The 288,358-nt window shown below is 38.5% G+C and overlaps 1 non-coding gene across 2 annotated transcripts; it reads left to right on the top strand.

The window, feature by feature from the left end:
- The first annotated feature begins 21,361 nt into the window (after window positions 1–21,361).
- Rgs22l (regulator of G-protein signalling 22 like) lies at window positions 21,362–160,509 on the top strand. 2 transcript variants are annotated; one of them, XR_015625629.1, is made up of 14 exons: window positions 21,362–21,517; window positions 23,071–23,173; window positions 34,762–34,842; window positions 81,174–81,257; window positions 88,213–88,724; window positions 89,412–89,579; window positions 102,545–102,585; window positions 104,209–104,437; window positions 104,996–105,745; window positions 106,775–107,023; window positions 107,747–107,925; window positions 136,818–136,877; window positions 137,288–137,325; window positions 160,117–160,509. It is a non-coding gene; the product is annotated as a regulator of G-protein signalling 22 like (transcript). The 2 variants fall into 2 exon arrangements; XR_015625630.1 differs by lacking the exons at window positions 21,362–21,517; window positions 23,071–23,173; window positions 34,762–34,842; ... (3 more) ...; window positions 102,545–102,585; window positions 104,209–104,437 and having other exon boundaries at window positions 105,516–105,745; window positions 106,775–107,008.
- Window positions 160,510–288,358: the final 127,849 nt, after the last annotated feature.

The following is a 288,358-nucleotide window of genomic DNA, read 5'->3' on the forward strand; positions in this document are numbered from 1 at the left end:
CAAGCAATTTTATGAAAATGAAATATTCACATTTGCTAAGCCATAATACTACATATTTATGTTCTTTGAAAAAATGCATTCAAACACATAAGGATGAGGGAACCAGAAAGACAAATCTAGAGTTTTACATTTTGCTATTTATAGGAGCTGGATATATAAAAATCTCAAGAAATCAAATACCAACAAACCAAATAATCCAAATAAAAAATAGGATACAGAGATAAACAGAGACTCCTCAACAGAGGAATCTCTAATGACTGAGAAGCACTTAAAGAAATATCATCATCCACAGTCATCAGGGAAATGCAAATCAAAATGAGTTTGAGGTTCCTTTTACACCCATCAGAATGGCTAAGATCAAGAACTCAAGAGACAGCACATCTTGGCAAGGATGTGGACCAAGGTGGAACGCTCCTCCAATGCTATGCAAACTTGTACAACCACTTTAGAAATTAACTTGGTGCATTCTTAGAATATTGGAAACAGTTGAACTCCAAGACCCAGCTATACAATTCCTGGGCATTTACCCAAAAGATACCCCACTATAGCACAAGGATACTTGCTCAATTATGTTCATAGAAGCTTTATTCATAAAAGTCAGACTCTGGAAACAATCTAGGTATTCCTCAACTGAAGAGTGGATCAAGAAAATTTATTTATACAGTTTGATTTACATAATCAAATACTATTGAGCTATTAAAAACAAAGACATCTTGAAATCTTCAGACAAATTGATGAAACTATAAAATATTATCCAGAAAATATCCATTGTATGTATATACTTATAAGTGGACATTAATCATAAAATACAAGATAACCATACTACAATTCACTGACCCAAAGAAAATAAGTAAATAAAGAAGGCCCCAAGAAAGAATGCTTGAATCTCTCCCGGAAAAGAATATAAAATAGATATCAGAGGTGTATGGAGGGAGGGACCTGGGTGAAAGAAGGATGGTAATTGGGTTGGGGTCAGCTGTGAAGATAGTAGCAGGAAGCTAGAACAGAAATTGTTGGAGGTCATCTTTGGGATTAGCAGAGGCTCTTGAGAGTCTATGAAGGTGACTAGTTGAGACTCCTAGAAACTGGTGATATGGATATTAAAGTGGCCACCTACTGTAGCCAAGAGGAACTTTCAGGGGAGGGAGAAGAAATATCAACCCACCCACAAAACCTTCCACCCAAAATCTGTCCTTGCTACAAGATATCAGAGATAAAGATAGAGCAAAGATTGAGGGACTGGCCAACCAATGATGGTCCCAACTTGAGACCCATCACTTGACCGAGAGCCAACCTTTGACTATTAATGATACTCTACTACGCTTGTAGATAGGAGCTTAGCATAACTGTCTTCTGAGAGGCTTCATCTAGCAGCTGATGGCAACAGATGCATAGGTCCACAGCTAAATACTAGGCATTGCTTTAGAGCACTTGTGGAAGAGTCGAAATAGGAGTAAGAGAACCAGAGGTATCAACAACACCACAAGAAGACCCAGAGAATCAACTAACCTGGGCCTCGGGGACAGTGGGGGTCACGTGGACTGGACCACCAACCAAAGAATGTGCAGAGACTGGACCTAGGTCCCCTACATAGTTATAACAGATGTGCAGTTTCATGTTCATGTGGGACATGGGTCCCCGAATAATTGGAGCTGGAGCTGTTTCTGACTCTGGTGCATGCCATTGGATCCCCTTCCCCTAGCTGGACTGCCTGGTTGGGGTTCGGTGGGGAAGGATCTGCCTAGTCTTGCTGCAAGTTGATTTTTCAGGGAGGGTTGGTACCCACACGGTGCTGCTTCCCCTTCTCTGAGAAAAGGAGGGAGTAATGGGGGGAGAGGTTTGTCAGTATGATATTGAGAGGAGAGGATGGAGGGGAGTTACAATATGGATGCAAAGTTAATAAATAAATAAATAAATAAATAAATAAATAAATAAATAAATAGAAGGAAAATGAAGAAGACTTATAGATCGTTTGAATAACATAACACAGCAAGCTGAACTAATCTGTGCTTTTAGAATACCACAATAGCCAATGAACACTTATAAAGAAAGGCCATCTGCCCAACACAAAACACGAATGAAGAAATAGTTAAAATATCAATATACAGAATATTATTTATTGCTTTAAAATGAAAAATAAAAATATGTCAGTTAAAAAAGTACCTGCAAGAACTTTTTGAACAATTCTAAATAGCTTCACAAGTATAGTAGTTTAAAAAGTAGAGTTTAAATGTAATGTTCTGCATTAAAAATTGGTGAAAAGAATTGAAATCCAAAAGAAGCATAAGAACAGAAATAATAACATCTACAAAAATGAATGAAACAGAAAATAGTAAAAGAAAGACAAACTCGAAATATCTTTATTAGGATAAAACAAAGTTGATAAAATGTCAAGGAAAACTAAACTAGAACAGAGAGAGAGGGAATAGAGAGACTAAATGGTGATATCAAAATGAAATGAAGAATGTTCACTAAAAGTATTAAATTCTATATTGAACATTATAATTAATCTAGTGATGATATAGGTAAAATGTACAGGATCCTTAAATTGTCTGAGTTTCTACAGATGATAAAATAAGAAATAAAAGAGTTACAACTTCTAAGTAAATTGAATTAGTAAATATAAAACTTACTACAAAAATTTCCAGTCTTGTAATTTATACTAAACATTTAAAGATGAAATGTATCTATTCACAAAAACTCTGAAACATTCAGGTTGATTTCTTAAAGTAGAATTGTCTTGATACTTATGGCACACAAATATCCTATATCAGAATACGGTAACTATAAACATATATGCTTCATAAAATATAAAAGTATATTTTCACTATCTGTCAACCAATAAAATTCAACAAAAACCAAAATGATAATACACTATAATTTAGTCAAAGTGAATCTATGTACCCATAAAATAAAGGAGAAACCCCACATGATTATCTCTAAAAGAATGAGGAAAAACACATTCATGAAAAATTCCCAGTAAACTACACATATAATTATCTTTAATGTCATATATCATGGTTTACAACTGAATACTTTCTCCCCAACAACAGGAATAAAAACAGAGTAACTATTCATACTGCTCCTCACCAATAGCAAGACTAAATCTCCAGATCTATTCTTACAGTATATCTAAAGTAGAAAAAACAGTCAACGCATTGAAAATAAACAACTTTCCTTCATGGAAAAGTCAAAACTGTCCAGGAAAATTCTAATGAATACAGAGTTATATGAACTCGTGGTCAGACTAGTAACTTAACACACTAAGAGTTCAATATGACAAAGTAACTTGTGCAATAAATACTAGTAATCAATAATTGAGAATTAAAGTTGTAACTATGTTTTATGATAGCATGAAAGCATGGAATATAATAGGACAAGTTTTGTAAAATAAGATATACAACCTCTGTATTCTGGAAGCTAAAAATTAACATTGAGTGGCAAGCAAAAGAGACAAAAGCTTGGTGAGAGCCACTGTACCGTTGGGTTGGGGCACTTAATGTGATGCCAGCCCTTTCTAGGTTGACACATCAATGGTCTCAGAAAATTCCAGATTTAACCAAATTATAAGATACACACAGACATATAAAATTAATACTCAAATTCAGAGGTCACAAATCAGGCAACACAATCTTGTAAAGGAATAACATCAGAAGAATACATAAAAGAGTTGGTTTATGGAGACCCCTATGGAAGAGTTAGGGGAAAGATTGAAGGAACTGAAGAGCATGGCAACCCCACAGGAAGACCTATAGTGTCAACTAGCCTGTACCCTTGGGAGCTGCCAGAGACTGAGCCATGAACCAAAGAGCATCCACAGGCTGGTCCAAGGGCCCTGGCACATATGTAGCAGAGGACTGCCCTGTCAGGCCTCAGTAGAAAAGGTTGTGCCTAATTCTGCAGAGGATTGATACCCTAGGGTCAGGGAATGACACCCTCTCAGAGATCAAGGGGGAATGAGAGAAAGAAATCTGGAAGGGGGCTGGAAGGGGGGCAATATTTGGGATGTAAATAAATAAAATTAACAACCACAATAACAATAGAGACATTCTGCCTTTCTTCTTAAGAAACCCTTCTCTGCTTTCACATACTAGTCAAATATCAAGACTCACTAAAAATCTAAATGAGGGACTGGGACAGCAAATTTAGCTACAATGCAAATAATGAATGCAGCTGATTCTTTTCCATTACATAAGATTACATTTGTCATACAAACACACAAAGCACTTGCAGTCTCTTTCCCATGTCCCATGTTTCTTGTCCCTCTTCCTCTTCCTTTTGTTAATTACCCCCCCCCAAGACTTTGCCTCTCCATGTCATCTGGATGTTTCCAATTTTAAGTATCTATAAATACCAAGACCAAAAATTACAGAACAAATGATACTTACCTGTCAGAGGTTGATTTAATTCTCTTAATTAATATGTAAAAATGTGTCAAAATGCCACAAAAGAACAAGCACCTTCTTAAACTTCCTGGCCCAAAGCTCAAAGTGTGATAAACGGTCCTCGAGATGACATATCCAGTGAAGTTTGCCACAGATAGCAAAGTGATTGAGGTGGGATGAACTCAGAGTCTCCCCTGAGGGCCCAATATGAGAGTGTCACAAGACTGAACACATCCTGAACAGACCCTTTAAAGCTTCTTGCTCACCTACTACCTACAAATATGGAAAGAATACCCCACAGCAGTGACTGACCCATGGACACATAGTCAAGTGGTCATCATTGTCCCACTTCATGCTTACCTCACTTCTCCTAGGGTCCAATGAACTCTAATAAAAGACTTTCAAAATGAAGCTACTGAGTCCCAGTTTACCTCACCAGTCTCTGCCATTGTGTCTTCTTGTTTTATGAAAGTCAGGGTGATCTAGACATAGCTGCACAGCCTTGGAAGTCAGGTGGCTTCTGATCAATAGCCTTATGTGGTGATAGCAGAGTCTTCTGTTTATTTTCTGTCTGCTGTGAACTGAATTGTGGTGTGATCTGAAGACCAAGGGCCTGGCTTCCTGAAGCTACATAAAAGAACTTCCTTAAAGGTATCACCTAATCTTGGTCTTCCTAGTTGTCACAGGATCACTTTTCTTAGCAAGATATAGTGTCTCTTGGTGATCAGGCACCAACACAGCCTTAGACTGTATGACTTATACCTGCCCCTACCTGCGTGTGTGGTTTTGAGTAATGTCTATTCTAGCTGAACTTAATTCTTGTTGTTTGTGGGTACTGGCTCCTTATGATCTGTTGCTATAATCAAAACCCAATTCTTCTACTACCAACATCCTACATTTATTTATAAACCTCAAGGAACACTGAACTCCTCATCCCATATCTTAACACAGCTGGTGAGTTTGAGAACTTTAAGGCTCTTCCCAAAGGCTAATGTGCAATTATCCTATCTAAATACTTTGAGAACATAAAGCCATATCTTCTTATCAACGTGTCCTGTGTTATATTATCAGGGTGGTTTTTCTTCCCTCTCCCATTCCTGAAAAGGAAAATTGTCAAAAGGCCTCACCCTGAACATTGGATATGCTGAAGCTGTCAGAACTTTGAAATTTCCATTTTCAATGAAGAAGAGAAAGTACCTCATGCCAGTGATTGTCTCTTCTGGCACGCTGGATTCCTCAGGGATATTCCCTTTCTTTACCAGGTCGCTATGGTATAAAATCTTTGAAGCACTATATGAACTTAATTATGAGTCAATAAACTCAATGGGTACCAGTGAAGGTCTATATTCAAAATATGTTATGAAAAAGCATGATTCAGCATAAGCATAATTATGCCCCTACATGAAACCCTATCTTAAGAGGAGGAATAGTCATGGAGAAGGAGGAACTAATCATAGGAGTTTTATCATGTACACGCTATAGGATTTGTGGGTCATTTGCTATGTAATTTTAGCAACATCTTTTATTTGTGATTTTATTGCCCTATTTGGACAAAAAGCAAAAGAAATAAAAAAAAACATTTGTTGGTGTCAACACACTGTGCAAGAGAAAGACTTATTATAGCAAGACCCCAAACTCTAAGCAACTAAAGCAGATTTTATAAAAACTAAGAAAGATGATGAAGCTAAAAACAAATTTCTCTGGAAATGAACAGACCAACTCTCTGGTGACTGGATAGATTAAAGCTGGGATAAAGCCGACAGTATTATGGTATTTTCTTCACTTTCAGTGGGTAAATGGACGTTTTTCCTCAGAATTATTAAGAAATGTGGACACAATGGATGAGAGGTGTTTACTGTGTAGCCATCATCATAGGGAGATTTAAGCTTTGTAGTCTTTTATACTTACATGTACTTGATCTTGTGGTTTGCGTTCAGACTACTGTAGGAGAACTTTTGCACCAATTGTAGAGGATCTTAAGACAATGCATATTAAAGGCTAGCAAATACTCTACTCCCCTTTTCTTTCTCCAAACAAGAACATCAATGTCCCATCATCATAAATGGAAACAGTGATGATCTACCTACATATGCTATAGACTTAACTCATTCTTTGAAACTTGCCCTTTTCTTTCAAAATTTTAATATTAAATTTGAAGATGAAACAAGGGTAATAGAGAAAAATAGCCTATCTGATGATTTCAATGATAAAGCATTAGTTTGCATCCTTCAACTTACATGGTTATATCATGATATACATGTGATACAGTCCTGGCTGTTCTTGTTTTTTATGGCTATTGCCAAGAAAACATTCCTATCAACTCTCAGATGTTGTAGCTTTCTGGCATTGAGGGGCTACCACGTGAAAGAATAATATCACTTCTGTTATTATCATTCCAGATGAAACCCTTAGAGTGAAAGAGTTGAAATCTGAGTGAATTCCTTAAAATAATTTAAGAGAATGAAACCTAACTATTGTAGTATCAAAATGTGATATGTTGCTAAAGAAGTCAGAAAACAAGATGAAAAAAAAATCTGCAAGCATTTGCTATCAATAAAGAACACTTCTTCGTGGATAGGAGACAGAATTAAACAATCCATAAATGTTACAGGATTATTCTCTGGGTCACATAAAAGTGACAGCATATGGTAAACTGTATAAGGCAAATCTTGCTATTTTCATCTTATGTACAAGGAAACAGAGGCTAAAATAGGCAAGAAAGAATTTCTCAAGGCTCACAATTCAGTGGTGCCATCAAAATTTCATCTGAGTTTGTTTGTGATAAGTGTTTCTCAGACTCAACATCATTAATATTTTAGGGCAAAAAAATCCTTTCTTATAGAGACTATTTGGTATGCTGTAAGACACATAGAAGTATCCCTGACTCCACTTTGAAGTGGAACTTTCAGGTTGTGTCATATGATGCAGACGCCTGTAGTGTTTTGCCAAAGCAATACCCATGGGAGGACACTTGATGTTTATAGAGAACTTAAATTAGACTCATTAAAAAGTGATGGCATACTTGCATAACTAGCCTTGCAGTGCATCACTGGTCTTGAATATTTGGTGATCTTTACTTTGTTGAAAGACACATGGCAGAGAACTTCTCCTGGAATCCTAGTCAGTCCTGATGGCTGGTGGTGGTTTGGCAGAAGCCTGGTGGTTTTAGCCGGTCTGGTAGTTTCTGCTGGATGTTGCCATTGTTGATGATTTGTATTTGGTATCCTGACACTACTCAACTGGACTGCTGGGACTCTGACAGAGATTAGAATCACCCCAAAAAACTACTTCAAAACAGGTCCATATCCCCTTGTCCTATTTACCATCTTCTCTTCCCTCCCTTCTGACAGTGGGCTAGAAGCAAAGTTGAAGCTTTGAGAACCCTTATTAAAAGTAGGTTTCGAAAAATCAAAGCTTACAAAATTTCTGAGCTACTACTATCCCCTTACTGAAGTAGAGCCACCCAGTGTCTCTTATAGGTAAAATTGCCCCGAGGGAAAAACTATTGCCTTACTATGTGGCATTCCATTCTGTTTAGTCTGATCAAGGCTGTTTGTTCTCTTTGCTCCTTGACCGAATGTCAAAGTTTCATAAGGCCCAAACCCTACATTAAAAAATCTCTTACTAAAGTGTGTGTGTGTGTGTGTGTGTGTGTGTGTGTGTGTGTGTGTGTATGTGTTATGTATTTGGTGAATGGGTGCATGCAAAGACAAGAGGAAGATATTGAGTATCTTGCTTTATCATTTTATACCTACTCCTTTGAAGCATGATCTCCTATTGAATTTTGAGCCAGGCTGGTAGCCAAAAAGTCTCAGGATTCTCCTTTCTCTAGATCCCACACACTAGGGTTACATGCGAGTGTGTATACATACACAGCCTACATCTTTTGTGTTTGCTGGAGCTATGAGTCCAGATCCTCAAGTATGCACAGCTGAAACTCTTGTCCACCGACATCTCTCCAGCACTAAATAAGTATTCCTTTCAGCAGCTTAAAACTCTATTCTGTCTCTATCATTTGACATTATTTTAATTCATCCTTTAGGAAAGTAGGAAATATTACATCTTGTAAAATGAGGAACACATATAGGAAGGTAACCCACAGCTGGTGATGTTGTTATCATTCCCTACTGACTACTTTTCCCTGTGTTATTATTGCCTAACTGCAGATAATAGTTTGATAAAATTTTTCAATGGCAGCACTGCTACTGGCATAAATAGAGTTCAGTGAGGTATATTCTAGACATGTGCTGAGCTATGCTCCTAAAGACTAGATTACTCAATGCTAAAGTTAGGCTTCTTTCCTTGTGTCTCTTTCCGGCACTGCCTCGTCTTTGCTACATTATCAGTAGGTATCTATCTTCATCCACACAGCCACCATTGAATAATGAATGAATTCTTCCCTTCATAAGAGAGAAATCCAGAATATTAGCTAAAAATAACAGAGGTCACACTGTACAATAAAAAATATAACTTACAAAAGAGTCAACTGAGATAATCTTATTTATATGATTATCTAATAATCTAAAATAATGGGATGGTGATTTAGCTCTTTTCCCCCCTCATCCAGGTAATTTGTAAAACACTTGATCAAAAATGATTATGAATACTATTCCTGTTCCTTCTCCCTGCCCTGAATACTAAGGTAGGGCATAATTTAATTTATAGCCATCATTTTCACATATGATAGACTTAAACGAAGTGAGATCTGAGGAAAATTAAATTGGGAGCGCTAGACTACACACCATGCAGGACATAATTCTGTCAAATCTCCATCCTGAAATGGCTCTTTTCCAACAGAAAGTAACGCATGCTTCTTGCTCAGAGGCCTGACATCTTGTCTAAGACAAGGCAATTTCCCAATATGCTTGCAGAAGTGACCAAAATATTTCCTCTCTTCACAGCAAATTATAAATCATCCTGAACTTGACCTCATGACTGTGGTAGTACCAGTCAGTTCTTCCCTCAAATATTATTTGAATTTCTATCCATCAATCCTGGAGCACTGACATCCCACTGTGTACTTTGCATCTTCATGAAGCTGAGAAATCATAGACCATCACAGACCATTCATGGTGCCAAAGAGCATTCAGCCTGAAGAAGAGAGTTAGAAAGGAAGTAGGTGAACAAAATCAATGCAATGGGGACAGAGGGAATGTCAATGGGTTACAGAAGGACGTTTTCTCATAGGAGATCTTGGAAGCATCTTAGCACGAGACAAGAGAAGAACTAGGGATTATAAGAAGAAGGACAAAACCAAAAAGAAAGAAAGAAAGAAAGAGAGAGGGGGGAGGGAGAGAGAGAAAGATGGAGAGAAAGAGAGAGAGAGAGAGAGAGAGAGAGAGAGAGAGAGGAGAGCAGCATGAAAACTGCATGTTTTTACAAGTATGTTCCATTTGCAAACAAGAGGAGCAGAGACAAAAACAAACAAACAAATAAACAAACAAAAAACAACCAAAACCAAAACCAGGACCAATTTCCATTAAACAAGTTCTAAGGGAAAAGGGAAGAGTTTTTAGTTTGTTACTTATTTAATTGGGAAAATATAATAGCCTATTTGTATTCTAATGTGCATGGGGAAAAATAAAGTCACAAGAAAGAAGTAAGTGAAGCCACAAAGGCTTTGTGTAGTTGACACAGCATAAAACATGGTTCATAAGGCTAGGAATTGATCTTCGGTGGGGCAAGGACAGCTTGCCCATTTTAACAGAAGAAAAAGAAAACACTTAGAAGCTACTAAGGTGACAAATGTGCTGTTAAAAGGATTGGAAACCCACTTCTAATTGCTCCCATTTTTGCAGTAACAAAGGCAAGGTCACAGCCAAAGAAAGAAGGTGAGAGGAGCTTGGTGAGAATTCTGTGTGAATACTGACATCAAAAATGAACTAATTCAGAACTGCAGCAGAACACCTGAGCTTTCCTTTCAGGGGGTCCCTGCCATGGCCTGTCAATTTTAGCTCCAAAAGGGTGAGCAAACTATGGATATGAGTTTAAATTTCACACCAGTGAGCTTTTGTACTTTGGTACATAGAATCATGGTCCAGATTTAATCCCAGGAACTCGTTTGTGTTCAGGTATGTGAAAAGACCGGAGATAAAATTTATTGAAATTAATTGGCTGATCAGTTGAGGCAAAATTATTTAATGGAACCAGGGGTCATATCACGCTAACCATCCCTGTGAATGGACAAAAGAAAGTGGAAACTTAGAGTCAACCTAGTCAGAAGAATTTGGTCAGTCATATTAACTGAGAGATAAAAGGAATCCAAGAAACTGAAAAATATAAATGAAAGGGTCCTTTCATACAACCCACTCCCCAAATAGACCCAGCCTTGTAGTTCTATCTCAGCTATGATGCCTTTTTTGAAATTTTTGACCTAAAAAAAACATGAGAAAGTGGGTATTGTATTAAGCTCCTATAACTCATTTAACTAAGAGTTAAGAAGAATTAGAAAAAGACAGGGGAAGAGGTTGTAGCCTGTAATTATAGTAGTGTCTGATAGCCAAATACAAATGAGGTGTTTAGGGGTGTGAAACAGTAAAGAAATCAATTAATCGAAAAGTTTGATTAGCAGAACTGCCATTTACCATCATGCAGTGGGGCTCACAGTGAGATGGACAAGTTATGTTTGGAAAGAAGGCAAGAACAACTCTATGAGACAGAGTCAGAGAAAGATAAATTGATGCTAGCTAGATGCTAGCTAGATGATTTTATATATATATATATATATATATATGAAGAGAGAGAGACAGAGACAGAAAGAAAGAGAGAGAGAGAGAGAGAGAGAGAGAGAGAGAGAGAGAGAGAGAGAGAGAGAGAATGAATACTAAGATACAAGCTTTTGCTCAGAGGAAGAATCTAGAAGCTGAAGTTCTTTCCTTTTGTGGAAGGATAATTACAAATACAGAGTAAGTCAGTACATAGATTTAAGTAAATTTATGAGGAAAAGATCATCTTTATGAGGAAAGAAATCACCATGAATGGAAATAGAATCACTGGGAAATCAAATTTATGAAACCCTCAAGTCATTCTCTAGCACCATATCTACCTGCATGCCACCACGCTTCCTGACATGACAATCATGAACTCAACCTCTACACCAACAAGCCTGAAACATTTTCCTTTAAAACAGTTGCTGTGGTGATGGTGTCCCTTTAAAGTAATAGAAGCCATAACTGAGGCACAGCTATTTCTACCAGAGGCTACTTCACACTGGACGTCCTGGTAATTCTGGCTTTCATAGTCTTTTGGTTCACTTTTCCGTGATGTATCCTAAGGTATAGATACAGAAGCTGTACCTACAGTTGTACATTGGAGCTTTTTTGCCTACAATCCATGATCATTATATTACGTCCAGTTGTGGTTTTCTTCCATTCGCTATAGAGAGGAGCTTTTTTGATGAGGGAACACACAGAATGGGAGAGAATCATTACCAACCTCACATCGGACAGAAGCTTAAAACTCAGCATATAGAAATAACTCAGAAAATAGAGTCAGGAGAACAAATGACTCATATCAAAACAGGCTAAGAAACTCAATAGAAAAAAATGAAAATATGTAAGGAATAATGCAAAAAGCATTCATCATCCTTAGCAATAACGGAAATGCAAATTAAAACAATTCTGAGATTTCATCTCACTCTACTTCACAATGGCTAAGATAAGCAAAACAGCTAACAATAAATTCTGAGAAGGTTGTGGGAAAAAAGCAGCCCTCATTAACTGTGGGTTGGAATGCACACTGGCACAGCAACTCTGGAAATTAGGATGGAGATTCTTCTAAAAACTGAAAAAAAAATCTACCATCCTTCATGCTTGGTATATGATGAAAGGACTGAACATCTTACATCACAGATACGTGCCGAACCATGTACAATGTCACCTTACTCCAGAAATTCTTTTAATTCAAAATGTTTCCAAGTTAAAGACCATTATGCTGTACTATAATTTCATGGAACCAGGCAAAAAGAAATGAGTAGAACCTGCCATGCCTTCTCCTAGTCTGAAATGGCTACAGCGGCCTACTGACAGATGCGACCTGTCTGCTATGTTCAGATGATTAGGCTGTTTGCCCAGTGCACTATCTCACTAAAACTCTAGGGATAGATGATGCTCTGAAGCTCACGTCTAGCTCAACCAAACCATATTTTCTTGTAGATATACCACTCTGCAAGAAATAAGATTCCATTTGACCAAAGAAAGATTTATGAAATACAGGTCCAAATGAAAAATTCTGTAAAAGCCTCCGTCATCCCATTCAAACTACTAGAGCTGCAATTATTAAAAACTGCATCTGTTCTGCAGACATGATATTCAGCAGTCAGTTCTTTACCCTATTCCACTGGGGCCAGAGGTACAATCTATTCTCAACAGTCCAAGGAAGTTGTTTTTATCATTTTTCGAAGTTGTTTAAAAGGAGGAAGAGAAGGAGGGAAAAAGAGGAGCAAGAGGAGGAGGGAGTAGAAAGAGGAGGAAAAGGAGGAAGAGGAGGAAGGGGCAGAGAGGAAGAGGAGACAGAGTCTCCAAGTTTTTAGCTCTGTGAGAAAAGATATGATTGTGATGACTATGTTCACACATCTTCCTCTCCTCGCATTAATTTTGGATGTCGTTTTTTCCCCATGGTGGATGGGAATTTGCCTTGAGAAGCTCACATCTTATACTGCCAAGGTTACTCATCCAGGGAGCTTACCTGCATTATTGAATTCAGAGCACACAATGTGGGACTTGAAATATGCAATTCCTAAACTACAAATCATATCGTTTTATCATGATTGCTAATTTTTATGCACACTTTGAAGGGGGCCAATATTGTATGATAAATTACAAATGTCACTGTTCTCCTGGCTCACCTCATCAACATAGGGCAATAGTTGACCCAGCAGGGGCTCTGTATCCCTGGTCTCTTCATTTGCTTCACAGTGTTTTAAGTCAGATTAAGTATGTTTAACACTGAAAAAAGGTATCTATGTCTCCCATTGGGTGCTCATATCAGCAAAGCCAGAGGTAGAACACACATACCGGCCTACCCATGAGAGTTCTAGCTTGCCTTTACTCAGATTAGTTTCTACCCATCTGCCCTGCTTATCCCTCCCAACATCTGTCTTTGTGGCTTCAGAGTCAAACAATAAACACAAAGAAATTAGCCTTAAAGAAAATCCTTGAACATCTTCACCTTCAGGCAACCTCAAATCCAACCTCACTTCCTATTATGTATATGTTTCTGCCTCGTATCATTCTGATTGGACATGGTCTGATGCATGCATCTTCAACAGAACAGAAATAATATAAGCTTGTTTTAAACCTCCTCTTCCTCCTACTCTTCTTCCTCTTCCTATTTGTCAGTTGTGTTCTTTTTTTGTTTGTTTGTTTGTGTTTGTTTGTTTGTTTTTAGTTATTTTGTGAAATAAGAACTTCCTGTGTGACCCAGGGTGATCTGAAACTTGTCATGTAATCCAGGTTGGTCTCACATCCATGACAATTATCCTTCTGCTTTAGCTTTCTAGGTACTAGAAAAGTAGGTGAAAGTTTATAGGTCATCCACTATGTTTGGCTTCATGTAAACTCTATTTTGACGATCACTGGATTTCTCATTTGTGAAAAACTTATAGTGTTTGCTTCATAGAGTTGTGATAAAAACTAAGGAAGTAAATGTGAGGGGCATTGTATTAGTAGTAGGTGACTCACTAAAATGGCGGCATTGTTGGGGGTTGACTGGCTTGTTCTGAATTAATATAACAAGTCCTCTTTTTTCACTTTATCCAGAGTAACTATCTTAGGACATGTAGTGCCTAAAATGTGCTTCATAGTTAAATGCTGAGGAATGTCCCCACTTTTGGAAAGTGATGGAAATGAGGTTAGATTGACTCATACCATGTTTGCTTCCTGTATGGCAGTACAGAAGATTTTCATCTTTACTGTGGTGTTGTGTATAAACGCCTCCCTCAGAATGAATTCAGCACATGTTTTGGTTCTTACATCCAAACATTTCCATATGGCCTGCTGGCTTGGATTACCAAGTGTTGACTCTTCTTTCTCTCCCCCACCCCTTGTCTGTGCTAGTTCTCAGAGTATGAAAATGGGGACAGTAAAGTTGCTGGGAAAAGTAGGTGAAAGTTTGTAGGTCATCTTCAAAAAGCCCTGGTGAGTCATTAGCTGGATCTCCCAACCACCTCTTGAAGTTTCTGCACCAAAAAATCTGTAGCCTGACTGTAGGATCTGGGGACACACACAGTTTTCTTGGGCTAATGATGGCACTGTAAAAGCCAGATCACTGGTGACAAGTCCTTTGATCAAAATGCCCTTCGAACTAATTCAACAGAGCAGAAGTCACAATATTGGTGCAGAGAACAAGTTAGCTACCCTTAATTGGGTTGATCCACTGCAGAGGCTAAAGGAAGTAATAGGAATAGCATTGTCTAAGACGGGTCCATATATTCCAGTCTACATACCTTCTTTATGGGGTTTGTGGAATGGATTTCAGATTTCTTCCCTCCCCATCCTGGTGTCCACTCTGAATTCTGAACAATTCCAGCTCAGCACATGTTAGTAAGTAGAGAACTACACTCTCAAGTAATAAATGTTTTCTGATGTTTGCAATGAGCCAGACACTTTGTAACATTCTGCTAGAATAAGCAAACAGAAAAACATGAACAAAGCAAAGAATTAAACATTTAGAATTTGTTATAGGGTATTAAAACAACAAGAGAAAATGTGTCAAAGGAGGGCTATGGAGTAATTTCTTTGTAATTCATGCAGAAAGTGTGTGTCAAAAGAAGTCAGGGATTGAAAGCAAAGCAAGATATCTATAAACCAAAGGCTCTAGGAACTAAGGAGAAATATTTGTGTTTGTGGCATATAAGCTCTAGAGAAGCAAGGAGAAAACATAGAATACTAAAAAGAAATCTGGATTCTCCACCTCAACATAGGCACCCAATGCTGGAAAGATTCTAGACATCTTAAGTCTCCCATTTGCTGCTTGGACTTAGTCATTAGGTTGATTTGCTTAAATACGTAACCAGGTATCAGTCTATGCTTTGAATAAAATTGTACGAAAGAATGCCCATGGTGGTCAGCCAAGCAGCCCCACTAAACATCAGCAGGAGGTACACAGAAACCAGGACAAGTCGAGAACAGTGAGTATGGGTAAGAACACATGAGAGATTTCTCAGTCGGAGTTTGCACTAAACATGAAATATTCTCAGAATGGAATCCTAGGAAAGGTACATTACTCTAGCCAAGTTGATACATAAGACTTCCTAAAGGCATGTATCCTGACTGGTCTCTGTTCTAAGCCTAAATGTCTTATTCAGATTGCAATAGAATCTAGTAAACGTGATGACCTGGTAGCCCTTCCTGGTAATACCTCCCTCGTGTTGTATGCTTTCAGTGTCTCTGGCTTCAATCTATCTGGTACAACAACATCCTTAAAGTGCCCTATTGGTCCCCTTGGAATAGTCTAGATTTTAATACCACAACCCTCTGTGCACTTGCCTTTTGGATGACAACTGCTTTAGGTTATTATTACAACTGTTATTGTCATCTTTGTTGTTTGATAGCTTTGTTCCCTGAGAGACATTTATGTTCCACTCTATATGATATTGTTGTGCTTTCTCTTCCCATTCCATCAAATAGAGAAGGCTACAAGAATGCAATGTCGCTCCAGGGGACCCATTTATACAGAGTACAAATCCCACTTGTACCTCACAGAGGAACATGTTTAAGATCCAGCTTTTATAAACAGACCCTTGAATCTCAGCAAGAGGATTTGAAAAGTCAAACACTCTGGGGCCATGACTATAAAAGTAAAATTACAAGGCTTGGGAACCTTTCCAGAGACAGGCTTATTTCAAACATTGCTATCTCATCGGTGTTATTCTTAGCAGAACCTACTTCAACACCCAGCTGTGATGGGAGTCTTACAAGAGCTTCCTCGGGCTACCAAGGAAGGTAGATGACCCTGAGTGTCCTCTCTCCCCTTGGTTTCTATTATGAGCTCTAAACCCACCCTTTCCTCTCACATCAAACTTCTCACACCTATCTTTGTGGATTTGAATCATCAAGAATGCATGCTTTCCCAGGTGCACAGCTGGGGTACAAATACAGTAAAAATGGATACAATGAATGCCACATACTTAAGCATCACAAATAAGATGAGAAATATTGCCATCCAAAGAGACTGATGTCATGTTGCAGATGTGATAACACAAGTCATGATGCAGGAGGCAGGGCCATACACAACAGGGAGAAAAAGGTTTCCAGAGACATGAAGGGGAAGTACTTAAGCCTTCATTGAAAGGTAGGTATAAGAACATATCAAATGATTGGACAACTCTGTGGAATCAGACACACTTCGTACCCTGAGGCTTCTGGTTAGGGCCATGGGGTTGTGTCCCTTCGCTCTCAGTTCTATGGAGATGTGGCATACTTACATGTTCAGGCTGTATTTCCTTGTTGTTTCCTATAGCTCTTCTGCCTGAACTCAGTAATGTTGATAGGCAGCTCTGCAAAATACTCATGTGCTAAATGTGATCCTATCACTTACTGCTAAATTTCCCTGAGGATATTGATTGACATGTTCTTATAAAGCGTTAAAGAAGTAGTTCATGACCACTGTCAAGTTCATCATTCTGTGACTCATAGTTTAGATGAGTTTGTTCATACAGCACCATCACAAGCACAAAACTGGCACACTGAATTAAGGGCTTATAAACTTCATAGCTTCTATAGGCAATATAAATTATCTATGTGTATTTTCACATAAAGTTCAGAGGACAGTTTTTGGAAGTTGACTCTCTCCTTGGACCATAGGAGTTCAGTGATTGAACTAAGGTTGTCAAGCTTGACAGCAGACACCTTTACCTGCTGAGCCATCTTGCCATGCACTTTTAAGGTGTTTTAGTGCTTTTTACTAACACATGATACCTACATGTATTTACAGGTAAAGTGTGACATACATATGCTCACTGTATACTGATCAGTTAGAGATATGTAGCATTATTATCTCCTGAGTTAACTTCCATAGATTTTTCTTTCTCTAATGAAAACTAGGGCTTATAACGGTAGCCTCCCCTGCGATGGTTCTATGAATGAGTGGAATATAATGTAGCACTCGGAACACTGATGGGCTCTGGTGAGCTCTGTAGAAAGGCATATCATGAAAGAAGACATTTTCTTCTTCCACATGATGTAGATACAAAAGAAGTATTTTAGAATTAAACTCACAACAATTCTCTTATTTTCGGCACTAAAAGTTCTTCAAAAGGCATTGCAACTTTGAGCAAGTCACCACAAATCTTAGGCCTTAGGTACACTTTCTTTAAGGAAAATACCACAGCTCAGGTATTCTAAACTCTTCACAAACATCATCTTATGTATCCTCATAATAGTATAGAGGATTGGGTTCTGTTATTTACCCCATTTCTGTAAGTCAGTAAAATGAGGTCCAGATTATAATCCAGAACCAAGATCTTGTAGGATCTTAGAGGGGGCTTGAAGTTAGCTTTATTCTGGCATAAGTTTTAAGGTGCTCCAGACACAATGAGTTCTACAGAATTTATTTCACAATAATTGATAGTATATAATCAACAGACCTTTACCATTACTTTGTCCCACTGTATTCTCTCATCACTAGAACAACAGTGTTCTAGCTAAGAGGAGTAGCTTGTGACTGTTTGTGTCTCTATCCATTCGCCTTTACTGTTAACGTGTGTGTGTGTGTGTGTGTGTGTGTGTGTGTGTGTGTGTGTGTGTGTGTGTGTGTTGGGGTAAATTAGTGGTCATGCTCACATTTCAATGTGATTCTAAGATATTCTACAAGTATTCCCTGGTACCTACATGTATTTATGGGTAACATGTGATATATCATACAAATAGTCAATGTATACTGATCAGTTCAAGATAAGTAGCATTATTATTTCCTGAGTTAACTTCCATATGCTTTGCTTTTTTTTCCAATGAAAATTAGGGCTCATAACTGTAGCTTCCCCTGTGATAGCTCTGTGAATGAGTATCCCTTGAAGACCTCCCATGGGATCACATAGACTACCACAGGGGCACTACAATGTGCATTCATTCCAATATTTGTATAACTCCAACTGAGAGCATTCACTGAGTTTTATCAGAAAAAAATAGGTTAGTGATAACTACATCATATCTCTCTAAAGAGATGTTGGATGTAAGTCCCAAAGCTCAATGTTCTAATCTTTCCTAATTGCCTATCTTCTTTCATTCTGTCCAGCTTTGGAGTCCCTGGCCTAGATGGATTAATTCTAAGCCTCTTCTGTTTAGACCTGAGTTTCTGCTCATGAACAATAAGACCTCTTTACAGTGAATTCCACAATTCATCTTAGCTGTATCATTTTTACTACTAAAGGGGACATTTCCTTACATAATTTGCCTTAGGTTGTATTAAGCATTCTATTGCCTATAGAACAGAGTTGCCAGCTGTTTATATAGATTTTATAAGTAAGGATGTATTGCAATACAACCTACTCATTTGTTCATGAATTGTCTGTGACTGTTTTCATTCAACCATGTAGAAGTACTCATGGCATAAGCTTTATGATCCCTAAACCACACATTGTTAACAAGTTGGTGATTTCCTGACAAAGCTAAGTGTCCCTTTACCTTAGCGTATGAACCTTATATGACTTTTAAATGACCCACTTCACATAGACATGAATTGGGAAACAATGTAGTAAAATATTTAAGACGAAAAGATATGGAACCACATGACTTTTAAAAGATTTGAATTCATTTTGGTGGACCATTGCTTTAAATTATACATTTTAATGAGGAATTATTCCAGAGGCATTGCTGTAACTATGACAAAGCACTCAGACTAAAGGCAATTTAGGGGAGAAAATTATTCATTTGGCTTCTAGGTCACAGACCATCAATGAGGGTTTTGGGACAGGAACTCAAGGCACACCAATTTGCTATATCACACAAGCTATCCTACACAGCAGTACCGCTAATAAGGGGGCTCACTCATAGCTAAGGAAGCACAGCAGAAAACATGAATGGATAATGCTTGAGGACTCACTCCTAGACTCATGGTTAGCTAATTTCTTATACAGCATAGGACCATCTGGCCAGGGAATGATATCTCCCATAGGGGAATGCACCCTCCCACATCAATTAATAATCAAGAAAATCCCCTAAAGACATGCATACTCAAAAGTGAATCTGTCCTGGGAAATGCTTCATTTGAGGCTGCTTTCTTAATAGAATCTAGGTTATGTCAGGTTGAGAATTAACACTATTTAGTACAAGAACTGTGTGATGTTTTGATACAAAACACAGTCTGCAATTTGTAAATTAGAATGAGCATGACTAACTGAACTCGTCACTTTTCATGGTGGAAACTTACCAAATCCTTCTCACTGAGTTTTGCATCATGCAATTGTAACTTGACTATCCTCACCCTACTGAATGTCTACCTCATATTAAAGTATAATTTATTACTGTTTGATCAACCTTCTAATCTTCTTCTCTACCCTCCCAAGGCTACAGGCATCAACATTCTCTTGTAACTTACTATGAGATCAACTCTTTTAGCTTCTATGTATGAAACAGATCAGCTATGGTACTGGGTTTAGTTCAGTTGATTGTATGACTTCCATATTCTATCCATAGTGTCACAAATGACAGGGAAACATCTTTTCTTATAGCCAAGTAATATTTCATCACACACACCTTTGCATCATATTTCCTTCATCCACTCATCTGTTGATGGACACTTAGGCTGTTTCTACTTCTCAGCTATGGTGAATAGTTCTGGAATAAGCATGGGGCAGTACACATCTTTTCACCATACTGATTTAATTTCTCTTGGACATGTACCCAGAACTAGTATTGCTAGTTCATATGGTGGTTCTATTTTTAATTTTTTTTTCTGAGGAATCTCCATACTGTTTTCCATATGGCTCTACTGATTTGCATTCCCACCAGCAGTATGCAAGGGTTCCCTTTTCCCTACCTATATCAGTTGTTTTCTTTGGTCCTTTTCATAATGGCCATTCTCAACTGGGATGTGGAGACAACTCATGGTGGTTTTGATTTTCTTTTCTCTGATGATTAATGAGACTAAACCTTTAGACTGTCCAATTGTCCGGGAAATATAATCCTTCTAGCACACCAAAGAAGACTGAAAGAAGCATAGAAACTTATCAGTTTACCTCTTCTGACTCTCTTTCCCAGGCCCAGTCTCAGACTCCTGCTCTTCTACACACTTGCCACTCACTCTGGTCTTTCTTCTGCATTCGGGATGTCAGCCTCACCAACACTGTGTCTTTCTTTGGAAGTTAAACCTGGACTGGGAGTACATGGATAAAGGCTAACTGCATACAATTGATCTTTAATCAGTATTTGAGATGCAAACAGACACCCGAAAGTTCAGGAAGCCAGACTTCCTAGATATAACTTCCTTGGGAGGAAGCACCAGCACTCTACAATTTCCAACAAGTTTTCACAGTTCTCTTGCTGCGGGCACTCTTCTGTCAAATGGTAATTGTTTTCACTGCCTAGGAGCTATCGCCCCTGAAAAAGCACTGCATCCTGACTCAGGATGCTGAGGGCGGTGGCATGTGTGTTGTAGCAAAGACAAAGACTAAATTGTTTATTGACCGTCGTCAAAAAAAAAAAAAAATTACACCAGATAGGCCTACGCACTTAGCAGATGGGCATCTGGACAGATGACGAATAATCATCTTTTGTTTGAAAATTAAAATAGGACCAATGGGGTAAAAGGTGTGGAGAATTCTCCCTCCTTATTTCCTGAGTGTGGAAAACAAACCCCACCCCCACCCCCCTTTCACTTGTTCAAGAGAGGTCTGCACTTTGGAGCTAGTAAATCTGCTTGGCAGGTAATCTGCTACCCATCCGCCAGCTGCTTCGTTGGCAAAAGGCGCATCACCATCGCCATGGCAACTCACAGGCAGGCAAAGGGCATGCAGGCCTGGCTTGAGGCCAAGGTAATCCGATGGCACTGGGCTTTGTTAATAGAAAGAGAAAAGCAGGCCGGAGCTGCTTGCCTCTGCCTTTGCCAGTAAGGACTGGAGGGAGCAGAGAGCAGGGCTAATTAACCCGCTGGACCAGCTGTTGACTGCCTCTTGCCAAATCCGACAAGTGGCCAAGGTTTGTCTATTCCTAACCCTTGTCTTCCAGGGAGGCTAGACCCTGGGGGAACAAGAGCCTTTTCTCAATGATGTCATCTGAGTATTTGTAGAATTTCCTCTTTGTGGGAAAGTTCTCTGGCAAAGTATAAAGAGACTTGACTTCCCTCGGAAGACCCTGTTTCCTTTTGAATGTTGAAGCGATTTTTCTAAATGAGAAACAAATCTGGGATTATAGGGAGAAGCAGGATGGTGGGGGTGGTGGGATATCCGTGATTTAGGCTGTGCATTGTATTAGGAATCCCATCTGAGGCGCCTTTCATCCACCAACATTGCTTAAAAGAGCCCATAGCCCACGGAATGGTGAGTAAAAAAAAATGAACTGTTTTTAAAAGACCATGTTGTGAGGGAAAGGGAGCTAACACATATTAATTTCTTACGTTATGACAGGAGGTACACCTGTATGACACACCTGTGCCCAAATGCAGAGATGATAAATTAAGTCTGCAGGGTCAGGGTTAAAACTGCATAGAGGAACACAGCTTCTCCAAGGTGGAGCTCACTGAAGCCTATATCTGATAAACAGCCTCCTCCTCTCCCTTCTCCTCTTCTTCCTCCTCCTTCTAGACCTCCTCTTCTCCACATCATCATTATTGGCCTACTCTAACTGGGCACCGATACAAGGTTATTGGCATCCTGAAGAATATTTTATTGCTTAAGGATAAATAATCCAACAAAATATTTTTATGAATCAATCAGTATGCTAGCGATAGGAGGTTTACAAAGTTAAAGAACTTAAGCTTGGCATCGATTTTATTTCAGATCATAACCCTCCATTGTGTCTTGTGTATAGAGCACTTTGTGTGCATTGTCATTATAATGCAAAATGCGTGTTCTAATCCCATTTTATGAAGAAGGCAATTAACACGTAGGGAGCATAAAGAGGGCACGTAAAATAAAACACAAGATAACAGACTGAGCCACAGTTGAAAATCTCCACTATGACAGCTACATATGTTTGCAACCTTGAAGCCATAACAAGTAGAACTCAGTACATGGATGGGAGAGAAAAGGATTCCCAGGACTGAGAAATGGAGTAAACATGAGAAAGGGCAGTGGAGACAGTAAAACAGGCTGACCCTTTGCCCCTGGAAGTCCACCCACAATCAGGAAACATGAATGTCTGATCTCTGAAGCTAGATTATTTTTTCCTGGATAGAAATAGTACTTCCAGTGGGAAAGCGGTCATGACAGAGAGGGAGAGGTATTCTAGGGCTGTCTGTGGCCTGGGCTTGTAGCATTTACAGCATTTATAGCTGAGAAAAGCAAGTCGTAGGTTATCACACAGCTGACACCCACTTAAGCCCAATTATTGTATCATGGTCATCCCATTTAATGCTTATATATTGTCTCCATGAGATCAGAATTATAGCTTTATAAGTCTCCTGACACATTTGATGAACTGAGTTGCAGAACACAGTGTAATGACCTACTTTAAGGACAAACTGTAGTGAGAAAGCATATCTCTTTTCCCTGCCTCATTGTTATCCTTGCTTCCCTGGATACACCATGCAGATCCTTACACATTTCCAAGAGTGTGAAACTGAATGTGAATGAACCTGGTCATGGGCAACCAGAAGCTGAGAAGAAACAGAAGTTCAAGAAAGGATGCTGAATAGTAAGTGGGAGCAGGAGCAGTCAATCCTTCTTGGGTTCAAAGATCCAGAATGGTGTTGGAAAGTGAAGACATTCTGGTACAGGTCATTTTAGGGAGGCATCAAGAGATAAATGGATAACAAAATCATGAATGAATTGTGGAAATGACAAATATCCAAAAAAGATACTTATTGTCAGACTGTCATGGTACAAGAAAACCTTGGCTTGGGCAACACCTGGATTTATGTTTTAATTTCCTCTGATAACATTTTTATTGATCGTTTTATTCACATACATAAGTTTTGAGTAGATAACATATCATTTCCTTCCCTCCAATATTTCTCCTTTATATTTCCAAATCTCCTTAGGTGTGATGCTTTGAAACCTACAGAACATCTTCCAGGGTCTCACTATGTAGATATAGTAACACATACTTTTCCTAGTAATCCTGCGAAATACTTGATCATTGATATCTGTTTTGCAAGTAGAACTTATCCAGAGGAAATTACCTTCTTGGGCTTCCTACATATGCAGTCATAAGATAATATGTATTTGTTATGTCATATTATCTATTCATTGGTCAGGAAGAATTGGGACATGGCTTATCTAGGTCAGTTTCACAGTTTCTGCAAAGGCTACAATTAAAGGGTCTCCTGAGACTGAGGATACTTATGGGCATTTAACTAGAGAAGGATCTGTTTCCAAGTTAACACACATGACATTTGGTAGAATTCAACTTCCCAGCTATTCTTCACAGGCTATTGGCTACAGATCACCCACCAGTTCCTTGTTTCATGAGAGTTTTCAATGGAGTAACTTGTATCATCAAAGCCACTGAGTTATCTAGTGATACAAGTTGGATCCAGCTCAAGGAGTAGCCCCAAGACCTGACAGTATTACTGAGGCTATGAAGCGCTCACAAAAAGGAACCTAACATGACTGCTCTCTGAAAAGACTCAACAGGCAGCTGAAAGTGAGATGCAGATATTTACACTCAACCAGTGGACAGAAGCCATTGCCCCCTGTGGTTGAATTAGAGAACAGCTGGAAGAAGTTAAGGAGGAGGGTGACCCTGTAAGAGGACCAGCAGTCTCCATTAATTTGGACCTCATGATCTCTCAGACACTGGACCACCAATCAGGCAGCATACACCAGCAGATATGAGGCCCCCAACACATACACAGCAGAGGACTGTAGGGTCTGGGTTCAGTCAGAGAAGATACACCTAACTCTCAAGAGACTGGAGGCCCTAGGGAGTCTAGAGGTCTGGTGGGGTGAGGGAGGTTGTGGGGGGGGGGGGGCTTATGACATCCTCAGGGAGGCGGGGGGCCAGGGAGGAGATATGGACTGAGGAAAACTCAGAGGGTGGAACGGGAGGGAAATAAGATCTGGAGTGTAAAAAAAAAGATAAAAAAAAGGTGCCAACTTAGAATATTATGCTATACTAGTGTTTCAAAAAGAGTCATTTAAGGGATGGCAATTGTACAAACCCAGAAACACCAAGATGTGGTGATCATCTAGGGACATTTTTAGAGCTATCTTTCCCAACTTTTAGCCTTCAAGAAGCAAAACCAAGACTCTCACCTAATTACTCTATTTCCAGAATCTCTGTGCTTAGTCTGTGTTCTTAATCACCAACATTTCTAAAGGTTTTATTTATTACATATATGTATGTGAGTACACTGTCACTGTCTTCAGACACACTAGAAAAGGGTATCAGATCCCATGACAGATAGTTGTGAGCCACCATGTGGTTGCTGAGAATTGAACTCAGAACCTCTGAAAGAGCATTCAGTGCTCTTAACCATTTAGCCATCTCTCCAGCCCCTGAAACCACTCATATTATCTTTGGCTAATGCTTTAAGTTATAATTGCTTTTTTCTATGGGAAATTTATTGCTATTACTTGGACTTAAAAATTGTTGCTCTTTTAAAATATAATGTGTATGATATATCTTATATATTCACACTCCTCAGTATGCTGAAGGACACTCAAATTAATTGACGTATAGGTTGTTATGGTGATTACTTGAAACAGAGTTGTGCAGCATTCCCTCGAAGGAATTAGGAAACCTCAGCATACAAAATGGGCACTATACTGGCCTATATCACCCTAGTATTAAAGTTTTCCTTCTGCTATGAACCCTCACTCGTTCTGTAGTTCCTCTCAGAAAGTGGGCCTGAAGTGGAAGAAAGCCTACAAGTGTGTTCTATCCTTGAAACACTGGGAAAAATCAGGGCAGATTTTAAAATAGTCAAGAGCACCTTTTAAGAATAACCCTTGTGCTGGCTAGTTTTATGTCGGCTTGACACAAGCAAGAGTCATTTACAAAGTGGGAAGATTCAGTTTGAAAGTGGCTTCTCTGGACTGGCCTATGGAGCATTTTCTTGACTGATGACTCATATAGGAAGGCCAAACTCACTGTGGAAGATGCCAGCTCTGGGCTGGTGGTTCTGGGTGCCTTAAGAAATTAGGCTGAGCAAGCCATGAAGAGCAAACAGGTACACATTGCTCCCCTGTGCCTCGTGCTTCAGGTTATGCCTCAAACCTTACAGCTAAGTATAACTCTGACTTACTCTTGATGCAGGACTACAATGTGGAGCTGTAAGCTGAAATGAATGCTTTCCTCCCCAAGCTGTTTTAGACTCCAGTGTTTTATCATACCAATAGAAAACAATTCTTCTTCCTTTTCTCTTTCTCTCTCTTGTGACCAACTTTGACATTTAGTACTCCTACAGCACAACCAAAGCATATATTCTAACCAATATAAAATTACTGTTTAAAGTTTATCTAACCTTGTAGATTTCACTGCCCTTCAGTCTGCTACAGGGATAATTCCATGGTTCTCTGAGAGTAGACAGCATACAGCACAGGTTTGGGCATAGCTGCCTTCCTTGTCCCGGGTCTTCTCATGCTTCTGTTAAATGGGAGAAAAGGACAGTATTGGCAGTGGTAAATAATATTTCATGAAGGCTTTCCATATTACAACTGACTGATCCAATTGTGCAACCTTACCTTTCCCCATGCTTAGGAATTCAGTGACTGTTTCTAAGGTTCATATTCCTCACAATGTCCCCTTGATTCAGTCCCTCCAAGCACATAACACTATGGAAATACTACTTTTAAGCAATGCTTTGGGATCATCTAGTACATTTCAGCTTGTCCTAACAGTGATGAGAGATCTATGTTCCATTTCAGTTTCTTCAAGGATCCTTAGTTTATTGTGTGGCTTTTTAGCAAACTATTTCATCTCACCAGGAAATAATTCCCTCAACTATTGAATGACAACCTTTAATCATACCCTGGATGTTTCCTAGGACTGGGGTCTGAGATCTCTTCTCTCTTTGCATCTGTCATTGAGTTTTCTGTGTAAACTGTAACCTTAGGAACGGTCTCTGAATCTGCAGTGCAAGCTATCCTAAATATGGCAACATTAAGCCATTTCCTGTTAAGTTTCTTTGGAAGCATAAAAAAGCAGAGATGGTGACTTCTCAGCTAAGCACCTCCTCCCCCCTCCACACATCTATTTGAAGGAGGATGGGATGGGAACACTGTGGCAGACAAGAATGAAAACGTACCACACAAGTGGAACTCTCCACTAATCCAAACAAAATGACTGGGGTGGATGGTCAGAGCCTGAACAATTTTAATGCAGGCATGAAGATAGGCCACACAGTTAGATCAGAATTTAAATAACCTCACTTCACATGCATTTTCTAGCTCTCTTCACAACTTCTCAAAAAACATCCAAATGTTCCATTTTTGGGAAGCAGATGCCCCTGAAAATGAAGACCATCCCTCTATTGTCTTTCCTTTCTACATTCTCCATAGTTAACTCTTGCTTTCCAGGCATGATCTTGGCAGATGATACGTGTTCTGTAATGGGAGGAGAATGGTCCACTGTTTTGGCCTCATTCTCCTGCAGAATGACATAACTTGGTAAGTGAATGCTCAGGGGAGGGGCTGAAGCAGGGGGTTACAAGGATGCACCACACATTACAGATGGTTGTCAGCAGCCACCTGAGGTTTCCCACCCAGCCAGCCAGACTACTGAGTGTTAGTTTGATGTCAAACACCATTCTAGGCACCAGAGACAGAATGAGGACTAAATGCTATACTTCCTATGGAAGTAAAAGTTCTGCCCCATCTTTAAATAACATAAGTGAGCTAGTCTAAGTTTATTGCTTCCTTAGGGGTCAGCTAAATTCTTTGATTTTTTTTTAATTTCATACATGTGTACTCTTATTACATCATTCTCTCCTTATCCTATCTCAACTTCCACCCTACTCCTTTTACACACACACACACACACACACACACACACACAGAGAGAGAGAGAGAGAGAGAGAGAGAGAGAGAGAGAGAGAGAGAGAGAGAGAGAGAAACTCACTGGTTCCTATAATCTTTTTGGCTCCTCTTTTGCAACTTCTGAACCTTAGGTGCAGGAATTGTTTTGTAGATGTGTCAATTGCAGCTGGATACCCTGTGGTCAGTTGTTCTCAGCATTTCCAGTTGTGGTCTTCTGTACAGATCACTGTCTGTTGCCAAAAGAACCTTCTCTGATGAGTGTAAGGTTGGGCTGGAGACATCAGCTTAGAGTTTTGATGCTGCAATGCTGCAGAAAGACAGCCTACTTACTTTATTGCAAATGTGATCTGAAGAACGATTTAGGTTGCCACTAAAGAAAACAGATATTGATTCTGAAAATGTGGGATGAATTTGCCTGTCTGAAGAATGAGGTTGAGTGAAATCATGAGTGAAAACTGAGTTGGAACATAAGGTTCAGATTTCTGTGCAGTGGATTCTAACATAGATGAAATAAGTTGATCAGAACCAAGCTAGTGAAGAACATAGAGATGTTTACAGACATGGGATACTAGGTAGCCAACCTGGTGGTCTCATCCTAAGAGGTTTTATTGGCTAGAACAGTGAATGGCTTAAAGAGATCCCTTACTTCCCCAGTCTTTCTCTGTCTATATGAATTTTCACATTTATATATTTATTTTAAATATGCCTTCATGTATATTTTCCCTTATATTTTCTCTTCACTTACTTTTCAGTATTGTACTAGATATGTCAGTCCAAGTGAATGCCAAAATATTTGTTTTTCTCCTAAGATGTATCAGAAGTACCTCTGTGACTACATTCGCATTAGCAGTTTCATTCCAGGTTCTAATTTTATAAAAGATCTTGGGGAAAATTGTCTCAGTTACTTTTCCTTGCTGTGACAAAATGCCACAACCAAGACAACTAACCAAAGAAAGCCATTTGGAGATCATGGTTCCAGAAGGTTAGAGTCTATGACTATCACGGTAGAAAGCATGATAGCAGGCAAGCAGGTATGGCACTGGAGTAGCCACTGAGAACCATAATTGAGAGGCAGAGAGATCTTACTTGGAATAACATAGACTTTTGAAACCTCAAAGTAAGCCTCTGGTGACACATCTCCTCCAAAAGAGCCATACCTCCTACTCTTTCCCAAACACTTCCACCAACTAGAGACCAAATATTCAAATATATGAGCCTATGGGGGCCATTCCCATTCAAACAAGCACAAAGTTACAACTAAATTGGAGGGAATAAGAGGAAGGAGGCCTTGAAACCTCTTGTTCTCTCAAGAGAGTTAGGTAGGATTAGAAAGGGAAAGTATGTATATTTTTAGGTGGTATCCAAAAGATGTTTAAATATGGGTAATGGGATGACTATGAGGAACTGCTTAGCAATGTGAAGGTAAATGATGAGGAATACCAGAAATAAAATTATCAGCTCAATAGGATGCAGACTGTAGAACAAGAGATGACAACATCGATGGTTAATTCAGAATGCCTTATGCTTACATATAAGCAAAAGATAGGAATTATGGTTCATGTGATTCATTGTGATGAACATTAGATAGATTACTACCCCTTCAGGAAATTACTTGCAGACTGCCTCCATCTATTTTGTGGATTTCCTAGGCTTTAGAGAACAACTACCCATAAGCTGATGCTCTCCTCCAGGACAGTCCAGGTTCAGTGACTGATTGATATGGGAGAATAAAGAGCTGGCCCATGTTTAAAGGACTTTGAGAGACCAATCTAGCTCCTTCATTTTCTATAGTCAAATAGTGCTTTTGAAGACTCTTCCTTCCACCCTTTCTACCTCATCTATTTCCTCTCAGCTGGCACTAATTACAAAGGCTTAACATCAAAAGCATTATACATGCTTCCTCTCTGTCTTAGAGATGGCTTCCTGGGAAACCTTAACTATAACATCATCCAATGGTATTCATTCAAGTTTCTGTCTCACAAACTTTAGGTAAAAATCCAATTCTCATTATGCTAGTATTTACAGGAAGTGCCCTAGGAGGATGTTGGGTCATGAGAGAAAGTGAGCTCTCCTGAATAAGGTTAATGGCCTCATAAAAGAGATCCCTGAAAGATCCCTTCCGTTGAGGTTGCAAGGAGAAGAAGGCAGATATCTATGAGAAAATGAGCCTCATCAGACCTCAAACAGGCTAAACCCTTGACCTTGGGCTTCTTTTCTTCCAGAAGTATGAAAAATTAATCCCCCTTGTTTGTAATGTATCTAGTCTATGGTGTTTTCTTATGGTAGCCTAAATGAACTAAAATACCAAATATGTTCATTTTAAGGAATTTTCTCATTTGTTAACTGTAGTTATTTGGACATAGACAAGAAACCTATGATTCTGATTTTTTTCAATCTTTAAAGGCTGTCACATAGCGTGACTGTTACATGCATCAACAAAAAGCAACTTAAAAATCCTACTCAAGACCCATAAGAGAATCAAACAGTCATAATTTCAGCATGAGCTAGAGAGATGGTTCAGCCATTAAGATGCTGGTTGCTCTTTCAGAGGACCCAAATTCAATCCTCAGTACCCTCATGGCAGCTTACCACTGTCTTTAATTCTAGCTCCAAGGGTCCAACACCCTTATACAGACATATATGCAGACAAAACACCAATGCACAAAATTTCAACATGGGTGATGGAGGGGCTCCTGAGGTCTCTATCAGAGGAGATACTGGCCACTGATGGAGGTTATGTGCAGAAGAGTCATTCTTATTTGGAAATGTGGCTACAGGTATACTGCTTCTGCCCCAGTGGATGGCCACATACCCATGTGCATATGGATAGAAACCACAGAACTCAGTGATATTAATAACAACAACAATAAAAATAAACAGAAGACATGAAGCTAGAAGTGAGCTTCCAAGGGTAGAGTAATTAGAGAGAAATGGGGAGACATACTGACAGATGAATATGATCCATATACATTTGCATAAATATATAAAACTTCCAAAAAATAAAAACAGAAATCTTTTAAACAGCTACAGTCCTCTATTCTTTCTGGTCTACCATTACTTTGTCTCCATTGATTCAAAGGCTTCAGAATCATATTAGATATGAACATTATTGCAGGATTAAGGTTAGAATAAGCCATATTTCAGGACCTTGGGTAGCACCATATAAAATGGTGCTCTTGAAACCTCAATAATTATTTTCTAAATATGCTACCCCAAGCAACCCCTAGAAGACTCTGTCAGTCAAATTAGAGCTGCATTGCTATAAGCACATTAGAACGCCATGTTGGTACACAACTGTAAGTGTTTAGGATTTGGGGCCTATTCTTTACATCAATTCTTCAGTTCTGTGACTATCACTATATATCTCCATAGTAGCATATTTTTGAACCAGTTCAGATATTAGATTCATTTACTGATAATGATGGGCAAAAGATTTTGTCAGTTGGTTAAACTTTACTGAGTTATTAATGTATGATCCTCTGTGCACATGGATGGCTGACTTATCTGGACAATATTGACAGGGGAAGAGTAAGCACATACCTTTCTGGATATTATGTGGAAATTACCTCCATTGCTCTGGATAATGTTCAGTGGCCTTTATTATACTGCATAGGTCACCCAGGGAACATGTTTGGAACTTCATTTTCCAAGTACAGCTTTCAAGCAAATGTTGAATTTTTAACCTAAATATTCAACATAGGGGTATTCTTATAGAAATATTTCTATAGTTTTCCACTAATACTTAAGTGAAATAATGCATTGATAAGGGAGAATACACTGATAATTCACTAAACAATACATTTCACAAAGTCACATATTATACTTTTCTCAGTAACCCCCTGTATGCATCCAACACTTGATGAGAAAAAGATTCTTATAAAAAACAACAAAAGAAGCTAAAGCCAAACACCTTGAACTGAACCAACTAGAATAAATGGCTCTAGCTCTGGGAAATAAAGTAACAAAATACGTTTTAAGAGGGCACTGTTCCTGTGCAGAAGGGAGTAATTCAAAGTTATGTGCTAATAGCATGAAAACAGTTTTCATATAGCATTTAACTCAGAGAAAATTGCAATCCTACCCCCACCAGGAACTTTTGCACTTTCCTTCCCAAAATAATGCCTTGGGCTACAAAAAGAAGGCAACACTTTTACCCAGAACATTGAAAACTACCTTTGAGTGAAATTAAATTTAAAGTGAGGTCCTGTTCTCTGTGGTTCTCTGTTCAGAATCATCAGAAATGGCTGGAATGGTTTATGTTGGGTAAAAGGGCAAACGTGATATCTGTTGGGATTCAACACCTCAGACTGTGAAAATAAAAAGAGTAGACAGAGTCTCTTCTTTGCACTGTGGCTAAAGACAACAGGAAATAAGAGAAACCATAATAAGGTATGGCTTCCAGAAAGTATTGCTATTATATACCATACTCTAAGCATCTCACACTACACAGCTCAGGAGGATTTTAGTTCTTCCTTGAATTAGATGATAGCTATATAATCTTAAAAGTTTCAGTTGACCCCTATTTCTTTAATTCTTAGTCTCAACATGACAACTGTTTTTGTCCATCCTTTTCATAAAGGAGTTTCTTAGATTGTTTCTAGAAATTTCTAATATCATTGAGAATGTAATTAGACCACATTAATTTAAAATTAAAGCAACTTTTCAGTAAGCATGATCACCTTCTATGTAGTTAAAGATGCAAATATTGATCTCCTTATGAAGCTTACACTGTACTAGAAAGAGTGGGCACTGTCTCTGACTATTTTCCTGCCTTTGGCTTTCTCCCCTCTAGCTGGACTGCATTGTCTGCTCTCAGTGGGAGAGAAGGCACTTAGTCCTGCTGTCAACTTTATGTCCCAGGTTGGGGTGGTACCCAAGGGAGATGTCCCTTTCCTGAGGAGAAAAGGGAGTGGTAGGAGAAAGGAGGATGGGAATGGAAGGAGAGGAGGGAGGGATTCTGTGACCAGGCTGTAAAGTGAATAAATAAATTAATTAATGCAAAAAGAAGAAGTCACAAAAGTAAGCAAACAAGTAAAATGAAGCTGGTGTAAATGATTAAAATAGAAGAAAATCAAGAAAACAGAAGGTACACAGTATGGGGGAAGGACAGACCTTTATCATAAGGAGACTATAGAAAATCAGGTTGACTACATAATGAGCAAGTGAGAAACTAAGCCACATGGGTAGTAGGAAGAAAAACGGCACAGTAAAGGGCATGCAATGTAAGGCTGTTGGAAAAAAAAACAAACAAGTTGGTGACTTGGAGGAGAAAAAAAGGGCTGCGGCAATGTGAGTTTTAAGTGACATTGTGTGACATGTGCATCACACTGACTACTCCAATAAGCAGGACTGCTGGGTTGACAGCCATTCTGATTACTGCAGTGTGGATAAATTTTCAGGTAGTTGCCATCCAAGTCCAAAGTTTATCCTATAGTGGAATGCAAGGCTTTCTATGCCTGTCTAGGTAAGAGCTGATCATGGATAATGGAAAGAATGCATGGAATTTTTTCAAATTGACTAGTAAATTAACATCCATCCCCCCACTTGCTGCTAAACTTGTCTTCCTACTCTATTTTGATCCTTTTTGATTCAAAGCATCTATTCTAGTACTATTATGTTGCAGCTCGTTGAATCTCAGGCTTAGTCTAACTGTGAGTCTCACATATGATTGAGATGAGGCTTAGGACATTAGACTTAGGATCCTTTTCTATGATAAGGCTATATATGTTGTAAAAATATAAAAAATAAAAAGGCTGTCTTTTATCGCCACTTTGGGTCCAACACCACCCCAAGATATCTGATAGATATCTTAATTCTCAGTCAACAAAGCCTCTCACCCACTTTGCTCCATCCCATATCACACAACCGAAGGCCTCTCTCTGAGCCTGGCAGCCGTCTCTCTACCTACCTAGTTCCCAAGGCAGGTTTCCATGCCAGAAACACACGTCCCACCTTCATGGTGGCCCAGACCAGCCACCCCACACTCCATTACACTTAAATCTTCACATGAAAGAACACACAACACAATAACCTTTGACCCAATTGACAAGATATAATTACCCACCTAAACATACAAAGCCCAGTACACATCCATCCCTAAAAACATTTGTAACCACCTGTAAAGGTACAGCGTGGAATCTTAACGTCACCCGCCATATTGTCCTGCCATGGCTTCTCTCCCTCTCCCTCCTTTCCGTTCTAGCCTTGAACATAAATACCATCTGTTTATATAACCAAAACTTAGAAAATGAACAAACCAATAGAAAATGGAAAACTGTAGCTGAGTTATGATTAATAAATGAAGATGGAATAAAAGCATTTGGGGAACAACACAGTAATGGTTACAAGAGAGAATATTAGTGTGTACGAGGCTAATAAAAAATAGGCTATATTCACAGCCTCAAAATGGCTTCCCACAAAGAGGTTATTAAACACAAAGTAAGAAATTGTAACTATACAATTATAGAGATGTTTCACAAATGTTCTCATTAATGTCACTAGTAACATGGTTTTAGCCTCATGTCAAATACCTGCAAAAAGGATTCACTGACAGGGCTTAATATTGCTTTCATGGTGACTTATACAAATATATTTCCTAGAAATCCATGTTTCAATTAAATCCCAGGGATATGTATATAGACTTATGCTGAAGGAATATTCTAAAACAATTAGTACAGACTTACAAGATGTCAGCTGATGAAAGGCAAATACAAATCAGGGTGAGAGAAAGCTGAGATGAAATTCCCAGCTCACAGAAGCACAGGAAAAAATTATACATAGACAGAGTCATGAGCATATGTTGGGTCATGGCACAGTATGCACATATATGTGGCAGCCACTGGCTAATACCAATTGTCTTCCTCTGTTACTATTGGTGAACTTAGTGTTCCTATTCAGCTATATTGGCTAGCTAGAAAGCCAAAAGGATCACCCTGTCACCTCTTGCCATTGGCTGGAATAACAGTGTGCTGTTGTGCCTTTTTTTCAATGTATGTTCTAGAGATCTAAATTCAGGTTCCCATGTTTGTGTGCCGAATGCTTATTACTGAGTAGGCTACCCCGTTATCCCCTAGTATTTACTTTAAAATAATAACTTTCACCATCCAGGTAAAGCTCTCATAATGTTTTATTTATTTTTTCCAGCCAAATAATTTTTAAATATGAATATTTAGTAGTCTGACATTCACCAACAAGGATTGATATTGGTGATCAAGATTATACTTAGACACCTGTTTTGTTTTGAGACCAAAAGTGTTGGCATCTACATATGTATAAATTCTCTGTATGCATTTTATTTTCCAGGTTTTAAGCTTTCAGAAATGATTTACAAATGTAATACCTTTGGGACAAGCAAGCATAGAGAACATTTTATAATTTGCTAAGGTAATTAACTTCTAAATATATTATAACTCAATTATATGAAATGTTTTCACTTGAAAAAATGTAATATTTAATTATTTTATTTCTCAATGTAATTTACTCACCAGCTCTATTTATTTTCCAAATCTTCCTGGACTAAATGGTAGAAGAGGAATATGTCTCTCCTGTTCAGAAGTTCTATTATAAATTGCCAAGAAGCCAAGCCATAGACCAAGCTATTGCATCATGCTTAACTATCCTGACACTTGGGCATGTTTGTATAACATTAGGATGATATGATTTCCTAGGTTACGGCTTACAAGACTCCATACATTAAAAAGGGGAGGGGCGAAACAGACAAACACGCAGCTATTCTTTGTTATTTACACTGGAATGATCTTGTCTATTTAAATTATTGTTGTGAAAAAATGATGCTTATATTTTTATAATTCAACAAAGTAAACATCAGACAGGTTAAGTAGCTTAGTAGCCTTGTGTAAAACAAGAGCACAAAGTCAATAACTAGGTAACTAAGATAAGTATGTGGGAATACTTGAATAGACAGAGGCAATTTTATTGATCCATCTTGTATTCCTCCCATCAAAAATGACACAGTTCCCTTACACAGTTCACTTCTGGATATACCTGCTTCATTTTTTCTCTCCTGGCCAGACATTTAGCCTTGTCTGTCTGTCTCTGTCTCTGTCTCTTTGTCTCTGTGTCTCTGTCTCTCTGTCTCTCTCTATCTCTCTGTCTCTGTCTCTCTCTCTGTGTTTGTGTGTGTGTGTGTGTGTGTGTGTGTGTGTGTGTGTGTGTGTGTGTGTAGTACAAGGCTCCTCATAACTGAAATGCTGACCCTCTCCATTCCATACACTGCCCCAGAATTATAACTGAGATAACTTTTGACTCTGGTTACTATGGGTAAAATATTTTTGTATTATGATGAGAATTGTACTGCCTTCCTTCAAGCCCCTACTTTTCCTTCTCTATAGTGTTTTTAGTAAGTTCCCTCTTCTTGGGAATTTTCTACAGAACAACCAGTGGAGATGGCTTGAGCTGGAGACCCAAGGTCAAAGATCTATAGCTTAAAGCACCTTAGGGGAGGGACAGAGAATTCTCTACACAGAGGCTATTCACTCCCCTTGTTCTCCTCAATCCTTTGGTGTTACTGATGTGAGCTGCTTTTCCTACTGTTTGACTCAAACACACACTGGCTATTTATAGACCACTTATGCAATCTGCAGGGACTTTTCCACACACTAACACATTCCATCTGCACAAGCAGCCTGCAGAGCAATTATTATGAGCCACACTTCAAAGATGAAAACATGCGGGAAGCTCCAAAAGGCGATGATTTGCCCCAAGATCAATGGTTCATAAATGGACAGTCAAAATCTAACCTGAGAGTTTTGTGTTTTTTAACACACCATGACCATCTCAATACGGTTACCATGAATGTGACCTACAGCAGGCATCACACACTCAACTAAATGACAGATCTGACTCTGGGAAGCAGTAAATGCTCAGTTTCCAAGATGACCCTTTATCCATCTCTTTCTCTGACAAAGGGTGTTTCAAGCTACAGGGAAGTTGAAGCTAAGAAAGATATTTAAAAGGAAGAAATATAGAAGCTATACCATCTCCAGCTGGCCTCTTAGTTGGGGAATAACATATAAATTGTTTGTCCTGGGAAAAAAGAATGTATTGAGTTCTTACGTGGTGGTGGTGGTGGTAGTGGTGGTGTGTGTGCGCGCGCGCGTGAGTGTGTGTGTGTGTGTGTGTGTGTGTGTGTGTAATATGAAAATTGGTAAAAAAAACACTTGCACAAAGAGATGAGATGAGATGTGCTGAAAGAAAGATAGACTGACCTCTATCATTTCCATATTTGCCAAGAAGAGGAAAAAAATTAAAACAAAAACAAAAACAAAACAAAACAAAAACAAAAACCCTCTAATGATAGAAAGAAGCAAGGAATTGCCCAGAGTCAAGGGGTGTGGTGAACTGAAGAAAGCCAAAGCAGATCCTGGTTGCTCTTATTTAGTGACTTTTGGAGAAATTGAGTTCAGTCATTGGAATGGTTATTTATGTTTTTATTTCCCTCCATACTAAATAACTGGTTGATGTCAGTTTCCAGAGGCATTTATCTCAGTACAGAAAAACAAACAAACAAACAAACAAACAAACAAACCAATGGAAGCAGTCACAGACAGTACTCAAAGACCCCAAACTACAGACTTTATTCTCACCCCAGTGCACCATTCAGAGTCAACTGAGGCCTCTTCACTCTGCCACCCAGCTCTACGGTGTCAAAGTATCCCAGAGAGTCACATTAAAGAAAGGCAGATTTGACCTAATCTCTCCACATCTCACCTTGAACCACCAGTTTACTCTTTGAATAACTGTGAAGAATAAGAAGTTTCAACTGTGAACAATAAGAAGTTTCAAGGAACCCCATCGAGAAGGTGTGAGCTAGAGACTCAGATTGTAATGATTAAGCTAGCCCTTGTGATAGCAGCCCTGGGAAAGAACTGGACACACTGACTCTCTTAATGACTAATGCTAATACTGGAAACAATGTGATTTATTTATTGCCCTTGATGAAGACAAGGAAAATAAGTGCACATAGCATTCCTAGCTGGACTGACAAGATGTCACATTGCCTTTTGAAGTTCATGAGCTCTCTGAGCATGTGACTGCGTAGGTGCCCCATACATGAAGCAGGAGAGCCACTGGTCCCAGTTATATCTCCTTTGTCATCCTGCTTTCTGGCAAACAGCAAGGACTATGCCTCTGAGAGTGTTTTAGCCATGAGTTACTAAAGGCTGGAGAAATGAAATGAGAGGCACTTAATTAAACTGCCTGACTTCAGTTCAGTTCTTGAATTTTGTTTTAGTCCTAAATTACTGTGAGCATGTCGCTGAAGGACCTATAAATCAGCCTCACAAATGAACTCAGCACACAGGAGAAGCAGCACAAAGAACAGCAGACTATGACCGTGTTAGCATGTGAGCAAGCATAGACCAGACTGATTCTCCTTGGATTTCCTTATAAGGGTATGACTGACCTTAGGAATGACTATGAAGCTTAGTTTAGCTCAGCTCAATAGACATTTATTGAGATCCGCTATCCTCTAACATCTGATTTGGGATCTGGCAGTAATAGCATGAGGATAAATGATGGTAATGACTGCTCTTTATTTAGCTCTTTCTACTTTTAGCCAGGCAATAACAAAAATATTAAATGCGTTCTCTTATTTAACCATTACAACAACCCTATAATGCACATTCTGTTAACATCAGAGGAGATGTAGGATTTCTGCAATTGTCTACTCAAACACAATGTCTAGAAATACAGGGAAGTCCAATTCCAATCTAGATTTGCTTTCTTAACATTATATGTGGGGGCTTGCCAACTTGCTAGCTGTTGACCAAAACCTATCTCTTTACTTCCCAAAGTACACAGCACGACTACATTTCCCAGCTTGTTTGCAGTAATTCTAACACCAACCATCTTCAAGCATCTGTGAGGCTGGATAGGCATTCATTACATAGTGGAGCAACATGGCAGGGATATATGGAAAGCCCATTCCACTGTGCCTTCTCTCTGGTGGATCATAAGTAGGAATGGCAACAGCATGTGTGCCACAAAGACTGAGATTTAGAAATGATGCAGCCTTCTTCAAAGAATTATATTGCATTCCATATCCTGGATACCAGTGAGAATCCGTGTTAAGGGACAACACTCCAGAAACAAGGCAGAGCCTGGATGATTAAACCATAGCACCAGGGAAATCCAGACACCAAACAGAAACATTGTCTTTGGTCTGCTACAGAAAAGAGAGGAGGTTGCATGAATTTATGCACTATCTAATATGAATGAATCATTATTTTTACCTTTGATTCAAATAAGCCAGTGGATGGTTTTCAATCCTGTATATTTATTTACTGTCTGGTAGTAGTAGATTTTGAAGTTAGGGCCTTGCTCATTCTCACTAAATATTCTGGCATAGAACTACATATAAACATGTTTTACATGCTTTTGACATAATATATATACATATATATATACATACATACACATATATATATATATATATATATATATAAAATCACACACTAAGCAATCTCATCAGCACCACATAGACTCATATTTTAAAAGGAATATTTGAGACAATTATGATATTTGCTTTAGATGAGAAAAATAAAGGTATTTTTACCTTTTTTGAATAAACAATTGCCAAAACTAAGATGCATTTTCCAGAATCCCTGTTTACTAAAAATCAAAATGGGGCTAGTGGATAGAACTTTTAAGGAGGCAAGCTTTAGTTTATTTTGTGAAATATATATGTTCTATCTATTCAATGTGCTCAGACATGAAAAGGCACCTTTAGGAGACAAAGTCCCTAACGCTAACCATCTTCAAGCACCTGTGAGGCTGCACAGTCATTCATCACGTAGTGGAGCAACATGGCAGGGATATAGGAAAGCCCATTCCACTGTCTCCTCTGATCAGTATACCTTTAAGGGCATTTAATTTTGAGTCTCTGAGAGATATTTCATGGCTCTGCATTCCTAAGTCTATTATTATAAAATTTTCAATATGGCTGGATTCTCCTAAGGAAGGCAGGCATACTTAATGGATCCTCTTGATGCAAGGACTGCTTTGATTTGGATTCTGATTTTAATAACTTCTAGATATATGCTTTAAAGAAGCCATTAACTAAAAATATTTCTATTTTAGTATCCTCATCTGTAAATAGAAATAATTATGATAATACATTTGGGATCGGTAGGATGAATGTAGGTCATTTGAGCACTTAAAAATCCTTCTTTATGCAATGTAAGTATATGAGAAATGTAGCTACAAATGTCCCTGGTAAAATCATTGCTTTGTTTTACCATCAACACTTGTTAGTCTTTGTCTTAGTTAGGGTTTACTGCTGTGAACAGACACCATGACCAAGGTTCAAAGGTTCAGTCCATTTTCATCAAGACAGAAACATGGCCACATCCAGACAGGCATAATACAGGAGGAGCTGAGAGTTCTACAACTGAAGGCTGCTAGCAGCGTACTGGCATTCAAGCAGCTATGGCTAGGGTATTAAATCCCACATCCACAGTGACACACCTACTCCAACAGGGTCATACCTTCTAATCATGCTATTCCCTGGGCTGAGCATATAGAAACCATCAAAGTCTATTTTATTTTTCTTTCCAAACTTTTCAATGTTTTTACTATCAATGTGATACAGGATATATTTCTGCTCTCTGGAGACATTCCTTCATCCTAGAAGGTAGGTAGGCATGCAACATCCAAGTAGAGAGCTCCACAAAATAACTAGTGAAATTTTAGATATTGTAGCTATTCTCAATTTGGAAGAACATTCTAAGAGTAAACTCATTATAAAAAATTGGCTTGACCTTGTGGCCATTTCTATGGGCCATGTACAGATCCCTTGCTCCCTGTCATTTCTTTTCTTTCCTCTAGTTTTTCTTAAGCTTAGATGCCTTTGTTTCTCATGGACCTTGCCCCACTGCAGGGACTTTTCCATGTGTGAAGACTAAGGAAATTAATGGAATTGACTACTGGCTGTATACGTAGATGAAAATAGATGGTTCCTATGTCCTACATTAAATTTTAGGAAAAAATATCACTGACCAATACAAAAAATATCTATCCAGAAATAGTAGAACTAAATACATTCTGTGTCCCTTTGGAGCAACTAGTTTAACTTGAAGAAAAAATTGTCTTGCAGAAATTTTCTTATCCAAATAACCCATCTTCTAAGGCCTTTTATTAACACATTTCTTCACATTGTTTGGGATTTAGCTCCAGTAAAACTTATACTTTTTGTTTTATTTTATTTCTTACATGTATTAGTCTATTACTGTAAAATACATGAGTTGAGAATAGTTTTAAAAATATATTTGTTTTGCTTATTGATTTGGATACTAAAGTCTAAGTTTATACAGCTACCTTGGCTCTGTCTCTAGGATTATTGTAGTGCCTATATGAAATTGTGTGAAAGAAGTTAATAACAATAAAGAAAACAAAAGAAAAAACACATGGGTAGAAAACACTGGGGTCTTAAGAATTATATCTAAATTCCACACTGACCCCAAATTTTCCTACTATGCTCCCTTTTCAAGTTCCTGCATCATCTTTACACCAGCATACTGAGGACCAAGCCTTCATCACATATATCCTTAGAAGACCAACTACACACAAAGCACTGCACTAATGTATGTGGTAATGACTACTCCTGGTTGTCAAATTCACTATATCTCAAATGAACTACAATCCAGAATTGCAGGGTACACCTGTGGTACAGATCTTGAGGCTGGAAGACACAAGTTTGTGACCTGGACCTTGGCATGGAGATCTTGAAGCATAGTGGTCATGGAAAGTTTAGGTCCAGGCAAGGTAGTACACCCTTTAATCCCTGGAGACTGAGGCAAGGAGATCTCAGAGTTCAAGGTCAGCCTGGGACAAAGCAAGTTCCAGATCCAGATGTGTTAGTGCACAACTTTAATCTAGGCCATACCCTCTTCTAGAGGCCTACAGAAGGACATTGGAAGAAGGAAGACTCACTCTTTTGATGCTCACACTTACTTGCCAACACATTTGTTAGAACCCACTGCTACAGAAGAAGATTGGCTAAACATTTGGCCTCATGGGACTGAGCAACTACTATATTCTTGCTCTTCCCATCCACAGCTGCCTATTGTTGGGTTAATTGGACTACAGACTGTAAGTCATTAAATAAATTCCTTCAATATAGAGAGACAGTCCACAAATTCTCTGACTCTAGAGAACCCTGACTAACACAGATATTATAATTATTCATTATGCTCTCTTAAAGATTCTAAAGTCTTCTCTTGAGCTCCCATTCTCATTTTGCACTCTCTACCTGCTATCCTTTTCTCTATAAACTAAAATTAGGATATTGCACTATATCCAAAACATTTCAGAGCTAGAGAGTGAGTACTGCAAATACTAAGTTTAGTTCATTCATTCAACCCAAAAGAAAAAAAAATGAATTAAATGCTGACAATGATGCAGAGAGAAATCTGGGATGTAAGCAAAGAGAGCACCCTAGGAATCATGAAAATACTGAGTTACTAATGTTTTCTGCTTGGCCTCCAGCCATCTTAGTTATGAGTATGTTAGCATTGATTTAAAAAAGTGAAATGCCATCTATGACACCATTTGGTCCCTTATTTACTCTATGTTCATTAAATGCCATAGATCCCAAGAGGGTGTTGCCATTCCTGCCTTCTTGCAGCTTTCATTCTGGAATAGGAGCTGAAACAAAGGAGAGACAATGAAGAAATCACACACAGTGTTCAAGTCTTGGAAGATAAGAGGGGTTAAACAATAAGGACGTGTGGGTGTATGGTTGGGATATTCTTAAGATCAGATGTGAGGACATTTGATCTAAACTATGGAAGATGAGAAAGGACAGGAAATAGGAGCGAACATTCATTTGTGAAATGAAAGAACAACTTAGGATCTTTTTGTAGAAATGAGTCTACCTACTGCCTAAGGAGAAGCAGTAATAGTACTGGGGCCTGGTAGGGGAGGGGTTTGGTACCAGCAAGTATTTAAAGTGCAGAACAGGACCTAGATAACCACGGCAAGAACAATTATATTCAGATTCTGAGATGCCCCTCCTCTCAATCTCTTCACACACATTTGGTCTCCATCAAAGTTAAACATTTCTATTTGTCTCTTACTCTGTTTTCTGTTGGGATTTGGTCAGATGCTAAGTTCCTGTTCCCACTTAGTTCTTGATCAATCAAGAAAGATTGTCAGGGGTCGATTGCTGGGCAGAAGGGCAAAGGCAGGACTTCTGGGTACTTAGGGGGACGTGAGGCTACTCAGAGAAGAAAAGGAGTTTTTGCCATGCTTCAGAAGGACAAAAGGTGGTCAGCCATGTGAGATCTCTGGTAGAGCTGCCATAAGAAGTTTCTCCAGGTGGGAGGCTAGGATGTTAAACAGGGGCTAAAGGTAAATGAGCAATGGAAGCTAGGGCAGGTTGAGAGGTGATGAGCTAAGAGTACTGGGAAGGGCATACTAACTGGGGAAGATTAGTAGTGCCCAGCAATTGATCCAATAAGGCAGACTGAAATTGAGCAACATGTGTGTGCTTATGTTTTTCATCCACGGATCTGAGGGAATCTGGATGGGAGCTGGTAGCACAACCCATTCCTGAATCTTAAGGTGGGGTAACAAAAGCTACACAGTTTTCTTTTCTCCAACATCTTTCTCCTTAGGCAGACATTTACACTGATCTATTTCTATAACTGTTTTTCCATCAGTTACTAATCACAGTGAAAGAGGTATGTGGAAATCAGGCCTCTTTTCCCAGTTTTTGGTTGTTGATCAAATGATCCAGTGTTCATTTCTTTTTGCTTCTGGTAAAGAATTCTCCATAACCACTGTCACCTACAGTCTTCTCTCTTGAATTGTAAGATAAAACAATTATGAATACAACGGGTGTGGGTATTAATCATTTGTGAACTTTTCTATTTGAACTATGATTCCACAAACAAACATGGTGGACTTAATGCGTAAGAGTTTGTCTATTCATAGATTAACAAACTGGATACGCAACGAGGACCCTGCATTCTGCTGCCTACAGGAAACACACCTCAGAGACAAAGACAGACACTACCTCAGAGTGAAAGGCTGGAAAACAACTTTCCAAGCAAATGGTCAGAAGAAGCAAGCTGGAGTAGCCATTCTAATATCAAATAAAATCAATTTCCAACTAAAAGTCATCAAAAAAGATAAGGAAGGACACTTCATATTCATCAAAGGAAAAATCCACCAAGATGAACTCTCAATCCTAAATATCTATGCCCCAAATACAAGGGCACCTACATACGTAAAAGAAACCCTACTAAAGCTCAAAACATACATTGCACCTCACACAATAATAGTGGGAGATTTCAACACCCCACTCTCATCAATGGACAGATCATGGAAACAGAAATTAAACAGTGATGTCGACAGACTAAGAGAAGTCATGAGCCAAATGGACTTAACGGATATTTATAGAACATTCTATCCTAAAGCAAAAGGATATACCTTCTTCTCAGCTCCTCATGGTACTTTCTCCAAAATTGACCATATAATTGGTCAAAAAACGGGCCTCAACAGGTACAGAAAGATAGAAATAATCCCATGTGTGCTATCGGACCACCACGGCCTAAAACTGGTCTTCAATAACAATAAGGGAAGAATGCCCACATATACGTGGAAATTGAACAATGCTCTACTCAATGATAACCTGGTCAAGGAAGAAATAAAGAAAGAAATTAAAAACTTTTTAGAATTTAATGAAAATGAAGATACAACATACTCAAACTTATGGGACACAATGAAAGCTGTGCTAAGAGGAAAACTCATAGCGCTGAGTGCCTGCAGAAAGAAACAGGAAAGAGCATATGTCAGCAGCTTGACAGCACACCTAAAAGCTCTAGAACAAAAAGAAGCAAATACACCCAGGAGGAGCAGAAGGCAGGAAATAATCAAACTCAGAGCTGAAATCAACCAAGTAGAAACAAAAAGGACCATAGAAAGAATCAACAGAACCAAAAGTTGGTTCTTTGAGAAAATCAACAAGATAGATAAACCCTTAGCCAGACTAACGAGAGGACACAGAGAGTGCGTCCAAATTAACAAAATCAGAAATGAAAAGGGAGACATAACTACAGATTCAGAGGAAATTCAAAAAATCATCAGATCTTACTATAAAAACCTATATTCAACAAAATTTGAAAATCTTCAGGAAATGGACAATTTCCTAGACAGATACCAGGTATCAAGTTAAATCAGGAACAGATAAACCAGTTAAACAACCCCATAACTCCTAAGGAAATAGAAGCAGTCATTAAAGGTCTCCCAACCAAAAAGAGTCCAGGTCCAGACGGGTTTAGTGCAGAATTCTATCAAACCTACATGGAAGACCTCATACCAATATTATCCAAACTATTCCACAAAATTGAAACAGATGGAGCCCTACCGAATTCCTTCTATGAAGCCACAATTACTCTTATACCTAAACCACACAAAGACACAACAAAGAAAGAGAAGTTCAGACCAATTTCCCTTATGAATATCGACGCAAAAATACTCAATAAAATTCTGGCAAACCGAATTCAAGAGCACATCAAAACAATCATCCACCATGATCAAGTAGGCTTCATCCCAGGCATGCAGGGATGGTTTAATATACGGAAAACCATCAACGTGATCCATTATATAAACAAACTGAAAGAACAGAACCACATGATCATTTCATTAGATGCTGAGAAAGCATTTGACAAAATTCAACACCCCTTCATGATAAAAGTCCTGGAAAGAATAGGAATTCAAGGCCCATACCTGAACATAGTAAAAGCCATATACAGCAAACCAGTTGCTAACATTAAACTAAATGGAGAGAAACTTGAAGCAATCCCACTAAAATCAGGGACTAGACAAGGCTGCCCACTCTCTCCCTACTTATTCAATATAGTTCTTGAAGTTCTAGCCAGAGCAATCAGACAACAAAAGGAGATCAAGGGGCTACAGATCGGAAAAGAAGAGGTCAAAATATCACTATTTGCAGATGACATGATAGTATATTTAAGTGATCCCAAAAGTTCCACCAGAGAACTACTAAAGCTGATAAACAACTTCAGCAAAGTGGCTGGGTATAAAATTAACTCAAATAAATCAGTAGCCTTCCTCTATACAAAAGAGAAACAAGCCGAGAAAGAAATTAGGGAAACGACACCCTTCATAATAGACCCAAATAATATAAAGTACCTCGGTGTGACTTTAACCAAGCAAGTAAAAGATCTGTACAATAAGAACTTCAAGACTCTGAAGAAAGAAATTGAAGAAGACCTCAGAAGATGGAAAGATCTCCCATGCTCATGGATTGGCAGGATTAATATAGTAAAAATGGCCATTTTACCAAAAGCAATCTACAGATTCAATGCAATCCCCATCAAAATACCAATCCAATTCTTCAAAGAGTTAGACAGAACAATTTGCAAATTCATCTGGAATAACAAAAAACCCAGGATAGCTAAAGCTATCCTCAACAATAAAAGGACTTCAGGGGGAATCACTATCCCTGAACTCAAGCAGTATTACAGAGCAATAGTGATAAAAACTGCATGGTATTGGTACAGAGACAGACAGATAGACCAATGGAATAGAATTGAAGACCCAGAAATGAACCCACACACCTATGGTCACTTGATTTTTGACAAAGGAGCCAAAACCATCCAATGGAAAAAAGATAGCATTTTCAGCAAATGGTGCTGGTTCAACTGGAGGTCAACATGTAGAAGAATGCAGATCGATCCATCCTTATCACCCTGTACAAAGCTTAAGTCCAAGTGGATCAAGGACCTCCACATCAAACCAGACACACTCAAACTAATAGAAGAAAAACTAGGAAAGCATCTGGAACACATTGGCACTGGAAAAAATTTCCTGAACAAAATACCAATGGCTTATGCTCTAAGATCAAGAATCGACAAATGGGATCTCATAAAACTGCAAAGCTTCTGTAAGGCAAAGGACACTGTGGTTAGGACAAAACGGCAACCAACAGATTGGGAAAAGATCTTTACCAATCCTACAACAGATAGAGGCCTTATATCCAAAATATACAAAGAACTCAAGAAGTTAGACCGCAGGGAAACAAATAACCCTATTAAAAAATGGGGTTCAGAGCTAAACAAAGAATTCACAGCTGAGGAATGCCGAATGGCTGAGAAACACCTAAAGAAATGTTCAACATCTTTAGTCATAAGGGAAATGCAAATCAAAACAACCCTGAGATTTCACCTCACACCAGTGCGATTGGCTAAGATCAAAAACTCAGGTGACAGCAGATGCTGGCGAGGATGTGGAGAAAGAGGAACACTCCTCCATTGTTGGTGGGATTGCAGACTAGTAAAACCATTCTGGAAATCAGTCTGGAGGTTCCTCAGAAAATTGGACATTGAACTGCCTGAGGATCCAGCTATACCTCTCTTGGGCATATACCCAAAAGATGCCTCAACATATAAAAGAGACACGTGCTCCACTATGTTCATCGCAGCCTTATTTATAATAGCCAGAAAATGGAAAGAACCCAGATGCCCTTCAACAGAGGAATGCATACAGAAAATGTGGTACATCTACACAATGGAATATTACTCAGCTATCAAAAACAACGAGTTTATGAAATTCGTAGGCAAATGGTTGGAACGGGAAAATATCATCCTGAGTGAGCTAACCCAATCACAGAAAGACATACATGGTATGCACTCATTGATAAGTGGCTATTAGCCCAAATGCTTGAATTACCCTAGATCCCTAGAACAAACGAAACTCAAGACGGATGATCAAAATGTGAATGCTTCACTCCTTCTTTAAATGAGGAAAAAGAATACCCTTGGCAGGGAAGGGAGAGGCAAAGATTAAAACAGAGACTGAAGGAACACCCATTCAGAGCCTGCCCCACATGTGGCCCATACATATACAGCCACCCAATTAGACAAGATGGATGAAGCAAAGAAGTGCAGACCGACAGGAGCCGGATGTAGATCGCTCCTGAGAGACACAGCCAGAATACAGCAAATACAGAGGCGAATGCCAGCAGCAAACCACTGAACTGAGAATAGGTCCCCTATTGAAGGAATCAGAGAAAGAACTGGAAGAGCTTGAAGGTGCTCGAGACCCCAAAAGTACAACAATGCCAAGCAACCAGAGCTTCCAGGGACTAAGCCACTACCTAAAGACTATACATGGACTGACCCTGGACTCTGACCCCATAGGTAGCAATGAATATCCTAGTAAGAGCACCAGTGGAAGGGGAAGCCCTGGGTCCTGCTAAGACTGAACCCCCCGTGAACTAGTCTATGGGGGGAGGGTGGCAATGGGGGGAGGGTTGGGAGGGGGACACCCATAAGGAAGGGGAGGGGGGAGGGGGATGTTTGCCCGGAAACCGGGAAAGGGAATAACACTCGAAATGTATATAAGAAATACTCAAGTTAATAAAAAAAAAAAGAGTTTGTCTATTAATATCTTCCAATAACACTATAAAAATAGCTAAGAGTTTTCCAACATTAAGATGAAGTGCAGAGATGCTTGTTCAACCATACACTCCCAGTAAGCATCAGAAGTGAGGTATGCATGGAGGTGCATGGTAAAACCTTTGATGCACTTCCAATTCACAATTAGATCTTTCATCTTGCATTGCTTATCAATATTTACCTTCCTTTTTGTCAGCCTATATATTTGGCAATTCCTGAATTACAACTGTGCTAAATGCTGCTTTTTCTTTCTAATTGATGTGCCTTCTCCATGAGTCCCTCTCCCTTTTCTTGTATACTTGATTTTCTTATATATGTGTCGTTAGAGCACACAGTGAGGTATTAAACTCTGAAGATCTTCAAACTCACCAGGAAACAGGAAGTGCATCTTCTACTCTGCTCATTGTGAACCTTTTAATTCCCCTATCAAATCACTGTAATCATTCTGATTGATCTCCTTTTAGTTGCAAGTTCTACTGTCAGCCACTACCTTACACATGACACTTGTAACACAGTCAGAACAGCAAAAGGACTGGATTTTATTGTTCACGACAAATTTTGTATTGAATTTAAATTTCAACATTAAAGCAGTTTAGGGTATTTAAATGCTGGATCCTGAGCAAATAAATTGAGACCTATTGTCAGTATGCATTATGGAGAGGTTTCACAAAATTAGTAAAGAGAAAATAATACAAAATAGGTTAATTAATCATTATGTTGCTAGTGTGTTCACATAATATTTTTGACATGTGGAGATAAAACACACCATATCAATTAGCTTCAATTCTCTCTTCATTTTTCCTCTCCTTTATTTTGTAAATGATGATTACTAAAAGATTATATATATATATATATATATATATATATATATATATATATATATACTTGCTCTTGGCTTCACACTGCTGCTACTAGCACTTCAAAGAAAGGAATGGCTTTCATGTTTTTATTCACTCTTATATTTCTAGGTTCAAGCATCAAATATATGACATGAAGAAGTGACCCAGTGGATGACTATCTCATTTGATAACTTATACTGTGCCTCTCAGGGAAATTGGTCAGTAGATACTGGGACATTTGGGTGACATAATTCTACAGTTTTGAATGAGAAATTTGTATCCAAAGGAAATCATTTTTAAACTGATTTTAATTGGAATAGAATTGCACCATTTTCAGCTCCCTTTCTCCTCTAACAGCTCCAAGTGCCCTTTCTTTGAGTGACACTCATGATCCACTTCCTCAGGTCAATAGTCTTTTTTCCTTCTCTTTCTTTATTATGGCTACACACACACACACACACACACACACACACACACACACACACACACACACACACACACACGAGTCCAGTTTTGCGAGTGGTGTCTATATGGTTTTAAGGTTGACCACTCTGCATTATATAAGTAATAAGAGGTTCATCCCTGAGAGAGACTAATTTCTCCTTCTTACAGCAATTATTAGCTGTTTTAGTTCTTTGTTAGGGATTGAACCCTGAAGTTTTCCCTCTTTCCACATTAACATGTCCACTTCTATCACTAATGTCCTGGCCTCCTTTATGCAGTCATTTCCAGGAGAAGCTGTTTCACAGAAGATTCCCCGGTATTCTGGCTCTACTGGCTTCCTTTCCTCTCTTCTGTCACGTTCTCTGAACCATACATGCAGGATTTTTGATATAGAAGCCTCTTTGGTGAGGGATGGTAACGACAATTCTCTGTCAGTATAAGGATAACTTATACTTGTCTAGAAAGGTCACAATAATACATTCTTTTCTAAGGTCTATTGTCATTTTCTGGTAGACTTCATATGAGTTTAGATCACTTGGAGGGAATATAAAGTCAAAGTAACAAAGTAAACACAAGTTTCTATAGTAGAGCTTAGAATTCCTTTGCCCCTTTAATCCAAACACACCTTGTATTTTTGAGGGCCTAACCATCAACATGCATTACCATTTTTAGCATGAAAAATATCCTGGTTTGTATGTCTTACCATTAGGCTTTCTTGTAGTATTAGAAGATGTATTAAACATGGTAAATAGGTCATGGAGAGTTAAGGACTGGAGTGATTTAATTAGATGATACATATTAGAAAATGGATCTGACTGCCTACAAGTCTTTCTGGTACATTTCCAACAATCAACTCAACACTAGTGTAAGGTCTTTGTAATGCAATGCATGCCTGTTTTTGTACCTAAATCCCTTCTACACAACTATAGACTCCGCATTTGCACGTACCTTTTTACTGCTATGCTTGTCATAACAGACTGGAAAATTATTTAGGATATTTAAAACTTCGATGCAACTAGTGCCATTCGGGGCCTAGGTTACTTTGTCTTTTGCTTATTTTTTTCTTCTCTTGTAGAAAGAAAAGATATGTCCCACCCATTGTTTGCACAACTTGCACTGGTCAATTAAATATTAGTGGATGTTGTATGTGTATACCAAGTCCAACTTGTAAATAGGTCTCTGCAGCTTTGCTTGAGTTGATGCCATCTGTATGTAACATGGCATGTGCCAGATGTCTGTCAATCCTTTTAGAAAGGACCCAAAGTAAGAAGAAAACATGTTGAGAATGCAGAAGCAGACTTGGAACAGCTACTGACATGGAATCTAATGTAATAAAGACAAAATGCAAGTCACACTTATCCTTATAAGCCAGTAACATTTGGGGGTTGCAGAACAACAAAGCTATATTGAATAGAATACGTCTCATAGAAAGAGCAGACCTTCTAACTATATTTTGAATTGAAAACATAAGATACAGTTAAGAATGGACTAGACACAAGTTTAGGAAAGACATATAACCATTTAACCCTCTTATTTTGTTAACCTCCTCAATGACAGGCCAAAGTTATGAATCAAAACTAGAGATCAGGATTCATCTTGCTCTGAACAAATGTTAACACTCCATAACTGCAAAGTGAGCTCCAGAAATGCTAAGTTTGAAGGCATGGCCATTATGACCAAAGCAATTTGAGGCCAAACTTAATAAAGATTAAATTTTCCTTTAAAAATCATCCTAGTTTTTAAAACTATCATTAGCATAGTGTTATCCAAATGTTTTCCTTGACTGCTTAATTACAGAGGAGGCAGTTAAGCTGATCAAGAGACACCATTAATAGACAAATTCTAAGCAAATATGATGAAGTATAATTAAAGGGAGGCAATGGTCTGGAGTTTCCCAGAGACTCTCAGAACACTAAGACAGTTCTAAACATGATTTATGCCACCACAAAGTGAGCCTGTCCTTACCATTCATTCTCTCCATAATCTGTTAATTGTGCTAGATAGAGAAGCACACACATTTGGATAAAATAACTGTCCTTTGCACAATGACAGGACTTTTAAAACGTCTTCCTGCTTTCCACTTGTGTATATTATTATATTGGTGGCTTGGGAGTGATTTTATTTTATTTTCAATCTATAAAGTGTTGGTCACATATGGTAACGACCTCAAGATCACTGAAATAGTGAAGAATAAGCTAGAAAAATTAGTATGATTCTTGTACTAGAAACTTCAACAATCCTTCAGGTTACAATATTCAGAGTGCGGATCAAAGTTGACTTATTGATAGGTTGGTATTGCTTTTAGAGGTCTCTTATATTAACATATGCAGATAGGTGGCAGTGGTTTGAGTTCCATGAGAATCAGTGTGGCATCAAACATGGACTTCATAATCATAGCTTTGGCTACAATTTATTAGTTGTGGTGGTATCTCAGGTAAAGGACACAAAGCTGCCAAGTCAATTCTGGATTCTTATCCATTTACTAACAGTGTGGCTCTTATTACATACCAGGTATCAATTACTGATGCTCTAGACAAGAATCAACTTATAGGTAAAGTTGGTAAGTCTACACAGGTGCAAACAACATGAATTAAGAAGAATGAATCTAGGCTTTCCATTTCCAAAAGGAAGAACATCCAGATTCAACGTTCTCCCAATATTCTAGCAAAAGTACTTCTCAGGAATATCTTTCCCTTTCTCCCACTGTGCTGTATTCCTATGATTTGCATACATCCAATGGCTACCAAATTAACCCCTGTTGACAAATGCCTTCACAGCTTAATAACTTTTGCAACTGTTTTGTGATACTGGTTTTATAGAACTCATCTCAGTAAAGAAATAGAAGCCCAGAAGCTTCCCCTATATGCTGATTAAGTTATGTCAAATTTGGAATTCAGACTCCCATCACTGACGTGGAAGTCTATGCCATGATGTGAAGAGCAACTTCTGGCTGAGTAGCTAATTACAATTATTTACTTAATGCATAATCTCATTGATTCCTACAGTGAATTAGGAAGAAAATAAACCATGCTAGTCAAATCCCAGAGTCAAATGCCTTCTGCCTGGCATTCACCATGAACATGAAAGACACAGAATAAAAGCTACTTGGAAGGTCAATTTGCAAGTCAAAGAATGTTTATTTAATTGAAAAAAATTTTTGAGACAAGCTCTTGCTATATATCATTCAAGCCAGCTTGGAATTCATGATCTTCCTGTTACAGCGTTCTAAATACTAGAATTGCAGGTACATTTCACCAAGCCCAGACTGAAAATGACATTTTAAATATTTCATTCTGATATGAAGCCAACTGCTAAAATATCATTGAATCTACATTCTACTGAGTAACAAAGAGAAAATTTGGGAAATGTTCGGAGGTGGGAACTGGCTCAATAGGTAAAGTTCATGCTCTATAATTGTGAAGACTTTGGTTTGCATAGCTAGAGCTCATGTAAACACTGGGTGGACCTGAGGTCAGCCTGCAATCTCTGCATGGAAGGCAGGAATGAGAAATTCCCAGACTTGCAGAATAGACAAACACTAGAAATCAAGCAGAGACCCTATTTCAGTCCATAAGATAGAAAATAATTGAGAAAGACACCCAGTGTCAACTTTGAACCTTCACATACATGTGTGTGCATCTGCATAAGCATGAGTTCAAGTACACATGCATGCATGCAAACACACACACACACACAGACACATACACATAGATGTGCGCACACATGCACACATGGATGCATGGCACACATATGTATCCAGATATAAAAAAACTGAGAAACCAAATTTTTTCAACCTAGAATCAAAATACATGGCTGTGTTCCTATTTTGCTTCTGACACAAAAACGACTTATTCAAGTCACAAGCCTTTAAAAACATTTTAAAAGGATTGAGGAGAACTAAATGGTGGAAATAGAGGTCATTTCCAAGTCATCTTCGATAGACTTTCTGGTATACAACGAATGGAATACATTCCTAATCTGACTCATTTAATTCATTGTTTCTTTACTTCAGCAAATATAAGCACATGCATACATTTGTTATATCTTCTAGACAACATAGATCTGACGTTTGAATCAAACAATACAGAGCAAAGTAATTGGAAAGATTGAATGAGTGGCCCATACTATATTTTCACATTTAGAGATATAAGTATTTATAACATACCATACATACATATACTTAAAAGGAAAGTATAAAACAGTGAGTGGTGATTATATAACCATTAATGAACTAGTCTCTGTCTCCTCCATCACAATTGGCTTTGCTTCTTCAAAATTGAGCTTAAATTGCTCTTACACATCTCTTTTAAGTGATGAAGAATTGAAGTTGTAGAATAAATGATAGGAGGATCAAAGGATATTAGATTAGTCAAGATCACAAGGTTTGCCTAACTCAACTCTTTACTTAAAAATCCCTTGTAATTTATGCCTGTAAAATATTTGCTTGTTTCTTATTTAAATCGTTGCAATCTTTACCTTATTTGACGGTTACCTTTTCACTGTTATATGTTAAAAAATTCTTTCTTGTGTTTATCCAAGGTCAAACTTTTTATAATTTCTACCTTCTGGTATTCTTTATTCATTATAGAACAATATATTTTTCTATATCTATCATATTCATTATCACCCTCATATTTTATATGACAGCTTTAATAATTCTTTATTCTAAGATAAATATAAAAATCATCCATTTGTTTTGTTCAAAATTATATTTGATTTATTTCAAATTGTTTTTGAAAATTAAATAATCACTGTATAACACACTTTGTAAATTCAATTTGGTAAAATAGAATTTGTCTGTTGAGCAATGTAATTGCAAGTTTTCAAAATTATAACTTCACTTCAAAAATGTTATCTTCATGTTGATATAAGAAATATGCAAAAGCTTTAATAAGCTCTGCCCCATTTTTACATATCATTTTAAAAACTGTGAGCAATTGGTTCACCTTAAAATTGTGTAGTCATAGGCTGCAACTTCTTTGCCTTTTAAGAGTTAGGGGTAAAAAGCAGAAAACACCATCACAAAGACTTTAAGAAGAAAAAGATACAAATCAAAGAAATAGTTGCATTAAAACCTTGCTGAAAGACCTGAGCAAGAGACTTATTTGGAAAGAAACCCTCCCATTTCTAAGGCAGGAATTGTTCTAAAATAAGGAAACAAACACCATGGGAGCCTGCACTTTAGCTCAGGACTAACCACCATGCTTCCTGTGAAAACAAAATATTCATTAGCTACTCTCAATGCCAGAAGCTCCACATGGACACTGCCTACTCCTGGATCCTACCAAACTGCAGAGTGGACTCTGATTCCCCCACTGTCCTCCTTGACAATAAGACAGATTAGACTGCTGCATTCTGCATGAATGCACTGTCTTCTGTAGCTTTGCCTTTCAATTCCGCCCCCAAGTACGAGAGTACACCTCCACACGTATACTGGATCATTGGAGTTGAACTTGATCCAGAATCTGACCTGAAAAAAAATAGATTCTAGCCTGCAACATTGAGTAACATGGGCTGAACCAGGAGGTGGGAATGGAAACTGACTGTATTTACCTACCTCCTGAACAACAATAGCTAGGCATTTGATCTTGCTGGCACAAATCAATTGAAACTGACATTTATTGGATGAAGAATTTGTTTGAAACATGATGTTTTCAAATCCATCACACAATTTTCCTCTGTCATGAAAACCCTGTGAAGTATCTCTATCACTTTGTAGGTAACAAAATAGAGTCAAGAACACCGAGCCTTTGGTCATTTCTTCAGGTTCATTCAGCTCATTAGTGATAATCCTTCATCTCCTTTGTTGCATCCATCTTCAAGGTCTGGAAGACATTTCTTCTGCATGTTTTCCTTGGGAGAAAGAAAGATAAACATCCTTTTCCACTCCTGGGTCATTAGAGTTTATTAATTATTAATGTCAGTATTGTTGCTGATCCTAAGATTTCATTTGTGTGCATGAACCTTGAATACCTTCATAGAGAAACACTCCTTGTGAGGGCATACTTTATCAGGCCTGCTGAATTCATTCTCTCTCTCTCTCTCTCTCTCTCTCTCTCTCTCTCTCTCTCTCTCTCTCTGGCTACTGGGACTACAAATAATTCCATAAATAAATAAGACCCTACTCAAATGTCTAACCCAAGCCTACATTATGAACCAGCATTTTGTTATGAAGTATGGCTGTGCTTAAGGTACCCAACCCAGACAAGGGATATGGATGAGGGAATTTGGGGAGACAATGGATATAAAACAAACCATTGATTTCTTTTGTAGGTTCCTCAGGAAAGATGTATGATATCTATTAGGGGTCATAGACCATCACATTGTAAGCATCTCCTAGAGAAAAACAAAATGAAAACGCACACACACACACACACACACACACACACACACACACACACATCCACCATGATTTGTCCCTTAGACAGAAAAAGCATCCAATACCAGCTGTTGCAATGGGCCATGTACATTGCAAGCATTTCTCCCCCTGCAATTATACTTCAACAAATGCTCTAACTAGTAAGCAGACAAATGACTGTTGCAATGGGTTTCAGCACCCGAATGTTAGAGGGAATATTTAAAACTCCAATTCTTTTCTAAGCAGATTTGTTTGAACTTGTGTCCTAAGCCCAGAGCTATTAACTGTTCTTCCAGATAAATACCATTACCACTATATATCTATCATTTGATTTCTCTGAGACCATTTGAGGCAATGGGGTTTGCCGCTCAGCTGTATTACTGCTTATGTGCAGAAAGCTAATGGAAGTTCTTTATATGCTTGTCACCAACAAAAAGGTACTGTTTTGTTCCTCTGCACCAGAAAACGTCATTTCCCTTAAATTAAGTAAAAGAAAACAACAGAGATGAAAAGAGTACTCAAGCTTATAGAGAAAACTCTTCCAAATCAGCCCATTCCTTAGGTTAGCAAGCCATTAAGACTTTCCTTCTTAAATACATATCCTTACAGCAGCTCAGTGAAATTAAAAACGAGTGTAACCCAAACCCATGTTACCCTACACTGCAACATCCAGATTTGCAGAAAGGCACTATAGTTAAATACAATCTAAGCTCCTCTCCAGAGGGAAATATGGAGGTTAAATGAATGCTTGTCAGGGGTTCAAATTCAGTGAGCATCTGCAGGGTTTTTTATTAGAAGAAATAAAAGGCTAGAGGAGAGATAATGTGTGTGTGTGTGTGAGAGAGAGAGAGAGAGAGAGAGAGAGAGAGAGAGAGAGAGAGAGAGAGAGAGAAAGAGAGAGAGAGAGAGAGAGAGAGAGAGAGAGAGGGAGGGAGGAAGAGAGAGAGTGGGGGAAGCAAAAGGGGAAACTAGCAAAACAGGCTCTACAGGATAAACCTTCACTAGAAAATGTGGATGTGGTAAATAACCCCTTCGGAAGGCAACTCAAGGAACTTTTCACCTCACCTTGTAAAAGAGTAAATCTGGACAAAAGAGAAATCAGAGACTTTCAGACTCTGAACCAAGAAAATCTCACAATGGTGCCTGATCTCTGAGAAGAGAAGTGAACAGTGGTCTCACTGTGTTCTCCATTATTCTACCAAATAGAGCTCATGAGAAGAACCTCACATGTCCTGCTGTAGGATCTCACACTAACCTTGTCCATATGTATATTCATTCGTATGTTATGCACGTAGCATCTTTGTATTTTCTGTTTTGCCCTGGATTTGGAAAGCTTTAATTGGGATGGAGGAGATATTTCTAAAGAAAAAGGAAAGAGTGAATAATTTGATGGCTTGTATATGCCTGGCCTAGAGAGTGGCACTATTAGGAGGTGGGGCCATGTTGGAGTGGGTGTGCCCTTAGAGTAGATGTGACCTTGTTGGAGTATATGTGTCACTGTGGGCACTGTGGGCACTGTGGGCACGGGCTTTAAGACCCTTGTCCTAGCTGCCTGGAAGCCAGTCTGCTAGCAGCTTTCAAATGAAGACGTAGAACTCTCAGCTCCTCCTGCACCATGCCTGCCTGGATGCTGCCATGTTCCCACCATGATGATAATGGACTGAACCTATGAACCTGTAAGCCAACCCCAATTAAGTGGTGGACTTATAAGAGTTGCCTTGATCATGGTGTCTGTTCACAGCAATAAAACCCTAACTAAGACAAGTAGGTTCAGGATTTTTTCTTTTTTTCTTTTTTTCTTTTTTTGTTGACAGCTTCAAAAATAGGTCTTTTGACAACTTGGAATGACTTGCTGAAATAAAAGAAAAGGAGAAGAATCAGGTTTCCAAATATGGGTCTAGATATTTAGTCAGAAGGATCCAATGGGTTTCTCTTTACAATAGCATAAGTGACATGATTCTACAGTGAGATCTCTGGGTTTGTACCAGTCTCACATAAACACAAACAGTGGCCTAACATAGGTTCAACCCACTCCTCCTCCAGACAAAGTCGGGGGAATTTGAATGAATGTCTCTTAGTGATACTCTGACATGAGGGCGATCCCCTAAGCAATACAAAGTGTGTTTGCAGTGAGAAGGAGAAATAACACTGGACTAGAACAGCAAGAATGCTGCTAAAGAAAACGGAAGGCACTGCTTTCAAAAAAATGAAGGAAAAAGAACATCTACATTAGAACACAAGTCATAGTATAGAAAGAGAAGACTTAAAAACTCAAAGGCAGAGTAATAGAGAAGAGGCCAAAGTGAATAGAAAAGGAGTAAGGAACAGTTGAAGAGAAACCCATTTACTCTCTCCCATAAGGAATGTCGGATACTGATGAAATGGCTTCCTTTTGACTTGAAACTCCTGGGTTTGCCCTGTTACTATATCTTCAAAGGCGCCTGTAGAATTGGGTGGCACAGATTTTTCTATTGTGAACTTTTCTCCTTGTAGTCCTTCTTTTCTTTATGAACCATAAAAGAGATCTTCAAGCATCAGGCTATTTGGAGGACCAGAGAGCCATTTTTTCATTAGTTTTATACTGACTAAGAGACAGACCACCCTGGTCAGCCACTGGCTCAGTGCAGTTCTGGACTAAGATACAACAGCTGTTCTAGTGAATTGCTGGACAAGGAAGTGAGATGTCAAACTGGGGCCAGTTAGACGGAATCGATACAGTAGAACAAGAAGACTAAGGTCTTTGGATGGCAGCCAGCAGAAACTGACTTAGACTAACTGAGGGAAATTTACAGCCCCAGGGGGCTGAATATCAGAGGTCATTTTGCATGTATGACATAGGTTAAGGATGTTAATTGGTGATGTGGCACCGATACTCAAACTGTACATGCACAATGTACATATGACAAAATGCTATCAGGCCATTCATATATGAGATAAACTAACAAAAATACTTATGATTTTTAATAGCCTTTGTAAAACAGGCTGAGTATGAGAAGGGATTAGGCAGTAGTTATGTGACTCATAACATTGCATGCACTGAGACCTCAAGTCTCAGATCAGCCCAACAATATTATCTTGCTACCACAAAACGAATGTCAACCAGCATTCAATTAAACAAAACAAATGTCCACAGTCAAAGAAGAGTCTATATCACCCAACAGGAGTCCTATTAATTAGCTACTCTTAAGTCTTTTACAATGATTTGAATAACAACAGCCTATCAATGCCTTAGCACCTTGTCTCTTTATGGTGTGATATCCAGCCAAGGATCCGGGATGCAGTGAACATAAATTCAGCCCCCAAGGAAATCTAATTGGCTGTATTTGCTCCAGAGGCTGCAGTTTGTCTCAAGCACCTGAAATGATTGAATTAACTCTCACTTGAAGAATCTCCTATTTCCTGCCAATGGTGGAGTATGATCCCTCCGGACATAGATTCAGAAGGGTCCCAGAGAAGACATGTCATCTAATCCTATCTTCTCTAAGGAAACGGGGGATTTGAGAGAACTTACTTCCTGGATTGTGTTGAAACCGAAGCTGGAGTTCAGATGTAACTGAGAAGCAATGCTCTTCCCATTTGCTTGCCTCTTGAAACAACAACCTCTGACCTTAGCTTGCTGCCAGCTCCCTGGTTGCTTTTTCTGCATACAGACCAACATATACATAGAAACAGCTTCCCAGATTAACCAAGCAGAAGTCAGCAAACCAGATTGCTTGATTGTATTATAACAATTTCTCTGTAGAAATTCTTTTCTTTTTCCCCCCTGCTTAGTACATAAAGGCACTTTTCCCTGTTTGATCAGACTATACGAAATGCAGATTTTTTTATCAATGCCCACGGCTCCAAATAAATCCGATTATATCCAATGGAATATAGGTAGCTCATCTAATGAAAAGCAGGCAGGGGAACTAATAGAAATCAGGAAGCCAGTTCTGAAAGAAATGAGCTGGGTTTGTTTCCTTTGGGTTTGCATTTCAGTAGAGGTAATGTTTGGAAAGCCACCTTGATCTGCTTCCTGCTGCAAAGTAATAACATGCCTTCATCTTTCCTTGCTGCCCACTGCCTACTGCTCCATTCATCTTCCTGGATCTCTCTCATTATTTAGTACTCCTCTTACCTGTTATGCCTCCAGAGAAGCCTTCCTGGCCTACATTGAAAGAACAGGATTTCCTTTCAGAACCTTGTATTTTTCTTTACAATACTTGTCTCAGTTTGATTTTTATATTACAGCTGTATTGGGGGAATATTATTCCTAACACGTTTCCCATCTACTGCAGACTGGTGGAGAAGGGCTGAATCTCAGAGATACTATTTCCCTGGCACCTTGTCTGATTCCAGGCAAAGTATTAGGAAAGTTTGGATAGAGGGAATGTTTAGTAGAAAGAGTTAATATGCAAATAAATATTTTCATTTTAATCAACAGGAAACTGTGCCTTCTCTAGAAACCAGTTTGTTTGGCTTATACCATGGAAAATGAGAAAAATCACTGTAAATAGTTAGACAGATAATAAACTCAATCACAAACTATTTAGAAAGCTGTATATTGCAAAGCAAGATTAATTCTATGATTTTTGCCTTTAGGATGCTAGTTTTTTGCATGAGAAACATTAACAAAGGTTTCTTTAAAAAATCCAGTCAGCATTTATTTTGTACCTCATCTTGATGGCAGCCCCAATATTGCACACTAGGAACACTGAAATGCAAATTTTTCTCCTATATTTGGAAGCTTAACAGGCTTCCCTTTCCATAGACAAATAAATCAATACAAATGTCAGCTGTTGCTGAAACTATTACATAGTCAAGTCAAGGCACATAGATCTGGGAGTGGAGAAGTCTCTGGGGGAGGAAGGTCCCATTCCAGGAGAAATGGAGGTCAGATAATATGACTCTTTATCTCTTCACCAAGTATCTTAGAACACAAACACAGGTTGCTTTGACTCTTCAAAAGACAAAAGAAGTTCTAAGCACCGTGGAAAATGTTGAGGATGAAGAAAATGGAGGCTCCTGTGAGCCATAAGCTGCTAGGGAACAAAGACGAGAGTGGCATAGGAACTAGGACTCGGTTGACAGGATTGACTTGTGTCATTCCCAGTAAATCCCCACGGGCTTAGGACAGAGGGCCCCATTCATTTCCCCGAGTGGGTGATGTGGAGGGATGCCTCACTCTGTTTAGACATGGATGCCTAACGAGCAAGTCACAGTGAGCAAATCATAAGAGGCTAGCACGTGTTAAGCACATTTCTGTCAAACTCGCAGTTGCTGCAAAGGGCTTAGTGTTTATCCCGTGTTACTAACACAGAAATGGAGGCTTCTTCACACAACTTATACAAGATTCTTAAGGCATTTGGGTGGGTTAGAGACGGGCCACAAGTTGCATGTTAAATGATAGTGACTACAGTACCAGTTCAGAGATGGTTCTGGTTATGCTTCCCAGACAATGAATGTGTTCCTGCTCATTTAATCATCCTACAAAGAGTCTGCTCTTTAAAGAGCTATTTTAAAAGACTCAGAAATGACTGCCTTTCTTTTCCTTTTTGAAAATTAACTTATTAGGACCATTCTAATAAAAGCAAATGTGCCACATGCATGCATGGGCGCGTACACACACACACACACACACACACACACACACACACACACACCCATGTTGTTGTATTTTTCGCCTTTAGAATGGGTATTAAACAGTATAAATAATTCATGGAAGGTGTAAAGAACTGACTGACCTAATATCTTCCAATATGACCCTCTTAGTCAGCTGGTTCACTTTCTCCACTTAATTCTATTTGGCATCCAGAGGAAAGGTGAAGGATAAAACTCGTGGTGTTTGGGACTAAGGAAAGACTCCATATCTTTTCTTAAAGAAGGCTTGCTGACAGCGCAGATCAACCCACTCAACTTTACTTGGATTGCTGTTCTGTCACTTCTGATCTCGTTTTCATTTTAAGGCCATTTGTGCCAACTCAGCGAACTGATGTGAAACCCAGTGTGCTACCATATTTATTCAATAACTGTGGGCAAGTCTTATCTCACAGTGAGTGAAACTTGATGAATTATCTCAGACTCTAGAACATTTCAGCCAGTAATTTGTGTTTATTTGTTTTTTCATGTTATTTCCTTCACTTATTTATTGCTCCTGGGTGTTAAGTTTCAAGAAACTTAATGCGATTGGATCTTGAAGACTTGACCAAAGGTTTTCTCGGATTATTTTTTCTCATTAAAATAATGAAAATCATCCTAATGCCATTCTCTGTTTCAGAATTATCACTTGTTATATAAAGTTAATACCAAATAAGGGCTTATGGCTATATCAGAGCTGGAAACAAAAACTAGACATGTATGTACAGTTGACCTCCTGCTTGGTATTGATAAAAATACACATCACAAAGAATAAGAAATCTCTCTTTCAGACCTTTGTTGATAATGCCAAGGCTTACATGAGGCAGCAATCATGTATTAGAAGCTTGCTGTTAGCTAAACACTACGCCAAGTCCATAGGATATAGAGCTGTCTTTGAGTTTGGCAAGAGGACAAGTCATAATTTCTCTCCATATCACACAGACATTTTTCAGCAAATATCTTAATACCTAGGCCAGAATCCCAACATCCATGGAGTGGGGCCCAGAGAACCTCACTCATTGTTGAGAAACTACTGAGAGTTGGTGGCTCTGTGGAATAAAAGTAAGTTTTCTTCAGGGAGTCAGCCCCTGATAGCCAGCTAATGCTCAAGTATATGGCCATACAGCCATGCACACACAGCAGCATTAGCTGGACTTGATGGGATTAAAAAGAAGCACACAAAGTTGGGAGGAAAATGATGAAAGAAATATGTGAGGAGTGAATGTAATCAACACACATTCTGTATGTATTATAAGTGTATTATACATATGCATGTATGTGTATATGTATGCATGTATAAAGCTCACAAATAAGGGATAAAAGAGATTTTAATGTGCATCCTTAATAAAGCTTACTTTACAAGATTCTTAACATAACACTGGCACACTGGAGAGAGCTGAAGCTCAGTATTTGTAGAGCCTGCAGTTTGTCTCTGGTTAAAACTATAATTTGTCATTACTAACTGATAAGAAGAAGTCTTCTACATCACCTTTAGCATTCAAAAACATTGAATTAAAAATGAACACAGCCCAGATTCTGAATGAGTCAGGGTCCAGATTGTGAAATGACGAATTTCACGTGTGTGTGTGTGTGTGTGTGTGTGTGTGTGTGTGTGTGTGTGTGTGTGTGTGTGTGTAACAGAGTGCACATTCTGCCTTGCTCAACAGACCTGTGGACATTGATTTGCATGTGAGCTACAGGGTCTTCTGTGGTTAGTGAGGTGGGATAATGACTTGAACTATGGTCCCCTTTTGAAGTCCATCCTTTTCTTTTTTTGGCTTGCAGCTACTGAAACTGCGTAATTCATTCTTGAAACCTTCCAAATGTACTGGAGTCAGCAACACCTTCCCTCTAGGAGTGAGGTGCTACCCCTTCAAGAAAACATGTCTGGATCTCTGAGAGACACATTTTAGTTGCCTCAATCCAGGCTAAGAAGTATTTCATTTCATATAGAGAGACTTTCTCTTGTGCTTGGTAGAGTAGCACATTTGCACAGGTCAACATCCCAAGGCAGCAGGCCTTAAGAGTCATAACCATTGCACAATGCACTGTGCTTCATTGTGACATTTTTGAAATGATGAACGTCCCTCTATCATCTTCCTATTACTGCTGTGGCTGAAAAGTAGATGTCAAATCTTTATAAATGTGTTTTCTAGTTTCATAGGGACCTCAAAAAGCCAAGAGGACAGATAAAAAAAGAAAGGGTAGATAGATCTTTAGAGGTTCTTCAACAAAAACTAAAGAGTAGAGGGGAAGACACAGGGAGAAGGGCCTACCAAGTAGACTTTCAATTAATATTTAAGCATGGATTTACCCTGCTGTTATTGTATATTAAGTTCTTAAAGAGCAAGATAACTATCGGTATCACCTTGACTAGGCCACAGAGAGCTATTTCTGGATGTGTCTGTGTTCTTTTATGTGTTGAGCATGATCCTGTCTCTTAGTTTATGAACAGAACCACAGAGCTGCAAAAAGCTCATCATTTAACCTCATGTCCTCATGGCTTAGATTTCACGCCACTGGTTCCTGACAGTTCAAAGCCCTTCACACTCAGGCTAAATTACACCATTGGCTTGCATGGGTCTGTAGCTTATAGAAATCAGGTCATTATACTCTCAGCCTCCTTAATCACATAAACTAGTTTCTCAGGCTAAATATGTGTGGAGATATTTTTATGTGTGTGAATTACATATAGAGTGCACATTTGAACATTTTCCTACAGACTGTTTTAAGATAAAATGTGGCTTTTGATGTATTAGTGTTTGTATTACAAACATATTAGACATGTAGATTACATGGGGAGAGAACACGTCTCTTTCCACTCTGACATTAGTGTATGAGAAATGAGAAGAAACCACTGGAAGAACATAAAATGTGCCTCTACATGGGTAGATGTCTCTTCAGAACAGTGCATGCCTTTGCTAGCCATGTGATCTCCTTCGAATAAGAAGGGAGAACCAATGCATCCAGAACCAAAGAAACTAAAGAAGTCTTCGGCCCAGAGTCTGGCGAAGAGTGACATCCCACATTGTACAGTTTGGTTCCAGAACCCTCTGAATCTGGCTGGAATATAAATAAATACTCCTATTTATAACATAATTGAAAACAACTTATTTTGCTGACCATAAGAACAATAGCTGCGATGTACTAAGCGAATGCCATGTGGCAAATGACCTATTTGGTAGTTCATAGGAAGCATGGCAAATCATAAAAGATGATGAATAAACTGTTGCCAGCCCTGACTTAAGTGCAGGAGAATGGATAAACCACAGTACTATGGATGGGACTCAAATTGAGACTTAGTGTATCCCAGGTACTCATTCTTTTCCCTGCAAGATGGCAGCTGGCAGAAGATGACAATAGACCTACTAGGAGATACAGCTTACAATCATGGACAATTTGGGTTGCCTTAGCTACCCTCAATCCTAGGTATAGTATTGCAATAAACTTGCAAGCAAGGATTATTTCAGGAGCTCATAAGATTAATTTCAGGAAGTCATTTGTTTTGGCCTCGAACAGTACCAATGAAAAGAGTAGCCAGATAAACCGATGGCTGACATGGTTTGTTTGAATAGGATGTGACTTATAGGCAAGATCTCACACTAAATTACCAAAGCAGACAGCAAGTCTTTCACAGTAATCATGACTAAATGGATGCTCTATTCATTGAATGGGAATTTAGAGGCACAGAAATGAGACTTGGGCTGGTTGCATTCAAGAGTTAATTAATAAATGAGAAAATGAGCTATTTGTCTCAGTGTAGCAAAACATTTCTGCCACATGCAAGATGGGAAAGTGATTTGACATAGCCTAGGAATACATAATTTCTGACTCTTAGTTCAGCAAACCAAGGAGGCAAGAAACTGTTAGAGTTGGAGCTGGGATCACAAGCCCTGAGCACGTTCTGTGACACCACTAATACAGTACAGTGATTGTAGTACTAGAAAACAAAATAAAAAATAGTAATAATGAAAGCAAGAAGAAGGGGAAGAACTAATAAGCAGAAGAATATTAAGAAGATAAGGAAAACAAACTATTTATGACTACCATTTAATGACTACCTCTAGCCTGCTCTGGATATAATACCACTGGTCATTTACATTTCTCTCCAGGATGCTATGTAGTCTGTTCAAAGCCATTCAACAGGTGATTGGCAGAGCCAAGACTCACACCATAAAACTGGAAACCTCTGATTCTTTAATGGCAAACACTTCAAACTTTTGCTCTGAGAGATCCTGTCCTTTGGCCACATGAGTGCTTCAACTGTTCTATGTTCATTTTACAGAACAAATGGTGAATACATAATAGGTCAGAAAACTTTATCTTAGTTAATAAGTCATGTATAGTTTATATGAGGTCAGGATTCAATGATGGATCAACACCTGCAGTCTATTCTTTGCAGGTCTCTTATCCAACCCTGCGAATTTGTGTAGGAAAAGAACTAAGAAAACATTCTAACTCATCCAAGGCATGTCAGCCTTAAGATAATGCCTTTGTGTAGGCATCTTCTTGAATTGTAGAAACACCAGCCATGGAAAAAGAGAGAAGAAAAGCACATATCTATCAGGGAAATAATAATTTTTAAAAACCCTCTCTTTTGGAATGAATGGGTGCATTGCTGATTTTCTTATTTTATCGGAGCTGCTGGAAAGTTGAAAGGAAAGGTTTCCAGGAGTCCAGAAGAAGTCAGATCCCAAAAGTTTCAAAGAAGATGTCCCCTGGGTAACTCAAAAGGGATATCTGGCGGTGCCCACAGAGATTAAGTTACAATAACACTGGTACTAAGAGGACCAGACTGATTCTGGTGATGGATGAGCACAGAGGGAACCTGAGAGCAGGATACTGTGTGATGTATTCAGGACAGAGGGGTGCAAATGCCAAACATCAGCTTTCACTTGGTTGCAACTCTACCCAATGTTCCACTCACCAATGTTTCTACATTTAGTAACGAAGTGAATGCTAGAGATAATATAGTTGGATGGACATTGCTGGACTGGGTCTCACATAGATTACGCTGGAGGCAAGAATAAGGGCATTTACAAATGACGTGTAACTATGGTGATTCTTATAAATCAGGCATACTTTCCCAGCCTGCCTTGAGGTACTCAGAGACTAAGAGTTATGCCATTACTAGTTGCCAATCCTTTAAAAGGTCTCTGGCACCCCAGACACCCCCCTCTGGTGTGTGTGTGTGTGTGTGTGTGTGTGTGTGTGTGTGTGTGTGTGTGTTGTTCATTTTCTCTGTCTCCAAGCCTTGCTGTCAGTCTGTCTCTGTCCATCTCTGTCTCTGCATTTTCCCCTTACATCCCTACTTCACTTTCCACCCCAATAAACTTCTTGCACTAGATTGAGTGTGTGGTATAGTGTGATCTCTTTGTAGCACACCTTAGCCTACACTGTGCCACAGGTACCAGCAGTGGTAAAGGTGGAGAAAGAATGAACTGCTACTTTATTCAGCTTTCCATTTGTGACAAAGTTCCCTTTCTTCTGCACAGTTAACTCTATAAGCCCCACCATGATAGCTTCTCTGTTCCACTTTACATATACTATCATCTGGACTCTCTCTCCTGTAAGAACTTCACTAGAATATTAAACATTTTATTAGATGAATTGGAACTTCTATCTTAATTTCTAACATGGGTGTGGCTCTGTCCTGCCTCCCACCTCACAGTTATGATACTTGAAGATTGTAAGCTGTATCTCTATTGTTTTATCCTGGAATAGACATAAAGGAAGGCCTGATATAAATATATAGATATATTTGCACAGAGTGGTTCTCAAGTATGACTCTATATTGTGCATAATTTAACATTACTTATTGAGTTTTCATATGTGGGCAGGCTTGCTGCAGCATACAAGTAGAAGACAGAGGAGATCTTGAGTTGGCTCTCCCCTTCTACCATGGGAATCCCAGAGACGAAAGTTAGGTCATCAGGTTTGATGGTTTTACCTTTACTGACTGAGCCATCTTGCTAGATGAACTCATCAGAGCCTGTTATATAATTTTGGTGATTTAGTCTACGGAGAAAAATGGCAAGGAGCATCCCAACAGCAAGGCCCAGAGCTTTGCTGCACTCTGTTTTGTTATTAATATACATTCCTCTTGCAAGCATCAGATGACAAACCATTGGTGAATGGGAGGTTAATGGCAATAAACTCTAAAAGTCATGGTGATTAGGGCCGAGTTTTTAGTACGTAGATATCTTGTAGCCATTGAGAACAACCTATCTTTCAATTAAAGGGAAGGATCTAAGTTAACAACTGAAAATCTATATGAGAACCATTTTGTAGTGCAAGCAGTGGCTATTTTAATTCCTCCCTGAACTGCAGGTTTTCCAGTGTGTTAACCTAACAGGGAAGGGCATGAGTACACAAATAGACCCACATGGACAGTTGACTCTAAATAGAAACATAGGGCAAATGCAGAAAACTACATTTGCATCAAACTTTTCATTTTGGTTACTCTTTTCACTGTTAGAAGCAAATGACCTACAAAGCCCTATGTATCTAAGGACAAGGCCAATGTCTTATATTTAAAGCTACAAAATGGGATAAAATTAACCATGCACTGTTATTTCTTAGTTAACGATTGTTGCCATTTTTACTAAGGACCTGGTGTGTTCATTGCATTTTTAAGTCATCTTATTCTGGCCTGATTTTTCTCATCATTTTCTTCTATGCTTAGTGAGTAATTTTGAAGTATGTGAGGGTTGTTTATTTCACAACATATATACAATATAATAGAAAAAAGGGGGAATCACTGGAACGTAAATAACAGATTGCTAGGGATGGTACCCTCTATAAGGTGCTATATAATTTGGATTCCTTCCAAGGATTGTTTTACTAGTGATTCAAAAAAGGATAATTGAGGAGAAAAATCTAGTGGAGAGGAAATAAAAGACTAGAATATCGAGAGCAGCAATGATGGGGTTATTATCACTACATGACTATGACCAAGAATGATGAAGTAAATGAATCCAGAAATCAAGGTGACATTTATAAAGAGGTTTAGCCCATGTCAATTATCAGGACAGAATTGTGACTGACACTCAATTTCATGTGTTGGCACATTTACCCTCAATAACTACATTTATAAAAAAGGCCTATATGTAGGTAATAAGATCAAATGATGTTGTATTATGGATATGGGTGTAACAAGGCTGGTATCATTATAGAAAGAGGAACACGACAGGAATTCTTCAATCTGAAGTGCTCTGGAGGAAGATAGCATGAGGCCCAGAAGACTATCTTCTGCCAACCAGCAGAAGAATAGTCACAAGATTCAAATATCATGATCTAAGACCAGAACACTGAGAAAGTGAATGTCTGTTCCTAAATCCACCTGGTTCATATTCTGTAATGACAACCTGAACAGACCAACATAATAAGCACCTTAAGGAAGTTCAGGTGTCCTGGGAATAGATATTCTTTAAGACATGAATGTGCTCTGTCCTTATTATGTTGTGTGGGCTTTCAGAGGGGTTCTAGCAGGGAGAAGAGGAGAACATTTGGAATACATTTCTTGTAGTTTCCTCATGGTTGTACTTGTACAGATAACTGTATGCTACAGTAAAGAAATAGGGGGGAAACAGAACATATAAAAGGCACCGAGGGCTGAAGAGATGGCTGAGTGGTTAGGAGCATTTGCTGTGCAATTATGAGGACCATATTTGATTCCTAGCACTAATTAACTAAGCCCGAGCCAGAATAAGTTGGTTACCTCAAGGATACCTACAACTCTAACTTAAAAGGAACCTATGTTCTCTTATGCTTCCATGCATGGATACCCACATAGACATATAGATAAGCAGGTGATCATTCATACATATGTACATGTACATGCATCCACACAATAAACCATATATACTTTTTAAAAAGGTGCTAACTAGATCTATGTTGTTGCAAAGAAATAGGAGAAACAAGACCTTCTGTAGTATTAATAAAAATAATATAGAAAATTGCATGTTCTCATTCATTAAAATATCAGTATGGGGTTGGAATACCTCACTGGTAGAATGCTTGCCTAGCATATGCAAGACCCTGGATTCAGTTGTCAGAATACACACAAGAAGTTTAAGGCCAATATGGACAGATACAAACTTTTATATGCTTAAAATACATGATCTTCCCATTTATCTGTTTATTGTAATTTAATTTTTATACCAAAATATGCAATCAGTAAATTTTATTAGAGTAGATAAAGAAAATAGGGCCCCAATGGTTCTCTTTGTAGCTTTCACCAGGGGATACATTCTTAATCATTATTGGTTCAAATCACCAGAGGTTAATTTAATTTTTCTTCTCCAATGTTTATCAAGATTTTACAACATAGTATTCTAACTATTGTACTCAACTATGCTGTTGGGTGTTATAGTAGCCAGTTCTTTATTCCTGTATAGTTTTCAGTTGCATATATATTTCATTGCATCTCCAAAGAAAAGGTTACAGGCTTTTATTTTAGTATTGTACTAGTTAATTCTTTTGGCATAAATATTTACATTAGTAGAAATAATGACGAATAGATAGATAGATAATAGATAGATGATAAATAGACAGATAGACAGACAGATAGATGATAGATAGATAATCTTCCAAAGGAGATTATAAGCACATATACATACTACTACCAAGGAATTGAATTATTGTGTTATATTGTGTGTTTATGTCTATATTCGGGAAATACTGCCAGTACTAATTCTTCCAGTTATCCTATATCCTTGGTGACATTTAATACTATCATAATAATTTCAATCATTCTGGACAAGGACAGAAAAATGTTTTGAATAGTAACTAAATATATATTTTGATAAATTTCTTAAATATTACAGGACATAATAACATCAAACATATTTTTAGATCCATCTAAATTGATGGATTGCTTATTTTGATGCTCCTTTGAATATAATTTAAGGTATTTTCTTAATAATGATTGGCTTTAAATGACTAAATATAGATCAGTAGTATTAAAAATTTATTCTCAAATGGAAATTTTATTAAAATTAATCTCTAAAGTTTAGATAAATATAGAATTATGTGGATTGATTGTTGGTCGGGACTTTAATATTCCAACACATGAGGGTCAGGTAAACACAGTGGTTGTCAAGTCCTCAAAATATGTTCTGTTAACTTGCTTTTAGGTATCATAGCATATCTCTGGTATTGAGATTTACATGGAATTGGGAAGGAAGAGATGAATTATAGCCTTCAGCAGAAGGCTTTCCCAAGCATCTTAATGGACAAATCTCTGACCACCAATGATGAGTGGGTACTCTAAGTGACATGGTTAGGAATGATTAATAGGTCTCAAGCCCAAGCCCTAAAGAAAAGAAGCTCCCTGGTACATTTTCTACCTGTTCTAAAGCTAATGTTCCTCTTGGATGATGGGTTGTTCTGTCTTCTGTGCATTTAGATTCCCATCCCAGTGTCCTAGCTAAGCCATTTATATGCACAACCTAGTAGCCTAGTGAACCCTTTAGATTCTCCTCCCAGTGTCCTACCTAAGCCATTCATTGCCCATCCCAGTATCCTAGCTAAGTCACATTTTCATAAAGCCAGCACATATTGCTGAACCCTGATTACATAGCCAGCAACAAGGTTGTATGCAGTAGACAGTGCACAGATGTGGCTCAGAGTTCTAGCAGTTCTCATTTTAGGTCAAGACAGTTAACTGAGCAGTGTAATATGTGTGTGAGGGAGGCTCAGAAGAGCTGGGGGAAAAAGTCTCCTCAAAACAAGACATTGTGATTTAAACTCCCGTCACATATAAACTCAGTGTCCTTCAACAAGTTATTTAGACTCTTTGGAGTCTACTTTTATTGATTCTAAGCAACAGTGGTGCTACATAGAGATTCATCATGTAAAATACCTGGCAGACAGGTGTCATTTGATCCACAACTGTTCCTACTTTTATGGCCAGATGGGACAACCCAGGATGGCTGCTACTTACACAGGAATATAGCTTCTTCTATCAGGGTGACAGCCACTTGCTAAATCTTCTGACATTTTTATTTTCAACACTGAGCTCTCTTGGCCTTCCAGGAAATGAGATGTAGGTTTTGAAGAATGCTATAAACACCAGATCTTCTTAGGTATTATTCAAAGAAGAAAAATGGAGGACATCAGAAAATATTAAAAAGTTGTAGTCTTCAAACTATTCTCAACCCTTATGGACTCAAGCCTGATTGGATTTCCTAACAGTGCTTGATTTAGTCAGAATTAGGAATTGTCCTATGAAGTGTGCAGCACGGAACCTGTAAGCTGGTAGGAAACGGAGTCATACAAAACAGGGCTCTTGCCACTAAAATATCAGTCCTTGAAATCAGATTGAAACCTAGTGTCTTTTTAATTTCAGAGTGTTGTTCTCTACCTAATATTACTTGGAGTTGTGTGGTACCCATAAAAATGCCTTCCTCTAAAGATGCCCCTCTTCTAGTATTTAGAACTTGATATTATTCTAGACTACAAGGCAAAGGGAGTTCAAATATAGATAGAATTGAGATTGTTAATCACCTGATGTTAAAAGACAAAGATTACCTAGATCTTACAGATATGCCCATAAAACCAAAAGTTTGTTTGACAAAGACAGAGGTAGAAAAGAAGGTCCCAGGTAAATATACAAGGCAACACAGAGACAGGTAGCACTGTTGACATTAGCCCAGTAAGATGCAGTACTCTCTAGTGAGCTTCGGAACCACAACCTAGTAAACTAGGTTATTTTAAACTATAGGTTTTCGTGAGTGATTATCACACCACACAGAAGGAGTAAATACAAAGACAGAGAGACTGAAACAAGAATCTATACTGAGTGAATCCTAAGCTTCTCTCATCAGTGAATGGTTTATTGACTTGGAAATGACACAAGACCTTCATCTGTGGTTTCTTTAACAAAACAACTCAACAACAAAGTCACCATGGCATTTACTACAACTATGTTAAAGAAAGTTTATTAACTAAGTCCATTTATAGTTGTATTTCATTACTATGTCCCCATTTCTTCCTTCAGTAGTGGTAATGTATAATTTTTCATTGTGAGTTGGAAATATACAATATGTTCACTTATTCCATGTTTAAATTTTCTTAAATCTTTGTCTATTTTGTTAAATCATATTAAACTATATTTTCTATTAATCTTATTAATTTTAAAATTTTAATAAACATTTTATAAAATCTAAGTCATCAGTTTTAGAAAATTTACAATGGATATAGACTGTGTTTTTTAACACAAACTCCTTTATTATTTGACATTATAATCAAATAATTACATCATTTCCTTTTTCCTATATTTTTTAATAATAATTTAATGTATTTTCTAGTAATGTATATTTTTAATTTATTTTTGAGAATTTTACATATGAGTACTACAAACAGCTACCAGTGATACCATGAAGATAATTCTGTTTTTATGTTATATTTTAGAAAATTTGCAGTTTCATATTTATAACTACAGCCTACCTCAAGGTAACTGCTACATGTGTGGGAGGAGACAGAGGTATATTACAGTATTGGCATCATTGTAATTTATCATTAAAAAGTGAGTGGCTCAATCAGAATAGTATTTCCTCGCCATCTTTGAGGTTAAATCCCAAGCAAGGTACAGTCAGGAGCTCTTAGATGTATTCCATTCATGACTTTTCCACTTCTTAGTGGTTCAAGTATTGCAAAATTTCTGGCCCTTTCCATAACGTTAGTTCCTCACTGCATCTTTACATGCCCATATCCCTGTCTTCTCCCTTTGATTTCCCTTATAAAAATGTCATCAGAGATGATCTCATATTCATTCCTTAAATTTAACTATAAATGCTAAGAATTTTTCCCAAGATCACAATTGGAGGTTCTGGGTAAACATACCATTTAGGGTCCGCAATTCATGTCACAATGAAGGTTAAATTCTCTTTCACATTTTCAAATTCCGGAAATGTAATTCTGGACCTTTGAGAGTAGTCTATGGAGAATATTTCCCCACATTGATTTTATTTGTAGCCTTGTCAAGAATCCACTGATTTTGTATTTATGTCTCTGTTTCTGCAAGCTAAGAGCATTTTGTCATGTTTTAAAACTGTATGGTCTACTTGGATTGACCCATGGCTCCAGCTGCATATGCATATGTAGCAGAGGATGGCCCTTGCCATAAGAGCATAAGCCCTTGGTCCTGCCAAGGTTAGATCCCCAGTGTAAGGGAATGTTTGGAGGTGGGGGGGGCGGGAAAGGGGGAGGTAGATGGGTAGGGGAACACCCTCATAGGGGGAGGGGATAGGAGACTTATGGACAAGAAACAGGGAAAGGGAATAACATGTGAAATATAAATGAAAAATATCCAATAAAAAAAGAAAGAAAATGATAACAAGAAAAAAAATAAAACTGTATGGTCACATCATCTAAAAATAGAAGTGATCTTGTTTCTTCTTTTCTTATTGTCCTACTGTTTTCCCCTCTATCTTATTTTATATTTTGTAAGGACTAGACTGAATTGACCTATTTGCATTCTTTTACATCCTGACTGCCAGTTGAACCAGCACCATTTATTGAAAATGCTGTGTTTTTTTACCAGTGGAAGGTTTTAGCTCCTTATCAAAGATCAAGTGACTATAGGTGTGTGCATTCATTTCTGTGTCTTCAATTCTATTCCATCGATCTATCTGCCTGTCTCTGTACCAATTCCATGCAGTTTTTTTTTTATCACTACTCCTCTGTAATAGTTCAAAAGTGTAATAGCTTAAGCTTAGGGATGGTGTTTCCCCCAGAAGTTCTTTTATTATTGAAAATAATTTTTGCTATCCTGAGATTTTTGTTATTCCAAATGAATTGCAAATTGCTCTTTCTAACTCTATGAAGAATTGAGTTGGAATTTTGATTGGAATTACATTAACTCTGTAGATGGCTTTTGGCAAGATGGATATAAAAATTAACTCAAATAAATCAATAGACTTCCTCTACTCAAAAGATAAACAGGCTGAGAAATAAATTAGGGAAAGGACATCCTTCACAATTGTCACAGATAATATAAAATACCTTGGAGTGACTCTAACCAAGCCGGTGAAGATGGACCTGTATGACGAAAGCTTCAAGTCTCTGAAGAAAGAAATCAAAAATCTCAGAAGATGGAAAGATCTCCCATGCTTATGGATTGGCAGGATTAATGGTGCATATATTTTTAATGCATCGTTTAGTTGAAATTTTTGCATTTAGTTTCATCATGGAAACTGGCCTTCCTCTTTCTACTTTTGTTTCTGAGTGTCTCGTCACTTTATCTTTGTAATAATGGCCTCGCATAATCAGCTTCGTGGTGTCTCTTCCCATAGGTTTCATGCAGCAATTTAAGAAGTACCGTCATTCTTCTTTTTAAAAGCTCCAGAACAAATCAACAACGCATCTGTCTATTCATTAATATTTTTGTGGGGAAACTATTACTTCTTCAACTTAATTGATTATTATAGATTTGTGCAGACTGTTTATTTTCTTTAAATTCAATTTGGTAGATTTTACGTGTCCAGAAATTTATTTAGTCTTTCTTGGCTTTCTAGGTTATTGAAATATAAGTATTTAAATCATGTTGCTGAACTCATGGCACTAAGATTTTTTTTGTTTGTTTACAAATCTAAAACCCAGCATTTCTAAAACTCGTTTTGTTTATAGTATCTGTAATATTGAACTGAAATGTTGTCGTCAGTCTCCTGAACACACAGGCATGAGTTGTGACTGCTCAGGTAACTAATTCATCATCTGTGTTTTCATATTCATTACTGTTTCCTCACATCTCTTCACTTTTTAATTTGGAACATTCTGGATTCCTTTCTAACCACACTACTCAGCTTCTGTGAGTTTATAGCTATCTTTTGCTGGTGTGCTTAATTGCGTATTATCTGATCTACTTACTGCATCTCCACACCCATTCTTAAGAGATTCATGTCTCTAACTCTTCCCAGGAAGCCAGGAATAAACCTGGGACTTACTTTTGTCCATGGCATGTAAGCTAAAAAGCAAAAGGGGCTGAAAAAGAATCTGATTCTTATTCTCTTCCTCTGTAACAAACTATGATACATCCACATGGAGAACAACCAAACCTTCACCCTAGTGTAAAGATACAAAATTCTGTTTGTGTAGAGGCTGGTGAGCTGCTAATATATCTCAGTTTTGGTCAACCAACAATGGGACATAAGACACTGACATAGGATGCAACCATTCTATATATCTAAAGCCGTCTCACAAACAAACAACAGATAAACAAAAAGAAGGGAGATCGAAACCTCACCTCTGTTAAAGATTCCACAAGGATGACCAACTGATTAGAATTCCCATGATTCTGGGCAACTAGAATATTCCTGTTTTGAACCTAAATTACCTTTATCTATAGTAAGCCCCCTTCATTCAGTTTAATGTAGCTTGCCCATGTTAGAGTCGAATTTAGTATTCTTTTGGTTTTAGATTTTTATTTTAACTACGTATATACATGGGGTTTTATGTGCCTAAGTGCAGTGTCTGTAGGGGATAAAGAGGACCTCTGATCTCCTAGATAGGGAGTTACTATCAGCTGACATAAGTCCTGGAAACCGGACTGGGGCCAGTGAAAGAGCTGCAAGCTCTTTTAAGCTCAAAGACATCTCCTCCAGTCACTAACCTAACATTCTTGCTATCATATAAAATCTTCTGCAATATCCTAGGAGCACACCAGCCTGTACCGACCCCATAAGAATGTTGTCAGATAGCATGTAAGGAGATTTGCCTGCTCTGCTTTAACTAGCCTGCCTGATTTTCCTCCAAATGTATTTTAAACATGTCTTGATTTGTGTGTGTGTGTGTGTGTGTGTGTGTGTGTGTGTGTTTTCTGCTCTATAACTATAGAAATGTCATAAAACTGGGAACACAGTGTTTGAGAAAACCTGAGTCCATGATCCCAGACCATGGCCCACTCAGATTTGTCCTAAAACCTGACTCTTACGTCATAGGTGTTAAAAGTTGCTCTGGGGCATCAAGAAGAATATGTCCAAGTTTAAAACTATCCCTTTTGAATACTATGGATTTGGTAGAAGAATCCACACCATATTTGTATCTTGTAAGGTGTCTTTTCTGACCCTTTGGCCTCAAATAAAACACCCAGGTTAAATGTGTGCAAATTTGCAATATGCTGAAATTCATTTTCTTAACTTAGGAGTTGCTGGCTCTGAGAGAAAGGATAATGCAAGCCTTTGGCTACAGGCTGGTGGTTTGAAAGCACATGACTGCTTGTAAATACACTGCTAAGCCAAATTTCCCTTAAGAACTCAGTGCTGAGACCTACAATGGACCCCTCAGCAACACTAGACAACACTCTCAGTGTAGCATAGGATGGCAATTCCTAAAGCTTATGGGGATTAGTTCTTAATAGCCTGAATCCTGAATTCCAAGGTATCAGATGGTTCTCTCTGCAGAGAGATCAGTTCTAATGAAGGGCATTGTACCTAGCTAGGAAGAATAGAGTTTACACCATCTCAATTCTGTCTCATGAATAAACTTACTTTTTTTCATGAATTATTCTAAGAGAAGGAAAACAAACAAACAGGCTTTCCTCAAGAATGAAGCCTGCCTGGATACTTGGCTTTCGTTCATCGATTCCATCTTGAAATCCTTGTTTAAAATGACTTAAATCACCACAGAAACAAAACCTCCCTCCGAGCTAATCTGCTCAGTGATGCTCAGAAGAATGCGAGCTGAATAGCATGTCTTAGCAGACTGCCTGGGACAGGGCTCTTGAGAGCATGAAGGCACCAGTTTCCTCCACATAAAAGGGAATGGAACACATTTGCTCTGTTCCTTGCTTTTCTGTTGTGAAATATGAGAACCACTTTCAAGAAGTTCCTTAGGAATCCCTAAGAATAAACTATTCCTGGCCGCACACATCCCTTTCTCTTTGTGGAAATCAGATTATAGCCTCCCAGTGATTTCTCAGAAGAAAATCAAAGCCTACTGCTCCAGAAACATCCAAAATACTCTCCCTTCCCCAGAACACACTAGCGGCTGCGATGCTTCTCAGCACTGTGGGAGTCTGAGTTCATATCCTGCTATTGCCAAGGAGATGACATCACTGCTGCTTTCCATAGTGAGTTCTTCCATATGTGCTGCTTGCTGAGAAAAACACATATGTGGAAACTGTAGATTAAATATGCATGTGCTGTGAGCCTACTCCAACTTCCTCTCCTCAAGGAAACAACCAAGGATGCTATTCAAACACAATTTAAAGGACACGTTGAAATAACATTTTTTTTGGTGAATTTAAAACAACCCCCAAGTCTGCAAGGACTTAACTCTCTCCAGTAATGCGTAAACCTTTTGTGAACTGCGTTTAACACAAAGGGTTGTCTATATGGGAGTCACTAGCTAACCACAGAAAAAAGAATGAGAACTGTTTTTTAAGGGCTTATATAACATGCTGAGTACTAGTGGAGTGTTTAATGCTTATGTTAAAGTTCCCCAGATGGTGTCATTCTTCCCACTGAGAAGGTAACAGAAACTGAGGCCTAGAAGCTGAGTTAGATGACTTGTGCAGGCAGAGTCCCCACAGAGCAGCAGGGAACACCTGGAGCTCCTACCTCAGTGCCCCAGAGAACAGTGCCTAGGATGAACAGTTCATAATTGCTGTTGATAAGACAATATCAAAAAGAATTACTTGCCAAATCTCCATCCTGGAATTCTTCTCAATCTGTTCACTTGATTTTTTTTTTCCCTTCTCGTTCTGAAGGTGGGCTGGAATAACAGAGGCAGGTATCCTAAAGCCTTTTAGAAGCCCCTACCATCAGAAAGCACATTCAGTTAAGTCTTGGGGCTTCTGTCCTTCTGTAAGCACAAACTGCACCCCCAAGGAAGTTTGCTCTTGTCTGAGTTTAAACCTAATGGTAGCAGGTCTGTGTCACCTACTGCCATTAATTCGTGCATAGGGATATGTGTTTCTTTTCTTATCTATCTTCAACCCTTTCTTAAGAGCTAAGAGAATGAATCCTTGTTCTCTAATAGAAGTTGGACTTGCCCCCTTCTGATCTTGCTACATAGACAATAGAAAGCTTTTCTTGTGAATGTGCCTTTGGGCTTTAGCAGGTGACTGACATTTGTTTCCCATCTCTTAATTTTCTGAACCCTTCTCTCATCTCCATTCTGGGAAACTGAGATCATTTCCCTGCATTTCTATTCTGTGTTTCAGTGTTGTGTGTAGTCAGGAGTTTTCAGGTTGATCAGTCTCTACAGTTTAATGTGGGTCTCCGCCAGGTCAGAAATGAATAGTGTTGATGTTAGAAGCACATTCTCCTCTTCTACCCAGAGAACTGTCATCCAATTATGTTCTCTAGTCCCGAGGAAGATCTGCCCATATCTCTGTGAGCAGGGATCAATACTGAGTCACCACAGCAACGCTAAGAAGCCTTGTAAATATCCCTCCTTATTGTTAAAACATACTTGGAGAAATGGGAGAGTAAAGCATGCCTTGCTTGCTGTCATAGGAGTTCATGCAAAGGAGTTTATTAAGTGCACTGGGTATAGTCCATAATTATTGGAGAGCTCCTAGCTTGAAGAGGATCTTTTGTGAGAATCCTCATTTCACTGATTTCCCAAGGAGCCCTTGGAAATAGACAGGCATATTCTAAACATTTTAAGAGTAATTGTCTGGAGCCAGGACTCCAAAGAAATCTGAAAGGTATACTTAACAGAAAATTCCGCATTTGCCAGTTACTGAGATCTGCGCTACATGGTTCTGGGGTGGGAAATGAAAGAATCAGCTAAAAGGGATGGAGGGGGCAAGATTTGATTGCTAGCAGCGAAGGACGCAAGGCAGAATTAGAAATATTTTATTCATCGCTCATTGATTCCAGCTTTTGATCTATACAAGTTTATTTTTAAAAGTGTAGATGCTCCATTTTCAGAGGCTGATCTAAAAATACATGCCTGCATGCCTGAGGCTACAATGTGTACATAAATCCAAACCCACAAAAGAAAGTTGTTGTATTTAGGAGCACAGCAGACCACAGAATTGAGCTGAAGGATCTCTTCCAGGAGGGGCGTGACATACGAACACATTGTACACGTTTATATATTGTCAGAGTTGATTTTATGAATGGGCAGAGCAAGTTGTGTAGGTGACAACTTTAAGGGTACATGAAAACTGGGAACCTTATAGGCATGATTCCATATTGGCCCTTCATCCTTTCTCAAAAACATCACCATCATCCTAAACCTATAAGATCAGGGTCAACATTGAGCAAGGGTGCTGTTTCCATATGATTGCCATCATAGTTTGCTTTTATAAGTTGGACTATTTTACTATATATAAGGATGGTATAAATCAGGTATAGTCATAAACTATATAAGGTATTTGAGTCAATAATGAAGACTATATTGCCTAGTGATGTCATAATTCTCTTTCCAATAATTTTCTCACAGTAATGAAATCACCTAAGAATACATTCCTCAGAACACACCAATGCCTTAAAAAGATACATGTCCGTACTGACATAATTTAATAGATGGTCAAATAATTAATAACAATTTAGTAACTTTTCAAAAGCCATGCCCATAGAAGTAAAATGTTTGATTTCAAAGCTTATGTACCAGATGAGAAGTGGCATGCATAGAAACTGGAAGAGCATACAGCCTCCTCCTTCAGAATTTCTGGGTCTGTGTAACCACTACTAATGTTTTAATCATAATAAAGACTTTTTATAAGGGATTTTATTATTTTTTAAAATTTTATGTATGTAGGCATTTTGTCTGAATCTTTGTTTGTATACCATGTGTGTGCAGTTTCTACAGAGGCAAGAAGAGGGCATTGCATCCCTTGTAACAGGATAAAAAAAGGGCTATTTGGAAATCAAACCTGGATCCTTGAGTTTTTGCCAGAGCCCTATCTCCAACCCCCACAGGGAAGTTTTGTACTTTTCTGCTCCTTGGCTGCATCTTATGAGTAAATCAAGAACAATAATCTGAATTATCTTACAGAAAGCCGTCTGTTGTAAAGTCATGAAGCAACTGAGGCCCTTGGGACTTGGTCACCTTTCACTTTGTATCAGTGACCCGCACAAACCTACTGGACTAAATGACTAACATGTCTTTTATAACTGCGGAGAATCCCATAAGTTATGTGCTTACCCAGTTCACCTTTATATGGATCCACTACATTTAAATAGTCCAGTCGAAACAAATGAAAGAGTAAGGTTTTTCAGAGTTGTGAAAAATTAAACGTGGTACATGGAATGATAGCAGAGACTGGAGAAAATAGGATAGTTAATTATCTGTCACTATGACAACATTCCCAAGTGAATCAACTTAAAGGACTTATTTTGCTTAATGCTTTCTGTCCATATTTGCTTGGCACAATAACTTTTGTATTTTTACTGAAGTATTCAATTATGGCAGTAGTACATTGTAGAAGAAAGCTGCACATCTTACAATGGCCAAGAAAAAAGGAGTGAGGAAGATGACCTGGGGAGAATAGATAGGGTCTCAAAAGCTCCAACCTACAAGTGACTCTTCTTTACTGAGGCCCTGTCTCTTAAAGTTGCTACTCCACAACATTAATACTAAGAGGTGGAGCCACAGCCTTGTACGCATGAGCAGTCATGGGTGGGGCATTATAGATGAAACAACAGGTTTCTGTGACTAACACAGGGGCAGCATAAACACTTTCAGCCATTGCAAAGTAGGGAATGGGTAAGGAAGATGCAGATGAGTTCAGATCCTCCCTCTGGAGCTATAATAACTGAATCTACTGAACTACAAGGACAAGAGACGGCTTAATAGGAGAAAAAATATATGCTTTAGTTAACTAGTACATATTCATGGGAGCCTTGTAACAGTAGAAATTCAACAATAGGCAGATGGTTAAGGCTTAAATAAACCGTGTAAAGGTGGAGAGAGAACCTGGGGATAGTAAGCAGGCACTTTACAGTGATTAGAATTAATTTGTTAGGAGAAATGAGCAGCTTGAAATGTAGGCCTGTGACAAAGTGCCTGAGAACTAGAGGTGTTCTATTTTCAATTGTTGTGTTCTATTTTCAGTTTCTTCCTCTGTGATGGGAGTTGAGTCTATTTTGAATCTACCATGAGTCAGAGGATGGAGAGAATCATGTTCCTGTCTGACAGGTACAGACTTAATGGAAACAAGGAACTCGAAGATGTTTGCTATGTTTGCTACTCCCAGGTGCTCAGTGTGAGGTCTAGAAAGTGCCATCTTTTTGTTGTTGTTGTTGTTGTTGTTTGTTTTTTTGTTTTTGTTTTGAGCCTCAACACTAAGTATGAAAGAGGCTAGTGTATTTCTGTCAAGAAGCAGACAGTATGTACTTTCAAGGGTTCAGGCCTTAGGGCATCGGTTACCTCTGTAGTTCTGCTGCTGAAGCTGTTAAGGCACAGACATGCAATCTGCAAGCAGAGTATGTGAACTCTGCAATCTGCACGAATGAGTGCGGCTGTGCTCCAATGATACTCAATCTGTGAACACTGAAAGGTGAGTTCCACATCACTCTTACATGGTGTTGAACATCATTCTTCTTTCCCCAATTACTTGAAATTAAAAAGACCATTCTTCGTACAGGTTACACATGAACAGGCAATGGGTAGGATCCAACTCAGACTAGAGTTTGTCTGCCTTCTGGGAGGGATCCATAGACTAACAGAGAAAGGTTAGGCCCAGGTGTGGTAAAAATGGTAATTCTGCCCACCCAACTAGTTTATCATTTGTGTTTAAGAAAGGCAGACAGATCTCTAAATTCTTTTGCAATGTCAAGACAAAAAAAAATGTATGCTTGCTGTCTCTTAAGAATTGGAATAAATGACTGGATTGATATGTAAAATAAGACTAGACTTGTGTTCTCCAGGAGTTGAGCTATCCAGAGAATTTTTTAGGATAAAAAGAGAGAACTGCTTGGAGAACATAGACAGACAGACAGACAGACAGACAGACACACACACACACATACACACACACACACACACACACACACACACACACAAGCAGGACATGTACAGAGAGATCTCTTAGAATAGCAAGCAAGCAGAATATAGACAGAGAAATCTCCAGACAGAAAGCAGAACATAGAGAGAAACTGACTGGAAAAACTGTATCAAGCAGAACATAGGTTGTCAACTGAGATCCATGACTTGACTTCAAGTCATTCTTTTTGTTGCTCCCAGACACCCCTTCTTTCAGAACCCCTCTCTGTGCTGAAGCTGCTCCCTGGCACATCAGCAGGACCCACTGCTTATGCAAGGGCGAGAGGGCCACTACCATTCCTTGCCCACTATAATTGCCATGGCTGACACTTCTGTAACACAAACCAGGCAAGTCAGAGAAAAGCATAGCTAATGTATTTAATCAAAATGTTATGGGACACAGAAGCCTCCAGAAATGAATCACAAATAAACCAGGGGGAAATGTGTGTTATTATGCTTAAATTTGATGAAGAATAGACAGCTGTGCAGAAGAGTAACTGGACTAAAGGTTCTGACTGAAAGTAACAGACTGGTGGAGGTGAGAGACAAAGCTGTTCAGATTCCTTTTGCTATTCATTGCATCCCTTTATCCAGGTAAACTGCAAAGCCAGGTAGGTGAAGGTCTTATAACCTATTGTTGCATAAGATCCCTGGGGGTCTTTCTTGACAGCAAGCTCCTACAAAAAACATGAAGAGAAGATGAAGGTGATATTCTAGATTTTATGGCCCACTTTAGAGAAGAGGAATCTTAGCTTTTCTAATTCACTTTAGGAGAGGAGGAGAAGCAAGAGAGACAGGAGAGGGAGGGTCTGAGCCTCCACCCAACATCCTCCAATTTGATATCCTCAGCAAACCAAAGTGCCACACTTTGGGGTACTGCTTTCTGAGCCCCAAACATACCAACATGTAGATAATAGCCCATGACCCTGCGCAGGCCAACTGCAAATCTCTGCTCATAGCAATACCTTTTCCAGTGTGCTCAAAACTCAAGCCAGGCAGGTCTGATTGAATATTGAATAGTTAATTTTGAAGCTAAAGAAATGACATTGGTGGATCTCATACATCCATTTCTATTAGGTAGTGGGTATCAGTTTTATTGGATTAAGGAAGGAATAGGCCATAAGTTAGTCATTCTTTGAGCTCATTTGTAAGGGTGTTTCAAACTAGATTAACTGATAGAAGACTCATCGTAAATATCGGTGGTCCCACCCAAGGATGTAGAATTTCAGACTGAAAAGGTAGCGAGGAAAATAAGAATGAGACAGGACCTGTCCTTGCTTTCTAAGGTATACCATGACCAACCAAATTATACTTCTGCCATCTCATGTTTCCATCTTGCCATCCCCACCACAATGGACTGTGCCCCTTAAACCATGAACCCACAAAAATCCTTTCTCCCTTCACCTGCCTCTTGTCAGATGTTTTGTTGCAGCAAAGAGTAACATAACCAATATACCTAACGCAATCTGCATACATTTTTCTGGTGATGGGGAAGGATTACAAAGTGTTGTTCTCACTGTAGTAAATTTCCACCAAAGGGAGAAACAAAAGAGAAGATTCATTGGTAGCCACAGAAAGAATCCGAACCTTTTTAGCATGATCTATCTTTCATTTACCAAATTGAAATATGCTTTGACAACCTACCAAAATCTATCTTCTAGGCATCTCTGACTATTTAAGATTTATGGAAAAGAGCCTCCATGCTATCTCCTCACCTATATATTCTCTGTGTGTCTGTCAGCACTTTTTAAACCTATTCTTAGCTCTCAAAGTTCTCCTCACTGCCTTTGATCTAGCGCAAGCTTTGCCTTCCACTCAAGCCATCAGATGGCTCTCTGGTCCCCACTGTGCTCTCTATGCACTAACAGGCCCGTAAATCAAGTCTAAACTTTTGTGTTACTGAGATGCTTCTCCTCTATAAGATCTCTGAGTACCAATCCTTTTGTATGTGACAACCTGCTATTCTCCAAAGTGTCTTTGACCATGTCTGTAATGCCCCATAAGAGAAGCTGAGAATAGATTGACTAGTCACCCTTTGATTGAGATAGTAAAACAAAGGTCAGGGAAGACAATAAACTGAGTCAAGAAAAATGAAGACATCATATATACATCTCCAGAAACTTGTCTTTGAACCAATGCTTAAGCTGCCATTGATAAAGTATCTTTTTTTCCTTTTCTTTTCTTTCTTTTTTTTTTTCTTCAGAGCTGGGGACCGAACCCAGGGCCTTGCGATTGCTAGGCAAGCGCTCTACCACTGAGTTAAATCCCCAACCCCCTGATAAAGTATCTTAATAAATTTTTCTCACCTGATAGCCAGAAGATAGAATCAAGCCCATCATGTAAATGTAACCTCTAGCTATGTCATTCTTTCTACCTGGTATAATCGGTACTTCATGGAGAGTCTTTGAGAGAGAAAAAAAAGAGTCCTGTCCAGTCGCCAGGAAATAAACAGAATTCTTCCTTCTCTATCTACAAAAAAGTCAGAAAAGCAAAGAAAACACTGAAGTAGTTGACTTTGTTTTATATATATATATATATATATATATATATATATATATATATATATATATGTGTGTGTGTGTGTGTGTGTGTATTATATAAAATATTTGTTTATATATTTATTGTATATATGTAATATATATTTGTTTCCATATATGTGTCTTTGTATGTGTGCATGCATTTATGCATTTCTACACAAGGCAAATGTATTTAATAGTAATATATTCATTTCATTCTTTTTTTTTACAAAAGAAAACTATTTTTTTAAAAAATAGGCTTAGATATTTTATTTATATGAGTACACTGGTGTACTTCAGACACACCAGAAGAGGGCATCAGATCCCATTACAGACGGTTGTGAGCAGTCATGTGGTTGCTGGGAATTGGACTCAGGACCTCTGGAAGGGCAGTAAGTGCTCTTAACCGCTGAGCCATCTCTCCAGCCTAGCAATTTATTCTTAAGTAAACAACCTCACTGTACTTGAACCTCAATTGCTTAGACATCAAATGAGGATACATTGCTCATGCTACTGAGAATACATAACATAAATTGTTTTTAAAGCATTAAGTCTGATTGAACCCAAAGGCTTAACAAGTGACGATTCATTTTATTTTGCATGTAAAGTGTTTGCCCTTGGCTGAAGGAGATATATTTAAGTGAGATCAACTGTTAAGTGGATTATTTCCAGTATTTTAAAGCCTCTCCAGTGTGGTCAAAAGTGAGCTGGACACTAAGAATGTTTGCTCATGTTTGCCTTTTGGGACTTCGTAGTCTGGAAGGATATGACCCCAGCTTCACACAGGATATGTTTGAAACAAATGGAAAACTGTATAATACAAAAATGAATTACCTTAGCTTTATGGAACAGTGAAGTCAAATGAAGTAGAGGACAGCTGAGAAATCTTTAGGGAGAGGAAATCCACTGCCTAAAGAGAAGGGCAAGCTGGATGTCCATACATGGGGAGGCATAGAAGAACAATGTGCAATTTTCATCAGACATCAAATGAGAAATTGCTAGCAAAATAGCATTGCCTCACTTCCCAGGTGGCTAAAGTCTTATTCATATTCTTATAAAAGAAAGCTGAAATTTCCTGAGTGCTTCAAAAAGAAAGCCGCATGCTACACCGTTTTTTATGAATCAGCCATTTCCAAACATGACTGCATTACGTGTCTTTTAAAGACTTCTGCTATCACTCTCTGAAACCCCGGGAAAAGATTCTCTGTGGTTTTACATTCCTTTTCATTTACTCTAGAGGGAAACACACCATGAAAATTTCCATATGTTCATCCTCTCCTGTACATATTTATGTGAACAGTTTCCTTTTTAACAACTTTCAAAACATATGCTCTTTCCCAAGTTATTTCCCCTAAAAGTAATTCAGTGATGGCATGATTCATGGATTATGGGGACCAAGCAAAGTTACTGAACCAGGTGTGACATTTGGACTCGTTAAAAGTCACTGTACCAGAACACATCAAATGGCAAGATTTGCCCCCTGCCTTTGGGTGCTCTCATCATTTCACTTTAGTCTGCGATGAAGCAGGCTGCCAGTTTAAACAAGAGGTTGTCACTATACTCATTCATAATACAACATCCCTCTGAATGCAAAAGCTTGGCATCTGAGTGAAGGTTGATGGGAGACAACCAATAAATACAAGTCCTGAGAGCAATAACTCGTAATTTCCTACACTAACCCCTGATTTCTACTGCACTGAAGTAAGCAACATGAGCATATTTTAAGGTGTAAATACACAGCCAAGAAATTTTCTCACGATCCATTATAAACTTCTGTTAATAACACCTCTCGCTCCACAGTCAATTCCAGTTTTGAAATTAATGTACACATTAGTGTTAGTAGTTTGGGTAATTTTGAAGATCCACTTTACATTTATTGCCATGATTTAGATCTGGCCTGAATATTTTCCAGAGATTCGTGTAGTAAAATTGGAAATTATAATCAATAAGGACTCCAGGTAGTGATTAGTTCACTTCTTAAGGGATGCCTGTTAGTCTCAATAGTGACTTCTCATTATTGCCGGTTGGGATAAAATCTCCACTACTACATATGGCCCTTTCTGCACATACTCATGTCCCTTTCAGAGTCTTCATTATGTTGTAAAAAAATCAAGGTGCCCCTCACCAAGGCCCAGACAACTAGGATAGATTGGTTATCTTAAACTTTACCTCTGAAACCCTAAATCAAATAAAATCATTTTGTTCAGATAAAGTATTGAACTTCAGGTATAGTTTGTTATAGCAGCAGATAATTGACTCATATCTGGAACCATTACTACAGTGTGTGGTTGTTGGGATAAAAATATTTAACGATACAGTAAAGGGTTTGGAACTGGATAAGCAGGGTTTGAACAACAAGCTGCAAATAGTTGGTCCCATGAGGAAGCATTCCGGGAGATTCTGGTGAGGGCTCAGAATAAAGGGCATAAGGAAAGATCTAGATATTCTCCAAGAGGATGAGATCTCAGAGAGAAATGAAGACTGTCCTAATGGAAATTGGAGAAAGGGTCATTCTTATTATGAAGTAGCAAACAACTGCTCTGAACTCTGCCCATGCTCTATGGCTTTATGGAGTGCCACACTTGGAAATGACGAGTGATTAACTGATAAATGAAATTTCTAAACAAAATATAGAAGGAGCTACGTGAGTGCTCTTGGCAGCTTGCAACGTGGCTTAAAAGTAGAAAGAAACCAACCAGAATAAGTTGAAAATTCATAGCCCAGAGAAAAGTGTGCTTTAGCAAACAATATATTGATATAGGCAAATAACCATTTGTTAATATGATTATCAGAGATAGAAGGAAGCTAGGTATCAATTTTCCAAAACAGGGAAAAGGCCTTGAGGGCATCTCATAAATTTCTGAGATCAATTCTCTTAGCACAACCCTGAACACCTTCTAGGGAAAAAAAAGTAGTTTTAGAAAATAAACCTAATACTGTCATCACAAGTTTACTTACTTCCCAGTATTGTCTTGGGATTTGGTCTGGGCTCCAAAATGACCAAGTAAAGGTGCTGGCATGGATTATAAAACAGATCAAATGTAACATTTTGACTTGTTATACATCCTTGTCCCCAAATGTCTCGAGTAACAAGATTTAACCACCAAGCTTGAAACATTCACATTGTAGTTTGTGCTAATTCTCCAGGCTTATTGAATATAGAAATTATGGGGTCAGTAGTCACTTCCACTGAGTTTTCAAAGGAACTCTCAGAGATCCATGAAGAGATACTGTGAAGGTTCTTTACTGGAATACCTGTGCAGCCAATGGAGGAGCACTACTATTCTTGACAGCCCAAAGTAAGAACCACTGCCACACTTTCATTTCCAGTCTGGGAGACTCACAGGTTCTACCGCTCAACCCCAGAGAGTAGTCATACAACCTGTAATGAGTAATGTTTTGGAAGCACTTAACTGTGTACAGTATGTTATATTTGGACTGTTAGAATTCGATGTCTGCACTGGTTTCTTTCATACTTATTGGGAGCCACAAACCCTTTTTTGTTTTGAGCATTGTCTTTTGGAAACAGAATTACCCTGTGTCTGTTGTACCCTTGTATATTTGAAGCACATAACTTGTTTTTAATTTTACAGGGTCACAACTGAAAGAGTTTGCCTTGAGCCTCAGATGAGACTTTGGATTTAGGCATTTGAGTGAAGTCGAAATGAGTTCAGATGTTGGGCACATTGATGAGGAATGTATATAAAATGTGTTTGGAGAAGAACATGAACACTGGTAGTCAAGATGGAACAATGAAGTTTATACTCAGCAGTGTTTCTCAAGCTTCCAATGCTGGACACATTTAATACAATTTTCATTGTTGGGCTGACCCCTAACCATAATTGCTACTTCATAACTGTAAATTTGCCACTGTTATGAATCATAATATAAATCTCTGATATGTAGGATATCAGATATGGGATGCCCCACCAAGGAGCTACAACCCACAGGTTGAGAACCACTATTACTCAGTAACATAAATCCTTGCAAAAGATTCATCTACCGGAAGTGTGGGTCTCAGTCTAAGGATGAAAGGTGGAAGAACCATTAAGAGGTCTGACCTAATAAAAGGGAGTTACCACCTCAGAAGTAACGGATTCATCCGGTAAGTTGTCATCAACAGAGACGGGTCTACATGCTTGGCCTCTTCTACAGAAGGCCTTTAATCATTTTAATTCATTACTATGTTATAACAGAGTAATTGCCCTTAACAGATTTACACTTTTCTTTATAAAGTACCCAGCCTTAATGGTTTTGAAACAGAAAACAACTAATTAAAATGTATATTTGTAGTAAATGTGAAAAGAACATGATAATTCATAGCAGAAAAAACTGGATTCCCCATAGACATTATTTCAGAAGGCCATTATTGATTTTATTATTATCGTTCCTCTCATTTAGCAGGAGAGTGAACCAAGGTTGTGCAGAGGGAATATGGTCCGCTACAAGACACTCATAGATCTGCTATGACTGAACCCCATGCCCTTCCTACCCCTATCTCAACTCTGATGGGCTTCTGTCAATCTGAATAGGAAATGCTCCATGCTCCATTGCTGGGTCAGAGTGTTCCAGTCTCCCTCATCCCTGACTGGTCAATTCTATTCAAAGTTTGTTTTCCATTTTGCCTCCTTTACTTTCCCAATAAGAAATATATAAAACAAAAGCTTGGGACGGAAATACTGACAGTCTTATCAAAAGTTCTATTAAATTGTTTTATCACAATTACATATTGCCAAGTTTTTGCTTTCTCACCATTAATCTTTTTCACCATTCATTTTGTTCATTTGTGGAGGAGCACAGCAGCCAGGCAACGCTCTACAGAGATTCCAAAGGCAGGAGGATGGTCTCCATGGGAACCAAGGGGGACTTTTCAGAAGAAATGAGGGTTGACTGTTATGTTACTTAAGGAAAAGGGGGTTAAGTCTTGGCATCCCAGCCACAAAATTCATATACATATAAGGTAAGATGAAATACTATGTTTCCGTGGTGGTAAAGAACTCAGGGTGTTCTAGAGAACTGGGGCAGTAAGAATGGATTATTGTTTAGGAGTGACACTCGAACTGCTAGGGGATAAGAAAAGGTTATTTAATTTTTTAATTTAAATTTTTCCTGTAACATATTTTGGCCATATTCTTTTTCCACCATTAACTTCTTCCAGATTCTCTTTTCCTCCATACCTATGCCCTGCCTCAAAGAAAGGAAGAAAGGAAAAAGAAAGAAAGAAAGAAAGAAAGAAAGAAAGAAAGAAAGAAAGGAAGGAAGGAAGAAAGAAAGAAGGAAGACAAAGAAAGAAAGGAAATAAACCTGAAAATTACATCAAAGTAAAACAAAAGTAGAAAACTAGACAAAAACTACAAAAAAGACATACCATAAAAGTAATGTGTGTGTGTATGTGTGTGAATCCATTTTGCATTTATGAACAACTACTGTTCCATTGGGACCACATGAGAGGGTGGTTGATATACCTATTGACCTTATTGAGGGAAACTGATTTTCCCTTTACCAGAAGATATCAATCGCAAATCACTTCTTGGGTGAGGGTGGGACAGTGGTTAAGCAATGACGAGATCTGCACCTGGATAATGTGCAGAGTGTGAGAGACTTAGGAGCACTCAGAAAAAGAAATTTTGAGTTGCCAGTGAGAAGGTTTGAATATAATGGAGTTACAAGGTAAAGAGAAAAGGGTTTCCAAATACAGGGCTCAGCCTCTACTCTGGGTGCAAACAAGACATTCAAACTGGTTCCTGCCCCAAAGAAAAGGGAAACTGTTCAAATGATAAACTCTCACTTGTATCATTTATCTCCTTACGAATTAAAATCACTTCGCCAACGTCTCTATTTTGCAATTCAGGAGTGAAGACACATGTAGGTTATCCTCTGTGAAGCTTTCCTACAGTGTCATCTTGAACATCTTGCGGGTCACACTGGCTGTGTGTGGCCATAGGAGCTATTACAATTCCTGTGCTGCACCAGGTCTGTTTCTCTCTGTACAATAATACAGCCAGGTGATCTCTATTTTTTGTCTTTCTGAAATACTGGCTTTCCTTGTCCATTACACTGGGTTCGTCTTCTTTCTTTCTTCTTCCCTTCCTCCCCTCTTTCCATTCTCCCTTCCTCCATCCCTATCTTCCTTTATTCCTTCTTGCCTCCCTTCTTCACTTTTTTCTTCCCTCTATCGCTATTTTCCTCTGTTCTTTTTTCTTTCCACCCACCTATCCATCCCCCCTTCCCTCCTTCCCTCCCTCCCTCCTTCTTTCTTTCCTTCCTTTCTCTTCTTAACAGAATTTTGGTGAAGATTATATTTCACCATGTAGATTAAGTAATATATAAAAATCTAGTCATATCTTTAAAGTATTATGAAAAAAACCAAGTTTACAATTTTTAGTAAAAATATAATTAAAAACATGCCCATATAACTGTAGTCTTCCCAATTCTTTCCTTACTATCTAATCTGCAAGGAGCCAGAGGTGCTGCTGGGAAACCGCTTCACACTGAACCAAGCAAACATCTAACTTATTGTGTCAACCCTAGAATCTCGGTGACCAGTGTGTACAGCTCTTCTACTTCTAGTCAGTGGGACAGAATGTTGTCACTGATGACAGTCTCTTACCGAGTACCTACATTGCTGGTGTCAGTATCCCAGCTACTTTAGAATATTAACCTGCATTTGGATAAGTGGGTACTAAACAAAATTCATGTTCAAAGTCAAGTGTACAGAATCAAACCCATTTTTAACATGGAAAACGGAGAGATAGAGTGGTTCGTTCACAGTTTCTGATTGCTGTTTTATCTGTACCCTATAATTCCTCCTGAATTATCTCCAGCTATATTTGAGAAAGGAAATATAAAGAGACCATTTATAAAACTTGTCATCATAAATTCCCCAGTGACATTTTTTTGCAGATATGGCAGAACTATAGGCAAACCCAAAATATAAAGAGTCATATATAATAACAGTTCTGTGTATTCCTATAAAATTATCAACTGCCTGAAGTGCTAAGTTCACTACCTTTTTGCAAAAGGAAGTCCACTTCCAATATCATCACCTAAAAGATAATGCTAATTAAAAAGCTTAAACTGCCTCTGCATGACAGTCAGTGATTTTCATCTCTGTATCAATTTGATACAGAAAGTTGTTGGAAGTGGTGGCACACTTTAATCTTAATACTGGGGAAGTAGAAGCAGGTGGATCTCTGTTAGATTGAAGCCAACCTGGTCAAAACAGTGATTTTGAGGCAAGCTAGTATGATCCTATCTCAATAAAAAGTAAGGAAAAATAAGTAATTTTAATATCATTAATGAATCATTATGATTTCTATATTGTACAGAGTCCAAAATGGTCGTGTTTTTACTTTGTATTCTACTCTCCACTATCTTGATAGATTATTTGGCCTCTTGTTGCTGCCTATTTGGTAAATATGGTATTTTCATTGTTTGTAGGAATAGCATGAAAATCCCACAAAAGCAACTTACTCTGATTTTCTGCTGAACTAAGCGCATCACCTCCTGAGTCTGTAAACACCTCTGAGTCATTTCTGATTAATCTTTGAGGGTCATTTGTTCAGCACAGGTACATAATTAGCATTCTTAAAAAAATAAATAGTCCAAGTAGTGGCTTTTTAGTTCTTCATATCCATCACCTTGCTGTCTTCTGGTATACTCATAATGTACAGATTTCATCAGAGTAAGACAGGTCTGCCTGTGACAAATGGACTGATTTCATTGCTTTCAGTAAAAGATGTTACTATAGTAATCTCTGATTTCTAATAAGCTTTGCTTTGAGTCTTAGAAAATTTTGTTAATTTCTCTTAAAAAATAACTTGCATTTTTAGCAAGGATTCATTTGAGGTGTTTTCTGTCAGCAAACATTTTGATCTGTGAAGAAGAAAAAGAAAGAATCAGAAGGGGAAGAATAAGAACCCCTATCTCCTCTTTTCTACTCCAGGGAGATTTTAAATATGTTCCATGCGGGGTCAGCATCTTAACTGCACCCAACGGCATGCAATTTAAGAGCATATCAAGTTCACCTTTTCAAAGGAGACACTGCTAAATGAGGTTAAGGTATTCATGTAAATGCAGAACTTTTAAACTTTGCTCCCAGCATCAAATGCTGAAATAGTACAGAGCACACAAACATCTTTGTTCCATTGAAAATGATATTGCATGGGTCAAGAAGTCTCTACGACATATTTCTCACTCAGGAAACTGTTGGAGGTATTAATGCAGACTATGCTTCCAGACTTAAGGGGCTTCCAGAACCAAGGGCATGGTTTTCCAAGATCCAGCTCTTCCCAACATCACATCTTTTATTAGCTTCTTATAAGAGACGTTAAGAGGCATCTGAAAACAAAGCTCTTAAATGGATCCCACATTTGCTATATATAACAGTGATACCTGCCTGAGAAGAAGAGAGCCTGTGCTCAGACTGTCCTTAGCCTGAGTCACAGGTTCCTTCTGTTATTTAGCATATAGTGCATTTGAGGTAGCTACTGCTGTCAATTTCAGATATGAAATGAATAGCCCAAGGTGACACACTCATGATGTGTAAAGATGAGAATTGCATACAATTTTTTTTTGCTTGCTTTTTTTTTTTTTTCGGAGCTGGGGACTGAACCCAGGGCCTTGCGCTCCCTAGGCAAGCGCTCTACCGCTGAGCTAAATCCCCAACCCCCTGCATACAATTCTTATGGACACTAAAAGCTTTCACATTTCCAGGGGCTGACATGTTGAACAATTCTCAGTTTATGAGGGAAAATAATCTAACAATTCGCTGATAAATCTGATTAGAAACAGTGAGATAGGCAAGTTAATGGGGCATATTATGTCATTTTTCTCTGACCAGGGTATGTAACTACAAACTGCAAAAACATCTCATTTGTTTTCACCCTCAAAATACATGTCTTTGGCTTCTTGGTCTGTGCCAGATTATTGTTATTACTATTACTATTATTATTTTAACCTCTGTATACTATCATTATTTAAACTCATCATAGGATGTTTGGTTTATTTTTCCTTTGGAGAAGATTTTGTGGACTATCCTATTCCCATCCTTTTCGGACTATTATATTTTATATCCTGCAAAATGATGGTTTCCAAATTTGATCATTGTCTTCCCATTCCCATAATTAAGTTGAGAAAGCATGAGGTCAGTAGAAATCATTTATTTGTGTGATAGTCTTGAACCACAGAAAGGAAGTTCAGAACTATTTTTATCATGTGTGAGTTAATAGTAAGGAAGTGTCTATTTTCTTCAATTGCTTTTTTTTTTTTTGTAATTCAGATTGAGAGGTTGCATACTGTTTCTCCTACTGCAAACAGGCTTTTAAAAGACTAGGCATGTTCAGTAAATTCCCTCTGATGGTTTGAATATAAGGTGTCAGTTTATTGGGGAATTGGTTGTGAGCTGGCAGGCACTGATTGGCTCATCAGAGTTCTGCTTTTGGAATGAATGAATTGTGCACTCATGTAGTAATCGCCAGCATTGCTGGAAGATAATGGGAAAATTACAAAGTGAAGAAAGAAAGAAGGAAGTAGCCCACTGATGACCTGCCTTTAAAGAATTTGTCTCTCCCTCGCTCCATCTCTCCCTCTCTCTTTCTTGCCTGCCATGATCTGAGAAGCCACTGCCACAAACTCCCACCACCACAGTGTTCTGCTTAACCCTGAGACCAGGATTAGCAGACCTAAGGACAGACTGACAGAATGAACCCACTTAAGCCCTTAAGTTGTTCTTATGTTTGTCACAGCAACAGAAAGTCTAGCAGTTATACCAATTAAACAGAAATGTGCCTTTTGTATCCTAACTGTTCTTAGTTATAAGAGACTAGGCAAAGGGTCTTCAGTTCATCATTGCTGTGGATATAAAGGGATTTCCAGTGGGACTTGTGGAAGACAAGTTTTCCACAGCTAGAACAGACTAGAACTCGGTGGCAATGGAGCTGGGCATATCTAATAAGACTATAATCTGCACACTTATTCTTCACACTGATTCTGTTTTCCCCGATTTTCATTGCCGGACTCAGATATGTATTGGTGTAAATTGCTTCAAGTCACCATGTATAAACTTTAATCCCTAAGATTATTTTATTATTTCTATGTTTCCTCTTTCTCTTGTTTTAGTTCAATATTTTTAAATCTATGTATTAATTTTCATGTTTTAAAGATTGTTTTAATTTTAACCTAGTAATGATTTTTGAAACAGGATATTGCTATGTATATAGTCTTGGCTGGCCTCCCTGGGTAAGATCTCCATGCTTAGGATCTCTAGGGCAGTGATTGAAGGGCCCTATAATGTGTATATAAAATATATATATATAATGTATACATAATGTATATATGATGTATATATAATGTGTATATAATGTGTATATAATGTGTATATAATGTGTATATAATGTATATAATGTCTAGTTCCACTGCAGACATTTTTAACGTTAATTCGCATACCTCTTGAAAAAGGTTAAAACTTAAATAAAATAATAGTCATAGACAAGGAAGGCTTAAGAATAAATTTATATCATGCTTAAACTATATAATGTCTTTAAAATAATGAAAAAAATTAAAAGTCACAATAGAACACTGATTTTTCCTTCTCCTTCAAAGATACAAAATACTGAATGAACGGTCTCCGTGCATTGGTTGATTCCTAACGTGCTCTCTGGAGTATGAGATCGTTGCCTTTTCCTAAGAAAGAATAATCTTACTAACAATGGCAGCTGCCAGTGCTTAGAGATCACTTTAGGGAGTTTGCTCTTGAAGCCAAAGTTCCATGTAGTATTTTGAAGTAAGAAGGCTGGTCTTTCTACTGATTCAGAAACTGAATCTGGTTTCTGGATGTGCTTCCAGGTTCTTTACCTGATGAGGCACTGTGTGGGTGGTGAGGAGAAATAACTTTGGGCAGGTAGATTGTCTCACACAAAGGTCTCGGGACCTGATAGAACTTCTCTAATTGTTGAAGCCAGGATGAGGAGACAGCAAAGGGGAAACTTTATGAATGCTTTTTTCCAGACTGCCAATTCAACTTTAAAGAAGTTATGATGCCAGCAATTATTTGTGTGGTGGGAGAGATAGCTCAGATCTTAAGAGCAGAGCAGAATACCTGTTGCTTATCCAATACCAAGTGGCCAAAAGCATACATACAAGTAACATTGGTTTTTGTTTTGTATGTGTGTATTTGTGAATGTGGGTTTCTATAACAACAATTAATTTTTAAAGAGGTTATGAATTTGAAAGAGAAGTGATACATGGGAGAGTTTGAGGAAAGAAAAAGATTGAGGAAATGATATAATTATATTCTAACCCCAAAACATAATTTATAGATTATTAAAAAAAATCCCTTCCTAACCTTCTTCAAACACAGCCTTTCCATCTTGGTTCTTATATTTTCAACAACAATAGGAATAAACTGTTTTAAGAAACTAATTATACAATGTATAGTTTACTAAGGCAAATGTAGAAAGATATATTATTTCTTGAATATTAATGATAACACTTTTATCCAAAGTATTTTAACAGCTGATATGGGGTGAGCACCATCTGTACTATAGAGCTAAGAATCTTTTTTTTTCAGTCTTTTTAAAAATTGGATATAATTATATATTTACATTTCAAATGTCATTCCCTTTCCCACTTTCCTGTCCATAAGTCCCCTCCCCTCCCCCAAAGGGTGTTACCCCCACTCCCCTTACTGCCCCCCCCAGACATTCCCCTGCATGGGGCGTCCAACCTTGGCAGGAGCAAGGGCTTCCCCTTCCACTGATAATCTTACTAGGATATTCATTGCTACCTATGAGGTCAGAGCCCAGGGTCAGTCCATGTATAGTCTTTAGGTAGTGGCTTAGTCCCTGGAAGCTCTGGTTGCTTGGCATTGTTGTACATATGGGGTCTTGAGCCCCTTCAAGCTCTTTCAATCCTTTCTCTGATTCCTTCAACGGGGGACCTATTCTCAGTTCAGTGACATCCAGTCTCTTAATGAGAGAGCTAAAATGTCGTCTTTGAGGTCTGTGAGCAGGTAACATAATGATTACCACTTTATAAAGATTTAAATTCTATAAAAGATTATTGTTGTAGACGTGATAGGTGAGTTAAGAGATTATTATACACAGGTCTCACATGAGAATAACTTCTGGATCTTTAGAGACAACATCCAGGTATCCTGATAGAATGGAGAGTGATTAAGGGTACAGATGTGGTCCAGGGTTTGGCCTCTGCTAATTAATTCACACATTTTAAGGTGTCACCTTTAAAAACTAGAAGCACATTGAGTTAGCAAACTTTGCTATAATTTAATATTTTATTCATTGCTCAGTAATAACACATTTTCCTTAAACAATGAACCCACTGGAATCTAGTGCCCAGAAGACGACGTCTATACCTGTGAGGTAGGGCTATCAGCTGTCTTTTGCCCCTATCTTAGCAAGTCAAAACAATACCTATTCAGAATCTCATTAGACTCATAAGAAAACCTAGGTAACATAACTGGGTTTCTCCACAGTGTCTGAGAAGGCAGAGAGAAGGTGGCATCTAACCACGTGGACCTCAGGTTCTCCTTCTAACCTCATTCCTGGAAGAACTGAAAACTTTGTAGCTGTCAAATTGAAGTCTCTTTTTCTTTACTCTCAATAAAAGATTTCTCCCAGCTTATGGAAGCCTTTTCAACTCTTTAAACACATTCCTTCCATGTTTAACATCCAGAGTTCTGGGTAGACTGCTCACGGTTAGTTAGTTATCTTGTGCTCTCTCTGTTGCCAGTTATTAAGATCTTGTAATAGGACCTGAACTGTGATGAATATATTCAAAAAAGAGAGAAGGAAAGGGCCCACCCTTAAAGCAGGGAATAGTTGCAACAGGACCTGAGAGGGAGATCACATCTTTTATTTAGATCAGTCTGTTTCTCATATAAGCAAAGCTAACAGATTAAGAACTTATCATTATTAAATTAGATTTTTCATTTTGGTTATCATTTTACAGTACTGGGGAATTACACTCAGGGTCTTGTGCATGTAAGGCAAGTGCTACACTACAGGGTTGTGTAGACTCAGCCCATGCATAGCCCAAGATATGAAGAATCTAAGACTTGAACACAAAGACTTCACTATGTAGTGTTGTCATCTAGAGATCTGTTCAATTGGATTCTCTTAACTTCTAATATCATTTTTAAATGATAAATAAACTCAAGAACTTCTTACATCAATATGATGTGCTTCTACTATATCTACCCTCTACTCTCTCCCTCCAAGTCCTTCTGGGTACAACACACATACCATATCCCTCTCTGAACTTCATGCACTGATTTTTCTTTTAAGAGTCGCTGTTTCCAGTGGGTACTGCACATTCGTGTGTGTGCCCGCATGTGTGTGTGTGTGTGTGTGTGTGTGTGTGTGTGTCCATACATTGAAGCATGGTTAAACGGATTCCTTCTAATCAAGCATGTGAAAATGAAGAGCATGTGGACCTCATAAATAACATGATCATCATAAACAGGACAGCCATGCTGTCCTGGCTCAGTCTGGAAGAGGCAGTGGACAGCTCTCATTTTTTTCTCTGGTCTTCTTTTCTCTGGCTAATACCTCAGGCATCTTTTCTACAGACCAAACAACAGCTATGAGCTATTAGTTTTTAAACATTCTGTGGGACCGTAACCATGTGAACAAATTAAATTCATATATTCTTTATCCAAAACACACTTAATAAACTACTAAGTTTCTTTTCACAGAGATTTTATTTAAACTAATAACTTTTAGAGACTATGCATATAGCTTAACAGAATACAGTGAGACCTCAATATACTTACATATTTCCACCATGTCAAGTCTCCCATTTCTCATCTTTTCTCCTGACTTTTTGCAGTTATTGTGTTTTTTAACTTCTCCTTTCCAAAAAACATCTTAGATCTTAGACTAAACTGTAACAGAAAAATCTGGTAGATGTAAAAAAAATAAGAGAAACCATCTCAAATAAAGCAATTTCTCCTTCCATGATGCTCAAATCCATACAGGCCCTTTGGGTACTCATTTCTTCCTTGGTGCCCAATAGGCATAGAGAGACAGATACAAAAGCTAAAGAGGGGAGGAATCCATGTACTCACAAACACCCTTTGAGTGCAATTTGATTAGGGTTCGGAGATAGGAATGTTCATTGCTAAAAGGGAATGCATCAGGAAGCAATTTATTCAGGCAGAAGGCATCCAGCAAAACTCTTGGGACTAAGTTTAGACTGATTCTGGCTGCAGAATACGGGGTAGCAGTTTTCAAATGTCCTGACTAAGAGCTACAGTACAAAATCTATTTTTGGTTGATATTCTGGATATAGGAACAAATGTATATTTAAGTGTTTTACAAAACCATATTTAGTGTGGGTGCTATGCTCTAGGGTTTTTTTTTTTTCTTTTCTGTTTCATTTATTTTACATGTCAGGTAAAGTCCTTTTACAATTGAGACTGCCAAAGACAATTTCTTGTGTACCTTAGCTTAAGGAACATAAGACTACAGGGTGGGTTCTAGAAAGCCTGTGAATTGGTTTTGAATTAGAAAGCAGTTTGCATAACTTTTATGGGTGTGAACCTGTCTAAAGAAATACTGGACTGACCCTGGATTCCAACTGCATACTTAGCAATGAATAGCCTAGTAAGAGCACCAGTGGAAGGGGGAGCCCTTGATCCTGCCAAGACTGAACCCCCAGTGAACATGATTGTTGCGGGGAGGGCGGTAATGGGGGGAGGATGGGGAGGCGAACACCCATAGAGAAGGGGAGGGGGAGGGGTTGGGGGATGTTGGCCCGGAAACCAGGAAGGGGAAAAACAATTGAAATGTAAATAAGAAATACTCAAGTTAATAAAGATAAAAAAAAAGAAATGGTTAATGGCTATTATCTATTTGATCAGGTGATTGTGTTAATGGAACTAGTTCTAGGTGCAATTTAATGTCTAAAAGCTCAGTGGCTGGGTTAAAAGGAACTCATGGCACACTGACTCTTCTAGTGAGATTGACTACCAAGGTCATCCTTGACAATCTTCAAACTGCAGAATGTATTGTAGAAGTGAACATTAAATTGTTATTGTAGTTTTTATGATTGTGCACCTAGGAAACTGTGTGAGCATATATGTCTGTATGTATATGTAAAATAGTCACTAAATAGCTACATGCCTATGTGTGCATTGCTTTCAAGTATGTATGTGTATGTATGTATGTATATATGTATGTATGTATGTATGTATGTATGTATGTATATGTGTATGTATGTTCAATATGTTACTTGGAAAGAGAAATAGAGCAAATATTAGTTTTCTCATTGCCTGCTGAAAAGTATCTTAAGGAGGAAAGTTTATTTGACTCAGTTTAAAGAAAAAAATCTATTCTAGTTAAGAATGCCCAGCAGGAAGAAGGACTCTACAGTGCAAAAGCATAGACAGCTAGTCCTGTTGTGTCTGCAGCTGAGAAAAGAAAGGTGAATGCTGGGCCTCGGCAGGGTTACTATTCCCTTTGTAGTCATTCTAGACTCCCTGCCCATTAGATAGTACTTACATTAAGGATAGATGTATCTTATGGGTGACTTCAAATCCAGTCTCATTGTCAATGAAGTTAAACCACCAAAGGGCAACACATAAAATTAATTGAATCTTCTTTTATTTAATAACCTCTAAAACAATTCTGCTGAATTTCTCATGAAATGATTCTCTCAAATCTTTCCTGAGACTTTTCTTTCCTTGTAAACCATAGGACCTTGCAGTCTCTCTGTATCTTTGTTACAGTCAGATTTGTTTCCATATTTGACTGTATTTACATATGTATGGTGCCTATAAAACATCATGAATAAACTTACTGCGCCCTTTAAAAATAGTAAATACCTTTTCTAAAATAATCTTCAGAAGATCCTGATGTTTAACTATAGTTATATATAGATGGAAATAGTGATACCTTGCTTAGCATGGTTTTCTTTCACTGTATCCTTAGTTCTGTGTAAAATGCTTTGAGTACATTCACAAACTTAAGACTTCTGACAGCCTAGACAGGTGTCATAGTGATGTCTTTAATCCCAGCTCTTGGGAGACAGAGGCAGATAGATCTCTGTGAGTTCAGGCTAGGATGATATACATGGACTTCCAGGATAGCCAGAGCTCTATGTAGAGATTCCATCTCATAGCAAACAAACAAATAAACAAATATGACTCTGTCATCCCTAGTAATTACTGTTAGCAACCCCATTACACAGATCCCTTGCTAAAAGTCATGAAGCCAATGAGTAACACAGTGTGGCCTCTAATTGGACTTGTGTATATCTGGATATATGTCTCACTGCAAACCCTCTTCAGAAATCAAGGCCTATGAGAGTCACATTTGACAACCGCTTAGACTTAGATGATTTATCTTCAAGTCTACCTTAAGTGATCAAGAAAACAGTGCTTTTCGGGAGCTTATAAATAAGCCAATAATTTATCAATGGAAATAAATATAATCTTCATACAAAGGTTCACTCATATACATTTATGTATATGCATACACTCATGTGTTTATTTTATAGTTTTTTATACTTCTGAATTTTATATTTGTAACATGCATATATTCATGAAGAAGTTTACATTGCCTATATTCCTATAGAGTTCTACATTTATATATGAATAAACTATATGATAAATGTACATGAATGTAGTACATGCATGACCAAATATGTCATGAACCAAAAGCATGTGCTATGTTACAATAATCAAGTGTGTAGTAGGCAAGTGATTCAACCAGTGACCTCATCAGTGTCACTCCTGTGCCTTGAGAACACCATACAAATTCTGTCCACAGCTAGCATGGTGGCTGGAAACAACAAGGTCTGCACACAAGTTTTCCCACCAAAACTTGAGTATCAATTAAATAGCATTGAATGAAAAATCTGAGAAAACACATTGACCTGGGAGCCTTATTCACTTCTTTCTGACCCTGCCATTAGGCGGTGCATTCTGCTGGGGCCAGGAATCCAAGACATTTTCCTTGCAACTCCCCAGTAGCATCCTGAAACACATTAAAGAATATTTATTTTTTCACTAAAACCCATGCTTAGCTTCAGGGTAAAAGGATTGTTAAATACAATGCATATTTACTGTGGTGTCTTAAAAGAGGGTTAGTGGAGGAGGGCATTAATTCCTTCCATGTGGCTCTGAGAGCTGGTGGGTAATTTCTCTGTGTTTTAAGATGGTGTTGCGGTTAAAGAGTTAAAGGCTAATTAGGCTCTCTGTCAAAAACAAGGAAATGCTAGCCCCATAGACTCCCTGTGACAAAAACACCTTCAACTCTGAGTAAGCCTTTCCATCTCAGTTTCCAGTCCCTAAATGAAGTTTAAGGTGAAAGAGGGCTCCTTGAAGAGGGCAGGAAGTTTGTCCAGGGTGTAACTGGAGCTACTGATTTTCTGTTGGGGCTGCCAGCAGCAGGGAGAAGGCTGCAGCTTCTAGAGGCAATCTGGTAGCTGTTAGAAGCTCCAACAAGAAGGCAGGTGGAGCACCAATTCATTAGCTCCCCTTGTTCATCTTTATTACAGAAAGTTAATTAGAAAACCTGTTCTTTCTTCCCTCCAAGGATTACAACTTCAGAGGGTGGGGATCTGAACGTGCAAACTCCCTGTTGCTAGCTGTGTTTCTTTTCCTGGGCTTGGGATGAGAGTGATATAAGCAAGCCCACAAGAACTTTAGCCCGGTGCTTAGCACATAATAAGGAGTTTAATTATTAGTTTCCTAGATCGCCTCCCTCCCACACACAGGACTCCTTCAAAGTCTAGTTCCCTACTTCCCATCTGAGTGAATATGGTCAGCTGATAATAGAGTTAACATTTGCTGAAACCTTGTTGTCTGAAAGGTCAAGGTTAAATAATTTTCTCGTATTAACTTGGTTATTGCCTTAGTTTCTCTTCTTAAGTACCTATAACGTTCCTTACATTTCTTTGTAGGGAAAATGATGCATGAAGTTATTGAATGCTTAGTGTTACAGGTACGTAACTGTTAGCCTGCTTTCTCTTTGCATAGTTGCAACAGAGAACTCATCCCTCCTATATCTGAGTAAACAGAGTCGAGACTGCGTGATTCACTTAAAATCAGGTTATCTTCAATCCTTAATTTCTTCCTGCATAAAACCTTACTAATGCAAAGGTGCCCATGTCAAAGGATTACTATAGGGACTATGATAATAAACTCAAAAAAGTGCTAGATAATGTAATGGAGGAAATAAGGTCAGGAATAACAAAGGCTAGGACAGTCTCTTAAATTGCATAATGAGTTTGACAGGAATGAAACACAAGGCTATTATTTGCTGAATGCCTGTTAATCTTGCTGTGTGCCAATTGCCTTAAAACTTATGTTGCTTCATTTTGATATTTTATCAATAAGCGAACAAGCCTGTAAGGGATCAGTAACATATCCAGGTGACTCAATAGGGAGAAGGAGAAGATATGGGCTGGATGTGGTAATGTCATATCCTTTAATCTTTGCAGTCCAGGTGTGGAGTTAAGAGGATTTTAAGTTGGAAGCCATCTTTGGTCTCACAGTCAGCTCAAGGTCAACCTGGGACACATAAGACCCTGGTCTAAAAAAAAATAAAAACAAAAAAAGAATCAAGGTCTGGGTAGTTCTTACCTAGCTTGTCATATGGGTACTGCACTACAAACAGAAAACAAAATAACAAAAATAGAATTGAAGGTCGATTTACCCAAGCCTGAGATCCACTATTCTATTTCATACAACAGTTTATAAAGACAGGAGAAATAAATCTCCTGCTATAGTTTGGTCCTGTGATTTCAATTGTTTTTCTTCTTCAAAACAAACAATAAAAGAATGTATCCTATGATGAACCATATTCTAGAAAGTGAGGTATCTTACTGCCTCAAAAACATGGATTTCTGAATAGGAAGTTACCAGATACATCTTTCTTCTTTAGAGACCTTGAAGGAAACTTATTTGGGCCATTTCTTAACTCACTGCCAGCAACTTTACAAGCTTGGGTTTCTCACTTGTTGGAAACTCAGCTGAGGGCAAATCCTCAGGGGAAAGGTAATGAATCTCTTACATCCAAGTGGGAGGTGAGGCAACTCACACACAGGACAATGTTCTTTATACTAAAGTCAAACATGGAGTTTTCAGCAAAACTCCTTCTCAGATACAGATTGCTGCTCCTGCTCTGTGTGGCTTAAAGCACACAATGCAGTTTTGAGACCCTTGGTTTCCTTATCTGCAAATGCAGTTGCAATTATCTGCCGACTAACATGAGGAAGATGCGGCTACCACAAACTAGATGCTCAATACATTTCCCTCCTGACTTCTTTTTTGAATAGAGTTGTATGTGAAATCTGAGGGATTTCAGTGGAACCTAGGAGTGATAGGTTGGGGACTCCTCCACAGTAGAGCAGAATCTTATGGGGCTACAGAGAAAGTTTCATAGACACAGGCTTTTTTAGAGCATAACATAATTTACAACTTGGAATCTCTATCTCACATTATATTAAAGAGTGATTTCAAGGGCATTAGTATGAGGATGGGCGTCAATGTGGCTGCAATATGATGACAAATGATAGTGAGGTTGGGAGACTGAGGCAGAGGTCCCTTCTCTCCATGTTTGTAGATGCTGTTCCCATGGAGATCATTCCCAGCAACGGCACAGTCTCACCCAAGAAACGGACTCTGACTTGAGTCCTTATCTTACTTTTGTTCATGAGAAGAATTTGAATGGCATGTGCCAACAGATGTGGTTTGAAGCAGCCAGAAGACACACCAAACAAATTCAACTTCTTCCAGGTCTACGACGAGCACTGGCCTTTTGCCTCAGGACTCTTGTGCTTTCCCCTCTGCCTGTGAGTGCCTCCTTTCCCTCAGACTGTCCATCTTGACCTTGTTCATTTACACTCATTCTCCAGGCTTCAGAGAGTCACTCTACCCATCTCCTAAAAACGACTTTGTGCCCTTTCTGTGGTATTTAGGAGATTTAAATACTGTACAAACTCATCACTCTCCCCAATTCTTTGTTCATGCTATCCCTCCCCCTAGTATCATGTAGACTCAGAGGGAAGTTGGCCTGCCTTGCACACTCTGTAGTTCAGCACCCAGCACCATATGTACCACGTAACAGGCACTCAAAACATGTTTATTAAATGAGTTCATAAAGAGGACGATGGAGTGTGTGCTCTGAGGGACTCAAGTCCATGAGACTTCACAGGAAGAATATCAGACTGTGTCAGAATGCTTTGCAAACATGCCTCGCTTCCCTTTCAACTTGTAGAGCGAGCTCTGGGAAACTTTTTTTATGCTAGCTTAAGTCTTAAAGTCTATTTTCTCAAAGGCTTGCGGGATTAAAATCAAGCATCTAGTGTCCTGAGAGATCTCAGTATTAAGTGACTTATTTCTCCCTGTAGGAGAAATTGCTGATGGGGCTGTGAGATAACCAGAACTTCAAGACTCAGCTAGGATTTTGCACATCCTTTGTTGGGGCATTCTTCCAATCTGCTTGCCACAATGGATACTGTTTAAGAGGAACTTATCCTAGAGAAACTGATATAGAAGACTATCAAGTCTAAGCAGAGACCCCCATGCTTGCTTTTCCCTCTGCAAGGGGTTTGTGGTTCTGCATAGATGTACAAACTCCTATGCAAAAAAAGACCTCTTTCAAGAAGGCTCCACCTATGGTGATCAAAGAAATAAAGGCAATTTATGTTTCCATTTTCAAGTCTTCTAAGTAACACATATGAATTGTCACAGGCTGGAAGGAAGCCATGACCTCTCTCACCTCTTAAGTGTCTTCGGTGCCTCAAGAAACTCTTAGGGTTACTACATTACTCCTAGAATTTCTTCAGAAAGTGAATGTTATGTACACACAGATGTTCTCACTTCTAGTACAAGCCTGGGTCTCTTTTCACACAGCTTGCCAATATGCTGGATCTTTTCCACCAAAATAACCCACACTGAATAAAGCAAAATTGTAGATCCAGAGGCAGGACACTTCTGTCAGCACCCTGCACAGAAAAGTGTCCTTACCTAGTTCTGGAGTTGCGCTGTAATACACAAAGGAACTGGATATTGGGTCTTCAGCAACCCACTCATGTGTTGCGGATGGATGGAACCTGGGGCTCCATACCACTAAAATGAACTCTTGCAAGTAGGTCCATGTAAGTGCTCTTTGGCAGTGGTGGTAGGGGGAGAGGGGAGTGGCGTGGGACCCATTTGAAACTGATTTTCTCTGTTATGGATACTTGGCATTCTGTTCATTTCTCAATTTCCTGTTCTGTTAAAAAAGACTTGGTCAAATCTAGAACTCTGTTTCAAGGCACACTGATTAATGCTTACAAACTTGCCATATGAGTAGCAAGAAAGCTTGGGTTTTGGGTTAAAGGTGAGACTGAATGTTAATCCCAACTTTTTATCTTCAAGGGTTCTTCAGACATGAGAGGACATGTCTGAAGTACATAGTACCAGGGACCAGTAAACACCATATTATTCTCTTAGCCCAGGCTTGCCAGTTGGTGATGCTGTTTCAAGCAGTTGAAGATGATCTGGAAGGTGGAGCTTAATTGGGTCAGTGAGTCCCTGGGGAGGATTAGGGAGCCAGTTCTGAGATTTATAGCCTGATTCTGAACACCCTAGCACTGCTTTCGGGTCTGAGGAGAGGTATACAAAAAGCCCCACCCTCCTGCCACCTCAGCCTCAGGCCACTATTCCACCATGGCTTCCTAATTATCCTAGACTGTATCCTGAAACTGTGAGCCAATTTCCTCTTGCCTTAAGTTGCTTCTCATTAGGTATTTCGTTATTGTCGCAGGAAAAGTAACTAATGCATTGTCCTTTCTAGTCCTCCTATGTTTCAAAGTAATAACTGAGGGACATACCTAGCAAAGTGGTTTTCCTATGGGTAACAAGGTTGGTGAAAGACTGCATTTCACCTCTAGCATGTACAAATACATAATCAAACTTATTGCAAATTACTAACAAATGTAAAAATGTAAGACTCATATATTTCTTCCTAATTTGGCATTCATTCCTGTTATTATTTTTGCCTTTCTTGGAGGTGGGGGCAGTAATCAAATTATGACAGAAATGTCCAAAATAAAGTATGCTTAGCTTTGGTGACTTGTGTTTAATTATGTTTTTGACATGACTCAAAACAAAATTACATATTCAATATGATCAATAACATGAAGACTATTGGGGGAAAGATCCTGCTGGAAGATAATGCATCTGTACCCGTGAAACTGAGACTATATGCTGATGAGAACTTGAGCTGCTCTGTCGGAACATGGTCCAACAATGGCATTGTGGTAGGACAATTCCGAGTCCTTGTGAGAAAACTCCAAGAAACCAAGACAAAAGTCTTGCCACCTGTTACTTCCAAAACATGGAATTGTTCTTGGATTATGCTTTCATGGCCCTCTAAGGTACAGCAGATAGAAGTGAGTTTGCCTCAGATTATTCATTACAACTGTCTATTACTATTTGTTTATAGGCCTCTGGAAAAACATGTTTTTGCCCATATGAAGCTTGCCCTTTGATTGTACACTTTCCTCATCTGACTCCTTTTAACCCTCAGAGTGTAAAGTATTTGACGCTTTGAATGAAGTTGGCTGTTGCATGAGACTTTGGTCTACCTTGTTTAACAGTCCCATTCTCCCAGGTTCCAAGGTCACTACAGTGGTAAACACTGCTCATGTAATTAATACTGATTAAATTAACTCACCAGAATTCATGTAATAATCTAGGAAGGGACATAAGCCGTGTGAAGTTTGGGCCCATTTGTTATAGAATCCAGGGTCTCAACTCCTACACTACACTGCCTTAAGAAAAGCTCTGACTTTAAGATCCTATCTATCCAACATGTGGAGGGACCTCCACTAATACCAAGAATGGCCTGAGAAGAAAACAGTGGAAATCAAAGTTTCTTATAATCAGAAAAAGGTATGTGTGGGGAACATTGTGAGCCACAAAACACTAAACTATTGTGTTAGAAAATGATTAAATGATTATAAGAACTCATTTAAATACTACAAAGCCCCGACAAGTTAGGAATAAAAGTACAGTGTTTTTAAATACCTTTCTTACTTTCCATAGCTATCACTGGTATATCATAGTTCAGTTGAATGCTCCAGAACCTTTCTGTGGTATGTTCTTCTTTCCAGCCCCATCTACAGAGATTCACCACCTGTGATCATCACATAGAAAGAGAATCGTTAAGACTCTTTGCTACTCATGATCTTGAGAAACAGGAAGATTCTACTAAAAATACCCTGAGGTGCTGGAGCACAAGCCTGGGAAACATAAGAAAGTTTGGGTATCAGCAAGGAGACACCAGTGTGTAGTAAGTACTTTCATAAATAGCATACATGATTTAAGCCTTTTAATTTTGCAACAGTTCTCTAATGAAAGACTTTATGAACATAAGTGTGAGACGAAGACAAGTTAAGTAAGTCAGCAGATGTCCTGACATAATTGAGTAAATGATGTAACTATTATGCAACATGGGTTCCACTGTCCAAGATTTCAAGGCCTCCAATCTTACCCTGCACTACCTTAATAAAAGCTGTGTCTCAAGATACCATCTATGGGGAATAACAAAATTCATAATTCTGGGAAAATCTGGGAAGAAGCAAATGGTGTTGGGTTCCTCTGATAAAAATCAGATCTGATCGAAACCAAGTTCTTTGTTAGAATCCCTGGCTCATTTCCCAGGATCCAAAGCACTGTTACAAAGAGACTTGACCTCAGGATGGGAAAGACCCAGGGGACACAAGAATGAGGTGTGAGTCCTCTTGGATGAAAGAACATTTTCCACAAATTTCCTAAAATTTGCTCCTTTGCATTCCAGGAAGTAAGAAGTATACAAGTCAAGCCATAGTACTGACTTGTCTGTCTCTGTATGACCCATGGAATGATCACCATTAATGTACACAGTATGAATCAAGAAAACCAAAACCACAATAGGTTTATTCAGTGCCTAACCAGTATACATTTCCCCCAATCACATTAAATTGATCGTAAACTTTCTGTGATCTTCTAAAACTACATAAGTTGAATTCTCTAGTTGCCAATCTAGTTGATTGGCTCATTTTTAATTTTTCTTGTTGCAAAAATGTTTCGACCAGTTTCCTTAAAATACAGCTACTTGTATGTTGGTCTAAGGTAAAGGAGACAAACAAGGAGGAGACAATAGATTCAGCACACCCTTTCTTGTGGATATGACTACAAACTCGCTTAATGTCAGCCCTAGAGAGGCAGAAGCAGGTAGATCTGTGAGTTCACAGCTAGCCCAGTCTACATAGTTCCAGGCCAGCCAGAGCTACATAGTGAAACACAGTCTCATAAACAAAAAAAAAAGAAATAAAAAACACACAGAGAAACACAAACACACACACACACACACAGAGAGACAGAGACAGAGAGACAGAGACAGAGAGACAGAGACAGAGAGAGACAGAGAGAGAGACAGAGAGAGAGAAAGGCAGAAAGAATGGGGGATTTTTCAGTTGCTGAAGCAAGAGAGGGTTCTAGATCATAAATTATTTCAGGCATCTCAGAAGTCACTGAAATACAAAACCAAAAATAAAACTAAAGAGATAGTGACACAATTTATTGTCCATGGAAGAATCTTGTTGACAACTTTATTAGCACGTCCTTCTCTAATGTTAACAAAGGCTTCAGCAGGCCGGAAACATTGTCCCTATAACCAAGAGCAGAAATTGCTGGAATAGGAGGTCAGCCTATGACCTACGTCTGACCCAGTGTGCAGAGGCAGAACCACGCAGTTCTCAAGGCTGTGTTTCTTTCATGGAAAGATGTTATGCATTGATGAGATCTGGTGTAGCTGTAATCTTGTTCCTTCAAAAGTTCATTTAGCTCCATACTCTTTGCAGAGATTCTAGAGGAAAATGTACCAGGCTTTGAATGTGCCTGCATTATGAAGGGGTATCTGGTAAACCTACTGTGTGTGTGTGTGTGTGTGTGTGTGTGCGCATGCCTGTGCCACTGTGTACATGTGAGCTCACACCCAAGCACATGGAAGAAACAGTTGCACAGTCCTGGCAAAAAAACCTTGTACTGGAGGTCCTACAGGTTTTCAAACTAGTTTCTTAGTTTTGTCATCTCCATGTTCTACCTTCCTATACTTTTGTAAAACTAAATGTCCACAATTACATTTTTAAGAACATGCATGAACCATTTCTATTGAGTACTCTCTACCTTGAGCAGTTTCAGGATCTTTTTTTCATTTTCTTTCGTTTTTTCTTTTTTCTTTTTTGTAAGTGGGAGTCAAAATGGGTAGCTGCATACTGCCGTTCTTGTCCCTACTTTGCCCTTCTCTGACAATCTGACTTCTAGAACACATGCTTTCTTTGTGCTTGTCAGAGGTACTTTTGAGTCCATCGAATACATATTGACACTTTCTCTTGCTCTCTAGGTCACTACATATTTTTTTTCTTTTTCCACTTTAAATTTTCATTAACGTCATATTAAGAGAAAAGTGATGGGCTAATTTTAAGATATATTTTCAGAGAAGGGATCCAGTGGATACTTATATGGGTGCCATTACGTTTTGTGTCATCATTCACATCCTTTATGAATTGTGTAATGGAGATAAACTCAAATCATTGTAGGCACGATATGGCTACTATTACACATTCTAGAATAAGAGTTATTCTCAAGAGCATCTCCCTTCCTGCTCTTCACAAGTATTCCTGTGGTAAAATTTGGAAGAAGCTGTATCTTTGTTTGGCTAATGAGAGTCAAGTTGCCAAGGTCTTGGGCCAGTAATGATTAGATTATACAATAGGGTATACAATGTCATCTCAGTGGTAATGACAGTGGAATCAGTTGGGACTACAACCAAGTTAGATACATTAATATTCTGTTGCGGTGAGAAACACTGAGACAAAACCCAATTTATAAAAGGAAGAGTTTATTTTGGCTTATGATTCCAAGGGTATTAAAAAGTCCACAATGGCTAAAAATGTCTGGAATGCCATAGTGTGATGGCAGGATCAGAGAGGAGGCTACTCACATTTTCATCTGCACATAGGAAATATGAGAAGCAGGAAGTAGGCTAAGTCCATCAATCCTCAAAGCTTACCCCCCACCCCCAGTGATTTACTCTGTCCAGCAAGGTCGAACCTCCTAAACATTCCATAAAACCACAAAATAGTCACTGATAAGAAACAAAGTGTTTAAATACACGAGGCTATGGGGCTACTTCTCTCTCGATCCACAATAGGATGTGTCTTAGCACCAACTCTACTCCCCCTTAACACTGCACCGAGCATTATACTGTTGTTTGTCTCTACTATATGGCTCGAGTCAGCCATATGTGCTGCCTGGTAATCTATATTCCTGCTAAAGTCAGAGACTGTTTTATTTGTGTAGTCCTTGGACCTTTTATCAACTGTCACAATTATTGATGAAAGACTGTAGGGTAGAAGAAAGTACAACCTATCCAATTTCATGGAGGTAGAAAGTAGAGTCCTTCCAAGAAACCAAGTGGAAGATAAAGGAAGCATTCTTGGATACCTCCTAGGAACCTACTCCTTACCTTTGCCTCTTTTCATCTTGGCCAGATAGCTTAATAGTGCCTTTTAGTGATGTTTCTCAGGTATCTACAGGACTTTTCTTGACCATGTGATATTAGAAGATCTGATACCTATTTTGTGCAGTTGTTTGTGGTTGCTCTTGTGTCTCTGCTATTGCTACAACAACATATCTGGGTTGCCCTACAGAATGATAAATGTTCTATGTGTGGCAGACCAACTTTCCTTACATATACTGGTAAAGTTTATACTGGGTCAGTTGACAGCCTGTCAACCCAAAACTCATACTTAAACCTAGACAAAAACAAAAGAGATACTAGGCAACCAGAAGTTAACTAACAGGAAGTCCTGGTGGAACTTGGACATTTTTCAGCCTTCTGGATCTTACAAACACAGCAGTAAAATAAATGTTTATTGCAAACAGGCTGCTAAGGCTTATGATTTTATCATATTCTTGTGGTGAGTGAGTGAGTGAGTGACCCCATAAAGAACACACACAGAAACAAAGAAAATGACAGTGGCTAGTCTCATCCAGAAGCTCGGTGAATCCCTTTAGCTCACCAGCCTGAAGCATTAAAATGGGAGCATCAATAAATCTGCCAATTATGATATGTCATTCCCGACTTCCAAATGCTTATCACCTTGAAAACTGAAGCATCAACAATGTAAATGCCTGTAGTCGGGTTTATACGGTAGAGAAGTGATGTGAGATGGGCCTGGTGACACAAACATGAGCCAGATGGATGAGTGTGGACATGCTCCGAGCATTATTAAGATCCTCAGAGGATTAATGGTGCTGGTTGAATGGATGAGATATTATGGAATTGATGGACATTACTGGCATAATTCAAGTGATGGTGGGTCCCTGTCTTACCTCTGAGGAAAAGCTGGCTCACGAGTTGGTGACAATGCCTCCTGCTATTAAAAATTTCACTGGCCATTTGTACTTTTCTTTTGAGGAACATTTGCCAGGTTATGTAGCATATAATCACGGATATAGGGCACCTTTAGATGGAGTGATTTTTTTCAATGCAGAAAGCCTTCCATTGTGAAGATGCAAAGGAGATCACACCAAATAAGAACTGTGAATAATAGTCATATTTGGCCTATAACAAAAGACTCTTGATTTTATAATATGTTTCTGCCAAGAACTCCTGTGTTCTATTTTCTTGTTAATAGTTCTTAACCACTATGAGATCCACAAAACCTCTCCCAGCCATTGAAGACTAATCCTCTGTCCTTTGTCACTTGGGGATATATCCATAATGTTCAGAAGAACATGGCTAAGCCGTCTTGAATGACACCAATAGAAACTTTTGAAGGCTTTGGAGAATGATGCAAGGAAACTATAGTGCATATCTGCTTGAAACTTGTATGATTTAAGTGCTCTGTAGTGTTCCAAATGTGGAAGGTGAGTCACTGGTATTTAGTAAACTGGCTTCCAATGACCTCAGTAACGTTGGCATTAATAACCAAGATAAGTGAAATTATATTAAAGATAGAAATGTAAAGCATTAAGAAAGAAGGAAGTCAGTGGATAAATGTATTTGTTCTTCAGAAAGATTTAAACGCCATTTTACACATATGCAACAAAGCCTTGAATTGCCCTGTTGAATATGCATGAGGTCATTTGGTACATCCTTTTGCTGAGTCAAACCTCCCATCATTAGGGAATAGGATTACTATAAGGTTTTTCCTACTAAGAATAGCATACTGAATGAGATGAGTTTAACAGTGGTAATTAAGGAAACACTTGCTGTATCTATGCATTATTTCTTTAGAGTACATAGAAAGTTCTCTGCCATATCTACTGAGAGCTACCAATTAGGAGGTCAGTGGACAAGCCAGACAATATGGTAAATGTTTCATTTAAATTTTACAATGATTTGAAGTACATCCTATTTTTACTCCCATTGTAGATAGGATTTTGAGGATAAGAAAAACTAAGCATGTTCGCCAGTATCACACAGTGAGGAAGTCTGTACCTTGGGTCACATCTATGACCAGATGGAGATTAACGACCATACCTGAGAATTAATGTTTTCTGAGACCCTCATCTCCTAAGAAGGCAAAATCCTGGTGTCTCAAATTCCAATGAAAGTTGTTAAGGCTGGTTTTCATTGACTCTTGGGACTATTCCAAGCTAGATGAAGCAGTCATGGACAATAATTGCATGTAGTCAAGAAGCCTTTTAATTTGTACCTAAGTACTGGTGTTTCTTTAAACTTTGCTATAGTACTTAGCGATTTATGGCTTGTTAAGCCATTTCCCAAATTGGCCAAGCATTATCTTTAATAGAAGAGGCATAATTACCTAAAAGCCTTACAATATTTCTGTTCGCTCACCAGAAAGCTTAGCCAGTTAGTTCTTGCAGGAAAGGAACACAGAATGTTAAGGCACTTGCTATAGCCTAGCAATCTTAAATCATCACAGTGGTCACAATTACTACACAGAGCCAAGCTCCTTGAATTTACAAGGTCTTCCCATCAAGAGGAGTCAGACCAGGATGGCTTTTTATTTTTGATAATTTTTAAGCCTCTTATTTCATTTTAAATTACGTATATGGGAAGTCTGTATATGTGAGATTTATTGTCCTTAGAATCCAGACATGGCCAAATGTCCTTGCAGCTGGAGTTACAGTTGTGTGTCACCTAATGTGGTTCTTAAGAATCAGTTAAGGTCCTCCATAAGAACTGTATGTGTTCTTACCAGCAGTACTATCTTTTGAGGTCCAAGGTAGCTTTCCTTGCTATTGTAGGAGTAACTACTGATGTGTGGTCTCTTAAATGATCTTCACTCAAACACAAGAAGTAATACTCTCCCTGGCCTTTGATGACAACCTCACATTTCTTAGAATTTTCAGTTTTTTAAATGATGCCAGTCTCCGCATCCAAATTTGAGAAGACCCAAGATATTTTTAATAGAGGGTTTTGTTATTAAGCTATGATGACATCAACAAAGGATATGATTGAATTGAAAAGAATGTCTAATACAAATCATGTGGAGATGGCCCATTGTACCACAAGAGGTCTCATATAGGAAGGTAGATGAAGATGCAGAACTGTGGACAAAGGCTCTTCTGATGCTTCTGCAGTGAGAAACAGAAGAAGCAACACAAGCAGATGTGGCAAGTTTGAATAGCTACAGAAGACACCAGAGCAAACAGACTGTCCTTAGTTGACTAGGATTCCAGGCCCTTAGCTGATTCAGAAAGGGAGAGAAAGGTATGGAATATAGAAAGCATATTAAAAAAGGTAGGTCCAAGTATATGACCAGGAGTGCTCCTGAAGGACATGCTTACAGAAGGCCTTTAAACATTGACTAGACTTATGACAGGCCATGTCTCTGCATGGTGCAAAAGGTTCAGAATATATATAGAAAAAAAATTATAGCTTTCTTCGGATGTGGCACCTGATAGGCTGCCCATGTTTCTGTAGATGTCTCTGCACCCAGACACTTACTGGCAGCACTAAGAGGACTCATAGGGTTTTAAAAAGAGTGCAAGAACTTGACATGGAAATGTAGTAGGAGGGTGTGGGAAGAGTTGGAGGGGAGAAAGTAGCGGATAGATTTTGATCAAAATACATTATATTTATGAATGAAGTTGTCAATCAAAGAATTTTTAAAAGACAAATGAGAGAAAATTAAAAAGTCTCTGTACAAAAGGAAGAATTACCCATTTATATGTATGTATGTATGTATATGCATACATGCACATATATATTATGTACATCAGAGTGTCCATTTGCATTGATTTCACAGAATATCATGAGGCCACAGCATTTCCAATGACACAATATTCATCTCTAGAACTCTAGGCTCTCACAGGGATTGTTACATATGTTATGGAAAGGTTGCGATCCCCTTATCCACTTTCATTAGCTTGGCCTATCTCCAAGGATTTGAGTTGAGGCACACAAATGGTGCTTTTACAGACTTTTCTCCTTCTTTGCGAAGTCACTAATTCTGGGTGCAGTGACAGAGGTCATGATTTCACCCTCTCATTCTGAATGCCTCTGCTATGGTTCCACTGTAGTCACTACAGACAAAGCCCAATGAGTCACCAGGAGCAGGAGGTCCCTCCACTTTATATGGGACTCAGAGTTGTCCATAGCTGAGCTTTTTTTTCCCCTGAGCTGAGCTTATTTAACTAGTCTCTTCCCTCTTCCTTTCACAAAATGTATTTAGTTATTAACATCCATATGTTAGCACTAACTCAAGAACCTTTCAGTTGAGAGACAAATATAAACTTTGCCTGTTGTCAAAGTTGCTCAAACATTTAAAAAATAGTTCTCTCATCTTCTTAAGGAAAATAATGATTAAAAAAACCTCTCATTGCAAAGAAGTAGATAAAGTTACGATTGTTTGCAGAAAACATGAATACCTAAATTACTTGGCAACTCACCCAATATTTAATATTCATAGCTATTCATTATCTTCATTAAAGTGATCATGGATAGTGGTATTTTATAACATAAAGGGCATGAACATCTACACAGAGGAATAGTGAATCAGAACACTGATTCTCCCTCTCATTGTGTATACACATTAACAATATTAGCTAATAATTTTATTTCAGAAAAAAGGTGTAACCTCTTTCAAAGCTTTCAGAAGCTGGCAAGCAATGTGGGCTTCCTGTGACTTACTCTTTTGTGTTTTCATCAGGAATTTGTAACTATAGGGTTGTCCAGTGATTAACTAGTTATCTTGAATACCTGAGAACAGCACCATCATTCAAGGGCTAGGAAGTAAAAGGAAGCTTCACCTTCATACCATTATGTTTTGACAGATCTTGAACGAAGGCCACGGGTTGCTTTTTGTACAAGATGTCTGGGATGCCTCTGTTCAGTCTCTAAGATTTGAGGTTTTACCTGTCTTGGCTGCTACCTAAGACCAATGTTCAAGATCCATCAGAGTTGGGATCTTCCTGTGTAACTGTGTTTCTAAACACCTGCCAGTATGTTCATTTGACTGGAGGGATGTGCGGCCTATAATGAGGTTCTCTGGAAGTGTGTCAAGTGTGCTAAAGGACAAAAGGTCCAGCAAAGAAGGACAGACTGCAAGGTCACAGCTAGTTCTCTTGGTGGAAGGGGACGACTTCCAGCTTGGTCTAAATGTGCTCCTTCATTTTTCTATGCAGAAGAGCTGAGAAATGTTTGTGAACCAATACAGAGTCCAAAAACATGAGAGAAAAGAGTGATTAAAAATAAATCTAAAATCACATCTGTGTTTGAATATTGGTTTACCCCTTCCAGTTGTGGTAGCATCTTCTCACTCAGGGGTCATAAACCAGGGAATATTATTGGTCCTGCTTTCACTTTCATTGACTGCGATCAACTGTATCAACGTTACAGTCCATACCTGAGTTTCATTTGGCAGTGAATTATTGTTGGTCAAATGTGGCACTTAAAAATAATATGGAATATCAATAAATATAGACATGTAAAGGAATATCTATTAAATATCAGATACCTAACTACTTATCCAATTCAGAAACACCATTCCTGTAAATTTAGCCTAGAGATACAACAAAAGACTTCTTCATACATATGCATGCTTTGAGTGCTAGAGCGACTGAGGGGTGGAAAAACCAGGATTTTTATTCAGTTTTTCTTCGATTATAACATTGTTCAGAGTATCAAAACCTATAAATGAAACAAATATCCATCAACAGGGGATGCTTGCAAAAAGTGTGGTATGAGTAGATACATATTGTAGTTACCTGGGATACATTTTTTAACAATGTCTCCAGGCCAATTCCCATCCAGCTACAAGTCTGTTTCTTTATTGCTTTTCAACCTGAATACTAAACAGAGCTGTATCTCTTCCTCTCTCCATTTCTATGAACGTCTGCTTGTATCTCTGCCATTTTCCCTGGGGCTGCCCTTGTGCAGGACATTGGTGTTGCACCTGTTGTGCAGCTCTGAGAACTCACCCAGGATAATCTCCAGACTCCACACAGTTGATACTTCCTAACGACACTGTCTTCACTGGGATTGACTTCTTATAGGAAGTTATGTGTCCTTGCTACTGCCCGGCTGCTGTCATTCAGCTTCAGCTTCCAGTGTCTTCCTATTGGGTTCATATTAGAGAAGAATGTATTGCTTGGTACTTGGTGTTTCTTGGCCTGAATAAACTATAGCAGTTGAGAGCATCTGTGAACAGTTTGATAGACTGCACACTGCATAGTAAGAAGAATCTGTGATAACAATAAAGCAGTCCTTCGTGTGAACTCCACAAAATGAACAGACGCACCTTCCATATCTATTAAAGCTCACTTTATCCCCAGCCCATGAAAGATTCCAGGCATGGGTACCTGATCTGCTGACAAAATTTACTGTGTGGTCATCAGTATAACATAACATGGTTTAATCCTCATATCCATGTGATGTAGAGACTGCCATTGCTATTACACAAATAAGATGCTACAGTTTTGGACATGTCAAATTCAAAGTGCTTCCCAGGGATCATACAATGATTATATGCCCAAGCCTTAAATGTCTTATTTTAGATTATTAACTTCTAGGAAGCAGGTACTATTTCTGTCTTCTTTACTACAAAAAAACAATATTTACACCAATTTTTAAGATATGGATCCCAATATTTTCTAGTGAAGCAATAATGATTAAATGATTGCTAATTAAATATGTTAAAGGAATGACTTCAACTATCAAATTATTTTCATTGTCCCATTTGAAACCTTTGATAGCTACAGATCTTAGAATTTAATACACTGGAGAGCTCATCAAATCTTAACTCATTCTTGGGCAAAATACAATATATAATCTTTTTAAAAAATCATCTATGATCCACTCCAATAGTTATATCCAGACCAGTCTATTGAGAATTAAAATTTTTTAGGGGGAATTTATTTAGAAATGGATGTTCTGTCTCATATGTGAAACTCAGCCAATAATGCATGGGTGTAAACAAAAGTGCATGTGGATACAGTGTAGCAGGCAGGAAAGACAGTAGTATGAAAGGCCACTATAAAGGGAGAAAGGACTGCAAGCAGGTAATATGCACGAGCTTTAGAGAGGATAGCAAGGTGTTTTCCTGTCCTTAATTCTGTTATGCACTTTTTGTTCGGTCTTGGGTGATAGATAGGTGCATAAATGATATTCAGCCCTGAGAGTGTAAAATTTAATGTGAAACTTCACAGCTTCTCCTTCAAGTGCCTGTTCTAGCTGTGTAGATGTTTATTAAGTTGTACAGACTTTCAATCTGGCAAATTCTAGTGTATGATGCTTTTATCTTCCTGTAAGTATTTTTATAATGTAGTTTATAAAGATAAAAGAAAGAGGGATGTGTTTAAAATAATTATTTTATAATGGAGAACTTTACTGAAGAAAGCTCCGTACCTCACCCTGATAGAATGAGGTTTCCTAAGCAGTCGCATGATACCTGCCTTCCTATCTCCTCATGTCTTAATTTGAACAGCTTTTGTGAACTGGTTTTGTTACTCTCAATATTTTTTTACTTTGATTTTCTAAGACTAACCCTCTGGTATTATATTTATTTATTTATTTATTTATTTATTTATTTATTGGGGGGGCTGAGTAATTTTGGAGGGTTCGGAGGAGAAAGGAGATTCTTTTTGATTGCCAAGGGATTGATTTATGCTCTAGATAGCAAATCCCCCTCTATTTTAAATAGAGACGCACACCCAGAGGAAATTAATACTTTCATTTTTTCACACATCTGTCTGTAACCATTCTATGATCCTCATTTTCTGTGTGGTGTAAGGTAGAGCATTAGATTCATTCTCCATGCCAACACGAACAACTGTAGCTCATTCCGTCTACTACGCAAACTGCCCCCTTTCCTTTAATCGGCTGCACCAATGTATTCATGTATTTAGCTCTCTTGTGTTAATGAGTCTGTCTCAGAGCTACTTATTATTTTCCATTAGACAATTTGCCTAGTGTTAGACCAATAAAGCACTACTTTTATTACCATGGTCTTCGTATTTATCTTGGTTTCTGGAAGAAGTAAGCCATCTCTCTTTGTTATTGTTTTAGGTTACTTTAGATAGCTTTAGTCAGTTTAAATTTTAGCATCATTTTATCAAGTATTAAAAACCTATATATTTAGAAGGTTTTATTAGGCTTGGTTCAGATTTGTAGTAGTCTGGAGAGAAATGATGTGTTTTAAAGGTTATCACTGGGAGATAAGAAGTGTAACTCACTACTGCTTTCCTAGGAGACAGACACAGGATAGGACTAAGACTATAAAAAAACAAATTAAAACAAAACTTGGTGCTAAATCTTTAAATATTTTAGAATCTTACTTAAAATTATAGTTTGTGCATTTACTCACACTATATTATATGGCTGCTGAGATTTTATGATTTATTCAATTTTAACTTAAAAATTTTTAATTAAAAATCATTTACCTTTTTAGCATGATTCCTGGACATGTCAATATTCTCCCATGTTTTGGGTGCTTCATTTGGAGTGTTTATGTTTCAAAATATAATGGTGGGTTACGGTATTGTTGTTGATGTTGGATTTTCCTTAACCTGGTATTTTGTCTTGTGTTTCTCTTACTACTTCCAATTATAATATTACCTTTAAAGTTTACACAGTCCCTTCAAATCCTCACTTCTTTTTATTTTTGTATGTCTTGACTTATAAACTTATTGGTGATAAGTGTTAGTGTTGTTGTAAAAATTAATTTCTATTGGGGTTTCAAACCCACCTTTGACCATTCGGGTCCTAGATAATAATCGGAAAACTTCTATCTCTATAGTGACCCTTTAAAGCACTAAAGCTACCGAGATATCTACCTCGAAGCTATGGTGTCTATTTCCCTGCCAAGAGCTACAGGTTAAAGCTTCTCACGTCCCATGTGGGCAGCTACTGACTCCAAATGGCCAGCCCTCATCGCCATCTTTTCATGACTCACCTACCCCATGGCCTCTTCTCCTCTCCCCACCTTCTCCCTCTTCTGCTTGTGGTCTTCCTCCAACCCTAAGCCCAGGAACCTGAAGTCCTACCTGCTTCTCTTTTGCCCACCTACAGGCTGTCAGCATCTTTATTCAACTAACAGTTTTAAATTAAGGGGCAAGGTAACACAGGATCATTAAATGGACAGGATTCTCTTGTCCCTGAGGCAACCAGGTCAGTACTTTGCATTGCAAAAGATAGCAGCAGACCAAACAGCCACAGGTTAGGTTCCTGCATGGGTCTTAAAAAAGAAAGAAAAAAGGGGAAGAAAAAAAAAGAGAGAAAGAAAAGAAAGATTTTCTATTGAAGCTTTCCACTCTGTGTACTGTGGCTTGTCACCTTATGTATGGCCCAACAAACTTATGTTGCTCTTTTGTTTGTTTCATTTGGTGGACTAAAGCTTACATTGAATCAAAGGGTGTTTTTCTTTAGTTTCCATAGATTTAGCTATTCCATCCTGAGTTTCACTAGATTTTTCTCATCCCCATGCTTAGTTATAGAATATTAGATTTAGTTTTATTTTGCTAGTATCTTCTCTCAGTTTATGAAAGTGTGCTTAGAAATGACAAGAGAAAAGAAATAGACAGCTAAGACCACATATAGAAAACTGTTCACGTAAAGAGACTACTAACTTATAATTATTAATTTATCATTCTAGTAACAATCACTCCAGATAGATAGATAGATAGATAGATAGATAGATAGACAGACAGACAGACAGACAGACAGACAGACAGACAGACAGACAGATAGATAGATAGATAGATAGTATGGTACTCAGAGTGACAGTAGATAGCATAAGAAGGCTTACTCCAATGTCCATAGACCAGAAAGCAGAGAGATGGACAAAAAGACATGGAAATTAGTGGTAAAGCTCCAAGCCTTCTCAATCAGCAGCCTAATTTCTCTAGTTAGACCCTACTTTCAATATTTCTGGAACCTTCCAATGCAGCACAGTCAACTGGATACCAAGTGCTCAATTGTATGAAACCAGGGAGGAAATTTTAAGTTCAATCTGGAGGTTTCCAATTCTCTGTCAACACAAATAAAGTACAGAGAATGTGATGGTCTTAATATGAGTGCCCCCATAGGCTTATAATTTTGGATGGATATATATATATATATATATATCCATCCTAAAGATATATGCACAGCTTTTTTTTCTTTCTTTCTTTTTTTTTTATTAACTTGAGTATATCTTATTTACATTTCGAGTGTTATTCCCTTTCCCGGTTTCTGGGCAAACATCCCCTATCCCTACCCCTCCCCTTCTTTATGGGTGTTCCCCTCCCCATCCTCCCCCCATTGCCGCCCCTCCTCCCAACAATCACGTTCACTAGGGGTTCAGTCTTAGCAGGACCCAGGGCTTCCCCTTCCACTGGTGATCTTACTAGGATATTCAATGCTACCTATGAGGTCAGAGTCCAGGATCAGTCCATGTATAGTCTTTAGGTAGTGGCTTAGTTCCTGGAAGCTCTGGTTGCTTGGCATTGTTGTTCATATGGGGTCTCGAGCCCCTTCAAGCTCTTCCAGTTCTTTCTCTGATTCCTTCAACTGGGGTCCTGTTCTCAGTTCAGTGGTTTGCTGCTGGCATTCGCCTCTGTATTTGCTGTATTCTGGCTGTGTCTCTCAGGAGAGATCTACATCCGGCTCCTGTCTGCCTGCACTTCTTTGCTTCATCCATCTTGTCTAATTGGGTGGCTGTATATGTATGGGCCACATGTGGGGCAGGCTCTGAATGGGTGTTCCTTCTGCCTCTGTTCTAAACTTTGCCTCTCTATTCCCTGCCAAGGGTATTCTTGTTCCCCTTTTAAAGAAGGAGTGAAGCATTCACATTTTGATCATCCGTCTTGAGTTTCATGTGTTCTAGGCATCTAGGGTAATTCAAGCATTTGGGCTAATAGCCACTTATCAATGAGTGCATACCATGTGTGTTTTTCTGTGATTGGGTTACCTCACTCAGGATGATATTTTCCAGTTCCAACCATTTGCCTATGAATTTCATAAAGGCATTGTTTTTGAAAGCTGAGTAATATTCCATTGTGTAGATGTACCATATTTTCTGTATCTATTCCTCTTTTGAAGGGCATCTGGGTTCTTTCCAGCTTCTGGCTATTATAAATAAGGCTTCTATGAACATAGTGGAGCACGTGTCTTTTTTATATGTTGGGGCATCTTATGGGTATATGCCCAAGAGAGGTATAGCTGGATCCTCAGGCAGTTCAATGTCCAATTTTCTGAGGAACCTCCAGACTGATTTTCAGAATGGTTGTACCAGTCTTCAATCCCACCAACAATGAAGGAGTGTTCCTCTTTCTCCACATCCTTGCCAGCATTTGCAGTCCCCTGAGTTTTTGATCTTAGCCATTCTCACTGGTGTGAGGTGAAATCTCAGGGTTGTTTTGATTTATATGCACAGCTTCTTAAGCAATCAACTTACAGTTACTTAGTCACTGTCTTAGTTAGGGGTTTTATTACTGTGAACAGATAGCATAACCATCACAGCTCTTACTAAGAGAAGTATTTAATTGAAGTTTGCTTACAGGTTCAGAGATCTAGTTTGTTACCATCATGGTAGGAAGCTTGTCAGCATGCAGGAGAGCATGTTGCTAGAAATGTTGCTGAGATCTCTACATCTGGATTATCAGGCAGCAGGAAGTGAGAGACACTGGACCTGGCTTTAATTTCTGAACCTCAAAGCCCATTCTCATCAGCACACTTCCTGCAACAAGGCCACACATACTCCAGCGAGTCTCTACCTCCTGATCTCTGTTCAGTAGTACCGCTCCATAATAACCAAACATCCAAAAATATGAGCCTATGGGGGTGCCACTCATATTAAGGCCACCACATTCTCTATATCTTATTTGTGTTGACAGAGAATTAGAAACCTCCAGGCTGAACATAAAATTTCCTTCCTGGTTTCATACAATTGAGTACTTGGTATTCAGTTGACTGTACTGCATTGGAAGTTTCTAGAAATATTGAAAGTGGAGTCTAATTAGAAAAATTAGGCTGCTGATTGAGAAAACCTTGAGCTTTACCACCAAGTTCCATGTCTCCTTGTCCATCTCTCCGCTTTCTGGTCTGTGAACATTGGAGTAAGCATTTTTATGTTATCTATTGTCACTCTGAGTACCAAGACTTCCTTGTACCTTCGAACAGTGATCCATGATAAGTCATCTCTTCCTTAGTTGCTTCTCATCAGGAATTTGCTCATAGCAAAAGTAACATACTATGTATCTATCATTGGGAGAGTCAACTGGTGAATGTGTAATTGAGGGGCAATGTAGGAAGCAGTAGAGATCTGCCTCCAACCTAGGCAATGCTTGAACTGGAACTTTGTAACTACTGGAGCTTTTAAGGGAAAGCAGGAGGCTTTTTTTTATTAAACAGAGGTTGATTTCAGTTACTGGAGCAGTAGCATTTAATTACCTACCCTTCAGGACTGCTTCATAGTAGGCAGATGTGCACCTATTCTTAGAGCAGCATGAATACAGCTTGCAGAAGAAAGTCTGACCAAAGGAAACTCATCCTTCAAGTAGTTAGTATCCGTGCTTTGATCAACAGCTGCCCCTCCTGATCATGAAAATATAGACTGAGACAGTGGCCGTGCTTTCATCCCTTACCTCCTTCTTGCTAGTCCTTTCTCTAGCTGAAGGAATTTCCAGAAAATTTGAAGGACTCATGTCTTATTATCTCACTCACATTTCTATGCATCTAAGAGGTGAATATTAAAAAGGAGAAAATTAAGAACCAACTGAACGTAAGGGAGAAATGGAAACTCACCATCCCTGCATAGGAGTAAGCAGAAACTCAGGAAAACACTGGGAACACCTGGAGTTTATTCTTCAAGGTCTTTAGCACAAAGAGAAGTTTCCAACAATGAAAGCAAATTGAAACATCTCAGCAACCAGAAAGCACTGGTAAGAGGAAAACCCGACTCATCTGAAAACACTATTTTGTCTCTAGAGATATTAAAGTCTTAATAAGGGCAAAAAGGATAGAGAATGGTGAGTATCCGCCATCAAGCAGAGTCACGTACACTACAGAAGACTAAGAAAAATAAGAGAAAAGAAGCATAGAAGATGTTTGACAAAATTATACTTGAACACACCCAAAATTTGATAAGAAAAAAAAAATAAGTTCACTATCAAGCTTCAAGTTCAACAAATTCCACAGAGGATGAACTGAGAGACCCATACTGAGATATGCAAGTAAGCTGTCAAGAGCCAAATTGAGATCTTAGAACCCATGATGGCAGGGATTCATCATATAGAAGGGATAGGTCACTGGCTGAGAAAAGAATCCAGTCATATCTTTGCATAAACATCAGATTAAAGCATCATCAATCAATAGAGAGGTCCCTTGTCTACTGAGGACTGCTCTCCCTTCATGGCTGCAGCCATGTTGTTGAGTATTCTAGAGAAAGCTAACACTGTGTCCTTAAATGACAGCTCTCAGGGTTCTACCTACAAACATTGCAACAACAGCATGTTAACAATTAATTCTTAACATATAATTTTAGGATTTATTCATATCAGGGCAGCTTCCATGGAAATTTATTTGCACTTGGAAGACAGGTTTCTTTGTTTTATGTGTATGCCTGCATATATGTGTGTGAACACGTATGTGCTTGGTGCCAGTGAAGACCAGAAGAAGGCATCAGATTCCCTGTGACCGGAGTTTTAGGTGGTTATGGGTGCTGGAACAGAAGGAGGAGGGCCCAGGTCCTTGGAAACAGAAACTTCATTTATTTTGTCATGTAAAGAGTTTACACACATATTTTTGTGGTCTATAATCAAGCCTTGCCATCTACCCTCATATGAACTACACCAACTTACAACTATACATTGCCATTTAATACCTCCGTGTCTTAGGTATTTTCATTATGAACTGTATTATGTGGTACAAATCCAAGTGTTATGATTAGTATTAAACAAATGTGTCTTCTATAAAAATTTAACTACCAAAAGAATATTTTAAATTATTGAAATGAATACCATTAGGATCATCTTTATCCACTTTAGGAAAATACATCCATCCCATTAGGTAGGATGTTATCCTATTTTTTCCACCTATATTTTATTTCTTGAATTGATACATAGTGGTATGAGTAATTAGCTCTGTGTCAAAAACCATGAAGGAGAGAGAGAGAGAGAGAGAGAGAGAGAGAGACAGAGACAGAGAGAGAGAGACAGAGAGAGAGACAGAGAGAGAGACAGAGAGAGACAGACAGACAGACAGACAGACAGAGAGACAGAGAGACAGAGAGACAGACAGAGAGACAGAGAGACAGAGAAGACAAACTTGTTATTGATTCCATGGTAGTAATAGTGACTGTCAGGGTAATTAAGGATAATTGATATTGTTTGTGAAAATATGTCAGAGCTGGGGAGATTTTATTATTACTTTAGGTAATATCTGACTTTTTGAAAAGTACTGGTTTCTATTTTGTTTACTATGGCTACTTTGGGGAAACCATTAAAACTCTGTGATTCTCGGCTTTGTATACCATTAACCAGTTACAGAAATCCCCATTGTAAGAGCAGGACTATACAAGAGTTTACTATCTAAACTGAAGCATTTTGGAGAGTGAAGAGGGTACTTGTAACAATCACACCAGAACACCAGAAGACAATTAAATCGCAATGGGAAAACCTAGACTCAAGGGTAGCCCCAACAACCCAGATGGCCAATTTTAAAATCTTTCATTGTGATAATGGAGGAGGGTTGATGGAGGGTTGAGGACTGGAATTCTATTCCAACTTAAAAAACGGACATTTTAACAGTCCATTAGTATGTCTAGAATTGTGTTTTGGCTTGTTTATAGTTTAAAAGTTTGGATGTCTTGACAAATCTTAGTCTCTCAGTACTCACTCTCTACTCTAAGGGATACCTGAATACATTATGATTAGTGAACTCAGTGAATTCAGTATCTGTATTTGGAGTAAGCCCCGAATATTCCAGGAAAGAACAAATGACTAACTTGGTTAAAGAAAAGTGAATAAAGAAGAGTGATACACAGACAGTTCTTGGAGGCCACTTCTCTCCTCTATTCAGAAAGCAATAACACAAGGAAAGAAATCCATTTATAGCATCCCTGCATGAGTCCACAGCTGATTATGGCTGACAGAAGCTTTCTGTCCTTGGAAAGTCCCTTCACATTCTGCTAGCCTCCATCTCTTTAAGTATATGATGGAGAGGATAACAGTACCTGTATCCAGGAACTGTGAGTCTGTGAGTTCCCTAGGCTAGTACAGGTAGAATGAGACTGTCAGCTAGTATTAAAGCAAGTGCTGTGCTACCCAAAAACTTTGCTTGTTCCGATTTTATTATCTCAGTATGAATGACGGTGTTAGCCAAGAAATACAGAGGACATAGATTGGGGTTGGTTTTGAGATAGTGTTTCCTGGGTGTGTGCCCCACCCCTGGGCCATTTGAGGATAGAGATAATAAATTGTTAATGTTTTACAATATGAATGAATATTCAAAGATATGGCAGCTTATTGGAAAGTTGTCCTAATTCAGACCATCATTTCTAATGACTCCAGTAATTTTGATATGTTAACTCTATATTACATACATGGGGCTCAAGTTTGCCTTAGGAATATCTTGGGTCTTTTGAAAGTTGAATTTAAGTGATAAGAAACTCCAAGCTTACTCACTTAAAATAGTAAAAATATTAAAAGCAAGGGCATCAGTGGAGTGATAATAAACATAAATCACCTACTCTGCCAAGAGTTTAAAAGATCTGACCTTATTTAATTGTCATGGCAATCATAAAAGTTCAGAGAGTTCAGGTAGCATGATTAAGGCTTAGATGTTTGGGGGTGTGGGTCTAGAATCAAGCTCAACCCAATCTGCACTTCTGTCTGTGTTATGCTGCCTCCTCATGGTAAGAGTTTGTTCTAGGACAACAGCAGATACTTTAGACTGAACCATCCCAGTCTCCTCCTTTGGCCTTTGACCTATAAGTCCTGCAAGAATAGCCTGAACAGCACCTCTGCCTCTGGCAACAGCTCTATCTTGCATTGCTGTGGATGTGCAATGCAGAGGAAGCCAGATGAGCCAAGCCGGAAAAAAAAAAGGATCTTCCTCAGGTCAGTGAACTGATATAGGTGACATTAATCTGGAACTGCGAACGTTATACTTGTGACCTGATATGAGCAGCAAATGACCTGTTAAACAGCTCTAACCTATTTCCAGAGCATGACTTTCCATCCGGGGAATCTGTCCCTTGCTCAGCAGTGGCAGGAACGGTGCCCTGAATTCCAACACAAGCCTGAACTCATGCCTAGTTAAGCTCCGCTAAGTATTTACCTCGGAAGATCTTAACTGGATCTAGAAAATTCATGGAAAGCCATCATAGGAGAAGATCTGGTACTCCGTATTTCACTCCGTCTTCTATTTCAAGGTGACTGACAAGCACATTTCAGAGCTCAAATTTCAGGGTAGGTGGAACATTAAAACTGACTTAGGGAAGCCTCATGAAGAAGCCAAAGGCATGGAAAGATGGTTGCTAAGGGTACCAGTAGAAGGTTTGCTTTTCCAATTCAAAAGTTTATAAAGTATTGGCTATTAGTTTTCTTTGGTAAGCAGCACAGAGTGATGCTGAAAGGCATTATCACGTGGTCATGTGGACTCAGTGCTAGAACCTGTTTGTTGGTGACCTAACCCTCATTCATAATGCTTTCCCTTGACCATTTAGAAAAAAAGATGTTCACATGATGCTTTCATTCAAAGAAACACAAGCAGACTTGTTTTTTAATGGGTGTATAGAAAGAGTTACACTATAGCAAAAGAAAGGTTTGCTTTTAGCTCCTTTCTTTCAACATATTCAAACCTGGTTTCCATTGTTTACTGAAACATAGGTGTGACCTCAGTCACCCAGATATCCTGGAACAATGATTAAATACATTAATATGAAAAAAATGCCTTAAAAATTGGCACAAGCTTAGCTCTAAAGAAATGCGAAATATTTGGATTTTAAATAATCTTCATTAATGAGTTCTTTTTTTCATTATCATGAACATATTTCATTATCATGGACAATAAGACTTAAATAATAAAGTATAAAACCACAGGAAAGAAGGAAATGTCTTGAGTCTGTTACTCACTGGCCTGGACTACTTAACTTTGGACATCTTTGCATGTTTAGTAACATTGCATATTTTCATGTTAAGATCGATCAACTTGATATTATGCTTCCTTGTCAAAACAGTTTCAACTCTAGATTAGGCACTGTCCGACTTTAGCTCTTGTTTCTTTTGTTATTTAGTCTGAAATAGTAGCTAATGCTGACACTCATAACATCTTAGTCAATGGTCAACCAATTTCTGCCTGAACATTTCAGTCACTGGGAAACTCACCAGCCCAAAGGCAGCCTCCCTGTCTAGAGCAGACCTGACATCAGAGGATACTTACTCATTATGCTGTGTTAATGTAGTTCATGCAGTTCATGTAGTCCACATAGTCCATGTAGTTCTATATCTCAAAAGAATTGTCTCACTATTAAGCCTATTGATTCTTTTGTTCATAGCAGACTTCAAACAATTGGTTTGAGGGCTCAATACGTCAGTATCTTGATGTTTGGATACAATCCAAACATCTGTTCATTGCCTTTCCTTAGTTTCTGCATCCCACTATCATTCCCAAAGCCTGACCTTGTCTCTGACATTACAGACATGCGAAGGTAACTTCCTTCTGAACTCTATACTCTATGACCAGGAGTCATTCCCAAAACATTTTCTGTACTTACTCTTAAAATGAGTTCTTCATACTTGCATTCATACCTAATTGAATGTCTTATTTAATACTGAGGTATAAATAGTTGATAATAGTTTTTACCCCGGTGAAAAGTTTTAAAAAAAACTAATCCTTTTAACACTGAGAAATAACATTATAGGTAAACACGTGACACTCTGGAGTCTCAATTCAAGTTGGCCCACCTGTCTACCACACAGTTGGCATATAATTGAAGGGAGTAATGTAAATATTGAAAGAAGAATCCATGGTTGAGGTATGAATTTAGCCTTGAAAATTTTTCTAATTATGATTTTAAGGGCAGCATTCTATTTGATTAATGTTCTTAGTAGGAAGTTGGTTCTCATACAGATGTGCTGAATGAAAGAGCTCTAGAATATATACAGTTTTAGTGGCATCCAGTAACTGGTTGATACTAGGCTATAGCACTCGGAGAGAATTAGTTCATCCATCTAAAGTGGACTTAACAAGAAAAATGGGCAGAATACTGTTTGAGCAAGATAGTGAATATAGAAATTGACACTCCCATAGAACTAGCTTAATGACATTAGTCTGAATTTTTCTGGCAAGTTTTTCTTTTCCTCCAAGGCTAACAGCTTTAACTTTCTTCAGTGCTAGTGTCTGGAAACATGTTCATAGGAGTAACATTATACAGATGAAATAGCTTCCATTCATAAATGTGTGTAACAAAAAATTAATGAAAAAAAGGCCATGAATTTGAAAGATAGCAAGAAGGAAGTATATGGAAAAGGTTGGAGGGAGGAAAGGAAAAGGGGGAATGAAGTCATTATATTATAATTATAATCTCCAAAAATTAAAGAAACAGTTTTAAACATCTTATTTTCACTATCCATTCCTGATGTAATACTAAACTGTGAGTTGGGAAAGAGAGAGATAGGGTATGAGGGAATGGGAAAGGGTTTTCAAAATTCTTTGAGGAAATGTAGGCACTATTTAGAGGACTTACTATGATTTTCTCCCTCTTTAATAACACCCTATTACCTTATTTGAACTCCTCTGATACCATAAGAGACAAGGAGGTCATTCTTGGGGGACAACTCTCACAAACACAACAGTATGTGTTATTAGCTGCCAGAAGTCCTGGGCACAGGCTGCAATGAGGCTTGCTTTAGTAACACTGTGTTCTCCATGGAAATCAACAGAACTGGAAGGGAAGAGTGGGTCCCTGAAGTAGGCACATGGAGCTGAGACAGCAGGCACGGATCTGGCATCAGGGGATGCCTAAGAGGCATACACCCCAGCTGAGACATCAATCACACCAACTTAGTACACTGGTGAAAGGGGCAGTCTTTTAAGGCACTGTACTTCTGGTTCCATATCTGAGAGAAGTAATAGAGGAACATAAACAAAATACATTAGGGCTTTGCGTTTGGAACAGTCTATTCCATATCCACTAATAGATAATCATACAGTTTTGAATAATGTTTTAAATATTTTTAACTTCAATTATCTACATATTATATGGAGATAATAAGTGCTTTCTTTTAAAGCTTTAGAAGATATTAATGATGAAAACTTAAATGTCCTTAAACAGTGACAATCATGATAGTAATTGTTCCATAAATACACAAGTACTGTTTTTCGTCCATTGAACACTTAACATGGGTTCTATCCTGTGCCGAGAACCAAGCTAAGGTCAGGAAACTGCTGACTCAAGCGTATAGCATTCTTTGACAATAGTGTGATGACAAGATGATAACTCAGACAGGTCTGAGCAAGGCATTGTCCCACATACTCCACAGACTTTCACAGGGCTGCTATGGGAGCCCAAGAAGAACATTGAACCTATGCAGGACCCAAGAGACTTTTTGAAGCAAACAAGCATTGATCAATTATCAGCTTCAGTGGAGTGGTGGGGAGTTAGATGATGAAGACTCCAGGCAAATAGTAGATGACTAGTAGGCAGTAAGAGAAACTGAGTGTACGACCCAGCTGGACAGTTTTCAGTGGGAGAAGCCGAGTAGGAGAGCTATACTTAGATGGAATAAAATGCAGAAGGTACAGAATTAGTCCAAATGTGCACATTCAGAAGCGTGGAGCTTGGTTGCCATTCTTTCTCCATTTTGTTTGTTTTTGTTTTGTTTTTGTATGGTCTGAGAACTTGATGATCTGATACCTGTCTCATGTGGGAAGGGAAACGTGGATTCTTCTCAGCTCTGGTATCCTCTAATGCACTGGCAATATCTTTTCCTTGGTCACCTCTACAGGCCCCAGACAGATAAAGAAGGTTTGTAATCCAAAGTTGTAAAGACAGGGAGGTTTGTGTTGGACTTTGCTTCTTTTTATCCCCAATACCACAGACTCAACTGCTAGAGAGCCAGCTGCTTCTGCCTTGTTCCAGGCACCAATTGTCTGAGGGCTTTTCCTCTCATATCTCCAGAGACTGGGGATGCCAAAGCGAGGCTTCCCAAATACAGAGACAGTATTATCACCCTCTGTCCATTCTGGCTGGTAGTAAATACCACTTCCTTCTGCAACATGTTTCTGAGTTAAGATTTTGTTTTAAGCCCTCCACAACTTCACAAAATATATCATTGAAATAATGTTAAAGACACCAAACAAGTAATTGTTGAGGCTATTTGGCCAAATCACAAACAAAAATAATGAATCACAGCTCAGATCATCAAAATAGTAGTTCTGTTTCTGTCAGTGAGTAATAATCTGGCCTTGTACACACTCAATAACCTTCACTGACCTCTGCTCCCTAGGATGGGAGCTAGAGAAATTCTGAGCCTGCGTTTCGCTGTATGTTCTCTAATTTCATCTTCTAATTTTAGAGGCATTGAGGGCTCTTTTTATACCTTTGTTGTGTCAATTGACTAATTGCCTGGGATATCGGGGACAATCACTGCTATTATATGACTTAAGAAAATGACACCAGAGTAGCCATCATTATTTTATATTAAAAAATGGAAGAATCTGAATATAGAATGAGCTAGTATCATGGATCTAGCTGCTTACTTCTCTCTCTCTCTCTCTCTCTCTCTCTCTCTCTCTCTCTCTCTCTCATCTGTGCTTCTCTTTCCAGTTTGAGTCAATCAAGAAGATGAAATAGCCTATTCTAAAATTAGCTAGTGGAGTCCTTTCATCTTGTATTCTTTTGAAATGGGAATTTAAACCCAAGCCTCAAGGAATTGAAAATCTAGTTTTTCTTCCACAGACTTGTGGGATGTCTGGACTTATGCCCTTACCAGAGCAGCACCAGAGTTTCTCAAGTGGGATGCCATTTTTATCTCAAACCAATGAGAGAGGTCACTGTAAATGTATTGGCCATGATTCTGTACTTCAAACCATGTCACGTTTTTTATTTTTTTCTTCTGGGGTTTCATGTATCAGCCTCTCACATCCTGGGCATCCAGGGAGCTTTGTGTAGAATTCCCTGTGGGCTTGTGCTGGATGAACATGAAGTACCAGACTGACAACGCTGCTCATTCCTCAGCCAGGGAATGTGGGACACTAATGTGCACTTACCAAGCTAAATGCTGAGGCAGTTAGTTCTCTTGTCACCACAGAAGAGCCAATAATCAGGACAGCAGAAAGGAAGCCAGCCCTTGGGATGTGCAACATATCCACCCCATAGCTGCACTTACTGTGTTTGTAGTTTTCAGAGCCTTTCGTGTGCAGCTATAGTGCGTTAGGGACCTGCTGGTCCAGTTCAGAGTGGACTACTTAAAAATGATCAGAGTAGTGCAAAATTGTCCTCCGGGAAGGAGGCCTTCCTATATAAATACTTCCTGTAAATTCAGCAGTCCTGCTTGACAGGCCGTGCTGATCATGGAGGAGTGAGCTATTTCAATTCAAAGGTCCTAAAGAGCCCTGTGGATCTCAGCATCACCCTTGAGTTAGCATATGCAGAGCATTTGATCTTTAATCATTGAAATCAGAATGATTTGTATTCAAACAAGTACTATTAGTGAATGAATTCAGAGACAGTACCAGTTCTCCCAAAGCACACAGGTTGTGCTTAGCACGTATTCACTAACTATAAATATCAACCTTATAAATGTTAAAATATTAAAAAACTTATATTCATGTAAGGATGAAATTCAAGGTTAGACAGAGGCATGTTTGAATGCTGTTTCTACAAACTACAACTCTCCTTTACTTTAGAGACTTTATTTTTAATTTTTATATTATATGATTCTGTTGTGATAATGTACTTACAGGAAAGCTTTCTTTGAATTTTAGAAATGTTTAATAGAAAGTAACTGGGTTGGGGATTTAGCTCAGTGGTAGAGCGCTTGCCTAGCAAGCACAAGGCCCTGGGTTCGGTCTCCAGCTCCGAAAAAAAGAAAAAAGAAAAAAAAGTAGAAAGTACAAACACGGTGCCTACCAAATGTCAGATATTTCATATATAGGCTCACTGTGATGACCACTCAACTTTTTCTTTGGATACCTGTGAAGTTGACTTGGGTCATCCAGGAGCCTAGATGTTCAATAAGACCATGTTATTAAGTTCGTTACCCACAATGAGCTCCATAAAACACTGCAACTGCACATGCTCTCATGCTCTGTAAGATGATGCTATTATAGCTCATTAACCCAGAGAGCTCCATAAAGCATTGTATATACAAAGTATGCTTTTCCCAGGATGTCATCACAAGAGGCTAAAGTCCACCAGCCATGCCTTCTGCTTGGTCCTTGCATGTTCCTTTCCTTGATCTCTCATCTCTCTATTGGGTCTGCTAATGTCTATGGGATGATGCTCCTTGACTGTTGTATAAGCTCACTGAGACTACACTTTATGAACTGACCAGAACAGAACTGCTCTGACCCTGATAACTGAGTATATTTGTACCACTGGAAGCACCTTCAAGTCCCAATTCCCAGGACATCCCCGGTTAGATATCCTCGTCCTTCATGTTGAGATGCAGAATAAATAGCAAAAGACCTAGTTGTTAATATGTACACCTACCCAGACTTGGCTTCCTAGGGGTTGTTTTAAATTATGTGGGAGGAGTGGGTAAAGATGAACACATTTATGTTATGTAACTTTTTTTCCCAAGGGGATTAGCTGTACTGGGAACATGCAGCTGTTTTTTTCCACAAGTCTCTTCAGAGCAAGCCACAGACAATGGTAAAGAACAGAAAGGCTTAAGAAGCAACTCTGCATTTCTTTTTTCCTGGATAAAAATTGATTTGTAAACTCTAGAACTGAGCAGAGAGTGTATTCAACTGAAAGTGAGGACTATCACAGTGATACATCTTCTTCTCCTTGTATCAGACCAAGTGCTCTGCTCCCATGGTCCTCTGTGTGCTTACTGTGTATTGTAGGTCCCTTCCACTCTGTCTTCCACCAAAGATTTCTGAGTGTTTTGTTTGCTTCTTTCCCTCTTCACAGATTTGCATGTACCAATATTCTATAAAGTTGTAGAGCCTGTTACCCTTTCAGAACCACATGTCAAACACTGTGTTTATAGTTTTGAACTCATTTTTTTTGTTGAATGATATCCTCCTATAGATTATTGAAGTCAGAGATCTTTTGGGAAGTCAGCTTCCTTTTGGAAGCTTCACCTAAATTTTCTTTTGGGGAAAACATAGCCCACTCTTACTTCTTGTATCTCGAGATTAACCAATCCTATCTCTCAGAATGGAAACACTATCCATCCCATCCTACCAGGTCATTCCAACTTTCTGGTCACCAAGATCATCCTAGGATTAGGCAAGGTCCCAAGTCTATAGAGTGAAAGTCAAACATGAGACTTCATGACAATTAAATAAATAGGTCAAAATTTATTATTTCCCATCGGGGATGGTAGGAACCCATTTATCACTGACACAGGAAGGCTTGGCTGAAAACAAAGATAACAACCAAGAGCTGAATGCGGATGGATTTCTAAATCTGAGGGTTTGGAGATAATCATTGCTGGAAAGCAATGCCTCTCAGGCAGTGAATAAAAGAGTGAGCATTTATGATCTAAATAATGGATGAACTGGTAGTATGAAAGTTTGTGTATTGTCATATACATAAATTTAATATAATAAAGGACAACAAAACAAAATTTGGACATAGAAAGTTGATTTGGAGTAGATTCTTCTCTTCAGAGGTAAGATCTCCATAATGATTTGGGAAATGAGCAAGGACATTATGAGAATGAAAATAAGAAGAACAGTGCATAAAGAAATGTAAGCTCAAGGCTCGGTGCAGGCTGATGAATAGGGTGATTAAGGATAGGTGGATGGAGTAGAGAAATCAAGGACCAGAATAGTAGGAAAGGAGCTTGGAGAATCACTAGGGCTTGAGCAGTTTACAAAGCCAACATTTGCAGGAAGAATATAAAATTGATTCTAAGAGTGCTACAAGGCTCTTAGTGTAATATGCTAAACATCACCTTTTCATGGATTGCTATGACTGTCCAATACACGTGCAGATTACAGCAGAGTCAGAATGGGTGCTGCAAGCCAACTAGGTGATCACAGTGGTCCAGGAGACATGGTGGAGTGTGAATGCGATCGTGTTGTGAAAGCTGGTAAAAGATAGGTGAGTTCTGGGTTTCAATTGCAGATAGGAGAAACAAGAGGTTTTAATTGATTACATCAAGAATATGATAGGAATAGAGAACTTGAAGATGGCATTAGTTCATGAGCTCCTGTAAACGGAATTGCCCTGAACTAAGATTGAGAACACCAAAAAAGAAGCATATTACTTCTTTCCATATCTTATTTGTTGTCTCTTCAGCATTTACAACTGCCAACCACTTCTTTAAGTAATCTCTTTTACAACTTGTACCTACCATATTGTGTTATTATATGTGATTTTTCTAGACATGTTTGCTCCTGATTTAGATTTTCCTAGTTTCTAGCAGTCTTGAGTCTTATCTTTATCTAAAGCATGGCTATCAGAATTCTTTTGACAGCTACATATTTTTGCCTTCAATCCATTGTAGCTCAGACATCTACTCCCAGAAATCCATGACACACATGACAGACCCCTTTTCTGATTCAACTCATATAAATATGCTCTTTTTTTCATTTAACATTGTGTGTGTGTGCGCGTGTGTGCGTGAACGCGCTATGTTTAGGTACAGGTGACTGTAAGAGCGAGGAACCAGATGACAACCAACTGTGTTGTTGGAGAGTCTACCTGTTACTTTTGTATGTTTGAGACAAGGTCTCTCACTGGCATGAAGTCAATAGGACAGGCTTGCTGGTTAACAAGTCTCAGGGATCCACCTTGTTTGTATCTGCCTGGAACCAGGATTATAGCCACGAGCCACTATGCCTTGCTCATTGATGTAGGTTCTTGGGATTGGACTCAGTTACCAGAGAGAAATACCTTCCTAGTCCAAATTCTATACCTTTGTATAAAAGGCTAAATGTCCACTCTATTGCCCTGTTACATGCCTTAAATCACCCTAAGGCTCTGATTTATATTTTTTGGTTTTTTTTTTCAATTACCAACTCCCTCCTTTGAGCAGTGTAAAAACCATGCTCATTTCAATTCTTTGATATATTTGAGACCTCATTTGGATTTTTGTTTTCTGTTGATCTGCAATCCCATCTCCAGTGTCCCCTCCCATATCCCCTCCAGTGTTGTTAGAATGACACTTTTAAGAAACAGAACTGAGCATGTCATTTTCATTCTCAAGATTATTGGATGACTTTGCAGCTCCCTGGATGAAGTCTGAACTCCAGCTTCTGTGTGATCTGTCATTGATTATTACAAGAATTTCTGTCCCACTCTCATTTGGTGTTAAAGGGACTGACATCCATCACTTGTATTTGAAATATTTTTTCTTCCTAGGAATTTGCCTTTTTGTCAGTTGGCTAAAACTCAAGTGATGATTTCCTACCTCACACCTGAACAAATGTTGGGGTTGTATATTTAAATTGTATTAACATAATGTCACAACACACATGTTCTTGTGGCAATGAAAGATGTGGTCTCAACCTTGCTTTGTTGACAATCAAATTCCCTTGGTGGCATCTGTTTTTTCTCTCAGAAGGCATCACCACATGAATGGAGCTACAAGAGATGGCAAATTCCAGTACGTTTCAGGAAGGTAAGGGTGATGTCATAAGGATTTTTCTAAAAATTATGGTTTATTTATTCGATCATCTACTATAAAACCAGGTTACTACTGTTCACTATAGTTATTAATCAGTCCAAACTTCTGGAATAATTTTTCTATCCATGCTTAGTAACAAGTAAGAGATGACAACATTATAAATCATCAGTAAGAATAGCTCAGTATCAGCTTTTCTCATTTACAGTCCACATGACTGCTAATGCCTGAAAAGAAGGCACAATTAAGATCACAGTACTTGGTCAAACAGGACATAAATGCAAGTATTTATAATAAATAATCTATTTTATCTCTGCTAATAATTGCCCACCAATACGCAAGATGTTAATTTTATCTTCTTGTGGGAGCTACTCTGATTAAATAGAAGATTTTCCTTTTCTTCCAAGGAGCTGAGTCAATGTTTCATGTGCAGTTACACATACAGGTAAGTCTTTGAAGAAGACTTAAACATTGTTCATTCTCTCTCTCTCTCTCTCTCTCTCTCTCTCTCTCTCTCTCTCTCTGTGTGTGTGTGTGTGTGTGTGTGTGTGTGTGTGTGTGTGTGTGTGTGCGCACGGTGCTTGTGCGCAGTGATAAAGGGCAATGCTACTTTAAGCAATATTTTAAAAGGATAAAATCAGATACATTAAGTTTCCTTAACACTCTGCAAGTCTAATGAAACTTAAATTCCATTTTATTTCAGCACTCAGTAAGGAAAGCCTGAGGCCAAACCTACCCTCCTAAATACTGTTTATCTCCCTGAACAGAGGTCATGATATGGCACTATTTTAAATGGATATTACAGGATGAATGGCAGCGTTTGTGACTGAGGAATTACAATGGCCTTTTGCAGATGCCAAATGTCACCGTGTCCTCTAGGCTGTGCCTAACATCTGTGGGAGAAAGTGAGCATGTCATTTGAGGGAGTGGAGCCAGATCAAGCCCCTGCTCTGTCAAATGCCATGCCTGATGAACGACCTCGCCTCATGGTCTCAGGAAGGCAAGAGGAGAACGTCTGAGTGCAATCTGACCTTTAAACAAAAAGAGAAGGGAATGGGAAACAGACAACAAACGCTGAAATAGTCAAGTATAAAATATTAAGGAAGTTCTAAAAGGCAAACGGTGCTATCCAAAGAACAGAGACCTTGGTGCCAGTGTGGCCCAGGGTTCACACCAGCAATATTACTATTCATGGGCCTCTTTCAACAAATCCCTCTCTCAGTTGATTCTTCCATCCATAAAGGCATATATTTACCTATTCTTCAATAGTGTCTGAGTAAATACTGCTAATTAATGTAGTTCCTACCAGAAACTACAACAAGGCTTTGAACGGTAAATAGAAAAGATAGTACAGACAAATAAGACACGACTAGAGAGAACTAATACTGGATATACGATATGTGACATTTCACATTAAGGCTACTTAATATATTGATACCTCTATAGAACATAGTTTCCAATACTATACAAGGTGTTTCTAGTTCAGGGATGTGTTTTTCATCATCATCATGCTGCCAGATAATGTCAGAACATACACCCATAAAGTTTTATCAAAATAACTGCCAAACATGATGATTCCAATAGACAAGCCAAAGCAAAACCTAGGTAAAGAACTAAGGGAACTCAGGAACGCTGACAGTGGGAAGAGTACTTTTCCCTAGGGAAACACAGGCTAAGTGATCATTCAATACCAAATGGCGGCCCAGAAATAACATTACACATACAAGTGTACAGGTGTATACAACATATATACAACATACAGGTAGCATGACACATATTATTAAGATGGTTACATTTATGCATTTAGGAATATAGAGAGGCTATAAATTTGAAAGAAAAGAAGGACTTGGAGGGAGGGAAGGGAAGGGGAAAATGATGTGATTTTATTATTATCTCAACAGAACATTAAAGTAATACTACCAGCCTCTTGCCTGGTACTTGTTTCTTGACAATAGCTCTGTTACGGCATTGTTCTGTGCTGATTGGTCCACAGTTCTGTCTTCCTGATAAGATTCTTCTCCTCTAAGATATCTTGTGACTCCATCCTCTGAATTCTGTTCTCGGGACACTGTGGGTTGAATTATCTACTCACCATACAAACCCATTCAAATCCTATACCCAATACCTGAGAGTATACCCTTAGTTAGAAACTGTCATTGGAGGTTTAATCAAGTTAAAGTGGTGGCATACACATTGAAGATGGGCCGTAGTGTAATAACCAGAGTACTTATACAATGAGAAAAAGTAACGGAGACTCACAGAGACAGGAGCATTTGACAACAATGAATACAAGGATTGGAGGTATGACTCTGCAAAGCAAGGATTACCTGCAACTGGCCTCTCCCAGGGACATTAAGAAAAGAATCTTCTAGAACCCTCAGAGACCACTTGACTCTGACAGTTTCTTGATTTCAGACTTCTATCCTCCTGAGCACTGAGTAAACATTTTTTATTTTATGTCATTCAATTATGATATGAGTTTTATGTTGATCTCAGGAGACTAAAACAATGATTTATCTCATGTGAGCTGCATGTATCTCATACATTTCTTCCTTGTTTTCCTAAGATACATCTGGAATTCCATGCCAGACAGTCAGTGCTCAGGAACTTTCCAGTGTAGCAAACACTGTTGTGTGAGGTGTGAGGTAGGTGTGTAGGTGTGTGTGTGTGTGTGTGTGTGTGTGTGTGTGTGTGTGTGTGTGTGTGTGTTGGTTCATAAGTCTTATATTTTATGGGTGTGGGGCTAGCAATTTAAAAGAACCTAGCATCCATACAGCACTTACAGAATTTACTGATAGTATATTTATAGGAACATTCTGCGGCTGGAAATGCCAGTGTTATTCTACAAGAAACTGATACCGAGGGAAGACGAGCAAGATGCCTCCTGACCCGTTATCAGTTTATCTCTACAGCCAAATCACAGGCAGGGAGGCACCTCAGCTCCATGTGCATCTGCTCTTGACACTCTTCTAATCACTTTTGTCAGCCTTTCTTAGCAAGAAGACGGTGATCCTTATTAGTTATGGGGAGTATCTGCTGCCAGAGTACATTTTAATCATATAGATTTTTAAGCTACGAGCTTCTTCCCAAACCTTCCAAAACAGATTGAGACTCTCAGATTCATGACTGCCAGGCCTGAGAAAGGCTATACATTTAGCAAATATGTTTAGGTGGGTGTATTAAACTTTTTTCATTCCGTTCTAACTTCTGGCACCTTCTCTTCCCAAAAATACATGAGTAGGCTAGTACTGCAGAATTATTTCTGCTCTGAGTCCCCATGAAATCACCATGTCAGCAGAACAAAAAGGAGAAATGGAGTTTCATTACACCCCTGTGTTACCTGAGTGGAAACCTGCATACTAGTGAAGTCTCATTGTCTTTGAGAGGTGACCAAGTAAGCGACAGTTGCAGTCAGAGTTCCATGTACCAAAATTTAAAGGATATTGAGGTTCTGGAAGAATTCACAACCCCCTATTCTCTGTTACAGAACAGATGGGAGAGGATTAAAGACCTTGACAACTTCTTGTGTTGGCATACAGCACAGAAGGCACCTGCTATTAGCAATCTAAGGGATGAATCAATGCCTTTTTCCCAGCTGGAAGCATTGAAGATTGAAGTTAATCTCTTCTCCCTCATGCTCTCATTTTTTAAAGTGTCATAACTTTTATCCATCGAATAGCTGAGGTTTTTGCAAGATGCTCTGTCTGATTTCTGCATTTTGAATCATACCATTCTCTGAGTCTTCCTGTTGGCCTTAAGGGTCCCCTAAACAGAATCAAATGGTAACACCCTTGAAGAACAGTATGTTTCCTCCCTTTTCCAGGGTCAGCCCAATCTATATCCTTTGCTTTGTGCCTCATATATATCCTTACAAACTGCTGAAAGCTCGGTTTGGAGCTGTTCCCAGCACATGCTGATATCAATCTGCACATTTGTAGTGTGCGCTTCTTTGGCCCTGCTAGAGGATTATTAACAAGAACAGAGTGTTTGGATGACTGCCTGGGAAGAGGGAACTTCATCCTCAATTCACCACATCAAACCCTGGTTAGTCATGCTATCCCCTAATGACACTCAGAAGTCAAGTTCTTAATTTTTCCCAATAGAAACCACCAACTACCTTCCTGTCAGGTAGGACTGTGAAACAAGGGAGTTTATTTTGGATGGTGGTCTTGGACAAATCTTTCCTGTCAAGGATATTTGGAATGTGATTTTTGCTTTGCTTCCTCCAGCCTATCCTCCTGAGCTATATTTGTTGACATCATCCTGTAAGCAGTGCCTCTTCACTGTGGGTTAGCACACAGCCTTGTGAGCCACTACTCTTTTTTTTTTTTGTATAATAACTGTTTATTATTTTCTGGCAACATTTAAACTACATGATACAAAGAGATAGAATACACTAAGTAGAAATTGGAAAAAGGTAGTGCCACCTGTAAATATTTTTGTTTGTGATGAGATTGACACAAAAATTAATATGAAATCATATTAGATTTATTTGTGAACCATAAATTTGATATTGACGTTCTGTAGTCTTTTTTTAAAAAGATTTATTTATTCATTATATATAAGTACACTGTAGCTGTCTTCAGACACATCAGAAGAGGACATCAGATCTCATTACAGATGGTTGTGAGCCACCATGTGATTGCTGGGATTTGAACTCAGGACCTCTGGAAGAGCAGTCAGTGCTTTTAACCACTGAGCCATCTCTCCAGCCTGACTTTCTGGAGTCTTAAAGTAATTAGCAAAATATTATATGCTATAAAACCATAACATTAATAGAATAGAAAAGTCATTGTTTGGTGAAATAATAATTATTAAAAATAATTCTGTCCATGGTGTTAACCCCAGTGATCAGTGAGTTAAGAAACAGAAGGATCAAAGTTCAAGGCTAGTTTTGTCTTCATAGTTCCAGGATAATCTTGGCTATACAGGGAGACCCTAGTCTTACTACAAACGAGCAAATAAGTAAAACAAAGGACAAGCAATGTCTCCCAGTTGCTATTTGTTGAAAAGAAAGAGAGGGATACAATGAACAGGGTCATCCACAATTCCTTTCTAATGGATAAGGGCCAGCTCTGGGTGGCCGTGTAGATATTATTTATGTCATATGTGATTTGTCACAAGCCAGCTTTCTGGAGCCAGGATAGTGAGAGAGGAGTGGGTTACTCAGATACTATATAACCGAATGTCCCCTATTAATGTACAACCAAACAACAAGCTTTTGAGGAAACACAAGTGTATGCTTCTTTGACTGAATACAGAGGTTCTGTGTTACGCTGCGAGGGGGACAGATCCAAATAGAGTGACCGGTGCCCACGTATATTAACGTTTCTTGTCATTTCAGTGTGTGTGTGTGTGTGTGTGTGTGTGTGTGTTAAGTCAAACTAATCATAAATTTTGGAGTTGTGAGTCATATTTACAAGTTTTTTTTTATTAACTTGAGTATTTCTTATATACATTTCGAGTGTTATTCCCTTTCCTGGTTTCCGGGCAAACATCCCCCTCCCCCCTCCCCTTCCTTATGGGTGTTCCCCTCCCAACCCTCCCCCCATTGCCGCCCTCCCCCCCACAGTCTAGTTCACTGGGGGTTCAGTCTTAGCAGGACCCAGGGCTTCCCCTTCCACTGGTGTGAGCCACTACTCTTACTTCGAAGAGCTCCATTTACATACTCACCTGCTGGCTTCTTATCTCTTTCCTGTAATAATCACAAAGGATGATTACACCCTAACCAGATCTCCTGGGATCCCTCTTTTTTGATATATGGCCATGCCCATTCCCCTGTGCTGTGAGCATTTTAACTGAGAACTTCCACTTAAAATATTGTCCAGAGGATGCCTCTAGCATAATGGCGCTATCTCTAGAAGCTTGTGGTTGTAACACACCCTGTCCTACCCCATCTCAATAAGTATGGATTGCCTAGCCTCTTATAATGTTCCCAGTCACCTTCTTACCTATAGAGAACTGGGCTGACATAGAAATTCATCTAGATCTATAGTCTTGTACAGCAATTTTTTCCCTCTTACATGGTTCTCTCATTCCCTCTCCTGCTTCTCATGCAAATACACATTAAATTAATCATATGTTCATCTTTTCCTATCTCTGACTCTGTTTCTAGGAAACCCAACCAAACATAACTTTATAATATCATTTAATTCTTTTCTCTCAAGAATCAAAGGTTCTTATTGCTAAGTAAAGACAGTAAATAATTACAATTTTATATACTAAGCATTTTGCTGACACGTATTAGATGCTCATTAAATGGTTGCTAAATTAAATAATAACCAGATACAACCATGAACTCACCCAAGTCATGTTCGGACCTGAGATCAGGTATTGGGCTTGTATGATAACAGTAAAATCTGAAAATGACCTGAAGATGAACCTTAAAAATCCAAGCACGCCTTCTAGAATGAGTATAAATAAGAAAATACTGATGATGGGTTATGGGAAACATCATGTCTAAAGTAAGTGAAGTGCAATGGCCATCTTAGTCTAAAACACATAATATGATTAGAATTGTATCAGAAAGTAACACAGAAACTACAAAGAAGCTACAGCCTTTGACTTGCTTTGAGACTTCATGAAAGTCTCAGTAGAGAGAAGATGCTTAGAAATTAAGAGAAAGTGTCATATCTGAATGAACAAGCAATGCCAAGTTACCAAAGCAAAGCCCAACGACAAGAAAACAGGGCCACAAGCCAGCCTAACTCATAGCAGAACTTTCTGGCTTCCATATTAGATCTTGTAGTTGTTCCTGGGAAGGAGATGAAGCCAGGCTATTCTGATGAAGAATGCCAATTGACTTCTCAGTTAGTGGATTACACTAAAAGGAACCTCCTTGTGGGCAAATTGGTTTCCTTCTCCAGAACACACCATGGGGCACATATCAACTCTCTGGGATAAGTGACAAGAGACACCATCTTCCCTTGGAAAAAGGAAATAGCATATGAATTCCCCAACCTGCTTCAGGAGTCAAATGAGTCACCTTCTCATTTGGAATTTATACTAACTCCTTCTGTTGGTGTGGACCATACTTAGCCATACCCTTGAGCCCCAGCTCATCTGGAGTTTTCAGTCACCACAGAACCCTGACTTACTTTATTCAAAATTAACATTAGTTGATTCTTTTCTGAATTGATGAGCTCATATAAATTCCTAACCTTGTGATTTTTATATCCCACTAATTTGCCTTCATTAAAATTTCTTTTCTTTTACTGCTTAGTTCTCTCACATTCTTCCTCTTCTCCATTCCTCATTCTTTCTCTGTCTTTCTGTCTTTCTGACTTGCTGTCTCTTGTCTTTGTCTCCCTCTGTCCTCCCCTCTTCCTCTCTTCCTCTTCTTACTTGCTCATTAGACTTTGAATAAAATAAGGAGTTGTAAATTACTTTTAATTGAAATCAATGTACTGGAAGCTTTACACATAATATATTTTCTGTGTTTATTTTATAAGTAAAATAAAAACGGAAAAAGTTGCAGATATGTGGGAATAGAGCAGAGCCAGGAAAATATTCTCCATTTTTTCAATGGTATGTTGTGAAATATCACTTCCTTGAAAGTAGAGAAAAAGGTCAGTAAAGATTCAGAGCTTGATTATAGTGACGTGTAATGACATATATCATGAAAGTGGATATGAAAATGTTGTGATGAAATCTATCACATTGCATGCTACCTTAAAAATAATTTTAAAAGATTCAAGGACTTGATGACTAGCACTGAAGCCCTTTTGAAAAGACCCAGGGAAACCCATTACTCTAGAAGCTCACTACAGCTTCCTACATTATATGTATAAATGCATTTAAATAGAATTACCTTAAAATGACACAGACAATGGACCAGTAACTAGGCAACTTATGACACCAAGTGAAATTTTCTGTGTCAACAATGGGTTAGATCTCACTGAGACAGTGACAAAATGGGTCCCCTCCAAACATCAGAGACTATTTTTTTAAGAATAGCGCATAGCCACTCTACATAGTAACACATGGTTACCCTATATAACCTGAGATAAGGTCCTACTGCAAAGACACAACTTACTCATGACATTACATATAAACAAATCAAGCTGGTAGCCAGCTAAAAAATGTCACCCCTGTGGGCTAGCATTTGTAGTACTGGAAGGCACTTTGAGTGCTATTAGGAGAAAAGTAGTCATTATTTATGAGCACAAAACTCTTCAACCTGTAACAGTGACCTGCCTACAAAGTATAGTGATGCAATAGTGGCACAGATGTTATGAGAGCAACAAACCATTTTTTAAAATTGGATTAAGGTCAAACTCATGACATAGAGCCCACAAATGATAAGATAGCCAAAACCTGAGACTAGATAGTTCATAGGCCTAGAAGAAAACCTATTATCATTATTCTGCTATAGGAACATAGAAATGAAATGACTCCTTATGACATATTGCTATACACATAGATCAGAACATCACTCAGCTCTTATGAGAGAAAGTTTTTCTTGTAGTATATGGTAATTAATAAACAGATCTACAACTGGACAATGTGCAGACAGTGAAAATCTTCAGAGCACTTAGCTGTAAATGAGAAGTCTTTATCAAAACCCTCATATCAAGGCTCAGGAATCTATACAGAAGAGAAAGGGGAAAGATTGTAAGAACCAGATAAAATGGATGACTCCAAGGAAACTATGTTTTAGACACAACAGGACTGACATACATATGAACTCAGAGGTTGAGTTTATCTAACATCATGTACAAGACATGCAATAAGAACAAACCAAATAAAATCCCAGCACTGAAAAGGGGATGTGAATATAGAATCCCACATCTAACCAAAAATCAATTTGTAATTGTATCTGCTGAGAAAGAAAGAAAATCAGTTTTCTCTGTTTGAGTATCACTGGTTATAACAACCACACTATAGGGCATGGGCCTTGCTAAGGATTATTTGATCAAAGACAAAAAAGACTCCATGGATGGTGTGTGTATGTGTGTGTGTGTGTGTGTGTGTGTGTGTGTGTGTGTGTTGTGTGTGTATGTGTGTGTGTTTGTGTGTGTGAGAGTGTGTGTGTATGTGTGTGTGTTGTGTGTGTATTTGTGTGTGTGTGTATGTGTGTGTGGTGTCTGTCTGTCTGTCTGTAAAGGGGGAGGCCCCTCCTAGTTACCAACCAACCCTGGCATATCAAATCACTGCAGGATGAGGTACACCTTCTTGCCCTGAGGCCAGATGAGGCAGAGCAGTTAGGGGAGCAGGATTTATAGGTAGGCACAGATTCAGGGACATCTCCCATTCTAGTTGTTGTGGGATCCACATAAATATCATCCTGAGTGTAGTAACTCAGACCAAAGGACATGCATGGTATGTACTTACATGTAAGTGGACATTAGTCATAAAATACAGGATAGTTCTGTGGTTTTTCATTGTTATGCTTGCTTGGCTTCATTTTTCTAAAGAGCACATGTAAAATTTTCTACATAATTGTAATATTGGCTTTTAATATTTGCATATATAATATATTGGACAAATTATCATTCACAGCTAATATTTCAATACTTATTTGTGAGATTCTTCGGTGTTGACACAGATACATAATCCATTATGTATATACATAATTTTTTCTTGTTCTGCTATCCACTGGGTCATAACTCTTGTCATAAAATACTACTTCAGTGAGTGCAGTCATCTGCCTTATTGTTTGAAAGGTGTCCGGGGCAGTCACTTTGACTAATCTAACATATCATATATTGACACACACCATATATATATGGTGTGTGTGTGTGTGTGTGTGTGTGTGTGTGTGTGTGTGTGTGTGTTTGTATCTTTGAATATGTTTCTAAGCCAGTAAGGAACTGATTTTTAAAACCCATTGTCTCCCCTTCTAATTACGTTTCAAATCAACAATCACCTCTACCTTGCAGTTGTGCTGAGTCAACTAAGTATTAGTTATTTAGATTGACCAAGAAATAAGAATATTGATAACCACTTGGTTCCTGTAAAAATGCAATAGATACAGATTAGTTATTATGGAGTGTCAGCTGAGATCAAAAGGGTTTCTTTGTTATTGGTGGTAGTGATGGTGGTTATTTGTTCTTTACTCATGGAACCACGTTTTAATCTACAATGGCCTGAATTTTGACCTACATTTCTGTGTTAACAAAGCTGGGAACATAAAAAGAAAGCATCAAAGATTGGATGAGGTGTCCTATGAAGGCTACCATCACTCATTTTAATTTCCATGAAAAGGCTGATTTCCTTTGAGCCCAACATAATTCCTTGTAAGGTCCATGGGCCTGAACAAATGTGCGTGAGCATACCACTGCAATCATCCATCTGGCAAAAAAGAAGATGAGGAGCAAGTGAAATTAGACTATGCCTCTCTGGTTTCCCCTAAGAGCTGCCAATGAATGAGAGCATCAGCTGCACCATATTGGGTGAGTCAAGCCTCTTATCCTTAACTTAACACTCTACATGCAGGCTGCAAGGCACATCCTGTGAATAGGAATGACTCAGCCTTAACAGGTGTCCATTGGTCTTGCCAACCAACCGCCTGTTGCAATAGACTGCAGCAGCAAGCACATTCTCAGTGGCACACAAAGATTGATAAATAGCAGGCTTGTGCCTCCTTGAATAGGGAAGAGGTTGGGCTGGAGGCAGGTGCAGAGACTAGACACAAATGCATAAATACACCCTGTCAAGCCTAGGAGGATGTCCTGGCAACTGACATATCAGTAGCCTTTTGGTATCCATTTGGTAGTTCTCTTTGATAAGATATCTGAGTCATTAGGTCCTGTCGGTGAAACTAGTTACAAAAACACATTATGAATATTCCAGGTTTAACTTTTCAAGAAGTTTTCAAATAGAGAAGACTGTATTTGTTACGTTATGGGCAAAATTTTATGACACGTAAGTGTTGGGGTTGAATACACCATATAGATAAGGCAAAGCTTAGGGCATGGATTCTCAAAGCCACATCATTTGTTAAAGAAGAATCAGTGCAGAATCCAGGTCCATAACTTCCCTTCAGTATGCTTTTAGTGGTATTCTTTACTGCTAAAATATGGACGAATATGAATGCCATACTCCTTTTTATAGACTCATGACTGAAATGCTGAATTACCTGGTCCTGAAATAGAATTAGAAGAGTCTTTGAATCTGGTGTCTCTTTTTTTTTTTTTTTTTTTTTTTTTATTAACTTGAGTATTTCTTATATACATTTCGAGTGTTATTCCCTTTCCCGGTTTCCGGGCAAACATTCCCCTCCCCCCTCCCCTTCCTTATGGGTGTTCCCCTCCCAACCCTCCCACCATTGCCGCCCTCCCCCCATAGACTAGTTCACTGGGGGTTCAGTCTTAGCAGGACCCAGGGCTTCCCCTTCCACTGGTGCTCTTACTAGGATATTCATTGCTACCTATGGGGTCAGAGTCCAGGGTCAGTCCATGTATAGTCTTTAGGTAGTGGCTTAGTCCCTGGAAGCTCTGGTTGCTTGGCATTGTTGTACTTTTGGGGTCTCGAGCCCCTTCAAGCTCTTCCAGTTCTTTCTCTGATTCCTTCAATAGGGGACCTATTCTCAGTTCAGTGGTTTGCTGCTGGCATTCGCCTCTGTATTTGCTGTATTCTGGCTGTGTCTCTCAGGAGCGATCTACATCCGGCTCCTGTCGGTCTGCACTTCTTTGCTTCATCCATCTAGTCCAATTGGGTGGCTGTATATGTATGGGCCAAATGTGGGACAGGCTCTGAATGGGTGTTCCTTCAGTCTCTGTTTTAATCTTTGCCTCTCCCTTCCCTGCCAAGGGTATTCTTTTTCCTCATTTAAAGAAGGAGTGAAGCATTCACATTTTGATCATCCGTCTTGAGTTTCGTTTGTTCTAGGGATCTAGGGTAATTCAAGCATTTGGGCTAATAGCCACTTATCAATGAGTGCATACCATGTATGTCTTTCTGTGATTGGGTTAGTTCACTCAGGATGATATTTTCCAGTTCCAACCATTTGCCTACGAATTTCATAAACTCGTTGTTTTTGATAGCTGAGTAGTATTCCATTGTGTAGATGTACCACATTTTCTGTATCCATTCCTCTGTTGAAGGGCATCTGGGTTCTTTCCATTTTCTGGCTATTATAAATAAGGCTGCGATGAACATAGTGGAGCACGTGTCTCTTTTATATGTTGAGGCATCTTTTGGGTATATGCCCAAGAGAGGTATAGCTGGATCCTCAGGCAGTTCAATGTCCAATTTTCTGAGGAACCTCCAGACTGATTTCCAGAATGGTTTTACCAGTCTGCAATCCCACCAACAATGGAGGAGTGTTCCTCTTTCTCCACAACCTCGCCAGCATCTGCTGTCACCTGAGTTTTTGATCTTAGCCATTCTCACTGGTGTGAGGTGAAATCTCAGGGTTGTTTTGATTTGCATTTCCCTTATGACTAAAGATGTTGAACATTTCTTTAGGTGTTTCTCAGCCATTCGGCATTCCTCAGCTGTGAATTCTTTGTTTAGCTCTGAACCCCATTTTTTAATAGGGTTATTTGTTTCCCTGCGGTCTAACTTCTTGAGTTCTTTGTATATTTTGGATATAAGGCCTCTATCTGTTGTAGGGTTGGTAAAGATCTTTTCCCAATCTGTTGGTTGCCGTTTTGTCCTAACCACAGTGTCCTTTGCCTTACAGAAGCTTTGCAGTTTTATGAGATCCCATTTGTCAATTCTTGATCTTAGAGCATAAGCCATTGGTGTTTTGTTCAGGAAATTTTTTCCAGTGCCCATGTGTTCCAGATGCTTCCCTAGTTTTTCTTCTATTAGTTTGAGTGTGTCTGGTTTGATGTGGAGGTCCTTGATCCACTTCGACTTAAGCTTTGTACAGGGTGATAAGCATGGATCGATCTGCATTCTTCTACATGTTGCCCTCCAGTTGAACCACCACCATTTGCTGAAAATGCTATCTTTTTTCCATTGGATGGTTTTGGATCCTTTGTCAAAAATCAAGTGACCATAGGTGTGTGGGTTCATTTCTGGGTCTTCAATTCTATTCCATTGGTCTATCTGTCTGTCTCTGTACCAATACCATGCAGTTTTTATCACTATTGCTCTGTAATACTGCTTGAGTTCAGGGATAGTGATTCCCCCTGAAGTCCTTTTATTGTTGAGGATAGCTTTAGCTATCCTGGGTTTTTTGTTATTCCAGATGAATTTGCAAATTGTTCTGTCTAACTCTTTGAAGAATTGGATTGGTATTTTGATGGGGATTGCATTGAATCTGTAGATTGCTTTTGGTAAAATGGCCATTTTTACTATATTAATCCTGCCAATCCATGAGCATGGGAGATCTTTCCATCTTCTGAGGTCTTCTTCAATTTCTTTCTTCAGTGTCTTGAAGTTCTTCTTGTACAGATCTTTTACTTGCTTGGTTAAAGTCACACCGAGGTACTTTATATTATTTGGGTCTATTATGAAGGGTGTCGTTTCCCTAATTTCTTTCTCGGCTTGTTTCTCTTTTGTATAGAGGAAGGCAACTGATTTATTTGAGTTAATTTTATACCCAGCCACTTTGCTGAAGTTGTTTATCAGCTTTAGTAGTTCTCTGGTGGAACTTTTGGGATCACTTAAATATACTATCATATCATCTGCAAATAGTGATATTTTGACCTCTTCTTTTCCGATCTGTATCCCTTTGATCTCCTTTTGTTGTCTGATTGCTCTGGCTAGAACTTCAAGAACTATATTGAATAAGTAGGGAGAGAGTGGGCAGCCTTGTCTAGTCCCTGATTTTAGTGGGATTGCTTCAAGTTTCTCTCCATTTAGTTTAATGTTAGCAACTGGTTTGCTGTATATGGCTTTTACTATGTTTAGGTATGGGCCTTGAATTCCTATTCTTTCCAGGACTTTTATCATGAAGGGGTGTTGAATTTTGTCAAATGCTTTCTCAGCATCTAATGAAATGATCATGTGGTTCTGTTCTTTCAGTTTGTTTATATAATGGATCACGTTGATGGTTTTCCGTATATTAAACCATCCCTGCATGCCTGGGATGAAGCCTACTTGATCATGGTGGATGATTGTTTTGATGTGCTCTTGAATTCGGTTTGCCAGAATTTTATTGAGTATTTTTGCGTCGATATTCATAAGGGAAATTGGTCTGAAGTTCTCTTTCTTTGTTGTGTCTTTGTGTGGTTTAGGTATAAGAGTAATTGTAGATTCGTAGAAGGAATTCGGTAGGGCTCCATCTGTTTCAATTTTGTGGAATAGTTTGGATAAAATTGGTATGAGGTCTTCTATGAAGGTTTGATAGAATTCTGCACTAAACCCATCTGGACCTGGGCTCTTTTTGGTTGGGAGACCTTTAATGACTGCTTCTATTTCCTTAGGAGTTATGGGGTTGTTTAACTGGTTTATCTGTTCCTGATTTAACTTTGATACCTGGTATCTGTCTAGGAAATTGTCCATTTCCTGAAGATTTTCAAATTTTGTTGAATATAGGTTTTTATAGTAAGATCTGATGATTTTTTGAATTTCCTCTGAATCTGTAGTTATGTCTCCCTTTTCATTTCTGATTTTGTTAATTTGGACGCACTCTCTGTGTCCTCTCGTTAGTCTGGCTAAGGGTTTATCTATCTTGTTGATTTTCTCAAAGAACCAACTTTTGGTCCTGTTGATTCTTTCTATGGTCCTTTTTGTTTCTACTTGGTTGATTTCAGCTCTGAGTTTGATTATTTCCTGCCTTCTACTCCTCCTGGGTGTATTTGCTTCTTTTTGTTCTAGAGCTTTTAGGTGTGCTGTCAAGCTGCTGACATATGCTCTTTCCTGTTTCTTTCTGCAGGCACTCAGCGCTATGAGTTTTCCTCTTAGCACAGCTTTCATTGTGTCCCATAAGTTTGAGTATGTTGTATCTTCATTTTCATTAAATTCTAAAAAGTTTTTAATTTCTTTCTTTATTTCTTCCTTGACCAGGTTATCATTGAGTAGAGCATTGTTCAATTTCCACGTATATGTGGGCATTCTTCCCTTATTGTTATTGAAGACCAGTTTTAGGCCGTGGTGGTCCGATAGCACGCATGGGATTATTTCTATCTTTCTGTACCTGTTGAGGCCCGTTTTTTGACCAATTATATGGTCAATTTTGGAGAAAGTACCATGAGGAGCTGAGAAGAAGGTATATCCTTTTGCTTTAGGATAGAATGTTCTATAAATATCCGTTAAGTCCATTTGGCTCATGACTTCTCTTAGTCTGTCGACATCACTGTTTAATTTCTGTTTCCATGATCTGTCCATTGATGAGAGTGGGGTGTTGAAATCTCCCACTATTATTGTGTGAGGTGCAATGTGTGTTTTGAGCTTTAGTAAGGTTTCTTTTACGTATGTAGGTGCCCTTGTATTTGGGGCATAGATATTTAGGATTGAGGGTTCATCTTGGTGGATTTTTCCTTTGATGAATATGAAGTGTCCTTCCTTATCTTTTTTGATGACTTTTAGTTGGAAATTGATTTTATTTGATATTAGAATGGCTACTCCAGCTTGCTTCTTCTGACCATTTGCTTGGAAAGTTGTTTTCCAGCCTTTCACTCTGAGGTAGTGTCTGTCTTTGTCTCTGAGGTGTGTTTCCTGTAGGCAGCAGAATGCAGGGTCCTCGTTGCGTATCCAGTTTGTTAATCTATGTCTTTTTATTGGGGAGTTGAGGCCATTGATATTGAGAGATATTAAGGAATAGTGATTATTGTTTCCCTTTATATTCATATTTGGATGTGAGGTTATGTTTGTGTGCTTTCATTCTCTTTGTTTTGTTGCCAAGACGATTAGTTTCTTGCTTCTTCTAGGGTATAGCTTGCCTCCTTATGTTGGGCTTTACCATTTATTATCCTTTGTAGTGCTGGATTTGTAGAAAGATATTGTGTAAATTTGGTTTTGTCATGGAATATCTTGGTTTCTCCATCAATGTTAATTGAGAGTTTTGCTGGATACAGTAACCTGGGCTGGCATTTGTGTTCTCTTAGGGTCTGTATGACATCAGTCCAGGATCTTCTGGCCTTCATAGTTTCTGGCGAGAAGTCTGGTGTGATTCTGATAGGTCTCCCTTTATATGTTACTTGACCTTTTTCCCTTACTGCTTTTAATATTCTTTCTTTATTTTGTGCGTTTGGTGTTTTGACAATTATGTGACGGGAGGTGTTTCTTTTCTGGTCCAATCTATTTGGAGTTCTGTAGGCTTCTTGTATGCCTATGGGTATCTCTTTTTTTAGGTTAGGGAAGTTTTCTTCTATGATTTTGTTGAAGATATTTACTGGTCCTTTGAGCTGGGAGTCTTCACTCTCTTCTATACCTATTATCCTTAGGTTTGATCTTCTCATTGAGTCCTGGATTTCCTGTATGTTTTGGACCAGTAGCTTTTTCCGCTTTACATTATCTTTGACAGTTGAGTCAATGATTTCTATGGAATCTTCTGCTCCTGAGATTCTCTCTTCCATCTCTTGTATTCTGTTGGTGAAGCTTGTATCTACAGCTCCTTGTCTCTTCTTTTGGTTTTCTATATCCAGGGTTGTTTCCATGTGTTCTTTCTTGATTGCTTCTATTTCCATTTTTAATTCCTTCATCTGTTTGATTGTGTTTTCCTGGAATTCTTTCAGGGATTTTTGCCATTCCTCTCTGTAGGCCTCTACTTGTTTATTAATGATTTCCTGTGTTTCCCTAAGTGTGTTCATGTCTTTCTTGAAGTCCTCCAGCATCATGATCAAATATGATTTTGAAACTAGATCTTGCTTTTCTGGTGTGTTTGGATATTCCATATTTGTTTTGGCGGGAGAATTGGGCTCCAATGATGGCATGCAGTCTTGGTTTCTGTTGCTTGGGTTCCTGCGCTTGCCTCTCGCCATCAGATTATCTCTAGTGTTACTTTGTTCTGCTATTTCTGACAGTGGCTAGACTGACCTATAAGCCTGTGTGTCAGGAGTGCTGTAGACCTGTTTTCCTCTCTTTCAGTCAGTTATGGGGACAGTGTGTTCTGCTTTCCGGCGTGTAGTTTTTCCTCTCTACAGGTCTTCAGCTGTTCCTGTGGACCTGTGTCTTGAGTTCACCAGGCAGCTTTCTTGCAGCAGAAAATTTGGTCTTACCTGTGGTCCCGAGGCTCAGGTTCGCTCGTGGGGTGCTGCCCAGGGGCTCTCTGCAGCGGCAGCAACCAGGAAGACCTGTGCCGCCCCTTCCGGGAGCTTCAGTGCCGAATCTGGTGTCTCTTGCCTTGCCTTTTTTGACTTTATCTTCCCACCTTAAAGTTTAAAGTGTTTGTCCTTAACAGTGCAGTCAAGAAGAAAAAGTGATGCAGAAAAGTACTTCGTTATCGTGTGTGTGTGTGTGTGTGTGTGTGTGTGTGTGTGTGTGTGTGTTGTCCTGGAAGTTATACACAGCCCCTCTTCCATAGCACATATTCACGCAGTCACATTTATCCATAGAACACACTTAGAATTTGCTTATCTGCACAGATAATGTTGGGGACTTTTATAATGGGTAGAATTTCAAACACTGAATTTCAGTAGATAACAAGTAGTGGTAGCATCAATCAATGTCTGTGCGGTATCTGTGAAATAAAATAGAAAATAAAACTCTACAAAACACAAATAAGAAATAGATCATATTAAGAATTTTAAGAGCCAGAAAAAAAGTTTATTTTGCCTGAGTACTTTTAAGGGATGATACTATGAAATGAACCATATATATATTTTTTTTATTGGATATTTTATTTATTTACATTTCAAATGCTATCCCCTTTCCCAGTTTTCCTCCACAGACCTCCTATCCCATCCTCCCCACCCCTGCATCTATAAGGGTGCTCCCCAACACCCACTCGCTTCTGCTTCCCCATCCTGGCATTCCCCTACACTGGGCCATCGAGCCTTCCCAGGATCAAGGGCCTCTTCTCCCATTGATGTCCTAACATTCAAAAGCCCAGTAAGAAGTTATTATTTTCACAAAATTATATAAATTAAAAAGCTAAGATATAAGAAAGTTGAGTTCATTGCCCAATTTCTCCCATAGAAGCAATACAGAGTTGTGACTCATATCAAAATCAGCAGACCCCTAATTCTCCAGTGATTAACTATGTTTTCATTAGATATTTTAGTGTCCATTTTAGTCTTTCCTTGTTGAGACTCAATGTGAAATCTGTTTTACAGATCTTACAAGAGATGAAGAGACATGCTTGCCTCACACAAATGAGTGGCCAAAAGGAGGCTTTCCCCAATTGCTTACCATTACATGATAGAATGTATAGATTCGTTCATTAACAACCTGAACATTGATTTACAAAATAAGCACAATACTTGAGAAAAAGAACAGTACAGTGCCTATACATGTCCTCTGCTGGTCATTTCTCAGTGCGGTGATAGCTTTTACCACCGTCATTGAGTTTGAACAGAGCTCAATGGACAAATCAATATGCTGCTGACAAGCCTGAAGCCATCATTTGCTCTTCATTTGATTGATTATCCAATGATGAAACCATGAAGGGTCTGTCTTATCGACCCTATAGAATCAGGTTAAAGGGGATTCTCTGAGATCACCTGAGCATTTTAGCCTCATGCAAAGCACACTTAACTGCACGAGGAGAACATAAGCATCTGCAGCTTAGGGATGCAAAGAAATCTGAGCATTTTCATAAGTCTGCAAGAAGACCTTCAACTCAACATCAACATGACTAGGGCATCTAAGTGATTTTCATATTTTAAAACTGGAGAAGTGTGGCTTTGACAGCATTTCTGCCCTTGATGGTAGTCATAAATATAAAAATATGAGAGATATTGAAAACACAGACAAAATCTAGATTTATTATTTTGTGACTGAGAGTAAATGCTCTTGCTTTTGACATTGGGGCACCTCTCCATAAGTCAGTTCACATCTGTGTTCATGCTTGCTTAAGAGGTGGTTAAAAGACAGTATGATTCCCAGTGAAACTAGAACACATTACAAAGCTATTGTTTTGAAAGTAGAAAGAATAAGAAATTCCCTCACAATAACTGGATCTTGATTTGTATATTGCACTTCATGTAACATTTTTGGTTATTATATAACACAGGTCATAACTTCATACAAACATGGAATTTCAGAAGCATTGCCCAGTCTCTCCTATGTTGTAGAAGTTAATATTGTTTCTAAAGGTCTTGCCAGACCTAGAATAGAGTCTTTGTTTTGGATGAATTAGGAAAGGTAACTGAACAAAGAAATTTCATTTTTAAGCCAGAGACATTCATAACCGCTACAAAACATAAAGGACTGAATGATATACATATAAAGGAAACAAGATGTTAAATATACTTGAGATATTAAATATACTCAAATGGTTTACCATTTTAAAATATTTAAAAGTTACATGTAGGATAGTTTGGTGCATGAGTATGGCCATAAGTGAGAACATACTACAGAACATTTAGCAGATGAAATGTTTTAAAATTGGATATTTGTAACATAGCTCACAGCTATGTAATGTACCAATTATACATTAATCTATGCATTTTGTTAGAGCACTAAGAAACCCTAGATAGCCATTTCCTAACTGTTAGCCTTTTCCTAACAGTGTTCTGTGTATTCACTTTAATTCAGCAAGTCCTATTCTATTAACCCACTGTTATATGTTAGGACTTACCCTACATAGCTGAGATTTAATCCCTGACTTTAAGAAGCTTCTATAATGTTATCAACTATAGCTAAAGTTTAAAATAACAATGCTAAAGTCTTATTCTGACTTTAGAGGCTTATTCCTATAGTTGCAGCTACTCAGGATGGGAGGTAGTAAGAACACTTAATTTAATTCTCAGAAACACAAGGAGAGCTCCTCTCTCAGAAACTATTAAGTGATATGTTCTTTATTACTAAAATATTGTATATTCATCACAATGGTAATATAAAATGAAGACACTTATAATAAATGCACAAACACACACAGTCTCACCACTACTGATATTTGTAGTAATGAGACTGTCATGTATGCAGTAGAACCTTGTATATAGGAGACTATTTAATAAAGCCCCCATTTAAAACTAAATGCCAGCATCATTCTTGTTTAGCTCAACAATAGAAAAGTGTCTACATATTTACAAACATTCCAAAGGATCCTAAATCATCTTGCTTAAGAACTACTAGGTATAAATATATCAACTACACCTTTTCCTTAAAATAACACCAAGTGGTTACTCCTGTCTTAAAATCACAATTTACAGGCAAGGGATGGGGAATTTCATACTCAAAAGGGCTAAATAACAAATAGCTAAAGGTGGTTCCTTCAGAAATTAAATGGAAGAACAGTTATTTTAATATAGCCATTACTGCCTTTAAATATCTCTCTTCTTCTCTTTCCTCCTCTCTGCCAACTTCCTTCATCCTCTCCGCCTCTGATTTCCTCTCTCTCTTCACTTTTGGAAGAATGAAATGGTAAACTTACTGTCACAAGTCTGTTTTTGCCGGTTTTCACTGTGCCCTTGTGGATATTTTCCACTGGAAACTAGTCTAGAGCATGGCTTCAGTAGTCACATGATGTTCATGGAGGGGGTCTCCCTTATTAACATATCTGGTTCTTCATTGCTGAGTCTTCATATCATTTCTCATTTTCAAATACTCAGACTATACATCAGAGTGTATTCTATGTTTTACTGTGCATACTCAATCTTTCTGAATGCTCAATTAATTAATACTTCATCCAAGAAATTAATACCCCAAATGTACCATTTCTGATAGGGAAGAGTGAAGATATCAATGCATCTACCAGGAAAAATATCCATTATAAACTAGAATAATCCCACAAAATTGGCATGTATTTTTATCCAAATTTCAGAAACCTTTCCAAAATTAGCACAGATCGGTGAGATTTCTTTTCTGTGCTTACATTTGTTTTCTTTCCAAAGAAAAGATGAAAATTCTTATCAAACTTCCTCTAAGATGTAGGGAAATTCTATCCAAATAAGGAAGATGGGAATCTAAAAATATAATTTAAAATCTCCAGCCCAGAGTAGATCTTATAAATTAAGCACCAATTTCTCTCCAAAAAAGGTGCACTTTTTTTTTCATTTAGGTTGGACTAAATTTATGTATTGTTTATGCTTTTACGTCTCCCTTGTTTGCCAAGGCAGAACATATTTCTGCTTTTTGTAGCTATTTATTATAGTTAATAATGTTTGATTACTCTAGGCTAGATATCATGCCAAATTCTGAGAATACAAATGCCCTAGTAAGATTCCATTTCTGTGTTCTAATATCAGTATACCCATCCCTTTTCTAACCAGTTGCCTGTCTTTCTTGGGGATCAGACACAATCACCTTCATCCTTGCATCCCATGAGTCTTCTATGATTTCTAATATATGATAGGACTCATGATTGCATGTACTGAATAAATGGGGCAGTGGTGCTTAAAGAACGACATGGGATACTACATGGATATTGACTACATCGTGCTCTAAGAGTCCTTTACTAGAGGACTAGTAGAGAGTATAATTTATCCAAGAATGAGATGGTCAATGCCATAGGAACTTGCTGATAGTAGGGGCTACGAGGTTATTCTTCTGAGAAGTTAGACCATACAGACCAGAGAGGTCATGCAGAAGAATCCCACAATCTAAAAGCTTGGACTAGGGAATGTAATGTAGGAGTGCAAATGCTAGATAGCCTCCATCCTGCTCAACAAATACAGTCTAGAAAGTTTGGAGCATTCAAGTGTGAGTATGGGTAAGGGAGACACAGAGACAGACAGATAAAGACGAAGACAGACAGAGAGACAGAGATTGAGTAGTATCTGAAAAGTCTAGGAATTTGGTGTCATTGAGAGAAAGGATGTAAACAGAAAACAATGGAACAGATGTTCTTATGTGTGAAAAACATAACCGTGTTCATGTTATGCTGTGGTAGTGATGTTAAACCTGGCTATCTTTCCTCCAAGAATGTAAGGAACTTGAGGGGCAGCTCTTTGTAATTAATTCCTATATTGACTAAGGGTCTTTCTCAGTGTCTGATGGAAAGCAGGTCCTTATTTAATGGTAAAGGTATTGAGTTTCTGGACAGGCTCCATTTATTCACAGGAAGATTCTACAGGTTAGAGAAAAAGCTTCCTTTCTTACTCTGGATACTTTTGAGAACAATCATCTCAGACTTCTAAAGAAAGACATTTTCAGAGCGAAACCAAGGGAGAATTAATATTGATTTGCAAGAGCCAGTTGTTAAATACAAAAGAAGAAAAAGGGGAGGGGGAGTGAGAGGAGGAGGAAGAGGAAGAGGAGGAGGAGGAGGATGAGAAAGAGGAGGAGGGGGAAGAGGGAGAAGAGGAGGAAGAGGAGGAAGAGGATAAGGAGGATGAGGAGGAGGGGGAGGAGGAGGAAGAGGGTGAGAGAGCAAGGTCCAATTGTCCAGGCATGGCAAGTTTAAATTGGGCAACAAGAAGGCATCAATAACACAGAAGTTGTCAAACACTCCAAATAAGAGCACCCATTTGCCTCACAGGTTACCCATATCACCACTGCCAACTTCTGAGGACCCAAACACCAGAGGAAGTTTGTAAACGACCTGCTAGGTTCAGTTCCTTTGTACCTGCAACTAAAAACTCTGATACGGATACTGACTGACAGTTCAGTGAAACAGAAAAGAAAGAAAATTATGTTTATAATAGGATTTAGTATTATACACAGGTGTATATTATGGTATCTGTCAGTGTAGAAAACATAAGAAAGGACCATGAATCTCTTCTAAGGATATGTCCTTAGGATAGGTTTTAGGTATGTAGGATGCATAATCAGCCTGAATAACTACAGTTGACTGGCTAACAGTGTAAGTAATAAACCAATACTGAACTCAAACAATCCTGGAACGTGTAGTTGGTTACCATATGTAATCATGAGATATTATTATTTTGAATCTAAGGTCTCACACTTTTGAAAGGTAATATAATTTGAGCATGGTAGAAAGGGAAACATGTGTGTCAAAAACTCGACTAGGAACTATGGCAGCTCTCTGTAAGCGAAGACATTAACTCTTCATCAGGGAAACACATGTTCCCTAAGACTGAGACTACAGAAGCCTCAGGAACTTCAGTCCATGTAGTTACCAAATAAATCTACAACAAACTACAAAAACATTTTCCCTTTATGGGTTAATTTATGATTAGAGATTTGGCTGTATATAATCAATATTGCTATCAGGTAAATATATTCAGTGGTATTGCTATATAACCAATATCTTGTGAAGAATTCTGATTCAGACTAAAATCTATCCTGCCTTAAATCATATATATGTTTCAGATCATTTATCTCTATCTCCCAGGCTGACTTTTCACATCCAGAAATGATCTAAATATGCTTCGTGGGATTCAAAATCAGCATCAGCTCCTCTTAGCAAAAATCGCTTTCATCTCTCCAAGAGCTGCTTCTGTGGAATGTGTGGTCATTCTTTGCTAGAAGGCATTTGGGGAAGCCACATCAGCCTAAATTCTCATGAGAATTCCTCTTGCCTGTCAGATACTTTATCTTCAAAGAATGGCACTTGACTGTTACGGGATCCCTCCATCCTCCATGACAAAATGAGAAAGTATACATTGGTGTTTCAACTGCTTCAGTTATTGAGGTGACATTTTGTACCATGTGATGGGATAGGAATGTCATCATGTTTCATCTGTATTTGTGAAATAAAATGTGCAACCCTCATTTTCACTGAAAAGACAGCAGCCCAAATTTCTGCCCTCTCACTCAAAGAGGGAAAACATTCTGACTTAAATTTCTTGAGGGGATGGTGACTGAACATTTTAAAGATGGATATTGTTATGGTTGTTGGATGGATTTGTTTATAGTTTAGCAACATTTGATCTCTATCTCCAGGAGATGGTGGTAGCCATTAACCAGATAGTTTTCCTACTAGGTCATTATAAAACAGATCAGATTAGAGACTTGTACTCTATACATTATTGGTCAAATTCCTCTCATTTCCAAACATAGCCAAAACATAAGAACAGCAATTATCAAGGTGTTCTAGGGAGACAATTTTCCCATAGGTACCTTAAACCATCACTAGAACAAAGGGCAAAAAGTAAAGTTAAGCACCTAAGACTTATTGCCACTAAGAACTTACTTTCCCTTCTGTTGATGTACCAGGCATTGCACTGAGTATTTTACCCATTCATTTATTTAGATTTGGTTATCTATTCTGTGAGCATGGGTATTTTTGCTTACATATATTTTGTGTACCACATGCATGCCTGGTGTTCACGGAAAGCAGAAAGGACATGGAATTTACTGAAACTGGAGTTATAAGTGGTTGGAAGCCACCCATGTAGGTACAAGGAACCAGGTCACCTATTTAAGTGTGAGAGCAGTCATGCTCAACTGCTGACCCATCTCTCTAGCCACCCGTTCTTTCCCTTTAAACTGATAACTCAGAACTAAGAATTTCTGAGAGGCAATTAATTTCTGCAGAGGTAAACTTACAGGTCTCCAGCATTTAAAAGCAGATGAGTCCTGCAATCTAAGAAGTGTTTATTGAAATGCCTTACAAAGAACAATGGGGAATGGCATTTAACTAGCACAGACTACAGCATAGGCTTTTTACAGAGATAGTGTCTTGATGTCTAGAGTCACTTAGAAAATAGATCTTCATGTTCCACGGGTGAGAAACAGGAGGATAAAGAGATTAAATCAACCAACACCACAAATGAAATCAATAGCAATGATGAGATTTAAACCCTTGAGCCTAACTCCAAACCCTAATACAATCTGCCTCAGAAGGCTGCCTATCAGTTGTATGAAACTGTGGACCCTGTACAATGAATGGCCTCTGTTTCTCATGGCTCATGTTCTGTGTTGTATCTCAATGTGTACAGACATGACTAATATAAGACTGAAGACAGAACTACTTCAAATGTGTTCTTAAAATGTGTATTTGAGTCCTTTGGGGAGCAATACTTCTTTTAGTTTCTTCAATTTGTAGAGGACCGTTGTCATCTTATTCCTGGCCCCTATAGTTTATTGTACCAGACTGCTAAGCCTGGAAAAAAGAACTGGGCATGTGCAGATCATCCCAGGAGTCCTTTTCCCATTGGAAGATATCGTGATCAGGAAGAGCCTGTGTGTTTTATGCTGCACCCCGATTCTATGGTTCTTAGCCACCACTGTCTCTGCACGTAACAGAAGTATGAATAGAAGTCCAATTTTCAAGTTCAGAGTATGAATGCTCACTTGATCGCAAGCAGCATCCCCACATTTTTATATCAGTTCTATCAACAACAAAAGTGATACTTCAACTTTATTTCTGTCTGGCTTTCTCCTTTACCTTCTGTCTGTTGATTTGAGTTATAGAGAAAGGTACTAATTATTGAATTCTTTCTATCGCAGTAGCAACCATATGTGTCACAGAAGCCAGAGCAAATGAAGTTCAATGTTAAAAGAAAACTTGTTGCAAATTGGGAGTTCTGAGTTAGAACTTGAAAAACGTGTTGCTATCAGAAAGAGATGCCTTCTTATGCACTATATACCATGGTAAATATGTTCTCTCATCATAAGTATCATTGTTGCTTGAGTTTAATTTCCTCATGTGTCAGGATCCCAGTTAGCCACCTTGGTGCTTTACCCAAGAATCAATGCTCACTTTTATTGTTGTGCCTCCTGTTTATACTAGATTTATCATTTCATCTGTATTCATATTTTCTATCCCAATTCAGGCTGGAGTCCTTTCTGGATTTATCTATAACGGAAATACTCATTAGTCTCTCTGCTTCCATTCTTAGTGGTCTTCTTGACCAATTCTTTGTAATGCAAACCAACACAAATTCTCCATTTCTTTTTTTTTAATTTTTTTTTATTTTTTATTTTTTTATTAACTTGAGTATTTCTTATATACATTTTGAGTGTTATTCCCTTTCCCGGTTTCTGGGCAAACATCCCCCTCCCCCCTCCCCTTCCTTATGGGTGTTCCCCTCCCAACCCTCCCCCCATTGCCGCCCTCCCCCCACCAGTCTAGTTCACTGGGGGTTCAGTCTTAGCAGGACCCAGGGCTTCCCCTTCCACTGGTGCTCTTACTAGGATATTCATTGCTACCTATGAGGTCAGAGTCCAGAGTCAGTCCATGTATAGTCTTTGGGTAGTGGCTTAGTCCCTGGAAGCTCTGTTGAATAGCTTCACACTGACCCAAACACAAGGGCTTTTTCCTGGTTCAGCTCATTCTTTTCTTCTTATCCTCTAACTCACAGGCTCACCAACCTCCTCTTATTTCCTACTGACTCCAGAGCCTGTGTCAACCTGTTTCTCCCTGACTGGGACACGGGTACAAATTTCCAGTCTCTAGATGATTTGAGTTCTCACTCATTCTCCATATCATAATGCAAAGGTTACTTCTTACAAGAGGCTTTTTTTGGTATGTAAGAAAGTATGAGGGGTCACATTTGCGTGTTGTTTTGGATGTGGATTTGTTGTGATCTGTCTTTGTTTTATTCTATTTTGCCTGTAACATGTAAGTGTTAACTAAACAATGAATGTATAAGTGACTTAAGAGAAAAAAAGAATGGATTCAACTATTGCTCCACCCTCAGAGTATGGAGAGCAGGACGTAATTACTATAGGCTAATCCTTTAGCAAAGTATTGAAATGAAGCAAGATGTTTTTCAAAACTATCAATAGAAGATAGTCACTTCATGGGCACTTGCATTCAGTATGCCAGGTTCTTTCATCATGAAACTCCTGACAGAATGACTCAATGGAAGAAGGATTTATTTAAGCTCAAGGTTTTATGGGATTCAGTCCTTCATACCAGGCAAGGCATAGTGAAGTTCAGGAGGCACTGAAATAAAACTCTTGTTCCATTCTCCCTTTTACTCCATAGCAGCCCCCTGACATATCGGGGGAGCCCAGCTAGCAGTTAGATTGGGTATTTCCCCATTATTTGCCATTCTATATATTGATACTCTCTGAAAAAAGTCCACAAAGACACATGCAGAGGAGTGTATTACATCTCTCTCAATCTGGTCAAGTTGGCAATTAGATTACACGCCATGATGATCTTCAAGGGTTTTCACCAAAGTTCTGCACTTCTGCAACACTGAGGGTCTCAATTTCTGTCTCTCTGTAGGACAGGAAGTTGGCTGTGTCAGCTGACTCTGAGCCATCTGTTCACCATGAAGCTGGAGCCCCAGACTCTGGACAAAGCCTTTCTATTTTCAGTACAGTTTAAGGTGTTTCATGGATCTAAATTGTCTACAACCCTTACTGCCATTCATCTTTCTTGTTAATCAAGGACATATGTCTATTGACTTTAATGGGGTCTTGAGTGCTTCATGAACTACTGAGATGAGAAAAGATCAGTGCTTGGATAGTGAAAGAAAAATGGGAACAAGGGGACTGTGAAAAGTTAATTGAAATAAAGCATGTGCTGGAGGACACAGGGTCACACACATGGGAAGAGCAGTAAATAGAGAGGTTTTGTTCTGGGTGTTTTTTATAGTTAAGCTTACAAGCTGTAATCATCAGGGCAATCACAAACTCCCTCCAGAATGTATTCCTTCTAGGAAAAACAACCTTGTGTCAGTACTGACATGGAACAATCAGCTGGGTAGTCTCCTGGATGAATTATTTTTAATGCACCTCACCAGGAAGACCTTCCTTTAGAAATGAAACTGCTATGGAAAGCAAGGAGGATACAGGTTAGAAGACAACCCATGTCTGTCTAGCAAGTGATCCAAAACTTCGGACAGGTGCCTTATCTTTTAAATAGTTAATGTCAATCTCTGCCTACTACATCTGCAAAATCAATACCTGATGTTTGCACTATTGTTCAAGGACTTAAAAGAGATTCTCATATATAATTTCTTGAGCAAACTCTGATATGATATTGCTGTTCTATCTCCAATTTAATGTCATTGATACAGAGGGGTAGGATAAAGGACTTAGTAAAAATCAAGCTGCTTTCATGTTAAATGTCTGTGAACAAAATTCAGTCATCTCTATGTATCTATCAATGTATCTACCTATATATCTATCTATGTATCTATGTATCTATGTATCTATGTATCTATCTATCTATCTATCTATCTATCTATCTATCCATCCATCCATCATCTATTTTTTATGCTGTATGCCCATACACAACTTTTCCACTATCATGAACATTGAGAATATCAAATGTATTCAAAAGCCTAATAGTTATTTTTCCTCTCACCAATTATTTTCTTAGCCTGAAGGGATTGAGGTTGATTCTTACACATGAATAAGGATACAGGGTTGAATAGCTATCAAGATTCATATCTATAGAAGGGTGGTGAGCAGCTTTCCCCCATGAGACTTAAGGGAAACTTCCTTCAGTCCTCCAACATATATACCATTAGGATGACAGTGATCACTTACTCATCCATCTTTCTAGCATTTTCACCCTTCCGCGATCTCTGCAAACCCATCTCTACCCTGCCAAATTCAGAGTGACAGTTCTAAAATACAAATTTGGAAGTCACCATTTATCTTCTGAAAGCACTGCTAATTTCTCATTATCTATAGGATCAAGCACAAATTCCTTAGCAGAATAATTTTATGTCCCTATTTCTCCCGTTCCCTGTATTATCCTTGCATTTACTGAACAGGGACACCCAGGCCATTGTTTTCTGATGATGGAGAAACTAGGTCCTATCCTCTGAGCCTTGAGTATTAATGGGGGTTTAGGACACTGTGAAGATCAGATTCTGGCCATTAAGCGTCTCTACCCTTCTCTCCAATATCCCTCCCTTCTAGTGCTTATTCTCATTATTCCCATTCTCCAGAGCGCTACTGTATCTCTCTACAGCCACATGGGAAGTGCCAGCCAGAAAATCATGATTTTTTTGCCTAGTGAATCTTCTTTTGAGGCGAATTCAAGTGGTTAATTGCTCAACTCTGAGAAGCCTTTTACAATTCCTAAGATGTTGCTGTATTCTGCTTTTTTTTCCTCCTTACAGTCTCCATCAGCTTATGTTAAAAATGTCATGAAGACCACCTTGATATGAGGATTTAAACTCTCTCTCTTCATAGCAAGGCACTAGTTGTAAATAATTTAGCTCCATATTAACAGTAAGCCTTGGTTCTTACATGGTAAACCAGATATTTTTCTTGCTATACTGACTCTGAATTGCTCCTCTTTCAGATTTTCTCTTCTGCCTTCTCCTGTGGATATGACACTCAGAGTTGGGTTCTTGTACAATCTGTTGTCATGTGTCCTTTCTCAGTTTTTTGAGGCAATCTTTCCATGGAAGGATTGATTCACTCCGTGAAGTGTTCTCTGGCTTCTAGCCTACTGCCAGGCTCGTATTTATTACTCAAAGAACAGCTGAGGGATGATGACAAGGACTTGATTTTAAAAGTTGTTCTGACAACAATATCAATCAACCAGACCCCCCCTCCCCAGAGCTCCCAGGGACTAAACCACCAACCAAAGGGTACACACGGAGTAACCCATGGTTCCAGCTACATATGTAGCAGAGGACAGCCTTGTCTGGCATCAATGGGAGGAGAGGCCCCTTGGTCCTGGGAAGGCTCCATAACCCAGTGTAGGAGAATGCCAGGGCCAGGGGTCAAGAGGAAGTGGGTGGGTGGATGGGGGAGTACTCTCATAGAAGCAGGGGAGAGAGGAAAGGGATAGAGGGTTTATGGAGGGGAAACCAGGAAACAACGTTTGAAGTGTAAATAAAGAAAATATCCAATAGAAGAAAAGAAAGAAAGTTGTTCTAAAATACAATTACTACTCTCTGTTAGAAAATACCAGTTACTAATATCATTGCCCTAATATCTTTCTCAGTACAATGAATATTTTGTAGAGCAGGAATCACAATTTGTGTAATTCTTTAAAAACATACTATAGCATATGTCTTTTCTGTAGTCTGATTATGTGTGTGTGTGTGTGTGTGTGTGTGTGTATAGTAATGGTGTACATGCATTTATTGAATGTATCTTTCATGTGAAATAATAAAGTACATACTTCACTTTTGTTCCTTCTTATTGAGTGTGTAAAATAATTATATTCACTCTGTAAATGTTAAGCATAAGTGACAGAAGTTTGGTTTTACACGGCCCCACATCTGTCAAGGATCAGTGAAATACCAAAGAGATTCCAGCAGAAGGCCCCTTGTACTCTGTGTTGTTCTAAAGGACAAGTAGACTTACACATGAACAATCATTTTTCTGAAAAGATTCAGCACATTTCATCTCCCTGAACAAAACAAAACAGAGAGGATAGGGAAATGGCCCAGTGGTTACGATTACTTTCTCCCCTTACAGGGGACCTGGATTCAGTTTTCAGCATCCATCTTGGGGCTCATAACTTTCAGGAACTTGAGTTCCACAGGACCTAATGCCCTTGGGTGGTACCTGCAGACCCTAGAACATATGTGATTCACATATACAATCAAGCAAACCCAAATAAAATAAATAATTATAAACCATAGAAATGGTGGCTCTGTGCCACTCTCCTGAGTATATTGTAGACTGGGTTTCCTATTCTACAGTGAATCAATGATCCTGGTGGACAGGGGAGAGGTCACACTGACTAGGTCTGGATAGGATTGGGGAATGTCCCAGGCAAAGCAGGATGAACTAGTCAGCCTAAATTCAGCAATAATATAATAGTACCCAAATGTTAAAATTAAGTCATTTGGTCATGTTCTGATACCAAATAGCAAGTCAACATGCATGGATGTGTGTATGGTTGGTGTTTGTTTGTGTGTGTGTGTGTGTGTGTGTGTAGACTAGCAAGTTTAGGAGGAAATGGAATGTATTTTCTTATATAGCTCTTTGAAATTTAAAACAGATGCTGGGACACAACAAAATTGGGACTAAATCTTTTTTAAGATGCATCTTATAGTCTTAATCCTTGTTATGATAGGAAAGCCATGAGTACCAATGTGAGAACATTCCCTAACCCACTTCACAAATCCACACAGCGTCATACTCCCCAAACTATTCCCATTCTCCACAATCTCACCAGTTTTCAGGACCTGCCTGAGCCATAGATACTCATATATTCACATGACCATTAGCCAGAATCATTCATATACATATCCAAATTTATTTAGATTCACTGATTAGTCGCACACTACTTAATATTTATTCACAAATGTCCTTTTACAGTTCCACATCAATCTACACATGTACTTTAAATAGATATAACATGCATTCCTACATGATACTCAGTATTCAGGTTCAACACAATGCAAAATGTATCACCAAGAGACATTTGTTGATTTTTATATAGTATGAACTATATTGCCTTCTTTTATTCCTACTTCCAGAATTATTCCATAGGTTCGAACATGTCTTCCAAAATTCATATATTAAGTTACATTCAGAGAGATACAAAGTTTACACCATATCACATTTGCATGTTCACATGTATATATTCCATAAATCTTTCTTTTGAATATCTGTACACACATACATAAATACAACATGATATATATATATATATATATATATATATACACACAGAATACTGTCTTGTCTTCGAAAGTTGCTTCAAAAATCTCTGTGTGACAAGGCTGAATATACAGACAAAATTTAAGAGAAAAAATAAGTAAAATCGGCAGGAACACATGTAGAAGTATGCATATATTTTGAAGCATTTTTTATTATATCCATATATGTTAGTATATTTGGGTTTTTTATCTCTGTTCCCCTAGCATCATGCATATTCACACAATCCACAAAACTCTGTGTCAAAGATCTTTCCCATTCTTTACATTACTTCAAATACTGAAGCAAGTCAGTGAGTCTATTCTTCTTTGTTCAAGGAGAATAGTGAATGTACACAGAGGCCACTGACATGTGATGCTTTGAAAGCCACCACTGCCAGTGAGGTCCCAGAATTAGAAGGTTCAGGAGGAAACTGACCATGGAGGAATGTTTTTCTACTTAGCCAAAAAGATCCGGCTCCTTTGAACATTGACTTTCTGCTGAGATGTCCTAATGCATTCCACATTTGACCATTAAATCCTAATTGGAGGCCTGCTGGGAAGGTATGGGGGCCCAGCCTGCCAGAATTTCCTGGGTCACATCCTTGCAAGACCTAGCCTGGCCCCCTGCCCCTGTGTGACCTGCCCCTTTGAACTCTTAATCCTTCTACTGCTCACAAAGAATTAGGAGCTCAATTTACTCCTGAAACCACAAGAATGTGTCCTTTGGTCTTCCCCTTCTCATCTGCCACCTCCACCCCCTGCCCCCCATCCTCACACACATACACACTTTGTTATTCTTGCCTCCACACACCACCCTTAGTGAAGAGGCAGAATTACTTGTATAGGCTTAATTGAAAGGCTCCAAAAACCCTGAGACTTTTATGATGAAACAATTGTCCTTGGTAAATGTCAAACTCCGTATTTGATGATGTTCGTGACCTTTTTTTCCCATGACTCTGCTTTTTTCTTGAGAAATTATGACCTGGCTCTATCAGCCTGACCTGGTCATGTTCACATACAGCAAGTGTTATGTGTCTGAGAGGAGGCTCACCCTCTTTAACACTGATAACTATCACCAGGTTCATGGCATATTCAAGCAGATACTAAGGGAAAAGAAGTAAGAATCAGAGAGCCTTGACATAATCGCTTTGGAAGGTCAGATAATCCTGGAATGAAATGATAACCTTACCCCTGGCCCCACTAGCTGCGTTTCCTCTTACTAGCCATTGTGGACCCAGGTATTGTGACAATAGTGGTCAGACCCCTGGCCTCTAAAACTGTTGCTTCAAGATTCAAATAAAGGAATTCGGGTGAAAGTTCTTTGAACAATTGAAACATTAATCCAACATCATTAGCATAGAAAGGATAAAAAGACCCTTCTTCCATCAATAGGAACTTCAAAGTGAACTAAGATTTAGGGATAATGATTGCACAGAAATCTATTGAGAACGACTTATCATGGCCAATGGCTGCAAAACACAGGAAGATAAATTTCAACTACCCAGGAAATAACTTCCCAAGGGTCAGAGAGTAACTACTAAATGGAGCCCCTTGAAGTTCTTTGTTCTATGGCCTCCTGAGAATGTCAGTCTGTCTTCCACTGATTGGCTGACATAAAACTCAGTCCTAATACCTCACAGATGAACTCTCCTGGACCAAATTTGTGAATTTCTCAGTCTAGGCAGATAGTGAATTAGAGCACAGGCTAGCCCTGGACCTAGAAGACACTATGCTGACTGATGAGTATGGCTTGTCTTAAAGAAAATTCAACAACAACAACAATGCATCGATGGTCAATAGGTTAGCTAAATTTATGAAAGTGTCATAACGAAAGCTTTCATTTGGTACACTACCAAAAGAGTTGAATGTTGGTTTAGATTTCTAACTCCAGAGTTTGACAAACCTTTTACGACATTACTAACTTGAATAAATCTTGCAAGTCTCCATTTTGTTTGTTTTGTTTGATTTTTTTTTTAATTTTAAAATGGGAATACTGATAAGGCCTACCTTGTAGATTTTTACCTGTTGGATTTCAACAGTGTAATCCACCCAATGTCTATGGCCTTTCTATGGAGAGGAAGTTTTTATGAATGTCAGCTTTAGGCATTATTATGTTGATAGTGTACACGCTAGTGTCAATGATGATCTGTAAAAGTGAATCTTCCTTGATTCAAAAAGCTCTCAGCAGCTAATATACAAACAGAATTCAATTCATGCCTATATCCAGGGAAGTGCTGCCTATCTCCAAGACAGGATTTGATTTGCTTAGTCGTCTTTCATTTTGTTTTACTGAGTCCAGACCTTGCTGATCTAATTTACATTCTACAAAAGACTGGATTCTGATCCTCTACACTCATTTTACTAGAAAACATTCTGATTCATTTGTGTAGAAGCAAAAAACCATTTCCATCTTCAGAAACTGATTTATTTTGTTTGTTTGAGACAAGGTTTCTCTATGCAGCCCAGGCTATCCTGAAACTCACTCTATAGACCAGGCTAGTCTAGAACTCAAGAGATCCACCTGCTTCTGCCTTCCAGTGCTGGGATTAAAGGCGTGCACCAACATCACCTGGCTTGATGGAATTCCTTAAGGAGGATTATTATTGTTTACACAGTCACTGTTTCCATAACGTGTAAGGATTTCTCCTGTTCCAATATTGTATCTCTAGCATTTGAGATAGTGAGCCTCCCTGTCCACCATACATTTTCAGGCAGAGAGCCACATTTTTTCTTAATTTCTTGTACTTTTTCACATCATTTTTGGTTCTACATATACTTTCTTTTTCTCATTGTCTCTATTTTAAGGCATCACTCCTCATCACCGCATCTTTTAAAAAGTCTATGTTTTAAAAATCAGGTTAGTTAGCCAGTTGGGGATCTACAATCTTATCTCTTAAGGATAAAATGCAATTAAAATTGCAAGTTCAAGGCAACCATGGGTTATCGCACAAAAAGATTCTATCTAAAAAGCAAATAATCAAATAGGCAAAATATCAAATAAGTTAAATATAACAATAATAGTTGAAAGATAGTAACATAATTATTACAGTTAACAGTTTCTTTTCCCACCCAGGTTCACCAAATTCTACATATCTGTTTTCCTAGAGTCAAAACCCTGTCCCCAGCAGGCCCCAAATTACCCATGATATGAGGAATGGCTGATGAGAACTGGAATAAAACACATCCCCATCTATTGAAGGTACGTCCAGGTGAATGTCCACTCATCGTCAGGGAGCCAGGTTCCTGTAGCATCTAAAAAAGGGAGACAACGAGTATTTGCTTTGGGAAACAGGACTGATTTTCTCTTCTGCAGCATATCAGCTTCCTGAACTTACTGACCTGTAACCATCTACACATTTGTCCTTCCATTCCCTCTAACACCTTTGTCAGCAGTTCCCTGTGACAAACTGTTTCTCTTAAAGTACCTAGAAAGCAATTGTTTTCCTAAGACAGAACTGCCTTCATAGAATTCTAAGAAGATGAAATCATTTTCAGTCATATCCTGGAAGTAAATCTCTGGAAGGTGTCTGTCTGTCTTTGTCTCTGTCTCTCTGTCTCTGTGTCTCTGTCTCTCTGTGTCTCTGTCTCTGTCTCTCTCTGTCTCTCTCTGTCTCTCTCTCTCTCTCTCTCTCTCTCTCTCTCTCTCTCTCTCTCTCTCTCTCAATTCTAAACTCTTGATCATATTCCAGAATAAGAGTCAACAAACATTTTAGAAAACAGCCACTTACTAAACACATAGACTTGCTAGGTAGTGAAGTGTATGTTACAAGTATTCAAGCTATGAAATAAAAGCCGTTATATACAAGGGATCATAGCTGCATTCAAAGAAAACTTTATAAAACTAAATGGCAAGCAAGATTTTGTCTATGAGTTATAGTGTAGAATTTGAGACTGTAAGGAAATTTCCTAATAGATGATACGAAGAGAGAGTTATTAGCTTTGGATTATTTTTATTCACTTTTCCAGCTTCTAATCAACTCCTTTTAATGTTTATATAATTTCTTCATATAACATATATTTATCCTGTATTCCTTTTTCTCCACCAACTTCTTCCTAGATCTTTCCCACTCCCCTATCCACCTAACTTCATATCATTTCTCAAGAAAAGTAAAAGCAAGGAGAACAACAAAAACAGAAAAATCAAAATAAACTGAAACACAACAAATTAAAATCAATAAGACAAAAATACTAAAACAAAAGCTAAACAAAAAGCATGCACACATACACACATAAAATTCAATATGGAGTCATTTTTGCATTGACCAACTAGTCTTGGCCATAGGACTTGTGCTAAAGTGTATTTTAGTGACCCTCCATTGAAGAATACTAATTTTCACTTTCCCAGTAGGAAGCCAATTGTAAAGAGCTTCTTGCTTAAGGGCAGGTTCTGTGTCTACCTGTCCTTTCCCCATGCTTGGAATTTGTCCGGTTTGAACTTGAGTATGCCATATGTGTGCTCTCGCAATCTTTCTGAGTTCATATGTGCAAAAATCCCTGTTGTGTTTGGATAACATATTGTTTTCTTGTAGTCACCTGCCACCTACGGTCCTTACAATCTTTCTAACCCATCTATGGAAATACCACTCTGAATGTGCCTGATCTCATCAATTATTTTTTTCTTATGTAGCAGTCTCTCTGCTAGGTAATTAAGAAAAAGTGATATATAAAACAGACACATTAGAGATGTATTTAATTGTTTAGACTAAAGCATATGAACATGTAGTATGGAATGACTCTGAAAATAATCCCCAAACTCAGAACACTGAGGCACTGTGCACTAATTTTGCCCAGTCCCCCTCTCGGTGCCACCTGTCTCTGTGTAATCCAGCCATGACTCTCACTTCCACTTAAATGCAAGCAATCAAAAGACATCCGTGAGACAGCTAACCAGGAACAGTATCTTTCCAATCCAAGTGAAGGCTTTAATCAGCCCCTAGAAACACTTAAAACACACAGACTTCAAATTGCATTAACTCCTGGAAAAATATATCCGTTCTTCCACATAAATAACAATTCTCTTGTTCTTAGTATCAAAAAGGCATAAAAGATACCACGGGAATGCTTTCATGTGTCCGCTACATAATGCCTATAATTTAATGTACCACATACATGACTAAATAAAAGTCCATTCACTTTTCAGCTTCCTGCAAATAACACCAGATTAAGAAGATCAAAGAAACAGGTCATTTTGATGTTTGAATTTCTTTTTTTTTTCTTTCCCAAACAGGAGCACCAGTATAACAAAAATTGAAATAGTTTCCATAATTCTAATATATAACAATGCTGTTATCCTTTAAAAAGATGAGTACTAACTGAAACCTCAATTTTTCATTGCAAAATTTTTATTCAATTTCTAGCTTTCAAGTTCTTTTAATTTTTTCTGTCTCTAGTGTATTTAAATAATTTAAAGGCATATTACTTACAAGAATGATTATACTTTTATCTACTCAGAAACATCTCTCCAGGGCTGGTGAGATGGCTCAGAGGTTAAGAGCCCTGACTGCTCTTCCAGAGGTCCTGAGTTCAATTCCCAGCAACCACATGGTGGCTAAGAACCATCTGTAATGGGATCTGATGCCCTCTTCTGGTGTGAATGAGGACAGCTACAGTGCACTCATAAGCATAAATCTTTTTTTAAAAAGGGAAACTTGATCCAGATGTTAATGAGTTGTCCTGAGGCAAGTCTTTATGCCAAAAGGATCCCATCCAGTATCAAATGTTGTCCCAAGTCCTGTCTTGTCTTCATTGTAACCTTTTATCTTGATCATTTACTCAGCCTTTCTTTCACTGGCATAACCATTAGTTTGGAAGTTTTGAGCCACAATGTCACATTCATTACTGTTTTCTCACCTTAAAACTTGTAACTAGTATGGTATGAGGCCAAATTTAAGTATTCGTGGTGACACTAGTTCTAGTCAGTATTGGTGATCTTTTCTTCTACACTAAATGTATTTGTTTTGCTTCTGTGGTTGACAGCTGTTAGATTCTTCAGTACTGTGCAGATCCCATTTCACGTCAGTTCCATGTCTTAGGTTCAGTATTCATGGTTATCTCTTTCTGTGATCACTCATTGTGACTTTTACTCCCAGAATTTTATACTTTTAGCATCATAACAGAGATTCCTCTTGTCTGTGCATAAAGTCATTGATAGCACTAAGATTGTTGGTTTCAGCATTTGTACCGATGTGGAGATTATCCAAGATCTGTTCCTTATAAACCCCTTTGAAGAGGTTAGAGAGTCATGTGCTTGGTGAGTGCAATGCTTGGAATAAAAACTAGTTTTTTTTTACCACACTGATCTTTAAAATATATATTTCAACTTTTAAAAAATTAAATAAACAATCTTATGTCTATGTGAGTTTTTAAAATCAACCATTCTGCACTTTCTACTCTGTAATTTACAGAGTAGATATGATCTTGTTATATGAGAACAAATTCTTGCCTCAAATCATATACTTTTTGTAGCAGATAGCATATTTGTGTGCCCCACAAATTCATGTGTGAGAACCTTAACAATGATGCTATAGCATTTGGATGTAAGGCCTCTGGAGGAAACTTTTGAAGATGAAATGATGATAGGATGTGGGCCCTCTGATAGAATTTGTTTCTTCTAAGGCAAGTTCTAGCTATGGAGGCTGGGCTCCGTGTGTGTGTGTGTGTGTGTGTGTGTGTGTGTGTGTGTGTGTGCGCGCACGCGCGCCTTCTGAGTACTGAGATTACACACACACAGACAAACACAGACATGTATACATGAACATGAACTTACAAATATATATACATACATATCACAGGCACATTCACACACATACACACATATCACATACACACACAGACACACACTGACTAGCATACATGCACATGCACTGCATATCACACACATGCACACACATACACACATTTCACACACATACATACACACATAGATATCTATATATAAGTATATACATACATATATAAACATACATATATACCTGTGTGTGTGAATATGTGCTTGTGTGTGTGAACCTTCTGAGTACTGGGATTATATACATGAGCCACCATGCTAGCCAACAATGAGAGTGCAGTAATTATAAAAAAGATTAAGAAACAGTCATTATCTATCCACACCCCCTCTTATTTTCCTCTCTTTCCTCCCCCTGATCTCCAATGTAAGGAAACGGTGGTAATACAGTCATGTACAAGGACTGCCAAGAGCTGAATCTGCTGACACCTCAGTCGTGGCTATCTAACTTCCAGAACTATGAGAAATGAGTGTCTGTTGTTTGAACCACCCAACCCTGGGTACTTTATTAAAACAGCCAAGCTGACTCAGATACTATTTTAACAAAACTAATACCATAGTTTTCCATTACCCACTCTTTTACTTTCCACAGCTACAACTATGCATGGTCACCTATGGTCTAAAGAGATTAAATGGAAAATTTCAGAAGCAAACAATCCACATAATTGCATTCTATTTTGAGTGATATGATGAAACGATGTGCCATCATGCTCCATCCCACCCACAAATATTTCATTCTTCTCCTAAAAGATATTTTTAGGGAGAGAAATCAAAATTCACATAGCTTTTATTACAACATATTATTATTTAATTGTTGTGTTTTATTACCAGTTTCTTTTGTTGGTATCTTCTCATGATTCTCTGATAAATAAACTTTATTATATGACTATGTATGCAGGCATATATGCAGAAAAGGAAATTTTATAAATAGTGAAAGGTTATGATATTTATAATTTCAGGCATTCATATACATCTCTCAGGAATGGGGAACATCTAACACACTAACAAAATAAAAACAGATTAAAATAATTAAATTGAACTATGGTAGTGAATCAACTCTAGTCTCTGAATGAAAAAATCATCAGGAAATACCCTTTCCATTCTTTTAAAGCAATGACAATAGCTCTTAATGCAGAAACTTTGAAATTTACAGAATGCTCTGGCACCCAGTCTTACTAGACAGACATAGCATTTGTCCATTTTGCGTACAGTCTAAGAACTCTGGACTCTTATAAAGAAAGTTTCTACCATTGTCAGGGAAATGTTGGAAAGGAGAATACTGAAGAAAAAACCAAGAAACATTACAAAGACAGCATATTGGAAACATTCCTAGTATTGCTCTTTTCTGCTACTAATTAATGTAACCTAACCTGAACTTACGAAAGCTGACTTGCTATTTTGGGCAATTAGATCAGAGGGAGGCATCCCATGGGAAGCTGGGATACTCCAGACCTGATCTCAGGAGATTATAAGAGGCTTGTGTGTGTGTGTGTGTTCGCTGCAGTCACTGGCTTCCAGGTCTCTAGCTTAGCTGGGTCCACATATGTCCCACATAACTGAGTGCTCAGCTCACTGCTGGTCAAACATCTTGTTGTTGTCAGCAACATCAAGAGCAGTTGAGGACCTTGGTTACCACTCTGAAGCCTTCCTAAACAATAGAAGCAGAAGTACAATTAAGAATCAGATAAAACCTGCCCTGCCATTTCCTAGACTCAGTGTCTTAAGCAAGTTGTATAATCAACCTGAAGATTCATTATCCTGTCATCATTTGAAAACACGGACAATACATATATAGTTACCATTATACTACAAACCAGATAAGACTTCTTATATCCTTTAATTTTTATATACATCTTACATAATTTATACTAGATTACTGAGATAAATGTCCACAAAAACTGATGGTTGGAGACCTTTGTTAGAGTCAAGGTAAACACTACTAGGATTACAAATAGCAACAGCAAAGAGCTTCAGGAATCCGAAGGAGGAAGAACTTACTTGACTAAGGGTTTTCCAAAGATAAACAGCAAGCCACTAAATGTGGGCCTCTGATGCTCAGTATTATTTGGATGGCTAGTGAATAGGGGGTATGGAAAGCTGGGGAACACTATAGATGCTGTCAGAATACTAAAAGTGGCAATGATCACTAGTTTGCTATAGGCCAATGCTTAACTTGGCATGTACACATGGTAATAAGTAAGCTAAGCTCTGTTTCCAAGATTCCTTTACAAAATGCCACAAGGGGGGGTGGGAGGAGAGAGAGAGAGAGAGAGAGAGAGAGAGAGAGAGAGAGAGAGAGAGAGAGAGAGAGAGAGGTGAACAATAGAACTTTATTATAATTCTAGAGGGTGGAAGTCTGAATTCAAGATGTCTCCAAAAATTGGTGCCCTCTGAACAGTCAAGGAGGAATCTGTGAGATTCTTGTACATACTGACAATTCTCGTCATGCATTATCTTCCAGTCTCCTCAATTCCATCCTCTCTTATCTTCTTATATAGACATCAATTACTTGTAACTAAGGCTCTACCCTACTCTATTATGCTATTATCTTAATTTATATCTGCAAAAATTCTATTTCCATATAAGTGTCATATTTAGAGGTAACAAAAATTAGGACTTCAAGGTATATTTGTTGGATGACACAATGGCTAAAACCATTGCAATATGCTTCTCAACAAAGAATTTTTTATGAGCCACAGAGACATGAAAAGAAAGAATTCTAATATAATGTGAAATATACTACTAGGGATTTGTTCATGGCTGTGTAGGATGATATAAGTAGAATTGTTTTTTAGTGCAGGGGACTCTTAGGTGGGTTATGTTGAAAGTTGGCTAAATTCTGAAACTGAGCTGAAGTTCAGTAAAGAAATGAAGAAAGGACATCATCAAAAGTGCTAGGCCATCACATGATCATCCCTTTAATGGCAGAAGGAGCGTCAGTAAGTTACAGCATACTCTGTATGGAGAAAACATGAGTAAAATTCTAACACTGATGGAGCATTAATATCATGAAAGGAGAGAAACTAAAGTAAGTCTCTCTGTGCAATGAGAATACACGTGTCCTTCTCCCTGTACTGCAAAGCTTAGGTTCTCAGTCAGTCACCAGCCATGTCCCATTGAATACCCACTGGGACAGTGTATGGGCTATCGTCAGATCATTTGCTGAGGTTAATGGTAAAATAATTACAATAAGCAAGTTCAGACAGTATTTTAAATCCATGGATTCTAAACTAAGCAGTTGAAGTATATGAATATCATAAGGTTATTTGGGAAATTCTTGCTAATGGAGAATGGCAGGAGTTTGTTAGTGGATTAGTCTTATGGGGCTTTCAAGTGTGAGAATTTAAATGATAAGTTATAAGAAGCTACCAATTTTACTAGCAGTAAGTATACTGTCACAAATAGGACCCATATGATAATCTCTGGTGTTCATGATAAATAGATTTCCAACAATGTTTGAGGAACTAAAGTATACAGCACATACAGAAAACATAGGAATGTACAACCTTTGTCATAGACAACCATTTCTTCTTCCTAATACACCCTGGGCAGGGTCAGCTAATTGCATTTTACATGGATCCCTACTCTAAACCAAACTCACTGTCTTTGCTATCAGTAGCTGGCTACTGATATGTGTCAATTACAAAGAGAGCAGGGCTCTAAGGCCCATGAAGTCCAAATGTGGTTACTGAGCAAACAGGGCTATTTGAGGTGCATTCCTTTCTGCTGAGCTTGGTGTCAGTAAAAGGGAACTCTACTTTCCTATAGCAAGACCCTCGTGTCCTAGTGAGGCTTGAGCCAAGAGTTGTGCAGAGTTGGCAGTGAGGGAGGGACTGGTGGCCACTTGAAATGCTGAAGTCCATGTCCCCAAACACTAGACAGGAAGGCCCTTATTTTTGGCTCCATGCCGTTCTCCAATTTCATTTCCACTGACGAGTGGCCCAAGCTCTGTGATCTTTTCCATCAACACTGTGGCTAAAATTAAATCTCTGAGTCCTAGTGCAGAATGAGCTGAAGCCTTTCTAAAGCGCATTCATCCTCGTTGTGTTGAGTGTTCTTTACTAAGGAGATGTCAAGAGGGAAGTGCCTTCAACAGGATGTGTTTCTGGGAGGAAAGTAAGAGATCTACACAAGCTTCACTAGATTTTTGAAGGTTTAGATGACTAAGTCCTAACCTCAAGGTACTTATCTTCTTTTGCAAAGTCTTAGATGTAGTTCACAAATTCCACTATGAAGCAGATAAAATTAGTTAATAGAGTAACTAACCCCATAACAATAGAGGTTGCTATCTGACTCAGTTGTTGATCAGCGGCCCCTTTTACAGATATCGTCCTACTTGACCTTTATAACATCCCTCTCTTTTATGGGATCATGGTTCCTCCATTTGAAATCTGGATAAGCGCATGTTCAGAAAAACAAAAGCATATTGGTCAATTTGAATGAGTCCAGGATTGATGTAATCTTCTTGTTTCAAAATACTACACCTTCTTCTCAAGTAAAATGCTTCTCTTTGAGTAAAATGCTTTCCTGGGACAGAGTATGGAGAAATGAATTCTCATCAGGAGAGGTAGTGTTATATCAAATGGCCAGAATTAAAAACATTATAACATCTTGTGTGTTTTTTCTCTATTCATCTGCTATAAGCCAAATAGCATAGAAATTAGCAAAAGACTTGTTTTCCAAAAGGAAGTTAACAACCCTTCCCTTTATCCATATAAACAATTATTCATAGTGTACATAGTCATTTCTCGCTCTCAGACAGTAGGCTAGTCCCTGTACTGCTTGTTACAAAATTCAAGATAAGCCCTGTGTAGCAAATCATTGGAAATCCCCTTCCATCTAGTCAGGAAACTCAGCCAAAGGTAAGCAAACTGTTTGGGAAGATTCCAGAATCTAAAAGTATTTCAAGAAGGAAGCATACAATTTCATAGTGCAAGTATTTTGTTTAAGGTACTCTTGCACACCATTCAAGTGCCATGACTAACTTCCTGTAAAGTACTTACAAAGTCTCTTGCAAATGGAGAAAGTGATATTTTGTGTCCTTGTTTCTCATGGCTGAAAATAGCCTTTTATTCAGCAACTTGCAAGAACAAATAGATGACCTAGCACATACACGGAGAGATCCTGGGAACTCCCCTCTTATCAGTTAACCCCATATCTATTTGATGAATGCATGTTACATATTTGGTGAAGAGATAATGCCCCAAAATAAGTGTATTAATTGCTTGATGATCTGCCGATGCCAAAGTCTATAAGATACAATAAGTAGAATACCATTTGAGATGTTTTGATTCCTTACATATACCAGAGAAATCTTTGCTATATAATGTGAAATATAGATTGGATTACAGAGGTTTGAACTTGTGTCAGGGCTCAACCCACTGTCCTGTGTTTTGTTATTTGTTTGTTTGTTTGTTTGTTTTTATTTGTTTTTCTTATTGTTCTTAAATATATCTTTTCAACACCTCTCCCACAAATATAAAAATACTATATTATTAGCCACTTTTCTTTTTGCTGTGACAAAAAGCCTGGCCAAAATCAACCTTAAAGATGAAGAGGATTTTGGGCTAACAGTTACAGGAGAGAAAGTACATCCCAATGGGAAAGGTTAGGAGGCAGGAGCAGAAAGCAACTGGTCAGTTTGCATCAGCAACCAGGAAGCCAAAAGGAGACAGGAAAACAGGGCAAAGGTATAAAAAATGTCAAGGCTTATCCTGTACAACTCATCCACATCATTGAGCTTCCTCTCAGCAAAGGTCCCATAACATTTGGAAACAGGACCAACATGTATCAAAGACATGAGCCTCTGGAGGAGCATTTCATATTCATGCAACAGACAATATTTTAATATTCTAGGAGAGAAAGATGGCTCAGTGGAAGAAGCTGCTTGCTAACAAGCCTGAGTTGATCTATGGGTTCCTAATGGTAGAAGCAAGAACCAACTATGACCATCATGAACATTCACTCACATATACGTAAATAACACACACACACACACACACACACACACACACACAAATTAAAGTAGCAAAGTAATTTTAAAAGGTCTAAGAATGCCTCTAAGCTTTAAATATTCATTCGGTACTTCACTGTATGCAACAAACAGAATATTTGACTTACTTTGTTCACAGCTCGCATTTTAAAAAAACTGATGATCATCTCAAGGAATGGTACTTTAAGTTTGTAGTACACTGTGATGATTATATCTGTAATCAACCACTACTTAAATTTTTCTAAAGAAGTATACTAGCTCATTATTTCATACCCATCTCATGTGGTACTCTTACTGAGTTTCTAACTCTTACTCAATAAGAGGTAATGCTGAAAGGGACTTTTCTGGGAAGTCTTAACAGTGGACCAAAACTTAGGGCAGCTGAGCTATGTTATCATCAACTCTTCAGTTCATCAAGGTGGATTAAACTTAAAGCAAACAAAATGAGATTTCATTGCTACGAGTTATTGGCTAAATCATTTCTTAAGAATAGTCACTACTTCTTGGAAGATCAGAGAGGGAAGCAGCAATAACTTCATAGGCTCAAAGGTCCATTTAGTTGTAGGTTAATGCCATACACACACACACACACACACACACACACACACACACACACACAAGTCATCATAAATGTACTATTGTTTCCATATTTACTAACAAGGACATTGTCTTCAAATTAATATGGTGAAGACATGAAGTATTAAGTCAACTATTTTTCCACTTTATACTTTATATACCTGCAGTATTTTTCCTTGAAATTGAGGATTTGTTTTTTCTTTTCAAAAATAAGAAATTATCTCTTTTCAGAGATAAATGAGAATCAGATATTGAAATTATGAAATTATGACTCTTAGCTGGGGTTTTTTTTGTTTTGTTTTGCTTTGTTTTTGTTTGTATTTGGTTTTTTTGCCATGAGGAAAGATATCAGAGAGAAGTAGAAGAAGGAGAATGTTGATTTGATAAAGTTAGTGCTATTATATGTAAAATAAAACTAGAGTACATTTTGAATAAATCTAGATTTTTATCAGTATAAATGAAATAAATGTTTGTTTTAGAAATTATCAGAGATGAGTAAAAAGAAAAACTATATCCCTATAGTAGCAATGTTTTTAGTTTTCTGTCTTGGAGTGGATGTATCTTTGTAGCCCTTCATGTTCATTCTTTCCTGATGAGAGTTCACTTTTCAAGAATTGCTAACAAGCTAGACACAGGCTAATGTGGAATATGACAGAGACAGAGTAAATATTTGTCGAATGAATGACTGCACCTGCTCATTATGTAATCTGTGAACAATTCAGGATTTACAAGGTTTAGATAGTATTAAACATATTAAGTTGAAAGCCATTGGGATCTATCGCAAGCCATAGAATGCATCAAGACAGGATTGAGTTTAAATTTTAGTTAAGGAATTTAAGTTGGAGTAATTTTAATAGGAAACAATATAAAATAAGCTGTGAAGTAAGTAGAATCTACAATAGAAACAAGACAATTAAGCACTGTTAGGAATGTATTTTTAACCCTAAGCTTCAAAGTGTGGAGTATCTAGGTATAAATTAATTAATTCTGTTACAATTAAATCTTATTGATTATGCTATAATGAACACATTGTGGTTTATTTGTTTGTTTGGTTTGTTGGTTAGGTTTTTTGTTGTTGTTGTTGTTTTGTTTTTTTTGTTTTTGCCAAACAGAAAGAGCTACATTTACTTAAGATCGTCTTCTATACAGAGACAAAGTTTGGAGCAGAGACTGAGGGAAAGGCCATTCAGAGCCTGGCCCACCTGGGGATCCAGCCCATACACATACAGTCACCTAACCCAGACAACATTGCTGATGCCAAGAAGTACATGCTGACAGGAGCCTGATATAGCTGTCTGCTGAGAGGCTCTACCAGATCATGTCAAATACAGAGGCAAATGCTCACAGCCAACCATTGAACTGAGAGCAGGGTCCCAATTGGAGGAATTAGAGAAAGGATTGAAGGAGCTAAAGGGGTTACAAAACCATAAGGACTACAATAACAACCAACCCGAGTTTCCAGGGACTAAACCACCATCCAAAGAGTACACATGGACAGACCCATGGCTCCAGCTGCATATATAACAGAGGATGGCCTTGATGGGCACCAATGGGAGGAGAAGCCCTTGGTCCTGCCAAGGCTGGACCCACCAATGTAAGAAAATATCAGGGCGGGGAGGCAGGAAGGGGTAGGTAGATGGGTGGGGGAACACCCTCATAGAAGAATGGGGAGGGGGAATGGGATGGGGGTTTATGAATGGGAAACTGGGAAAGGGGACAACATTGAAATGTAAATGAAAAACATCCAGTAAAAAAAAGAAAAAGAAAAACATGTATATACCTACAATCTCTTGGGATTCCGTGTGATAGCAAGCTTGGGAAAATTTGGTTTTGTGTTCTGGCTTTCTCATTCCCAAACAACTCAATCAAAACTTGAAACATACCATGTATATCCAGATCTACTTGGGTAATGTAAGTCCCTTCTCTTTTCATTTCTGAATTTATATCCTGTATGATGTGGCGGGACACATCACCAAAGTTTAGGTAGACTGGACTAGATTAGTTTTTCCTCAGGTTCAAAAATTGAGATATCTTATTTACTTTCCTCAAGTCACAGGTCTCTAAAGAACCAACTTTGTGATGTCTTTTGAAAGTAATTTTCTTAGCAACAGCTACCTTGCTCATTTGCTGGTTAGGTGATCTAGTCATATTTTTATGACTGGTTTAAAAATATACAGAATACTAACAATTAGATTGGGATATATATGATTTATAGAATGATTATGCTAATTACTGGGTATTTGCATGATGCTACTTTTGGATACAAAGGGATAGATGACACAATCAAAGGGTCATGGTCCAGACTCTATGCCTAGATGATAATTAAGATGATGCTTAAAAACTTCTAAGATTTCCACATTTCTTTATATTTCAGTTATTTGTTATCTCAGCTCTGTTTCCTCAATGTCCTTCTGGTGATGTATATCTTAATCCATTGCCTTCTGAGCCTCATTGTCTTTAACAGTGAACACTCCTTACCTTAGTGATGCCTCAGTATTGTCAGCACTGAATAACCCAGCACCATCTTCACACTAAGTTTTTCCTTTTTAATCAGTCAAAGCTTTATATCCACATATCTATAAAACACTAGAAGGAAAAGTTAGCTCAACATCTTCCCAATCTACACTGTGGAATTCCATTCACCTTTAAAGGCTCCCCTTGTGAGTGGGAGACTACCAGATCCCCTTTGTTATTCACCTGTCCTTGACTATCATTGCTTTTGTGAGTTTCACTTTCCTTAGGAAAACAGCTTGTGATTTGAAGGTAAATGTTTAGTTTACAAAGAATTGTTTGAATAGCGCAGAACTCTTGATAGGTCTCTTGAATCTATCATTCCATAGCCTTGAACAGAGGATGTACTTTCTGCTTCTGCCTCTGTTAAATAAAAGGAACCAACTTAGGTATCGTTTTCTCCAATGAGTTTCTCATAACCCACTTAGCTAACCTTTAGTATTTGGTTGTCTATGTGATTTCAGAGCAGCTAAAACACAGACTATTATAATGATCTTGCCTACTTTTTCACTTGTATCATATAAATACTGTAAGGTTAAAGGCATCTATCAATCAGGAAAGAAGTTTTGAAACAGAAGCGTGTCAGTTGTGGAATGCATATGGAATAAAAACAATCTTCAGAACAAAGACTTCCTCCAAATTCAACATTGAATTATTTCCTTCTTACTTGGCCATAACCTTAAGTCCCAATAACTCGTGGAGAGAATCAGAATGTATAATGTACTATATTAGTAAAATGAAAAAAGAAAAGCTTTAAATATGTCAGCTTGAGGGTAAATAATACATTTCATTACAAGGTCTAGGACTACACTTAATGTCAAGGATAAAACGCTGACTCATGAAGCAGTTTCTGTCTGAGAGAAAATAAAAGGATTCCTCTCTTCTTGCTCTCTGAACATATAAATGAATCAAAGTACGTGCACACCCACATTCACATACTCATTGACATTTACTGAGCATGACTGATATTGGGATTCAGAATAATTACTCTACGTGTTTGTGTATTTGTGGACCCCCCCTGTGTGTGTGTGTGTGTGTTTGTGTGTGTGTGTGTGCACATGTGTGTGTCTACGTCCCTCTGTGTGTGTACGCTAGCATATTGATATACAAGTGTACCCCTTCAGTAAGCAGCATGACTAATATTTTTCTGGGGTATGTTTTTAAATAACTTTAACCTATCCCCATCCTATTGGCCTCTAGAAAAGCTACATATTTTACTGTGATTGGATTTTGACATTTAGTGTATCTCTTCTCTCCAGATTCATTTGTTGATGGAATAATATGATTAGCATTGCTGGTAAAAAATATTTTTCCTTGTGAATGCTGGATATGAGCCTAGATGTTACTAGAATTCATTTGATACCTGGGGAGATTAATCTGCAAAATTCATATGTCATAAAAGAAGAGGTGTTCAGATGAGGAGCACAGAGCAGAACACACGTGACATGAATGAGGGGGTATAGTTTGAGAAGTATAGGGTTGAGATATGGGGTCTTATTTTGATTTTAAATATATTCTTTGATTTAGGAATTGTCACAAAATACTACATGGGTAAAAAGAGGCATGCTTTCCCATGTGCAAAATGGGCTGCTGAGACAGAAGAAATTTTGGAATGAGAGGCAAGTGTCTGTACAATCATGAAGACTGAGAGACCATGTGCATCTCAGTATATCTGGAGGCAGAGCTGGCCACAGAGGAGTGATGTGAATGTATAGTGAGAAAATAGTGACAAACTGTGGCATCGTCAAATGACATAGTAACAGTACTGCAACTAGACCTTGTCCCTTGTATAACTGGAGAACTTTGGGTAATGGAGTCAGCTGAAAGCTCCTGTTCATTGGGTTTACTTTGGACACACGGATGGCAAAAAGAACAGTAGAGCTGAAGAATTAGGAAAGTGACACATTAGCTTGAAGAAGAATCAGGATAAGGCTACAAAGAGGCTGTGCTAGCAAAACTCTAAGGATTAACTATTTAATGAACTTTACAAATTCTATTATCACTATTAAACTAGAGCTACTTAATGAACTTAACATATTCTAATACCTATAACCTGCCTAGCACTTGCTAAGTATCTTTACTTGTGTAAATATGCATGACTCAGAATACAGATTTTGGAACCAGGCTATATTTTCTACAGCCAGTGTGGTTGAGTTCACAGGAAACTCTGCTATGAGACACCCAACTAGTCCCTGTGGATCACTTCAACTCCTTCTACCTCTGTTTTTTCATCTGTGCAATGGGGATAATCAAACATTCATCTCGTGATGTTGCTGCAACAACTAAAGAAACACAACTAAAAAAAAACCGTAGAATAACACCAGAAAATAAAAAGTGCTTGGGAAAATTCAGTTGAGGTTATTTCTACTTTATATATCTTTGTCTGGTCATTACAGTAGGTAATAGTAGCCTTTACAATAGTTACAGTCCTTAAAAGAGTTAAGTCTTTATAATAATTATAGTCCTTACAAAAGTTACTGTCTTTACAATAATTATAGCCTTTTAGAATAGTTTACAGTAGTTAACAGTAGTCTTTACAATAGTTAGTCACTATGACAATTTGTTAATAGCAGAGTTAGTAGCAGAAATAGTATAGAGTTGGTCCTTTCTTTGACCCCGGGAGTGGTGGAAGCTTCACAGAACCCTGAATGAATGAATATTATTAAAGGAACCAATGGCTTAGACACATGGGAACTGGCAAATTTGTTCTTAATCCAGGCTTGGGAACTGTCAACTCTTTACACTGCTCTGTGTGCCAAAGCACCAGCTAAAACTTCCTCCTCCCTGATGTTTGCAGCCTGAGAGAGAGTGCTCCTATACAGAGACTTCCTACTGATACTACCAGCTCCTCCTCCCCACAGTGCTATACACAGTGAATTCTGAGAGTTCTGAGAGTTCTGGTTGCCTGTTTAGTATGTACTATAAACATAGTCCACCCAATCTCAGCTTTTCTGTACCTATGTCTTCTTGTTCATCCTTTCATCCCCTTATCTCACAATCAGACTTCCATATATCCCATCAGATACATTGAAAATGGCATTTGTCTCAAAATCCAGGACTTTACGTTCTGATAAGTTACACGCTGCTTGCTGAGGTTAGTGAGCTTCTGTGGCTAGGAAGAATCTGTTCTACGTCCATCTAAGTAAACCTTTTCTACCCATATTCTGGCCATATTCCATTTTCTCTTCTTGGAACACTTCTATTAGAGACATCTAATAATATGCTTAAGAGTTAAGCTTCTGAGAGGTATTTTCATTTTACTTGCAACTCATGGGCAAAAGAAATTTCTCGGGGAATCAAAATTGCTGAAAGAAGCCACAAGCTGGGAATCGGTAAGATTAAAAATGTCAGAGAAATGCAAATCAAAACGATCTTGAGATTCTACCTTACACCAATCAGAATGTCCAAGATCAAAACCTCAGGTAACAACACATGTTGGCAAGGGTATGGAGAAAGAGGAACACTCCTCCACTGCTGGTGGAATTGCAAACGGGTACAATCACTCTGGAAATCAATTTGGAGGTTTTTCAGAACATTGAACATAGATCTACCTGAAGACCCAGCAATACCACTCTTGGGAATATGCCCAAAAGATGCCCCCACCAAACCACAGGGCCACATGTTCTCCTATATTCACAGTGGCCTTATTTGTGGTAACCAGAAGTTGGAAACAACCCAGATGTCCCATGAAAGAAAAAATGGATTCAGAAAATATGGTCCGTTTACACAATGGAATACTACTCAGCTAAGAATGAGGACATCCTGAGTTTTGAAGGCAAATGAATAGAACTAGAAAATATCATCCTGAGTGAGGTAACTCATACCCAAAAGAAATGCATGGTATGTACTCACTAATAAGTGGATATTAGTCAAAAACGGGGGGGGGGTACACAATACCCAAGATACCATCCACAGAACTCAAAAAGGTCAACAAGCTAAAGGGCCCAAGTGAGGACACCACAGTCCTACTTGGGAGGGAGAAGAAAGAAACCACAAGGAGGGAGGGAGGGAGGAACCTGGGAGGGAAAGAAGACGGATGTGGGGGAAGAGGAGAACATGATCTGGTATTGGGTGGGGGAAAAGGACTGCAGTCCTGAGGGCCAGCAGAAAGAATGGAAACAGGCAACCTTGGGAAGTAGGAGGTTGGGAGGACCATCAAGAATGTACTAGAGACAAGGCCCTGGGTTCGATCCCCAGCTCCGAAAAAAAGAACCAAAAAAAAAAAAAAAAAAAAAGAATGTACTAGAGACCTGGGATGTGAGAGAGTCTCGGGACTCAAAGGGAGGGACCCTAGATGAAATACCCTACAGTGTGGAGAGGGAACTCGTAGACCTACCTCCAGCAGAAAGACAGGGCATCAAGTGAGTGATGGGGTTGCCATCCCACAGTCAAAACTCTGACCCATAATTGTTCCTGTCTGAAAGAACTGCAGGGGTGGAAGTGGAGAGGTGCCTGAGGAAAAGGAGGTCCAGCGACAGGCCCCAAATGGAATCCAGGTCAAGGGGAAGCCCCCAAGGCCTGACATTATTACTAAGGCTTTGGAGCACTCACAAAAAGGAACCTATCATGACTGCCCTCCAAAAGATAGAACAAGCAGCTGCAAGAGTCAGATGCAGATATTTGCAGCCGACCAATGAACAGAAGCTGCTGACCCCTGTGGTTGAATTAGGAAAAAGTGGAAGAAGCTGAGAAGGGGGGGTGACCCTATAGGAGGAGCAGAAGTCTCAATTAACCTGGACCCCCGAGATCTCTCAGACACTGAATCACCAACCAGGCAGCATATACCAGTTAATATGAGGTCCCCAATACATATACAGCAGAGGACTGCCAGGTTTGAGTTCAGTCAGAGAAGATGCACATAACCCTCAAGAGTCAGGACGCCCCAGGGAGTCTGAGATCTGGTGGGGTGGCTGGGAGGGGACATCCTTGTGAAGACAGGGGTTGGGAAGGAGGTCAGTGATATGCAAGAGTTGGCGGGTGGACTGGGAGGAGAATAAAATCTGGAGTGCAAAATAAATAATAATGATAAAAACACAAAAATAAAAAATGCTAGCCTGACAGAGTTGGTGGCTTTATTTTTTTCATTCATTGTTTATGATAATGATGCTATTCTCCACTATTTATTAATAATTACATTTTATCTAATTAACTGAATGTAAAGCAAAAGTTGCAGTCCAAGACTTAGGGCTACGATTGTAGGCAAGACAAAACCATTAAGACCAAATCAGACCTGTGAATTTGTGATTTGTCCTGTAACTTCTAGTATATTGGCTAAATCCCGTATCTATGTGTAAGAATAATTAAGTCCAAGAATGAAATGGACATGAAGACAGCAGTTTATCTCGAGGGCACATGAATCCCATCAGACTTTCAGCTAGACCATGAAGAATAAAAGCTTGTATTTTTCTACAGCCTGTCTCGTAGAACTTTGGTCATCATGGGTACCTATTTGTTAAACAAAAGAAAAAATAATGAGCACAGACAATGATAGCAGAGCCTTTTTGTCTGAAGTCATAAGAAAAGAAAATGTTAATATTTATACACTAGTGAGTAAAGAGAATATAATGAATGCCATAGAAACATAGACTTAAAAAAAAGACAAAATGATTTTTCATAATAAATATAATCACAACAAAATCTATAAGCACTTGAATGAATGGATGAATGGAAGGATAAGTGAGCCAGGAGAACAGATGGACACAATGCTCATGTGGACAAACGACCGCATTTTGCATGTGTTTTCTAGGATTAACTACTTTCCATAGGATGCCAAGTGCACATCGTAGGCTCACACAGCCTGGGACTCCAGCATGCTAAACAGAAAAGAATACACTACATTGTTTTCTTTGGAGGAACAGCTGCTGATCATAGGCTGTATCTCTTTTCTTTTCTAATATAATGACCATTGAGAGAAAACACAAACACGTCACAGAATTTAGCCATGCCAAATGGCTTGCCTTCTCTCTGGGCCTCACAAGGGGTTAGACTGCCAAAGAACACTGCTTAAATGTTCAAGGATTACCCAGGTCACTCTGAAATTGGTAAATGGTAGTGTGTATCATGTAGGCCAAAAAGGAGAGATCTGCTATAACAATCTTTCCTATTAAGGACAAATAACTTTTCTAAAACAGCTCTGTAAGATAAGAGTAGAAAATGAAGAGATTACAATAAATTACAATGTGCTCATATACTTTTATGAAAAGAAAGGGTCATTGAAAATATGTTTCCAGCCTTACTTCATTATTTCAAGATTATATAGACCAAGAACTTCTTAGTGAAACATTTTTGGTATTTTATATTTACCTTAAATGCTCAGTGCACTGGCCACAAGTGAAGCTGTGTATGTAGAATGTTCAGAGGAAGGGTTGTCATTTCTCTTTGCCATCAAATGAAGCCTGATCCGTGAATGAGCTCTATTCTCAATTATTCCTTAGAAGCCTTTCTCAGATTAAAAAGCCTATGAACAGTAGCCCAATGCATTAAAAACGGCATGAGACTTGGAGTTCTATGGATTTGGATGAAGGCTGTGTTCATTTCTCATTGCCAGTTTAGCCAAGTCGTTTAAATGTCCCAAGACATTTGTCTCTGTAAGGCAACTAGAAAAACTAAAATGCGCACAGCATCTAGTACATCGTGAAGACAATAGAGTATGACATTTAAACAGAGCACCAATAATGATCTGGAAGTTAAACAATTGGGAAGCAGTGACAACCTGTTTACTGACCCTGAGTGAACATAGAAATCCAAGTTATCACTTTCATTGTTATTTTTGTTTACATGACTGGATAGGAACAGCTATGTTGAAAATCTTCCCTACCTCTGAAATACACCTACATATACATACATACATACATACATACATACATACATACATAATGCGTTATACCTAAACATAGGTCTAGGTTTCGGAACATACCTTCTTTCCTGTGTTTGAACGATGACTGGAATATTTATATACCAACAAGGATTCATACCTTAATGCTTTTACAAGGAATTAAAATCTCTCCAGTACACACCACTTGCCTCCACATATACCACATAGTACTCTACAGAGATAGTCTCTTGCTACCAGGCCTCTAAGGTGGGGTAATAGCCAAAGTGTAAGTTAAGGTAGTCTACAATAAAACTGTGGGAAGAAAGGGAAGAATCACCTATAACTTCATCCCACAAATATGAATCTAGTCCTGATTGATGCAAGTCCATGCTATTTATCTCCTCATGGAGGACATTTCTAAATGTCATTGAAATCCAATCAGTCCTGCCATCTATTTACTACCTAAATCCAAATCTAAACCACTTAACACTTGGACTAGGACAAGTGGGTTCTAACTAGAGCTGTTGCCTCTGGTGCCAGTTGATACTCCTAAACCAGTCAATCTATCACACTTGGGAAAACCCTTCACATTTTGTCATTACCTTTAATGTATCACTTAAACTCTTCTACTAAAGGTGATCATATTCTGCTATACTCTCAGGATTCTACTGCCTACTCCTGTAACCAGATCCCTAATGGGTATCAGTACCCTGTATTGTCCCAGGTACCCCAAGTCAGTCATCATTCACCTAGCTCCTGGATTATGTCTGTACTGGCATACCATCCTAGGAATACATGCTAAAAAGATGACTGCCTTCATGATCTGGGATGTTTTTTCTTTCTTTTCTTTCCTCCTTTCCTAGCCCCGACTTTTCTACTACAATAATGTCTCCCTGATATTTCTCTCAAGCAAATTGTGACTTTGGAATGAATTTACAATAACCAAAGCTTTTAAAAATTACTTTTATGTATTGTGGGTATGTATTGTATATGGGGTGGCACATATATGCCACAGCACATGTGTGGAAATAGAAGATAAATTGATAGATTTGGTTCTCTCTTTTGGAAAAGCCCCGTGGATTAAACCCAGGCTTTCGGAGCATTTACCCCTGAGCTATCTCTCTCAACCAGGGACCTATTCTATAGCTCTTGCCCTCTTCCACTTACAGGCTACATTAAATGGTCCTATGTTCTTATCCACTGCTGCTGCATTTATTGTTACTGACTCTTTGCCTGTCTCCATCTGCTAAATTACAGTATCCTTGTAACCAAAGGATATGATGCACTAGTTCACTAAAAGGTCTCCAGGTGGCACATAAACATGAATGATCTATGCATGCACACTTATATGAAAAAATGAACAATAAATGGGAGAGCTTGAAGATGGTTGTTATTACTTTTGACCTCAGCAAAAATGGCCAGAAACCTTTTATCATTTTTTTCAACAGAAAATGAATATAAATTCTCTGGTGTCTTTGTGCTTGACTGAGGAAATTCTGTGAGTTGAGACATAGGAAATATGAATACAGAGACATACAATAACATTGATGATCTTGGATCAATCATAGTTATTCATTATTTTCTGCCTGTGAGGCATACTATCCTCAGATTAAAGAGGAGGAAAAAGATCTCTGAGTCCCTTGCAGGGTAGTTTGGGGAAATAGCTAGCTAGCTGGTTGCTTAGAGATAATTTCTCTGAATTTGATTTCTGTCAGCCCTATTAGACTGCACCTTCCAAGAAGAACCATTTGTTTTTGAAAACAAGTTGTTCTCTGTGTTCTGCTGTTACTTAACTGACCAGCACCATCTGCTCTGCCGTTCTGCTCAATTTGAGTCAGGAGGGAAAGGATTCTTTCTGTTTGTACAGCCTGAGGAAAATGACAGGTTCCAAGAAAAGTGAAGAAGGTGAAAGATCCCTGTGGCCAGTCATGTATTTTATCCTAGGTCCTATTTTGTTAAGTCAGCATGGGGATGAGAGTTGGCCCAGAGCCAAGGGTGATTCTAAGCCCCATACTCTGGGCTCTGTACTCTCTATGTTGACATGCTATCCATGGAATGCATACTGATTGGATTATGCCTTTGTTTGGTTGTTACGGGTATCCTCCGTATGACATGTTTCAAATTCCAAATGTTTGGGGGAGATATAGTCAATTGGTTAATTATCTTATCAAGGGTAGTTATAAAAGGATGTGAAATCTACCTATGCAATTTTGTGGGTTTGTATGTGTGTGGAGAAAGGATAGGCATGTAATCCAGTGGCTGAGTGCTTGCTTTGCATGCACAAAAGATCCTAAATTCTACCCACCATAAAGGATAAAGGAATAAAGCAATTATTTGTCTTGGGTGCAACTAAGTCTTATGTATTTATGCAATAGAGAACACAGAAGGGGACGAATAGGCAGGTGGCAATAAGAAAATACATACACAAACTTATAAACCAGCAAATAAGGTAGAGCGCCTTCAAAATACTCCTAAAGCCACATATTGGTCAAAGCACTATTCTTTAGTTTCTGAACAAGAGGTTTTTTCTTGGAAACTAACAATGTAATAAAATATGAGCCCCAATTTCATATACTAACAACAACTTTCAAGTCTGGTTCCCATATCTCTGGAGATAACTGGTGCCAAGAGCTAAAAGAGTGAGAAGGGTTACCCATAGAGGCTTCTCTCAATTTAGCCAAAGGTTTACTTCCTGAGTTCCTGGTCTCTAGTCTGTCACCAACAAAGAGCACTCTGCATTATTGTCCTACCTCCCCCTCTCTCTTATTTACCTGCTTTTAAATTGAAATTAAGAAAAGGAAGACTTCTTCCAACATAGAAACCTAGGAAATCCACCACCCTGCCAGGTTTTTTTTTTTATTAATCATTCCATTCATTTGCATCTCAAATAATATCCCATTTCCTGGTTACACCTCCACCAACCTATTCTACATATGCCCTCCTCTTTGCCTGTATGAGGGTGCTCACCCACCCACCTATCTTCTCCTATCCCACCACTCCAGCATCCCCCTACACTGGAACATCAAACCTCCCTGGAACCAAGGGCCTCCCCTCCCATTGCTGTCAGACAAGGCCATCCTCTGTTACTTGTGTATCTGGAAACATGGATCCCTCCAGGTACACTCTTGGGTTGGTAGTCTAATCTCAGGGAGAACTGGGTGGTCAAGGAAGCATATGTTGACCTTCCAATTGGGTTGCAATCCCCCTCCACATCTCCAATCCTTCTGCCAGCTCCCCAACCTGGTTCTCTGAGCTTTATCTGATGGTAGGCTCCAAGCATCCACATCTGCATTGGTCAGTTGCTGGCTGGACCTCTGATGGAACCTACATCTGAGGTAACTGTCAGCAAGCATCTCTTGACCATGGAAATAGTGTCAAGTTTGGTGTCTGCAGCCATGATGGATCCTCAGGTAAGGCAAGGCCCTGGATGACCCTTCCTTTAGACTCTGTTTCATTTTTTCTCCTGTTCTTCCTTTAGACAGGAACATTTCTGGGTTCAAAACTTGAAGGTAGGTAGGTGACCCCATTCCTTAAATGGAGACCACGCCTATCTACTGGAGGTGGTCTCTATAGGTACTATCTCCCCCTTCTCTGCATATTTAATCTAAAGTCAACCCCATTGGGTCCTGGGAGCCTCACATTTCCGTGGTGTCTGGGACCCTACACTGGCTTTCCCCAGGCCCTCCATCTCCCCGCTACATATTTTTCTCCAATTTCCTGACCCTCTGCACCTCTTTTCCATCCCCTCCAGTTTCTGATACTGCCACCCCCTTTTTTCCTTCCTATTTAAATTAACAAAATCAGGAATGAAAAGGAAGGCATAACAGAAACTGAGGAAATTAAAAAAAAATCATCAGATATTACTACAAAAGTCTACACTCAACAAAACCAGAATCTGGATGAAATGGATGATTTTCTAGACAGATACAGGGTACCAAAGTTAAACCAGGATCAGATAAACCATCTAAACAGTTCCATAACTCCTAAAGAAATAGAAGCAGTTATGAAAATTCTCCCAACCAAAAAGCCCAGGGCCAAATGGTTTTAGTGCAGAATTCTATCAGACCTTCAAAGAAGATCTAATGTCAATATTTCTCAAATGATTCCATAAAAAAGAAACAGAAGGAACATTATCCAATCCTTTCTGTGAATTGTTACACTGATACCACAGTTACACTGATACATAAACCACAAAAAGACCAAACAAAGAAAGAGAACTACAGACCAAGTCTCCCTTATGAACATCAATGCAAAAATACTCAGTAAAATTCTTGCAAACCGAATCCAAGAACACATTAAAACAATCATCCACCATGATCAAGTAGGCTTCATCCCAGACATGCAGGGATGGCTCAATGTATGTAAATCCATCAATGTAATCAATTGTAAACAAACAAAAAACCCACATGATCATTTCATTAGATGCTGAGAAAGCATATGACAAAATACAACACCCATTCATGTTAAAAGTATTGGAGAGATAGAGAGATAAGGAATTCAAGGTTCATACCTAAATATAACAAAGGCAATATACAGCAAGCCAATAGCCAACATCAAATTAAATGGAGAGAAACTCAAAGCAATCCCATTAAAATCAGGGACAAGACAGGGCTGCCCAATCTCTCCCTACCTATTCATTGAAGTTCTAGCCAGAGCAATTAGGCAACAGAAGGAAACCAAAGGGATAATTTTTGATTGTTGAATGTGTGTATGGAGCTGGATGAAAATGGAATGTGGCTGTTCAAGCCCAGCATAGGACAATCTGATTCTGTGGCACTAGCAGTGACTTTGATATGGAGAACAGAAGGGAAGAAATCTGGATGAGGGCTATCATCCAGAAGTGGTCTTTACTACTTTATAAGCATAATTCATGATATCCTATGAGGAAAGAATTTTATTCAATTTAGAAAGTTTCTTCCTCTAAAGAAATTAAAGTTTATATCTTTTTAATATTTCTTAGTTGTTTAAAGTGATAATAAAAAGCATTATACTAAAAAAACTATTATACTATACATCACTTTAGTCAACTGTGTTCCTTCTAAGAGTTAACAGATGATGAAAGTTCTTTGTATTTCACCCAGAATTCTCTAACGTTCTATCAAGTTCTCCAGGTATGTGATATCTTATCTTCATTTATAATATTTAGAGTGTTATTTCAGATCAAGAGATGAGGGTATCTTTGCTTTGCTCCACATGATGAAGATTTATATTTTAGAGTATATGAGAATAGGAGATACCAGAAATCTATCACGTCATGGTAATATTCAGAAAGGCATTACAGGTATCATCCTTGATCTGCAATCCCAAATGAAATTCTTGGGTCTGATGCTCTGAAAGCTCAGTCACTCCTAATTCTACTTCAGAGTCATTCAAGTATTCCCAAGAAGCAGAATCTAGTTGGCATGTAGGTACAGCAGCTTTATTGTAGTTCTCTGCCCAGATTACCACATGGTCATCTGGGAACCCAAGATCTTTCCTCATATTCTATTCTCCACTCTAGTCTATGGTGGCCAACATCATACAGTTCCTATAGAACATATAATGTTGACTGACAGCTGAGATACACCAATGCATGTTCTGCTTGTTTCCTTTTCTAGTAGTAAAAAGTGCAGAAACAAAAGAACAAGAATTGAAATGGTTTATTCAATATCATAAAGTTCCATTATTTACAGTTAAATTTATGGTCCCACTTTCCCCCACACAAACACTGTATTTGTAGTTTTGTTTTCTGATGGTTGTTCATAGAAACATTTACATCATTTTATTGCTAAGCATTGATTCAGCAAAAATTAAACAAGCTTTTCTAACCACAAAGAAAGGTAAGAGAAATAATAACAAAGAAAAATGGAAAACACACCACTAAATATTGAAAAGCTAAAGAATATCTTAGGAAAAGAAAAGGGTATGCCCCAGAGATTAGAGTGACCTGCTGGTAAAAAGGCAATTATCATATCATAAATTTGAGAATTAATACCAAATCATGCATATGTCAAGGAGGAAAAAACTGGTGTAGAACTTGCCTAACCCAGATTATATTATATTGGCAGGATGATCAAATGTCAATAAAAATGGGGAAAAATGATAAAAAATGTTTTGTACACTTCTGAAGTCAAGCAAAGGCTTGTGAGGTGTGTGTGTATATGTGTAAAACTAGATTTAGGTCCAAGGCTTTCGCATTCATATTTGATGTATTTAATAATGTGCTATTCTACCTTCTAAGAATGTTATCTTTGTTTTTGTTTTGTGTCTCTAGCGCTGGAACTGAATTTAACACTATATCCAGGAGGAAAGTATCCTACACTGGGCCACACCCAACACCTATGATGATAACACACTATTATTTATATACTGTGTATTATATTCCTTTAGTTCATTTGAAGTAAAAATTAATGTTGAAGAATCTTGGAAAGTAAAGATAATTTATTACAGTTTCTCTAACTTTTAAAAGAATTTCATTTAATACTAATTTAATTAATTATTTCTATTTTAATTCTTTGAGAATTTTATGTAATGCATCTTTCTCCATACCCTGTCTCCTTATATTTCCATCTCCATTTCATAACTCCCCAAACATTATTCATTTGTCTAGGCTCGTGGGTGCTTTCTATACACTCTTGTCCATGTGACCACCCACTGGAGTGTGTTAGACGTACACACCCTGAAAGAAAACTAACTCTCATATTCTTAGCAACTGTCAATTACCAGGATCTCTTCATCTTTGTAGAGGTGGGACTTCATGTTCACCTCCCCTACTCCATGGTGAGATTTTGGGTGGCTTGAGATTGCCCAGGTTTATGTCACTACCACTTTGTGGGGAATATAAAACACAATGATACAAAGCTAAAGGAGACATATTGGAACAGGAAGGATTAAGTTGAGTAAGGATGAGAGAGCAAAATACACAAGGGAACAAGGACCTGGATAACCTGACAGTAAAAGCCTTCTGAAAAAGCCATAATTCAGTTCCTAAAAAAAAATGAAGTGTACTCAATAAAACTTTCCAAAGAACTGTACTCAGTTTTGTTAGAATCTCAGATATTCTTTCCATATTTATTCTTTCTCATTTCATATAATATTTTATTAGAATCTATAATCACTATAACAAGAACAGATGGCATAAACTGGTTTCGAAGTAGACACAATTGATTTTTAAGTAGAAAACTCAACCAGTAGGAGCAATGTGCAAGCACACAACAGAGAAACACCCATTGCTATAGATGCTAAGATGCTAATGGCATTAGTCAGTAATTAAGAAAGAAAGCAGAGAATGTCAATTAAGTTGTCAAGACAGATGCACAGATATTGGATAAAAGAGTCTCTACCACAGTTGTATATTCTTAAAAAGATACAGTTTTGTACAGTATGAATACCAAAAAGACAACTTATGGCTATGAAAGGCCACACTGAAGTATTCTCACACATTGTTCCTCCTCATATGAATTCTTAAATATATACAGCATGGAGAACTTGTGGCCCAGAGAAGACCCTCTTTACAAAACATTTATTAGAATATAAATTTGTTTTGAAATTCTGCTGTCCATTTCAGACATTCTTTTGTTTTGTTTTTTGGCAGGATCATGAGCACAATATACTTCCTTGGCTAATATTCAATTGTTTATGAGAAAACAAAACCGCATGGAAACTTAGAGTAAAAATTCAAGCAAGAGTTTAAATGCTAAATGTCAAGTTAAAGAAAATATTCCAAGTTGAGTGACCAGGTTTATTCTCCTGCATAGATGTGTCATGTATTTCCATTGAGTTTGGTCCAGTTCTAGGCATATACTGGATGGCTACACCATGATAATGACACATTATATAATGTTTCTGGCTTAAAAGAATTAGTTGCCTGTCTATGGCTAGGATATTATAAAGGTTTCTAGGGCTAAACTAACCCCTGGAAGAGACAATAAGAAAACTAAAACTGTAATCCTGAAAACATAAAGAAATTAATTTGGCCAATAACTTATAAGTAATTACAAAAGGTCCAAAGCCTCTGGAGAGAAGCGTTTCGTAGCCTGTTGATTTTAGCTCTGGGAAATACTGAACAGACGAAGCAGGGAATATACCCAGATTCAGAGAAACAGAAGCTTTGGCTAATACATTTGTATTCTCTCAAGCCAATAAGTTTGCAGTGAAATTGTACACTGCAATTGTAAAGGGCATCCTCATTAATGGAAAAACTTAGATGACTATAAAGAACTTTGGTACATGTCATACATTAGAATATTCTTTCTGAAGATTATCATCAGCAACTTCTACCTCTGACAATTCCTAGTCTAATTCTTTAAGCAAATAATTTCAATAGATCTATTTGATGTGTCCATAATTCTGTGGTAATTCTTGAACGAACCAGCTTCTAGGAAGACAGGGGTTTCCATTAAGCAGCTATCTTTGTTGAATGAACATTTTTATGGATGCTGGGAGAGATTTTCAAAAGAGACAAAAATGCAAACTAAGGAATAACTTTAAGAAATGCTTGTTGCAACCAACTTGTGTCTTAAAGAATATCTTGTAAAACAAATGAAGAACCTTTCAACACACAGGCATTTCTGATACATCTTGGAAAATTATGGTCCCTACTTTGTCACCAGCTAATATTTTTTAAAAAATATATATGTGTATATAAAATAGGGAAATGATGGCCAACTTTCACTTATTAAAAATAATATTATTCCTTTCACATAATTGAGAACATGAACAATTGTGCCAAAATTTTGTAATGATAAGTATCAGTCACTTTATTACTGACACACAGATTTTGGATAGTCTATTTGTGCAGAATATTACTGATTGCATAGCATAGCATGCTTTAGAATAACAGTAGATAGAAAACAATTAGCCAACATAGTCTCATTTCTTAGCTGAGGAAACAGAACTTTTTACCTTTTTCTTAATTCCAATGTCAGTCCAGATTCCCAATTTCACAATCTCCTGAAATTACAAATGAAACAAATTTCTGAAGGTTTGGGGCTTTAAAATGTCCTTAAAGCTTTTTGATGAGTTAAGTGTAAATGAATAAAAACCATATGTATAAAGTTCTCTTGAAGTACATGTGGGTTTAAAACTTGAGAGAAAAAAGATTTGGCATGTATTAGCTTCGTGACCTGCCAAACCCACGGCATTTGAAAACACAGCTAAAGACTGAGAGAATCCAAAATCTGGTAAGGTTCATCTGTCCTTCAAAGAACACATAAGACTAAAATGACTCTTTAAAGGTTTAAGTGTGGATATTCTTCTAAAATACTGAACGCCTATAACCTGCTGCTTTTTAGCATGCAAAGTCACACACAAATACATACACAGGTATGCGTACAAATACATTTTGGCTTACACTAAAGTCAAGCTTCAGTAAATATCAACCACAAATGCCCCCTTTTAACATTAGTAATATAAGCTAAAAACATGCACAGAACCCCAGGCACACACCACACATGGCATGGCTTTAGGATGGAAGGGATATTCAGTAGTGACAAATCTTATTAGTTACTATTATAAATCCTTCAGTGATGTGCCATTATCCATCCACATCACATTAAACCTGGGTGTTCTGAGCTTTTGATATCTTTCTGAACTAATTTTTATTTGAGAGCTTTTATTTCTTAATTCTTTCTTAGATGTATATATGCTATGACAAGACCAAGCTAATTGCCACCACACTACCTACAAGAAGACATTATTTCTACCTTTCTTATTGTATAGTTGCTCTCTTCCTTATCTTTTGTGCCTAGATTCCCATCTGTCAACTCCTGTAAAGGTTCTGGTCATGCATAGTCTACCATCAAATACCAAATTATCAATCCCCTAAAATATCAACCACCCTGAACATCTCTAGAAAATCATTTGATGTCTCCATTCTGCCTACAATCACCAGCTCAGATCACTCAGCATTATGAAAGTAAGGGAAAAAAATCTCACCAATCTTTTCTCTTACTGATTCCAAGGGTCCTGAACCAAGAGCTATCACAAAAGCTGTAACCTGTACATGGGATATGTTCTACTAGCTGAACTGCCTTATCTGGTCTCACGGGGAGAAGAAGAACCTAGCCATGCAGAGACTTGAAGTACCAGAGGGTATGGGGAAATAAATACCCAGGAGCCCATACCTGCCCTGAGTAGAAAGGGAGGGAGTGACTGGGAGGGGGTCAGTGATCAGGATGTAAAGAAAATAAGTTAAAAGATTAAATAAAAATAGGACCAAAGATTCCAGGTAGACATCAAATATACCATTAATTCCTTCATTACTAAATCTCAACTAGTGAAAACTGCATCTTTTCAATCTTAGTGGCAGAAAGTAAAGATAAAATAAAGTAACTCAGTGAGCTAAAACTTTAATGCATGGGACATATTGGGGAAAAGAAACAGCATAGAATAGAATCCCTGTTGCAAGACTTCAGTACCTGACTAATAAGGTATTGTGAATGAAAAAAATGGAAATATTGCATAAATGGGCTTACTCTAGCATGTGCAACATATCTCTGGTTGATTCAAGACCATTATGCTGAGGATCCCATCTGCCCTGTTAGCTTTGTCCCTTTCTCCTCCCCTTGCATATGCTCTGACTCAGCCATATGCTTATGGGTTCATGCATATATCATATTTGTTCATGCCTCTGTCCTATGAAAACATTTGTGCTTTGTTAAGTTCCATATCATTCATACTTTAAACACTCACCCTAGACATTCCTTTTTGTGAACATTTCTTTAGACTTTTGGCAAAGCTGACTCTTGTCCCCACCTGTTTTATTAATTACTAGAGCATAATCTTTGCTAATATTTAACATAATGGCTTGAGACTTCAAATTCGTACAACACTATTCACCCAGAGGTGTGTGCACTCGTTGGAAACAGAAGCCACATCTAATTTTATTCACCTCTGTTACCTACATTTGGTGTTTGCAATAATAACACAGATAACATGAGATAAATACTTTTAATGTAAAGAATAAATAGCCTTATTTGATATACTGGCTTCTCTGACTTTGGAATATGCTGAGAATTAAATGGCAGTGACACAGCAGGAGACTAACTTCATGATGATGAAGGAGCAAATTGAGGAAATTGGACGCAATAACAGAAAACAGTAGGATATACGTACAGTTCTCTTACAAGTTCATAATCCAGTATAACTACTAATTTTAACATGCAGAAATAATGGTAGATTATAAAATATAAAAGGTGCTATTCTGCTCTGGCTATATTTACTCATATTATTAAAAGGGTGAAATGTCATTAGCAAATCATAGCTGTGGTATACTAAAACCCAAAGGAATAGTCAATTAAAATTGTTGTCTTTCTTAGACTTTAGAGAACCAAATAACTCTATTAAAAAATGAAGTTCAGGCAGATCTTCCTGGTTGCTGCCACCGCGGAGAGCTTGTAGGCAGCACCCAACAAGTAAACTTGAGCCTCGGGACCACAGGTAAGACCAACTTTTCTGCTGCAAGCGACCTGACTGGTGAACTCAGGACACACAGAGGCAAAATTCCTCTAGGACCTGGCACTTCCGGTATTTAGCCGGGGGAAGTCCCAAACCTGGGGATCCCTGCCCGCAGCAGCTCTCTGCTCCCAAACCCCGTAGGAGAGAGACCTCACCGCCTGGTCAGGTGGGTACTCCTGAGGCTGCAGAGCGGAAGAGACGACCAACACTGCCCACCCCTGCTCACATCCCTGGCCCAAGAGGAAACTGTATACGGCCTCTGGGTTCCCGTAGAGGAGGGCCCAGAAGCAGCAGGTCCGCTGCGTCTGAGACACCACCAGAACCTGAAGGAACCAACCGGATAAACAGTTCTCTGCACCGGAATCCCATGGGAGGGGGAGCTAAACCTTCAGAGAGGCAGACACGCCTGGGAAACCAGAAGAGACTGCACTCTGCACACATCTCTGACTCCAGAGGAAAACACCAAATGCCATCTGGAACCCTGGTGCACGGAAGCTCCTGGAAAGGGTGGCGCAGATCTTCCTGGTTGCTGCCACCGTGGAGAGCTCGTAGGCAGGACCCCATGAGCAAACTTGAGCCCCGGAACCACAGGTAAGACCAACTTTTCTGCTGCAAGCGACCTGCCTGGTGAACTCAAGACATAAGCCACAGGAACAGCTGAAGACCTGTAGATAGGAAAAACTACACGCCAAAAGCAGAACACTCTGTCCCATAACTGGCTGAAAGAAAACAGGAAAACAGGTCTACAGCACTCCTGACACACAGGCTTATAGGACAGTCTAGCCACTGTCAGAAATAGCAGAACAAAGTACCACTAGAGATAATCTGATGGTGAGAGGCAAGCTCAGGAACCCAAGCAACAGAAACCAAGACTACATGGCATCATCGGAACCCAATTCTCCCACCAAAGCAAACACGGAATATCCAAACACACCAGAAAAGCAAGATCTAGTTTCAAAATCATATTTGATCATGATGCTGGAGGACTTCAGGAAAGACGTGAAGAACTCCCTTAGAGAAACACAGGAAAACATTAATAAACAAGTAGAAGCCTACAGAGAGGAATTGCAAAAATGCCTGAAAGAATTCCAGGAAAACATAAATAAACAAGTAGAAGCCCATAGAGAGGAGTCACAAAAATCCCTGAAATAATTCCAGGAAAACACAATCAAACAGTTGAAGGAATTAAAAATGGAAATAGAAGCAATCAAAAAAGAACACATGGAAACAACCCTGGATATAGAAAACCAAAAGAAGAGACAAGGAGCTGTAGATACGAGCTTCACCAACAGAATACAAGAGATGGAAGAGAGAATCTCAGGAGCAGAAGATTCCATAGAAATCATTGACTCAACTGTCAAAGATAATATAAAGTGGAAAAAGCTACTGGTCCAAAACATACAGGAAATCCAGGACTCAATGAGATGATCAAATCTAAGGATAAATAGGTATAGAAGAGAGTGAAGACTCCCAGCTCAAAGGACCAGTAAGTATCTTCAACAAAATCATAAAAGAAAACTTCCCTAACCTAAAAAAAGAGATACCCATAGGCATACAAGAAGCCTACAGAACTCCAAATAGATTGGACCAGAAAAGAAACACCTCCTGTCACATAATAGTCAAAACACCAAACGCACAAAATAAAGAAAGAGTATTAAAGGCAGTAAGGGAAAAAGGTCAAGTAACATATAAAGGCAGACCTATCAGAATCACACCAGACTTTTCACCAGAAACTGTGAAAGCCAGAAGATCCTGGACTGATGTCATACAGACCCTAAGAGAACACAAATGCCAGCCCAGGTTACTGTATCCTGCAAAACTCTCAATTAACATAGATGGAGAAACCAAGGTATTCCATGACAAAACCAAATTTACACAATATCTTTCTACAAACCCAGCACTACAAAGGATAATAAATGGTAAAGTCCAACATAAGGAGGCAAGCTATACCCTAGAAGGAGCAAGAAACTAATCGTCTTGGCAACAAACAAAGAGAAGAAAAGCACACAAACATAACCTCATATCCAAATATGAATATAACAGGAAGCAATAATCACTATTCCTTAATATCTCTCAACATCAATGGCCTCAACTCCCCAATAAAAAGACATAGATTAACAAACTGGATACGCAATGAGGACCCTGCATTCTGCTGCCTACAGGAAACACACCTCAGAGACAAAGACAGACACTACCTCAGAGTGAAAGGCTGGAAAACAACTTTCCAAGCAAATGGTCGGAAGAAGCAAGCTGGAGTAGCCATTCTAATATCAAATAAAATCAATTTTCAACTAAAAGTCATCAAAAAAGATAAGGAAGGACACTTCATATTCATCAAAGGAAAAATCCACCAAGATGAACTCTCAAACCTAAATATCTATGCCCCAAATACAAGGGCACCTAAATACATAAAAGAAACTTTACTAAAGCTCAAAACACACATTGCACCTCACACAATAATAGTAGGAGATTTCAACACCCCACTCTCATCAATGGACAGATCATGGAAACAGAAATTAAACAGAGACATAGACAGACTAAGAGAAGTCATGAGCCAAATGGACTTAACAGATATTTATAGAACATTCTATCCTAAAGCAAAAGGATATACCTTCTTCTCAGCTCCTCATGGTACTTTCTCCAAAATTGACCATATAATTGGTCAAAAACCGGGCCTCAACAGGTACAGAAAGATAGAAATAATCCCATGCGTGCTATCGGACCACCACGGCCTAAAACTGGTCTTCAATAACAATAAGGGAAGAATGCCCACATATACGTGGAAATTGAACAATGCTCTACTCAATGATAACCTGGTCAAGGAAGAAATAAAGAAAGAAATTAAAGACTTTTTAGAATTTAATGAAAATGAAGGTATAACATACCCAAACTTATGGGACACAATGAAAGCTGTGCTAAGAGGAAAACTCATAGCGCTGAGTGCCTCCAGAAAGAAACAGGAAAGAGCATATGTCAGCAGCTTGACAGCACACCTAAAATCTCTAGAACAAAAAGAAACAAATACACCCAGGAGGAGTAGAAGGCAGGAAATAATCAAACTCAGAGCTGAAATCAACCAAGTAGAAACAAAAAGGACCATAGAAAGAATCAACAGAACCAAAAGTTGGTTCTTTGAGGAAATCAACAAATAGATAAACCCTTAGCCAGACTAACGAGAGGACACAGAGAGTGTGTCCAAATTAACAAAATCTGAAATTAAAAGGGAGACATAACTACAGATTCAGAGGAAATTCAACAAATCATCAGATCTTACTATAAAAGCCTATATTCAACAAAACTTGAAAATCTGCAGGAAATGGACAATTTCCTAGACAGATACCAGGTACCGAAGTTAAATCAGGAACAGATAAACCAGTTAAACAACCCCATAACTCCTAGCAAAATAGAAGCAATCATTAAAGGTCTCCCAACCAAAAAGAGCCCAGGTCCAGACGGGTTTAGTGCAGAATTCTATCAGACCTTCATAGAAGACCTCATACCAATGTTATCCAAACTATTCCACAAAATTGAAACAGATGGAGCACTTCAGAATTCCTTCTATGAAGCCACAATTACACTTTTTTTTTGCAAATGTAATATTGGTTGATATATTTACAATCTTCAGGAAATTATGTATTTGTACTGCCTTTTGTTCAGAGACATTATAATTCTTTTTTTCTATCTTTTTTTATTATTATTTACTTGAGTATTTCTTATATACATTTCGAGTGTTATTCCCTTTCCCGGTTTCCGGGCAAACATCCCCCTCCCCCCTCCCCTTCCCTATGGGTGTTCCCCTCCCAACCCTCCCCCCATGCCGCCCTCCCCCCAACAGTCTAGTTCACTGGGGGTTCAGTCTTAGCAGGACCCAGGGCTTCCCCTTCCACTGGTGCTCTTACTAGGATATTCATTGCTACCTATGAGGTCAGAGTCCAGGGTCAGTCCATGTATAGTCTTTAGGTAGTGGCTTAGTCCCTGGAAGCTCTGGTGGCTTGGCATTGTTGTACTTTTGGGGTCTCGAGCCCCTCCAAGCTATTCCAGTTCTTTCTCTGATTCCTTCAACGGGGGTCCTATTCTCAGTTCAGTGGTTTGCTGCTGGCATTCGCCTCTGTATTTGCTGTATTCTGGCTGTGTCTCTCAGGAGCGATCTACATCCGATCCTGTCGGTCTGCACTTCTTTGCCTCACCCATCTTGTCTAATTGGGTGGCTGTATATGTATGGGCCACATGTGGGGCAGGCACAATTACTCTTATACCCAAACCACACAAAGACCCAACAAAGAAAGAGAACTTCAGACCAATTTCCCTTATGAATATCGAAGCAAAAATACTCAATGAAATTCTTGCAAACTGAATCCAAGAGCACATCAAAACAATTATCCACCATGATCAAGTAGGCTTCATCCCAGGCATGCAGGGATGGTTTAATATACGGAAAACCATCAATGTGATCCATTATATAAACAAACTGAAAGAATAAAACCACATGATCATTTCACTAGATGCTGAGAAAGCATTTGACAAAATTCAACACCCCTTCATGATAAAAGTTCTGGAAAGAATTGGAATTCAAGGCCCATACCTAAACATAGTAAAAGCCATATACGGCAAACCAGTTGCTAACATTAAACTAAATGGAGAGAAACTTGAAGCAATCCCACTAAAATCAGGGACTAGACAAGCCTGCCCACTCTCTCCCTACTTATTCAATATAGTTCTTGAAGTTCTAGCCAGAGCAATCAGACAACAAAATACAGGGATACAGATCGGAAAAGAAGAAGTCAAAATATCACTATTTGCAGATGATATGATAGTATATGTAAGTGATCCCAAAAGTTCCACCAGAGAACTACTAAAGCTGATAAACAACTTCAGCAAAGTGGCTGGGTATAAAATTAACTCAAATAAATCAGTAGCCTTCCTCTACACAAAAAAGAAACAAGCCAAGAAAGAAATTAGGGAAACGACACCATTCATAATAGACCCAAATAATATAAAGTACCTCGGTGTGACTTTAACCAAGCAAGTAAAAGATGTGTACAATAAGAACTTCAAGACTCTGAAGAAAGAAATTGAAGAAGACCTCAGAAGATGGAAAGATGTCCCATGCTCATGGATTGGCAGGATTAATATAGTAAAAATGGCCATTTTACCAAAAGCAATCTACAGATTCAATGCAATCCCCATCAAAATACCAATCCAATTCTTCAAAGAGTTAGACAGAACAATTTGCAAATTCATCTGGAATAACAAAAAACCCAGGATAGCTAAAATCTATCCTCAACAATAACAGGACTTCAGGGGGAATCACTATCCCTGAACTCAAGCAGTATTACAAAGCAATAGTGAAAAAACTGCATGGTATTGGTACAGAGACAGACAGATAGAATAATGGAATAGAATTGAATACCCAGAAATGAACCTACAAACCTATGGGCACCTGTTTTTTGACAAATGTGCCAAAACCATTCAATGGAAAAAACATAGCATTTTCAGCAAAAGGTGCTGGTTCAACTGGAGGTCAACATGTAGAAGAATGCAGATCGATCCATGCTTATCACCCTGTACAAAGCTTAAGTCCAAGTGGATCAAGGACCTCCACATCAAACCAGATACACTCAAACTAATACAAGAAAAACTAGGGAAGCATCTGGAAGACATGGAAACTGGAAAAAATTTCCTGAACAAAACACCAATGGCTTATGGTCTAAGATCAAGAATCGACAAATGGGATCTCATAAAACTGCAAAGCTTCTGTAAGGCAAAGGACACTGTGGTTAGGACAAAACGGCAACCAACAGATTGGGAAAAGATCTTTACCAATCCTACAACAGATAGAGGGCTTATATGCAAAATATACAAGAACTCAAGAAGTTAGACCGCAGGGAGACAAATAACCCTATTAAAAATGGGGTTCAGAGCTAAACAAAGAATTCACAGCTGAGGAATGCCGAATGGCTGAGAAACACCTAAAGAAATGTTCAACACCTTTAGTCATAAGGGAAATGCCAATCAAAACAACCCTGAGATTTCACCTCATACCAGTGAGAATGGCTAAGATCAAAAACTCAGGTGACAGCAGATGCTGGTGAGGATGAGGAGAAAGAGGAACACTCCTCCATTGTTGGTGGGATTGCAGACTGGTACAACCATTCTGGAAATCAGTCTGGAGGTTCCTCAGAAAATTGGACATTGAACTGCCTGAGGATCCAGCTATACCTCTCTTGGGCATATACCCATAAGATGCTCCAACATATAAAAAAGACACGTGCTCCAGTATGTTCATTGCAGCCTTATTTATAATAGCCAGAAGCTGGAAAGAACCCAGATGCCCTTCAACAGAAGAATGGATACAGAAAATGTGGTACATCTACACAATGGAATATTACTCAGCTATCAAAAACAATGACTTTATGAAATTTGTAGGCAAATGGTTGGAACTGGAAAATATCATCCTGAGTGAGGTAACCCAATCACAGGAAAACACACATGGTATGCACTCATTGATAAGTGGCTATTAGCCCAAATGCTTGAATTACCCTAGATGCCTAGAACAAATGAAACTCAAGACAGATGATCAAAATATGAATGCTTCACTCCTCCTTTAAAAGGGGAACAAGAATACCCTTGGCAGGGAATAGAGAGGCAAAGATTAAAACAGAGACAGAAGGAACACCCATTCAGAGCCTGCCCCACATGTGGCCCATATATATACAGCCACCCAATTAGACAAGATGGATGAAGCAAAGAAGTGCAGGCCGACAGGAGCCGGATGTAGATGGCTCCTGAGAGACACAGCCAGAATACTGCAAATACAGAGGCGAATGCCAGCAGCAAACCACTGAACTGAGAATAGGACCCCCATTAAAGGAATCAGAGAAAGAACTGCAAGAGCTTGAAGGGGCTTGAGACCCCATATGTACAACAATGCCAAGCAACCAGAGCTTCCAGGGACTAAGCCACTACCTAAAGACTATACATGGACTGACCCTGGACTCTGACCTCATAGGTAGCAATGAATATCCTAGTAAGAGCACCAGTGGAACGGGAAGCCCTGGGTCCTGCTAAGACTGAACCCCCAGTGAACTAGACTGTTGGGGGGAGGGCGGCAATGGGGGGAGGGTTTGGAGGAGAACACTCATAAGGAAGGGGAGGGGGAGGGATTAGGGGGATGTTTGCCCGGAAACTGGAAAAGGGAAAAACACTCGAAATGTATATAAGAAATACTCAAGTTAATAAAAAAAATGAAGAATTCCCACTGGACAAATTATAATAAATATGCAGTTAATTACAAAAAATGAAGTACAGAGCTAAAGAAAGAATTCTGAGTGATGAATCTTGAATGGCTGAGAAGCATTTAAAGAAATGTTCAATATCCTTAGTCATCAGGGAAAAGCAAATCAAAAGAACCCTGAGATTCTGCCTTACACCCGTCTGAATCAAAACTAACATCAAAAACTCAGGTGACAGTAGATGCTGATGAGCGTGTGGAGAAAGAGGAACACTCCTCCATTGCTGATGGGATTGCAAGCTGGTACAACCATTCTGGAAATCATTCTGGAGGTTCCTCAGAGAATTGAAAATAGTTCTACCTGAGGACCCAGTATATCACTCGTGTGCATATACACAAAAGATTCTCTAATTAAAATAAGGATGCATGCTCCACTATGTTCATAGCAGCTTTATTTATAATAGCCAGAAGTTGTAAAGAACCCAGATGTCCTTCAACAGAGGAATGGATACAGAAAATATGGTACATTTACACAATGGAGTACTATTAAGCTATTAAAAACAATGACTTTATGAAATCTGCAGGCAAATGGATGGAACTAAAAAATATGATTCTCAGTGAGGAAATCAAGTCACAAACAAACACACATGATATGCACTCACTGATAAATGGATATTAGACAAAAAAACTCAGAATACAAATGATACAACTCACAGACCATATGAAACCCAAGAAGAATGAAGACCACACCAAATGTAGACGCTTCCTACTCAGAAGAGGGAAGAAAATAATCTCTAGAAGTAGAGGGAGAGAGGGATCCTGGAGGGAAAGGGGAGGCTGGTTCAGATAATGGAGACTATGGGGGAAAAGTACAGAAGGTCTGGAATTTGAAAGGAAGTGTGTAGCAGTAGGAAAGGGCAACTGAGAGTAGCCACTAGAAAGTCCCAGATGCCAGGGACCCAAGAGGTTCCCAGGAGACAAAAGGGAGGACACTAGCTGAAATACCCACCAAAGGGGAGAGAGAATCTGTAGAGACCATATCTAGAGGAGAGGCATGGCTATTCGTTGAGGGATGGGACCACACACCCACCTCAAAAATACTAATTCAGAGTTAAATACCTTCTTAAAAGGGGGAGGGAACAAAAATATTCATATGAGGGGATACGGAGGCAAAGTTAGGAGCAGAGACTAAAGGAATGGCCTTTCAGAGCCTGCCCCACATGTGGCTCATATAAATACAGCCACCAAAACTAGATAAGATTGATGAAGCTAATCAACAGAACCAAAAGCTGGTTCTTTGAGAAAATCAACAAGATAGATAAACCCTTAGCCAGACTAAAGAGAGGATACAGAGAGTGTGTCCAAATTAACAAAATCAGAAATGAAAAGGGAGACATAACAGAGTCAGAGGAAATTCAAAAAATCATCAGATCCTACTACAAAAGCCTATATTTAACAAAACTTGAAAATCTGGAGGAAATGGACAATTTCCTAGACAGTTACCAAATACCAAAGTTAAATCAGGAGCAAATAAACCATTTAAATAACCCCATAACTCCTAAAGAAATAGAAGCAGTCATTAAAAGTTTCCCAACCAAAAAGAGCCCAGGTCCAGATGGGTTCAGTGCAGAATTCTATCAGACCTTCATAGAAGACCTCACACCAATACTATCCAAACTTTTCCACAAACTTGAAACAGATGGAGCACTAGCGAATTCCTTCTACGAAGCCACAATTACTCTTATACCTAAACCACACAAAGACCCAACAAAGAAAGAGAACTTCAGACCAATTTCCCTTATGAATATCAACGCAAAGATACTCAATAAAATTCTTGCAAACCGAATCCAAGAGCACATCAAACCAATCAATCACCATGATCAAGTAGGCCTCATTCCAGGGATGCAGGGATAGTTTAATATATGGAAAACCATCAATGTAATGCACTACATAAACAAACTGAAAGATAAAAACCCATGATCATTTCATTAGATGCTGAGAAAACATTTGACAAAATTTAATACCCCTTCATGATAAAAGACCTGGAAAGAACAGGAATTCAAGGCCCATATCTAAGTATACTAAAAGCCATATACAGCAAACCAGTAGCTAATATTAAACTAAATGGAGAAAAACTTAAAGCAATACCACTAAAATCAGGGACTAGACAAGGCTGCCCACTCCCTACTTATTCAATATAGTTCTCGAAGTCCTAGCCAGAGCAATCAGACAACAAAAGGAGATCAAAGGGATACAGATTGGAAAGGAAGAAGTCAAAATCTTACTATGTGCAGACAATATGATTGTATATTTAAGTTATCCCAAAAGTTCCACCAGAGAACTACTAAAGCTGATAAACACCTTCAGCAAAGTGGCTGGGTATAAAATTAACTCAAATAAATCAGTAGCCTTCCTCTACACAAAAGAGAAAAAAGCCAAGAAAGATATTAGGGAAATGACACCCTTCATAATAGTCCCAAATGATATAAAATACCTTGGTATGACTTTAACTAAGCAAGTGAAAGATCTGTATGATAAGTACTTCAAGCCTTTGAAGAAAGAAATTGAAGACCTCAGAAGATGAAAAGATCTCCCATGCTCATGGATTGGCAGGATTAATATAGTAAAAACGGCCATTTTACCAAAGAGATCTACAGATTCAATGCAATCTCCATCAAAATTCCAACCCAAATCTTCATAGAGTTAGACAGAACAATTTGCAAATTCATCTGGAATAACAAATAACCCTGGATAGCTAAAACTATCCTCAACAATAAAAGGATTTTCAGGGGGAATCACTATCCCTGAACTCAAGCAGTATTACAGAGCAATAGTGATAAAAACTGTATGATATTGGTACAGAGACAGACAGATAGATGAGTGGATTAGAATTGAAGACCCAGAAATGAACCCACACACCTATAGCCACTTGATTTTTGACAAAGGAGCTAAAACCATCCAATGGAAGAAAGATAGCATTTTTAGCAAATGGTGCTGGTTCAGCATGTAGAAGAATGCAGATTGATCCACTCTTATCACCCTGTACAAAGCTTAAGTCAAAGTGGATCAAGGACCTCCACATCAAACCAGATACACTTAAACTAATAGAAGAAGAAGTGGGGAAGCATCTTGAACACATGGGCTCTAGAGAAAATTTCCTGAACAAAACACCAATGACTTATGCCCTAAGATCAAGAATTGACAAATGGGATCTCATAAAACTGCAAAGCTTCTGTAAGGCAAAGGATACTGTGGTTAGGACAAAACGGCAACCAACAGATTGGGAAAAGATCTTTACCAATCCTACAACAGATAGAGGGCTTATATCCAAAATATACAAAGACCTCATGAAGTTATATTGCAGGGAGACAACCCTAATAAAAAATGGGGTTCAGAGCTAAACAAAGAATTCACAGCTGAGGAATGCCGAATGGCTGAGAAACACCTAAAGAAATGTTCAACATCTTTAGTCATAAGGGAAATGCAAATCAAAACAACCCTGAGATTTCACCTCACACCAGTAGGAATGGCTAAGATCAAAAACTCAGGCAACAGCAGATGCTGGCTAGGATGTGGAGAAAGAGGAACACTGTTCCATTGTTGGTGGGATTGCGGACTGGTACAACCATTCTGGAAATCAGTCTGGAGGTTCCTCAGAAAATTGGATATTGAACTACCTGAGGACCCAGCTATACCTCTCTTGTGCATATATCCAAAAGATGACCCAACATACAACGAAGAGACATGCTCCACTATGTTCATCGCAGCCTTATTTATAATAGCCAGAACCTGGAAATAACCCAGATGCCCTTCAACAGAAGAATGGATACAGAAAATGTGGTACATCTACACAATGGAATACTACTCAGCTATCAAAAACAATGACTTTATGAAATTCATAGGCAAATGGATGGAACTGGAAAATATCATCCCAAGTGAGGTAACCCAATCACAGGAAAACACACATGGTATGCACTCACTGATAAGTGGATATTAGCCCAAATACTTGAATTACCCTAGAAGAACAGAACACATGAAACTCAAGAAGGATGACCAAAATGCAAATGCTTCACTCCTTCTTTAAAAGGGGAACAAGAATACCCTTGGGAGGGAATAGGGAGGCAAACTTTAGAACAGAGGCAGAAGGAACACCCATTCAGAGCCTGCCCCACATGTGGCCCATACCTATACAGCCTCCAAACTAGATAAGATGCATCCAAGCAAAGAAGTGCAGGCTGACAGGAACTGGATGTAGATCTCTCCTGAGAGACACAGCCAGAATAAGGCAAATACATAGGCGAATGCCAGCAGCAAACCACTGAACTGAGAATGGGACCCCGGTTGAAGGATTCATAGAAAGGCCTGAAAGAGCTTGAAGGGGCTCAAGACCCCATATGAACAACAATGCCACCCAACCAGAGCTTCCAGGGACTAAGCCACTACCCAAAGACTATTCATGGACTGACCCTGGGGTCCAACTGCATAGGTAACAATGGATAGCCCAGTAAGGGCATGGTGGAAGGGGAAGCACTTAGTCCTGCCAAGACTGAACCCCCCAGTGAATGTGATTTTTGGAGGTAGGGTGTTAATGGGGGGAGGATGGGGAAGGGAACACCCATATATAAAGGGAGGGGTAGGGGTTAGGGGGCTGTTGGCCTGGAAACCGGAAATTTTAATTACAATTGAAATGTAAATAAGAAATACCCAATTTAATAAAGATGGAGGGGAAAAAAAGAAGTGCATGCTGGCAGGAATCAGAGAAACACAGTCAGAGCATGTCAAATATAGAGGTAAATCCTAGAAGCAAACCACTGAATTGAGAATAGGGCCCCTGTTGGAGGAATTAGAGAAAGGATTGGAAGAGCTGAAGTGGCTTGCAACCCCATAAGAACAACAATGCCATCTAACCAGAGCTTCCAGGGACTAAACCACTACCGTATGACTATACATGGACTGATCCTGGGCTCTAACTGCATATGTAGCAAAGGGTGACCTTGTTGGGCACCAATGGAAGGAGAAGCCCTTGATTCTGCCAAGGTTGGGCCCCCAATGTAGGGGAATGTCGGGGGTGGGGGGAAGGAGAGGTGAATGGAGAGAGGAACACCCTTATGGTGGAAGGGAAGTGGGATGGGATAGGGAGCTTACGCCTGAAAAACAATAACATTTGAAATGTAAATAAAAAAATATCCAGTAAAAAAAAGGAAATTCAGGAAGAAACAGTGGAGCAGAGGCTGAAGGAAAGGCCATCCAGAGACTGCCCCACCTAGGGATCCATCCCATATACAGACATCAAACCTAGACACTACTGCTAATGCCAAGAAGTGCTTGCTGGCAGAAGCCTGGTATAGCTTTCCCTGGAGAGGCTCTTTCAGAGCCTGACCAATACAGATGTGGATGCACTCAGACACCCATCAGAATGAGCATGGAGACCCCATTGGAGAAGTTAGGGCAAGGAAATAGCTGAAGGCATTTACAACTCCATAGGAAGAACTACAGTATCAACCAACCAGTTATCCAAGAGCTCCCAGGGTCTAAACCATCAACCAAAGAGTATACATTGGGGGAACCATGACTCCAACTGTATATGTAGCAGAGTATTGCCTTATTGGGCATCACTGGGAGGGGAGCCCCTTGGTCCTGTGAAGGCTGGATGACCAAGGGTAGGGGAATGCTAGTACACTGAGGCAGGAGTGTATGGGTCGATGGGTGGATGGGGGAGCACCCTTATAGAGGCTGGGGAAGGAGTGAGAAGATAGAGGGTTTGTGGAGGGGAAACTGTGAAGGGAGATTACAAAAGAAATGTAAATAAGTAAAATAGCAAAAAAAAATTTGCTATCTTTCTGTTCTCTAGCCTGATGCATTCTAGCTTCCTATGCAGGACCATCACAATTGATAGAGTCTCTATTACAAGTTTGTTTCTTCTTTCTGGAGACACAAGTTTCTGATTTGCTGACATTAAAGAAAGACCAGGAGCAACAGACCAAGCACAATATGAGAATATGAGAATGAACCCTAATACTTGTGAATAGATGACTCTGAATGATTATTGTATGTGTAATATACATTAATTAAATCTTTACAGCCATCCTATTGACAAAGCAACCGGTAATACTACTTTTAATAATGAATTAGCCTAGAGTTAGAGAGATTTAAGAATGTGTCCAAGGTCACAAATGCTATTAGCCTGTCTGAAACCTAGTTATATTAGGATACTAGAACCAATGAGTACCCTAACTCTATACCTGGCTGATGTTTACAGATGATTCTTTCCCTAAGAGGGATGTCATTATCATTGGAATACTCTTTCCATCATCAGTGATATCCTCTATTTGAAGGGTCTTTAATGACAAAGAAATCTTTAAATTTACAGGTCTCATAATTATGTTTTAGATTCAGTTTTTTGTTGACCACCTTAATTATTCTTTCATGGACAGTAGAAATAGGGCTGGGCAGAGAAATAAAGTTGGGAAGATTTATAATACTCATTGGTTCTAGTATCCTAATATAACTAGGTTTCAGACAGGCTAATAGCATTTGTGACCTTGGACACATTCTTAAATCTCTCTAACTCTAGGCTAATTCATTATTAAAAGTAGTATTACCGGTTGCTTTGTCAATAGGATGGCTGTAAAGATTTAATTAATGTATATTACACATACAATAATCATTCAGAGTAATCTATTCACAAGTATTCTTTATTTACTATCTCAAATTGGAGTATTTGCTTTGTATCTGAAAATAGGAGACATGTATATGAGAACTCTGTTCTTGTGATAGCAAAAAATGATCAGTGTTGTGAATTTAGACCATTTTCAGTTAAGTACAGAACCAAATGTAGCCTATGGTGTCTCTTCATCTCTTTTAGTCAATAGTTCTCAGGGAGAATCATTGGACTTCCTGGGGAGGGATACAAGAAGACGAGTTTTATTATAGGAATCCATTTAAAGCATCTACAAATCCCACTGTTATTGCCATCCCATGAGGATATGCTAAATGAGTAGGAAAATGTACATTTTAACTAAATATAGGAAGTCTCAGAAAGCCACATGGTCAAAATATTAGATGTATGGTTTTGTTGTAAAGGAAAGGTAAAGAATAAGAAGGAATAATATAGTTTAGTATGTGCTGAACATGTTGTTTAAAGAGTGGTAAGGGTTTCTATTCTCTTCTTCTCATTATACAATAATACCATGCTTTATTGAAAGAAATAGCTGAGATTAAATATATTTTACATAGTCAGTTAGTAGCTATATGAGAACTGACAAAGTCAAGAGCAACCCTATTAAATTTTGCACAGAAATTTTATGAATTTCTCCTATGAATATACGTTAGCTGTGGGGAAAGGCAAAAGCCATGAATCAAACTCAGAATGGATAAATAATCTAGAATATTAAGAAAATAAGTAAAAAATGAATTGGGCAATGGAACACAAACATATATAGAAAAAAATCAAGGGGAGAAATCAAATTATACAGCATTAGGAAAGTTCAGGTGAATATTAGTCAGTAGTAGATAACCAGGGACCAATGATCTATGATACTTCAAATTAATAAAAGCCACCAACGTGAAAGGAATTGAGTGCACATACAAAAATATTCATATTCGATGTGTACGGATTACTTACTAAATCTCTTTCTGTAGTAGAACACATGCATGCACACCATTAAAAATACACACAAATAAATTCATTCTGTGATAAAATGTGATTTTCCTCTCACTTTTAGTCTTGTAAATATGTTATAGATATAATCCCTTGATTTATTTCTCTCTGCTTTCTGGAAGTTTTTGAAAGCAGTGTCTAGAAGATTATTCTACATACTTGTTTGTTGTTAGTTATGATTACTTCCTATGTAGGCTTTCTCATAAGTAACCTGTCATTTTTCACAAGCCCCAAAGCTAGCAAAATGGGCTGGTGGGGCTTTGTAATTATATGAACAATGAAAAGGAAAGAGAAAGAGGAAGAATTCACCGTGATTAGGCCATGTCATTCAGTTTTTGTACAGCAACGAACTGAATGGTACCTGCTCTCTACGGCTCTACCATCATCTGAGATTATGACTCAAACCAGAAGATGGCAGGTAGATCAGGTTCTAAAGAACCTCTCTTTGGGGCTGGAGAGATGGCTCAGTGGTTAAAAGTGCTCTTCCAGAGGTCCTGAGTTCAATTCCCAGCAACCACATGCTGGCTCACAACCATCTGTAATGGGATCTGATGCCCTCTGCTGGTGTGTCTGAAGACAGCAATAGTGGAATCACATACATAAAATAAATAAATCTTAATGAAAAAAGAAATGTGTAGTCTTCATTACCCCAAAATGTCAAGGTCTGTGTCAAGACCCGATTAAATCAATTAAATGCACCAGAATGTAAAGGATTTTCCAGTTTGATCCCTCATACTGAGATATAGCAAACAGAGTACAACGAGTTAAACATCCCTTCAAACTCAGAAATATAAAGATTCTTCTTTTTATCCTAAGCTCATGGGACTTAGAATATACCATGATAAAAAGCTAAAGACAGTTTCTTACTGTTTCCTTCCAATGTACCTCTTGGGATTTATATATCAATAATTGTTACTGATCGTCATCTGCAAGATTCCCCCTACAACCCGAAAGCTTTCATTAGTCATAGACATCTCACAAGGAATTACTCAGTTCCATGGATTACTAGTTGCTCTGCTTCCTGCTCAATCGAAAGACTTTACTGAAATTTAAGAAGAAAAAAAGAGGGGGGGGTAGGACTGACTTTAATTCTAATAATCCTTTAAGAATTATATTACTTCTATAAATTACCTGAATACTTAATTCATCTTTAAGAACATGGGTTATTTGCTCATATTTTTTGAAAGAATACTAGTAGTTTAGTGAAGTAAGAGACTTTTAAAGGATCATTTCTTCTGGTACTAAATGGGACCCCAGAGAAAAAAATAGCTTCTAAGGAACTCATTTCAAAGTACTTAGCATTGAGGGAATTGGGTTCATAATTAATTCTTTCCAGCCCTGAGAGATTTCTACAAAATTATCTTCCTCAAAAGTGAATTCATTTTTCCCTCAGTGGTAAATTGTATGTTGAAGATTCTAGAGACAATTTAGTATAGGGCAATGGTTTAATGTACATTTAGGGCCAAATAGACTAGTACGAAAGATTCTATTCTATAACTCTGTACAATTGAGAGCACACATTTAAGAGTGAGGTCATTAATTTTATAAGTTTGTAAACAAAACAATGATCAAATTATGCCCATAATTTATTGGGGGTATTAAGCTAAACATATAAACCAGATTGCTCTGTAAATAAAAGCAAGAGTTTTAATAGAGCAAAATTGAGAGATGAGAGATGATGGTGATCAAGGAAAGGTGGAAATCAGATTCTCTTGGTATGACTTAACCATGATTTCCTAGATGTCTTTGACTTCCATCAAAGATTATTTGCAGTGTGATATGGAGATATCCTCTAAATTTAACAAGGTTCTCAGATGTGGTGCAATTGATGAGGATCCTTCCTTCTAAGTGTTGTACCCACAACCCCCACGGCGGTACAAAAGGGATCGATAATTGATACTTGATCACACTGCACACAAGAACACACACACACACACACACACACACACACACACACACACACAGAGAGAGAGAGAGAGAGAGAGAGAGAGAGAGATCCTATGAACCAGTAGTACTTATGAGGTATTGTTACTTGAGCCCAAAGTCATTCCCAATAATGGGTTATTGTGAGGCTAAGTACTAATACTACTATAAAATAGGCTGGTGGGGCTTAGTAATCCCACCAGTGTACTCAGTCATAACATGTTCTGTTCAAATTCCCTTTCAGGACTAGTTGTTCAAAAGTCACATGGAACATACAACTTTATGTAATAGTCTTTTTCTAGGAAGTTTTCTCTACTGAAGCTAGCAGCTTTATATAAAATTAAGTTAATATCAGGCAAACATTTTGGGCATGACTACAAAGACATCCCTTTTTATCAACATGAAGGTATACCTATATAAGGTTTCTTATTATACTTATATCTTTTATGTTTATATCTTTTGTTTTCTTATAAGGAATCTCCTCTGCTTTATGCATGAGAAAGTGTTGATAGCCCATAAGTTCTTGGGGGGTGGGGGGTGCTTGAGGGCATAAATTCTCAAGTTTCACTGTGTTGAAAGTTTCTAGAATATGGGTTGCTCAAATAAGGGAACAGTGACCCTAGCAAGAATATCGACAAATGGGATCTCATAAAACTGCAAAGCTTCTGTAAGGCAAAGGACCCTGTGGTTAGGACAAAACGGCAACCAACAGATTGGGAAAAAATCTTTACCAATCTTACAACAGATAGAGGCCTTATATCCAAAATATACAAGAACTCAAGAAGTTAGACCGCAGGGAGACAAATAACCCTATTAAAAATGGGGTTCAGAGCTAAACAAAGAATTCACAGCTGAGGAATGCCAAATGGCTGAGAAACACCTAAAGAAATGTTCAACATCTTTAGTCATAAGGGAAATGCAAATCAAAACAACCCTGAGATTTCACCTCACACCAGTGAGAATGGCTAAGATCAAAAACTCAGGTGACAGCAAATGCTGGCGAGGATGCGGAGAAAGAGGAACACTCCTCCATTGTTGGTGGGATTGCAGACTGGTACAACCATTCTGGAAATCAGTCTGGAGGTTCCTCAGAAAATTGGACATTGAACTGCCTGAGGATCCAGCTATACCTCTCTTGGGCATATACCCATAAGATGCTCCAACATATAAAAAAGACACGTGCTCCACTATGTTCATCGCAGTCTTATTTATAATAGCCAGAAACTGGAAAGAACCCAGATGCCCTTCAACAGAGGAATGGATACAGAAAATGTGGTACATCTACACAATGGAATATTACTCAGCTATCAAAAACAATGACTTTATGAAATTCGTAGGCAAATGGTTGGAACTGGAAAATATCATCCTGAGTGAGGTAACCCAATCACAGAGAAACACACATGGTATGCACTCATTGATAAGTGGCTATTAGCCCAAATGCTTGAATTACCCTAGATGCCTAGAACAAATGAAACTCAAGACGGATGATCAAAATGTGAATGCTTCACTCCTCCTTTAAAAGGGGAACAAGAATACCCTTGGCAGGGAATAGAGAGGCAAAGATTAAAACAGAGACAGAAGGAACACCCATTCAGAGCCGGCCCCACATGTGGCCCATACATATACAGCCACCCAATTAGACAAGATGGATGAAGCAAAGAAGTCCAGGCAGACAGGAACTGCATGTAGATCTCTCCTGAGAGACACAGCAAGAATACAACAAATACAGAGGCGAATGCCAGCAGCAAACCACTGAACTGAGAACAGAACCCCCATTGAAGGAATCAGAGAAAGAACTGGAAGAGCTTGAAGGGGCTCGAGACCCCATATGAACAACAATGCCAAGCAACCAGAGCTTCCAGGGACTAAGCCACTACCTAAAGACTATACATGGACTGACCCTGGACTCTGACCTCATAGGTAGCATTGAATATCCTAGTAAGATCATCAGTGTAAGGGGAAGCCCTGGGTCCTGCTAAGCCTGAACATGATTGTTGGGGGGAGGGCGGCAATGGGGGGAGGATGGGGAGGGGAACACCCATAAGGAAGGGGAGGGGGAGGGATTAGGGGGATGTTTGCCCGGAAACCGGGAAAGGGAATAACACTAGAAATGTAATTAAGAAATACTCAAGTTAATAAAAAAAAAAGAATATTGAGGTCACTCTGTTAGATATGACGTCAGTTCCATTATTTAATTCAGGTACTTAACTTCTTTGGGTAAAGAATTATTCACTTTTAGGGGTGTTCTTCCAAACCTAGATAACTCTTATGATTAAACCTTTTCTGGTCAACCTTTTCCTGAAGGAATCTTCTGGAAATCTCTAATACCATCTTAATTTTTACTCCACGATGATACACAAGACACATAATATTCATAGCTACACTGATACACACATATCATTTTATTCTGATTTCCTGGCATCCCATAGTTACCTTTATTCTCTAAACATATCATTGATATTTTTTATCAATGATATATAAAAATACATGTCCAACTAGAATTAGCATATACTTAAGCCACACCAACATAGAAAAAGTTCATTTATTTAAAATTTTATGGGTTATTTTGAAGTTGATTAACAAAGAATAAGCCAAAAAAATTAAGCAACAACAACAGAAACAGCAGCAGCAGCAACAACCAAAGGCTGGCTTTACCAAAGAGTGAGAGGACTGTTTTCTTAACTATCTGAAATCAAGGGTTTACACAGTAAGAATTCTGGCAGGTGAGACCCATACCTGTAAAACTTTATGAAAAGAAATATGTTTTCCATTGGGAAACATGCATGGGCATCAATGTAATCTGTTTAGCTGAGAAACTATCATCACTATGGAATATCTGTAGTAAAACACATACCAAAATTTCCCCGAAACTGTGACAAGAAACTGTAAGCCAATGTCAGGGCAAGACTGTCTTTTAACATTCATACAATCTAACTGATAGTTAATACCGTTTCCTTTAGAAAACTCACATTCTATATTGTTTTTTAAAATCATCATTATTATGTCTACATACTCTTGGGGCGTTTGGCATACCATTTGCTTTAGCTGAATAAAAATTTTCAAAGTCTGGCCTTGGTTACCCAAGGCCACTCTTTTTATTTCAACCTTTCAATTCTCTGTGAGAATGAAGCATTTTGAAATAATCATATTAAGGGAAAGAATAGATTATATGTTTTCAATTATAATTTCCCAACACATTCCACGTTCAAAAGAGGCTGCCTTTGGTCTCAATTTGGTTCTCTTTGTGCTACAGCAGAAAATAGGAAGAGACACATTTTGGAGCTAAACATGGTAGGCACAAAGACCACAACACTTCAGAGACATCTTCCTGCAGGGGGTTTGCTCTTCAGATCAACTGACAGGAGCTCAAGCAGTAAACTAATCTTCCCAAGGTTAAATACTTTATTCAATGCAGGCATATGACTAGAACCACCATGTGATTATTTTACTTGAAGAAGGCAACTACAGTTAGGTAGAAACCCACAGAGTTTTCCCCAAGGTGACATCTTAATTCAAATTCGAAATGTGTCAGAATAGAATATTATAAAAACCAGCTAAACTCAGCATCTCATCTACAGAATGTAGTTTTGATATATATTTCAAGGATCATAGTAAATGTCCCATAAAGATTTGGGAAACTTCAATAGCATTACAACACTAGTTTTGCCAAAGTTGGATTTTAAAACATCTTTTCTTAAAAAAAAAAAAAACAAAAGATGTGTGGTATCTACGTCACCAGACGAAATCACACTCCTTCCCTCCTTCTTGCCATAGCTGATATGAACTAGTGAGCCATAGCCATGCCTGGAGCTTAGTAGCATTATGATCTAGAATGTCCTTCTTAGGAAACAAACTTTAAAGGCCTCCCAAGTGTAAAGTCAATCTCTACCCACATGCGTTCTGTGGAGCTGTGAAGTCATTTACTTGCCAGCCAGATTAGTGCTAAACAATGAGACCTGTTATTTGCAGTGTGTTCCAAGGCCCAGTGACAAGCTGTTCCTTGTGTGTCTAGGAGACTCCTAGAAATGCTAGTTTAATAAAGTAAGCACAGAAATCTGTGGATGATTTTTATTGATTTAGTGCAGGATTGTGTGGCTTGGGGCAGATCATGAAACACTGCCTCCATTCTTGGATGCTTTTCCTAACCTCACTGCCCTTGAGCCAAGCAGAATTGCCTTATTGGCTGCTGGCGGCAGCAGTGGGAGAAATCAGCTCGCTTAACCATTTCACGAGGAAAAAAAATCTGCTTCTGGTTTTTGATATTCTATTTGAGAATTGAGGGCCTATTTTGATTCTCTGCTAGCAGTGCAGATGACTGTTTGATATTATGATAACCCACAGCACAACCTGGAATCACTTGTAAGAATAAGAAACACGACTTGTTTTGAGGCAACAGGGTGGTAGGCATGTTAAGGTCTGGAATTTCTTGCTCAAAATTTCAGAGTGCAATTTAATGCTTACGTCTACCTATGTGATCCCTCTGCAAAGCCCTCAGCCTCCTGCATCTTCTCAGTTATACCCATAGCCATATGTATACATGGTTCAGTGACTAATATTTAAGTTCTGTCAGCATGGATTAATGCTGCGTGTTTCTGAACTGTTTATAAGTAGACATGTATAAAGAGTACTGTTTGTGGCTGGCTCACTGGGTTTTTGTTTTTCTGGGAATGTAAGCCATGACATTTTGTGTATAACACTACTTGATTTATTCCTATAGATCTCTAATATATCATTAAGTAAATAGAATACAACATATTTACTCTTTTATCTATGTGTTTAGGTTATTCCCTTATAAGAACTGTGGGTTTTGATCATATATTTTGGGTTCTTATGGGAATAGTCCTAGGAATGAAACTGATGATTCATAGGCTAGGCACATGTATTGCTTTAGGAGAGCTTGTTAATGGGGTATTTCCAAGTAGTTGTCCCCCTTTACACATTCATCAACATAGGCGTTTTATCTTCAGCCACCTTTGACTCAGTCTTTGCAAAGAATCTGTGACTAATTTCAATGCTATTCAAAGTCTAGGAGAAAATGCAGCAATGTGTTTAACGTTGTACACTTTAAGCCCAGCTGCTCGAATTGTAATCCCAGGTCTACGACGTGCCACCCATGTGAGTTTGATTAAGATTTCCAGTCTTTCTATGCTACAGTTTTCTCAATTACAAGATACATTTCACAGACATACTTACCCAAAGAGCAGTTTGACAAACTGAATGAGTACTGTTCAGCTATTAGAAAAACACATTACAAGCATTAAAATTGTATTTATAAGTTCTTTTTAAGAGTTACTACATTTATTTGTTCTGTGAATATGTATGTATATGCATACACATGAACATGCCACAGTGTGCATTCAGAAGTCACAGAACAACCTGGGGGAGCCAGGTCTCTCCTCCACCACGTGGTTCTAGGAATTGAACTCAGGTAGTGAGGCTTGTCAGCAAGTGCCTTTACCCACTGAGCCAACTGGCCAGCTCTAGAAAAATTTTGGAAATGATTTACTTATATGTTTCAAAATTCACAATACATTTTGTGTCAGTTAGTTATACACAAGAAAACAAGAACAAAACAAAATAATCACTGAAGGTGTTCATTTTTCACCATAAAGGTATTCAGAACACATTCATTTATACAAGCATGATATGGTCATACATGGAGAATGTGATGAGAGGCAAAGAGGGCATTACCTATCACCAGTGGAGCCTTGCTGTTGGAATTGCTTGCTCCACTGCTTTTCATAAATAATATCTCCTTTCAAACTATGGATTCTTTACAGGATCATCATCATCATTTTACATCATGAATAGCATTGAGGATTTTGGGAGATAAGTACCTTTCTACCATGGTCACTAGGTTCCTAAGTAGTTGAGCTGCAATCTTAACTCAATATGCTGAATACGCACAGTAGCAAGAACTGAGTGCTGACTGTGTATCTCAGTCTGCGCACTGGGTATGCTTTCCCAGACACTTAGCACTTAGGCCCACTGTTGCCCCTTTTCTATTATTTTTTTAAAGAAACCAGTAAAGTAGATTTACTGCTTGGACAGAACTGGAGAAAAGAAATGCCTAACCCCACCTCACACATGCACGCACACCAGCCATTTCACAACTTCTAGAAATCCATAAAAGAAAGGCTAGCACTCATACAGACTTTATTATGAATCAGGCTAATGGACCCTTTCCTAAAGAGAATGGAAGTGTGGACCAGGTTTCTTTAGATCTTTGATGGTAACAATTTGTTGCTGTTTTGTGTTGTTCAAGTTTAAGCCTAAGAAAACCTGGTCTTGAAGATGCCCTATTTTTTTTTTAGAAAATAACCTTTTGGATTTCCTGTGGGTTGTAGAACCCCTATCCATTCTGGGTTTTGGACATTTCTTATCCCTAAATCCATTTCTTTGATAGAAAGAGAGTAAAAACTTTTAGTGTGTGTGCACGTACATGCATGCGTGTGCTTGTGTGTGTGGTACAGTTACATTTCCAGTTAATTTTAAAAATATACAAAGCAATAGATTTCTTTACAGTAGTACACACACACACACACACATACACATACACACATACACACACACACACACACACACACACACACGTTATACTATGTCATTATAGTATTCCAATGTAAGATGTTCTTATCCTTTGGAGGACTCTTTCACCTCAGAATCCTGCATACCCACTAAGCATGCTAATTTTGCAAATGACAAAAGAAGATAGAAAGGGGCACAAGTAACACTCTGTAGAATATCTCTTCTCCAATCAGAACTTCAACAAAGAATAACAGTTGTATTTTTGGTGACTAAAGGAGGCGTGGTCCTCAGTTTACAAGGAAAACAGGGAGAATTTTCTTGGTACAATACTGTCTCTGGCATCATAAGCTAGAAATAGCAATACTGATGTTCACAACTGTGTGATGTCTTCCTACGGGGTGTGATTCTCTAGTGTGTAGAAATTAGGAACAAAAAGATATAATCACTAAACCTGGATTACTGAAGAATTTCAACACCCACCTCCTGTATTTTACCTTCTGAAAGTTCTAGAGAGCATAAGATCATATTCAGCCAAATATGATATAACAGGCTGGAATGGTGGGTATACTCTCACGTAAGGATCTCATGACCTTTTTACTACAACTACGTTCAAAGAGTCATTTCCAGGAATGACGATAACTTCTTTCATAGACCCAAATATCAGTGCTGCTGTTTTCCTTATTTTGTTGTCATGACTGCAGGGCAAGGTCTTCTATAGGTCGTGACATCATCAAGGTTCATGATGGCATTGACTTTGTCAAGGCTAGAAGAAGTAAACTATGGTCATTACAATCACTATTATTTCTTTCTGAAGAGTTCTTAAGTCTTCTTTGAGGTCAAACATCTGATTTGGCTTGTGTCCTGAAATTCCAGTGCCTCCAAGTTCTGCTTTACCAATTCCTACCCATCTGCCCTGCTCTAACACACATGATTGCAGAAGATCTCATGACCATTTCTACACTTCTGTTGCATCCCATGCAGCTTCTGCAGAGTTCAGTTAAGTCCTACTGAGTTAGGACAAAAGGGCTCTGTGCACAATACCCTATACAAAAGGATATTGCCATTATTTCTTTCCTTGAGTAGGCTTTAAATTAACAGAGACCATTGTGCCGCATCCATTTACCCTGTTCCTCTTAAACTCGGGAGCAAGAACAGTAGACAGTACACTGTGTTTGAGAAGTGAATATGGCTCCTTCTGTCCTATGTGAATTTTTCCTCACTAGTGTGCATCTTGGACAGAATCTAAGAACAGAATGTTAGTAAAGGCTTCAGTGTCATTATCTGGCTTATGAGGACATAATATTCTACCTGCCCAGGGACTTGTAGATACCTAAGTTAACTCTGTCCTGCAGAATATACACCATAGGTGGTCTGCTAATTTTAGGGAATTTGTTTTCTCAATACAGTTCAAACTTTTTAAAACTATGTACAAGCTATTTAACCTTACTTTGAAAAAAAGAATTATCCTACCTAAAAGAAAATGGGAACAAACACTTTTTTCAAACTTTTCAAACAAAGATAAAAAGGAAAAAATATCATTGGATGATCTAAAATTAAGAAAAAAATGAATTAGAAACTCTCTTGGCTTCAGGTGTAAGCCCTCGTGCTCTACACACACAGGCTCATGTGTTAGGATTCTGTCTGTATCCCGTAGGCTTGCATTTTGTGAATTTTGTGATATATGGCAGATCTCATTTGCATTTTATCCAGTCAAGAGGCCGATTAACATAGTATCCTCAACTATTACAGAGGGCATCAACAAAGGCCTAGTCAATGGAAAACCAAGATTCTGTGCGAACACTTTTGAAATGTTCCAAAATCAGACCGACTCAGCAAAATCTATTTTCTGTTTTGGCCATTCATCTGGCCACACTTGTTATTATTTATATGCTTTTATAAAGTAAATTAAGCAAAAGGAAGCCAGTGAGCTAACTCATTGGGTAAAGGACTTGCTTTGCAAGCATGGATACCTCAGTTTGGATCACTAGCACCCATGTAACAGTCAAGCACATTGACCTATGCCATTAACTAACTACCCTGTGCTGGACGGTAGAGACAGAAGGATCTAAAGAGCTCACTGGTCAACCAATCCAGTCAACCAGTGAGCCTCAGATTCAATGAGAGGCCCTATCTCAAAACTTGAGAATTGAAAATTGTAATTGAAAAAGTTACAGGATGACAATCTGTGGCCTTCACATATGTATCTGCATAAACAAACACAGTGGTCTCTATACACAGGCACAGACACAGACACAACACACAGAGAAAGAGAGAGAGAGAGAGAGAGAGAGAGAGAGAGAGAGAGAGAGAGAGAGAGAGAGAGAGGGAGAGGGAGAGGGAGAGGGAGGAGAGAAAGAGTAAATAAAGTTATGTGCAAATGTCTGTTATAATATGTGATTTGTAAATAAATTTTTTAGCTATCAATGTTTCCTCCTCCTTCCTCCTCCTTCCTCCTCCTTCCTCCTCCTTCCTTCCTTCTCCTTCTCCCTCCTCCTTCCTCCTTTGTCCTCCTTATTCTTCTGCTCCTCTCCCCTTACCTTCCCCTTATATTTTTCTCTTTTCTTTTTTCCTTTTGTTCCGTGACCAGCATAAAAGGCAAGCCCTTTAATGAAAGAAGGAATGAACATAGGCATGTTGTAGTAATACCATTGAGGATTTATATGGATTAAGTATCAAAGGAGATAGAGAGAGATCATTCAGTTTGGTTGGGCAACAGAGACATTAACCAGACCTTTCTTCCTATGGATCTTTTCCATGGTGATCACCTCCTGTTCCTTTCCATCTAGCTGCCAGGCAAGATCTTAAAATTATGCCATGATTACAGGATAACTGAAGAGAACACAGTAAAGTGGCCCTGACAGCAATGAGAAGACCCTTGTCCTATGGCACATAAGCACACATACCTTGTCTTCCTTCATCTTCAACCACTAAGATTTCAAGTTGCTTTTAATTTTGAAGCATTTCAAAACTTTTCTTTCTCTGCTCAATGGTTTACAGCTGCAGCTTTCTTTCCTCTACATCTCTTTGTTAATTTATGCATGTTTTTGTAAAAGCACAATTCCCTGGAAAGTACTTCAAGAAAAAAGTAGGAACTTCAGTCCTTTTTGGCAGACTTTAGGTCATCATCAGAGGGCCCTGCCACCAAGAGAGATGTCATCAGGCCTGCCTGCTGGTTTCCTGGCGTGAGGCTGGTGCATGTCTTTGTCAGTGAAATATGAGATGCTAAGAAAAGGAGGAGGCCTGATAGACAAATCAGAAACTGAGGATAGATCACTGTGGACACATTTTTACACTGGGACTAAAATATTAAAGAGTTTCTGGGAAACTTTCTGTGGGAAAATGGACTGTGTCAGGAAACTTGGTAAGGTAGAGCAGATCTGGGACCCTGGCACACCTCAGATGGTATGCACGTCCCCGCTCCCTGCCAGATTCCTGGCCTGGAACTCACGTCCACACTCCACGTGTAGATCCAGTAGCCAAAAAAAGTTTCCCATGCTAATGAGGTACCTACATAGATCCTGAGAGTTTAGCCAATAAGGTTCCCTCCCCAAATATTCCTCCCTACAAAAGGTATTTAATCTCTGGTCCATTCTGAGAAGTTGGTGCGCATCTATTTTGCATGATGAACAACCAATAAACAGTTTGGAACTAAGGAGTGTCTCTCCCACCCAAACCTCTGTGGGGAGGATGGAGAAGGCCTTCCCGTACAGAGCCGAAGCCTACGTCTTCTGTAGAAGGTCTCTCTGCAGCAGACAACTATGCCTCTCTCTGCATCTTTGCTGATGATCTAAGCTAGAGTTCCCCATTTTCCCATTCCCTGGGTTCATCGTCATCTTCAGCCCTCAGGCCCCCCAAAATCCTGACTTTATCGTGGTACCATGGACCCCCTTTTTGACTCTTCTGGATACCAGAAAGTTGGGGAACCACAACTTCAGCCCCTCACATCCCAGATTGTGTTTTCTCACCCCCTGAGCAGTGTCCTGGTACTTCCCTAACACCCAGTACCCAACAGTGGTAGAAGAGAGAAACACAGTCAAACTCCTCTTGTTTTACCTCTCCATTGCTCCGGAATCCAAAAATGGGGCTGAACACAGACCCACATCTGGTTCCTCCACATTCTACCTGCCCAAGCAGCATATCACACCCCAGTGAAAGAAGAAATGCTAAAAATTAGGTCTGATAGATGAGTCAGAAACTGAGAAAATAGATCACTGTGGACACATTGTTACACTGGGTCTAAAATGTTAGAGTTCCTGGACAACTCTCAACAGATCTACAAGTACACGCTGAACTTAGGCCAGAGACTGGGCTATGAACAGGGACTCTGATTCCAAATTGGTTTCAAAACTCAGTTAATGATGATTAATATACATGTGTGTTGGCACATAAAATGCCCAAAGCTGTGGCACCATAGTGTCCTCAGTAGTTACCCAAGTAGCAACCTGAAAAAAAAAATGGAAACAAGATTTTTCTAAAGTTTTGTCCTTCTTTCTTGCTATCCCCCTTTCCCCAGGGAAAGCTAAAGCCCTTTCCACTACAAAAACTGAAAAGTATTATTCTAATCTTCCATTGCTTTCCTGTGTAAGGATTGGTCAGAAAGAAATTCCCTAACACATCATTGTGTAAAGAAAGGTCACAGATACATTTCTAAAAAGGTTCTAGCATATACCCAAGATGAAAGATTATGACTTAGATAGATCAATAAAAATCTAAACAGACTGGTCATGCTGAGTTCCTTCCCTAAGTCTGTTACTATTATTCCTGCCTGATCATGTAGATATCTGGCTGTCTGTGTTAAATGGGACCTACAACCAAAAAAGGAAAGTGTTTTCCAATTTTTGAGTCTTTATCTTAAGGCCTCCTACATCATATAAAATTCCAATTGAGTAAGTGTGTTTGTTTTTTTTTTTAACTTCCAGTGACTTTGTCCACTTTTTGGTTCTAGCCAACCAGGAACCAGAGGAGAATCCTTGACTCTTGCTTATTAAATTCTACTTTATGACATTATATGTAAAATGAAAGTGCTAATGTAGTAGAATCAACCTTCTGTGGTTGTGGAGGTATTTAAACAAATTTTTGCATGCAAAACATTCAGAAATTTTCTTGCCACTCAATGCTGTCAACTGCGATAGTAGCAATATTATTAATATCTTTCAAATTTATAAAATTCAAAGAAGATAGATTATGAGAAATGTGCTGGTAGGATTTGAAACTTTAACTAGGATGCTACCATCCTCTTTTCACTCCTTTTCCAATGACTAACACTCTGATAGTCGGTCTAAAAGCATGGAATTAGCATAAATAAGTTAGTGTATTCTGGTATAACTTATTACTTAGTACACTCACCTCTCCTCACCCATCCTCAAAAAACAAACGAACAAAACCAACAACAATAAAAAACTCACAAATAAATAAAATCATGTGTGCACAAAGCAATACCATGATTGGTTTCTGTAACATGGGCATTCTACATTTGAAATTTCTTACTTCCTTTAGTCTTTAGAACAAGTCTGTGAAGGAGGTATTATTCTCACCTCTTCATAGAGAATGACATTGGACATAGGGAGAGACTTTGCCCAAGTATATCCAGCTGTCCAAGCAGAAACAAAATTTCATCTCTGTTCTCTTGTTCAGAGCTTTGCTTTCTCTAGTATATCATGCTCTACGAAGATCCTTATGGTCCAGCTCCTTGGATCACAGTGAGAGGTAGATATATCTAGAAATAGGCTGTCCATCTGCAGTGCAACATCTTAGTGCAATGTTTAGTTCCAGTTGAGAAGTGTAGATCCTGAAAAATCCTTGGCTACTCTTTTCCCATCCTCCCCAACCTCTGAGAACTGCTTCCATAGAGCTCCATCTAGTGCCCTAGGGCAGGGTGAGGCACAGGGCGAGTGAGGAAAAACAGAGGTCAAGATTCCCTTGATATCCAAGGCATAATGGAAATACTGGATGACATGGGTAGTCTCAGCAGGGAAAAGGCATGACTCCACTTTCATGATAACTCTAATTTGTTTCATGAAACCTGAAGGAGAACAACTTTGGACTCATATATTGATAAAGATTATTTTTATTACACACTTGATTATCAATCATCTATTTATCACTGAATTTTTCTAGTTCATTCATACTGTATACTTCCTTATCCTGGAATAGAATACATATCTTAAAGTTTTCATCTTTGGACATTCTCTAAGCCTTAAGACTCATTTCAGTGGTGCCATTTTGTACTCATGAACACTTTGTTGTTTTGATCATTATCTGACAATTAATATTGGAGGTGACTAAGTAAGCTTTCAGATATAGAAGATATAAATAGAAAATATAATTTTTATTACGCAGATGCAAAAACATGAAACCCAGATAATTTGTAGTCTTCACAATCTCATGGCATAATATTGGTGTGAGAAATATGAGAGGAATCATAGGCAGAAAAGTCCTTCTTTCCTTGTTTTCTCTGTTAAATTTTTTTCTTGCAGGGTGAAGAAAGAATGAAGCTGACTAAGTCACAAGTATACTGTTATAGCAACAAAAAACCAGGAAATGTGTTTCTTTGGACTCTTAACTGAATAGGCTTTGGGCAAAATCTATCACTGCCCCCATTCAATTGATCTCAATAAATAAGTATTCCATTATATAGATTAGCTCTATAACTTCTTGTAGGAATACAAGGTTAGAAAATATAGGTGAAAGGTGTATGAACACATAAATATATAGGAAAAATTAACAAAATATTAATAAATGGAATTCAATACAAAATGAAAATAATTGCATAGCTTGGCCAAATAAGATTTATCTAAACTATACAAATTAGCTTAACATCTAAAAATCAAATAATGAAAACTAGGAGTGACATCATCCAGCTAAAAAGAGCAGTCCTGTGATCATAGCTGACAAAGCAGAAACATTTAGTGAATTCCAATACTCATTCAAAAGAAAATCTCAGAAACCTAAAAACAGGATAAATCTCCCCAACTTCATAGAGACAATCTACCTTTAAAATACTTTTCATGAGTTCTTTAAGAACTTTATAAAATGTATTGTGAAGCTCAACTGCTACCATATCCACCTTCATTACCATTACCTCTGTACCTACTCAACTCCTACATTTAGTGTTCTTCCCACCCACCTACATTATGTCTAGTTTGTGTTGCCTAGTTGGTCTGGGCAGTGAGACTTTTCCCCGTGTACAGTTCAGTTATTAGGGGTCACATCATTTAAAGAAAGCCTACTTTCTTTCTACCAACAGCTATCAAATGCCAACAAGTCCCCAGCTAGTAGCGAGATTTTATTCATGCCTCCCTCTCTCCATGCTTGAATTTTGTCTGTAGTAAGATTGTACGATTCTGTGTATGCCGTCACAAGTCCATAGTTCTCCCCGCCCCCCAAATAGTTAGTACTAGAAAGTTAGACCCATCTCTTTAAGTTTTAGGACAAACTAGAGTATAGCTTCTCATTCCTCCCAACATGGTACTAGAAGTCCTTAAATATTCAGTCAAGACAGGAAAGGTGGAGGAAGAAAAGGGATGAAGAGACATTACAAGATTGTAAGCTAAAAGGTTAATACACAATGGTCAATTCCATTTTTCTATAGTGCAATGAATATACAAATTTTAGATTAAAAACACACATCTATATCAATGAGATACTTCAGTACATATACAATGTCATGTGATAAAAAGTCAGATAATGCTAATAAACACTATTAAATAGCTAAATTAATAGAAAGATTTTTCCCCATTTTATATAGGAAGTTTTCATATTCTTGTGGTACCAGTTTTCTCAAATTTATCTAGATACATTCATTAGCATTCTGATCAAAACCTCTGAAAGTTATTTTGTAAATGTTAGTAAATGATTTCTAGAGTTACATGGAGAAGAAATCTCCCAGGAGTCAACACAACACTAAAGAATAAAGCCAGAGGAAAAACCAGCATCTAATATGGAGACTTACTTCAATGATATAGCGATCAAATGACAATGTGGTATTGGCAAAATAAGCAGAAAATGGATCAAAAAAATAAAGGAACCTTGAAATACATGGTGTATTCAGTTGACCTTCAACAAGAAAATGAAGATACTTCAATGGAGAGAGAATACTCCTTCCAATAAATGCTACTGGAACAAGTAAATATAGACCTAAACTTTCACAAAAAAAGATCTATACAAAAAATAAAGTGTATTTAGCTCTAATCACTAAAGAACTGCCTTACTGTGCTACAGTGAGCTTCAGGCATACTTTGCATAATGAAACATGGCATGCTTATCAATAAACTAACCCTTATCTAGCCTCATGTTTCCCGTGCATTGGTCCGATAGCCCCAAAATCTATTTCAGCATGCTTTTCCAATAGTTACAAATACAGGCAATTGGTACTGAAACACTATCAGTAAGAATTCCTTTCCCCTAAATTAGAAACAATAATTCATCAAGGTAGAGGTGATAAGACTCTAATTATTGGTCTGTTAGAAATAGTGGAAGAAGCTGATTCAAATGTTAAGCAAAAAACTAGTCTCATGTGAATATCCACTTGCCTCAAGTATGGTCTGCATACCATGTAGGCAAAAGATACCCTGTACCTTCTAGTACTAGTAAGGAGCATATTTGAGCCAGGTAAGGGGATGAAGAGAATCTGGAGATTCAAAGTTCTCAATTACTGTTGCCCAGATTTCCTGTTCTGGGTCCAAAACACACACACGCACGCATGCACGCACGCACACGCAAACACAAAGTCTTTGGAAACTGAGAGCACAAAATTTAATGCAGGGTACTTCTGTGAGTTTAAAATTTGTCCTTCTCCTTAATGAGTGCCATCATCATCTTATCCTGGTTTCCAGTAGTAGCCAGAGATGTGTCTCCATTCACATACTGCTGCCATGGATATTATTACAATTTATTTCCATAACATTAGTGTTTTTACCTGGTTGAAGAGCAAGTACTAAAAACAATATGCTCATGGGACCAATGTGATTTTATTTTAATTTAAACACACGAGAAAGATGGATATTACAATGTTATATCCACTTCTGCTTTGGAGATGAGTTCCGTCAATACCAGATGTCAATACAACAGCAGAACAAACACAGATCCTGGGAAAGACTGAAGCCCATATTATAATCCAATCAAAATTAATGCCTCCCTTCATCCTAATCCTGTTTTCCTTATTATTTTCAGCTGCAATTTGTGAGCATACATCTCAGTAAATCTGGTAGCCAACACTCTCAGCCCACATATCCCATGGATCCCCGGCATCCATATAAGAACAAAAGCTGTCTGTGGTTATGTGTGCATCTAGTTCCAATGCTGGGGAAGCAGGGACAGGAAGCTCCCTGTGACTTACTGGTCAGCCAGTCTAATCAAATAAGAGACCTCCATGTTTAATGAGAGATCTTTTCTCTAAGACAAGAAGGTGTAACCTCAAATCCTCACTCACAGTCCTGCATCTCATGATCAGTATTTGACATCAACTAGATAAATCAAATTATCACCCAAATTGTGAGCTGAGGCAGATGAAGCCAGAAGACAGTGTTTGTTGTCTATAAGTTGGCTTTGCGAAAGAACTTAGGCTGTTATTAAGTTGGGAGTATAAATATGGAAAAGAATTTCTTTGGTAAGTGCTAGCAACCCAACAGAAGGAAAAGAGCCCTAAGAGCAGGAACAAGAATCTAAGGTCTGCTTGTTGATTATATAAATATGTTATAATCACCTAAATCTACTATTGTTTTTTGTACTAGTCATTATCACTTTTATATCATGGCATAAATTTCCCTTAAATAGTCATTAGTAAATCAAATACTTTGGAGGAAAATATTTTTTTTAAATTTTTGACTCAAATCTTTGCTTCTTCAACTAAACCTTCATTCTATCTTGAAGATTCAAAATTTTAACTATATTCTCTGGCAAAAGTATTTTCATTCTTTCTGTAATACAGTTTTTAAACTGGATGTTTTATTTATTTACATTTCTAATGTTATCCTCTTTCCCAGTTTTCCCTCTGCAAACCCTGCTTCTATAAGGGTGCTCTCCTACCAACAGACCCACTTGCACCTCCCTGCCCTGGCCCTACACTAGGATATCAAGCCTTCATAAGGTCCAAGGGCCTCTCTTCCCACTGATGCCAGATCAGGCCATCCTCTGCTATATATGCAGTTGGAGCCATAGGTCCCTCCATGTGTACTTTTTGGTTGCTGATTTAGTCCTTGGGAGCTCTGGGAGTCTGGTTGGCTGATACTGTTCTTCCTATGGGGTTGCAAACCCCTTCGCTCCTTCATTCCTTTCCCTAACTCCTCAGTTGTGGGGAGGAGGGTTCCCCTTGCTCAGTTCAATGGTTGGCTGTGAGCATCCGCATCTGTATCTGTCAGGTTCTGGCACAGCCTCTCAGGAGACAATTACATCAGGCTCCTGTTAGCAAGCACTTCTTGGCATCAGTAATAGTGTCTGGGTTTGGTGTCTGTATATGGGATGGATCCCCAAGTGGGCAGTCTCTGGATGACCTTTCCTTCAGTCTCTGTACCACACTTTGTCATCATACTTCCTTTACACAGGAGCAATTCTGGGTTAAAAATTTGGAGTTGAGTGGGTGGCCCTACCCCCCTACTTGCCTAACCTCTGGATAAGGTGTCTATTGGTTCTCCCTCCCCTTTATTGGACATTTTAGCTAATCTCATCCCTGTTGGGTCCTGGGAACTTCTTGCTTTCCTGATATATGTAACTTTCCTGTGGCTATCCCCAGTTCCCCATCCCCTATTGCCACACACTTCTGTTCAACTTCCCAACCCTCTGTATGTCATCCCTGTCTCCTCTCAGACCTGATCCTGCCCCCCTTTCGTTCCCTCCCCATCCTCTCTTCTTCCCAAGTCCCTCTCACCCTCTACCTCCTATGAGTATTTTGTTTTCCCTTCTAAGAAGGACTGAAGCATTAACACTTTGGTCTTCCTTCTTTTCTTGAACTTCATATGGTCTGTGAGTTGTATCGTGGGTATTCAAAACTTCTTTTGGGCTAATATCCACTTATCAGTGCGTATATATCATGTGTGGTTTTTTTTTCTAACACGGTTACCTCACTCAGGATAATATTTTCTAGTTCCATGATTTGACTGTGAATTTCATGAAGTCATTGTTTTTAATAGCTGAGTAATATTCCATTGGGTAAATGTACAGCACTTTCTGTATCCATCCCTCTGTTGAGGGACATCTAGGTTCTTTCCAGCTTCTTGCTATTATAAATGAAGCTGCTATGTAATACAGGTTTTCTGGGGACAAACTCATGTAGTTTCAGTTTATTTAAAAATGTTGCTTTCTTCAAGTTCCCTGGTTCCAGATGATCAATATTCCTTCACTTACAGTTTCCCTGTATTGCTATGTTTTGTAATGTCTTAAACTTTTTTCTCTATGCATAGTTTCCAACATTTCTGTCTATATGGAGATGATGCAACCAGATATGAGCAGCTCATGATGACCAGGTGGAAAGTAAAAAGTCGTTCAAGTCATAAACTGAAAACAGACATAAGTTCCTGGGTGGGAGAAAAAGGGCAGAGGTTGAATTTGCTTCCCTGGTGATCTAGACCCCCCTGACTGTGTGGGAAGCAACACTTCCCACTCTTATGGGAAAGCTTTGTCCATATGGGGTAGGTTCTTTGATTTCCAGCTTGTTTGTTGCTGTTTGCTATCTGTGCCAAATGTTTGTATCACTGATGCAAACCTTTAACCTTTGACCTCATTCTAGATCTAACCGCTAGTCATGTGGACAAGCCTCGCTATCCCACTACTCCAGGGCCAGGAATTCCTAGCGGCACGTCTGCAGGTTTGTAAGAGCTCACTAGTAAGTGTCCTCCCCGTCCTGTACTTCCAGGAGTCCAAATCACAGAAGACTCAAGAGAAAAAAAACCCCTTGCGTACTGGCTCCCCTCACAAAGCACACTGCTGAACTGGGATCCTTAGCAAATGAAGGAAAGTGGAGATTTTCACCTTCCAGCCAAATATGAAATTAAGTCCCTTTTGCTGCACTTCCAGATGACACTGTTATTGGAATTAAAGTGTCTGTCAGACAAAGCCTTCCCAGATGCACTTGTGGGTTTTCTCTCCCCTCGTTGAAGTACAGTCTGTCCTTACATTTTATTTTTTAAAATGGCTAAAGATGTGCTCCTCTTGTAAACAAACTCTGTAGCCTTAGTAACAGGAAGCACAGTGACCCAGACAGTGATGAGCTTGGAGCAAGGGATCTTTGTAATCAGGAGGGAATCTGTACTTTTGTTTTGTTGTGTTTTTGTTCTCTCAGCCTATTCTGTTTTGCTTTTGGTTACAGTGGAATTATATAAGAACTTTGGGTTCATTTTAGAAAAACATGGATTAGTAGAATTGGAATTGTTCTTAATATGTAAAAATCAGATGAAGTAAAACATGGTGTAAATAAATCAGATGCCTCATTTATGAACTCCTCTCATTTTTCTGATGTAACTGAAACCTGGGAAATTGGGATGAGTAGGCCAAGTGTAGGGGAGTAGATATTAAAAAACGAGTTGTTTGTTGATGATTTGATAACAGACAAGTACTTCATAAAAACTATTACTTAATCCAAGGGACTTCAGGGATAGTTATATTTGTATTTGCTTTAGAGATGAAATTAGAGCTCAGAGATGCTACGGTCACATACTTAAACAAACTTGACATAGTTAGAGCCTATATAATCTGTTATGACATGGAGGCCAAGGCAATTGCAAATCTCTGTCACTTGAAAGCTCCTGGTTTGGTTTAGGTTTTTAATTGTGTCCAACTATCAGAGAGTTCTGAAGTGGGAAAATGAATACACGTGTTTAAGGATTAGGACTTCAACGATTAGCACGGTGTTTAAATTTAATAGGTACTTATAAACATTTCATGAAATTATGCCTTAGATCATTAGATTTTTATTATAATAATCCATTCAAACCAATAGATATGATTCCTCTAGAGCCGAAATGATTGTTTATACATATTCTGCCCTCTAGGAAATTAGGAAGACATCCTGCATCGTTATTTTATTAGATAGGGAAATCAAGTCGAAGTCTCAGCAAATATAACAAACTTGGGACATTGTCAAGCCAAAAGCAGACATGAATGGGTGGGAGATCATCCAGTTAGTGCTAAAGATGAACAGGAAGAATATTTTCATGGTGTTATAAACACTGCACACATGCCAAGGTAGAACCTGCATTAATTACTTTGTATGTTGCTAGGACAAAACACCAAAGACCTGTAAGTTAAGAGAGGGCTTATTCAGACTTAGCATTTGAGGGTATAGTCTATAACTGAGGAGAAGGAATAAATCAGGAAAATTACATAGCCAGTTATATTGTGTGCACAGTCAGAAAAAAAGGAAAAGAAGAATGCTGGGGTTCCACAGACTTTACTCACTCACACCCGGGTTCGATGCCCTTAAATGATGCCACCCATTCACTGGGTCAACCTTGGTTCTCTGTAAACCTTTCAAAAAAAATACCCCCATGGTCACACCCAGAAGTGTGTTCCCATGGTAATTCTGAATCCATTTAAGTTGACAATTAAGTAGAGAGACATAAAGTGCTACGCGAATCCAAATAAAAAGAAAAGAGCAAAAGGCAAGCAGGAAACAATTGCACATAGGAATTCGCAGAAATTGAGATAACAACACAAGACACATGAAAACTCAAGACAGACTCAATTCCAGCATGGCTGGTGAGTTTCTGATGCCCTCCCCAAAGCCCCCGGGCCATCTCTACACTCACAGGGTTGGCTCCAATTGAGAAGCTAATGCTGTACCTGTTCCTCCACTAGCTTTGGTCACATACTTCCTGCGGTAGCTTAATCTAATGCAGAATAGACTCATACAGCAGACACACAAAGAAAGGGACCCACATGACCAGCTAACACAAACTACATAAAAGGACAAGTATGTTTGTCCTCTAAGTCCAACTAGTCTTATAGAAATGTTCTTCAGTGAAAATTACCTAGATGAACCCCATGACACAGAATTTAAAAGAATAATCATGAACTTTATCACAGAATTTGAATAGTTTAAAGAAAATGTGAGAAAATAGATTAATGAACGTAAAACAAATACAAATAAATGCCTGAATCTTTTTTCATTTTAAATATATTTCTTTTTTATCTATTTATTTACTTTACATCCTAAAATTAGCTCCCCTCCTTCCAGTACCCTAAGGCAGATCCTCCCCCATTCTTCCCTCTTCATCCCCTCACACTCTACCCCTCCATTCTGCCCTCCCTAGCACACCATGTAACTGCAGTACTAGGAACATTCTCTGTCCCACTGAGGCCAGAGAAAGTGGCCCAATTTGGGGAAATGGGAACTGCAGCCAGGCAGGCAACAGATTCAGGGCCAGCCCCAGTTCCAGTGGTTAAAAGACCTATATGAAGACCAAGCTGTACACTTGCTGCATATGTACAAGGGGCCTAGGTCCAGCCCATGTTCACTCTTTGCTTGGTAGATACTTCAGTCTCTGGGGGTCCAGATTCCTGAATCTTCTCTAAGAAAACAAACATGTGGCTGAATGAAATGATGAAGAGGAGTAGATGGAAGGAAATAATCAAACTGAGGCTGAAATTAATTAATTAGAAACAAAAAGAACCATGCAAAGAATAAAAAAGAAACAGAAACAAACAAAACCTAGAAGCTGGTTCTTTGAGAAAAATCAACAAGATGGATAAACTCTTAGCCAAACCAACTAAAGGACACAGGCAGTAGCCAAATTGGCAAAATCAGAAAAAAGGTAGACACGTAACAAAACTGGAAAAACTAGCTGAAATGGAGGATTTTCTAGATAAATACCAGGTAAATCAGGACCAAGTAAACTATCTAAATAGTCCCATAAACCGTAAGGAAATAAAAACAATCATGAGAAGTCTCCCAACCAATAAAGCCCAGGGCAGATTATTTTAGTGCAGAATTCTATTAGACATTCTAAGAAGACATAATACATAAACACACACACACACACACACACACACACACACACACACCAATGACTTAATGTTTCAACTCAAAATTTTTTAAAAACAAGAACAAACCCAAACCTAACCCAATACATGGAAAGAAATAATAAAATCAGAGCAAAAATTAGTAGGACCAAAGCAATATAAAGACAATCAATAAATCTAGCAACTGGTCCTTTGAGAAGATAAACAAGTCAATGGACTTTTGGTTTACTGGACCAAAAGGAAGACAAAGATGACCCAAATTAACTGAATCAGATGAACAAGAAAGCATCATAGCAGACAATAAATATCAGAATATTTAAGGAACTACTTTAACATCTATACTCTAGAGATGGATAAATTTATAAATTCATCAAAACTTCATGTCAGACCAAGAAGAGATCAATGACTTAAACAGCCATCAATGAATTAAACAGCCATGACACATAGGGGTTTGAAAAGTTAATAAAAACTTTGCTCACTGAATAAACCTAGGATCACATGGATTGCCAGCACAATTCTACCAGATTTTCAAAGAAAATTTATAACTGGCATTTCTTAAATTTTCAAAAAAATTATAAACAAAAAGTACATTTTCAACTTCTTCTATGAAGCCAGTTTTACTCTAATAATAAAACCAGGTAAAGAAATAAACAGAAACAAGAAGAAAGACAGGCCAACACCACTCATCAGCACAAATGGAAAAACCCCATATAAAATGATTGCTGTCTAAATATAGATATATATCAAGATTATCCACCAAAACCAAAGTTGGCCTTATCACCCACAGAGATGCAGAGATAGCTTAACATGCACAATGTATACATGTAATAAACCACAGAAATCAATGTTTCTCAACCTGGGATTCATGCCCTCTTTGGGAGTCTGAAGACCTTTTCATGGAGGGTTACCTATGACCACTGGAATATACATTTGTTTACACCATGACTCCCAACAGTAGTAAAATTCCAGTTATGAAGTAGCAATGCAAACAATTTTATGGTTGGGGTCATCACAACATGAAGAACTGTATTTAAGGGTCAAAAGCTCCAGAACAGTTGAGAACCACTGACATCAATGGACTTAAAGACAAAAATTACATGATCATCTCAATAGAGGAGAATGAAAATCCTTGATGAAATCCAACAAGCCTTCATGAAAAATTCCTAGATAACAGTTTGACTACTAGGAAGATATTTTAACAATAAAACCTATAAATGAAAAACCAACAGCCAACATCATCCTAACTGGCAGAAACTTGAAGCAACCTCACAGAAACCAAGGAAAAGACAGGGCTGCCCACTTTCCTATTCCTTTTCAACACTGTGCTCTAAGTACTAGCTGAAACGAAAAGGAAATAAAAAGACACAAACAGGAAATGAAGAATTCAAACTACCCCCATCTGCGGATGACATAATACTGTATATAACAGATTCCAAGATTTCTACAAAACACCCAAACAACAAAACAAAAAGCTCTGGAAATGACCAACAATTTCAGAAATGTGAAAGGATACCAAATCAATTACAAAATCAATAGCTTTTCTATATACCAAAAACGACCATATAGAGACATATGGCTCCCATTCACAACAGTCTCAAACAAAACAAAATACCTAGGATTAAACTTAAGAATGTAAAAGGCAATGGAAACTTTAAGCCCATGAAGCAATGAATACAGACTCTAAAACATATGAAGACCTCTAATTCTCATGTTGCTACAACTACTGTAAAAATTATTATTCTGCCAAAGGTCATTTATAAATTCAGTGCAATGTGAAATCAAAATCCTCTTCTAATTCTTCACAGGAATCGGAAAAGGTTTATCCTAAAATTCATGCATAATCACAATAGACCTGGATCACCAAAACAATGCTAAGGTTTTTAGTTTGATGGTTTACCATTACAGTTTTCAAAATATATTACAAAGCTATAGTAATAAAACAGTAAGATACTGCACAAAATAGATCTATAGATCAGTGAAATAAAAATGAAGACCCGGGCATGAATAAATAAATGTAATAATAGCCGTCATTTACTATTTGAAAAGATCCCAAAAACATACAATGGAGAAAAGAAAGCATCTTCAACAAATGATGTAGGGAAAACTGGATATTCATGCATAGAAAAATTGAATTAGACCTTTATCAAATTGCAAAAAAATTATCTCCAAATGTATTAAAGGCTGCAACAACCAGAGACCAGAAACACTGAAACTGTTAGAAAATTACATAGACAGTAAGCTACGTGAGCTAAGTATAAGGAAAGGACTTTCTGGATCTGCCTCCATTTGCCCAATAACTAAGGTCAACAACTGACAAATGGGGCCTCATAAAACTGATTACAGTCTGCACAGCAAAGGAAGCAAGGAGGAGGAAGCCCTAAAGTGGGAGAGAATCTTTGTAGGTTTTACAGCTGACAGAGGATTAATATCCAGAAAATATATAGACTCATAAAGTAAACAGCCTGGAAATCAAGGAACCCAATTTTTAAAATGCTCAGGTTCTCAATGGAAAGTTCTCTAAAGAGGAAATAAAAGTACTTAAGAAATGTCTTAAAATGCATCTAGGGTTCTTACCGACTAGGGAAACAGAAACTAACACTACACTGGGATTTTACCTGACCCCAGTCAGAATGGCTAAAATCAAGGGCAGAAAGATTATAAGACCCAAGAAACAAGAAGTTTGTTGTGAGATTATGTCTCCTAGAAATAACAGATGCTATACTAATGGTACTTCAACACATGATAACAAAACAGGATTCGAACAGTAGACAACAATGATACCCAAGCTAATGTGGAGGAGAAAATCTTACAGGGCTCTATGCTTAGGCAACTCGGGTCAACTAACTTCTGAGAGAGGGAAAGCTACTTCAGTTATTCAATTCTACATTCAACTCTCCATTTCATCTCTGAAATCACAGACATGCAAACAAGTCTGAACCAGATCAGCAGAGAGTAATCACCTACACATTTATACATATGTGCAATAATAACAGAAGGAAAAGGGCCAATGAATTTGAATATATGGAAAGAAATCGAAAGAATTAAAGGAAGAAAAAAGAGAAAAATTAATTATATTTTAATTTTAAAAATAACAGAAAACAACGGACAAAAATGCTGAAAAATATGGTGAAAGAACAAGCCTCATTCCCTGTTGGTAAGATTGCAAACTGGTGGAAATACTGTGGAAATCAGTGTGAAGAATTTATTTTTTTAACTGGATATGTTTTAATTTACATTTCAAATGTTATCCCCTTTCCAGGTTCCCCATCCATAACCCCCCCGTCCCATCTCCCCTCCCCCTTGTTATATGAGGGTGTTCCCGCAAAATATCTAAATATGTCTCATTTATGACTCAGCTATACCACTCCTTGGCATCTACCTGAAAGACTCAACATCCTATGCTATAACTATTTGCTTAGCCATGTCACTGTTGTTCAACTCAGAATAACTGGGAAATTGAAACAACCTAAATGTCTTTTAACAGGTAAATGAATAATGAAGATGTATACTTATATAAAATGAGAACTATACATCTGTAAATAAAAAGAAATTGTGACCTTTGCAGGTAATATGAACACAACTAGAAAATAAGAGTGACTTAACCCAGATGAAAAAAATGCTAACACTCTCTTATTTATGAATACCAGCTTTTAATCTTTAGGTGTGAGTAAATCACCTGGAATAATTTGAGATATCAAAAAAGTAAATCAAACATGGGATAGAGGAAGAGCTCTAGGGAGGAGGGTGGTAAGGCACAGGTGTTGTGAAGGGAGAAATGAGTAAAACAAGGGAAGGGTAGCCATTTACTGGGGAAGGAAGAGGGGTGGGTAACAGAGGGTAAGGAAGACAGGAAAAATAAATAACACTAAGGATGCTTGCAAAAGCTATAGGGAATTATATCTTCATGTCTCCTTAATATGTAAACATTATTTTATTGATAAATGGGGGTGTATGCAAATCTATATACATACATGTGTGTGTGTGTGTGTGTGTGTGTGTGTGTGTGTGTGTGTGTGTGTGTGTGTGTGTGTAATGAAGTTATAGCATTTGGGATAACAGCACTCCTCCAAAAAATTGGGCTATTAATGATCCTCCCAAAATCTATGACTTACTAACAAAAACCATAATGCCGGGCATGAGAAACTTCTCTCCAGGTTGTTCAGAGAAATCCAACAGACCCTCAAAATAGTATAGCCTATTGCTGTTGCACTCACTCACTCCCTAGAAACTGATGATAAGATCCTATTTTTCAAAATCCCCAAATTTTAGATGAAAAACATATAGGAACTAGCTGAAATTCCTTGAGGAGCCTTCTCCCTGAGGACTGGTTTTCATGGTACCAGCAGGAGTTTTCAAACTACCAAGGAAGAAAACCAATCAGCAGTCTATCCTGTAGGTGTAAATATTTTTGCCTCCTACTTTTAGTAAGGGTTCAATCTCTACTCTAGCCCACCACCTAGCAGAGGTAGTAGAAGAGAAAAGTTACTAGGATGTGGTGGAAGTGTACCTGTTCAGCAATAGTTCTTTGGGAGCAAGCACGATCTTTCTCAGCAGTTCAGTCCCTTAGCAAATCCAAATATGATTCAGCAGCTGCAGACCAGTTTTCTGGGCAGGCATATACCAAACGAACAAGCAGCTTCAGTTCAATCCTGAAGGAACCAACCAGCCTGAAGCCATGGCAGTAGGAAGCTACCACACTAACCTCACAAGCAGTTCTTGGGTGAATTTTTCTCAATGGCAGCATCACCACAAGTTGAACTCAACAATGCTATGCAAGACAAATCAACACATGCATGTCTTCAGTGAAGAATAACAAACCATCACAAACCAAGCCATTGTTCAGTACTCCTCTCCACTGTCTGAGGGGCCTTATATATAGTCCTTCATCAGAGGCCCTTCCACATGTTTGTGATAGCCTTCCACCTGTGTCTGCTTCAAGAAAACATTTTTTTCATGTGTTCTCATTAGAAAAACATCTTTTCACCTGTGTCTGCTTCAGGAAAACATTCTTTCACATGTTCTCTTTAGAAGACATCCTTTTACTTCTGTGCCCCAGCTAAACATCATTTGACATAACTAACTTTCCAAAGAAACTAGATATTTCCACTTCACTACCCAACTCTAAGTCCTATGAACCACAACAATGACCAAAATACCAAACATGTAACAATGACACTTATATCTTGGGAATAAACAAAGCCATTTAATTGAACTTAAGTTCCGTTCATTAGGCAGGAATTCATACCTGGTATTGTAAACCTAGTTGACTACCCATGGCTATTGAGGAGATCATAGACACTAGAGAAGTGCCTACTACTGCCAACGTAATTTTGAACTGCAAAGTAAAAATTCATGTTGTATCCACAGATTAGTGGAGCTCTCACCCCCTCATCCAAAAATTTTCTTTGCAACAGACTGAGGACATTACAGAAGTCACAACTGGTCAAAATGCAAAGATGTGCCCAGCCTCAACTTACAACTACATATAATCCTTGCATCTAAGGCTCAAGGAATATTACAGAAAGGTGAAGAAAATTCTTAAGAGACATAGGATTAAAATATTTGAAGACAGTGTTTTTTATGTACATTAGGGAAACTGCAAGAATGAAGTCTCACCACTATGACTGTCTTAATAAGACCTGGAAAATGATACCAACAGATATGCCACATGCAAACTTGGAAGCAGAGTGGGGGAGGGTCTCACAAAGCCTCACCCTTTGAAGAATGTTTACAGGTCAAGTGATGTCTGCTGAGAGAGGGAGAATGTTTTCTCAAGGGATGAATCCCTAATAGGTTATCCAGTCCCAAGAGGTCAGCTCTAAACATACATAGATATGGGCACTAAATGAACTCAGCAGACTGTGTGTATGTGTGAGTGTGTGTGTGTGTGAGTGTGAGTGTGTGTGTATGCATGTGCATGCTCACTCGTGTACATGCACACATATGTGACAGAGAGAGAGAAAGAGAGAGAGAGAAAGAGAGAGAGAGAGAAAGAGAGAGAGAGAGACACTAGGGGAGGGGGAGAAGTATGGAGTATGTGGGAGAATTCGGAAGTACAGAGAGGGCAGAATGATGTAAATATGAAACTAATTTTCAAAGAGTAAAAGGTTCTGTTCAGGACATTTTTCCCAGTGTCCATGTGTTCGAGGTTCTTCCCCACTTTGTCTTCTAATAATTCGAATGTATTTTGTTTTATGTGGAGGACCTTGATCCACTAGGACTTGAGCTTTGTACAGGGTGATAAAAATGGATCAATTTCTTGATGGCTCAGTGGTTAAGTGTACCTACTGCTCTTCCAGAGGTTCTGAGTTCAAATCCCAGCAACTACATGGTGGCTCAAAACAACCTGTAAATGAGATCTGATACTATCTTCTGGTTTGTCTGAAAACAGCTACAGTTTACTCGTATATAATAAGTAAATAAACTTTTGTCGCTTTTTTATTGGATATTTTTTATTTACATTCAAATGTTGTCCTCTTTCCCGGTTTCCCATACAAAAACCCCTACCCATCCTTCCTCGCCCTTCTTCTATGAGGGTGTTCCCCACCCAACCAACTAATCCTTCCTGCCTCCCTGCCCTGACATTTCCCTACACTGGGGGGTCCAGCTTTGGCGTGACCAAGGGCTTCTTCTCTCATTGATGCTCAACAAGGCCATCCTCTGTAACATATGCAGCTGGAGCCATGGGTATGTCCATGTGTACTCTTTGGATGGTGGTTTAGTCCCTGGGAGCTCTGGTTTGTTGGTATTGTTCTTATGGGGTTGTGAACCCATTCAGCTCTCTCAATCCTTGCTCTAACTCCTTCAATGGGGACTCCGTTCTCAGTTCAATGATTGGTTGTAAACATCCACCTCTGTATTTGTCATTCTCTGGTAGAGCATCTCAGCAGATAGTTATATCAAGGTCCTGTCAGCATGCACTTCTTGACAGCAATATTGTCTGTGTTTAGTGGTTGTATGTATATGCTGGATCCCCAGGTGGGGCAGGCTCTGAATGGCTATTCCTTCAGTCCCTGCTCCAAACTTTGTCTCCATATCTCTTCTTATGAATATTTTTGTTCCCTCTTATAAGAAGGACTGAAGCATCAGCACTTTGGTTGTCCTTCTTCTTGAGTTTCATGTAGTGAGTGGATCCTTAGTCATCAAGGAAATGCAAATCAAATCAACTCTGAGATTCTATCTCACACCAGTAGGAATGGCTAAGATCAAAAACTCAGGTGTCACTTGAAATGTATATAAGAAATACTCAAGTTAATTAAAAAAATAAATAAATAACAGAATTCTATAGTCAAAAAAAAAAAAAACTCAGGTGACAACAGATACTGCCGAGGATGTAGAGAAAGAGGAACACTCTTCCATTGTTAGTGGGATTGCAAGCTGGTATAACCTCTGGAAATCAGTTTGGAGGTTCCTCAGAAAATTGGACATAGTACTACCTGAGGACCCAGCTATACCACTACTGGGAATATACCCAAAAGATGCTCTAACCTATAACAAGGACACATGCTCCACTATGTTCATAGCAGCCTTATTATAATAGCCAAAAGCTGGAAAGAACCCAGATGTCCTTCAACAGAGGAATGGATACAGAAATTGTGGTACATTTACACAATGGAGTACTAATCAGCTATTAAAAACAATGACTTCATGAAATTCGTAGGCAAATGGATGGAAGTAGAAAATATCATCCTGAGTGAGGTAACCTAATCACAGAAAAACACACATGGTATGCGCTCACTGATAAGTGGATATTAGCCCAAAAGCTGGAATTACCCAAGATACAATCCACAGACCACATGAAGCTCACGAACAAGGATAACCAAAGCACTGATGCTTCAGTCCTTCTTAGAAGGGGGAACAAAAATATTCATAAGAGGAGATATGGAGACAAAGTATGGAACAGAGACTGAAGGAATGGCCATTCAGAGCCTGCCCTACCTGAGGATCCAGCACATATACATACAGCCACTAAACACAGACAATATTGCTGATGCCAAGAAGTGCATGCTGACAGGAGCCTGATATAGCTGTCTCCTGAGAGGCTCTGCCAGAGCATGATAAATACAGAGGAAGATGCTCACAGCCAACCATTGAACTGAGCACGGGATCCTCATTGGGGGAGTTAGAGCAAGGATTGAAAGAGCTGAAGGGGTTCACAACCCCATAAGAACAACAATGCCAACAAACCAGAGCTCCCAGGGACTGAACCACCATCCAAAGAGTACACATGGACACAACCACGGCTCCAGCTGCATATTGAGCAGGAATGAGAGGAGAAGCCCTTGGTCCTGCCAAGACTAGACACCTACCTGCTCCCATCGTAGAGGAATGTCAGGGTGGGCGGGGAGGCAGGAAGGGGTGGTTGGTTGGGTGTGGGAACACCCTCGTAGAAGAAGGGGGGTGGGGAGGGGATAGAGGGTTTATGGACTGGAAACTGGGAAATGGGATAACATTGGAAATGTCAATAAATAAAAAATATCCAATAAAAAGAATAAAAAGTTCTTTTTTTCCATCATTATTAAATTGGGTATTTCTTATTTACATTTCAAATGTTATTCCCTTTCCCGGTTTCCATGCCAACATTCCCCTCCCCTTCTATATAGGTGTTCTCCTCCCAATCCTCCCCCCATTGACGCCCCCCCCCGAAGAATCCCGGTTTTTACAATCCAGTTATTACCCCCTCCTGGTCTGCTCTCCCACAGTTTCTCATCCTTTTCTTCCTTTTCCTGTCTCCAAGAGGATGACCCCACCCCTGCCAGGTCTCCACACTCCATGGGGCTTCAAGTCCCTCAGGATTAGGCATATCTTTTTTCACTGAGGCCAGACCAGGCAGTCCTTTGCTGTATATGTGTTGGGGGTCTTGGACCAGCTCTTGTATGCTGACTGATTGGTGACTCCGTGTCTGAGAGATCTCAGGGGTTCGGGTTCGTTGACCTGCTGGTCTTCCTATGGGGTTGCCTTCCTCCTCAGCTTCTTCCAGCTTTTCTCTAACTCAATCACAACAGTCCCTGACCTCAGTCCATTGGTTGGTTGGGTCTAAGTATCTGCTTCTGTTTCAGTCAGCTGCTTGTTGGGCCTCACGGATGAAAACCATGCTAGGCTCCTGTCTGTAAGCACACCATAGCATCAATAATATCAAGCCTTGGAGACTCCCCTTGAGATGGATCCAAGTTGGGCTAATCACTAGACCTCCTTTCCCTCAGTCTTTTCTCAATTTTGTCCCTACAGATTTTTTAGACAGGAACAATCTGGGTCAGAGTTTATGACACTAGCATGGTAACCCCATCCCTCCACTTGATGTCTTCTCTTTCTACTGGAGCCAGACTTTACAAGTTCCCTCTCTCCACTGTTGGGCATTTCATCTAATGTCCTTCCCTTTGAGTCCTGAAAGTGTCTCACCTCCTAGGTCTCTGGTACATTCTAAAGGATTTCTCTACCTCCCCTCGCCCAGGATGCATATTCCCATTCATTCTGCTGGCTCTCAGAGCTTCTCTTCTGTTACCCACACTTTTTCCCCTCCCCCTCTCTTATCTCACTCAGAAGAAAGGAGGTGGACACAAGGTCCCATTCCTAGCTAAGGAGCTATTGGCAAGTGATGGTTGCTGGAAAAGAGGGAGTCAGTTTCTTAAAGGTGTAAGTTTTGGCACTTAGCGTTCACACATCCAAGAGCATGCAGGCAGCCCAAATAGTACTTGAAGAATGGAGAATAAAAAGAGGACACAGGCATGGAATTAGATATGTAGAGAAGGGACTCTGGATCAGTGGTGGGAGGAGGTGAATAGAATCAAAACACATTGTACAATTTTTTTTTCAAGGAGCCAATGGAAAACAAGGAGAAAAGGAAATCCCCATAACTTTAGGTAATACATTTCTTTTGAAGAAATAATTTTTTTGGTTTCCCAGAAACCAGATCCTTACTTTGTTTTCTTCTGGGGAACAGATTTCCAACTACTACTTAGAGAAAGGCTTCAAACTCTTGGAAGGATCAAACAAGAATCTTCTATAACCCGTGGCTGTCTATTACTTGAAGCTCTGGTGGTTCTGAACTCCATTGCAGCGTTAATTTGAGGTTCTCTTAAGGGCAGAATGTCAGATGTTTGCAAATAAGACTTAAGCCTCACAGACAGATAAACTGTAGATATATTTACAAGTGTTGTATGCAATATTTTGGGATATAGTCACACTGAAAGATCTATTTACTTATTTAAAAATTAACAGTTTTTTGTTTTGTTTTGTCACTATTCTAATAAAGAGAGGACTTTTATTTAGGGGTATATTTAACTTGTGCTATGTAACTATCTACAGCATGCCTAGGAATAAATTTACACATTAACAGGTGTCTTGATTTAAAGATTTGCTAATTCAACTTATGGAAGAAAAATATGGAGTTGCTCAAAATTTAATACTTGTATAAAGCACTTAGATAAAATTCCATCCTGATTTGCAAGCTAATTTTACCCCCAACCTATTCATTTCTTTCAGTTGTTCTCAGACACAACACAAAATAATCCATTTTAGTTCTTACCTTGTGGGAGTTACCAGTTATCCACAGGTAAATATAAGAGCATCAGCCAGGACTGGCCTTCAGACATGGGTGCAAGTTTTATATTCTTGGTTCTGACTTAGTCAATTATAAGCTGATTAGACATAAACCTTCTCATAGTCTGCTTTTACTGAGATAAATGGATGTCTTTTAAATACCTAAATTATAATTTATTTGTATTGTTTTTAATTTTCATACATGTAGAGCAATTTATATTGAATATATCCATACTCCCTTCTGCCTCCAGATCCTCCCTATCCCCATATATTTTATCTTCCACCCAACTTCATGATTTAACACACTTATTTTAAAACAGTTATAGTTATAACATTAACTATTACCCTCTGTAATAAGAATTTTCTCTGATCAAGGCTGAGAACAGCACAAATCTGTGGTTACAAGCATAAGTAGAGTGGATTTTTGACGAGAGAGAGAGAGAGAGAGAGAGAGAGAGAGAGAGAGAGAGAGAGAGAGAGAAAGAGAGGAATAGAGTGAGCTTCCTGATAAGTTCAAGGTTAATTTCTTTGTCATTCACCCACAGTGTGCAATGACTTTCATAACAAGGACTTCCCATCTAGTTATGAAGGGCAACCAAAAGAGATGGCAATATCCTGACTTGTTTTGGGTATTTGGAGACCTTGGCAACCGATGATTTCTAGGGAGGTAACTATGACTGGCGCTGTGATTTTCACTTAATAACCCATGTCTTCTGGGAGCAGTACTGTCCTTCCATATGGGATATCTCTGTCCAAACTCCTGGGTTTTTTGCTTGTTTATTTGTTTGCTTTTAAGCTCTAAGTCATTTTAAACTAGTTTGGATTCACGTGACTTCTTTACCCATTCTCAGTTTGGGCTAGCCCATGCCCTACCCTTCATTTGCCCTGCCCTTATTCTCTTTCCCACTCAAACCTTTAAATTCCAGCTTTCCTGGACCATGTGTTTTTTCCTAACATATATATATGTTCTCCTGTTCCTATTTATTTTATTTCTTCTTTGCTATGAAATCATACGTTCCTATGTGGCTTGTTCATACACACTTCATTTTTTCACACCCTTCTCTTGCCCCTTGTTTCCTATTCCCCTCATGGCACAACGATTTCAATCTTTCTGCTTCTGCTGTTCTCCTTCTCTACTTTACCTCACCTCCAATCTTTAATCCACCCCTCTCACTGGCCCTCTGCTAACTTCCCTAATTTCATGTATTCTGGGTTCAAAACACCAAATGCCTTTCTTCATAGGTATAAAGTAAAACAACAACCACCACCACCACCACCACAACAACAACAAGACCTATCCAATGGCTACAAAAACAATTGTTATGGAAAAATATACTGTGGGTGCTATCACCATGACTCATTTCAAGCTAGTTGCAGAATAATGGTGATAAAAAACAATATGTGTACAAAAATGTACACATAGATTTCTGGAATAAGAACAGAGGACCCATATATAAATCCACACATTTATTTCCAATTAGTAAATGAAAAAGATGTCAAAAATATAGATCAGAGATCAGGAAATATGATCAACAAAGAGTGGGAAGAGAGGATCTTTATTAGTAACACTAGCTGCTTTTAAATTGTTTAATGACTGCATGAGGGTTTTTGCTACTCAGATGGAAAATGCAGCTTTCCAGAACATTCTTTGACTATAGACTTTTCCCCTTAATTGACTTATTCAGCTCTATTTTATCACATGCTTCTCAAGTATCCCTGCTTTTAATAAAGGACCTGTTCACTTATTTGGGTTTTATTTTTTGGTTTTTTGGTTTGTTTTGTTTGATTGATTGATTGATTGATTGATTTTGTTTTCCTGTCCCCTGTCATTGAGGTAGTGCATGGAAATTTGTAGAGGTTTCATTCACTGCTCATACAATAAATTACTTGTTTGTTCTTTTCACAGGATGCATATTCCTTAAGGCAGATCAATTCACTTATCCAAGCTCCTACATGCTTCTTTGAGTACAAGAAGGATAAAACTTTTGGAAAAGTCCAAAATTTCTTTCACTGATACATTTTGGAATTTTGCTGTTCTTTTCTTCACCCCTTTCCTTCCTGTGGGCCCCCTTCCCTTCCCCTACATTCTGTCCAGTATATGAAACACATTGTCAAGTGACATTATTGATTAAAATCATCTCAAATAAAGACATTGGGAACAGTAAGGGAGGAAGTTGGTTTTGAAGCAAAGAGAGCCCTCCATGTTTTAATGATTATGTCATCTCTCTCTTCAGAGCAATTTATGGGCATACACATGTCTCTAAATTCCAACTATTCCTACAACTGCACAAAACATGGTCTTCCTTCAATAATATTAATAAGAGTCCACAAATTCACAGTATGGGATGCCCCCAGAGAAAGCCAGATGGGGTAAATGCACATACATATTTCTATCTTTGCATAGGAAAGAAAATTATGAGTTAAAAACATCCAAAATAGCACTCTTAATTTCTCTTCTCTGTGGTTGTACTGACTTGGTTATATCATCTACTGTTTACTGACCTGAAGGTCTTTTAATTTTCAACCTTGGTGTGGCATTCCTTCTGTCCCTTGAGTGCAATGGAAATTAAGAGAGAAGATATTTGAACCTACTTCTAAAGCTAGCACCAGAAAGGACCTGGGTCAAGGCTGGTTCAGAATAGGGGTCAGTGGAGGATTGTCAGGGGAATTCCAGGCAAAGTGCAGAGACATTTTCAGCATCATCCTACATTCTATTTTCTTCATGATTCACAATGTGTACATAATATTCTAAATTTCCCTCTGTGCTCCTTCCTTTCTCCCTTTCCTTCCATCCTTTCTCTTTTGGTTTGGTTTGGTTTTTTGACACAGGGTTTCCCTCTGTAGACTTGGCCACCCTGAAACTCACTCTGTAGACCATGCCGGCCTCAAACCCAGACATTTCCCTGCATCTCCCTCTCTAGTGCTGGGATTAAAGGCATGTACCATGATCACCCACCTGTGAAACTTGTATTTCTATGGAAGATGGGCAACAACCTGACCATCCTCAACCTCTGTAGACTCAGTCAACTCTGACTGGCTTGCCCCAGCCCTCAAGCCAGTAGGCAGTTTTGTAATTACCCCAGAGTCCATCTTATGTTTTGGTCCAAGTAGCAATAAATCTTTTTGAAACAGGAAAAACAAAAGAAGAAGAAAAGATGGGGGAGTGCCTGTGTGAAAGAGCACATGCTTATGTGCAGCGAACCCTGGATTGAAACCTAGCACAAAGTAAAAAAAGGAAGAAACAAACAAACAACAGCAAAAGATTAATATGTTCTTGAACTGCAGAGTCATTAGTCCAAAGTCACTGAGTTTGTGTGTTGTACTAGAGGGCATTAAGTTACTTTACATATATATATATATATATATATATATACTTTACAGTATATATATATATATATATATTAAGTTACTTTACAGTATATATATATATATATATATATATATATATATATATATATATATACTGCCAGGAGGTTAAAGCTTCCTTACAATGTGTACTAAGAGGAAGACTTATCTTTTACTGAACAAATGTAATCATTCTATTTCATTTATTCAAAAATCATTTCACTTACATGTGGTTAAATTCCTTCAAACATGCCAGACACTGTAATGAATAATATATATGTTTAAATAATTGTTCAAATGTTGAGAAAGATGTATTATCATCAACAGCATTTTGTATTTTACAGAGAGAGAAAATAAAGATCAAGGAAATTAAGTAACTTGCCTAAGATCAAATAACAAATAATAAGCAAGAACTCAGACTTGCATTAGGGAAAGCTGACTCAGTTGATATGCAAAATACCACACATTGATGATCTCACTTCCCATGTTCTTAAGCACCTAAGGTGAAGCATGGTCTGAAATCATTCATTAGAAATTTGCATAAATAACTAATTCATAGGCTTAAATGTATCACATTTTTTCATGATTGTCAATCTCTTGTACCTAATCTATAAATTAAGGTTTATTATAGTCATATATGCATAGAAAGAAGATGGTTTATATAGGATTTGGGTCTTATCTTCCTTATCCTACAGGAAAAGATAAAAATTGTTTATAGACTATATTAACCAGAAACAAAGACTGTGAATTGTTCTGCTGATTTCTGAATGGGTGTGTAAAATAGATCATTAGTAGATAACAAAATATCCCAGCTTGGTGTGTTCCCTGCCCAGGTCAAACCTTCCCAAGGTACTTTATAATGCTACCATGTCAGCTTATCCAGCATGAGCTCTCTCCTATTGTTTGAGTACAAATAAAGGCATGATATAACATTGATAGTTCCCTTAAGGTGGACAGTTATACACTGGTCTGGCAAGGTCAAAAATTCTAGAAAGATTTCTGGGAAATCACTATGATCTACAGCTCTCTTATCATTCTGTGGTCTGCTGTAGATTTCTGCTTTTCTCTCTCCGTGATGGAAGGAACTGTTTATCTGTAGTCAGTTACCATGGCAACTACTTCTTCTCTGGTATACTTCCCTTTTCCTGGAGGAATTGCTAAAAGAATAAAAAAAGCACATGGAAATTAATTAAAAGTTTCTGTTGAATGAATAAGAGGAGGTTCTGTAAGATTATGGTAGGACTCATAACATTGTGAACAGTTTTATTAAAAGAATGTAACTTTATACCCATAGTAGAGTTAAATTTCCTGTCTCAGATGTGGAAATGTATGCTTTACAATTTTTACTAAATGATGATTCCAAAAAGTAGGATGAAAGAGTTTTCATAACTACTATTTTAGAAACCAATACCATTTTGGAAAAAATAAATTTGAGCATCTAAGACTTAATGTTGATCACCACTGAATCAACAAAATTCATGCATTCCTTGTTTACTTTTGGTCAATATGAAACAGATCAAAGAGAGGATTAAGCTCAAGAGTTTATATGTAAAGGCAGACATGGTGAGATATATCAGTAGTCCCAGAGCATGAAAGTGTGAGACAGGAGAATATCAAACTCAAAACCAGCTGAGTTGGCATAGTGATATGCAGTTTCAAACATAATTTAAGACTGGAAATTTAGTTTAGTAGAGTGTTTAAGACTTTGATCTCCACCTTCACCAAACACACACACACACACACACACACACACACACACACACACACACACACACACGCATACACGCATACACACACATCAACAGATAGCTGAATTAGTCATCAACTCTAATATAAACATAGAATTCTATTTTGCCGTGATCAGAGGAGAGAGAATTACAACTGATTCCCAAAAATCTCTTTTGGGACATGCACACAAAATATACATGATATTTTTCCTGTTTTGTTAATCATCAGACTCAATATTTTGAGAAACAAAAGACTAAATAGAATCATCTTTGCACTTAAAAATATTTAAGTTACCATAATGGACATTTATATAGATTCAGAGATAGATATATGATATTGATATAAATGTAGATGTAGATGGAAATATAGATATAGATTCTTTTTTGTTCCCCTCTCACTCTGCCATTCCTATTCCTCCTACCTCCCTTCTGATGGCCCTTTTCCTTCCCTACAAATTATTTCTCTTTCTGCCTTCATGCCACATACACCTCTGCAAGCATGTGTGTGTGTGTGTGTGTGTGTGTGTGTGTGTGTGTGTGATTTGAAATTACTGGGGTAGATGAACCTGGACATTGAACTGAACAAGTTCAGTTCAGAATCATTTCTTAATCCTCCATCAGGTTGTGCCACCTAAAGATAGGAATACTCAGTGTCCCCTGAGAAGTGGTGAAGACTATGATAATAGGGTTTCAGGGACTTTTGTGCTCACAGGACAGCTCGGCTCATACAAGGCAACCCAATAACATTTGTTTAAAGCTTTGGGAGCCAGATCTTCTATTTATAGTTCTAGATATAGTATATTAATCTACTTTCACACACATCCAGATTTTTCTCTGGCACAAAATGTAACCTGGCTTTCTTCTTGATAGCCTACATATAACCAGGGTTGATGCATATCTTCCACTTTTTCAGAATGACATCACCCAAAATGACAGAATCAATATTCAAACAGATGAACAGGTCTGGAATTAGGTTTGAGGTTTCACCAAAGAAGGACTAGACTTAGATCTACTCACTCTACTCATACTAACAGACCATTCTCGAATTCTAAGTATTTGTCATGTAAGAGACATCATTGGGAGGTAAGTCTGATCAATTAATCAATTCTATCTTCATGTAGTTTTCATACAGGAAAACTCATGGTTCAAGATTAAGATATCATAAGGGGCAGATACCAATAGAAAGCATAAGCATTGGAGCAAGTTAGAAATCGATGAGTCCTTACAGCAACCATCACATATCCTCATCCATATTATTAAATTGTGGAAGCAGAAACAACATCTCTGTTATCATCTTCATCCTCCAAATCAGGAAACCAAGACCAGTGTGACACACACAAGGGATACAGTATATTTCAGGATGTAGTCTAACCATTATGGTGGGTAAAAAATAAAGCTGGAACTGACTCAATATCTTTGTTATTGTGAATAAGTCTAGAATTAACAAAACAATGCAGCTACCCTTCAATGCACTAATTTTATTTTATTTTTTACTGTATACTCATGGTAGGTTCGTGGATCATGTGGTAGACCTAATTATAATTTTCTGAGAAATTTCATCAGTGACTTTTTATTTTTAATAATTATTTATTTAGGTTTTGAAGACAGGCTCTCTCTGTATAACAACCCTAGCTGGCCTAGAACTCATTCTGAAAATCTTGCCGTTCTTGAACTCACAGATATCTGCCTGCCTCTGCCTCCTAAATGCTGAGATTAAAGATGTATACCACCACACTCAGTACCACCAATACTGACTTTTTAAATAGTTGCATTAATTTACTTCTCCACTAGCAATATACAAAGGTTTTCTCTTCTGAGTATCTTCAACAACAGTTGCCCTTCTATTCCCTTTATGAGAAAGTTATTTGAATGTATGTGAGACTGTAACATATTCTAGTTTTAATTTACATTTCCTCGATTAGTGACTTTAAGCATTTTTCACATGTATGATGGTCATTTATATGACTTAAGAACCTTTAGTCAAGTGCTTTACCCATTTTTGAATGTGCTCATTTATTTTCTCTCCATGGTACTGAGTGCCTTGCATATGTGATTATTGATCCATTATCAGATGCCCTTCTCAGACATTTTCTTGCTTTGCTGAGCAGAAGTCATATTGATAGCTAGAATCCTTATGGTGTGCTTGTTTTAACATATACTGTCTGTGATGGTCTAAGAAGCTAAACCAATGCCTTATAACTTTGCCCCTATGTTTTCTGTTGTATTTTTACAATTTCAGGTCTTACATGTATGCTGTAAATGCATTTTGAAATAATTTCTGTATGTGCTGTAAGATTCTAATTTCATCAATGGGTGTGGTTAAGAAGCATATGTAATACACATACACCAGGAATAACAAAGTATATTTAAAACAATTAATACTGGGTAATGGTGATACATGCCTTTAATCCCAGTACTTGGGAGGCAGAGGTAGGTGGATCTCTGAGTTCTAGGCCAGCCTGATCTCCAAAGCAAGTTTTAGGACAGGCAGGAACACAGAGAAACACTGTCTTGAAAACCCAAAATGAAATATAATAAAAATAATGAAACCTTGTTACTTGCAACAACATGGCTACCTGAGCATTCATGTTAAGTAAATAAACCAGATAGGAAAGGCAAATGTTATATCATCCTACTCATATTTGGAACCTAAATAATATTGAACTCATGATGAAGAAATTAGGATAGTAGGTTTCAGGAACTGAGGAGTAGGGGATAGAGAAGAAAGTCACCAAAGACTACAAAACTTCATTATACATAAAGAATGAGTTTCAGAGATCTGTTAAGCAGTGTGATGAATGCAGTTGATGTGTTATATATACTTAAAAATGTCCGAAGAGATATTTTATGTTCTTACCATAAGATTTACATAAATATCAATTAGCTTGATTTAGGCATTTCTCAAATTATAATTATTTCAAAATTTTGTATTCTATAAATATAAAAATGTTTTATTTGTCAAATTTTTTTAAATTAATTATGAGCTATGTTATTTGTAGAACTGGATTTACTGAATTCTGAAATAGACAATTTTCTTTTGCCAATTTTAAGATATTTCCACCATATAGAATGTCATTTACAATATCTCTTAATTTAAACCCAAATTTCAGGTTTTCATACTCAGAATAAGTAGCGGATTGGCACATAAAATGGAATGAATGGGGTGACCCATGGCTCTAGACAGATATGTAGCAGAGGATGGGCCTTGTTGGGCATAAATGGGAGGAAAAGCCCTTGGTCCTGTGAAGGCTCAATGCCCCAGTGTAGAGAATGCCAGAGTGGGGAGGTAGGAGGGAGTAAGTGGGTGGTTGGGTGACCACCCTCATCGAGGCAGTAAGTGAGGGGATGGGATGGCAGGTTTCCAGAAGGGGAACCAGGAAAGGGGATAACATTTGAAATGTAAATAAAGAAAATATCCAATAAAATAAAACAAAACAAACAAAACAAAAAATCCCCAAATGTGGCAAAAACAGAAAATATGTGGAGAAAATATTTGCTTGGCTTCATGGGTGAAAGAACCTGGTATCTTTCATCACTGCTCAGTCTTGATGCTCTAGAATTGTGTTCGGTACATTCTATTTGGCTGAATTATAATAAAAGCACGGTGTTTGAGTTCTTGCTCCATTGACAAAATATAATAAAGAAAAAGGAAAATTAATTCTATGGCTTCCTATCACAGCCATATTGAGCAGATTCTGAATGACAGCAATAATGAGAGTGAATGCGGAGTTGCTTCCATTTGTAGATAGATTTTATATCTGTATTATCAACTTATTTACTTAATTAATTAATAATGGTAGGGGATCTATTCCATACCCACTACAATAAGGTAGATAAATTTATGTAGATTACCTATCGTTAATGGGATATCCACACATCTCAAAGTAGACATTTGCTCAGAAGTACCCAACCACACATTCTCAGCAGAAACCAGAAAAGGACTTCGAATCCTCTTTACCCATGTAGCCTCCCCATTTAACATTTAGGAAATCCTCTAAGACCATCTCCTATTTTCAAGGCAGTCCCTCCTTCCTCTCTGGCCTCTTGATCTTTTGATTCTTTTTATGAATTCTTACTGGTTCATTCACATCAACACGAGCAATTTTTTTCTCCTTTTCTTTCCACTTTGCCACTGTGCCCAGGAGTTCAATTTTCAATAGAATATCTTTATGAAACTGTAGAATGAGCAATAGCTTAAGACAAGGCAGTTACACTCAAATCCTGACTGTGTCTATTACATCTGTGTGACCTTGAAGAAAATCTCTAACCTCTCCAGACCTCATACATAAAATAAGGTTAAGCAGTGTTATAGCAGCTATGTAATAGCCTGATGTGATTTTATATTGAGAGATTGATCCAGAAGTTAGCTGGACTGTGATCACACTTCCCTGATTACCAGCAGTAAAGCTAAGTTAAGCAAGATGGTTTTAACTGTTGACAGAATCAGAGTTTTGACCCACTTCCTGAAGTACAGAGATCTTTACAGCACCATAATCCCTTCCAGCAGTCTAGGATGCGCATAGGATCTTAAAATACGTACATTTTAATAGAGTGCTACTCAGAAAACATGAAGAATAAAGAGCCCCCGGCAGCACATACCCAATACTTTACCAGTTTCAGGGATTCTCTGAATAGCTCTTCCTCCTGGGAAGTAAAATGAAAGTAGGCTGCAGAAAAGGGCAGGCTCTCCTTCCATGAGAAGAGCAAAGTCTGTTTCATGGGTGCCGGCAGGAACTCAAGAAACTAATATTACCTACTACCCAAAATGACAAGAGACTGAAAGCAACATATAGGGTGACATGCTCTAGTAGGTTAGTCACAGAGTTTTCCTGAAGATATAGTCATCTCTAGGTAGAGGAGAGGGGGAGTATACAGCAAGGTCTGGTACACTTCACACAAACAACCAAGCCCAAAAGCATAGGCTAAAACTAAGAACTGCACAGGTCCACAGCAGCCAAATTCTTCAATAACAGGCAATGGAAATATGGATAGAAATCAGAAATTCTAGAAAGAGGAAAAACACTGGGTCAGAGATCGGCTGTTTCTGAAGCTTTACTCATGTCAGTAATTGATTCTGACCATCTTCTTTTACAGTGGTCAATGGTTTTTCAGAATATGCTGCATCTTAAAAGTCCCATTTGCCTAAAATTTCTGGTACAATGCCCTTTAGCAAAAGACACAATTAAGATTAAAAATAACATTGAAGAGAGAGGTTTCTGAAATGCTAGAATATCCAAATATTGTAAGTTTAGCTACTCTCTAGCAGACTATGATTTTAATATTATTTCGTCATGCTGTGTATGAGATTTGGCAAAAGTTGGCTTTCCTCATTTGTTGTTTTGGGGCTATAATGGAATATGGTGGTTCCCACAGACCAAAAAATATCAACATACAACAGCTAAAAATACCTTGGACTTATCTCAGCTTGCAGTTCTGCCAGCTCTAAAAAGAAAGAACAATGGGGGTAGGTTTCCAGGTCTTGGCATTTGGGATTCTATTTGATGACTTCTAAGTCAATGTACCAGAAATATTCTCCAACATCTGTCTACAAGCACATACTTCCTGCCTTGTTCTGCAGTAGCAAAAATTCATGCTAAAAACGATTGAAGTGGTCCAACTATTTCCCTGCCACTAGTCCTGTTCCATTTTGGATTATTCCTAACAAGTCTAGATGTGGTGACATTCCATAAAATGGGTGTGTGTCTTTTAGTGCTAAAATCTTGGGAGGCATGCCTATTGTTCCACCAAGCTTTATTCCCCACAAACAGGGATGCCTGGAAGCCATGTCCAGATGTAGAAAAAAAGCCTCCTTTGTTCATCCTCACCCACCCATAGGGCACTTTGCTCCTTTGCATGCATACCACCCATTCTCTGATCTGAACGGCTTCCTTAAACTGGACTGTGTTTTCTAATCAGCATCACGATTTATTCTAGCTATTGGAAGAAACTGGAATTAAAGGACTTAGTGTCAAATTTAATATGATTTAGTAGAAAATGTACTGGCCTAGTCCCTTCCAGCGACAAGGCACACACACGCACGCACACATGCACATATGTGCACACAAACACTTCAATAATAATAATAACAAAAATAGTAACAAATAGTAATTGCTAAGACTCTGGTACATTTCCATATCCAATTATTTCCTAAAACATGTTCATGTTTGCATCATAACAGGAAATGTATACATTTATGCCTCACATATGAAGAAAAGCTATCACACAGTTCCTATGCAAGTAGTTGGTATGATAGGTGGGTTAAGATCTAAATATAGTAGGACCAACATGTAAAGCATGATAATTCCTCAAGGTTGGAGGTAAATAGGAGATGTATTTATTTGGTGTTTCTTTTTTTGTCCAGCAGTTGCTGAAATGGCATGTTGAGTCAAAGTTGAATAAATACTGTTTTAACAAATGAGCTTTGAAAACATAGAAGCCTGAGTTTTAAATCTTGATTCTTTTCTTCAGTCTTAAAAAATGTGATTCATTATTATAAAGCTACAGTTTCTAAAACAGGTAAATTATTGGCAGCAACTTTGAGACAGGCATAAATAACTCACAGGTTCTGCACACTGAGCAAGAAGTTTAAACAATATAGAAAAAAATGATGGTGAGAATTATATAGCTTGTGGTAAGAATTAATAAACGACAGGGCCCAGTTTGATGTTTCCTATGAAAGAGGAAGTGAGTTGGCAAGAACTGGGATTAAGGCACACATATCTGTGCTGTAGGACAAGGGTAAAATGGGCTAAGGGTGTCCAGGGAGCTCTGAAGCAGAAAACTCAGCAGAGAGAATTATACTACAATAGTGGCCACTGCTGTGAGAATTTCTGAGGAGTAAAGTCATGCCCACTTTAAGAAAATTTAAATTCTCTTTAAATTTCAATTCACCCATACTTGTGCATATTATAGAACCCAGGATGATTTTTTCTATATGTTAATGTATGCAATGACATGACCAGAATAATTGCCACACCAATCACCATAAACACAGCATGACAACGCATAAGGCAATCTTCTGGCTTGTGTAGCCCAACCCATCATGAAAACGCCATCTCTTGGTATTCTAGGTATTCTGGATATGAATTAAAGCATCCTGACCTTTATTTATGTCTGAGAACAGCAATTTTCTTGGGATTGCAGTTGGGAAATCAACTTATAAGTAAACCATTTTGTTTGCTCCCTGAACTACCCTGTTCCTGGCAGTGATGTGCTGACTCAGGTATTGCTAAGTAGGAATGTTTACACAAGGTCTTGGAGGGCAGAGAATTGACATTGCTCCCAAGTCAGAGGACGTAAAAATTTCGAAGACTGACTTCAGTTGGGTAAATGACTCACGGTGTATAAGTCAAATGTGTTGTGAAGAGTTTTATCATCAACAACAGAACTTCCTTTCTCTAACTGTGTTCAACTTAGAGGTCCAGGTAAATGAATCTCCTGCAGCCTCCTTCACAAGAACTCAGTGGCTTCTTAAGTTTCGCGTCATATGCATGCTTGGGAAAAAGAAGCAATAGCTATGCCAAACCTGTGTTTTAGGCATTCATCTTCTATTGGGGCATTACATACATATAATCTATCAGTTCCATTTCCAATGGGGAGTACCTGTCATATGCACCCCATGATGAGCTCTAAACTAGGAGTAAGAGTAAAACCTCTCATCCAGGAATAGTCAACTCTATCCTGAAATAGAAGCTCAGAGGTCATAAAAGGCACATACCCAACAGAATCCAGGTAACAGGACCCTAGCTACTTTACCCAAAGCGCAGTTATTTCTGAATTGCCGGAATATTTAAAATTTTTGACTTCTCCTTCTTTCTGTCGAGAGCAAGACCTTCCTTCTTCTTTCTGTTGTCATGCTCTTTTGCTCCTTCCACTCCATCCTTCCTTGTTCATCTCCATTAAAATCACCTTGCCAGGGAGATCAACAGAATAATTGGACCAACAGTGAAATGAGCACTGGCTGCGGCAGTATAGCACAGTCTAGATCTTTGCTTTGAACTCAGTATCTCTATGACCTGGACCTTGAAGACAACCTGTGGTCTCTGTGTTACTTCCCTGAAGGAAAAGGTATCCTGGAAGTTGGGCACCAAGGAATACTAAAAAGTCACACTGTATAAGCATACCCAAGCAAGAGATTTATTGGGAGGGAAAAACCCAGAAGGAACTGCCTCTGCCTCATTGAAAAGCAGCACAGAACTAAGCAAAAGACAAGATTTATATTGGATTTCTTATGGGACTGGCGGCAGAGAGCTTTCTAGAGTGGAGATTTCCAAGGTAGGATTGGTGAGATTTCAAGTCCAGAGCATGGGGGGTGCACGGGGTTTGGAGGGATTTTAAGTCCTGACTCTGGGTTTTAACTTTGTAGATGGGGGTTGCCTCCATCTGTTAGGGTAGTTAAAGTGTTCTTGTGCTTGGAGCCAGGTGGTCAGAGGTCCTCTGAGCAGTGGTCTACCACTGATGTGCCTCAAGGGGCTTATGGTGTTTTTATGACAAGGAATGGTGTTTCACAAATTTTCATGAATATTCAGTGATAAAAGATTACACACATAATCAACATTGAAGTTTAGTTGTGTTTTTGTGTATATGCATATAAATTTACTATGTCTATAAATACATTAATATCTACACATATGGCTAGTGATATATAAATTACAGTCTGAGTCTGCCTTTATATTGCCTTATCCCTGGCCCATCTCAGTCTCTAAAACCATGGCTGCCACATAGTAGGCATGCAATAAATACTTTTATGATGAGTGAATGGATGAATCACTGGAGCTCAATAGATAACAGATTCTTCCTAAACTACATATGAACACTGGGGAGTTTTTTTCTACTGTTCCTCAGCTGTAACCTATTAGTGGAAAATTGTGTAATCATGCTAATTGACTTCATAACAAATTTATGATTTCAAATCTTAGCCAGGCTCTAAATATTTCTTCATAATCCTTTAGCATGTCTCTACTAAATTCCCTTTGATTTTCCCAAAGCAGCTGCTCCTGGTGTCACCTTCTCCTTTGAGTTCCTTAATCCTTCATCCCTCTCTATAGATTGGCAGAAGAGCTGAGTTGCCTCACGTCCCTCATCTGTTTTGTCTTGCTCTTGCCTCTTGAGGACTTCACTCCAACTCTCTCCTTCAGATTCTCTTCCTCCAGTTTGTCTACATGACATTATGCCCTGCTAATCTCTGATAGAATTCCTCGAGGACATTACCTCTTACAGGCTTCCCATACATGCAAAGGAAAGCAAATGATGAGTCCATCCCTTTGGCTTGCTTTCTTTTGCTGTGGTAAAACATTCTGACCCAAAACAACTTGGGGAGGAAAGATGAATTTTTCACCTACAGCTTGCAATCTGTCATTAAGAAAAGCCAAGGCAGAAACTCAAGGCAGGAATCTAGAGTTAGAAACTGAAAACAGAGGCTATGGAGAAGCGTTGCCCCCCGTAGACTGTGCAGCTCATCTTCTTACACCCTAGAGGATTACCTATGAAGGTGTGGTACTGCCCACAGTGGCTAGCCCTCCGGTATCTATCACTAATTGTGAAATCCCACAGATTTGGCCACAGTCCAAAATGGTGGATTCAACTGCTCAACAGAGGTTTCCCCTTCCAAGTTGATTCTAGTTGTTCATGTTTACAAAAACCATCAAGCACAATGTGACAGAGATACAATGATGGGCTGCTTGTGGTTTAGCAGAAATCTAAGCCTAAGATGATGAAAATTACATTTAACTAACAAAGTTAGACTTCTTGCCACCACATAGCTCTGAAATATAGAATAAACAAAATACAAATATTGGATGGCAATAATATCATAGATTTGTCACATATAATAGCCCATCAAATAGTGTTTGCATACCACCAAAATTATGAGAATTATTTAAAGACCGGGATGGGTTTCATTTTCATTGATAATGAAAACACGAATGTAGAAACTGAAATAAATTATCCAGGGCCACAACATCGATCACTTCACTGTTTCCCCTGTACCATACCTTACTCTAACATTTGGAGCTGCCTATTAGACCATGATGACTTTCACAGGCCCCACCCCCTGTCAGGGTCACAGACCCTTACTTTATATTTTTTCTTTTCCCTAGTCCTTTCATACATGACCTTATCTCTCAAAGGTTATGGTCCCAGAAACATGCAGTGTAATCACTAAGAATAAAGTATCAGAAACCAGGCAGATCCTAGCTATACAATATTTGTCAAGTTCTTTAATGTAGTTATAATTCATCAGTAGATGAGTATAATAATATCTGAATATCATTAATTTACTAGAAAGTAAAATGAATAATACATGAAAGGCACATAGAACTATGCTTGATATATATATATATATATATATATATATATATATATATATATATATATTGTAAGGACTCAGTACATTCTTCTTATATGTTTTTATATAACCAGGGACTGTGTAAAGGTTCTACTTTTCCTTCACCATGTAATATCAAAGTACACTTGAATGGTAGGTCAGGTCCATCAATCAAAACCTACTTATTGCTTCCCATTTTTCTTGTTCTCTCCTGATGCTTTAACTTGTGTCAGAGAAGTGATATAGTTCATCCATTTTGCTTTGTCAGATTTTTAAAAAGCCATGAGCCACTACTAAGATGTGCCCAGGTTAATCCCTTTCTCTCCCTATAGACTTTTCTTACATCCTTGACCCCAGTTTTCATTAGTGGCAATCAAATTACTAAGAATGACTCCCATGGCCCATTGTTTTAACCCCAGGAACTTACAAATTACTCCAATAATTATCTTGTTTTACATGGCACAGTTGATCTTCAAAGGAGAGTATCTAGGTGGCCATAACTTAATCATATGTGTTCTTTAAAAAAGTAAACTTTGTCCAGCTATTTAAGAAGATGAAGGGGGGAAAGTGACAGATATACAAGGTGTGAGAAAGATGAAAGATACAAGGGGGAACATGGGAAGTGATTGTGGGTAACATTTCAGAGCAAAGAATAGTTGCTGACCAATAGTCATATTCTTAGGCTCTTCGTGCTAATGTAGGGAAACACTTGAGACCAGAGAGTCCATACACACCACAGCTTAATGTCTCAAAATTCTGGAAGTCATAAACCTAAGATCAAAATGTTGGCTAGCTTCATGTAATTTCTTTCTTTTTATTTTATTGGATATTATTTTTATTTACATTTCAAATGTTATTCCCTTTCCTGGTTTCCTGGTCATAAGCCCCGTATCCCATCCTCCTCCCCTTCTTCTATCAGGGTGTTCCCCCTTCCCAACCACCAGTCTTCCCCACCCCCACATTCCCCTATAATGGGGTGTCCGGCCTTGGCAGGACCAAGGGCTTTTCCTCCAATTGGTGCCCAACAAGGTCACCCTCTGCTACATATGAAGCTGGAACCATGGGTCTGTTCATGTGTAGTCTTTGGGTAGTGGTTTAGTCTCTGGGAGCTCTGATTGGTTGGTATTATTGGTTGCTATATCAGACTCCTGTCAGCATGCACTTCTTAGCTTCATCAATATTATCTAGTTTTGGTGGCTGTGTATACTCATATATGTTGTATACTCATGTAGGGCAGGCTCTGAGTGGCCATTCCTTCAGTCTCTGGTCCATACACAACACAGCTTAATGTCTCAAAGTCCTGGAGGTCATAAGCCGAAGGTGAAAATGTTGGCTGGCTTCATGCAATTTCTATTGCCAATTGTGAATTGCTCTCACGATTATCTCATTTTACATGGCATAACTGGCATTCAAATAAGAGTATCTAGGCAGTCAGAATGCAATCACATGAGTCTTTGAGGAAGCTATACTGGAGGGCTAGTCCTACTTTCACTGTGTCACTCTGTGAACTACATTCTCCACAGGTGGGGAACAGTGTGTTTTGATAAGACAAATGGGATGGAAAGATGGAAATGCTAAGCCAGTTTCTTCTACCCTGTAAAACTGTTTATCCATTTGTGAGATTAGAGCCTTTGTCATTCCATTATCTCCCAAAGCCACATTTCTCCATGACCCCTTCCATTAGAGATTAAGTTTAAATATGAATTTTCAAAGAAATACAAATATTTGAACAATGAAAGCAAGGAAACAGATATCCATTTGCAACTACAGTGAGCTAAATTCTACCAATAACATGAGTGGATTTAAAAGTAGGTGTTTTCTTCGAGCCTCCAAAACAGTCCAACCAGCACTCACCTTGAACTTAGCCTCATGAGTCTCCAAGGATAGCCTAGCCAAGTCTGCTTGAGACGTCTGACCTACAGAAAAGGAAAATAATAAGGGAGCACTACTTGAAAATGCCAAATCAGTAATAATTTGTTCTGGGAGGGACAGGAATCTAGTACAGTGTTAGATGAGGTCATGCACACCACTAACCTCAGCATTTGGGACATAGGCACAGGAGAATCATGAGTTTGAGAATGGTGTGGGCTACACTGAAGAACACAAGGAATAAAGGGAAGGAGTGGATGCTAAGAAGGATGAGAAGGAGAAAGAGGGAAGAAAGAAGCGAGAAAAGAAGAAGGGGATAGCAATGACTATACCCAGGGTTTCCTAAAACTAGACATACACATGTATGCAGTAGCACAGAAAGATGCTTTATAAGAGTCTAAAGTATTATCACAAATACTCATATTAAAGGACTTTGGAAATTGGCAACTAATAGAAAGTAGACCTTACAGAAATGATCATTTTAAAGGCTTATGTAGTTAGAGAATCTGTGGACTAAGCAAAGCTGGATAAACTGGAATAGGTATCCTCTTTTAGAGAAGCTGGTTTCACTGAACCACTGGCCTCCATGTCACTGTGATACAACATAGAAAGGAATAAAGGAAGGAGGGAGAAAACAGGGAAGGAGGGGAGAAGGGAGGGATCAATTCCCTCTTTCAGAAACTTCTATATTGTTCGAAAAGCGCAAAACCAAGGTTCTTCTCACTAACAATCACAGATCCGTCATCTTTACTCTGAGCTCAGAGCTTCCTTGAGCTCCAGATAACTGGGCATGCAGAGCGAAGACAGACACTCTATGCTCAAAGCTTACAAATAGGGTTTTGCACCTCAGTAATGACACTGCTGTTCTCTACATGTGACAGCGATGCAAGTATTTTTAGCTTTGCACCAGAGTGGATGAGCATCAGCTCTGGAGTCAGATGTCCTTTGCTACCACAAGCCAGGCTGCATCTTCAGTGAAACACTGCGCCTGCAAACCTTCTCTCTTCACATCTGTGGGACTAGGAGAGTAAGAGCACCTCGCTCACTGGCTCTGGGAGAGGGTTAAAGAAGAGAATGGTTTGTGAAGCACTTCTCTTGTTGCCTGGCACTTGCTAAGTGCTAACTAAATGGTTGCAATTATAATTATTCATGTATTCATTCAAAAACTATGTATTAATCATCTTCTCTGTGCCAGCCATTGCTAAGCAATGCGAGAATACAAAGATGAATAAGGAGGAGTCCCTCTCCTCAAAACTCTCCCTTGCATTATGTCCATATGCTACCTTTGCATTTATTCATGTATGTAAATTCTCCTCTGTGTGTGTGCCTGTGTACTCTGTACATTGGGAGTGCCCATGGCATGAATTCTGCACTCTGTGCAAATTGCAGTGAACAAAGTTCTGCTTTGAAACACAAGAGAAGGGTGGGGGTTGCTGATGTAGCCATCCATCTTTCTCCTCTTCAGAGGTGGGTGGCTGTTTGCTCTGGGAACACTGACGATATGACCATTAAATCATTTCAGAATGGTGGAGCTGGGAGGTCCTAGCAAGGCCTTCCCTCACACCCACCCTGTTCTGGCACAAAGAAGGGTGTTATACCTCATACACAGCAACAGGCAGGCCACAGGAAAAGGGCTCTTTGTGCCAAGTAGTTTTGCCCAGTCCTCCTCCAAGTGGGGAAGCAAGAAACGATCCATCAGCCTGGTTGTCTGGGAGTCACCGAACTCCTCAAAACAGACCTATTAGCTGAAAGGATAAATATTTACTCTGAGTTCATCTGAATAACCCAGAAAGGGAACTCTGGTTTTTGTCAGTAATAAAAACACTCCCACCTAAGTCTGGAATTAGAGCTTTTTGTCTTTAAATCTTCCCTGCTTAGAATCACTCAGACTTCCTGTGAGAGACTAGATCAGGATTTCCTCATGTCCTCCAGAGCAGCTGGGGTTGGGGGGTGGGGGGCGTTAGGGGGCACAAAGGCAGGCGGGGGTTGTTCTACATGGGGGGTATTTTCTTTTACTGCAAAAGTATGTGTGGCCTCTGTTTGCCTCTTAGTACACAGGTAACTGAAATATTTGCCCTCGGGAGAGAAGGTGCAGAATGTTCTCTTAAAATGCTCCAAATGGTGAAACAAGAGATTTTAGATAAACAGTTTTCAGAGGACCCCATTTCCTGAGCTATGCTTTGATCACATGATGACACCACCAGCAAAAACATTGTTGTTATCCTTCCAAGGAAGATGTTCCAGAAAGAACTATTGTCTGCCTCAGACAGGGGAGGATTTGAATGCCATGGGGGAGGAGGGAAGAGCTGTGGAGGAGGCTGGAGTAGAAGGATGGAGAAGATGGGGCATGTATCCCACACGAGACAAATTCAGGGTGTCTGTGTCAAGCTCCAGCACCACTTTCCACCTTTATGTCCCCACATCTCTTTTGCACATCCAACATGAACCTGGCATGAAAATGTTTAGATGCTAGAAAACATGCCATTGTCTTCAATCCCAAGTCAGGCTCAAGTTATGGAGTATAAAAGTTCCTCAGAAAACATCAAATGAATGAGAGTGTTCATCATGATCTCTCCTTAACCCCTCTGACTTCTTATTTCTCTCTATGTATTATGGGGATAATAATGTCCCTCCAAGGTTGTATAAAAATGAAAATGCACACCTCTGCCTTACCACAGAGCCTCGTGCATTATGTGAACCTAAAAAGTGGTAGCATGAATCTTCATAGTAAAACACTAGAAGTCAGCAAATCATGTGAAGGTTGTCGGTTCAGAGGCTTGTGCCAGGAAATTTTCGAGCCTCCATTACCTGGGATGGGCAACCTATGCTGAGATGCTCCAACCTCATGATGCCTGTTATACAAGACTGCTGAGTTTACTGCAGTTGATCAGAAAGATGCCCATGTGCTCCAGGGCAAGTTTGTATACCGTAGATAGGATCAGCAGATCACCAGTAAGGAGAAACAGACCAGTGGGAAGACATTTCTCCATTATTAGGCTAACAATTAAAATACATGTGTGCCCCGTCCCAGTGAGTCTGCTGCCATAAACAGAATAATAAATAGATGAAAAGAGGAACAACATAGCTGTTTCTTATCACGGTGGAGAAACTGCTATATTATTTCCTTGTATCATTTATTCCTAATCAGTATAGACATAAATGCTTAACTTGCTTTAGAAATAAAAGCAGTGCACAGTGAATGAATTAATGGGAAAAAGTGATGATAAGCCTCAGGCACCTCTTGGGTTGCAGACTTCCTATCTCTTCCTCATGGTTCTCACAAGTCATTAAACTTTCTGGTTGGTGTGGTCCACCTAACCACGTTATATTTACCCATGAGTGTTGAACTACCATGGGTCTAAGAAAAAAAAATGTTATAGATAGATAGGCTCGATCTCAACAGACTGAGGGTGTTTTATTGGAACAGCAAAGAGCTCCAAACTTTCCAGGGGATAAAGATAGATTGAGTGCATTTAAGGGGGCTGGAGAGCTAGTACACACACACACACACACACACACACACACACACACACACACAGAGAGAGAGAGAGAGAGAGAGAGAGAGAGAGAGAGAGAGAGAGAGAGAGAGAGCTACTAGGAAGTTACAGCTATATTTTTATATTTTTGTGGCTTGACTGGGAGCAAGGTAGGTTGTTTTCAATATCTGGGTATATTATTTCTGCTAGTGAAGGAGAGGATCAGACTGGGGCTGGGCAATTCTTTATGGCCAGAGGCTGTTGTCCAGTACAGCTTGACTAAATTCCTCGTGACCTGAGGCTATTACCCAACAACAAGTACTGGCATTTTTTTTTCTGGATTGTCCAGTCTAAACTTCTGCAGTGTCTAAGGAAAGAGAGAAAATGTTGGTTCTATGTCATGGGCAGGCTCCACAATGCTGCTAGTCTTGCCCTCATCCTTGTGTCTGCTATGGTCTCTTCTCTCTTCCTGCCTAGTAATAAAAATTGTTTCCTCAAGAAAAAGAATCCAGCCCGTATTTGAGGAGAGGCTGCCCTCTATCTCAGTCTGGACATAGGTAATTTTGGTGAACTTTGAGGCTTGATCCTAGTAACTATTCCTAACACATATCATATTATACTTTAATATGTCTATATTAATGATATATGTATATTGAAATATGTTTTAGTTCATTCTTATTTCATATTAATATATTTGGTTTCTATTTGTTTTTAAATATTTATTTTATACACTGTTCTAATTGTTGTTTTTAATAAATACTGTTATTTAATTAAATAAATAAAATAAGTGTTATTTTAATAAATAATAAATATTATGTTTTAATAAATACTATGTCACTTAGTTATTTACCTATGACCCTCTAGTCATCAATATAGACTGAGCTTGTGTTTCATATTTTCTCAGAAGATGCATAGAAGTATCTATTTATCCTACAAGAACATTAACAGTCATTATATCCAAAATTATATTGCAGAGGCAATCAATTATCAGGGTTACTTAGAAGCATGGGTGAGCTGGTCACTCAATGGCCTTTCCTTCAGTCTTTGCTCCATTTTTTCACTGACTTTCTTTTAGACAGAAACCATTCTGGGTATGACCCAACTTGAGATCCATCCCACGGGCAAACACCAAACCCTAACACTTTTACTGATGCCATATTGTGCTTGCAGACAGGAGCCTAGCTAGCCTGGCTGTCCTCTGAGAGACTCTAATAGCAACTGCCTGAGACAGATGCAGATACTTACTGCCAACCACTGGACTGAGGTTGGGAACCCCTATGGGAGAGTTAGGGGAAGGATTGAAGGAGCTGAAGGGCATGGCAAACCCACAGAATAAACAATAGTATCACTAACCCAGAACCCTGGAATCTGACTGAGATTAAGCCACTAACCAAAGAGCACACATGGGCTGGCCTGTGGTCCCCAGCACATATGTAACAGAGGACAGACTTGTCTGACCTCAGTGAGAGAGAAATCCTATAGAGACTTAATGCCTCAAGGAAGGGAGATGCTGGGTGTGGGGTGAGGTGGAGGGGGTGGGTGAGTGGAGCCATTGGATGAGGGAGCATCCTCTCAGAGGCAAGAGGAATGGGTTGAATAACTAACTCTGGGTCGGGGAACCAGGAGGAGGGGCAACATTTGGAATGTAAAGAAATAAAGTAATGTAATAAATAAATAAAAATACTGAGAAAAAGAGAAAGACGCACAAACAACACAGAGAGAGGGGAAGAGGGAGGGAGAGGGGAAGGAAGGAGGGGAGAGGGAGGGGGAGGGGAAGAAGGAGAGGGAGAGGGAAGAGGAAGGGGGAGGAGAGAGGGAGATATTGTAAAAGAAGTGAGAAAAAAGAAGCAAGGATGAATCAGAATACCATATTGCTGAGACAATGAGTTATGGGTCTACTTAAGCATGGGTGAATCCGACCGTCACACTACGGAGAAATGCATCCCAGCATGGGTGCTGACTCACCAGCTGTATCACTGGAGTTCAGGGTGCAACTTGAAGGCAGCTTCACTGTGGCTAAAGCTTAAAGGTAGGTGTACAGTCTGAGGACAAGGATTATAGATCTCTACTTTTGGATAAGAGGCAAGCCAAAGAAGTAAATCCATTACATTCTCTTGAAGAAAGTGGTACTTTTACAAGATACATACGGGGATTGAATGAGGAGTAGAACCAAAGCTCATCAGTAGTTGAAGTCTAAGGAAGCAGCCCCAGTGAACTGAGCTTTATGCCTTCTACCGGACTCTGTATCTTCCCTTACATTCATTCGAATGGAGGTGCTCATTGCAGTGTACTAATGTGGCCTCAGCATTGTATGCCAGGCATTTGAAACGGATAACTAGTTTTAGCTGTCTCATCTCTGCATCGATAGGGAATGTAGTCAAAGCTGGAGCTCCATATATTTCTAGACCCAACACCAATTAGCCTGATGTCACATCTGAATCACATTTCAGGGCTCTTAGTAGAGGATTGGTATATTTCATATGCTATTGAGACATCACTACTTGAGACCAGCAAGAAGACAGTGGCAGGTTCATATGTGACATATCTTTTACACATGCCTTTAGAAAATTCCATCTTATTATTACTCTGGGCTTGATCATTGACTTGTAACAAAAGAATGTGGGGAGTCAAAACACATGCATCCACTCAGAAGGCATTTTTGCACTGCAGTTATACCCTGCCTTCTTCAATGCTAGGATTCCTGAGCCCATGTGAAGAAGTCCAGCTCAGCTTAACCTGCTGGAAGCATGTAGGTCAACTGAAAGCATGTGCCACACATGTATTTAACCCCATCGATCTTCTAGGGAACTGAAACCAGCCAGGATCTAAGGTGTCAAGTTAAAGAACCGCCCAGCCTACATTGGCTTAGTTTCATGAAGTGAGATGGTTGTTTAAAACTATTCTCCTCTGAAGTGTTCTGTTATGCGGCAAAGGCAGACAGATTTCTTTGGAGATAAAGGTGATTGAAGTGGGATACGAAGACTCGTGGAGATGTATTTGGCAAGTTAAGTAAACAATATTCCAAGTAGAAGGAGTAGCATGGGTGAAGAAGGACTTCTAAGGGATGCAAGCACTAAGTGAGTAAGATTGACAGTGTTGTTGGACTAGCGACAAGGCAGGAGTAACCAAGTTATTCAGTGTGTATACACTGTTGTCAGGAGTTGAATCTTTGCATGTTTGCATGTGTAGGTCAGGGGCAGAACATGGTCTGAGAAGTGCTGGTGGGATGGTAGAGAAGCAAAGGAAAGTTCACTGTGCAAGCCCAACATAGTTGCATTGCATCTGATACTGCCCTGCTAGCAGGTGTAAGTCACATGATCCTAAGACGGTAGGAAGAGAGAATATTCTACTCAACAAAATTTCAGAGAAACACATTCCACCAAAGCAGGTCACACCTACATAGTGGCCCTGTTCATTGTGACCCCTAAGTAGAAACAATCCAAATGCCCCACTCCTGTGCGCACGGATTTTAGAAACCCATTTCCACACAAGGGAATTGTTATTGGCAATGCATTCATTTGCTTTGCTGTTGCTAAGATGTGCCTACCAAAACCAAGTTAGGGAAGGAAAGGATTTATTTGGCTTACACTTTAACATCACAGTCCATTAATGAGGGAAGCCAGAGCAGAAGCTCAAAGTATGAACCTGGAGGCAGGAACTGAAGCATAGGCCACAGAGGGAAATTACTCACTGGCTTTCTCCAGCCTCAATTTCAGCTACCTTTTTAGCTAGCTCAACCCCACCTGTCTAGAGATGGTACTGCCCATAATGGGCTGTCCCCCACCCCCAAGTCAACCAGCGGTCAGGAAAACGCTTCGAAGATGCCCACAAGCTTTCTGATGGAGGCAACTCATAAAGCGAAGTTCCCTCTTTTCAGGTGTCAAGTTGACAATAAAACGTAACCAGTATAGGCAATTAATTTTTATCAAAAAAAGCAAAATGTTGGTGCGTGCACGCTACAACATGAACATCAAAAATAAATATTATGTTAAATGGATGAATCAGGAGGAAAAAGACTGCATGTAATGAAACTTCTAGAAAAGATAACTTAATAAAGACATAAAATATATCCATGGTTGCACAGTGGGATAAGTAGAGCATTTCTATAAAAAGGTACAAGAGAGCTAGCTCAGTGGAAATGTTCTGAAATGATTAGGCAATGAAAGCCATTGAAATGTTTACTTACAATAAGGGAATTTTATGGGACATGAATGCTGTGCCATGTAGGTATTAAAATGTATAACTAATGGAACAAATGGGACTTTGGCGTTACTCTTAGCCATGGTTTCACAGGCACTATGAAAGGATTGGTTGGATACATGTGGAAATATTTACAAAAGTCTCTCTGACTACTGTCTTTCTCTAAACAGTTCCTGAGGGGGAAAAAGTTGTTTCATCAGAAGTATTGCACTGCATTTTATAATTGTATTTTTTTCAGTGATTCAGCTTTATCCATAAATAACAAACATCTTTAATTTTATCCTTTGAGCTACTGCATTTTAAGTTGGTACATGTGGTAAAAAAAAAAAATTGGCTCACATACAAGCAACTGCAATTAATGAAGCATGCCCTACTTATTGACTTTTCTTATAATATGTACAACAGAAACATGCTCTTATAAACAGGTCAAGAACTATAAAATGTTCACTAATTGCTGGAATTTGCTCTTCTCTTTGGAATGAAAGGGATTTAACAATCAGAATAGCTATTCAAGGGGTAATAGAAGCAGGAAAGAAGGGCCTGTGTTATTAGCTAATCTAGCAATTATTCCCAAATCAGAGCTTGTGTTCTACATGAATATCAACCGACTTGGTTGAAGAATTGCAGCTGGAGAGGTGAAAACAGCTGTCTGCTCTAATGCAAAATTCCTTTGGTTTGGAGAGTGTACTAGCATTAATCCAAGAGATCTACAAGGAACCGCATTCCCTAAGCAGAAAATGCCTACTTCTATCGTAGGCCAGCAACCATCCCTCGCACTTCCTTTCCAGTGCATGGGGAATGTGCCTGCTATGACTTCATCTCATTTAAGAACTCCTACAAGCCTGGGTTTGAAACTTAAGTAAGCCTCTGTTCTGCAACCCGACGACTGTAACTGAGCTCCTGGGTCCCCAGTGAGATTAGGGAATTATTCTCTCACTACCTTCCCTTTCAAGGACGAGACTTGGGAGAACGTTCTGAAATCGAGAAAAGACATAACAATAGTTGAATGTCACTTACAGCTTATAATACATCACAGCCACTGGCCGTAAGTTAAGACTTACTTTACAAATATCCATGAAGAACTTTGGTGAGCTCCTCTCATTCTGCTAGGTGCTGTACTCACTTTACTCAAACAGCTGCCTTGAAAGATCATATGACCTCATAGCTCCTGACTTTTGACATAATTCTTCACAATTCAAAGACCTCATCTATACAATTTTATAGATACCTCTTGAATTTAATTGAAAAGACCTAGCTTGAGTCCTTAACATACAGATTCTAGTCCATTTCTCCTTCTACAAAAATAAAACAGAAACATAAAAATGTATGTATTTAATTTTTAATTTTCTCCTGCAATGTGCCTTGCTCCTATTTAATTTGTAGAACTTCCCAATCACTCCAGGAGTTCTTGCCAGAATGAACTTTGACCTACCCACTGCATTATGTCAATAACCTTTTTTTGTGCCTGACCTGCTTCTGTCCTGCTGCAGTCTGGTTCTCTTAAACTCTAAATGAGGCTAACTAAAACCTCCAATGATGCTGGTATAAAGAGTGAATTTTCATAATCCCAGGGATGGGGAGATGGGCAGAGGAGGATCTTTGGACCCTGCTGGCGATCCAGTTTAGCCTAATGGGTGAACTTCTTAAAAGAGGTTGGGTTGTGGATGACATTCCTCAGGATGACACTTGAGGTTATTTTCTGACCACTACATTCCACCACTAACGCATGTGCATGTGAGTGCGTACACGCACACACATACACATTACACACACACACACACACACACACATTCTCTACAGAGACACACGTGCATCACACATCGCACACAAAAGCACATACACACTTCCAATGGTTTTATCTTATACACACTAAAAAAAAATAAAAGAAATGTTACTGTGACCTATAAGGCTTTCATTAATCTACTACTTCTTCTCGGACCTCATTTTCTATAATTCATTCTGACCTCATGCATTTGGATTTGGGCACTTTACTGTTTCTAAACTATGCCAAAGGTTTTCATACTCCTCTCTTTATATAATAGTTTCTTTCTGATTTTCTTTCTCATAAAAGTTTCTTCTCTCTATGATTCATACACATTACCTTTCTATGCAAATGGAAAATGTCAGCAAAGACTTCCTGTTTGTCCATCCTTTGTGAATCTGCACTCCCACTTGCCGTTCTTAGAAAAACTGTCACTTTGCTTGGCTTTATTTTCCTTTGGCTGATCATCTTTGATGCCCTACATCTCTCCATACGCGAATGAGACCGTCACAGACACAGGGATTTTGGACACTTTAATTCACTTTTTAATCCTTGCTATCTAGAAAATCCCCATGCATACCAGGAACATGTACTTTGCATAGTGTGGCACATATTGAATACTTGATGAATTGAAGGCTATTATTATTATTATTATTATTATTATTATTATTGTTACAAGTACATTAGATAGAAAGTGGGAAGATTGGGGGAAAATATTAAACACAATAGTAGATGGAATAACTGCTGTGAATTTTCAGAATCCTATTTTGAATTTTATTCTAAATATCACTATTCAATATGCTTCTGGGTTCACCTATGTACCTTTCTAAAATTGTGTCTTGCAAATGACAGATGCCTTTCCAGGATCTCTACATAGTGCCTTCCACTAAACACCACATGACAAAAGGTTTGACAAAGCTCTTTCTATATTTCTTACAGGAGAGCACTTCCCATACCCGGCACTTTAAAGAATGGTTTTACCAGGTGCTTATTTCTGGGGCACATTCCCCAGAACACCTCAACACTGAGGCTTCCCACAGTCCTTTCTCATTGGCAAAGAAGCTTCACATTTTCAGATTTGGGTTTGCATAGAAAGAATATTAGGTTAAGAGTTAAAGGATCATATTAGAAGCCTGCGTGATGTTTTCAAAGCAAGACACCTCACTGAACTTTCTTTTGTCAATGGAGTGGGGCGTGGTTATTAGTCTATCTAGGTTTCCTCCAGTTCTATGCAAATGTATTTTATTTAGACCAGATTTAACTGCAGACTCAATTAACTGTCATATAATTTTCTAGTTTGTTCCTCTAAGAGGTTACATTGTCTTCATTTCTAATACAGTTCTGCTATGTCAACGTAGCTGACAGTCACAGGGAACAAACTATGTCTACAGTTGTATCTGACTGGTTTCTTTTTTCTGGGAATTGTAAACGGAGGCCCCTAGAATTGTCTTTAGCTCTGTGGTGAACAACTAATTTGAAACCACGGGGTGCGCTCTGAGAAACTGCAGGCTCACATCTGAGAGCCATTTTATGGGAATGTGTATTTGCCCCTTAGTTGTGGTTCTCCACAGAATCCTATGATGAGCGACATGCTTCCAGCAGATGAAAGCTACATGGTGGCCTGTGCCAGAGACCTCTGACTACAGCGCTTGGCATTTGCTGATTTCTGCCTGTTTGCCCTATGTGGATATTTAAATCTTTGCTATCCCAATGAAAGTCACAGGCAGCCAAACGGAAATGCTATCGCCAAAAGGATGTAAATTGGACTGAGAGAATTAAATTCTAGCATTTAAAGATGTATATACAGGCAATCTTTTCAACCACCGGCCTTTTCTAACTTTAATGTTTTTGGAAGACTATGACCTTAGCAGATGTCAACACCTTCACTAGTGCTGAGTTCTTATTTTCTATCCATTTGAAGAAAAAGGGAAGTAAAATTAGAACAATAACAGGAGAGAAAAATGGCATAATAGTTACCAAATTACAAAACATAGACAAGTGTGTCTTTGAGAGTTAAGTAAAGGACTTTGAACCAGATTGTTTGATATATTCCACCTCTCTGTTACTTACCAATTCCAAGATTGTGGGCAAATCATTTCATATCTGTGATGCAGTGTTAAAATCTATAAAGTGGGGTTACTAAAGGCAAGATAAATATTTCAGGAAAAATAAAAGGCCTCTAAAATAATGGAACATTTAGGATTCCCCCGGAGTATGCTACTTCCCAAGATCTTAGCTCATAAGAGACCTGCATTATGACAAGGCTAGTGTTTCATGGTGGAAATATTATTTGTAGGAAAAATGGAGGTTTTTTTGGCTTCCCAGAAAATAATATTTGGATTCTACCCAAAAGAAGGTTAGAGATTTGGTATCCCACATAGAAGAGATAGCACTAAAACACAGAAATGGGAAAAGTATATGGGGGAATTAGGCATGGTTACATAAGTAACTTAGTCATGAGATAGTAGTCACTTGCAAGACAGCCCCAAGCATGGTATCTGGATGATCTTAAAGACGGAGGCCATTTCATTTCTGTGGGTCCACAGCAGAATGTCTTCGTATGACCAAGTATAAGCTCTGTTCAGGTTCTGTGAGGTAGTTCAATGGGTTAAAGCAACTGCAACCACAACTGAAAGCCCAAGCTGGATCCCCATGACACAAATGGTGGAAAGAGAGAACCAACTTCAGTGAGCTAAGTTTTTAACCTCTACACTGCCCAACCCATCTCTCCTCAGTGATAACCACAGAAAATAAGTTTTAGAGATGAAATGACAAGAACTCCAAGTCTCTGAAGAAAGAAATTGAAGATCTCAGAAGATGGAAAGATCTTTCATACTCATGGATTGGCAGGATTAATGTAAAAATGGTCATCTTGCTCAAAGCAATCTACAGATTCAATGCAGTCCCCATCAAAATCCCAACTCAATTCTTCATAGAGTTAGAAAGAACAAATTGTAAATTCATTTGGAAGAACAAAAAAACCCAGGATAGCGAAAACTATACTCAACAATAAAAGAACTTTGTGGGGAATCATCATCCGTGATCTCAAGCTGTATTACAGAGCAATAGTGATAAAAATGGTATGGTACTGACAAAGACAGGCAGGTAGACCAATGAAATAGAATTGAAGACCCAGAAATGAACCCATACACCTATGGTCAATTGATCTTTGACAAAGAGCTAAAACCAACCGGTGGAAAAATGACAGCATTTTCAACAAATGGTGCTGTTTCAATTGCAGGGCAGCATGTAGAAGAATGCAAATCAGTCCACACTATTGCCCTGTACAAAGCTCAAGTCCAAGTGGATCAAGGACCTCCACATCAAACCATATACACTCAATAGAAGAAAAAGTGGGGAAGAGCCTCGAACACAAGGACACTGGGGAAAATTTCTTGAGCAGAACAGCAATGGCTTATGTTCTAAAATCAAGAATCTACAACTGGGACCTTAAAAAACTGCAAAGCTTCTGTAAGGCAAAAAGCACTATCATTAGGACAAAATGGCAATGAACACATTGGGAAAAGATCTTTGCTAATCCTCTATCGAATAGAGGTCTAATATCCAAAATATACAATGAACCCAAGAAGTTAGACTCCAGAGAACATAACTCTATTAATAATGGGATACGGAGATAAACAAAGAATTCTCAGCAGAGGAATATTGAATGGCTGAGAAGTACCTAAAGAAATGTTCAGCATCCTTTGTCATCAGGGAAATGCAAATCAATACAACCCTGAGAATCTACCTCACACCAGTCAGAATGGCTAAGATCAAAAACCCAGGTGACAGCAGATGCTGGCAAGGATGTGGAGAAAGAAGAACACTCCTTCATTGTTGGTAGGATTGCAAGCTGATACAACTATGCTGGAAATAAGTCTGGAGATTCCTCAGGAAATTGGATATAGTACTACCTGAGGACCAAGCTATACTACTCCTGGGCATATACCCAAAAGATGCTCCAACATAAAACAAGGACACATGCTCCACTATGTTCATAGCAGCCTTATTTATAACAGCCACAAGCTGGAAAGAACCTAGATGTCCTTCAACAGAGGAATGGATAGAGAAGATGTGGTACATTTACACATTGGAGTACTACTCAGCTATTAAAAATAATGACTTCATGAAATTCATAGGCAAATGGATGGAATTAGAAAATATCATCCTGAGTGAGGTAACCCAATCACAAAGAAAACCCACACCTGGTCTTCACTCTTTGTTAAGTGGATATTAGCTCCAAAGCTCAGATTACCTAAAATACAATCCATAGATGACACAAAACTCAAGAAGAAGCACAACCAAAGTCCAGATGCTTCAGTCCTTCTTAGAAGGGGGAACAAAAATACTCATAGGAGGAGATATGGAGACAAAGTTTGGAGCACAGACTACAGGAATGGCCATTCAGAGCCTGCCCCACCTGGGGATCCAGCACATATACATACAACCACCAAAACCAGACAATATCGCTGATGCCAAGAAATGCATGCTGAAAGTAGCCTAATACAGCTGTCTCTTGAGAGGCTCTGCTAGAGCATGATAAACACAGAGGCAATTGTTTGTAGCCAACCATCGAGCTGAGAGTGGGGTCCTCATTGAAGAAGTTAGACAAAGGACTGGAGGAGTTGAAGGGACTTAAGTTCAACCCCTTAAGAACAATAATACCAACCATCCAAATCTCCTAGAGACTAAACCACCATCCAAAGAGTACACATGGGTAGACCCATGGCTCCAACTGCATATGTAGCAGAGGATGGCCTTGTTGGACACCAATGGGAGGAGAACCCTTTGGTCCTGCCAAGGCTAGACCCCCCCACCCCCAGTGTAGAGGAATATCAGGGTGGGGAAGAGGGAAGGGGTAGGCAGTTGGGTGGGAGAAACAAATAACATTTGAAATGTAAATTGAAAAATATCCAATAAATAACAAGAAAAATGAGCAAATTAAAAAAAAAAGAAATCATCATTTTTGAATTTAGAGTCAGAGTGCAGGTAACACTCAGATGTGACCTTAAGGACAATTAAGCAAAAATAGAAGCTAGAAAAATTTACTGTGAATAATGAATAACAACTAGTTAGTGAAGACAGCTAATGTAAATGTGGCCTCTACTGAATTAAAAAGAATCAGATGACTCCACCCAAGCTTGAGTGTCCTGTCTCATAACTAAAAAGCCAAGTGAGTAACCCTAGATTTTAGTGATCACCTACTACTCTCAGTGTATTTTCTTTTCATTTATAAACTTTCACTGATGTATTACTTAGACATTCATACAAATTTCGATACGTTTTCTGGTGAATTTTAGGGTTTTTTTTTTAGTGTATCATTATCTGCAAAGTAGATAATTTCACTTCTCTTCCTATTTGTATCTTTCATTTTCTTCTCTTTTCTTATTATTCTGGAAGGTTCATCAACCACTATTTTGAAAAGGAATTGAAATAGTGAGCAGCCTTAACTCATTTTTGTTTTTTGCTTTGTTTTTTTTTATCTTAATGGTAGGTCTTCCATTTTTTCCTTATTTATAATAATATTGGCTGTGGGTTTGTCAAATATCGCTATCATTATGTTGAGGAACGATTTTTCCAGTCTTACAACCTTACAACTTTTATTAGAAATGCATATTGTATTTCACCATGGACTTTCTTCATGAAATTGAAATAAATTTTTTGTCTTTAATTTTATTTATATGAATCATTACCTCTATTGTAAATTAGGTAAAGCTAACTTGAGAGTAGACACACACACACACACACACACACACACACACACACACACACCTGTATTCATTTTCCAGGTACCTTATTGAAGTTTACTTCTATAATCATCAGGAATTTTGGCCTGCAGTTTTCTTTCCTTGTAGTGTCTTTATCTGGTTTTTTGTATTAGAATAATATTAGCTTCATAGAAGGAGTTGGAAGTGTTCCTTCTCTTTCTCTTCTTTTTAAAAGTCTCAGTTGTAGAATTGTGCAAGTCTGATAATATTCTACTGTCACTTTAGCAAGCTTGGGCTTTTTCTAGTCAGAAGGCATCTGATTCTTGTTTCAAGCTCTTTATTGGTAATTTCAGTTATTGATCTCTCCATGGTTTAACTCGGTAGTTTTGATGTGTGCTAGAAATTCATCTAGGTTCTTTTAGATTTTCTATAGGTTTTAAAAGTATTTACTTCTACTGTATGTTTTAATTTCCTTCTTGTATATGGCAATATTTCGCTGTTCCTTTCTTGTTCTGTTAATTTGGGAAGTCTTTATTTTATTAGTTGGGCTAAGCCATAGGTCTGTTTATCTGGTTTGTCTTTGCAAAAGAACCAGATCTTAGATTCATTGGCTCTTTGTATTGTTTTCATATTGTTTCTAATTATTAACTTTTACTTCTTTTTACTTTTACTTCCCATCCACTAAATAGGTTTGTTCTTTTCTAGAATGTTGATCTGAATCATGAAGTCATTCATTTGTGTTCTTTATGGTTTCTTAACATAGGATCTGGTTGGTATAAATTTCCCTCTTATTACAGCTTTTACTCTGTGTACTATCTTGTTGTATTGCATTTTAATTTTTATTTAAATTTTTATATTTTTATATCATTCTTGATTTCTCTTTTGACTCATAAATCATTCAATAACGAGTTTTTAAATCTTCATGAGTTTGTATAATTATTGGAGATATGTTTTCTATTGTATGTAAATGTTATTGTATTGGTGTAAGACATGATACACAGAATGCTTTCAACTTTTCTGAATGTGTTAAGATTCATTTTATGTCTCAGTACGTTCTCTATTTTAAGCATGATTTCCTGAGATGTTGAGGAGAATCTATTTTCTTAGAGTTTAGGTGAAAGTTTCTTTAGATATCCTTTAGGTTCATTTAATATATATAATGGTAATTTAATTATAATGTATTTTTCTGTTTATTTTTTCCAGATAGCCATTCTATTTGAGAAAGAAGGTTATTAAAATCACTCAATAATGTTGAGTTTAAATTAATCATTTTTCTTTAAGGATCCTAGTATGCTTTTTTGATATTGTATGCAGCAAAGTTTAATGCCTTTGTGTTCAGGATTATAATATTTTCTCATCTGTGTCTTCAATGTCTCTTAATTAGAATGAAATGTCTTTTTTATCTCTTAATCACATCTATTCTGATTGGAATGTCATGAAATCTCAAAGAAGTTTTCATTTGTATTTTCTTGATACTCAAGAATGTTAAACATTTAAAATGATTCTTTTGGCCATTTGTTTTTCTCAGAAATCCCTATTCAGTTCCATAGCCCATTTTTTAAATGGATTGTTTGTTTTCTTAGTGTTCAAGTTCTTTGATATGTATGTATTCTAAATACTAATCCTCTGTCAGATTTAGAGATGACAAAGATTTTTCCCTATTCTGTGAAATAACCCTTCATTTGATTAATTGATTACAGAAATTTTAATCCTATAAAAATCCTACTTGGTAATTGTTCCAACTTTGGTGGGGGGGGGGGAGTACCAGAACCTTCTTCAGAAAGTCCTTACCTGAGCTTGTATGCTAAAGTGTTCTTCCTGTTTTGCCTCATGGAAAGTTTCAATCTCAGATTTAAATTGAGACATTTAATCCATTTGGAATTCATTTGCGTATAGAATGAGAGTAAGAAGATTGAAGTTTCATCTTTTCCCATGAACACACCCAGTTCTCCACAATACATTTGTTAAAGTGTTTTGTTCAATGTTTATTTCTGGCATCTTTGCCAAAAATCATATTATCTGTAGAAGCATGGACATGTCTGAGTCTTAATTTCATGCACTATAGGCTACAATAGCAACCTCCTTGGCAAGAGAGTCACACGGGTGCAATAGTAGCACACATATTACAGAAGTAACCAACTTCTTTCTGATTAGATTTAAGGGCCACTCTACAGAAGCAAATAGAACACTCGGTACTTTAAATCCGACCAAGAACCTTAGTTGGAGAGTTCACAGGTCTCAGTGGTGACCATAGTACTAATATTTTCTTAAATAGATACAGTACCCAAATGTTCTCTAAATTTGTACTCTAGACCAATAGGTTAGTGCTGCTTTCAGATCTCATCAGAGAAATTCCATTTTACAGTAGATAGTGGCTCCCATAAAAGTTCACAATTGCTCAACATGCAAAGAGTAAATGTCTATGGAGTCAGCCACAAATGGAACATCATCCTAAAATTCAGGAACCATTAAGAAAAAGAGAAAATGAAAATGAGTATCCACCATAATTAAATTCTGTATTTTTTATAAGTGGCATCACTAATTAGTGTTCATAGAAACATTCATGTTCTTGATTGTATGATCCACACAGTGAGACAGTCATGGTAGACAGTAAGTTCAAAATATTCGTTTAAAGTGCATGAATTAAATACGTGTGAAAACTCATACATTTAATATTAAGCCAGTAAATACTAACCTTCAGCTAAAACCATCTCATCTTTTGTTACTCAGCTCCAGACTCCTTCATCCATGATACTGAACTCTCACTGTTAGATGTTCTTTATGCAACTGAACAATCATGTGATAGCTTCTCTTTGACCACCGAATCTCACCTCACCAAATCTGTCTAGGTTTCTACACTCTTTTGGGTTTTCATTTTCGCTAATTTGCGGTAACCTGGAATGAAGAGAATGAAAGTTTTTGTTAGTGGGCTAAGTATTTGTACTCTCCTACCCCTTCAAAATCAACAAAAGCTGCTGAGTCCCTGAATTTAAAAGTAGAACTTGGACCCATAATTATAGCTGTGGAGTTGAATAATTTTCAACATTTTCCCCTTTTCCTAAGTTTATCATCTCATAGTTGAAAACTAAATTTCCAGTCATTTCACTGGGAAAAGTATAAATGTGTTTATACAGCATGTCTAATAACCACTAGCAGGATAAATAAATGTAATTGCTGTATTATTTGGGTGTCTTTCCAAACATTCCTAGAAGAACCTGTGACCATTTCCCTTGTGAACAAACCGATTTTTAAAATAAGATCTTTCCATTCTGCCCACCCAGAGGAAGGTTTAAGAATTCAGACAAAATCAACTCAAAAATGAATAATGCAAGGTTTTACCATTTGCGTGGAATAAGAATGAATCACCTTTTAAAACATCATTATTTATGAATTTGACATTAGCTGCCCTGTGATTAAAATCTTTTTTTTTCTTCTAGGCAAATATTGTGACATGAAAAATGGAATGAAATTTATCATCAGTTTGATATTGCCAGCAGTATATTAAGGAGAAAGGGCCGACCTCATTAAGGGAAGAGACAGCACAGGCAGAGCTTCAGGACACTGGTCACAGCCACCCTCCTTGTTTTACCCTCATCTTCTGATTCCACTGGGGAAACCCTTTGTGTTAGAAGAGACTGTTGCTCAGTACATGCTAATACATGTGTCGGTCCTTCCTTTCAACTGCTAATGACAGTAAGTACAACTAATGTCCAAAGCATACATTTATAAACACACAAGGCCATTCAAGGTTTTACATTTTATAAGGTTTTAAATATATTTTCAACAAGAAAAGAAGAGTTAGTAGTGAGTCCTTCACCAGAGCCACACTGATATAGATATACTGGATGATACCGGGCATCTTGTACTCTCATTAGCTCATCACCTACATGATTCTGTTGTTGGCTTTTTTTTTCTTTGCCTCCATACCATTATCTTTTCTAGAGTGTTGCTAAGCTAGTGGAAAAGCAGGTCAAGCTGTGACATCGAATTGGATCTCTTTGCAGATGAATATGCTATTTCAAGCTAGTGAAAACAGCCGTAGCAGCCCATGCCAGGATTCACAAGCTAGCATTTGGATATCCTCATATAGCTCACATTAAAGCAACCGGGCAGAGGTCACTCTTCTCTCTGTTCCTTGCTGGTTATCAGAGGAAGGCGGTTTTCAGTCAGTTTTCAGGTGAGTCTTTCCAATCTAACAAGTTTTCTAATACGAGAGAGGATCTGCTAGCTAAGTTGAGGTAACAACCTTCTATAACCAAGTCAGAAGACAGACATTCTATATTGTGCCACAGTCTATTTCATAGAAGCAAGGCATCAAGTTCAAGCCACAATGAAGGTGACAAAATTTACAGGGAGGCAGTGGTATCACTGGTGGACATTTAAATACAAATGCAAAGCATACTAGATACCACAAAACTGATCTGCATTTTCCACTCCATATAATTGAAATGTATATTGAACTTTTGAGTGAGGAAGTAAATTGTTCAAACGTGACCCTTGTCACAAAGTTATAATATTCCACATTTGAAAGACAATTAAAAACGCTTACTAGCTCTATGAGCAAATTAGTTAACACCAGGAGCCCATTCTCCTCATTTATGAAACTGGGCACACTTTGAAATGTTGGTTCTCTTTTAGGACTCACGTCATCTGAAAATGAGACTTAGATTTTCTCTTGCACTTCTCTTAGGCCAAGTGATACAGATAGAGGTGAAATGATCTCCAGGTTCTGCAATGTGAAGCATAGGCCTTAGAACTGT

This window comes from Rattus norvegicus, chromosome 7 (genome assembly GCF_021556685.1).
Source record: "Rattus norvegicus strain SHRSP/BbbUtx chromosome 7, alternate assembly SHRSP_T2T, whole genome shotgun sequence".
Classification (NCBI taxonomy): Eukaryota; Metazoa; Chordata; class Mammalia; order Rodentia; family Muridae; genus Rattus; species Rattus norvegicus.